This window comes from Papilio machaon, chromosome 17, assembly GCF_912999745.1.
Source record: "Papilio machaon chromosome 17, ilPapMach1.1, whole genome shotgun sequence".
Classification (NCBI taxonomy): Eukaryota; Metazoa; Arthropoda; class Insecta; order Lepidoptera; family Papilionidae; genus Papilio; species Papilio machaon.
In genome coordinates, this window is record NC_060002.1 from 6,952,439 (window position 1) to 7,230,281 (window position 277,843).

The 277,843-nt window shown below is 34.4% G+C and overlaps 17 protein-coding genes and 2 non-coding genes across 24 annotated transcripts; 14 read left to right on the forward strand and 5 right to left on the reverse strand.

Annotated features, from left to right (window-relative positions):
• The first annotated feature begins 7,777 nt into the window (after positions 1 to 7,777).
• On the forward strand, positions 7,778 to 7,857 carry Trnal-uag. Its single transcript has one exon. It is a non-coding gene; the product is annotated as a tRNA-Leu (tRNA).
• A 1,875-nt stretch (positions 7,858 to 9,732) lies between these two features.
• On the reverse strand, positions 9,733 to 9,812 carry Trnal-uag. The gene has a single exon. It is a non-coding gene; the product is annotated as a tRNA-Leu (tRNA).
• Positions 9,813 to 18,950: 9,138 nt separating this feature from the next.
• LOC106707946 (peroxisomal multifunctional enzyme A-like) lies at positions 18,951 to 20,353 on the forward strand. Its single transcript, XM_014499399.2, has 3 exons — positions 18,951 to 19,020; positions 19,539 to 19,692; positions 20,011 to 20,353. Exons 1-3 carry the CDS (start codon positions 19,018 to 19,020, stop codon positions 20,211 to 20,213), a joined length of 360 nt encoding a protein of 119 aa, XP_014354885.2. The 5' UTR covers positions 18,951 to 19,017; the 3' UTR covers positions 20,214 to 20,353.
• A 1,991-nt stretch (positions 20,354 to 22,344) lies between these two features.
• Positions 22,345 to 25,668, forward strand: LOC106707950. 4 transcript variants are annotated; one of them, XM_045681951.1, is made up of 4 exons: positions 22,345 to 22,507; positions 22,773 to 22,820; positions 23,782 to 24,024; positions 25,502 to 25,668. In XM_045681951.1, exons 1-4 carry the CDS (start codon positions 22,453 to 22,455, stop codon positions 25,630 to 25,632), a joined length of 477 nt encoding a protein of 158 aa, XP_045537907.1. In that variant the 5' UTR covers positions 22,345 to 22,452; the 3' UTR covers positions 25,633 to 25,668. The 4 variants fall into 4 exon arrangements, with proteins under 4 accessions (XP_045537907.1, XP_045537908.1, XP_045537909.1 ...); XM_045681952.1 differs by having other exon boundaries at positions 23,818 to 24,024; XM_045681953.1 differs by lacking the exon at positions 22,773 to 22,820.
• A 3,804-nt stretch (positions 25,669 to 29,472) lies between these two features.
• LOC106707952 (protein arginine N-methyltransferase 1) lies at positions 29,473 to 34,139 on the reverse strand. The gene is made up of 8 exons (XM_045681949.1): positions 33,813 to 34,139; positions 33,538 to 33,698; positions 32,867 to 33,031; positions 32,063 to 32,211; positions 31,330 to 31,477; positions 31,116 to 31,205; positions 30,435 to 30,584; positions 29,473 to 29,890 (listed from the first exon to the last, which is right to left on the reverse strand). Exons 1-8 carry the CDS (start codon positions 33,871 to 33,873, stop codon positions 29,747 to 29,749), a joined length of 1,068 nt encoding a protein of 355 aa, XP_045537905.1. The 5' UTR covers positions 33,874 to 34,139; the 3' UTR covers positions 29,473 to 29,746.
• A 1,309-nt stretch (positions 34,140 to 35,448) lies between these two features.
• Positions 35,449 to 54,075, forward strand: LOC106707922 (b(0,+)-type amino acid transporter 1). Of its 2 annotated transcripts, none has more exons than XM_014499370.2 (9): positions 35,449 to 35,466; positions 48,019 to 48,263; positions 48,603 to 48,872; positions 51,089 to 51,214; positions 51,459 to 51,603; positions 51,953 to 52,180; positions 52,790 to 52,886; positions 53,310 to 53,631; positions 53,939 to 54,075. In XM_014499370.2, the coding sequence occupies exons 2-9, from the start codon at positions 48,029 to 48,031 to the stop codon at positions 54,001 to 54,003; spliced, it is 1,488 nt and encodes a 495-aa protein (XP_014354856.2). In that variant the 5' UTR covers positions 35,449 to 35,466; positions 48,019 to 48,028; the 3' UTR covers positions 54,004 to 54,075. The 2 variants fall into 2 exon arrangements, with proteins under 2 accessions (XP_014354856.2, XP_014354855.2); XM_014499369.2 differs by lacking the exon at positions 35,449 to 35,466 and adding an exon at positions 37,257 to 37,384.
• LOC123721883 lies at positions 49,075 to 50,591 on the forward strand. The gene is made up of 4 exons (XM_045681950.1): positions 49,075 to 49,231; positions 49,322 to 49,645; positions 49,827 to 50,010; positions 50,445 to 50,591. Exons 2-4 carry the CDS (start codon positions 49,329 to 49,331, stop codon positions 50,589 to 50,591), a joined length of 648 nt encoding a protein of 215 aa, XP_045537906.1. The 5' UTR covers positions 49,075 to 49,231; positions 49,322 to 49,328.
• Positions 54,076 to 57,221: 3,146 nt separating the features above from the next.
• On the forward strand, positions 57,222 to 77,878 carry LOC106707906 (DNA damage-binding protein 1). The gene is made up of 23 exons (XM_045681808.1): positions 57,222 to 57,395; positions 58,411 to 58,559; positions 58,831 to 59,096; positions 59,385 to 59,484; positions 59,843 to 59,948; positions 60,581 to 60,663; positions 64,596 to 64,749; positions 65,263 to 65,484; positions 65,568 to 65,730; positions 67,509 to 67,617; positions 68,118 to 68,341; positions 68,946 to 69,097; positions 69,614 to 69,785; positions 70,556 to 70,699; positions 71,553 to 71,676; positions 72,087 to 72,285; positions 72,769 to 72,902; positions 73,783 to 73,908; positions 74,521 to 74,670; positions 75,311 to 75,441; positions 75,911 to 76,077; positions 77,005 to 77,231; positions 77,760 to 77,878. Exons 1-23 carry the CDS (start codon positions 57,335 to 57,337, stop codon positions 77,841 to 77,843), a joined length of 3,447 nt encoding a protein of 1,148 aa, XP_045537764.1. The 5' UTR covers positions 57,222 to 57,334; the 3' UTR covers positions 77,844 to 77,878.
• An 863-nt stretch (positions 77,879 to 78,741) lies between these two features.
• On the reverse strand, positions 78,742 to 81,948 carry LOC106707933 (uridine diphosphate glucose pyrophosphatase NUDT14-like). Its single transcript, XM_045681904.1, has 6 exons — positions 81,712 to 81,948; positions 81,401 to 81,611; positions 80,955 to 81,031; positions 80,366 to 80,519; positions 79,167 to 79,210; positions 78,742 to 78,770 (listed from the first exon to the last, which is right to left on the reverse strand). The coding sequence occupies exons 1-6, from the start codon at positions 81,899 to 81,901 to the stop codon at positions 78,757 to 78,759; spliced, it is 690 nt and encodes a 229-aa protein (XP_045537860.1). The 5' UTR covers positions 81,902 to 81,948; the 3' UTR covers positions 78,742 to 78,756.
• Positions 81,949 to 82,249: 301 nt separating this feature from the next.
• Positions 82,250 to 84,080, forward strand: LOC106707925 (HIV Tat-specific factor 1). The gene has a single exon (XM_014499373.2). The coding sequence runs from the start codon at positions 82,378 to 82,380 to the stop codon at positions 84,061 to 84,063; it is 1,686 nt and encodes a 561-aa protein (XP_014354859.2). The 5' UTR covers positions 82,250 to 82,377; the 3' UTR covers positions 84,064 to 84,080.
• Positions 84,081 to 84,759: 679 nt separating this feature from the next.
• Positions 84,760 to 89,113, forward strand: LOC106707923 (WD repeat-containing protein 20). Its single transcript, XM_014499371.2, has 3 exons — positions 84,760 to 85,300; positions 87,218 to 87,400; positions 87,586 to 89,113. The coding sequence occupies exons 1-3, from the start codon at positions 85,019 to 85,021 to the stop codon at positions 88,912 to 88,914; spliced, it is 1,794 nt and encodes a 597-aa protein (XP_014354857.1). The 5' UTR covers positions 84,760 to 85,018; the 3' UTR covers positions 88,915 to 89,113.
• Positions 89,114 to 92,330: 3,217 nt separating this feature from the next.
• LOC106707924 (translation initiation factor IF-2, mitochondrial) lies at positions 92,331 to 106,113 on the reverse strand. Its single transcript, XM_045682019.1, has 15 exons — positions 106,103 to 106,113; positions 105,648 to 105,801; positions 105,450 to 105,570; positions 99,808 to 99,971; positions 99,208 to 99,388; positions 98,669 to 98,845; positions 98,484 to 98,533; positions 96,339 to 96,553; positions 96,176 to 96,254; positions 95,779 to 95,904; positions 95,435 to 95,660; positions 94,622 to 94,743; positions 93,966 to 94,149; positions 92,932 to 93,072; positions 92,331 to 92,540 (listed from the first exon to the last, which is right to left on the reverse strand). The coding sequence occupies exons 1-15, from the start codon at positions 106,111 to 106,113 to the stop codon at positions 92,371 to 92,373; spliced, it is 2,121 nt and encodes a 706-aa protein (XP_045537975.1). The 3' UTR covers positions 92,331 to 92,370.
• Positions 106,114 to 106,463: 350 nt separating this feature from the next.
• Positions 106,464 to 116,955, forward strand: LOC106707949 (protein phosphatase 1A). Its single transcript, XM_014499400.2, has 4 exons — positions 106,464 to 107,666; positions 109,521 to 109,638; positions 116,371 to 116,497; positions 116,679 to 116,955. The coding sequence occupies exons 1-4, from the start codon at positions 106,854 to 106,856 to the stop codon at positions 116,785 to 116,787; spliced, it is 1,167 nt and encodes a 388-aa protein (XP_014354886.2). The 5' UTR covers positions 106,464 to 106,853; the 3' UTR covers positions 116,788 to 116,955.
• Positions 116,956 to 120,582: 3,627 nt separating this feature from the next.
• LOC106707940 lies at positions 120,583 to 123,994 on the forward strand. Its single transcript, XM_045681919.1, has 9 exons — positions 120,583 to 121,205; positions 121,314 to 121,502; positions 121,703 to 121,896; positions 122,322 to 122,455; positions 122,522 to 122,649; positions 122,761 to 123,001; positions 123,191 to 123,326; positions 123,595 to 123,679; positions 123,833 to 123,994. The coding sequence occupies exons 1-9, from the start codon at positions 120,648 to 120,650 to the stop codon at positions 123,980 to 123,982; spliced, it is 1,815 nt and encodes a 604-aa protein (XP_045537875.1). The 5' UTR covers positions 120,583 to 120,647; the 3' UTR covers positions 123,983 to 123,994.
• A 524-nt stretch (positions 123,995 to 124,518) lies between these two features.
• LOC106711605 (protein preli-like) lies at positions 124,519 to 128,634 on the forward strand. Of its 2 annotated transcripts, none has more exons than XM_045681885.1 (6): positions 124,519 to 124,725; positions 125,099 to 125,293; positions 125,955 to 126,062; positions 126,891 to 126,996; positions 127,463 to 127,609; positions 128,340 to 128,634. In XM_045681885.1, exons 2-6 carry the CDS (start codon positions 125,202 to 125,204, stop codon positions 128,532 to 128,534), a joined length of 648 nt encoding a protein of 215 aa, XP_045537841.1. In that variant the 5' UTR covers positions 124,519 to 124,725; positions 125,099 to 125,201; the 3' UTR covers positions 128,535 to 128,634. The 2 variants fall into 2 exon arrangements, with proteins under 2 accessions (XP_045537841.1, XP_045537842.1); XM_045681886.1 differs by lacking the exon at positions 124,519 to 124,725 and adding an exon at positions 124,892 to 124,988.
• A 4,482-nt stretch (positions 128,635 to 133,116) lies between these two features.
• Positions 133,117 to 134,754, reverse strand: LOC106707929 (probable methyltransferase-like protein 15 homolog). The gene is given in 3 exon segments (XM_014499379.2): positions 133,117 to 134,149; positions 134,212 to 134,486; positions 134,574 to 134,754. Coding segments are annotated over 3 exon segments (1,350 nt in total). The 5' UTR covers positions 134,645 to 134,754; the 3' UTR covers positions 133,117 to 133,145.
• Positions 134,755 to 137,853: 3,099 nt separating this feature from the next.
• On the forward strand, positions 137,854 to 157,838 carry LOC123721870 (neurexin-3-like). Its single transcript, XM_045681754.1, has 3 exons — positions 137,854 to 137,997; positions 157,222 to 157,618; positions 157,701 to 157,838. The coding sequence occupies exons 2-3, from the start codon at positions 157,289 to 157,291 to the stop codon at positions 157,836 to 157,838; spliced, it is 468 nt and encodes a 155-aa protein (XP_045537710.1). The 5' UTR covers positions 137,854 to 137,997; positions 157,222 to 157,288.
• A 21,808-nt stretch (positions 157,839 to 179,646) lies between these two features.
• Positions 179,647 to 236,516, forward strand: LOC106707955 (neurexin-1-like). The gene is made up of 25 exons (XM_045682020.1): positions 179,647 to 180,195; positions 201,578 to 201,719; positions 221,442 to 221,591; positions 221,941 to 222,101; positions 223,596 to 223,622; positions 225,239 to 225,397; positions 225,907 to 226,059; positions 227,847 to 227,966; positions 229,285 to 229,477; positions 229,737 to 229,928; positions 230,101 to 230,244; positions 230,327 to 230,541; positions 230,852 to 230,993; positions 232,239 to 232,838; positions 233,034 to 233,234; positions 233,429 to 233,545; positions 233,743 to 233,921; positions 234,116 to 234,287; positions 234,377 to 234,594; positions 234,709 to 234,885; positions 235,023 to 235,129; positions 235,403 to 235,614; positions 235,692 to 235,985; positions 236,097 to 236,242; positions 236,358 to 236,516. The coding sequence occupies exons 1-25, from the start codon at positions 179,647 to 179,649 to the stop codon at positions 236,514 to 236,516; spliced, it is 4,929 nt and encodes a 1,642-aa protein (XP_045537976.1).
• Positions 236,517 to 240,776: 4,260 nt separating this feature from the next.
• LOC106707904 lies at positions 240,777 to 242,624 on the forward strand. Its single transcript, XM_045682021.1, has 2 exons — positions 240,777 to 241,498; positions 242,195 to 242,624. Exons 1-2 carry the CDS (start codon positions 240,777 to 240,779, stop codon positions 242,622 to 242,624), a joined length of 1,152 nt encoding a protein of 383 aa, XP_045537977.1.
• Positions 242,625 to 277,843: the final 35,219 nt, after the last annotated feature.

Here is a 277,843-nt window from a genome sequence, read left to right on the forward strand (position 1 = left end):
TATAGCCGGTGCGAACCGGTGCCAGCTAGATTAAACCAACAGTTAGTTGTTACTATATGGAGAGAATCGGACCGAAAGTGGAAATTGAAAAAATCATGCACGCTGTTACGCGCATTGAAAAAAAGAAAATATGTCGAATATATTCCGTTTACACCTACGCTTGATTTGACTCTGAAAGGAAATAGTTTGTTCAAATAGGCATACATCGTTGTTGGAATAATAGAGAGAAAAAAATAGAAACTTCTAGAAGTAATTTGATTTTTTCTATTGTATAACTGACTAGCTTTTACCCGCGACTCCGTCCGCGCGGAATAAAAAAAAAAAAAAAGAAAAGAAAACGGGGTAAAAATTATCCTATGTCCTATTCCTGGTTCTAAGCTACCTGCCCACCAATTTTCAGTCAAATCGATTCAGCCGTTCTTGAGTTATAAATGGTGTAACTAACACAACTTTCTTTTATATATATAGATGATAACAGTGGTAGACGCCAGCAACAACATCAGTTGCACGAATTGGCCGGCTCGCCCGGTGAAATACCATGACCACACAGAAGACAGGCGTGAAGTGGAAGTAATTCCGTGTTTCGTCCGAGGCCTAATTTTAGTCCTCTTTCCCTTCCCACCCTTTTCTTATAAGGAAAGGATTGGAAGGAGAGGTGGATTTGATGGAGGAGGAGATGCATAGGAAGGTTATATATTCTCTTTTTGTGCGTCTTCTGCTTCGTTGATTGAGGGTAGGCAACGCATCTGCAGTTGCGAATGTCTATGGGCAGCGGTTGCTTCGCCATTTCGGCGAATTCATGTGGCCGCTTACTCGTTTGCCACCTTGAAATAAAAAAATATATATTTGTCATATGATCGTTTTATCCACCTACAGTTTTTATTACTAGAAACCCTGTGATGGTTCACTGGGCGCGTTAATGTTGTTACTTTATCAATGTGCAATTTTTATTACTGTCAATCTATTTCTGAGGTATTGTGGTTCAAATTTATCTTGTTAAAGTCTTAATGGTGCCTTAGACAAATAAGGGTAGTTGAGCATTACATCTTATGCCGCAATGACCACGATATTTCGTCGAGAGGAATTTAACGAGGCCGCATTTCATCGGATTGTGTTTGGAATCAAATTCATTGTACCATCAAATGAGGACCTTTTGTTCCACGCTTACATAAATCACGGCAGGAAAATTACGGACACCGTCATTTGGCAACCGTTGAACGAATCTCGCGCCCAAATTGTCGTCCGATCTTTGCGCTTACGTACATAATTCTACATTTACTGTCATTACGGTTTGCTTTTGATTTTAAAGCTGTAAAGCTATAAAACACGCGTACACATTCCTAAAAACATAGTAAAAGAAAAAAATTATCCGCAAGACATTTTAGTTAGAATATTTATATAGTCGACGACGTTAAAAATGACCTTAGTAACCACTTAACGCCTCTTAACTCAGTGGGCCTAACACAAAATATTTGTGACAAACGCCTTCGTATCGTCATCGTGTAATATGTCAAAAATTATAATGAGATTTTTGGTGTACTTTACGCCCGATAGGGGTCGCTGCACAAATTTTGTCGATGATGATGATACGAAGGACATTGTGTCACAAATATTTATGCTAAGGCCCCCAGTTCTGCACGTATAACAAAAAATCGCTATTTATATTGAGCTTCATTAACGAAGTCTGCGGAAGACGCGCCGCGTGTTCCGGCCGCTCATTAATTTAACACCATAATTTGAGTTGTTACCACGCCTAGTGTTTAATCATAACGCTTCCTAAGATAGCGTTTTTGTTAAAAATATGTGCTGATATTATTCAAATAATACTGAAAAAAAACGATTTAAATGAAAGACAAGTGATTTTTTCATTTATTTTAATTCTAAGAGTCGATGTGCTCGAGCTGCTGCAAGACTATGGTACACTTCAAGCAGTTGACGTAAGATCGGCTGCATTTCTAGCGTCAGCAACAACAACATCTGTTGCTGTCAAGTGGAAACATTTCCGTGTTCCGTGTGATGAGTGTGCGTGCTAGAGACCTAATTTTACCTTCCCCTTCGCACCCTTTTCTCATAAGGAAAGCATAGGAAGAGGAAGTATATTTGGCGAAGGAGGGGATGCATAGGAAGGGGAAATATTCTCTTCCTGTGCTTACACTCCGTTGATTAAAGTAGGCAATACATCTACAATTGCGGATGTCTGCGGGCAGCGGTCGCTACGCTATTTCGGCGAGCTCTAAGACGCTCACTTGTTTGCCACCTATATAAAAAACAAAAGCAATAATATAAAGTTACTAGCTGTCGCCCGCGACTACGTCCGTGCGCAGTTAAAAAAAAAATAGATGTTGGCCGATTCTCAGACCTACTGAATATGCTCACAAAATTTCATGAGAATCGGTCAAGCCGTTTCGGAGGAGTACGAGAACGAAAACTGTGACACGACAATTTTATATATTAGATATACTCAGTCATACAAAAAAACAAAGAGAATATCATCATATTGATGGCATGCAAAATGAAGCCGCCACGCCACCATATCTCTGTAATAAATAACACATTCAATACTCACTCGACACTGACAGATGACAACAATTCTTTCATCTCCCTTTTTAATATCACAAGTAGCGGATGACGGCGGGACTCGGGCATGAAATCTCTGAATCATACCTTCTTTCGCTGCCAAAATACTTGTAATATAACGTATTATTAACTCTGTAACAAATATTCCAACATAATACGAATGACGCTGTCTGCAATAGTACTACAACCCATTAGTTCCGACTACGAATCATAGATGGCGCCACATATGTTTTATAAAGCGATGACGAATGTCGTATGGTTTTACTTAATTCATTTATCATGTAAATGTTTGTATCAAGAAAGAGTGTTCTAAGAGCGATTCTCCCTTGTATATATTAGCTTGCCGCCTGGTGACTAATTATATAAAGTGAATAGCTCCTTCTCTTAATATAGGCTGCTTGCGCTAGTGACGGCCTAACTTAATAAAATAACCGCTTGCTTTGGTTGTAACGGTTAATCAAATACCTGGTGTTGTTACTAGGCCAATTCGGCTTATCTCTCACCCATCCCCTACAATCTGGCGCCCAACGTGGGGCCAGTCGATTCAGCAGAGGAACATCCCCTACAATCTGGCGCCCAACGTGGGGCAAGTCGAATCAGCCGAGGTACATCACTAGGTCAGTACGACTTACAGCAACGGCTGGGACTACGCAACAACAACACAACATGGCCCTCACTCCTGAGCAATTTCAACAGCTGCTTCAGCATAACCAACAGCAACAACAACAGCTGATTATGGCGCTCACACGGGGAAAGCGTGGAAACATGACCAAGTGTAAAACGCATTTCAATGGAGAAAAACAAACAGAAGCGGTTGAGTCATTTTTATCGGCACTACGCCTATTCAAAGAACTTGAAGACATTGAAGATGCAGAGCTGCTGAAAGGTCTACCCTTGGTGCTGCATAAAGAAGCAGGTATCTGGTGGCAAGGCGTCAAGGATGAAATTAAAACTTTTCCGGATTTTGAGGCCCAGTTACGAAACAAGTTTGCGCCAATGAAATTAGCACACATTCTTTACCAGGAACTGACAACAATAAAACAAGATGCGACTGAGTCTACAGAAGATTTTATAACTAAGAAGAGAGTTTTATTTTCATTGCTTCCGGAGCCCAAACACCCGGAGACTCAACAGATCGACATGATTTATCATCTGCTCCGCCTCGAGATAAGAGATAAGGCCCCACGGATTTCCATCAACACCTACGATCAATTAATCGAGTCTGCGCGTGGTATAGAACAGGTGCTTAAGGAAAGAAAGTCAAATATTGATAACAAATTTCCCCTTCGTGCCGCAAAGCCATCAACCAGGGTACGATGTGCTTATTGTAAAAATCCAGGCCACACGTTTGATGAATGCAGAAAGAGATTAAAGAAAGAGAAGGAATCTGCCTATCTGCCATCAAACGAGGTACAAACCCAAGCCCCATCACCATCACAGCCCAGATTCTCCTGTTACGGTTGCGGCGCGCCAGGAGTTGTCCGTACCAACTGCCCCAACTGTTCTGGCAAAACTTCAAAGTCAATTAAAGAAGAAGTTGGTTTCTGTGCTTTTTCTGCTCACATCGAAGCCAAGCCCAGACCAGTTGTGCCTGCTACGATTGGCGGAATTAAAGGATATCCATACCTCGATACATGTGCTAAGACTAACGTCGCGTCTCACTCTCTGTATCGCGGCCTGCTTAAACAAGGATACCAGTTTAAATCAGAGCAGGTGGATCTTACGCTAGCTGATGGAATAACAAAGAAACGCACCGTCTTAACTGTACAAGTAGACGTGAAAATACATGAAAGGGTGTTCAACGCCAGTTTTATGGTGCTACCCAACTGCGAGGATAACAAAACACTGCTGGGTATAGGATTCCTCACAGACGCCCTAATGGTCCTGAATTTACCTCAATTTACTTGGCACTTTATAGATGAGCTAGATAAGGTCTACGAAATGTTTACTGAAGACTTTGTTACGTTTAACACTCGCACTGCGGAACATAAGCCACTAACACAACCCAAAAGAATTCGTGAATCAAATGAACGCGTGGCTTATGCGATAGCTCCAATTACGGCACAAAATGAAGTAGATGAGCATCCTGATGCATCAATCCCTGACAAAACAAAAAGAGATCCAGGACTACCAAGTGAAAGCGCCAAGACAGCAAGTGCTTATCGTCTCATACCAATTCAAACTGACTCCCCGAAACGGGCGAAGACGCTTTTCGACGGCTACTCGCCCAGGCTAGAGTACATGTTTAAGGACGCCCAAATGAATGCGCAACGGGTAGATGAAGGGTTTTCACCGCACTCGATGGAACTTTTCCCAACATCAGAGTATGGCGATATTGGTATTGATGCTCTTGATTTTTGCCTGCCACCTAGCGATACATACCATACCTGTTGATAATTTTTAAGTCGCTAACTAATTATGTTATTTACCAACACAATCGATAATGGTCCTATTTATCTACATATCGGCCATCTCCGCCTTACAGAGAGATCCTCCATAAGAAAATTGATGCCATTATTAGACAGCCCGATGAGACCAAGTCTTTTATTATTAAGATTGACTCTGCAGTTATGCTTTGGGAGGTGTTCTGATCCAGGGGAGGATGAATACTTTCATCTTGGGTGTTCACCCATTGATTGGCACATACCATACTTCCGCACTCCAGCCTACAAGAATACCGAAGTAACTCAATCCTTACCGACTCCTGTGCAACCACCCAGAAAAAGAGGACGACCACGTAAACAGAAGAGTTAAATTTCCAGTTTCATCGTCGGGACTACTTCTGAAACTGAGGGGGAGATTGTAACAAATATTCCAACATAATACGAATGACGCTGTCTGCAATAGTACTACAACCCATTAGTTCCGACTACGAATCATAGATGGCGCCACATATGTTTTATAAAGCGATGACGAATGTCGTATGGTTTTACTTAATTCATTTATCATGTAAATGTTTGTATCAAGAAAGAGTGTTCTAAGAGCGATTCTCCCTTGTATATATTAGCTTGCCGCCTGGTGACTAATTATATAAAGTGAATAGCTCCTTCTCTTAATATAGGCTGCTTGCGCTAGTGACGGCCTAACTTAATAAAATAACCGCTTGCTTTGGTTGTAACGGTTAATCAAATACCTGGTGTTGTTACTAGGCCAATTCGGCTTATCTCTCACCCATCCCCTACAACTCTATTTTTAATAGGGAATTACCAAAATAAAATATAAGTGAGATATAACATAAGTTAAATATCTATATATATAAAAGAAAGTCTTGTTAGTTACACTATTTATAACTCAAGAACGGCTGAATCGATTTGACTGAAAATTAGTGGACAGGTAGCTTAGAACTAGGAAACGGACATAGAATAATTTTTACCCCGTTTTCTATTTTTTTTAGTCCGCGCGGACGGAGTCGCGGCTAAAAGCTAGTATAAATTATTCTAAAACCTAAAACTAAAAACCTTAAAAAAAATATATAAAAACTAAAATATGTCATTAAAAGGTGTCCCTTTAGACAAGGTTCCGAAGATACTGGCAGCGTTCGCCCTTTGAATGGCTGGTCTCGACGCCGAATGGGACAAATTCATATTCGGAACCTAGACCCCTGTATTTGCTAGCTTTAGCTTTTTCAGCCACTTCAGTAAAATATTATATTTATCTATTTTAACATTCGATATTTTCTAAAGAATATTAAAAAAAAATGTAAAAGGATTTGTATCCTTTATCGAACATAAGTGGTACTTTTAACAACTCCAAACAATCCTTGTGATACAATGTTGGTATTCCTTTGTACACACGAGGTCCTCAATACTCCAGTGTTTCATGAAGTTTGGACTAATTACCCGTAACTGAAGCCAGTTTTGGGAAACTCCACAGTATTGTTAAACTACATTGTTGGTCGAAGTTACCTTTGTATTATTATATCTAACAAATGAGACGTAATTAAAACCTAGTTCTAATAGCTAGACTCTAATTAAACTTATTGTTAACTAGCTGTTGACCGCGACTCTGGCTGCGCGATATTTAAAAAATACTTAATTAGTAGCCTATTTGTTCTTCCAGGCTATTTTCTACATCTATGCCAAATTTCAACGAGATCCATGGTTCTTTGAAGTTCTTGAAATACCTTGAGACAAACATCCATCCATCCAAGCATTCAAATTTATAATATTAGTAAGATTATTAAATAGGAATACCTATATTGGAATTATCTGAATATTTTGTATATAAAAAAATTTTGTGATCAGTCATATGTCATCGTTAAATTGTACAATTTCACTTTTTAATCTCACAAGCGATATATAACTGACGGAAAATTGTGAGCTAAACTTAACAAAGTTGTTATGTATATATTAGGTATTAATTTAAACATCAGTATGTATTTAATCGTCAGATTTAACAACAACAACAGTCTTTTCACAATATTTATTGCAATTAATTTCTTTTTGTTTCGTAGAAACATTTGTTAAGTAAATATCGGCCAAATGTTCCGGCATCTATTCAACAACTTTGGCTAACGGAAAACAAACTTAGAACAACAAAAAGTAATTTTATCTCATTATTCGAATCTCCAGTGACTGGTCAAGTGTTAAAAGCGAAAAAAACTTCATTAAAGAATTTAATCTTATAAATAAATTAACAAATATACAAATTACATCAGTACAATAAATTTAAGACTACTTAACATTTTGAAATGTGACTTCTAGGAATAAAATCTAATTCCACGCTATCGTAAAACCTATAAATAATCAAATACAAGTCTAGACAGAATATAAAAACAAAAAACCTACACAAATTCGCACTATTTATAGAAGATGGATCGTGGAGGATACCTCTAGACGTCTTTAAAAAGCATAATATAATGTTAAAAATAAACAGTTATCTTTGTATCTATGTTATTCTGTTAGCTTTCTCTGAAGACACATCTACATAAATCATATATTAGTCCCTCTCATTATCTTTGAAAAAATAGAGACCGCAAAATGTATATAATTTGTTATCTCACGAGTGGTTGATAGATGTAAGACTTTCCATCACATCTACATATTATGTATGATAACGTTATGTTTGTAAGAAGTATTTGTCATAAAATAATACTTAATAAGTATTTTTCATAACAAATATTACTTAATAAGTATTATTTTTACTAATAATACTTAGTAAGTTAGAGACATAATCTCAAAAATCAGCTACATGGACGACTGGCAGCGTGGCCGAGTGGTCTAAGGCGCTGGTTTTAGGCACCAGTCCGAAAGGGCGTGGGTTCGAATCCCACCGCTGTCAAAACTTTTTAAATGACAGTATGTATTTATAATTAATAATACGATTGAACGATATGGTATGGTAAACGCAACGCGTATAAAGTAATATGAAATTTTTTTGAAAAATCAAGTGGTTTTTTTTTGTTTTGCTGCTGAATTTTGAAAACTTATAGTCGCAGGATCAAAGTACAAGTAAAATAACTAACTTGACAATATTTTACATATATTTGTATGTATTTCAGAATCCTTACAAATGACAAAGGGCGCACAAGTGATGACAAAAGATCTCATTTAACGCTACAATGATGCCACCATTCCAAACAGAAGCCATCAAAATTGACATTAAAATCCTCTTACAGAAAATGCCCGAAATATTTTTACGCAACGATGATTAAAGTTTCACTATAAGATATCAATTTTTCATTTATACATAACTAGCTGTCGCCCCGACTCCGTCCGCGTGGAATTAAACCAAAAACTTAATAAGTAGCCTATGTGTCCTTCCAGACTACGTTCTACATCTGTGCCAAATTTCATCCAGATCCGTTGAACCGTTCCAGAGATACCTTCAAACAAACATTCATCTAAACTTTCGCATTCATAATATTAGAAAGATTAACAAAAGAGGATAGGGTAGAACTTGGCTGTCTCTTTAAAAGCATTAACGTGATAATGCAAATTCGTAATGTTCCTTCGCCACGTTTAAACTAAAATCCGTTGTCCGCACTACATGAAATCTGTACCCGAAAGCGGACCACGATCAGTCATTTCCAGTGGAAGCCGACCTTAAACGAAGCTCAAGTCCTCGCGGCTTACCGGCTTGATGTATGTCCGGTTCAAGCGAGCGTGCAAAGATGCGGCCGCTGGGGAAATTACCCGGTTGGTACGGGCCGCGGCCTGTCCGGATAATCCGTCCCTGTCCGGTCGCGGTGACGTCACACGTTACACTTACGTAACTTGTCCTCTCATTCCAGTCAAAATGACACAAGAGAAATAATCAAAAAACAATATACACTGAAATTATTAAGCTTTAAAGAAATAAATCTCATGCCTTAATCTATCTTCTCCAAATAATAATGCAGGCAATACACGTTAGGTTTTGCATGACTATTTTGACCTTAGAAGCAAGCCCTAGTGTGTGTTATAAAACTGTTCAATGGTCCTAGCACGAACATTTGTGTCAAACGCCTTCGTATCATCATCGCCAATAATGTAAAAATTAGCATGAGGTTTTAGTGTACTTTAAGCCCCGTTGCACTATTAACTAGCACGAAATTTTATCGATAATGGTACAATAGCGATTGTCACAATATTCATACTAGGCCCATAGTTATGTATACTAAGAGAATCAGTTATGTCTACAAGGTTATAACTGTTATGCAAAACCTATTCCCAGTTGCTTAAAATTGATAAACATTCATATATTTTCAGTTATTTGCTTCAGAAGATTGCATTACAATGTGATGTAAGGCGTCTGTCATCCAGCCAGTACCATGAATATACAGGTATTATGATAATGTAAGATCTGAATGAAATGAAAAGATCCGCACCACACGATACTCTAATCCATTTATATATTTGTCTTGCATTCCATTGTACAACTCGAATACAAATACAATATTACGTGAAAACGAATATATGAGTATTTTTATTTTCCTGTTTTTTAATCTTACTAATATTATGTATGGATGTTTGTTTGAAGGTTTCTCAGGAACTCAACGGATCTTAATAAAATTTGGCAGATATGTAAAACATAATTTTGAAGTCGCGAGCGACAAGCTAGTGAAAACATAGCAATGTGTTTTATTTTTGTTGAGTTTTTTGTAAAACAAAAGCATAAAAATTATAACTTAATTATCCTTTAAAAGTGATAATTGTTTTAATAATAAAATATAGTTGACAGCGGTGGGATTCGAACCCACGCCCTTTCGGACTGGTGCCTAAAACCAGCGCCTTAGACCACTCGGCCACGCTGCCTCGGAAACCTATAACTTTAAGGGACTTCTTGTGCCTGTATTGTTATTTTAGCCATAGGTTTAGTAATTGAGGTATAATAAATAAACTAAACAGTCTTCAAAAAAATGTTACTAATCGTTGGTTTCTAAGACCAAAATCCCTGTACAAAACCTACTGTTTTGTGTGTTGAATCAAAAATAATGATATAATGGTCTCAGAAACAAACGATAACGCAAACAACAACATAATGTGTATCAATAAAAAAATCACAAATGTAACAGCGAAAAAAAGCGTTTTAATTCAAGTTTTGTTTTACATCTGCTATATGTGTTTAACAATTTTTCATCCATAGACATCTGAATCAACATCAGTCGTTCATTAATCTCGTAACGAATGTTGTTCGTCTCTGCAATCGACGTCCATTTCATTTCTTAAACCAACACTAGACGCTTCCTTCCGACAGCTCTTCAAATATGATAGCTGCACATGAAATAGATTTTACTTTCACGACTTCGAAAGACAACTGTTAAATCTGTTTTTATTGATCTTTACTTTTTATGGTAAAAGTACATTTTATTTGAAGGATCAAAGAAAAGTAATATGTTTAATTGCAGTATATGCTCAGGCCACATTGCAGCAGAACAAACGGCTGGTGGAGCGCGCAAAGTCCTGCAGACGCAGCGTAAGCAGGCCTCGGTCAGGGATGCGGATAGCATAGGACCTATCATCGTGGCAATCTTTGGAGTAGTTCTGAGCCCAACAGTGGTTGTCATTTGACTGAAAAGAAGAAGATATAAGCTATTCAGACATGACAGTAAGGACAGTAAGACAGGCAGACCCGAAAGGACAGTAAATTTCTCGTAGATTATAAAGTCGTAGAATTACCGTTTTTTAATTTTATCTATTTAGGTACACCAACAGGCAAATTAAACCATTTAGAAATCCGTTAGATTAAGAGATTCTTTAGAGGATAAGGTTCTAAATAAGTACCTCAGCTTTACCTTTACGTCTAGCATAAGTCTGAAAAAATTAATTAATTAGTTCAGATCTTAAAAAAGTCAAATCTCAAAATGTCACATGAAAACACAACAAAAAGAGCTGCATACAAGCGTCAAAGAATATAAAATACTAGCTGTCGCCCGCGACTCCGTCCGCGCGCAGTTAAAAAAAATTAAAAAAAAAATTAAAAATAGATGTTGGCCGATTCTCAGACCTACTGAATATGCTCACAAAATTTCATGAGAATCGGTCAAGCCGTTTCGGAGGAGTACGGGAACGAAAACTGTGACACGAGAATTTTATATATTAGATTTTAAACTCGTTTCTTAGCACATGTCTTCCGGATCCCATCACACGAATTGAAGTTAACTTGTAAATTACAAAGTGTCTGCTTTTAAACATTTAACACATGTGACAAGATCACAGTTCACCCCTTATCTCGTTATCTGTAACTCGTGAAACTTTCGGGGGTTATGTCCCGCACACTTATTGCAAAAGGGGTTGAAAGCATCTTCTCTGTACGCCAATAATTATATAAATTTAAGATTAAGTAACAATGTTAAGTCAGTATTTGTAACAATTAATTGCTTAAAAAATAGTTTTAGCGTGATTTTGCGTATTTAAAGTTGTAGATTTTTGAAGTTCTTAATGAGATGTAGACTTCAAATCTTATTAATATTATAAATGCGAATGTTTAGATGGATTGATGGATGTTTGTTTGATGGTATCTCCGGAACGGCACAACCGATCTTGATGAAATTTAGCACAGAAGTAGAACATAGTCTGGAAGAACACATAGGCTATTTATTAAGTTTTTTTTTAAATGCCGCGCTGAGTCGCGGGCGACAACTAGTAAGATTATATAAACAAAAGTTAAGGTTAAAATTAAGTTAAAATTTCATTAATTCCAGTTATTTATCACCACCGTTGATTTATTTACTTTACACAAAATCATTGTTTTTAGAAAATATCATTGCGCAATACTTTTATTTAAAAAATAAAAAATAATACCTTTTTTGTGCTAAATTAAAATACTATTCCCAAAATTCTATGCTCCAAAATATTTTCATAACAAATAAAATATAGAAACTATTGAAAGCGACATAAATCCATCCTTGCGGTCTAACCCAGACCAATAATTCCGCAAAATAAATTCTAAAATTAAACATTTCATCACCAATAATAAACTTTAAAACAATAAGTTTAAAGTTTAAAATCGAGTAACTGTTCTTATTGTGAAGGTTAATTGATAGTTAAAACAAGGACTAGTTATCTTAATAATGTCACAATGGTGGTTAATACTTGAGATAGCAAGTTATGTTTCCTCTCTCTTTCACCTTTACCTGAGGGGTTCTATTTTGTAACGGTCTCCTTTAATATCTCATTTAGTTTAAATAATTTGAATACACAAAGCTATAATATGTTAAATCTCGCGTTATAAATTCTGAAATAAGCACATCAAGTTTAAAAAGGTTACGGTGTTTATTTTGAAATTTCAGGATTATGCTAAAAATTTATTTTACTGGTAACACACAAAACTAACCAAACAAAGCAAATTAAAAAAAAGAAAAATTAAAAAATTGTTTGTGACGAAATATTTTTTCATCAGAAATAAAAGTAACCTGACCTCTTTATTATGACAAATATGAATAGCATTTCGTACTTGACCGAGTTTGTTGCGAGAATCAAGGCCATGTATGTATAGATTAGCGCATAATAACTAGAGATTTAAACACGAATGATATAAAACTGGTTCTGTTATACAAACTGAAAACTTTAAAACAATTTTTAAAACAAATTTTTGTATTTGCTTCACATGTACAAAGGGAAAGTTAGTTTAGAACATAGATTATATTATAATTATAAGATTCAATCATCACGGCAGCTCGTGGTTAGCAAACATGTCGTCACAAATTGTGTGCCGCGTAGCGTCTCATGTCTAGATATCGTACTGGTTTAAAGTTTGGGTGTCACTGTAACATGCTTTTGGATTTTGTTCAAATGGGTATGCGAAGACTGGGCCGCTGGGGAAATTATCCCCCGTCCCGCTCCACTCCGTACCCTCCTAATTCATCTTTGACTCCAAATCGTATCTCTGTATCTATGAAACTGATTTGTATCCGTCTTATATAATAAACTTAATTTTGAATATCCTATAACCTAATTAATATCGTTTAATATTTAATGGATGACTGCAGTCTTAACTTTCAACTAAAACATCACCAAAATAACATAACAAAATTAAGTTACAACTGTCCACGTATCTAACTTGCGGCGAACTTTATAACTTGACACAACGTTCAAACGAGCTTGAGACTAACTGCCTCGAGGAAAATTAACCGTACTGTATTCTGACAAGGAAATTCGTTGGTTCGTGTCAAGCGTGTCGCTTTACTTGATTACCTTTGTTTACACAACTTATCATAACGAAAGACTTGTCAACATTAAAAATACATTCAGTTTGACTGAATACTCATATAAAACTGGAGAAGGATAATAGTACAATAATAACTTAAACCCAAACAAACATACATACTGGCGAGAATTATTACACTTCAGTAATAGGCAAAGACAATAGGAAGTTAAAAACATTTTTGAACAATATCTTTGTTGTATTATTTACAATTTATTATAAGTAATTTAAGGAATGTAAAAAATAGTAGGAAGGGATAAAGAATTCAATTTAGATGCGGCTTTACATTATTCACTGATGATATATACGCCGAAACTAAAACGTAACCTTGGTTTTCAAATTACAAAAGCATTATAGGTTTGATCGTTTCAATAAAAAAGTCAAAACCATTTCATTTTTTATACTGTGAAATCAATTACAATGCAGATTCCTTATGCCTAATCCCCACAGGTGCTCGTGAGATGATTTAACTATTGTTTATTAACGGCTTAGTTTATTCATTATAGTGAAACGGATCGGTGACAGAGGCGCTGCTGACGCGGCTGGTTCTGTCAGAAATATACAAAACCTACACAGGCACAGATAATGCCATAACAGACAACTGCAGTGTAACAAGGATCTTGAAGAAGTCTGTTTTTAAGATTAAGATGACATCCTGATATAGTATCACGATCAATTCAACAAAATTCAACCCACACATCTTGGTTGTTGCAGTCAAAGTTGACATTACAAGCCTTAAATATTTATCCTGCACAAATGACTGTGCAAAGAGCCGGCCGCGGGGGAAATTACCTGAAGCGACGGCTCTTGCGTCCGCGGACACCAACGATACTGCTATTCAAACTTAAATCACTTCCTAATAAAAAATGGATATATAATTCATAAAACATAGTTTTCGTAATGGTAGTTTATATTACTAGATTATAGAATTTTTATTAGAAGGAAACGGAAAGATGAATAAGGTATGTGGATATGACGACGGAGAGGACAGATAATAAAAACATATTCTTATTTATGTAAACTAATTTGTTTGTCCATTGAAGGTGAAGCACGAAGGCAACGGCTTTCTATTTCAGAGACGTCAGATAGTCGCATGCTCATGTACTATAAAAAATCTCCCTACACTATTAAAGAGAGCTTTGAATAGAGACATTATGTCAATTCATAAATTAAAGAAAAATATGAGATAATACTTACTTTAAGGGATAGTGAATATAAACCGTAATCTCAAACTAAACTATTATTAAGAGCATTATCTGATATTTAGTGTACCATATATAAAAGTCTGGAACTCGATACTCGACATAAGTGACAAATAAACTACGCCATACAAACATCGTCTGAAAGCGATTGCAAACAGCACATGTATTAATACGACCGTCTTCTTGTATTTTAATTCCATCAATGTACCAACAATTTGCTATTACAACCAATATATATTTGACATTTACTATATACCAAGCAAATATCAACCTTATTTATAAAGACATAAAGTGGTAATACTTTACCTTGAGTGTGTCAAATGTTTGCAATTCAAGTAGCTTATTTGACCTATCCTAAGCAAACGCGTAGCACTTTCATGAAACTTATTTAACATGTTTCTAATAAAAAAGTTATTTGTAAAACGTAATGTTACTTCTTTTGTTGTGTTTTCTTTTTAATGTCCCGTGTGTAAGTACGTAGTCCACAGTAATTCTTATATACTAAAACATAGAATTTATTTAAAAATAATTTATTAAGCATATATATTACTAATATTATAATGTTTAGATGGATGGATGTTTGTTTGATGGTATCTCCGTAACGGCTCAACGGATCTTGATGAAAATTGGCACAGATGTAGGACATAGTATGGAAGAACGTGAAAGTTGCGGGCAACAGCTAGTCTTTTAATAGCAATAAAAAGTCATATAAATTTAATACTTATTTACTATCTTATAACTTAATTAAAAGCTAACTTAACCAATGCTTTAAAAATAATAAATAAAAATAGGTAAACAACACAATAATATCGGTAGAGAAGTAATTTTTTTATTACAAGAACTTATTTTTTCTTAAACGCTATAAAAAATTAAAAACACATTTTGTTCCCGCTGCTAGTTTGTCCTTTGTTTTATAAAAAAAAAATATTGAAGTAATGTTTTATAACGTAGAATTTTCTTGTAACTTGTTGCTTTTTGCGATTTGAGTTCTGCCCACATTTATTTAAAATAAAAGAGTTGAAAATATACATTAGGAATAGCGTCGACAAACAATCAAAATGCCATTGCAATAGTCCCCTGAAGCGAGAGACGATATGAAATTGTTGAAATTACACTCCAGGGTAAAATACCCCACAACTTTCTCTTCGTATTCTTTCCGTATTTTGTTTAGCAATTTAAGTTACGACAAAACGAGTTGCGAAACAAAATGTTTGTAAAGACTTTATCAGATAATGGTAAAGAGTTTAGGAAGGTACTATCGTGTACTATAACATAATAAATATGTAACATAAATTTAATAATAATATTATAAAAGAACTTCAAAAAAGATTTTTTAAAAACACCTACAAAAAAGAAATTCCGATTTATTATAAAAATTAAACATAATTGCTATTCATTTACATCAGGAATTTAAAAGATAACGTGCATCAATAAATATTACACAGTTATAGAGAACAACACGGCGGCGCATCCATATTTTAAAATCAAAATAAATGTAAATATTTTCATTAATTGAATATTCATATCTTGGATAAAACAAAAAAAAAATTGCATATTTTTCATCATCCTGCCTTCTTCAAAAGTTACGTAAAAATTTAAAAACGGTAGTACAGCTAACTGTACTACCGTTTTTAACCCTTTGACCTCCGCTGATTGATATTATTGACGTCAACATGGTTATATGTTTCACCATAAATATGTATCACCACAATGCTTTCTGCGCATAATGATCTTTCAATAACCTGTCAAAAATCGGCGCCGGGCGCTAGAGTCAGTTTGTAAAATGGTTAATTGACATATGTTTAAGCTAAAATGTACCTATATCTGAAACAGTGTTAGTTTTTATAGTATGGCCCCACAAGTGACAATGATGACATTGTTTTTTTTTTTTTGACATTTAAAAATTAACGATACATTACTAATAAAAAAATCTAATCCAGGTCCTTCACACTTTATAATTACTTTTATAACTAAATGTTGCAATTAATTATTTACTTAATGATTTCTTTGTGAGAATTCTCACATTAAATCTACACTTAGTGTCTCCCCTAGTCATCATCATCATCATCATCATCAGCTCACTATACGTCCCCACCGAGGGGCTCGGAGCCTACCCCAAGTTAGGGGTGACTAGGCCATAGTCAACCACGCTGGCCAAGTGCGGGTTGGTTGACTTAACACATATCATTTAATCTCTTCTCAGATATGTGCAGGTTGCATCACGATGTTTTCCTTCACCGTAAGAATGTCGGACAAATGTACATATGTAAATCGAAAATCGAAAAACACATTGGTACATGGCAGGATTCGAACCCAGGACCTGCAGATTGCAAGTCAAGTGCTTAACCCCTGAGCCACCGACGCTCGACTCTCCCCTAGTGATAACATAAAACTCTGAGAGCGGTACTAAATCTCGATTAATATTTTGGAAATATGTAAATTTGTCGTGTTAACGACACCCTAATAGAATGCCCCTGTTATGGAACTTTGAAATCGTTTTAAGGAAAATCTTTTTCCTTACTCCGCAAAGTCGTCACAAGATCCGAACACGGACCGAGTTTTTATCTTATTATCGGTTTCTGGTTTATTTCTGATTGATGTATGCGACGCTGACAAATAATATCTGCGGTGAATCTGTGGGGATTACGAGATTTTTATTCGCTCTTAAGATTTGTTCAGTAACAAAAGACTTGAGTTTATATTAGTCTTCCTATAGTACCTAAGAATGAAGACGAGGCAAGAGTCGTATGCCAACTTACATACCCGTTTCTGCTGCAAATATTCTAAAATTACGCTAAAATTTAGATTACGTACGGTCAAGTTGGCGGCTGCAATTTTTATGGCAAACACAGTTTTATCTAAGGACTTACTAGCCAAAGTTAAAAATTGCGGAAACTCGTAGATTTTCAGTTATTGAATAAATAAAATCGTATTTTAGGTTAGTTTTTTCCACTACTTTTGACGTAACTTTGACAGTTTCTTACTACGTGCCAGTAACGGCTATGTAATAAAGATGTACATAAGTAAAAACTTAGAACATACGTAGCTACATTATTGCAATAAATTCAAATAGCATTTAAGTTATAATTTAACGCCTCTTCTGACCAATACAAATAAAATAAAGATAAAATACGGTATTATATCTAGAAAACCGCATTCTGCAAAGAATAAATAAGAACAAAATATTGACTAATAATTAAAACGAGTGCACGCACGATTATTCCTCGGCTCAAATTATAAGAGATCGCGGAAAGTAATGCCTAATAAGTTGCACACTAATCATTATTTATATAGTAAGATTACAAGTCTTCGAATAGGTTTTTTCGACCGATTACATAGACCAGATGATTTTTATTAACAATTTCGCAAAGCACCAATATTGAAATACCTATGACTTCCACAAATCGAAAATGCGCATATTTTAATAAACGAGATAAGTTTCTTCAATCAAGAAACTAGTATTCAGGACTGTGTCAATAAATTCCATTCTTCAATAAATTATTCAGATGTTGTCATGTCTAGACTATAGATACGATTGTTTTCAAAAAATTCTATTTATTTTCTTATATATAAAGTAATAGAGTATCTAAAGTATGTAATCGCTTATAACTTTCACCAGAGGCTATCAAGCCGAAGCTTTTAATCCGTGAAATACGACGGCAGGGCGAGACACGGTAGCGGACACTGCGCTCGTTAGCGATTTATCGAAGCCTGCTGCACCGCACCGGCTTATGTTATTATATCCTATATACTATTAATGCTTTTAATATATATATATTATATACCTTAAACTCTACTAATCTGCAAACTTGTAGAGTTGTTATATAACTTTATGTAATTCGCCTGCTCAAAATCTTGCAAAAGAAATGAAGATCGTAGTCATTTAATTACAAATGTCATTTAAGGGTATGACATCACTGGCGAAAATAGAACGTAATCTCACAAACTCAAATTTTTCGTTAGGCAAAAAAAAACAAAAGTGAACGCAAACCTTTGTCCAAGTGAGGCAAACACTTTCTATTACAAGTGTAATGCTCGCCTTTGTATTCTTTCGATATTCATTGCCTTTATTCAAACCTTGAAACTCATTAAAATAACGTTATAACCCTGCTAATAGCACGCTAAAAGTGAAAACATTACAATTCATCTGCACATTTGATAGGAAAGTGTACTTATTATATGAAATTACATAGTCATGTACAGTAACCATGATTATACTCAGTAAGAGGACTGTTGGATTTCATTTATCAGTTAAAATATATGATACATGAAATAGTTTTCAGGGTAAGTATATCGACACCCGAGTTATCGTAATTATATCGATACATGTACGTACCAGGGTTCTATTAGACCTGTACAAATTTTATTAAAAAAAAATAATCATAAAGATTATTCCGAAAATCTGATTACTAAGAGAAACATGTCACTCATAACATAACCTTACTTCAACTATAAAAATAAACAATCAGTAGACATTAACTTAAACCAGGACTTTAAATCACCATGGTCACTGTAACAAGTCAGCGAGTGTTGCAAGAGAGAAAGCTCTCAACCGTCTTCCGAGTCCGCACTCTGTACTCGCAACGGCACTCGACACACCACAAACACCAATATGGTGAGTATTTATTTATTTATATTTAATATTTATAGGAATATACATTTATATATATTAATTATTAATAATTTTATTTCTTTTTATATTATATATGGTAATATTTAATTTTCCTTTTTAAAATATGTCATATTTAACATGATATATGTTATTTAAACAACTATTTTATTTCGTATTTAGTGTGTAATTTTTAATTTTATTAAATAGGACAAAATTTCGAAATATACTAACATTTAAATAAGTGTTTATCAATTTGTTTCATATCGTGTGGCTTTGTTTATCGCTTCTGTAAATATTTTTAATTATACGAATGTTTAGATGGATGGATGGATGTTTGTTTGAAGGTATCTCCAGATCGGCTCAACGGATCTTGATGAAATTTGGCATATAGTGTGGAAGAACATATAGGCCACTTATTAAGTTTTTTTTTAATTCCGCGCGGACGAAGTCCCGGGTGACAGCTAATAGACATTAAATTCGTTTGCTTACTAGACGCTTAACAGTGCAGTTCAATATTCCAGGGCGCGGTTCAGAGTGACAACGCGAACCTGAGCAAGTCTGAACTCGTGATGAAGATAAAGTCACGGCTGAACAAGCTCGACACCGCCAAAGCAAAGGAAGTGGGAGGCGTCTTCCTGTTTAACATCATCAAAGGCACATCTGTTTACAGCTGGAGTGAGTATTTACATAGTACCATGGGTTTTCACTAAGGAAACATGTACAAATAATATTGTTATTACTGTTTTTTCAAAGAAAATTTGTGCGTTTATAAGTTTTTGTGCTAATATTTCCATGGTACAAGTTCGTTAGCGATTCTAAACGAAAACATAGATTCAACATGGACTCATGTGTCCCGCAGTAGACCTGCTTACTTTCTGCAGAATAACTTACTGCCCTTACCCACCATATGGAATAATAGCTAGAGATAGAGAGTAAATTATGTTGATCATGATAAAAACAGTCCACTAAACACTTTCCTTTCCCTCTTTCCAGCGTTAGACCTGAACCAGGTGACGGCATACGAGGGTGAACCGGCAGAAGACCCAGACACCACGTTTACCTTAAACGAACACTATTTCAAGCAGCTGGTGACTGGCAAAGAAGACGCGAGGGTCATCATGCAGGCTGGCAGGTGTTCCGTCACGGGAGACATCATGCGTGCTATGAAACTTGAACCCTATATTAAGCTTGGTTAGATTTAAATTCCATTAACTATCTTAGGTTTAAAGATAGTACCATCAACGAATTTTATATGAACTTCCAGTTTATAAGACATCCACCAATTTAAATTACGATTAATTGTTATTTAACTTAATTTGGGTAAGAACGTTGGTTAATATTCTGATAGTGACGTGACACAACGATAAAGTTGACAAGAACAAAAAGACAACTTGAATTTAGTATGAAAAATCTTTTAGAAACATTGACTTTTGGACATGGATAAGCTCTTTATTGTATCAAACTAACCCTTTATACACAAGGCACCGCAAAAAAAATGTAATAGAGGTCCGTATTTCGTTTGGATATGACCAATGCGATGCGAAGCGTACGAAGTACTGATAATGTTATGACTACACGAATGTATTCTGTTGTTTAATTCTAACTATATAATATATTGTGTTGTAAGCAAATGTAGTTATGTTACCTTAAGTATTTAAAAAATAAGATACGTATTAACTTATAAAGTAAGTATAAATTAAGTTAATTTTTTAGTATTGATTTTGTACAAATTTTATAATTATGTCTCACATGGCATGTCTTAAAGTTTTTTTTAGTTAAAAAATAAATATATTAACTTGTTAAAGATGTAATATTATTTTGTCATTTAAAACGTACGGAATTATGGGGAAAATGTTATTTCTGCCAATTCTACATAAATCAACGATTAAAAAATTAAGTTTAAAAATAATATGGAAATGCATCAACAGATGGCGACACCACATATTGTATTTTTAACTACTCCAGCAAGAAATTTCACAACTAACATACGAAGTAATTCTAGACATTGTTAAGGCTTTATTTAAGAAACTCCTTTGTGTAAACGATCAAAAGATTGATGCAACTGTGCACTAGATGGGAAACAAAACATCACGCAAGCTCTTAAGATTTAACGATATTTTAATAGCTTCAGAATTTAACGAGACGTAAGTATTTGAAAAGTATAACGATAATTACTGCCAATACAAAGAACGTCGACAAAAATATTAAATTCTTACTATTTGTGTACAAGAGCATCTAAGAATGAATTGAGTGAAAGATGTGTGTTAGTTTCATTTGTAAAAAAAGGCGTGAATTTAATATTAGTAGAAATTTTACCGAACCTATAGAAAAGAGCAGAGAGATAATCATAAATGTTTGGTACGATTTCGAGCCATTTACATTTAAAGAAAAAGCATGTCCCATAAACAATGAATCCTAAATAATCAAAGACAATTTAAATTATCTATGCCATCTATCCGGTTTTATGTCTTTGCTAATTATCATAAAATAATCCTAACTTCAATATTAATAAGAGTGTAAACTAACATCAGTTGATGCACAGACTGGTTTCGCGGTTACGGTATCTTGGGTTCATTGGCTAACCGGTCAAGCACCCCGACTCCCGGCCCTGACATTACCACAGATAGACATACCTATTAAACCTTTTTTAACAGAAAAAAAAGTTAGTTATGCTCTATTAAGGCGAAGGCAGATGTCTATCATCCGCGAATTATACCAACTGACATCTGATTTTTGGGAAGTCGCATACAAAAGTTGAATTCTTTAAAAGTATTTTAATTTTTCTTTAAATACGTAATTATTATATAAAGAAAATAAATAGTTTTTCATGCAAATTAAATGCATTATTAATGTTAGTTATTTATATTGCACAAGAACGGATGTTTACGGACACGTTAATTGCATGTTTAGAATGTCCTATAATTGCAGGAGAGCGGCTCCTTAACTAGTTGACCTGAGGACTAAGGTACACTGAAAAGCCCTTGAATTAAAAATAACCAGCATTTTTATATAGTACACCAATGTGCATAACGCATTAAAGATATATTTGCTTCGTTTGCCACCATGAACAATAAAAAAAACTTTTCCAGACTTAGTCCACGATCGTAGACAATGGTCAAAAATTATTAGAAATAAAAAAATCATCTTTTTAAATTTTATTTTGCGAGAATATCTCAGTTTTAGTAACTTTAGTATTTAAATTTATTTCTTCCAATTTTCTTTCAATAAGTAAGGCGGTAAATATAAGAGCCATCAAAGTTGAAAGTTATTTTTGTTTTTGTTCGCGAGTGTACTGGTAAAACAAGCTTTGGCTATGTCTTGAGCCGGCTTATTTTCGTTATTTACATTCAATTGGCATCAGTTACAACTGACCAGCACAGACTGAAGAGGCTACAGTGTTAATATATATCGAAAAACAAGTGACGGAACGAAAATATGGCGGGAAAAATTTTGTTATTTGTTTTTCTTACTGTCATCGCTCTCAGCCATGGTAAGTTTAAATATTTAATTAGAAAAAAATAGTGCACTTTAAGTAAGTTTTTATTTGTACAGTATTAAAATAGTGCCTTCCAGAACAAAATAAAAATTTAACATGTTTAGCATTTACAGTAAAATAATAACAATAAATATTCAATTTAATTAAAATATTAATTTATTAATCAAATCCTTAAAAAATAAGCCTCCATAAGGTTCGACATACTGCTATTAAAAGCTGGCATTTGAGTTTTTTACCTAAATCAAATTTTGATCAATAGGTGAAGCTCAGAATAACTTCGAGACCAGCAGAGTTAAAGTACCAACGGGTAAGATGAATGGTTTCTGAACGGGCTTTCGGTGCATCATATAATATTTTTTAAATCTATGTATCTATCCACAATGTATGAATTAATATTGCCATGTTAATAAATTAAAAGTTATTTCGTATGCAGTTGCAATAACCAAAACTTTGTCTTTGTCTACGTTTATTTTTGTAATAATAAAAAATAACACTCGATATAAAGAATAAATTGAACTTTGTGTAAAAAACTCATTCAAACTAAACTTGATTAATTGAAACAATAGGACATTAATTAAATGTCGTCACGTCATTAATTTTCCACTGTCATCAAAGTAATAATTCCATTTCCATTCACAATCATTACTAAAATGTCGGTCATCGTCCCCATTTCATATAATTTCTAAAATTGTAGAGGTTTTATTTAACGTTATATTAGAAATAAAGAAAGAAAGAAAGAAAAATATTTATTGCCACATAAAAAAAATATTAAACCAAAAAAGGCACAAACTTGGCACAATAATGTGGCAAAAGGGAGCAAGCTCAGCGAAGCAGGGACAGACTGAAAAGCCCTTGCGCTGGTTTTCAGCTGGCACCTTTACAAAAAATAATAGTAAAAATAAAAAAAGAAAAAAAATAAAAAGATAGTTAGAGTTAGATATTAGAGCAATTATATTAATATATGGTATAAAACATTATGGATTTTATCATGCAATTGCTAATTACGATAATGGGGCAATTAATTTAATTTAAATATCTCGTATAAAAAAGAAAACGTGGTCCCCCTACTTCAAACAGTTACTAAAACCACTTCTTTAGTCATCTATTTCGAAGTAAGAGCCTTCCATTTAGTTTTCACATAGCTAAACTGACTCAGGGAAAATAGAATTTACCTTTTTAACTTTTTCTATATCATCGGCACAGCTGCATCACTTAACCAACATCATTCACTCATCTAACTCTTCATTCATTCATCACTTCACCAACAGGTATAGGATTTAGCCAAATACTGGACTATTTACTAGGAGGCTACGGGAACGGGCATTACCCGGAAAGATACCCGGGCGGGTATTATCCGGGTGGCGGTTACCACGGGCAATATCCGGGTTACAATCCGGGACTGGTGGGACCACCTGGTGCTCATCCGGGTTGTCCGCTCTGCGATTCTTCTGTATACAGCTATTGTTCGTATAAGCAGGCTCATGACGCGTGCTGTTGCGAACATTCTGGTTGTAAGTAATTTTTTAACTTTTTTAAAATATAAAGAAATGAAAAAATCTATTGACAAGAATAGTAAACAGTTTGAATTATATTTTGGAGTTATATTAGGTCCTTACATATGAAATTGGCGTTTTGTATGGGAGGAACAAATAGTCGAATATTTTTTAATATAATATATTTAATTAATCAAAGTATGAAACATTATTTTCTATGCACTTTTGCCATCTCATAGGTAGTTTATTGATCCCTTTACTAAAAAAACCAGTCGGACGGGAATCAATAAAATCTTTGAAGGCGATTTGGACTGCCCCATCGGAGTTGAATTTTTTCCCTTGCAAGAAATTATCCAAATTTCGAAAAAAATGGTAATCTGTTGGAGCAAGGTCCGCGGAGTACGGAGGATGTCTTAGACTTTCCAATTGAAGCTCTTCTAATTTAGTAGCCGTCTGTTGCGCAGTGTGTGGTCTAGCGTTGTCGTGAAGCAGCAGTGGCGTGGAGCGATTGACCAGCCTAGGTTGTTTAGCCGCTAGCTTTTCCATCATGGTTTGCAATTGCTGACAATAGACATCAGCCGTAATAGTCTGGCCAGATTTGAGAAAACTGTAATGAACAATATCGGCACTAGTCCACCAAACGCTTACAAGTAACTTTTTTGGGGTTAATTTTCGCTTGGGGCAGGATTTGGCTGGCTGGCCAGGATCCAACCATTGCACTGAGCGCTTCCGGTTATCGTAAAGAACCCATTTTTCATCACAGGTAATGATTCGGTTTAAAATACCTTCATTATTGTGCCGGTTTAGTAATGTAACGCAACAGTCGACGCGCGTTTGCCGGTTTGCTTCAGTCAATTCGTGAGGTACCCACCTTTCAAGCTTTTTAATCTTCCCAATTTGCTTCAAGTGAATTAAAACAGTTTTATCACTAACATCGCAGCCTGCAGCTAACTCGGACGTGGTTTGCGATGGATCCGCTTCCACAATAGCCTTCAACTCTTCATTATCAACTTGAGTCTCAGGCCGTCCACGGGGCTTGTTCTGCAGATCGAAATTTCCAGAACGAAAACGTTGGAACCAAAAACGAACTGTGTTTTCTTTTGCAACACGACCGCCATACACATCATTCACCCTTCGAGTCGTTTCCGCAGCACTAGTGCCACGGCGGAACTCGTACTCGTAAATAATGCGATATTTTAAGTTTTCCATTTTGTAAAATGAGTGACGCAAACAGAAAAAAACAGAAGAAAAAAAACAAATGAATGACGGTCATCGAACCACAAATACATGAGTCTATAGCTGTACAAATTTGAATTTGGAATTCCTTACCAAAGAGGAGAAACTCGTGATTAAAGTGGCCAGTACGAAAAACGCCAATTTCATATGTAAGGACCTAATATTATATTATATATATTTAAAATTGCGTTCGGATTTTTCATATCTGATGTATAAAAGAAATTAGCATTTTCGATTCATAAACATGTTTTGTTCACAGTTATGTCCTTCTACTGCCACAGCACCAACTGCAATTTCGTGTATGCCAACTCCTGCGAGGAGTACCACCTCATTACTAACTGCTGCTGTGTCGATGTTCAGAAGAGCGCGTTACCCAACGTCGTCGCATAATTGACTCTATTGCATACGCAATTAGTTTTAAAATGGTAAATTACGTGATAGTTTTAAGACAAAATAAAAACATACAATTATAATGCAGGTTTCCTTTATTTTGAAGCGACCTAACAACTCCATTATGTAATGCATACAAAAATAAAGTCAAAACTTTTTAACTATTTCATTGCAAAACACGAAAAACTGAAACAGATCATATCAGATCAGATTTTTAAAGCACGTTCTATCACTAGGGTAAACCTTTAACATCCAGTTAATCTATCTTAGATCAACTATAACAAACCTGAAATAAATTGAATTTGATGTAAACCATCAAATCCTACTTGTTTGAGAAGACTTATAAAACGAATGCGACGCGTTGCGCAGAGCACACGTCAAACTTAGTAGCATTATGTTAGCTTCGCTAAAGCTTATTAGCTGCAGGCGCTGTAAGTTTACTAAATCTAATACTATTTAGAATATACTAGCTGTCGCCCGCGACTCCGTCCGCGCGCAGTTAAAAAAAAATGAAAAATAGATGTTGGCCGATTCTCAGACCTACTGAATATGCTCACAAAATTTCATGAGAATCGGTCAAGCCGTTTCGGAGGAGTACGGTGACGAAAACTGTGATTCGAGAATTTTATATATTAGATATGACGTTAGAATTAGAACAAAACCTTAAAATAAATACATGGTACTAGTAAATATGTGATAATAAATAAAAATTGTTCAAAACGGCAGGGAAGATCATAAAATTAATGTGGAATCTTACGACTTAAGGCGCTTTGAAAAGTGCGTACTCTCCATTGTAGTCGGGTAATTAATCTGTAGAGTCGAATTATCTGACCCCAAAATATCCGTTTAAAACTTATTGTTTTATGTTTTTTACTGATATTTTGGTCTCGGAAACACACAATAGTAAGGTTAAAAAATAAAACACGTGGTCGCTTAATGAATATATTTAGATTTACCATACTTACTTCTCGAAACAAATATTTGTATTAAAGGAAAAAAATATTCATAGTTTAACTAAACTTTTGAATATTAATGCAGGTGTTAAGACAAATTTAGTGTTCATAGGATCTATCACGAATATTTGCGTGAGTTGCGATACGGGCGCTGTACAAATTCTAGTATAAATTTTGTCGATTACGTTACGAAAACATTCTCACAAATATTCGTGCTAGGTACAGTCAGCTTCATAAATATAGTGGCAGTCAAGATATCCAAATATATAGGAACACCTAAAGTGATCAATTATATAAGTACAACCAAAGTTATCAAATTAATTGAAGCATCCACTCTGCTCAAAAACATCGGAGCGTTCACATCGTCATATATATGAGTACATTCAAAGTGCCCATAATTATAGTAACAGACATAGCGTCAATAGTAACGAAGCATCGAAAGTATGCAAAAATATCGGAACATTTGACAAAATTGAACTCTATCTCTATTTACTTAAGATACACTTTGATATATACTACATCTGTTAAATTTATTTGACGCTTTGTATTAAGATAACAGGTTGTCCAGTAAGTTCGTTCCGATTTTCAATAGGTATTTTAGAATAGACTCGAATATATTACAATTATTGAAAACATATGACATGTTTACATAACACATACATACTAAAAGAGGATAACTTCAGCCATATTTTGACAAATGGTAGGACACGATTCGTTCTTTTCTATTAGTTTTATAAAAACTGATTGACTTAATTTTTGTCGAAATAAATAAGACGTTTTGCTATAAAATCGAACAAATATAATTTAAAAGACGTATGCCAAAACTTAAGGGCCTTTAAAATTTCCCTTAAAAATGGGCACGAACTTATCGGACAACCCAACATTTTTCTTCTTATTATTATAATAACGCTTAAAATTTATAAATTTACGATACATGACAGATACCTAATCTATATATATAAAAGAAAGTCGTGTTAGTTACACTGTTTATAACTCAAGTTCGGTCGAACTGATTTAGCTGAAAATTGATGGGGGGGTGGTAGCTTAGAACTAGGAGACGGACATAGGAACTTTTTATCTTGTGAGCATTTTTTTTATTCCGCGCGGACGAAGTCGCGGGTAAAAGCTAGTAAGTAATATCAAATTTTACTCTGTCACAGTATGTGCTAGTTTCAGTGTTTTACTATTTTCGCCGCAGTACGTAAGTTTAATGGTTCGAATCCCAGGCTTACAAGGTTTTTATTTTTCAATATTATCGATCACATATAGAGCTTGATTTTTTTAATGAAAAGGAAAAATCTGGTAATGTACTTAGAATATGTTTTTTTTCTTAACAAAAACAATTTAAAATTTTTATTTTTGGGGTATTAAATATTTAAATAAAATTAATAACGGTTAGGTTCGGCCATCTCGGGATAAAGCGAGTGGGCGGAGAGTGTTTTCACTTGTCATTGCGGTCATTGAAATTGAATTCTACTCGTATATCCATATCCTTGAAATACACTTTGAAAGTATACAACTTCTGTTAAATTAATTGATAATTTGTATCAAAATATTTTTCTCTTACTGTTAGGTATCTTCAGTCCGGTTGCAGTAGAATTTTCCAAGGATAGATTTATTACACGTATTAGATGTCGCCTGTGACTTAGTCCGCGCGGAATTTAATGACGAAACTTACAATAATAAACGTGAACAATAAAAAAACATGCTAATGACGTCTCGGTTAAAAAAAGGGACAAGGAATATTGTGGTTCCTTAATTTTTAAAGATATCGAATAGTAATCAATAATTGTTGCGATAAAGTTCAATTTTATATAACGCTTTGATAATAAAATTAAAAATCTTAAAAAAAAAGGAAAAAATTAACAAAGTTTGGGATTCGAATCGCCATAACTGCGTATTACAGCGAACAGTTAAGCCGTAAGGACAAACTGGCATATATGGTGACAAATTAAAATTTGATATTGCTTATCTATCTAGTATCTGTCATGCGGGACGTAAACTTGTAGTAAATAGCAAAAAAATGTTTTGATATAAAATGTCAAATTAATTTAACAGATGTAGTAAATTTCAAAGTGTATCTTAAGTAAATAGAGATAGAGTTCAATTTTGTCAAATGTTCCGATATTTTTGCATACTTTCGATGCTTCGTTACTATTGACGCTATGTCTGTTACTATAATTATGGGCACTTTGAATGTACTCATATATATGACGATGTGAACGCTTCGATCTTTTTGAGCAGAGTGGATGCTTCAATTAATTTGATAACTTTGGTTGTACTTATATAATTGATCACTTTAGGTGTTCCTATATATTTGGATATCTTGACTGCCACTATATTTATGAAGCTGACTGTACCAAGGTAACTTTTTTTTTATTAGTCTCCTTTAATTTCTAATGACTTGCCTAAAATGGCAATATAGTAGTCTAAAAGTCTATAAAGATGTTCAATTCTTAAATATTTGTCAATTCTTTCAGCCAAATAACTTTTTATCAAGTATTATTTTTTATCTTCTGAACTTTTTCAAAATATCGTTGAGAAATAAAAAGAAGTTTTCATAAAACGAACTACAATAACACACAGGAAAATGTAAATTTGTTTAATAATGGAAACTTATATTTAATGAAATATTCTTGAGTAACAAAATGTATACATTACTGAACTACTGAGATACCAAATTGTGTAAAAAATTTTCAAATCTACCCGTTTTTTACTTATTACTATATTTAAATTTGAATTTATTGTATTTTGTCGTTTCACATTCAAAATTTACAATATCATTTAATAAGTGAAAAAGTAATTTAAAAGAAAACAAAAAAAAAAATAATTCAAATGAACATTTTCTTACATTTTCAACACAAATTCACAGATAATTTATCACTGGGAAAGTCATTTTGGTAAATTTGACACGAGTTGACAAAAATGTTAAAAAAAAAATGCCCAATTTACTTAATAATTGTGCATTCTGTTATTGCATTCTAGCATCTATACATTGGACAGTTCTTAAAGATTTTATTTGATGAAAACATTTTTTTTTTAACTGTAATACTTCACTTAGAAACAAAGCGTTCCTTCACACTGAGAAATAAAAACTTATCATCACTATAAATACTCAAGTTGAGCGTAGTGAGTCTAAATTAGGCACTTATGAGCTACACTCAACGCATTCTGTAATGATTCTTCTCTTTGACCTGACAGAGTTCTCCTTTGAACTCAATCTCCACTTCAAAGTCAAGATCACGGTTGTTCCGTTCATTCTGTTTCATAGAGAATGTGCCCGTTATCTCTTCACCTTTCTTCACCTATAAATATTAAATGATGATTGATTAGTTTCTAATAGAATAGACCTTAAAGACCTTAAATGTTTAGATGGATGGATGGATGTTTGTTTGAAGGTATCTCCGGAATGGCTCAATGGATCTTGATTAAATTTGACACAGATATATAACATCTCTATCTCTCTAGAGTTGGTCCCTCATGTCTGAGGATCGTGGTCAGCATCAGGGTTAGTTCTGGAGTAGATGATTCGTTTCCACCGAACCTAATATATAGATATAGTAACCTAATATATAGCATAGTCTAGAAGAAAACATAGGCTACTTGTTAAGTTTTTTTTTAATACCGCGCATACAGAGTCGCGGGCGACAGCTAGTATACTATAATGGAATAACTTAAGCTCAAACATATCAAGATCCAAACTCCTTTCGAGTATAATTTATATAAGTAATTGTAATTCATAACTAAACTATTAGAAAAAAATTAATTGCACAATAAATCAGACTTTAAGACAACTTACAAAAGATCTCCGTGTATTTACTTAAAAAAAAATAAAAAAAAATAACTTACCGTCATATATTCATCAAAGTAGAAGACAGTCTGCTTCCAATGTGTGTATGGTGCCTCAGGTGCGGTGCTAAATCCCAACCGTTTGTGGGACTTCGTAAATTCCACATTAAAGAATGTCACCAGAGCTTGGATGAAGTCGTTACGACGGACCTAGAAAACAAATTAGCACATTTTTTAAAATTAAGTGAATTTCCCAACATTAACAGAAAGGACAAACAAGTTCAATTCTTTATATAGATTGTACTGAACAAATATATTTGTTATTCGTTGCACAACTTGTATTTTGATTTTTTTTTAATGTTTTATTTGAAGGTATCTCCGGAACAGCTCAACGGATCTTGATAAAATTTGACAAAGATGTAGAACATAGTCTGAAAGAACAGATAGGCTACTTATAAAAGATTTTTTTATCCTGCGCGAACGGAGTCACGGGCAAAAGCTAGTTAATTATACAAGTATTAAGATTATTATTGAATGTTATTTACTACTAGCTTTAACCCGCGACTCCATCCGCGCGGAAAAATGCACACAAGATAAAAAAGTTCCTATGTCCGTCTCCTAGTTCTAAGCTACCTCCTCATCAATTTTCAGCTAAATCAGTTCGACCGATCTTGAGTTATAAATAGTGTAACTAACACGACTTTCTTTTATATATATAGATTATTAAAAATTATAACTCACCTGCATATGGAATTTTGCTTCAAAGTTCAAATCTTCCTTCTTAACTGTATACAAGTCAATTTCTTTCAGTAAACAAGAATTTGTGACCACCTGAAAAAAATAGAGGCTACAATAAATATGATATATATTGTATGTAACAATAACAGAATAATTGTGATAACCCAATTACACATACACCTTACAAAAAAAAAATTGTAACTATATAAAAGCTGACCTGTTTAGCATCAACAACATCAACAAGAGGTTCGGAGATGGCAACCTTCCTGATGGAAGACATGTCGAAACCGTACACATCATCCCACCAGTTGATCTTCTCGTCCTTGTACTGCCTATCTTCAATACCACAGATAAACAATGTGCATCTGTTGAATACAAGAGAATATTGTAATAATTCAACAGTATTAATATTATAACAGGCAACACAAAAACAACGATGTTACGTTACACTGAGTAATATAGTGTACGCGATTTAAATCTCGTAATTCCGTTTTTTGATTTACAAGTGATCGCCCATTAGTCGAAATACAGCCAAATAACAATCTTTTTTTTACATTATTAGGTGGCAAAAAAAGCTATCAGCCACATGAATTCGCCAAAATAGCGAAGCGTCCGTTAAATTGGCTATATCCATATTAGCTCTCTGCCATTCCACTCATCAGACAACATGCAAAACAACTTCCATTTCTCGCCTATCTTTTGTGTGGTCATGAATTGCACCGTGTGAGTTGAACAATTCAACCAATAGAAGAATTTGAGAACACCATATAGGAAACTGTCTTACAACTAATATAATATTGGTTAAACTATTGAATATTCTGACAGAAATCTATTATCACTATGTATAACAAGTTGTGACACTATCCTGATTCAAGAAATGGCTGCAATTTTTTTTAGTTAACATATATTATGAAATCATACTAAATCCTAGTTTACAAATTTTACTTTACCTATCAGGGAACAGCATACCGCCAGGTTTCAACCACTTATCACGAGCATATAGCACAGTATCCAACATACTCTCATAGAACAGACAGTAGCCCATCCACTCTGAGATTATTATATCCACTTTGTCCACTGGCAACTCTACTTCCTCTACCTGACAATGTAAACCACAACTTACTTAACATAATTTAGGACATTGAAAATGTAATAATGAACTCAGATGTTGTAGAAGGGATGAGGAATAAACATTAAAGGTATAAAGAAAATAATGTAAATTTTATTTGTTCCATTGTTTTTTTTTATATATCATAAGGTGGCAAACGAGCCTACAACCACCTGGATTCGCCGAAATAGCGAGGCGACCGCTGCCCATAGACTTTCGCAAATGCAGATGCATTGCCTACCTTTAAACAATGGAGAAGGGGGCGCACAGAAAGGGGTTATAATATCTCTTCTGCCAAATCCACTTCCCCTTCCCATCCTTTCCTAATAAGAAAAGGGAAGGAAGGGAAAAAGGACTAAAATTAGGCCTCCGGTACCACACTCATCAGACTGTACTTGGAATTGCTTCCACTTCACCCTGTCTTCTGTGTGGTCGTGGTATTTCACTGGTCGACCCAACCAATTCATGCACCCAACAAATATTTTTGTTAAAATAGTCTTCATAAGCATAAAAAAAAATTAAGTTTTGTATTTTGTATTATTTATCAATCACCTAAGCAATTATTAAACATAAAATCTAGACATAATCAATGAAAATCTTAATTTTAATATCTATTTTGGAGTAATACAGTAAGTTGGTTCATTACCTTTCCTTTGACAATTTCTATGACATCATCGAGTTTGTTAGCCTCAACAATCTTGCGAGCGTAGTCTACAATATTAGAGCACTCCACAGCTATCACTTTAGCTGCACCAGCCTTTGCTGCAAACATTGACAGGATGCCCGTACCACATCCAATGTCCAATACAGTCTGTAAACATCATAAATCATAGAATTGTGTTAACTAAATATGATTAAATTTAAAAATAATGTTGGTTTTGAAGAAATAAAAATGGGACCATTATTATCCAGACCATTTCTACAGGTAACTTTAAATTAATACTAATTAAAAATTTACAGAATTGATATTGATACCAATAGTAGAATTACAAGTGAAAATGTCATGCCAGTATTAGTTTTAGTTCCTTGAGGAGCATTTCAGAAGTAGTTTATCTTCAGGCTCATCATGTTATATTTCGGAAGTAAATGCATAGTGAAAAATTTAAATAGCAAATTGCTTTACTGTTATAACAAATATCAATACCAAATTTTGTTTTGTAAGGTAATATCAAGAATTTTTTAACGTCTTTGTTTCCAAAAGAATCATACTGATGTTCAAAAAAAGATGACATTTTTTATTTAAATATAATTTACAGGTTTTACTTTTATCATCCAACAAAACAGAAGTAAATTTTTACTATCACGTTTTATACTTACTTTTTCTTTGAATAAATGCCTATTATGGTACATGGCGTTTCGATACGTGAGCGTGCGCACTTCATCTTTTAGCATTTCCTCGTGTATACCAAAATGCGCGTACGAGTCAAAATAATAGTCCCTGGATGTCATCTCCTCCGCTGCGACATTCTTGTCCGGCCCTGAAACATTTTAACCTCAAATTTTTATAAATGCGCTGTAATAACAATAGCATAGCAAAGCACATTTTCGTCAACGGACGCCGGGCGTCACTCAAAAGCGGTTTTGTAACTTACCATTTTCGAGCGGTGTAGTAGCCGCCGAAGTTCCTTCTTGTGCAACATCCATGCTTTCCATTGTAAATTAACTCAAAAGAAGACAAATGCTAAAATTTAATAATCTTCTCCTATAACCTGTAACTCGTTTACTGAACGCCAATCGATCTGTCACGAAGTGCCTTAAGAGTTTTATAATTCAATTTTTGTTTACCTATTACCTTACTATAGTTTACTTAATGCTAATTCTAGAAATTATAGTAGTAAATATCACAAATCGCAATGGTAAAATACAAAACTTATGAATACGCTCGATCGGTAGAACGAGCTTTCTTCAAATCAAAATGGTTTGAAAAGACAGACTAAAAAGCGCGGCGCATAAATTAGATTTCAGAGACGCTTTTTATAGTCTGTAGACAACAAAATGTTTTATTTAAAAAAACGAGTTATTTATTTTAAATTGAAAATGTAATTTACTGATTTTTATTTATTCAAAAGTACGGTTTTAATGTTAATGTTGTCTCTTGAAAACGTTTTCAACATTTTATCATAACCTAAAGAATGGTGAAAAATTAAAAACACACAGAGCACAATCACACAAAAAATAATTTTGTACTTATGTGATTTGTGTTTGCTTACATCATAAATCAAATTAATATAATTGTAAATCTATGTGATTTGCTTACATTATGAAAATAGGGTTATGCTTTATGATTTTTTACAGTTATTCTAAAAATTCGAATGAAAGGAAATAATAGTCTAAAATGTATTGAATAAAATAAACTAAAAAAATAATCGCAAGTAATGAGAATGACGGTTATATAAGTTATTTTTGGTCAAGTAAAGGTTTACATTTTATTTTATCTTTATTGCATTTTTGGGAACGAGAAAATTCACCAGGACCATGAAAAAAATAAATATAGAAGTCGTTATGTCTATTTCCCATTTTTTTTATAGTAGATTAGTAAAACTTTTACTTTAGAAGCGAATGCGAACGTAGTCAATGAAACCTTACATTTTGACTGTCGTAACCATTCTAAAGAAAGAAAGAAAGAAATTCATTTATTCGAAAGAAAAGGTGTTCATTCGACATGTGCTGCGGCGGATACCGCTGCATACTATTATCAAATTTCAACGATATAATGGGAGATGACGAATAGCATAATATTGCCGTCGCCTTTTAATCAGAAAAATTAACTTGAAAAAAGAAAATACGCAATAATCGTTAAAGAATGGTGGCTTGACATTATTAGATTCACTTCGCGCGACTTTATTTTCAACATGCATCGCCCACGTGGGGTCGTAAATGCGCTAAACTCGAATGCAAGTGCTCGCATGTTTACAATCTCTTATTCATAGAACAATCTAATTTGTTATACTATACAACTAGTCACAAAGAAGTTTAGTGCTCGCGGCAAAAGTTGTCGGTAATACACGCGTTTGCCACAGTTTTGGCGCGAATTTTAAAGTGAGAAATATAAAAAAATGTCATTACTACTGCCAGCCAGTATTTTTGTTTAGTATAGTGCTTTTAATTTTTTTTTCTGAAACAGAGTAAAACATTATTTTGAACTAAATAATATATTTTTAAACAAGTGTTTGAAATCAATTCACTTTTACAAAAACTAAATTTGTTTGGTTACTATATATACATAAACTGTAGTATAAAAATAAAGTAAGTGATATTATGTAAAATAATTTAACCTCTTTTTTTCACAAAATCTTATCATCAATTTGTTATTTTTTTCTAAATACTTAGGTACCATAAATTAACAAAAAAGAGATTCATGTTAAACAAACTTCTTGTGATCAGTTTTTTATTTTAATTTCTCGGTAATTTTCGTGTTATCTATATTATTCTTTACTTCCGAACGTTATCGCATTTTTATTAATGTCAATTAAATACAGATTCGATAACTTTTTCTAGGCCTATATTCGCTCCAATTATTTAACCTTAATATATTAATTTTATATCTAACATTCGATTAAAAAAATGCTAAAACTCGTTATCACATAACTCCAGAACAACTGAAAGGAACTAGTTAAATATTGTAACAAAGATAGATAAATATTATAACAGTCCTGAAAAAATGCATAGGCTTTGTGAGACGTTAAACTTCGTCTACTTGTGTTTCAGCAGTTATTACCTTCTATCTAGAACGGTATTGGAAATAATATTTGAATATTAAACATTCACGGATATTTTACGTTAATCTTTAGAACTAGCATGACATAATCCGACCCCGACGATGACCGTGGCCACTTACTTACATTAAACAAGTAATCAAAAGGAACTCTACTGTGTCGCAACACACGCTTCCCTAGAGATCTTCCAACTGTCAATTAGTTAAAATAGGTACACCATAGCCATATATGGTCCACTGACCTCTACATAATAACTAAAGTATATTATAGTTTATAGTAGTAGTATTTAGACTTGACTAATCCAATTTTTTATACCTGTATTTTTTCTTTCAACTTTAAGAAAATGTGTCCAAAAGTAGGCTATGCATCTACTCGTACAACTGCAAATGTCTATGGGCAGCCTGAACCTGAAGTTACCGCTATTTTAGCGAATTCGGGTAGCGGCACTTTATTGTATACTAGCTGTTGCCCGCGACTTAGCCTGCGCGGAATTAAAAAAAAGTCAATAACTAGCCTATGTGTTATACTACATCTGTGCCAATTCAAGATCCGTTGAGCCATTCCGGAGATACCATCTAACAAACATTCATCCATGTAAATTTTGGCATTTATCATAATAGTAAGTAGTATAAAAATATTAGAGCAACAATTGAGCAAACACTGAAAGTGTTAAGATGACATGTATATATACAGAACATAAAAAAAGTTAGATTATTAGTAAGGCACGTCACTATTGTTGTAAAATAATGATAACTGATGTTATACAACTGTTGCTATGCAAATTAGTTAATGTATTTCACTACATTTTATGTAATGTCATTTGATAATTTGAATTTTAATTGATATAAATTACTAGCTTTTACCCGCGACTTCGTCCGCGCGGAACAAAAAATAGATAACGAGGTAAAAATTATCCTATGTCCGTTTCCTGGTTCTAAGCTACCTGCCCACCAATTTTCAGTCAAATCGATTCAGCCGTTCTTGAGTTATAAATAGTGTAACTAACACGACTTTCTTTTACTCAATTTTTAACCGACTTCAAAAAGAAGGAGGTTCTAATCGTATTAAAAAGCCTGTTAACTCTATACCCTCAACATAATCATTAACAATTAATTTACTGGCCATAAGGAATTAATATCTATAAAAAAAATTAAGGAATGCATGTCACAACAAAATTTATTATCGATGTAGCAACAAAAAATGAGTTAAATCGGGAGTACACTAACTAATATAATCTCCAGACGTTATCATAAGCCACATATCGATAACATATCGACGCTTACTTTATCGATACTTATTGAAAAGATAAGCTACAGCGCAACACTCGTAATCTGTGTATGGTTGGTTACGGACGTGCCTGAATCATTACAATTTTTACGCGCGTGTAAAAGGATTCTAAAGTACGTAGTGTATAAAATACGTAGTCTTATTAAAAATAAGATTCATTGGTAAGTTTTTATTTAATTTATAAATTATTCATGCATGTTTTATTTTATATATAGATATTTTCCTTTAATAATTTGATAAATTTTATGTATTAATTATTTGTAAACAAAAAGGGTCAATGATACGATGTAATTTGGCATATCTCCCAAAACTTTGACGATGCGTGATATGCACAATTTAATTGTGTTTTATTTTTAAAACTACCTTAATAAAATACTGTAGAAGAATAACATTTAGACTATTTTATCCATACAGTGCGATTTGGGTTAGGTAGCTATACATAGTAGTTTAAAAATTATTTTTAATCTTGTTAACGTTTCAAGCTTCTTTTCACGCACTCACACATTTTGTCCATCATATTTATTAATATAGCTATTTTTAATATAACTCATTTAGATTTATCATCAAAAAATTGCTGTCGATTAAAGGTAGGCAACGGATCTGCAATTGTCTACGGACAGCCATCGCTATGATATTCGGACGAATTCAGGTGGCCGCGTGCTCGTTTGCCACCTTATGATATAAAAAATATATTTATGAGTGGTTGGTTTGATCTTTCCCCTTGATTATATCTAGAAAAATTACGTAACCAGTCACAAAATATGCAACTGCTTATCCCAAAATGGGTTAAATAACTTAAATACTAATACGGATACAGTTTTCCCCAATTAGTAAGTAGTATACCAATCATCAAGCAATTTGTCGTTGAGTACACAAACGCCGGCTTAATAAAGGAATTGAGTTCGAACAATTAATTAGCAAAAATGGAATGGCCAGTACTTCTACATATCAATGCCTGTGTGTATCATTAGCTTGTTAAAACGCCCACTTTAATTAAATTAGTAGATCAAATTTGCGTAACCGTTTCTAATGTATTTAAAAAATTCCATCTTTCTGTACTTCTAGTTTTAAAATGAAAATACACTATGTAATACGTAAATTTCCTTTAATTGGACTGAAGATTTTAAAAATGTTAAAGTAAGAAGTCAATGTTTACATATTATATTCATGTAATCCTTAAATACTTATACAAGACAATAAAAAAAAAAACAACATTCCCGCGCGCGCCACGACCAAACGTCACCTGTCAAGGACAACGACAAAGAAAGACATTTTACGAAGCTTGTTATAAGTAAACAATTAAAAAGGTTTTTTTATATCATAAGGTGGCAACGAGCAAACGGCCACCTGGATTCACCGAAATAGCGAGGCGACCGTTGCCCATAGACATCCGCAAATACAGATGCGTTGCCTAACTTTAGTCAACGGAGAAGGGGACGCACAGAAAGAGGATATTTCTCCTTCCTATGCGTCCCCTCTTCCGCCAAATCCATTTCCCCTTCCCATCCTTTCCTAATAAGTAAAGGGTGGGAAGGGAAAGAGGACTAAAATTAGGCCTCCGTAGATTTTTTTCAAAAATCCTTCAAGCAGGTATCACTTTTTTGGTAAACACGATTTAAATCTGAAAATCTCAATGTATTATCTTATCGCCATCACGTTCATTTGATTTGATGAAAGTGTTTAGATTAGACTTTAAGTATTTTAAGTTATCCCTCTCCATCTTAGTTTTCATGTTTGCTGGTTTGTACGCATATCCATTGTGACTTAATCGAATGAAGGGATTTTGACAAGTAAAGTGTCTTAGAGTTAAGTACATAAAATATTACTTTTTTAAAGTAAATAAAGTTCCGCAAACGGAAAATTTGGGCAATATTTAAATAATTTATTTGCTAGTTACTATTTATTCTATTTATATAGAGCTAAGATAAAATAAATGTGTACATGAGTATTATCTTGTTACAGGATCTAGCCATAAAACAAAGATTTTTATAGCGTCTTATTGTTTTATTATTAAGTGATTTACTTATCTTACACAAAGTAAACGTGAACCAAAAAATACGTTGTTTGATAAGATTTGATTACTGACATTTAAATATCATTGCTAGTTGTAAAAATCGACAAATACACAAACTGATGTACATACAGTCTGTAATCTTGTATGAATCGAAACGTAGTTTACTAATGTGTAACTAAAATTATTATTTCACTAGCAGTCGCCGCAATTCCGTCCGCGCAGAATTAAAAAAAAAACTTGATAAGTAGCCTATGTGTTCTTCCAACGTTCCGGAGATACCTTCAAACAAACATCCATCTATCCATCCATGGATCTAAACGTTCGCATTTATATTAGTAAGAGTAAGATTTCTTAGTCCCCCCAAAATTCATAACCTTTTTCGTAATCTTTTGGTCGCTTCACTGAATGTTCTTTATTGATGGTCAATGTCACTCTCATCATAAGAATTTCTTGGAACAATGTTGAAGATTAGGTTTAATGCAAAATTGCATGTAGCTGGTGTCAGGTATTAAAAATTACACGGCCAGTGTAATCTTACATTCCCTCTGCATACTTACAAATGTAAACAATGATCATTCAAGCTATACTAGTTTCTTTTTTTAACAGAATAAGGTTCATAATTGCATTAAATTAATGTAACTGCACAAACCAATGCAGGTGCATACGAAAACATTTTGAATATTCGGATGTTCCGTGCGGTCAATAACACCTAAATGCTTGGAATCGAAGGTTGCTTCAAAGAATTTTATTTATGATGCGTTAAGCGGAACGCAGTTTTATTTTTAATATTGTTAAAGAAACAAAATGCAACTGACAGAGATTATAATCAACTCTCGCGTTCTTCAAAAACATGACAATGATTAATTTCATTTCATTTTGTGTTCTTTTACATTTCTTTTTAATTGCAAGAAGATATTTGCAATGCCAAAAAACGTACAGACTAAATAAAAACATCCTCATTTTTTTAAAGTCAGGAAGTTACTATGAGGCTTATTAGAATAATAATCAATACATATCGTAGTGTTATATCTTATATCTTAACTTGAGAAAAACCCTTTCAATATCTTTAAATTGGTACAAAGATCTGTCTCTCATTCAGTGAACCCTCATAACCTTTCCAAAAGTCTGTAACACCTGTCATGCTCCGTCGTGACGATTATGTGTTTCTTTGTAAATAAAGTTATGTTCGGATGTGATATTTAAATGTGAACTAGTGCGTTGGAGTACTCTATGGGTTATAATTATATTACTACGTTGGTAAACGCGTTATCGTACAGAACGGTGCAACCGCGTGCAACTGCAATTGTAAACAGTGATGACTAACGTCGTGTCCAGAATGATTGTTATAATAATTATCATTTGTAATACTCCTACATTTTCCACGCTCAAAGTCAGTATATGATCATTGTGCGTGGCATAATGTAGATTTTAAATAAGAAATTTGTACTAAATAACTACTTAAACAACCATTAATCTGTGGCAAGAAGTTTTCTATATTTATTTTAATACTACTTGTCGCTCGCGACTCCGTCCGCGCAGAATTAAAAAAAAAAGTGATAAGTAGCCTATGTGTGTAAGCCTATGTGTTCTTCCAGACTATGTTCTACATCTGTGCCAAATTTCGTCAAGATCCGTTGAGCCGTTTCGGAGATACCTTCAAACAAACATCCATCCATCCATCCATCCTTCTAAACATTCGCATTTATAATATTAATATGATTTCTTACGTAAATATTTATTTTAGTTTATTATAAACGTGGAAAATTTAAGGGCCTGGCACTTATGTGTGCCAAAACTATTATATTCGTAAACTTTGTGTTTATCGTCGCACAATTACATTTCTACGTCTCATTTAATTATTATGTGAGATGTTGACTATCTGTGACATTCTATTGGCACTATATATTTATTCTTATAAATAATTCATAATATACTTTACATCTAGGTATGAAGTATGATTTTTTCATAACATTGTTATAATATAACTACATCTTAAAGCTACAACAATGTAAGCGGTTGACATAAAAACAGGGTAGGATTCTATGGATAAATATTTTTAATGGCGACATATACCCAATGTTCTCTTCAATTTAAGTTTCTTGTTTCTTGTTAGGTATCCCATCTGTCGTTTGAGATCTGACTTCAACAGTTCTTCGTTGTCTACAATTTTCTTTTACTCTGTCTATATTGTTTAGACATCAGTTTGAGTTTATCTATTTGCTTATCACACAACAAACTTTGTACAGACAACACGTCAATTTGATAATTTGTAATCACAATTATAATTGTTGCAGAGAATGCGAAATATATAGATAAGGTGAATTGTTAGTCCAAATAATCTTGTATCTGTTCTTTGTACTCATTCCATTATCTAATATTTACCTCTTACAAAGTATTGAGTGAATTATTATTGTTAATTGACGTGTTATTTGTTAAGATAACGCCTTTATTTTAATAATTTTCAAATAAATAAATCAGTGTGGCGCCCCCGAACAGACGCAATAGGCGTCTGTTCGCCGGCGCCCTAAGAGTCCGGAACCGAGCGCCTCGTATTAGCACCCCCGGGCAAATACGTCCCTGAGAGAAGTAATAAGGAATGTATCTCGAAAACAATACTGTAAAATGTATTGTGTTAACCAGTAGCCAATCCCGCAGAGTTATTAAAAATACTAAATCGCTTATGAAGTACCTGATCCATCCAATCTTATAAATTATAGTTTGTTTTGGTAATGTTTTTCAATTACGTCAACCGTAAACATATGTTAACTGTTATTCATGCAAAATTATTTGTAAAAATAGTTACACACGGTCAAAGATTTTAGCTCAATGCTAAACTAGAAGTCACGTCTTTCTTCAGCTTTTAACAACCAAGGCTAAATCATTTGTAATTTTCTTAAACGTCTTTACATTTGTCATTTTTGCGTATAACAATTATACAGAATTTTACACGCACATTGAAACAATGACAACTAATTACACCTGTTTAAAAAAAGATAAAGCAAAGCCGTCTGTACACAATGAATGCCTCAGTGTGAAAATTAGTATGGCGCCTTTAACGGCCAACAGGGCCTCAGCCGGGCGCCACAGAAGGCGCCGCGCAAAGGCGAACCGCACCCTTTGTACCCCCGGGTTAAAACGGCTACTGGCTACTTCAACCAAGCTTATTGCTATAGTTGTCATTACTGGTAGGTTTGAACATACTATGTACTAATTATGACAACTGCTAATGTCACCTTTATTTTTAGTAATAGTATCTAAATTAGAGATGTTTTGTAAACAGAATAACGAGTTAACAATAACTTATTAATTATTCTACAACTAGTTAATGATATATTTAATTGAATGAACTATTAAGAGATAATTAGTGATGTCTATTTTTAAACTAAAGTATAGGTATAAGTCGAGACTTTATTTCTGATATTGACTACTGTTCGTACCAACGAACATAAACAACAATCGTGAATCAAGATCAAGGCAAAAGAACATTCGAATGTGTGTATGCAAAATAACTGGTTGTAAAGAAGGAAAAACATTGTCAACAATGTCTAACGAACATTAAACCTAGGTACAATTTATAAATATTCCTTGTTCTTTAGAATAAATCTATTTTATTATCATTTTATTAGAATGTTTGCAAACATGATGTGTTACATTTCTGTACACCGTACAGTATAGTTAGGGTTGCCAGGTCGCCAAACCTACTAGCCGGACAGACCAGACAGTTTGGCCGGACATTTGGGTAGAAAAGTCGAACACCCTATATTATTATTAGGATTTTGTCTCAGTATTAATAGGTACAATCTCGTTTGGGAAATGTAAAAAGCCTAACAAAATCCGGAAAACCGTTTATTTTAGCCCGACACGCAATCAAAAAGCCTAACTATGTCCGGCTTTATCCGGACGCCTGGCAACGCTAAGTATAGTATAGTACTATTATAGTACCTAAGTATGTATGTACTAGTAGGTATACTGTATGATTCATACAGTTCAGTCATCGTAACAAAAGTGATAAGTTCTGTCGGTAAAATATATGCAGTATCGAAATATGCTCGCTTAGTAATTGTATCATAATAAGACCCATAATTATTGAGGTTGTTTACACGCTATTTTTAGCAAAACTTCAAAATACAAAAGCCATGGATTTCCACGGCCGAAATCTTTAGAAAAAAAACCTACTTATTCTTTCACAAACTTAAATGAGACATTGGATAAGATAACAACTTGCAGTACTTTACTAACTGCAAATGAATTCCAAAAAACTACTAACATCTCTTATCTTCACCCACGTACAGTTGTTTTAAGTGTTGAAAAAAAATTAGTAAGACATTTCATGTGTGGTTTATCGATGAGACATTTCTAATACGTAGATGAAATACAACATTCTTAGACAATTGACTCATATACGATGGTCAAATATTTTGATGAGATTGTAAATGTTTTACGTGAATTCTCAAACACTAGACAGTTTAATTATATTTATTTTGGAGTATAAGCTAAACAAAAAGCGCTTTCCGTCATATCTATAGCTTTGTAATTTATAGCTAGTAATATGGAAATAAACTCAACAGTACTTCGAATGCCTTACAACAAGGTTACCGTCCCTTCAATATGAAGGTAATGCGTCATGGTCCCTTGTTAGTAACCTTTCTTTTGTTACAAGTAATTAAAATGTTCACACACTCGTTCATTATCTTGAATTGGTACGTATAAAACACGTTAGAAAACGTCATAGATTGCGTACATGCGCTTAATTAGATAATTTCAACTTTATTATTAGACTAGCTGTCAGCCAAGACTACTTGCGCGCGGAATTAAAAAAAAAATACTTGACAGGTGTCAAGGGACACCCGAATGGAACGAAGTTCCTATGAATTTTCATTATATATTGTCACGTCGTTGCCATGGTTACTATAGCAAAAAGTGTCGTGACAACTTTTCGTAAGAATTTTTTCCGTCTAGCCCCCTTTCACAACGCGCGATAAGAAACTTCGTTCCAAAAATTGATAAGTAACCTATGTGGTTTTCTAGACTATGTTCTATATCTGTTTCAAATTTCATTAAGATTCATACAGCCGTTACATAGAGATGCTTTCTAACAAACACCTATGCATATAAACTGTCGCATTAATAATATTAGTAACATGTATGCTATGTCCATTTTACGCTAGCATATATTATTTTCATCATTCTAACCTGGCTATTAATTATGTAATTGCAATTCAAGGCCCAACACAAATTTATAAAATTGCATTGTACATATTTTAATTATATGAAACAGTTTAAGTTAATTAACTCTTTCTGCTGATAACCCTATTAAGAGCTTAGTCATATAATTAACGTATTTATTTAATTAGTATAATAACTTTATTGGTTGATAACGGGTGCATAATGTTTTGATTAGGGTTGCCATTGCTTCGGAATTTACATAGAGATTTATTTCAATTTGAGTACTAACCGAAGTAAAACGAGTATCTAGATTTTTTTATTATCGTCCGACAGAGATTGATTTTTTTAATAAGTCTTTTTTTATTAGCCGACTTCAAAAAGAAGGAGGTTATCAATTCGACTGTATTTATTTTTTTTTTATGTGTGTTACCGCGAAACTCCGCCCCTGGTGGTCCGATTTTGATGAAAAATATTTTAATCGAAAGGAAGTGCTTGCAGGTGGGTCCCATTTTTTTGTATTTTTTTTTAAATAACTAGAAGACTAGTAAATTTTGAATATAGCTTCAAAATTTGTTGCGACAATTAGGGACATTTTTGCTTTCAGCGCTTACGTAGGCTAAACTATAGGACCTACATAAAAATGATGTATGGCTAATTGTAGCTCTTTAAATGTGCTAAATAAAATTCCGCGATAGCATATATCTATCTTTTATAGTTTTCTCACAATAACCATTTTTTTTTCTTCAGAAACATCAATTAAATTCATGCCCTATTTCCGACGCTATTATTCGAGTTCAGTATTAACCCTTATGTAAATAAACATGTTCATTATCAAGAGAATTTAATGTAGATTATATTTGCAATTGAAACTATATCATTCTGTCTAATAGTTTAGGAGATATCGTAAGAATAAAATTACTCGGAAACGAAAAATGCTACACGAAAAGCACAATTTTGCTTTCTGGGCTTACGTAGGTCAAACTATATGACTTACATAAAAATGATGTATGGAGTAATTATAGATCCTTAAATTTGCTAAATAACAGTCTTCGGTGGCATATATCTATCATCTATGGATGTCTCACAAGAACCATGTTATTGTGAACAAACTTCGATTAAAATGCACACGAAAAACAGCGTCATAAGCTTACGGCGCTATTATATTATATTCGATATGAATCCTTATCCAAATAAATATGTTTGATGGCTAGAGTATTAAATGCAGATTACATTAGCCTTTAAACTATGTAATTCTGATCAATAGTTTGGGAGATATTAAATAATTAAAAACTACGCGCATTCGAAAAATGCTACTGCGGCGCGCGGCTGGACAAAATTAAAGGCACGCTACGATGTATTAGTTCGGTAATTTTCAATTTGTATACCGATTTTGATAATTATTTCATTGTTTAAAGGATAAGTGGTTATCTGCTGCATTCTAAATTAGTTTTTGAATTGAAGTACACACATATCAAATAGGAAAGTCCTTTTCTTTATTTGTCTTATTTATGTCTTTATATGTATTAAGGAAATTTGTAATTGAACATCAAATTCACTAAAAATTGTGAAATAAAACAAAAATTTTAAGAAAAAAAAATAGCCGACTTCAAAAAAAAAAACAATCTCAAACAAAATGCACTTAAAAGTAACCTAAAAAAACCAATTTCAAACAAAATGCACTCAAAAGTAACATAAAAAAAATTTTCAAACAAAATGCACTCAAAAGTAACATAAAAAAATTTTTTCAAACAAAATGCACTAAAAAGAAACAAAATAATGTCATGAAAACTCTCTAAACTCTAGTAGTTAGTAGTAGGGGCTCAGTTTTCCGCAACTCCACGACAAGCGCGTATTTTGCGTGTCTCTAAACTCTAAAGAAAGTTCTCTTCTTTCTTGTAACATGTCTATATTGTATAATTATTGTTATTTTGGAGTCGGTTTCGGCCTAAGTAGGGACATAAACGTAAGTATGTCTAATACATCTCAAATATAAAATGTCACCTATTTACTTCGGCCGACACCGACTGCGAAATAACAATAATTATACAATATAGACATGTTACAAGAAAGAAGAGAACTTTCTTTAGAGTTTAGAGACACGCAAAATACGCGCTTGTCGTGGAGTTGCGGAAAACTGAGCCCCTACTACTAACTACTAGAGTTTAGAGAGTTTTCATGACATTATTTTGTTTCTTTTTAGTGCATTTTGTTTGAAAAATTTTTTTTATGTTACTTTTGAGTGCATTTTGTTTGAAAATTTTTTTTATGTTACTTTTGAGTGCATTTTGTTTGAAATTGGTTTTTTTAGGTTACTTTTATTTAGTTGTTTTTTTCGCTGTCAGTGATATGGTCTTTTATTGCATGTTGACAACCCTAGTTATAATGCAGAAGAGCACTAACACGTGTATATAGTGACCGATGACCTTGATCCATACATACATAGAGGATATGTACGGCCTTTAACATTAAATATGATAAAGACACGTGTCTTGACTACATATAAATAATAAATAAGAATTCCCGCCTGTAAGAGAGATTAGAAAATTAGTAAATCTTTAATTTAAACGTAATTACTCCTTGGTATTACTATCTCTAATCAGTTATTACTGCTTAAATAATCTGAGGCTAAGATAAATACATATTAATAAAACAATAGCCCATATCAAGTACCTAATAATTGTAAATAAACTATTCAAGTGTTTCTTCAGTTTTGTTTTTACTGAATCGCGAGAAAATGTCGTCGTAAAACGTCACAAGAAGCCACATAAATGTAATTAAATTAATGAATCTTGCAAAATATTTTATTCTCATGTCATCTCACAATGCCACTTACATTTCATACGAAATTTAAACGCACAAAGTATACAGTGCGATATTATTACATCCTTTTTAGTGCAAGTGGTTAAATGGACAATTTTATTGAGTTTCAAAAGATGTAATGGTCAAAGGAAATCTCAAATTTAATTATTAATAGATTAAAAAATGCAGAATATTTGCTTGTTAGTATTTTCACATAATTATAAGGAAATAGGTAACTTAATTGTAGACGGCCGAAATAAGAAAAAATCAGAAGTTTAAAATTGGTCTGTACAACCCAATGTGTTGGGGCGGGTAAGTCTTGTAACGCTTTTATTGTACAATCAAATAACTCCTAATAAAATATGCATAAAAGGTGAGAAATACAAAATTCGACTAAAAATATAGGCAACGAATGGATGGAACGGAAATCGTGTTGTTTACATTTATAAAAAAAAAACATAAAATAATTACGTCAAATCAGAGATTTAATTTTGTTGTGAGTCATTAACTAATAACTAATTAATAACAAGATCGTGTATCGTAAACTTATAATCAAAACGTAAATTACTATAGAAATTTGGGAAAGTTTAATTATACTAAATACAGTGTTAGCGTGGACTTATCAATTCATTCAACCTTTCGATAACAGTGCACTGAAGGTCGTAAATTAAACAATTTAATACGGTCGTACAATTTAGGAATGAACTTTATGGAAATAGAACCAAATTACCAAATGAAATTTTATCAATTCTTTGGACATAGATAGTAATAAATTTAAGGTAGAAGATGTTTCTTTCAATTTTATATTTGTTTCAGATAAACAAAGATGACCTCCAAGGAGGCAGCCCTAGAGAAATGTGATGGCGCGAACGGGACAAGCATTGGCGGGAGTAGTGTCAAATTAAAGCGGGAACTGGGGCTATTTTCCGCCGTAAACTTGATACTCGGTGTAATGATTGGCTCGGGAATTTTTGTATCTCCGTCTTCTGCTTTAGAACATTCCGGTTCTGTGGGTTTATGTTTGATAATTTGGACGTTGTCGGGAATAATATCCTTATTAGGTGGGTGTAGGTAAGAAGCCTATTTTAACTGTCTTATTTCAAATTTATTAATATTAACAATTATATTACTTTACCCATATCTCGTCCGTTTACCTAAACCTAACTATATTATTAAAATTTGGCAGTAATGAACTTCATTACATACACACTTACATAAATATTCAACATTTTATTTTTAGAAATATTTTATACTCACTCAATAAGATAAGTACATTTTTCACGACTAATCTACAGAAGCTTATCTTAAATCCTTAAATCATTTAAGTGATTTTACATACGGTAGGTATGCAAAAGATAAAAAACCTATTTCAACGATATTTAACGTTTATGTAATTTCAGGAGCATTATCATTCGCTGAACTAGGAACGGTACTTGGTAAATCGGGAGCAGAATATTCATATTTTCAAGAAGCATTTGGCAACATCCACAAATACTGGGGACCACTGCCCTCGTTTATATGTGCTTGGATCTATGTAGTCATTTTAAGGCCTGCTGAAGTAGCAATTATTGTGATGACGTTTGCAGAATATGCTATACAACCATTTACACTCGATTTAGAATCAAATTACAAAGACACCGCCATTAAATTAGCATCGCTTGCTGCACTGTGTAAGTAAAATAATACATATTAAAATAAGTTACTATTTATATGAACATATTAATCAATAAAATGTTAGAACTGCTATATTAAGTACAGGAAATATGAGATTTTTTTTATAATATAATTATAAATCTTTATCGTAGCCATAAATTTAAAAAAACAATTACATTTTACTCTATGATTTGGAAAGCATATGGCAACAAAGTATTCGAATGTCAAATTCAAGTCAAGTGTCAATTTACTAAACGTCAGAATTTGAATTTGACGGCGGTTGTGCGAGTTAAAAGTTATAACCTGCGAAACAACTTTTTATGGTGTTTTGTTTATTTATTGTTTGAATTAAACTACCTTAATGATAACAAAAATCGTAAGTACTTATTTAATTTATAAAATCAAGTGATATAAGAATTAATTTTTAAAAGTATTGTACTGTGTTTAAAAACAATGTGGGTTTTAGTTTCAGGATGGATGTAAATTCTAGCGTTAGAACGAAAGAAGTGTTATCACAAGAATTAAGATCTTTACGAGATAGGAGTGTTCATATTTGTAAAGCAATTGAATCGTCACCCAACGAAGTTCTCATTCCAAATAAAGACAAAACTTTAAACTATGTGGCTGGGCTGCAAAAAGAGTTGGAAACTTCGAACACTACTATTACAACGGACAATAATTTATTAACAACCCAATTCCTATCTGAGATGAAGGAAAGAACTGACGATGTTGAAAAACATATAGCATTTACCAAGGGCCTAATACATGATGTGGATGAAGAAATAGAAAGGTAAACTATATCAATCTTGGTTCTTGTACTGTCACACTAGTATACAGAAAAGCATTTGGCTCTTTATTCACATATATTTCATTTGTTTTATCTTACAAAGTGATTTTCTGGGGTCTTTTACTTATTTAGTCTTAAATTGTTTATGTAAAGTACAACATAATCATTTAAATTTTTTTTATAGACTACAGAACTTAATTATAACAGCAAAAGAAGTAAGAAGTAGTCCCATGGTGGAGAAAAAAGATATACAACCACATCATATAGAGAAAGCTAAAGAAAAATTCCATGTTTTAAAACAAGAACTTCGTGGTCTCATATATTCATTGTTTCCTAAATGTTCCGGACTGATTACAGAAGTTTTAGCTGTAAGTATTTCAAGATGTATATTAGTAAAAATGAATAGTAGGAACTACTTAATATCAAATTGATTATTATGACCGATAGCATTGATACCTTCTCATAGCCTAATTTTATAAACAATACTAGCTGTCGGCCGCGACTCCGTCCGCGCGCAGTTAAAAAAAAAATTAAAAATAGATGTTGGCCGATTCTCAGACCTACTGAATATGCTCACAAAATTTCATGAGAATCGATCAAGCCGTTTCGGAGGAGTACGGGAAGGAAAACTGTGACACGAGAATTTTCTATATTAGTTTGGTTACTAAGACTATCTGTTATTACAACAGAAAATTGCCAGTCTCTCTGTTGTTGCTTTATCTGATTTTGGCTATATTTTTTTTTAAATAATTTTCTATCCACTATTGCTAGACTATGATTTTAAACAATAACTTTGTTTCAGGAATTGATGAGAGCAAGACTTGATGTTAGTTCTAATGGTTATATAACTTGTACAGCGGAAAATATCCCAGCTATTGAACTTTTAATGGATGCAAATTTAGTTAGTGTAAATCCATATAACAATACAGAAGTGAAATTAGTTTACTGATCTATATTTGTAAAAAATATTATACTTCTATTTGTAAAAAATCTAGTGGATATTTTTTTAAATAAAATATGGAAATTATGGAATTTGTTTTATTAAATAAGTAACTAATATTTGGTACACAGAAATTGTAAGACATTGAAAAGCAAACTTATTGATAGTAATTTTATTTAGCCGACTTCAAAAAGAAGGAGGTTATCAATTCGACTGTATTTTTTTTATGTGTGTTACCGCGAAACTCCGCACCTGGTGGTCCGATTTTGATAAAAATTATTTTAATCCAAAGGAAGTGCTTGAAGATGGGTCCCATTTTTTTGTTTTTTTTTTTAATACATTACAAAGAATTGATTTATAATTGCTAATACCAACGACAATCTAAAAGAAAGTGGATGTAAAAATATGCAAAAGTGCGTGCGTATTCTTACTACTATATCGCTTTTGTATTTGTTTAGATGTGAAGTTCATATCCATTGGAAATCTAAAAGAACATTTGTTTTCAGTTGTAATGACATACATTAATATAACAAGTGTGAAGTTATTCGTCAAAGTGCAGAACATCTTCGGCATATGCAAAGTATTTGCATGTCTCATAGTCATTGGTGGAGGAATATATGAAATTGCTAAAGGTAAAGGTATTTTTATACTTAGAGTCATTTATGTTTATAGTTAACAGTCGTTAATTAAATCGTCACCTGCTATAGATTTTGGTTATTAAATTGTGTCAACTGAACAAATCGACATGCTCTTAATTCATTTTATTTATCTTCTAGTGTTCAGGATTACAGACTTCTAGCATTATTTTTTTTTTTCAGTTATTTACCTTATGTTTTTCAGTTTTTTTTACACAGGCAATTATTTCTTTTCATACAGGCAACACATACAACCTAAGCAAAGGCTTCGAGGGTAGCACTACCAGTCCGGGCGGGATCGCGCTCGCTCTGTACTCAGGCCTGTGGGCGTATGACGGCTGGAACAGTGTCACAGTTGTTACGGAAGAAATAATCAACCCTGGCGTGTTAGTATGGCTGTTTTAGCTATTTAGATATTTGAAGGAGTTTAGAGTCTGTAATTTGGATGACTAGGAATTATTTCTTTCTAGCCTAAGCGACCAATAAATCTTACTCAAATCTACTGAGCATAAATACATTGCTGGCATTAAGCTATCGTAGAAGTGACATATGTATTATTTTATATCTGACTAGATTTTTACTTAATTTAGACCCCTTCTCCATATGTAAAGTGCCACTTGTACTGTCGCGTCAGCAGTACAGTGGAAAAAGGTCTTAACGAATTTAACCAATTCGTTGATTATTTAAAAAATTAGCCTTCAACCTATTGTTATTATTTATTGTTCATATTTTTAGCAACGTCCCACTAAGTATCTCCATAGCGGTGCCTCTGATAACCGGGTTGTATGTGTTCATGAACGTTGCGTACATGACGGTACTGAGCTATGCAGAGATGACGTCAGTGCCGGCTGTGGCAGTCGCGTTTGGCGCGCGTGTGCTCGGCCCCGCCGCCTTTCTTATACCCCTCGGTGTTGCCATCGCGACCTTTGGCTGCGCTATGAGCGTGCAGTTTGGTGTTACCAGGTGAGAAAAATAAAATTCAAACAAGTGATTGTAATACAATTTCATTATATTAAAGTTGTTTATTACACAAATCCACTTAATTCTTGCCTTGTGTTATTAATAACGGTTTTGAGAATAAATAACTAGGTACCAAATTCGTCGTTCAGGTATACATACTTTTTAGAATGTGAAAGAAAAGTGTGTGTAAATCTCTACCTACCCCTCTGGATTACTTGTGTCGTTGTAAATTGTTATGTTTTATAAAAGCTCAGGCTTTGGCACAGATATAGAACACGGTCTCCAGTAACAAATGAGACACTGCTTAGCTTTTTTTTTAATTCTGCACCGAAGGAGTCGCGGGTAGGGTTGCCAGGTCGCCAAACCTACTAGCCGGACAGACCAGCCAGTTTGGCCGGACATTTGGGTAGAAAGTTCGGACACCTATATTATTTAAGATTTTGTCTCAGTATTAATAGGTACACTCTCGTTTGGGAAATGTAAAAAGCCCGGAAACCGTTTATTTTGGCCGGACACGCAATCAAAAAGCCTACCTACGCCTAGCAACGCTAGTCGCGGGTGATAGCTAGTTATTAATATATTGTTTGTGTGTATGTGGTGTATGTATTGTAGGGTGTGCTACACGGCGGCGCGCGGCGGACACATGTTGGAAGTTTTCTCTTACGTCAACTTGAAGCGCCTCACGCCCGCGCCCGCTGTAGCCTTACAGGTATTATTTACATCATATTTATAAACTGTTTTTATACCTTTACAATGTTAACCTCGTTTAAAAAATCTTATATTTTCAATTTAATAGCTGGTAATTTACAAAAAAAATCTTACTTACTAATATTATAAATGCGAATGTTTAGATGGATGCATGGATTTTTATTAGAATGTATCTCCAGAACGGCTGCATAGGTCTCGATGAAATTTGGCATAAATGTAGAACATAGTCCGGAAGATCACATAAGCTATTATTAAAAAGAAATCCACGCGCAGACGGAGTCGCGGGTTACAGCTAGGTTAAAATTGTGATGTAAAGAGAAACTAATTTGTATAATATGGCTTAATAGAGAGAAACTTGAACGAACGTTTGATAATGAACGTTCAAAGATAATATTTTTTTCACATATTCGTATCTTTGTTCCAGGCATTACTAACATCAGTGTTCATCTTAGTGGGCAACATTCGTACACTGATTGAGTTTGCGAGTTGGTTCCTCTGGTTCTTCTACGGTCTTGCGATGGTCGCATTACTGGTACTAAGAAGGACACAAGCTGATAAACCACGCCCATACAAAGTTCCAACTCTAGTCCCGTGTTTTGTTCTTATCGTCGCCATATTTCTTTCAATTTTGCCCATAGTACACGATCCGTCTGTTAAATATTTAATGGCGATTGGATTTATCGTGTTGGGTGTTGGCGTATACACTGTCTTTGTGTATTATAAGAAAACGCCTACTGCTTTTCTTAGTGAGTATTATTTATTTAACTTGGAAATTACGAAAAAAAAACTTAAAGTACCGTTGACAGTTTGATGCCATGCATCTATCTATATATATAAAAGAAAGTCGTGTTAGTTACACTATTTATAACTCAAGATCGGTCGAACTGATTTAGCTGAAAATTGATGGGGAGATAGCTTAGAACTAGGAGACGGACATAGGAACTTTTTTATCTTGTGTGCATTTTTTTTATTCCGCGCGAACGGAGTCGCGGGTAAAAGCTAGTTTGTAATATATGAAATTTTCTCTTCATGTTTAATTTTTTTTTCTTGCAGGAAAGTTCACATTCCTCACTCAAGTCCTGTTCGAGAGTGTGCCGCCTAACGACCATCAAGACTGATTTCTTTAGAATCTTTTTTATTCATCATACATATGAACATAAAAACGTATCCACACTTGTAAATATAGGTTTTAAGAGAAAATATAATCTTTAAGAATTAAACGAATTGTTTTATTTCAACTGTCTTACTAATATTATAAATGCGAATGTTTAGATGGATGGATGAATGTTTGTATGGAGGTTTCTACGAACCGCTACACTGATATTGATGAAATTTGGCAAAGACGTAGAACATAGTCTAGTAGAACACATAGGTTACTTTTTTTTATACCGCCCGGACGGAGTCGTGGGTGACAACTAGTATAACAATATATCTCAAACATCCAGAACTAGTTGACAAAGCCTTAAGTAATGTAAGTGCAATAATACGCTTGTTCTTAGATAATATCGAGCGCTCCAAGTGCGTTGAAAAAAAAAACTAAGCTGCGCTTTCACGGGATATGACTTGGTTAGTAAAATATCGCAACTCTTGCACAACCTGTAATATCTATAGAAGTTTATTTTAGTTAATATATTTCATCCTATGGTGGTCAACTTTAGAAGCCTAAGTAACAGAATAATAAAAATAGTCCTAGGCACTCAGTTAAAATGTCAATGAATAAAAAATACTTGTATGGAAATTGAGGTCCATTAATCCCACCAACTCTAGGATCATACAGGTCTAGTGTTGGGATTTCAACCGAGTAAAAACTCGAAATGGATAAATACCCATAATTTCCATCTTTTTGTCGAGTTTTTATCCAAAAACATGGATAAAAACTATCTGCAATTTCAAAAATGTAATTTATCATAAACTTTGTTATTTCACGAATATACGAGATTGTAATAAAAGAAAAACAAAAATAAAATTATATTTAACATGCTTTATTAATCAATTTAATGATAAAAACAACTTTTTAATGCGAAATTATTATGTACCTCCTCCTCGTATGTAATATTAATGTTAAAATTTGACAAAATACTTATGCTAAAGTAATGTGATAGCAATGATAATAATAATTAGTGCACAAAAAACTATTTTTGAAACTATATTTAAAATATTAATAAGTAGTTCAAATAAAAGCATCTAATCAAAGGTGGGTATTAACTCGTTAATCGTAAATAACGAAGTTAACATTTTGCTTAACGGATTAACTTTTAAGTTAACTTGAAAAAGCGTTAAGGCTTTTATTAATTTCCGTTAAACTCAACTCCCGATAATTTACTCCGTTAATCGTTACATCGAGAAATTGAGGAGCAGAAGGTTAGCGTGGTTTGGTCGTGTTATGCGGAGGGATGATGTTCATATAAACAAAAAGGTAAATAGATTTAATGTGGATGGCTATAAAGGTAGAGGAAGACCAAAGAAAGTATGGATGGATTGTGTAAAAGAGGATATGTGTATGAAGGGGGTAAATTCAGATATGACGGCTGATAGAGATGTATGAAGGAGTAGTACATACTGTGCCGACCCTCCATAGGGATGCAGGGCAGGTTGATGATGATGATGATGAATCGTTACATTAGAAACTTGGAGACGTGCTGTCATTTTGTTAAAATAACGCGCCACGCCACGCTCGGTTCGGCGGCTGTCAGCGAGTCGAATTGTGAACAAACTAGTTGATAATGGAAATAATATGTGAAATTCGCTTGCAAGTTTGATGCATCAGAGCGTCCGAGAAAGACGTGAACAACAGGACAAAATCAAAAGAAGGATCGGAAACACTTTTCTGCATTTATACTTTTACACTTAGTCTAATAATTGAGGTACGAATACCACTAACTGACTCCAGGTTCAATTGCAATCAAAATAATCAAGTGTGAACAGATCGAATGAATGTGTTAGAGAATGTATAGTGAAACAAGTATCGTCATAATAAGTGTGAAATGGTAAATTCAATTTACAAAAATGTGTACAATTCATGCATATTATCAAAATACATCAAGGGATCTTCTTTTCACTTGTTTTACCTATTTCTATCAGCCCCAAAAGCAGTATAATTTTGGTATGGTTAACTTTTAACAAATAACTTTAACTTGCGTTTAATTTTCACTCTCTTCAATTTAATGAAACGTATTCCAATTATATTTAATGAAAGTAATTTTTGCAGCTTTTTCTGTAGTCAAGCGATGTCTTTTATTATTGTGAATGTGTGCGTGTGTACTGAAAGATCGTTCCGACGCGGCCGAAGTACATGGTGCTGAAAGTATGTGTATTGCAACTTTATTTAAATTTGTTAAAGAACAATTCCTTTCCACCAAGTGCTTACTTCGTTGACGCTTTTCCAGATAAAAGGTTTTTGCCAAAATCCTTCCTTTGCCTTATACGCAGCTAAGTCTGCCATTACTTTTATACACAAAAAACATGCCATTTCGTTAATAAAACCCATTGCTTCTAGTTCTTCGTCTTGATTTAAAAAAAATGATTCTTGGCTTCATTTTTAAGAATAGTTATATTAGGTAATACTCGTATGGGACGTATTTTAGATTTCATATCCTTGAATATCATTAACACCGTATGATATGAAGTCGTCAAAAGTTATTAATTTAAGCTTTTAATTAACAAATATTATACTAGCTTAAGATGAGCTCTTATAGTGGCACTTAGATGCTCGTGCGGTTCATACGACGATTACCTGGGCACTGCTCGGCATAGGCATAATGGGAGTGGGGGCAGGATAAGCGAAAACAAAGAAAAACGTGTGTTTTGGTACAAAAAAATAAATATTAGATTCGCAAAAACATAAATATCCACTGCTTTGGATAAATATCCGATAAAAATGGGTAAAAACGGGTTTTTATCCATTTCGGATAAAAACTCGAGTTAATATCTTTTGAGTTTTTATCATCTGCCCATCACTATACAGGTCAAATCGCGTGAGGGCGCGCACGGTCTAGCTGTTGTTTACCTCCGCACGCACTTTCTTGCTTCCTACAAGTTATATCGTCTATTTACTTGTGACAATTCTCCACATAATGGGCATGACGACACAATTTACATGTTCGCGATTACACCAGCCTATATCTGCGATGAAGCCAATGATGCGCGAACTCACGAAGTCTAGTATTGTTTACCCCGTTGATGCCAAGATCTGTATAAAAAATCGAACCCGTGCTCTATAACAATCAGAAATTGAGGTAATTTCAGATTTTCTTTCATTTTAATAAACCGCCTTTTTTTAAAGATCCATAAACAATAATTCAAAAACAAAAGTAAATAGAGCAGGTTATTATACACTTTGGTTTTCAATTTATAGTCTGGAGCAGGCGGCATATTATTGTCAAATATTGTGTATTGTGTTATTCAAATGGTTTATGTTAAAAATTAGGTTCTAAGTTAAAAAGGATCACCATGGCGTATCATTACGTTGTTACAGCTCAAAAAGCTACAGCAGTTACAGCATGCATTACCGGTAAGTGTTAATAAAATTCTTGATGTTATTGTCATATTGAGGTTAACTAGTTTTTTACTATTTTAGTCTTGTTTTGGTTCATTAATCCCTAACGAATAATTATCTTGTAATTTAAAATGTAGAGACAGCTTTTGAGTTTGTCTGTTCGTCGACACCGTATAAAATAAAATCTACGATGCTATTTTGATTGTTGTCGATCTATCTTCAATTTTATAGCCTTATCATTCAAAGACTAATATATTACTAATCCTGTGCTGTGTAGCATCTTACCGTGTTTATATATTGGATGTGTATGTAGACGACTTGCATAATATCCTATCTTGCGAATTAAATGTTAGAAAGTAAATAGAAAACAAATAGTAGATTAAAGCATGTGGGTAGGCTAGGTCCTATATTATTAAGCAACTAACGGATAAGTTATTCTTGTTAACAGAAGATTGTATATTTATATTCAACATGAATCAAATGAAAATTGTACTCAGCAACAAATATGTATTACACAATATTTAACAATGAATGAAGCTATCCTATTTATATTATTACATTTAGCTTTCATATGCTGTAAAGATAAAGATTTTCGATTTATGGAGATTGTTAATAAATAGTTATATGAAAATGGTAATTGATAACATTTTAAACAATACATTTTTTCCTTAAAAAAAATGAATATTGACTGTCAGATAGTTTCTGCTTCCATAAAAATATGTGTTATGTGTATGAGAATTGCAATTTATTTATTCCGATATACTGTGTGTAAGAAACGGGATTCTTACCATGATTAGTCTGTTTGAGATCCCGATATCTCCAGTCAACCTGTAATCATGGTGCATGCAACTACGCCGAAATATTGGGAGCTCTAACAGCCTAATCCTGGTAAGAATCCCATTTCTTATGAACAGTATAATAGTAAAAACCACAAAAGTTTGAAGTTATTTATTCCAATTAGATTAAAATAGTTAATTTTATTTTAATCCCTCTTTATCTTAATAAGGAACAATTCTTCAATTATTATCAGGCAACTTCACAAGCCCTACAGACCTCAACTTGCTGGTGGCTAAAGTGTCACGTTTAGAAATGTACCTGGTGACTCCGGAGGGCTTGAGACCAATGAAAGAAGTTGGTCTATATGGAAAAGTTGCTAAAATGAAATTATTCAGACCTCCAGTAAGTATGTCTTATAATTATTTTCTAATGTGTTTTGAAAATTTAATATGCCATCAACAAAGAGTTTCCACTTGCTCTTCAGAAACATTATTAATTATATTTTCATCTCATTTCCTCCCCTTAAAACAGTAGAGATAACAATATGTTTTTTGAACATGTATTCAACAAAAAAAAAAGTATTTACTAAACATTTTTTTTTTTTTGTTAACATTTTGTTACCTGACCTATTTTCATTCTATTCATTAATAATTAAAATACACATTCTTTCCAGTATGAAAAGAAAGATTTAGTATTCATTCTAACAGCTCGATACAATGCAATGATATTAGAATGGAGGACAGGACCTAATGGTGATTTGGAAGTAGTGACCCGAGCACATGGTAATGTTGCCGACCGCATCGGAAAGCCTTCAGAGAATGGCATACTGGCGGTGATTGACCCACAAGCTAGGGTTATCGGTTTGAGGCTGTACGATGGATTATTTAAGATTATACCATTGGACAAAGATTCCACGGAGCTTAAAGCTGCTAGTCTAAGGTATTTCATTTTTACTTTTATCTTAAAAGCTAATTAAATACACTCAAATTGGATAAGCGAGAGTCCAAGGAACCGCAATATTTTTCTCGAGTTTCTCACATATGGAGGTTGTCTGTCAGCTCAGCGGCTCTCGCCTATAGAGGTTTAACACTTGTCCTGTTTTCGCTTACACAGTTTTGCTGTAAATGCTTTTATTATACAATATTATGATTGTTAAATAAATCAGTAGGTTACAATCTCTTCTGATTGAATTACTACTTATTTTTAATAGTTATGTTATCTTTATAGATTGGAAGAGTTAAATGTATATGATTTAGAATTTCTGCATGGCTGTGCCAACCCTACCTTAATACTAATACATCAAGATCTCAACGGAAGACATATAAAAGTAAGTCAGTATAAATATATATTGTAATTTAATTTATCAACAAAGACCAAATCATAAAACATAATAATGATGTTTGAGAAACATCATCTTTCATCATCTATCATCATCTTCTTGGCCTCATCCCACTCACGTGGAGTCAGCGCACAAAATGTGGATTCAAACGACCAATGGATCTTGATGAAATTTGGCTTAGATATAGAATATAGTCTGGAACACATAAACTACTTATTAAGTTTTTGTTTAATTCCGCAAGTAAGGAGCCACGGGAGACAACTAGTCAATTATAAAGCTTTTTGAACACCATAAAAGACTCAGCGCTTTATAAAATCAATATTATTAAAATTCTCTTTCCTTTCAGACACATGAACTAAATGCAAAAGACAAAGAATTCATGAAGATACCGTGGAAACAAGACAATGTAGAAACAGAGGCTTCTATATTGATACCAGTACCAAGTCCTCTTGGTAAGTCAAATGTTTACTCCGCTATTAGCGTACAACGAAAAAAAACTAATCATTTAGTTAAGAAGGATTTAAATGCAACTATTTGGTAATGGCATTTTGATTTAATATTCAGCATCATCATCAGCCCATTATATGTTCCCGGTGAGGAGCTCGGAGCCTACCCTAGGGGTGACTAGGCCATAATCAACCACGCTGGCCAAGTGCGGATTGACTTCACACATATCATTGAATTTCTTCTCAGATATGTGCAGGTTACAAAATGTTTTCCTTCACCGTAAGAATGTCGGATAAATGTACATATGTAAATAATAAATTGAAAGAACACATTGGTACATGGCGGGATTCGAACCCAGGACCTGCAGATTGCAAGTCAAGTGCTTAACCCCTGAGCCACCGACGTTCTTTTGATGATTTAATAATACTTCCTACTAATATTATAAATGCGAATGTTTAGATGGATGGATGTTTGAAGGTATCTCCAGAACGGATCATTGGATCTTGATGAACTTGGCACAGATGTAGAGCATAGTCTGGAAGAACACAAAGGCTACTCATTAAGTTTTTTTTTTTTAATCCCCTCTGACGGAATCCCGGGTGAAAGCTAGTTTGACATAATTTTTTGTAACTTGTAGGAGGAGCTATAGTAATTGGTCAAGAGTCAATAGTATATCACGATGGACAGAGCTATGTAGCTGTTGCACCTTCACAAATAAAGGTAAGACTTTTAATGCATAGTCATTTTGGTACCCACTTAGGATTGATTTTTTATTAACAAAAAGCAAACAAACAAACGGTTACTTGAATTTTTTTTTTTTTTTTTTTTTTTTTTTTTTATAAGAGAAGGGGGCAAACGAGCAGCGCGAACACCGAAGTGATCATCGACGCCCATGGACATCCGCAACACTACGAGAATTGCAGATGCGTTGCCGGCCTTTAAGAAAGATATATGCTCGCTTCTTGAAGGACCCTAAGTCGTAGTGGTTTGGAAATACCGCCGAGGACAGACTATTCCACAACGCGGCCGTGCGCGGCAAGAAATTTCGCGAAAACCGCACTGTTGTGGAATGCCAGCCATCCAGATGGTATGGATGGTACCTGGCGGTCTGTCGGGTCGTCCGATGACGAAACTCGGCGGCAGGAATCGTTCCAAACAGTTCTTCGGAACACTCCCCGTGGTATAAACGATAAAAAATGCAGAGGGAACTGACGTCCCTCCGCAAGGCCAGAGTATCAAGCCGATCGGTAAGAGCTCGGTCGTTGACGATTCGAGTCGCTCTCCGTTGTATGCGGTCAAATGGAAGAAGCTGGTATTGGGGTGCTCCCGCCCAGAGGTGCGAGCAGTATTCCATGTGGGGCCGAACTTGCGCCTTGTACAGTTGAAGGCGGTGGCCCGGCTGGAAATACTGCTTCGCCCTACTGAGCACACCCAGCTTTTTGGAGGCCAGCTTGGCCTTGTCTTCCAAGTGACCGCGAAACTGAACGTCACTCGATATGTCAACGCCGAGAATACCGATACTGGCTGAGGCAACCAGGGGAGTGCCCTCAAAACGAAGGTCTACGACAAAGGGTTGTTTTTTAGCGGTAATGGCGCATACTTGTGTCTTTTTGGGATTGAATTCAACGAGATTTCGTCGACCCCAATCCGAAACTTCACCCAGTAGGGTCTCCAGTTCAGACACAAGTTTGGTCCGGTTCTCATCGGCAGTAGCCCGAGAAACATTGGCACGGGCCGTGTACAGTGCGTCACATGTGCTATCGTCTGCATAACAATGAATGTTGCTGAATTGCAGCATGTCATTGATATGCAGAAGAAACAATGTGGGCGACAGTACACAGCCCTGTGGGACACCAGCGTTGATTGGTTTCGGGTCAGAGCACGCACCGTCAACAACGACCTTGATGCTCCGACCCTCCAAGAAGCTAGAAATCCAGGCGCATAGTTTCTCGGGCAGCCCGTAGGAAGGCAACTTCGCAAGAAGTGCTTTGTGCCACACCCGATCAAAGGCTTTGGCCACGTCCAAACTAACCGCCAGGGCCTCCCCCTTGCCCTCGATAGCCTCCGACCATCGATGCGTGAGGTACGCGAGAAGATCACCAGCTGAGCGACGCTGACGGAATCCATACTGCCGATCGCTAATCAGCTGATGCTCCTCAAGGTACCTCATAAGCTGGCAATTGACGGTCGTTTCCATGACTTTTGAGAACAAAGGGGTAATGGCAATCGGCCTGTAGTTAGACGGATCCGAGCTATCGCCTTTCTTTGGGATCGGGTGGATTATGGCAGTCTTCCATGAATTCGGGACGATGCCTAAGGAGTAGAGGAACCGGAACAGGCGCGTTAAAACCGGTGCCAACTCAGGAGCGCAAGTCTTAAGCACGATGGGAGGAATTCCGTCAGGCCCACTCGACTTGTGAACGTCCAGAGAATACAGCACTTTACGTACTGATCTCTGGCGAAACTGGATTTCGGACATGAAGGTGTCACCGCACGGGATATTCGGCGGTGAGCTACCTTTATCCTCCAGAGTCGAGTTCGACGCAAAAAGAGAGCCTAGAAGATCGGCCTTCTCTTTTGCGGTGTGGGCCAACGAGTCATCCCCCCTGCGCAAAGATGGTAAAGATGGCTTACAAAAATTCCCCTGGACAGCCTTGGCGAGAGACCAGAACGCACGAGTTCCCGAAGGAAGTTTCACCAGTCTCTCGCCAATGCTAGCCACGTGTTCCGACTTTGCCTTGGCAATAACTCTTTTGAAGGACCTGGAGGCGGAGTTGTACTTCTTTTTGAGCAGGCTGGTATTTACATCCCTAGCCGCTGACGCTTCAGCCCAGGCTCGGTAACAATCCTGCTTGTAACGCGCTGCTAATTTGCAGGATCGACCATACCAGGGCCGAGAGCTGCCCCCGATAGGCACGACAGATGACGGAATAAATAGTTCCATCCCCTGAAGCACGACATCGGTGACAGAGTCGGCAACGGCATCGGGATCGTCCAGCTTGAAGCAAACTCGCTCCCATGGGTAGGATGCAAAAAAGGACCGCATCTCATCCCAGTCTGCTGACCTGTAGTGCCACACTCGGCGGAGGCCATTTGGCTTGAGCCGTGGGCGACGCGAGATAGGCACTGTTGTCCGGATCAGGCAGTGGTCCGACGACCCCAAGGGGGCGTCGACGGAAACCGAGTAGCTGTCTGGATGTGAGGTCAGCAGAAGGTCCAGCAGGGAAGGTGTATGATCTTCCACATCTGGTATTCGCGTTGGCGATGTAACCAGCTGCGTCAGATCATAGGACAAGGCAAAGTCATGGACAGATCTCCCCGCGTGATCGGTGGTTCGAGAGCCAAGCCATTCGGCATGGTGGGCATTAAAATCGCCAAGTACCACAATCTCGGCGGATGGGATCTGCTCCAGGACGGAATCTGTAGCCGTTTGGACTTGCTCCATGAGTCGGTCTATTTCGGCATTACCGCTATGGGACCTATAGAGGCACGCGTAGACTCGCGGATGGTCGTCGCTATCTACGCGCAGCCACAAAATGGATAGGTCCCTACCTTCAAGAAGGCTGAGGCGACGAGAGCAGACATCATCTCTGACGTACACGCACACCCCGGCCCGAGGCAAAAAAGAATGTTCCAATCTGTATCCCGGGCAGGATAGATACGATGTGTCCGCCGGAGGAGATATCTGCGTCTCAGTAAGGAAAAGCAAGGCCGGTTTAGCCATCCGTAGGTGGTAATGGACGGCCTCCAAGTTAGAGTGGAGTCCCCTAATGTTACAGACGTCCACGGCGAACGTTTTAGGGGAAACCGCTGCGCGTTTCTTGCTTTTGCCCCGAACTCCAGCAACGAGCGGAATGGTGCCCCCCCCAGAATACGCAGGGCGGCCCGCGCGCTTACGCCCAAACTCCAAGCGGGAGTTCAGGCGTAAACGCGCGGAGGGGGATTCTCCAATACCAGTGGTATTGGTACCCCCCTGGGGTATGTACTCTTCCAATCCGACTGCCATGCTGAATGAAGGGGGGGGGGGGATTAGGCCTCCGGAACCACACTCATCAGACGAAACGCGGAATTTCTTCCACTTCACGTCTGTCTTCTGTGTGGTCGTGGTATTGCACCGGTCGACCCGGCCAATTCGTGCACCCAACAAATATTGTTGTTGCGGGATCTACCACTGATAAATTCGACAAAATTACGAAGCGTTGCCGATAAACATTTGCAGTTGTATTATTTACCTGTAATCAACAGAAGAGGGGACAATAGGAAGAGAATATATCTCCAAATCCACCTCCTCTATTATAAGAAAAGAGTAGGAAAGGGAAGAAGACTAAAAAGAGGCCTTCATGCACACTCATCAAACTATACGCGGATTTACTTCTACTTGAGGTCCGTCTTCTGTGTGTGACTTTGGACTTATTGTGCCGGATGAGGCCCATTCATGCAACAGATGTTATTGAGGGCTTTACCACTGTTGAAAACTCACAGCAAACTATTGCAATGAAAGCTAAAATATGGCACTTATGTATTCTTTGATTAATTTTGATGACACAGATGACATTTATTCGAATTTGCAGCTGTTATGATGGCAGTACGATATTTGATCTTAAGTGGGAAGGTAATTAAATTCTTCAACTGTATCATGGTGATTTTATCAGATGACACCAATAAACTGCTACTGCCGCGTGGACGGCAAGGGCATGCGCTACCTGCTGGGTGACATCGCGGGCCGGCTGTTCATGCTGCTGCTGGAGCTGCAGGAGAAGATGGACGGCACACAGGCTGTTAAAGATCTCAAAGTTGAACTCCTAGGTAATGATTATCTTACACATTTTTTTTGTAAAGTAAAGGACTAAAGATAGAAACACATTATTTGTCACATTCAAAATTGGTTGTATGGTCATTTAAGACGTCCCTTAGTTTAGTATGAGAAACATTCACTAAGGGGCTGTTTAATTTAACATTTTCCGAACTCTTGGTCCAAAATCAGTGGTCACTAGATATCTACTTCAAAAAGTTTATTTTCTATTTTATAAGGTGGTAAACGAGCAAGCGGCAATCTGAATTCGCCGAAATAGCGAAGCAATCGTTGCCCATAGACATCTACAATTGCAGATATGTTGCCTTTAATCGACGGAGGAGGGGCGCATACAAAGAGCACATTTTCTCTTCCTATGCGTCCACGGCAAAATCCACTTCTCTTCCAATCCTTTCCATATAGTAAAAGGGTAGGAAGGGAACAAGGATTAAAATTCAGGCACACTCATCAGACTGTACGCGGAATTGCTTCAACTTCACGTCTGTCATAATGTGGCTAATGTCCAGGTGACATCCCGATCCCCGAGTGCATGACGTACCTGGACAACGGCGTGGTGTTCATCGGGTCTCGTCTGGGCGACTCGGCGCTGGTGAGGCTGTCTGCTGCACGAGATGACGCCGGCCAGTACGTGCAGCCCATGGAGACCTTCACCAGCCTCGCGCCCATCGTCGACATGTGTCTCGTAGACCTCGAGCGACAGGGACAGAACCAGCTCATCACATGCTCCGGTAACAACCTTCTAAAGATCATTTTGAGAAATTTTTCATTATTTATATTACAGCAAATTGTTCAATATATTGTTAATTCCAAGGTGCATTCAAGATGGGATCATTACGGATCATACGGAACGGAATCGGAATACAGGAGCAGGCGTCCATAGACCTGCCCGGCATCAAGGGCATGTGGCCCCTCACATTGGCACAGGACTCCACATACCATGACACACTCGTGCTGTCATTCGTGGGCCAGACCAGGTGACACTACATTTTTTATGAGTTACATGTCATATCATATACAGACGTATCTGGATGAACGAGAATACAAAGAACCGCGATATTTTCTCGCTTATAAAGGTTTCTCTCTAACCTGAGTTTCTCGCTTATAGAGTCGTTATAGTTGGGACCTGATAATAACTCTCGCTTATAGAAGTTTCTCGTTTATGTAGGTCTTTAGTTGGGCCAAGATAATGACTTTCGCTTATAAAAGTTTCTCACTTATAGAGGTCGTTAGTTGGGACCGGATAATGACTCTCGCTTATAGAAGTTTCTCGCTTATGGAAGTCGTTCGTTGGGACCGGATAATGACTCTCGCTTATAGAAGTTTCTCACTTATAGAGGTCATTAGTTGGGACCGGATAATGACTCTCGCTTATAGAAGTTTCTCACTTATAGAGGTCATTAGTTGGGACCGGATAATGACTCTCGCTTATAGAAGTTTCTCACTTATAGAGGTCATTAGTTGGGACCGGATAATGACTCTCGCTTATAGAAGTTTCTCACTTATAGAGGTCATTAGTTGGGACCGGATAATGACTCTCGCTTATAGAAGTTTCTCACTTATAGAGGTCATTAGTTGGGACCGGATAATGACTCTCGCTTATAGAAGTTTCTCGCTTATGGAAGTCGTTCGTTGGGACCGGATAATGACTCTCGCTTATAGAAGTTTCTCACTTATAGAGGTCATTAGTTGGGACCGGATAATGACTCTCGCTTATAGAAGTTTCTCACTTATAGAGGTCATTAGTTGGGACCGGATAATGACTCTCGCTTATAGAAGTTTCTCACTTATAGAGGTCATTAGTTGGGACCGGATAATGACTCTCGCTTATAGAAGTTTCTCGCTTATGGAAGTCGTTCGTTGGGACCGGATAATGACTCTCGCTTATAGAAGTTTCTCACTTATAGAGGTCATTAGTTGGGACCGGATAATGACTCTCGCTTATAGAAGTTTCTCACTTATAGAGGTCATTAGTTGGGACCGGATAATGACTCTCGCTTATAGAAGTTTCTCACTTATAGAGGTCATTAGTTGGGACCGGATAATGACTCTCGCTTATAGAAGTTTCTCACTTATAGAGGTCATTAGTTGGGACCGGATAATGACTCTCGCTTATAGAAGTTTCTCGCTTATGGAAGTCGTTCGTTGGGACCGGATAATGACTCTCGCTTATAGAAGTTTCTCACTTATAGAGGTCATTAGTTGGGACCGGATAATGACTCTCGCTTATAGAAGTTTCTCACTTATAGAGGTCATTAGTTGGGACCGGATAATGACTCTCGCTTATAGAAGTTTCTCACTTATAGAGGTCATTAGTTGGGACCGGATAATGACTCTCGCTTATAGAAGTTTCTCACTTATAGAGGTCATTAGTTGGGACCGGATAATGACTCTCGCTTATAGAAGTTTCTCGCTAATCCAGGTTCGAATGTACTATAAGTTCAATACAAAAGAACAATATAACTTGGGACTTCATTTGTATCGACATATATTGTTGTCTCTGTTTTTCCAAAAAGAATGATAGAGATGATAATGTGTTCATACAAATGTCACAGCAAGATGATTATTTTGATAATAACTTGCAAATAATATTGTTAATTATTATTTCAATTAAAATGTCTTGTGAAACTTTAATATAATTTATCAAAGTACTTTATGCTTTGACTATAAAGTCTAAACTAGAAGTATATATATCTAGTTATTAATATTAATGTTTGTTTGTTCTATTTCTTATTGTAATATGTATTTTTATCAGAGTGTTAACATTGAATGGTGAAGAAGTGGAAGAAACTGAAATCAAAGGCTTCGTATCGGATAGACAAACATTCTTCACTGGGAACGTCTGTCATGATCAACTTATACAAGTATGTATGATAACTTTACTAAAGTTACACTAATTAGTGTCTATTTATTTTGCTGATGTCTACGAAATAGATAAAAAACGAAAGCTTGGAAATTATAATCATACTTATAAATGCGAATGTTTAGATGGATGGATGGATGTTTGTTTGAAGGTTTCTCCGAAACGGCTCGATGGATCTTGATGAAATTTAGCATAGATATAGTAAATAGTCTGGAAGAACACATAGGCTACTTATTTTTTTTTAACTCCGCACAGACGAAGTTGCAGGCGACAACTAGTAATATTACGCTAGTATTATTAAGAAAAAAGATTTATATTTTTTTGTATGTAACAAGTAAACTTAAAAACTACTGGAGCGATTTCAAAAATTCTTTTGCCATTTGAAAGCTAGATTATCACTGAGTAACATAGGCTATATTTATTACTGGATTTTTTAATTCCTTATGATTGAAGTCGTAGACAAAATGAACAAAGTGTGAAGTGGTGGTTGATTACCTGTAGGTGACAGACGAGGGCGTGCGGCTGGTGTGTCGCGGGGGAGGTGGGGGAGGTGGTGCAGGTGGTGGGGCAGGCGGTGCAGGCGGGTGGGCGCTGGGCGCGCAATGGCGGGTGGAAGGCGCGCGCGCGTTGTCTGTGGTGGCGTGCTCCAACACGCGCGTGGTGGCCGCAGCCGGACCCCGCATCTACCTGCTGGCCATCGGACAGGCTCGCCTCGACCTGCTCTCGTCTGTACTTTCCTACTGATCAACTGATTGTATATATATTATCTCACTGTACATCCCCATTGAGGGGTTTGTAGACTACCCTCAGTTAGGGGTGACTATGACATAGTCAATGCTGGCCCAGTGAGGATTGACTTCACACATCATTGAATTTCTTCTCAGATATGTGCAGCATCACGATGTTTTCCTGCACAATAAGAACGTCAGGTTGGTAGATGGTAGGATTCGAATCCAGGACCTACAGATTATAAGTCAAGAACTTAACCCTTGAGCCACCGACACTCCTACGCTCAACAAATACTGCTACTGTATTTACAAAGAACAGAATAGAATTATTTCTCTTGTCAGTTTTATATAAAGCAGACTATTTTCTCTCTCCGATTCACTAATCTATATATATAAAAGAAAGTTGTGTTAGTTACACCATTTATAACTCAAGAACGGCTGAATCGATTTGACTGAAAATTGGTGGGCAGGTAGCTTAGAACCAGGAAACAGACATAGGATAAGTTTTACCCCGTTTTCTATTTTTTTTTTATTCCGCGCGGACGGAGTCGCGGGTAAAAGCTAGTTTAATATATTTTACTCAGTCCCACTCTATGTGTAGTGAGGTGTGTATGGAGGAGGAGGTGGCATGCCTGGACCTGGGCCCAGGCGAGGAGGCGGCGCTGCTGGGCGTGGGCTTGTGGACAGACATCTCTGTGCGAGTGCTCCGTCTGCCTGAACTCACGCAGCTGCACGCAGAGAAACTCTCCGGAGGTATACATTGAACTTGGGTCATTTTTAATAAAAAATAACAATTTGCACGAAATTAAATATCGTAATGGCTGTTAATTATAATATTTGACGTTGTTAAGTTTAATTTCACTATTAAATTGAATACAGTTGAACCTGGATAAGCGAGAAACACAGATAAGAGAGAAACTTTTATAAGCGAGAAAAATATACTTTAGACCAATCTTTCCCAAAGTGGGCGATAACGTCCCCAGGGGGGCGTTTGAAACCTAGGAGGGTGCGATAAGAGGCCCAAAAAATGGGGGGCATTGAAATTAATTAAAGTAATCAAATTGTGGTTTTTTAAGTTTTAGGGTTGAATAAAATTTAGGGGTGCTCTGAAATATAATTTGTATATATTATAATATAGAAAGGGGGCGGTGAAAGAAATAAATTTGACAATCACTGATTTAGACTCTCGTTTATCCAAGTACGACTGTATGAAAATCACAACAATTTATTTTATTAAATTATTGAAATAGTGTATGTATGTATGTATAGAGATAATACCTCGTTCGCTGCTGATCAGCGAGCTGGAGGGTGTGTGCTACTTGCTGTGTGCTCTGGGTGACGGCTCCATGTTCTACTTCACACTGGACCGTGAGACTGGAGCACTGGCCAGCCGCAAGCGTGTCACTCTCGGCACACAGCCCACAGTACTCAGGAGCTTCAGGTATACACAACAGAGGGGACTATCACGAATAATTACGATACGCAATTTCGTAACGTTATCGACAATATTAAAATTTGTGTTTGAATTGTTTCTTTTATATGAATTCGCTAAAACAGCGAAGCGACCACTACCCGGGAGTCAATGAAAATATTTCCCATTTCTATGTAACGCCTACTTCGATAAATTCACTTCCCCTTCCCATCTTTACCTTATAAGAAAAGGATGGGAATGGAATGAGGATAAAGTAGGACTCCGGAACCACACCTCATAAGACTACGAGGAATTTCTTCCATTTGACGCCTGTTTTCTATGAGGTCATGGTATTTTACCTGACGAGACAGGCAACAGATGTTACTGGTGTCTATCATTGTTAATTGTTGGTGTTTACACGTGTTATGAGTGTTGCGCAAATCTTATAAATTTTATCGATGACGTTACGAAATTTTTCTCGCAATTATTCGTGATACGCCCTCTCGTATATACGTACGTAGTACTGTAACCCACACGCACTTCAGTCACTGCCCACTCCGTCTGCGATGAATTAAAAAAAAAACATAATAAGTAGCCTGTGTGTTCATCCAGACTATGTTCTACATCTGTGCCAAATTTCATCAATATCTGTTAAGCTGTTCTGGAGATACCTTCAAACATTCATCCATCCATCCATCATTAATACAGTCACAGCAGGTGGCTTTGACAACTTGGTTCAGATTGTTTTTGACAACAAAATGCTACTGATGCGATATTAAATAGTAAATAATTGTTTTTAGATCTCTATCGACGACGAACATCTTCGCGTGCTCGGACAGACCGACGGTGATCTTCTCCTCCAACCACAAGCTGGTCTTCTCCAACGTCAACCTCAAGGAGGTCACCCACATGTGCTCGCTCAACGCACAAGCATACCCGGACAGGTGAGCGATAATATACCTTATGGGATACAGTAATAGAACACAAATTCAATTATCATATTGTTACGAGCGTGAAGCATGGGTACTTTGATTTGTTAAGATTTAGTAGCGAGGGTTCACTGCGTCACGATTGTTCTTTAGCATTGCGTGTTACACTGAGTCACTGTCACTGAAAACTTTACACCGCTGTCACTACACTTCACCACTTGCACTTTCACATCACTTCCACTTCTTCTTTCTTTTTTATTTATGTCTTCTTTACTGTTCACTGTAAGACTGCTACGGTCGGTTTTGGTTCCGTTTTTCTGTCGTATTTAGTCCAGTAGATTCTTAAATATTCAAATCTATTGCTAGATAAAGTTTCTAGGGCTTAGACCAGTGATTGTCAAACTTATTTCTTTCACCGCCCCCTTTGAAAATCAATTATATTTCAGAGCGCCCCTAATTTTTATTCAGCCCTAAAACTTAAAAACCACAATTTCATTACTTTTATTATCTTGAATGCCCCCCATTTTTTGGGCCTCTTATCGCCCCCTCCTAGGTTTCAAACGCCTCCAAGGGGGCGTTATCGCCCACTTTGGGAAACACTGGCTTACACTATTGCTTTGACGAAACATTCTGGAAGCCTTTACTGTTTTATCGAAGACGACGGAACAATATAACGACCTCGCTGTCGACCGCGACTCCGATCGCGCTAAATTAAAAAATAAAACGTAATAATCCATTCCAAATTTCATCCGGATCCGTTCAGCGGTTCTGGAGATACCTTCTAACAAACATACATTCAAACATTAGTATTTATAATATTAGTAAGATTGTATTAAAGCAAGCAGTGTTTATTATATTCGTGTTACAGTTTAGCATTAGCAACAGATAGTACTGTGACAATTGGTACTATAGATGAGATACAGAAGCTGCATATACGTACAGTGCCGTTGGGAGAGACGCCGCGTAGGATCGCATATCAAGAGGTCTCACAGGTAAACTAGAACTCTTTTTTAATTGCGCTATAGTCTATAAAGAATACTTTTTTTTAACCTCGAGAATGACATCTAAACTTTAACATTTGACAGCAAACTCTTGGCGCTGGCGTCACTTCCTTAGCTCTTTAGCTTTCAGGTTTTCTCTCCCTTAGAAATGTTTAAAATTAAGAATTTAAGACAAATTTATATAATACTAGCTGTTGCCCGCGACTCCGTCCACGCGCGATTTTAAAACAAAACTAAATGGGGGGGGGGTGTATGAAAAATAGATGTTGTCCGATTCTCAGACCTACTGAATATGCTCACAAAGTTTAATGAGAATCGATCAAGCCGTTTCGGAGGAGTACGGGAACGAAAACTGTGACACGAGAATTTTATATATTAGATGTATGTTTGTGTGTTCGCAGACATTCGGTGTGATAACGATGCGCATAGACAAGGTGGAGTGGTCCTCGGGTCTGGGCACGGCGGTGGCCAGCCGCGTCTCCGCCTCCACCTCGGCCAGCAGTGCCAGTGGTGCACCTCCACAGCCTCCCAAACACGCGCCCGCCGCTCTCGACCTGGAGACACACAATCTGCTCATTCTCGACCAACACACCTTCGAAGGTCAGCGAAACTCTGCATCTCCACCTTCTTTTGAATTCTTGTACATTATATTTTTGAATTCCCTTAAGTTCAAAGTCACAATCTTTCACTCTTTCTACTGTTAGTATAGGACTGTTTTACCGACAGTATGTGTTGTCGACTGTTTTACCGACAGTATGTGTTGTCGACTGTTTTACCGACAGTATGTGTTGTCGACTGTTTTACCGACAGTATGTGTTGTCGACTGTTTTACCGACAGTATGTGTTGTCGACTGTTTTACCGACAGTATGTGTTGTCGACTGTTTTACCGACAGTATGTGTTGTCGACTGTTTTACCGACAGTATGTGTTGTCGACTGTTTTACCGACAGTATGTGTTGTCGACTGTTTTACCGACAGTATGTGTTGTCGACTGTTTTACCGACAGTATGTGTTGTCGACTGTTTTACCGACAGTATGTGTTGTCGACTGTTTTACCGACATTGTATCGAGTGTTGTCGACAGTGCTGCACGCGCACCAGCTGATGACGAGCGAGTTTGCGATGTCGCTGGTGTCGTGCCGACTGGGCGATGATCCCAACCACTACTACGCAGTGGGCACCGCCATACTCAACCCGGAGGAATCGGAGCCTAAACAGGTGAAACCTCGATCTAAAACATTACAGCAGATATTTATTTAATTTCTACTATTAGCTTGCTTATCAACTATTTTTTTTAACATAAGCCATTTTACTTTATTGGAAGTGTTTCAAAGGGTTAAGCAATAGGATGGTAGCCGAAAGTATTTATCGCTTCAGATATTATATTTTATAAGAGAAGGGGGCAAACGATGTTTAGGATGTTTCCCTTTTGGTTTATCAGCCTACTAATCAATTTGCACAATGGGATTTTTTTCACATTTGACAGATTGATTCTATGATGTTGAATTATTGAAATCAATGAATTACATTTTAAAAGTGACTTAAACATTTACCCATTAAATCTAGACATTTAAGTTTAAAAGTGTTAACTATAGACAAACAAGGTTATCTTAACCGGTGGGTATAAATCAAACTAAATTATGACAGCCCACTAACGCCCCCCTGTCAATATCAAAAAAGATCCTCTTTGTACTGTAACTGTCATTCTGACTATGTTAACCAGAATAACATTAGACTATAAGTTGTTTGTCTTTACTAACCTTCTAACAATCTGTTTTGTTATATATATTGTTTGTCTTGTTTTAGGTAAGTAATTCAACAGTCGATTACTTTGTCAAATAATAATAATCAAAATTGATGTGACCTTGTGCAATCACGAAACCCACCCAATAAACAAGAGCCCACACCTAAAGACACCTGGATTCAGTCAAAACCACAGACTCAGAGCTCTATGAACTGGATTTTGGCGAAATCAAAAAGGACCGCCATTAAAAAAGAAATTGAATTGAATTGAATTGTCATTTTGACAGAAGCACCCGCGACAGTAGCGCCTCTCTCAATTCTGATATTCTTGTTAGATGTAAGTTCAATGTTTCAGGGTCGCATCCTGCTGTTCCACTGGAGCGAGGGTCGGCTGGCGCAGGTGGCGGAGAAGGAGATCAAGGGTGGCTGTTACACCCTCGTCGAGTTCAACGGGAAACTGCTCGCCTCCATCAATAGCACCGTCAGTTTACTTTATTGTATTATGGAGAAGGGTAGAGAATATAAAATAATTGAAATTTTAAATTTTGGGACTGTTCAGTAATCATGTGAGGTTTGAAAGGGGGAAGGGGTTTTGTAAAAATTACCAAACATCACTAAGAAAGGGGGGGCCTAAAGTAATATATTACGTGTATTTCTGATTGAAAATGAACAATTTAATACTGTAATTTTTAATATTACTTTGTATTAGAAATATACTCGCAATTTTAGATATAGAGGGAATGGTAATATAGAACCTCACCACATATTACCAGACACAGGGTGGGGGTAAAAATGGTAACTTTTTAAATAAATGACATGATTAATGGCCAACCCACTTATTAGGAAAATAAACACTAAATTTATGTGTTCCGGAGGCCTAATGTAAGTCCTCTTTCCCTTCCCACCCCTTTTTTATAAGGATGGGAAGGGAAAGTGGATTTGATGGAAGAGGAGATGCATAGGTTAAATATTCTCTTTTTGTGCGTCTCCTTCTTCGTCGATTGAGGGTAGGCGGTCACTTCGCCCTTTTGGCGAATTCATATGACCGCTTGCTCGTTTGCCAATAGAAAGAGACAATATGTTGTGATATCAGGTGAGGCTGTTCGAGTGGACGTCGGAGAAGGAGCTGCGTCTGGAATGCAGCCATTTCAATAACATAGTGGCGTTGTACATGAAGGTGAAGGGTGACTTCATCCTCGTTGGTGATCTCATGAGGTCAATATCTCTGCTGCAGTACAAACAGGTAACTATTGTCTAATCATATCTCATCTTTTTTTAGTGCCCACCTTAATTCGCCGAAATGGCGAAGCGATCGCCACCCAGACATTCGCAAAGGAGGAACACAAAATGAGATAATTTCCCATTCTTATCCATCGAATACTTCAACAAATCCACTTCCCCTTCCCATCATCAGACGAACCATGGAATTTCTTCTATTTGACGTCTGTCTTCTGCATTGTCGTGGTATTTCAGTATAGTCCCGGTGCATTCCTTTGGGTAACTCGTGACTCTTATCAGTTGCACTTGAGGGTAGTCACTGAGGGGGTTTTTAGTGAGTCAAGTCTCACATAACCCTATCTTTTTCCCAGAAGGCAGGGTATTTTTTTGAAGATTTTCCCCCGACAAAAAAAGGTCAATGATTTTTTTTAGTAGCAAAGTGTGTTTTTTGTTTTTTTAAAGCCCCAAACTATTTTAAACAAGTGACCCCCTTTTTTTAAATGAACTGTTACAGGACCCCCCATGGCCAAATTACCTACTTTTAAGATCTTTTTTTTATTCTGACGTAGTTCAATAGAAGAATTAGCAATGCTTTAAGTTCGATATCGACCATTTTGGTAATCCCTGGTTTAAATGTATGGATTGAAATGATTTTGTATATGCAGATGGAGGGAAGTTTCGAGGAGATAGCGCGCGACTACAGCCCCAACTGGATGACTGCGGTGGAGATCCTCGACGACGACACCTTCCTCGGAGCTGAGAACAGCAACAACCTCTTCGTCTGCCAGAAAGACAGGTCTCACATATTTACTGTCACACCTAGCAGTTACAATTGTATGATGTGATAATTTAAAAGTTTATTGTTTAAGTTACAGTTTAGTTTAGGGGGGGGGGTTTAGTGGTTTTTTTTTAATTTTAATATTAAAAGATGGCAAACGAACAAACTGCCACCTAGATTCGCCGAAATAGCGAAGCGACCGTTGCCCATAAAAACGCAAATGCATTGCCTACTTTTAATTAACGGAGAAGGAGATGTACTAAAAGAGGATATTTCATCTTATGCGTCCCCTCTTCCTCCAAATCCATTTCTTCTTACCATCTTTTTTACTAATATATGTATGGGAAGAGAAAGAAGACTACAATTAGGTCTCCAGCATCACATTCTTGACGCACTTCTGTATTTTTGTGGTATTTCACCCAACAAAATATTAACTTCTGTTGAAAATAGTTCCCCAACAAGTAGTAGATGTTGTATATTTGTGCAGCGCTGCAACTACAGATGAGGAACGTCAACAGATGGGATATGCAGGTCAGGTGCATCTCGGTGACACTGTGAATGCGATGAGACGAGGTGCACTTGTAGCACCACTTGCTGACACAGCGGCTCCGGTACACAATCCAGTACTCCTCGCTACAGTCAATGGCGCCATATGTATGTATATCACATTACATTAACCTCTAATTATATATAGAAGTGTTAGATATTTGATGCAAAAGTATTTTAAAAGAATTAAACTAACAGCGAAATAATGAATTTAACTCTACTTCATAATAATCCTCGCTGTAGTATAAACTCAAACCGAACGTAAATAAACAAAAATGTCAGACGTTCCATAATGACGGATGGAAAGAGACTGCCTCGAGCAGCAGCGCACGCTTCCTTAAAAAACCTTTTGTGTGGCTACCCTCAACAGTCCTAACATTATATATATCAGTAGGTCTGAGAATCGGCCATCATCTATTTTTCATAAACCTCCCCCCATTTAGTTTTTTTTTTTTAACTGCGCGCGGACGGAGTCGCGGGTAAAGGCTAGTAATAAATAAATAAAACTTCTTTATTGTCATCATAAAGAACGGAAAGATAATATTTCATGTATTTTCCTTCCCACCATTTTTTTTATAAAGAAAGGATGGAAAGGGTAGGTGCTGATGGAGGAGAAGATGCATAGGAAGGAAAAATATCCTCCTTCTGTGCATCCCCTTCTCCGTTGATTAAAGGTGTTACTTTAAGATTTTACCTAATTTTTTGATGTGCTAAAATTCATTTATTTATTATTTTATATCAAAAGCTGGTAAACGAGCAAACTGCCGCATAGATTCGCCAAAATAGCGAAGCGACGTTTCCCATAGACATGCAAATGCATTACCTACCTTTAATTAACAGAGAAGGGACATACAAAAAGAGGATATTTCTCCTTCTTATGAGTTTTCCACCAAATCCACTTCCTCTTCCCATTTTTTTAATAAGAAATGGGTGCAAATTTTTAATAAAAAATAGAACTGAAACGCGGCATTTCTTCCACTTGACGTCTGTCTTCTGTGTCCTGGTATTTCACCCAACAAATATTGCCTGATGCAGGTCTGGTGGTGCAAGTATCCCAGCAGCTGTTCGAGTTCCTGCGCCAGCTGGAGGAGAGACTGACGCGCACCATCAAGGCTGTGGGCAAAGTACCTCACGCCTTCTGGCGCTCCTTCAACACTGACATCAAGACGGAGCCAGCTGAGGGTTTCATTGATGGTGACCTCGTGGAGACCTTCCTCGACCTCAGTCGTGACATGCAGCAGGATACTGTGCAGGGACTACAGGTATTTGCAGTGTATCTTCTTGCAGCTCAGTCACAGCGCAGACTGGATGCTGCGCAAACTATGTTTTATAAGTAACACTAGCCCGCGCGCAGTTAAAAAAAAAACTAAATTTGAAATTTAAACTATCCTATCTCTCAAGTTGGATCGAACTGCACATGGTGTGCGAATTTTATTATAATCGGTTAAGTGGTTTAGGAGTCCATTGAGGACAAACATTGTGACACGAGATTTATATATATTAAGATAATGACTCACTTTACACTATAAGTACCACCAACTTATTCTGCGCTTACAAAATATGGCGCTAAAAGTGTCTTAAAAACTATTTATGTTGTGATTAATTTGATTTTTAATTCAATTTTCTCTCAAAAGATGAAATATTAAAGTACAACTAACTGTTGGTTTCCGAGACATAAGAGATAAAAAATATGTTTTAAATGGAGATCTTAGTCTCAGAAACCTACTGTAAGTGTATCAAGATAATTATGTAACTGCATATCCTGATATGAATGTATTGTTTGTGTTCAGATCGACGACGGCGGCGGCATGATGCGAGATGCCACCGTCGACGACCTCATAAAGATCGTGGAGGACCTCACGAGGATACACTAGCGCCCCCCAACTCCCCCCACCACATACCACTCCCCCTACCATTCTAGTGTTTAAATAAATATACATTATGTACTTTTTGATGTTTCATTTCTGTTAAAAAATTTACTTTTTCTAATATTTGTAAGGTAATAAAAACTCGTAACGTAATAAAAATGGAGAAATAAGTATTACCCATAATCAAGAAACTTGTATAGAAAATGAATTCTAAAGCCGCAGTCAAATAAAATTTGTAATCTCTGCCAACACCTCACAGTTACGGTCGTGAATGTTATTTCAAATTACACTAGTACTAGTATAATAGTATTTTAACAGTGGTAGACGCCACACAGAAGACTGCCGTCAAGTAGAAGTAATTCCAAGTACAGTCTGATGTGTGTGTGCCGGAGTCCTAATTTTAGTCCTCTTTCCCTTCGCTCCCCTTTTCTTATAAGGAATGGATAGGAAGGGTAGATGGATTTGATGGAGGAGATGCATAGGAAGGTTAAATATTTGATTTGGTTTGGCATTTGGTTGATTGAGGGTAGGCAACACATCTGCAATTTCAAATGTCTATGGGCAGCGGTCGCTTCGCCATTTGGACGAATTCATGTGACCGCTTGCTAATTTGCCACCTTGTAAATAAAAAAACCTAGTTCTCTGATACTAACCGCATAGATAACAGTTGACCATACAAACCAAACTTATGGTTTATTATCACAAGTTACAAATGATACAGTATCGATTATAATTATTAATAATTTATTCAATTTAGAAAACCAAATAAAATTAACAACAATACACTCAAAATAACTTCAAGTCGTTTCAACTATAATGATGGAGTTTTCAAGATACTGTACAACATTCCTGTATACCATTTTCTAAGATGCATTTAATAGAAAACATTTCTTCATTGAAAATGTTCTTTACGAAGTAACTAGGCTTTCTTAGCTGTAAAAATATATTTGTAATAGCTAGGAATAATATAATAAATTTATTTATCGTACTAATATTATAAATGCTAAAGATGGATAGATGTTAGAAGGTATCTCCGGAACGGATCAACGGATCTTGATGAAATTTAGTACAGATGTAGAACATAGTCTGAAAGAACACATAGGCTACTTAGTATGATTTTTTTTAATCCGCGTGGACAATAAAGTAATAGGATATGGAATAAAGTGTTCTTTATTCACGATGCTTTTATTTTATAAGCCAAAGTTAACGCCAATTGAATAATTACGGTAATTAGTTTCCTATATGCTTTTTTTCATTAAATAAATTAACCAAATAATATACCTAACTAAATACTGAACAAAACAATGTTAGGAATTACTCAATATTCACCTAAAAGACCGTTCTTGCATTCAGCACAGTGACCGCCAAAAGTTCTGGCCAAAAAAAAAAACATTATATCAAAGTAAGAAATAAACAAAACACATGAATTCATTCTATTTAATTATAATAACAAAGCAACAGTATGACAAATAAAATGTCTTACATAATCCAAAATATGACCCACAATTAACTAAACAAACAACACTAAAAATTCTATGAAGTACAAAGTTCACTTTTAAGAAGCTAATTAAATTAATAGATATAATACTTATGTCAACTCAAATCATATACAGTCGAACCTGGATAAGTAATAGTCCAAGTCATCATCATCAGCTCACTGTATGTCCCCACTAAGGGGCTCGGAACTTACACCCAAGTTAGGGGTGACTAGGCCATAGTTAACCACGTTGGCCAAGTGCGGGTTGACTTCACACATATCATTGAATTTCTTCTCAGATATGTACAGGTTACACAATGTTTTCCTTCATCGTAAGAACGTCAGATATTTGTACATATGTAAATCGTAAAACACATTGGTACATGGCGAGATTTGAATCCAGGACCTGCAGATTGCTAGTCAAGTCCTAACCCCTAAGCCACCAATGCTCTAGAATCCAAGGGACTGCAATATTTTTCTCACACTTACACTTTATGGTGGTTTCTCATTAACCATCGGACTTGCTTATACAAGTTCGACTTCATAATTTATTACAATATTTACATAACATAATCCAGTGAATATTTTTATAATAAACTACATCCAAAACTCATAAATACATAAATAAAATCATTATGGATAAAATAAACATTACAAAAATGTGTGCATTTTAATAAAATTTTGTTTCAGAACATAAAGTTTTGATAGATGTTAGGACTATATTAACTTTATTTAAAAAACAAACATCCTATGTGCATTGTACTCTTAATACATAGCATATATTATTTTTGGGCAAAAATTATTTAATTTTTTGTTTTTAAATACTTACAGGGAAATCATGTGAAAACACATTTGTTATCTACTAATGGTAAAAATTAAGGAATGGTTTCAGACAAGAATATATAAAAAAAACCCTAATAAAAGACAAAAGCATTTTATGTACCTTAATAAATGTTTACTTTTCTATGAATTTTAAAACAGCAGGATATCAACATCAGACCCAGTCCAGACATTAAGATACACTTTTAAGTTACTTTAAAAAAAAACTTACTTTCTAAACTTGTCTGCCTTATAGTGTAGGAACCACATCAGAGCAAAGAGACAGCTGGGCGGACTGGCAATGGGGCCCGGAGAGTTCACCATCTCTTCTATTTCCGGTATTGTCTTCTCTATAACTTCTATCAGCTCATCATCAACACCACCACCTAGATAAATAAATATAACTTGCTTAATTACATTTACAGTTAATATTAGTAGTTACTAAAGTATCAGTGTTGTATACAACACTGCCCGGCAGTGTCCGACTACAGGGCCAGATACCTCGGTCTGCCGAGGTCGCCGCCAGAGATCACCAGCAACATTAAGGGACTGCTGGGGTTCTTTGGGGAGCTGGGCTGGCTGGAGTAGCCCACAGCCTGCCTTCACGCAAAATACGCGCTTGTCGTGGAGTTGCGGAAAACTGAGCCCTAACTACTAACTAACTACTAAAGTATCATTCTTATGCAGATTTATTGAATACTATATGTAACCATTCCAAAAATTTGTGCCCTCGTTTAGTTAAGTGATAGGAATTTCACCTGCTACAGCAATATCGAGTCTATATTGTAACCATTAGGCACTATACTATAATAATATCAAACCTTTCTCAGTTTTCATATCATCTGTCACTTCACAATAGAAGAATGTCTGCAGGGCTCCCTGTACACCCACACCGGATCTGAAATAAAATATAAAATATTTAGAACTAAAGGAAGGTTTCTACTGTCTACCTAGTAGTAATATTATTGTCATTCCTAAAATTCTATTTAATAAGAGACATAATAATATGTTTGATATAACTGTTTATTTGACATTTCAGTAAAATTATGGACTCTTAAAACTGTCTGTAAGCAAAAATATAAGAAATAAAAGAAATAAAGTTCTAATATTAATATTTTATCTCCATATTAAGTGCTTAAACCAGTTAAATAATATTATCAATAATAACATGGCCTTGAACTTCAGATTAACTGCTGCAGATAAAAATATGTATTTTACTCTGGGTCATAACATTATGATTTTTTTTTTAAATAAAGTAGCTACATACCTATATGAAGTAATCCTGTGAAGTTTTTCTAATGGTACATCATATCCACATTCTTCCAGAACCTCCTCCTTTGCTATTTCCTCAACAGTTTTATCTTTGTCAATGATACCTGCACACATTTCAAGCGCTAAGCCCAGAGATGCTGGATACTTGGTCGTGTCTATTGTAGTTTTCTTTCTATCTTCAGGGCTGATGCAATTGTAGTAAATTGCTATAAAAAATTAAACATACATTATCCCAAGTAGACAAAATTAAAACTTTTGTTTGGGGTAACTCAGTTTTAGCTTCAGATATAATAATAATAAACTCACCAGGTCTAAATTGTTTGACAAAAACCATCATCTTCCTACTAACATTGAAGACTACGATAGCAACGCTGTCATGAACTTCCAGCAGGTCCCAAGTTTTCTCCTTCCCATTTTGTGTATAGTTAAAGCGGAATGGCTTTACGTATGGTGAATCCGGCAACGGGCTAATATACACATTTTTCAGATCTTCCATATTTATATATATTTTTTGTAAGAAAATACTAAGAAGTATGTTTTGTCACGACTTTTTAAGTCAATTTGACATAAAGTTATTTTATGATTGGATTTTCATTTATTTTTTGCTTTTTTCCAAAGAGGAGTTACGGTAGCTTTAATTGGTTAACAGATAAAATGCAATTTTTAAACAATCACATTGAACAGATTTTCACATGTCTACAATTTAGGTATATAATAATATAAGTAAGTGTATATACGTATAATACCCATAAAATTCTTCTTTTTTTAATTATTAGAGGCTAGGTGCTTGTCTTTGCTACTCTAGTTGCTCGTTACTCTAGTTACTCTTTGGGAATCTTGACATTGACAACACAACTGTAAAATATAAGAAATTAATAATTTATCTAAATTTTTTAATTCTTACTAAGTTAAATGTCTTTTTTAGATTATAATAACTAACTGTTGCCTGCTAACTTAAAATAGGCAAGCAGTATGTCAAAACCTGAAAAAAATGTTAAATCGGGATTCGTTATCAAACTATCATGTGAAACAGTCCTAAAACTTTCCGAACAAGATAATGAGAAGTCAAAAGAAGAAACAGCTGAAACAATTGCAGAAAATGCAAGATATATGGACATTGAGAATGATAAAAGCAACAAAACACAGGATGTTGCGGAATCCAAAGAGGTTCATAAGTCAAGCGTTGATGAAAAAATAGATGAACCCGTACAAGAATGTATACCAAAGGTAACTGATAATGTTACACTTACTAAGGGAAAACCAGCTGATGCTTCATCATGGGGTGACTATGCAGCATATGTGACTTATATAGGTGATAAAGCTGTGTACACAGATCCCACAAGCCAGCAGAAATATTTCTGGAATCAAGAGACTAACTCTTGGGATCCTAATGATACACAAGGCCGAGTATATAGCTATGAGAATGATACTCATGTTTACACAGATGCTGATGGTACCAAATGTTTTTGGGATGAAAATAAAAAAGCTTGGTTACCTAAAGTTGATGATGAATTTTTAGCCTATTATCTCATGTCCTATGGATTTGTAGATAACAGCAAAGATGAGACATTAAAAGAAAAAAAGGAACAAGAAGAAAAGAAGGCAGATAATAAAGCTGTTAAAAGAAAAAATGAGCCACAGTGGTTTGAACAATCAGATGATCAAAATACTAAAGTGTATGTATCCAATTTGCCTTTGGATTTGAATGAAGAGGAGTTTGTTAATTTTATGCAAAAATGTGGATTAGTGGAAAGAGACCCTACCACTAAGAAAATGAAAGTAAAATTGTACATGGACAAAGAACAAAATTGTTTCAAGGGTGATGCTCTGTGCACTTATATAAAAATTGAAAGTGTAGAATTGGCACTCAAATTACTTGATGGTAGTGATCTAAAAGGTAATAAAGTTAAAGTTGAAAGAGCTCATTTTCAACTGAAAGGAGAGTACAATCCTGCTCTTAAACCTAAAAAGAAAAAGAAAAAAGAGTTGGAAAAAATAAGAAAGATGCAACAGAATTTGTTTGGTTGGAAACCAGAGAAATTATTAGGACAAAGATCCAAACATGAAAAGGTTGTCATAGTCAAAAATCTTTTCCATCCAAAAGACTTCAATGAAGATGTACAATTGATTTTAGACTATCAAAGTGACTTGAGGGAGGAATGTGCAAAATGTGGAGATGTCAGGAAAGTAGTTATCTATGACCAGCATCCTGAGGGGGTAGCCCAGATTACAATGAAAGAACCAGAGCAAGCTGATGCAGTTGTGCAACTTATAAATGGAAGATGGTTTGGTAAGAGGCAGATAACTGCTGAAATATGGGATGGCTGGACCAAGTACAAGATAGCTGAAACTGATGCAGAAATTAATACTAGATTAGATAAATGGGATAAGTTTCTGGAAGGTAAAGAAGGTACCAATGAAGCCAAGAGTTTAGATAGTGGAGACAAAAGTAAAGAAGATGAAACTACAGAAAAAGCTGTAAACAAAAAAGCTGATAAGATGGAAAGTGGTGTATTAACTTCAGTTGACAAGGAAGATAATAAAAATGAATCTGAAAGTGCAAATGTTGATAATGCAGAAGAAAATAAAGTCGAAAGTAGTGCAGAATCCGCTGTGCTGAAGCAAGTGGATGAATCAGAAAGTGGTTTAGTGACTTAAAGTACATATTGTATATTACATTTAATATTTAAGTAAATCTGTAGTAATTAAATGTTCTCAAATCACTTTTGGTGTTTTTTTTTTATATTAAAATTAATTTGTATTAAGTTATCTATCTATATATATTAAAGAAAGTTGTGTTAGTTACACTATTTATAACTCAAGAAGGGCTGAATCGATTTGACTGAAAATTGGTGGGCAGGTAGCTTAGAACCAGGAAACGGACATAGGATAATTTTTACCCCGTTTTCTATTTTTTATTCCGCGCGGACGAAGTCGCGGGTAAAAGCTAGTGTAGTATAAGTAGCATGTCTTGGTGAATAACTTCACAATAAATTATATAATAGCTTTACATATTATTTGGAGAACTGAGAAGTACTAACATTTGGATCAAGTGTTTTTATTACTTTTCAATACTAAAAGTTGAGACATATGGGCTCCGAAAATGATATTGAGAGAAGAGATATTCTCTATACGATACTTCTTTAAAATGAAGTCTCTAAGAAATAACAGGTATTTAAAATTATGATTTGATATTATAAATATAATGTACGAACTTGTGCAAATTTTGAAGAAGAATAACCGTCACAGCAATCGTTTATTTAGGAGAATCTTTTCTTTTTATTTTCTGTTTATGACTCTGTGCATCACTTGGCGAAAAAAAAATTAAAATAGCACCATAAACGACCAGCCGTCATGTTGTCTGACACATGACTTTTTATGTTGCATACACAAGAATATCTAATTTGATTCGACATTTAGTAATTAAGACAAATATAACACTAAGTTTAATAGTTGTCTTGCCAATGAACTGAAACAACACTGTACACATGTGAAAGATGAACGTAATTAATGGGCGGCTGTGTTCGCGTGCGGTGTCGTACTTTTCAAGTGTCAACTGATCGGAATCGGGCCTCCTTAGCCGCCTCCATGAATAATAACAGGATATGATAACATGGCCGTGCAACCGGACTCCGGAGGGAAGGATGACGTGAAGACACAGTTCGTTACGCGGGAAGGCACGTACAGATTGATGACGCTGTCAGAGTACTCAAGACCGAACCGTGTGGGCTACACCAGTGGCTCGGGCTCGACCCATGTCCGCGTGTCGCTTGTGTCGTTGCCGCCGGGGCCGGGGAGTGGCGCACCCGGCTCTGACGGTCAGGCCTCCGATGACAGAATATGTTTCAATCATGGGAAAGAACTCTATGTTTATGTTTACAGAGGTGTTAAGAAGGTAATTCATTGATTTAGTTATAATTTGTTTACATGGTATTCTTGCCTGTTATTAAATGCATGTTGTGTGCAACTTAGGTACAGGAAATCCAGTAAAATTAAATAATCTTTACGCTTCATTAGTTATCTAACAGCTTACTATCTCCTATTGTATCTCAAGTAGTAGTAGTTCATATTGATTGCATATTTCCTGTTATAATTGTTATTAAAAATTATCAAAACAGACAAAAGAGAAAAGATGTTTTCATCATCATCATCATCAGCTCACTATACGTCCCCACCGAGGGGCTCGGAGCCTACCCCAAGTTAGGGGTGACTAGGCCATAGTCAACCACGCTGGCCAAGTGCGTGTTGGTTGACTTCACACATATCATTGAATTTCTTCTCAGACATGTGCAGGTTGCATCACGATGTTTTCCTTCACCGTAAGAACGTCGGATAAATGTACATATGTAAATCGAAAATTGCTGTATACCAATTCTTAAATGTTATAACATTGTACATCATGGGTAGCTGGCGTTAGTGGAGTAACACCTGTAAAGTAATGAAATCACTGATCAACACATCTGATAAAAGTAGTAACTGATGGCAGATTAACTTAAAAAATGATATTTAAACATGTTGCAAATATAAATATGGGATAGAATTCAACCCGAGTGGGATTTAACATAATTAAAGTAAAATTATTTCATGTCCAACAAAAAATATCATTATTCAATAAATTCTTCTATACTTTAATTTCTATATAATAAATTGGTTTTATTAATTTTTTACGTGTATTCAGAAAGTATGAAAATAAGATGTTTATCTATATATATTAAAGAAAGTTGTGTTAGTTACACTATAACTTCAAGATCGGTCGAACTGATTTAGCTGAAAATTGATGGGGAGGTAGCTTAGAACTAGGAGACGGACATAGGAACTTTTTCATTTTGTGCGCATTTTTTTTATTCCGCGCGGACGGAGTCGCGGGTAAAAGCTAGTTAATATAGCTGGGTGGTTATTACATATTTTTAGTTTTGTAATTAAAGTTATTAGTTTCATGTAGTAAGTGTAATATGATGTGAAGGTTGTATTCAATGACAGGAAATATTATTGAGACTAGGCTGTAGTGTTCATTGAGGCAGAAGTAACTAACTCAACATTGTTACAGCATTTCTAATTGTTATTGATTGGATTCAGTTACATTGAATCAAGATGTCACTATAATTAAATCATGTTTTTTCTTTCAGAATTAAAACTGATAGTTTTTTTCATGATTTTTAACAGACTTCTAAATTCTCAAAACAATTATTTATAACTAGCTTTTACCCGCGACTCCGTCCACGCGGAATAAAAAAAATCACACAAGATAAAAAAGCTACTATGTCCGTCTCCTAGTTCTAAGCTACCTCCCCATCAATTTTCAGCTAAATCAGTTCGACCGATCTTGAGTTATGAATAGTGTAACTAACACGACTTTCTTTTATATATATATATATCTTAATATATATAAATCTCGTGTCACAATGTTTGTCCTCAATGGACTCCTAAACCACTTAACCGATTATAATAAAATTTGCACACCATGTGCAGTTCGATCCAACTTGAGAGATAGGATAGTTTAAATCTCAAATTATAGTCGCAATTTTAATTTATTGCTAATTTTTTGTCTGTTATTATTTGACAGTCACACAATTATCTGTTAACTCCAAATGATTCTAACAGATGTCGATATCTTTCGACTGGGTTGAGTAAGTAATCAATAGATGGCGCTGCTATGGTATATCTACGAGCTATGCCATCCTTACGTGCACCCTAGCTTGCTGACAAAAACATTTCGGCCAAGCCAGTCTTGTTTGTAATAAGTGGGGACAGTGAAAGGGGCATAACATGCAAGGCGTTGTTCATCTAATTACACCATCATTTGTGGTTCCAGGCCGCAGACCTCACAAAGCCTGTGGACAAAAAGATGTACAAGGGCACCAACCCAACGTGTCACGACTTCAACGCGGCTACGGTGACGCCAGAGAGCGTCGCGCTCGTCGTTGGCTTCTCTACTGGACAAATACAGCTCATAGATCCTATTAAAAAGGAATTAAGTAAATTATACAATGAAGAGGTCAGTCTCATTATCATTTCACAATAATTTACAACATGAACTAATATAGGTAAAGCATTGCATAAAAATCAAGTAGCTTCATTTTAGCAGTTTACGATACAAAAAATTATGCCTCCAGGCACAAAAGTCTATATATATCCATGAACATCATTGTTCAACTCTTTGAATTGTGTCATTGTTTCCAGAGACTGATAGATAAGACACGCGTCACTTGCATCAAGTGGGTGCCGGGGTCAAGCAATCTGTTCATAGCGGCGCATGCTTCGGGCCAGCTGTATGTGTACAACGAGGAGCTGACCTGCGGCACCGCCTCCCCGCACTACCAGTTGTTCAAGCAGGGCGACGGCTACTCCATTCACACGTGCCGCACCAAGTCCACCCGCAACCCCCTCTACAGGTGGCTCATCGGTGTCGACGGCAGCTGCATCAACGAGTTCGCCTTCTCCCCGTGTGGCACCAACTTAGCTGTAGTATCACAGGACGGTTTCCTTAGGGTTTTTCATTACGACACAATGGAACTGATCGGTCGAGCCCGATCGTACTTTGGTGGATTTTTATGTGTATGTTGGTCGCCCGACGGAAAGTACGTGGTGGTCGGGGGAGAGGACGACCTAGTTACTGTGTGGTCCTTCGGCGAGAGGAGAGTGGTCGCGCGGGGACAAGGCCACAGGTCCTGGGTGTCCGTGGTCGCCTTCGACCCCTACGTGGTCAGCTTCAGCGAGGGCGACAGCGAAGAAGTCGTAGATGAGGACAAGAAAAGTGAAAGTGTACAGTGCTACAGACTAGGCAGTGTTTCGCAGGACACGCAATTGTGTTTTTGGGATTTGACCGAGGATGTGCTGAGGCCACCGGTGCGGGCGCGGGCCTCGGCGCATCTGTCGCCGAACAGCCAGAACTTCTCTCCCAACGGAGTTCCCGGTGCCAAGGTTCCCGCAAAGTGCACCAAGACGAACAAGGTGGGGCACAAGCATGCAGAGTTAAGTGGTCACAACAACGCGGCGGGTGAGCCCTCCGGCGCCAAGCCCGCCGCCAAGACGAAAGCGAACAACGTCTCCACGTTGAACATCAGCGTCGGCAAAGCGAAGGACGAGAGCTCCGGCTCACTCGGTGTCAACTTTACGCAGCGGCTCGCGGGCTTCTCGTTCGGCGAGCGGAGATCCGACCACCGGAGGAACTTTAGTCTGTCGAAGCCCGCCGAGAAGACGTCGGCTACGAACACGGTCGCACTGCGGGGCAAGTCGGCAGGCATGCATACGAACGATACGTACGACCCCTTGAAGTTGATCGGGACGCCGTCTTGCCCGCGCTTCGACGAGTGTCCGGTGCTGGAGCCGCTGATCTGCAAGAAGATCGCACACGAGCGGCTGACGTCGCTGCTGTTCCGCGCAGAGTACTTCGTGACGGCGTGCGCGGACGGCTGCGTCAACACGTGGGCGCGGCCCAGCCGGCAGCACAACGGGGACGTGCGCCCGCGCCGCACAGAGCGCGCAGACCGCATCGACCTCGTCGACTAGTCCCTACAGTGCAGTGCATTGACACACATAGTTCAGTAGCTCCGTGTTACAGGCTCTGTAAGTGACACTTTTAGTTAATACCAACTTTCATCACAGTCTGTTCAAAATTTATTCATTTTAAACTCGTTATTTGTTTCCATAATTTGACAAATATACTCACATTTGCAAACTAGTCTATCGAGTTTGTTAAGTAAATATTATTTATAATATCACAAGATATTTTATGATTACAAATTAATATAACAATTATAATTTTGTTTATATTCCTTGAACAGACTGTTTGGATATGTGAAATGGTAGGCATTTATTAACAGTTTTATATTCGGCCGTTGGAAGAATTACACTATTCCATTGTAGAGATTAAAATATAGTTGATTTTGTATGTTGCGTGAGTGATTATTGCTACTTTGAATTATTTATTACATATGTTATTGATATTTTAAATATTTTCATAATGTCATACATAAAAAGGCAGTTGGATTACTACAAAAATTTGTTTAATAATTTTTGTTACGTGTAAGAGTATTCACTGTCCATGATGTAAATACTAAATTAACCTATTTCGTTATGAACATTAACAAAAAATTACACTATCATTGTTAAATATCCGTTTGTTCATTCATACAATTGGAGATATTGAAAAAGCAATTATCTTGTAGCAATAGTAATGAGATTTGACTGTATAGAGGAGTGTATATTGTAATTATAAGTAAATATGTTCTTTCTCGGCTCACTGTAAATATAGTGCATAGGTTATGGAGCGATCAAAGATTGCTTGCGCGATACAAAATGTACGCGATGGCGGGAAAACGTCAAACTCTATTCTATTGTCTATGATCATTGTATTTCATGACTGTCAAACTGATAGGGCTGTTAACTCAATGGAAGTTACAATAGTGGTTATAGAATTCTCTTTTGCAAGGTCACTTAATATTTTTACTTTATTAAAAGAAAATGTCGTCTAATTTTTTACATGCTTGCCAACATAAATATGTGAAGTTTTTTTTTTACTTTATGAAAAAAATAATTTACTCAAAGTATACTAAACGTATTACGTAAAATGGTTTCTTGTAATCAACACACCGTGTTCTATACAAAAGGGTATATATCCATCCATCCTTTTTTTAAACTTATTAGTATGTTTTTTTTTTAAATTATTACTTATTGACTTGATCGGTAAACAAATGTCTGCCTCAAAATACGAACGCACTCGTGCTTTCTCGATGTATTTGTGTTATTTATTTGAGTTTTTTGTAAGCAATTTAAATATGTCTGTGAGATTTGACAGCGAATTCATATAAAAATTCTGAGGCATTTTCATGGGTTGTCGATTTTCAAATTGTGTTCTACAATTGTTTGTAAAAGGTAGTTCAATCAAATACGATTTTAGTTTCAACCTTTACCACTTAAAATGTATGAAAAATTAATGTGAAATTTTCACTCAACATGGTTAGGAATTAATATCTTTCCCTTTGACACAGTCATAGTGTATCAAGTTCATGTAAAATGGCAATTATATACATTTATCCAAAACTTGGATAATCATTAATTACACCCTATTATTCTACAAAAAATTTTAACTACCGGGGTAATGAAACAAAAAAATCATTTAATAAAGAGGGTAGATTGAAATAAAAATCGTGTTTGACTATTTAGTAAATTTAGTTGATTTTAGTCACATTTCCCCTATTTAAAGTTGTTTCTAATTTATACATTTCCAAACTATTATTGTATTTTTTTTGTATTGAAAAATTATTAAAATTGAAATTTCGAATTTATTTAAATTATTTTGTTAATTTAACATTAATTTATCATCTAAAATGTTAAATTGGTGATGCTCTAATTTGAATAGCATGAGATGAAATGCGTTTTAGTAAAAACTCAAATCAATTAGTTAAAAAAAAATCATGAATTTTTCAGAATTAAAAACTGTTAGTTTTCTGTTCTCTAAATTGTAAACTACCCACAATACAATAATTATAAGATATTCTAAATTCTTATAAATATTGTAAAGAGATGTTGGTATATTTTTTTTTACTCTCAATTTAAATGTAGTAATAACTACAAGATTTTAAAGCAATTTTAGTTGACATTTAAATTTTTTCAAATGAAAATTCAAAAAGACGTATCTCATGCTGTAATCATGTCAGTTTTAAACTTTCCAGATTTTATTAGTTAAAATTTATTAGTATTATATATTTTGTAATGATGAGTGCAAAATATTTCAAAGGAGCAATGCAGTTATAATGATAAGACCTAATCAATATATATATATATATTGCTTTTTTTGGCAGCTATTTAATTGAATAATAAATATATTTTAGTTATTTTTGACCCTATCCATGATACAATGGCAATTCATAATTCACTATTAAATTTGTACGTTCTGTAAAATTATAGATTCGTACATTTGTTATGTATTAATATGTATAATAAATATTAATTTACCCAAAAATTAAACTGATTTGTTTGTATTTTCGTTGTAACGATATTAGTTCCATTCAAAGTTACTAGATGTCGCTGATTTTGTGACGTTAATTTATTGAGACGAAGTTCTTTGTTCAAATCTAGAGAGACACAAATTATAAGCCTATCAAGTTAATAGACGATTCTCTTTATATTGTTGTAGTTTCATTTACCGCGGGTTTCTGAGACCAATAACTAATTATTTCTGTTTTGTCAAAGATCATGATAGACGATATGTCTTGTATTGAGATTTTGGTCTCAAAAACACACGCTTAGACCTTTATTAAACTTGTTTTGCGATGGCAAAAGAACTTAATTGTACGTAAGATGTTCAGTGACTTAAGTTATCTATACATATCCATAGTTAGCAACCGTTTTAGTACTCGTATGAGGAACCAATGACATGCGATGCAATATTTTGAGCATCTCACTGATCACAAAACTAAAAGTTAAAATTAAATTATTAAAAAGTTTGAAGTAGGTTTTAGATAAGAGAAGAGAACGCAAGTGATTTACGCTTCGAAATGTGGACAAGTCACAAAGTAAAGATTATTTGATCACGTTTAAGATCCCATTTCTTGAAAAATGGTACGTTAATACGTAAAAGTTCGCAATTACATTTAATACCTTTCTTGTTGGATTTCATATCATTAGGTGGCAAACGAGCGAGCGTGAAATCCGCCATTACAAACGCATTGACCACCTTTGATTGACAAAGGAGAGGACTTACGATATATCCTCTTTCTATTTCCCCTCTTCTATCAATTTCACTTCCCCTTCTCATCTTTTCCTTATAAAAAAGGGTGGGAAGGCAATGATAGATATAACTTAAGTTTTAGAAGACAGAACTTCCGTGGAGTAGTCAAAACGATATTTTTTTCCTTCAATTTGATTTCTATAAAAGGTTAGTTCAGTGAACAGAACATCCATGGAGTAGTGAAACAATAAAATAATTTTGTCTATAATTTATTATCTAATATCTGAAACATATTAAAAGCCTGGATCCCAGTCTGTGTGGTCGTCGACATCGACCATCTTGTAGCAGGTGACTGTGTCTCCAGCCTCCACCTCGAACTCTGTGTCAAAGCGCAGTCCGCACTCCATGTCTCGTTTTATTGTTGTCACCTCTTCTTTGAGGTGTTTCATTGAAGCTAATTTACCTAAAAGATTAATTATATTGATTCTTATTATTGTAATAGACGTCGGTGGCTAAAGGGTTAAGCATTTGACTTGTAATCTGCAGGTCTTGAGTTCGAATCACGTCATGTACTAATGTGTTTTTCGATTTACATATATATATTTATCCGACGTTCTTACAGTGAAGGAAAACATTGTGATGCAGCCTGCAATGTGTGAATTCCCGGTACAAAAATACGGTAACGCGGCTCATTCATTTGACAACACCAAATGGAAGTCACTAATCTCTGCCTACCATTTTGAGTTACAGGCGTGAGTATGTGTTGTCATGATTACCTATAAAGTTAAAAAGTAGAGCAAGGATCTTATAAAATACGTTAATTATTGTATTTGGTTTTAATTTTATATTAATACCTTCGTATAAAACTTGTCCGTTGCGTATAATTCTATACAGAGCATGTCTAGCGAGTGTTCCGCGAACACAACGACATCCCGCAACTGGCACACGACGTTTCCCCTCAGACACTACAAACTGTTGCAACACACTCGCCTCGCCTACGTCACAAAATATTTCATTACCAGTGCGAAAAGTCTGTCATTGCAAAGAGTTCCAACAAATGTCTACAAGTTGACAGTTGGGACAAATTGCAATGACGATTCCGCACTTGTACTGAACAACTATTTTTAATACAGTTGCGAAAAAATGAAGCAATTTTATAGAATTATAAAAAGGTTTTTTTTTGGAAATTGGCGCCGACCGTAAAATAAATTAAGCAGATATTTTTTTCTTCACCCATTCTGGGTGGGCAAAGGGAACTATGGCCATACAGCCAAGTTTTCAGTAGTTTTTTTTTGATATGCAATAAAAATTAAATGAAATGAAACCTAACCTAACTCACTGAATCAAATCATTAAATCTGATATTGAAATAAGTTAGTAGCTTCTTTTTAGAAATATTTGCATGAATCATAAAAACTTCTATGGATTTTTTTTTGTAAAAATTTCGCGGTTGATTTTTTTAATAGACATTATTTTGACAGTTTAGAAAGAGAACGCACGAGTTCAGAAAAGGTAAAGAAAAAGCACGAGTATGTAATAGCCCACTTCCCGAACGCTATACGTCCCTGCAATACGCCACTTTTTGAGCAACTGTATTAAAAATATCTTTACGATTAATAATATTGTACAATCTGTATGTAAAATCCAAAATGACAGTTATATTTCACGCATTTTTTATTGAGATTATCATGAGATTGTCATTTACGTTCATTTAACGAATGTTGAGTATTATTCGTATGATTACGACTTATATCTAAATGAATCTATACCTACACATATAAATCTAAATCTGCCAGATGTAGAATATTGAAAACGGACTAAATAAGCTAATTAATAAGTTTTTTTTAATTCCACGCGATAAATGACAGCTAGTATGACATTAAGTTCACCGATAATCTCCTCCTCCTGGCGTTTAGGTATCCTGGAGCTGATCTGCTGCTTGATGTCATCTACAAGGCGGTAGATGACATTGTGTGAGATGACAGTGACAGCGCAGCGCCGCGCCTCCGCCGCCACAGTCGTAGGACACTCCACGTTGAATGCGTATATCACTGCATTGAACGCTTTCGCTATCTGGAAATTCAACCTTATGTACGCTATATTTTTTGTTTTATTTCACGCGGACGAAGTCGCGGACGATAGTTAGTATTTTATATTCCATTTAATTTGTGGAATGTAAAATACTAACTGTCGTCCGCGTGAAATAAAACAAAAAATATTATAAGTAGCCTATGTGCCAGCCAAAAATTAATTAAGAACGATTTAACTCAAGTTTGATCGTCCGGTGATCACACCGACTTGTTTCTGATAATGTCTCACGAAAGATTAAAATATTTAATAATAAAAAATAGATAAGTAAATAAGCAGAATTAAAATTAAACTTTTCTTTAACAAGGTATAGCTTTAAAATTGGTATTGTTTCCTTTATTACAGATTTTTACTGATGAAGCATTTATATTTAAAGCTTGGATGACAAAACGTTGTTCAAATATATCGACAGTAGGTTTTCACTGCAAATACAACAGAAAGCGTAGAAACAACTTACCTCAATGTCGTTGGGTGTGACATGTCCTACACCGTAGTGTACGAGGTCGAGACGTACACGGTCATGTTCGTCATACGTCTCCAAGATGTCCAGAATCGCCTCCACTGAACCGTCCACATCACCTGATACGAATTATATCAGTCATTAACAATATTTATTTGAAATTTTATTTAAATCTATTAAAAAAAGCAGACTTTACAAACATTGGTAGTAGCAAACGTATGGCACTTCCCAACTGTGCATTTTAAATTGCACTTCGAAGTAAAAAGTTAACGAACAGACGACGAAAACTCACAAAACATCAGCATGGACACCCAAAATACATTTATTTTCTTGTTCAAAACACTAAGATAAAACTATTTACAACAATAATCATCAAAATTCTATCAAATACCACATTTTGTTGTTAACTTGTCGACTTCCCGCGCAATACTCCTATATTTTCACCTATCTTTTTTTCTATATCCACTATAAATGGACAGGCTATAAAACGTGGTATTTTGTGCCTATTTGATTTTCACCACTTTGGTGGATTTCACTATTGGAGAATTCAAACTAATAATAGAGATAGAATTAACCGCAAAAAACAACAAAAGACCCATTTAAGTCTGAACAAAGGAAAAGTTGCTGTTATTCCAGCAATGACCTAACAATTTATAGAGATCATTAGAAAAAAAGTGTCTACATCAAAAAAGGCAAAGGTGTTAGTGGCCATTATGCCACATATTTGTCGGAACGCAAACTCATTGTTTACCAAAAAGATCAAATACATAATTATTTACTGAAGAATAATTTTCTAGAACAAAAGTATACCTTTAACGATAACACTGAGTGTGGGATGCGTGTCCTCTTGTATCTGCTTCTGTCTGGGACCATCGGGCCTCAGTCTGAGCCGGCCGAGCGCTCGCTTGTGAGCCAGCCGCGCCTTGTACTGAGCGCGGTGCTCAGCCTCCTTGGCGCTGATCACCTCCAGGTCCTCCTCCTGCTTCTCTTTCATACGCTGGCTGTGACGCCATCTCATCACTTCGTTGGCACGCTTCTGTGAAAAGATGACAAACTTAGTAAACACGCGTTCAGGAATTTGCATCATTTAATTCAAATAATATTAGACTTGCTTAATATCTGACAGTTGGTCTCGTAGAAGAGAGCAAGGTTACCTCGGAGCTGACTTCGAGTACCATATCCCCAGCTGCTGGCAGCTCGCGCCAGCCCAGCACACTGACTGGGCGCGCTGGACCCGCCTCCTGCACCACTGACCCCTCCCCACACTGCAGCATGCGCACCTGCATACAAAGTTATACTGACCTCTATATATAGACAGGCTAAGAACCATGTTATTTTGTGCCTATTTCATCTTCGCCATATTACCGCTCACGAAAGATAGAATCAATTGTCAGGAACTTTAACATGACCAATTTACTTCGGAATGACGCAAAAGTCGTCATTTTCAAGCAAAGACGTATTCATTTATTGATATTTAGTGTGTAATATATATTTAAATGTGTATGAAATTTGAATGACACTTAAAAAGGAATAAATTGGACAAAATGTTACCTTAGCCCACCCCGCACCCGCTACAAGTACGCAACCTTTGCGCAGTGTACCTCTCTGTACCAGAACTGTAGCTTGCTTCCTACAATATTTGTTACAAATAAATTCCAAATATACTGAAGCAATTTTAAAAAGTTACTTCCTAAATATACACAATCCATCTTACCCGAGTCGTGGATCGACCTGCGATTCAAGGACCACTCCCTCCACATACCCTCCAGGGTCAGCTTTGAGGTCCATGAGATGCGCCTGCAGCGTGAGAGCCTCCACCAGGGTGTCGAGATGCAGCCGGCGCAGTGCGGAGAGGCGCACGGCCTGCACCTCGCCCCCCAGCTCCTCGCACACCACCCCGTGCTGCGCCAGCGCATTCACTGTGCGCTCCTACATACAAACACATCATCTTTGTCACCAATAAAACAACTGTGTTTTGAACTCACCCTGTCCATTATGTACTACAATTACAACTTATATCTATCTACCTATATATGAGCCGTTTATTTTGAAAGTGACCTAACTCCGTTTTTCAATTTTTTGCCGGTTACCATTGTTACATGTACAACTTCATGTTATTTATCAGTGAAGCACTTCAGATTGCTTATATTCAGAGAAAATACGATACATTTTTTACACATAAGTTTTCCGAATTAATTGAATAACTGAGCCGTGTAGTTTGAAAGTGGCCCAACTCCATTTATAGTTACATCAAGTTATTGTTTCATGCATCTTAAAACATATTAAAAAATTAAGAAGTGAAAAACACATCATAGCTTACAGTGACATGTGCACCGGGCAAAATAGAAACATTAAAGTAGCTTTAATGTGGTTGAAAATTGTCCAAGCTTTGGATAATAATGTAGAAATTATAGATCATAATTTTTAATATCAGGACATTCGTTTTTACCAAATGATAGAGATTTTGCCGTGGTAGAAATGGCATTAAAAAAAAATAATTTACTGTACGTTTCCCAAAATTATTACAAGATTATTAAAAAGTCTCGGAAGGGTAATAATTTTATACTAAATAAAATGAGACAGGAAGATTTTGTATCGACAAAATTATTAGAAGACGCAATTTTTAAAAGAGTAAAAAATTCTGATGGAGAATCAGTAAACTGGTTAAGAATGTGTTGGATGCGTTTTGTCAGAAATGAACCATATAATTTTTTTTATAAGACATCCATGAATGAAAATGAAAATTTTAAAGTTCTGAACTTACTACCACGTCGGGGTAGACCAAAAAGGTTCGAAAATATTGTATTGGCACCATTGTATAAAAATATTAGGCAAGTTACATCAGCAAAATTTAAGGACATGATTGACCTATTACGATACATACCACCAGAACATCATGATTTTTTCAAATCCCTTTCACACGCACAAAATGTAGATGAATAGTAAATTGTTTTGTAATAAAATGTTTGTAATTTTCTATGTTCTGTAATTAAAAAATGTTTTGAATCGCATAAATTATGTTTCCGAAGTGTTTTCAACATATGCAAAACAAATTCCGTATTCTTTTTTTCAATTTGAAACATCTAAAATTATGTTGAATGGACTTGGGCACCTTCAAATTTTATAATGAATCTGGCTGTTAATTTTGAAAGTGGCCCAACTCCATTCTTGATAAGAAAACGCACGTTATTTATTTAATAATTGCCACTATTTTAACAGGAACTTTAAATTTAACATCCTTAGATACGCTTAAGCAGCATGACTCCTTAGTATCTTATACGTATATTTTTAAATTCATTGAAACGCAACACTTTCAATATCTCGATTTGAAGATAAATGGAGTTAGGCCACTTTCAAAATAATTGGCTCATATATAAAAGAAAGTCGTGTTAGTTACACTATTTATAACTCAAGAACGGCTGATTTTTACCCCGTTTTCTATTTTTTATTCCGCGCGGACGGAGTCGCGGGTAAAAGCTAGTATAAATATAAACAAGTAAAAGAAACATAAATTGTCTAATTTATTTAACTAATCTAATGCCCTAGGTACACAAGGCGACGTAAATCTTCAAAAACCGGCGATTCTAATCGCTAAGCGACTTACGCAATACAATGTCATAAAGGTGTCGTACAGAACGCGCATCGCGGACGTTTTCAGTATAGTTTGTCAAGATCGTCGTGACAATAGTTGCTACGATTTTCAAGATGGCGGAATAAATTAATACAATTGACATGTAGTGGCTAACTTGTACCTGTCAACGATTCAACACAACCGTACATTGATTTCGACAATTTACGTTATCTTGTGTACAAAAAGCTTTATAGAAATAGACAAATAAAAAAGAAGAAGCATACCTACAATGTTCACACCTGGCTTGTCGATTTTGTTGATCGCCACAAGTATCGGAACTGCAACAAAAAGTCACATTATTATTTACTTTCAAAGTTTCTTTTGTAGTTTAATTTGAAATATAGTCTTCCCTTTGATTCTCTTGATAAAAATAGAGATGACTATATATAAATATAATTATTTCACAGTCTCACCGTTAGCCTCTCTGGCCATGCGTATGGACTCCACCGTCTGCTCCATGACACCATCATCTGCGGCCACCACCAGCACGACCACATCAGTGGCGCAGGCTCCACGCGCACGCATCGCGCTGAAAGCCGCGTGCCCCGGCGTGTCCAGGAACGTCACCGTCTCACCTGACTTCAACTTCACTACACAAACAAACTGACCCTTATACAATTAGAACATACCGTCTTCTATTAAATCTTATCTTATTAATATTATAAATACGAAAGTTTAGATGGATGTATGTTAGAAGGTATCTCCAGAACGGCTCAACAAATCTTGATGAAATTTGGCACATATGTAGAACATAGTCTCGAAGAACACACAGGTTAGTTTTTTTTAATGCTACGCGGACAGAGTCGCGGGTGATAGCTAGTACTTTATACAGGAAAAGCCAAAAAACCTATCAAATTAATTTCACACCTGTCTTCTATGTAGTTGTGGTAGTATACTAGGCGAGCCCATTTGTGTAATTGTTGATTTTTCTGGTCTCTATCACTTTTCTTACCTTCAAAAGCACCAATATGTTGCGTGATCCCTCCAAATTCTTGGTCCACCACAGCGGTGTCTCTGAGGGCATCGAGAAGTGTGGTCTTGCCATGGTCAACATGGCCCATAACACAAACAACTGGTGGTCGAGGGCGGAGCGCAGACTCCGGTGACGGTGGCGCTGGAACCGCATCTTTATTCTATGTAAAACCATAAAATAGTTAAATTATTTTATTAAACAAGTCTATAAATTGAAGATCAGTTTTTCATATATATTTAGATGAATAAATGATTAAGCTACTTTTAAGTAATTTTGTTCACTAAACTTCAGAATACATATAATAGAAAGATTCAAAATAAGCAAATAACACTGTGTCTATATGTGACATATCTACATCTAATATATAAAATACTCGTGTTACGGTATTTGTGGTTAAACTTCTCCGAAACGGCTTCACCGATTCTCATGAAATTTTGTGAGCATATTGAGTAGGTCTGAGAATCGGCCAACATCTATTTTTTATACCCCTATTAAGTTTTTTTAATTGCGCACTGACGGAGTCGCGGGAGAAAGCTACTATATTTATATATAAATGAGTCGGAGACAGGGTTGACATACCTCCTCTTCTTCGGTTAGTTCATCAGGTCTTGCGACAAGCTTGAACCTGCAGCCAGATATTTTTACAACTTCCCTCACTATTTGTGGATTGTGTATAACTGTATCTCTCTTGTATACCGTGTCAGAATTTTTGTCCGCAAATTCGAGAGCTTTATAGATATGATCTGAAAGTGTGAAAAAGTTTTGTAAATTTTATGTTGTAGTACAGTGTTTCCCAAAGTGGGTGATAATGCCCCCTTGGGGGCGTTTGAAACCTAGGAGGGGGCGATAAGAGGCCCAAAAAATGGGGGGCATTGAAATTAATTAAAGTAATGAAATTGTGGTTTTTAAGTTTTAGGGCTGAATAAAAATTAGGGGCGCTCTGAAATATAATTGATTTTCAAAGGGGGCGGTGAAAGAAATAAGTTTGACAATCACTGTTGTAGTATAACAGATTTCAATCATAATTATAAATTTCCATAAACTTGAAAATATAAAAATATTATATGCCTCAGGAAAACATACAGCATTGCTTATGAAGACGCATTGTATACTTAGCTTGAATTTCGCGGTCTTTCTCGCTCAGTTGGCAATAGTGACGGTTGGTACTCCCTGTATTCTGCTAACTTCACTCGCCAGCAAGGACGACGCTGCCGGCGTCATTTGCGGAGCTCATAGCGTTGTGTACTTTCGTCGAGAACGGTTGTTCTCAACTCAGTTTCTCTAAGTTCTCAAAGTTTAAAGTATCGGAATGAATTCTGCGCCGAGTGAAGACGGCGGGGAAGCTATCGCCGGGACAAGCCGAGCGGACAATTCTTCGCCTGAAAAACATACAGCAGAAGAATCGTCGTGCGAGAGCAGCTCATCGGGTAACGTTGAAGAGGGGCCGCCACGTAAGAAACAAAAGAAACATCAAAACGCTTCTGACGACCCTCGTTTCGCCGAGCTGTTTAACCAGGTTAGTCTCCTTACGAATATTATTATGCACCAACAATATGCATCACGAGAGAACGCGCCCTCTATAAATGATTTCTTAATCAACCCTGCTTCCATGCCGGAACCACTTAATTTAGGAGAATGTAGGACTAACTTTGAAGAAAATAGAGTGCGTAAAACGGCAAACGAGAAACGCTTACAACAGTTAATAAAACTTCAACACTTTAAGTCGTCTACCTGGCCACATATACGATATAAAAAAGCGTTAATTGATATGTTGGCGGCCCCAGGGTTTTGCAACTTAAAGATAAACAACGAATTGTATTGTCTGAACAAGGGAAGGGATTTTCTAGCTCCCACAGAAGAAATTATGGCCGCCATTACAAATGGTATGCTACATCAAAGGGAATTATTGCAGTCAGGTTTACAAGAAATTATTGATTGGGCACACAATAACCGAGATGAATTAAGATGTGAAAATATTTTTAATAAATTTACATCGACATTCGGTAGTGATTCATCGTCATATAAATTATCAGAACAACTATTACAAATCATTTGTGGCAAACGTGCCGAATGCATAGAAATGAGACGTAAGAGATTAATTGATGGAATTCAGGATAAAAACATTCAAGCCGCGCTTTATAATATTCCACCTTGCGAGGAATTTTTATTCGAAAAGACGGAGTTGAGGGCTTTCATTCAATCCTTCGGGGGACCACAGTTTTGGTTATCATCATCACGAATTCAAAGAAATAAAGAAAATCATTATAAGACTAGAGAGGCCCCTTCCACTTCGGGCTATAAGTCCAATATACAAAACAATAGATATAATTTTCGTAATACCCGCAGAACACAACAAACGAAACAAATACAAAAGTACAAAACAGAAGCTCCTAAAAATACAAGGAATCAACCCTTTCGTAACAAGGACGCTAAAAAATGACTATCCAACGTCTTTCAGAGGAGGTTGTTTAAGTGTGTTCAAGAAACAATGGCAGGCACTAGGTGCCAACGCTTATATTATAACTGCAATCACGGGGTTCCGTATACCCTTTTACAAAAACCCTCCTCTCTTAATGCCTACGGAATTAATTATGAATCAATATGCAACCCAGCCTTCTGCAATAATGTGTCACATAATCAAAGATCTCTTGAATCAAAATATACTGCAAAAGGTACCCAAGAAGACACCAAGCTTCATTTCCAAACTCTTTCTGAGAGGGAAAAGCGACGGATCTATGCGCCCCATAGTCGACCTAAGGGAATTAAACAAATTCATAAGAACGAGACACTTTCGGCTTATCTCTCACGCGTCCGTGCCAGATTTTTTACAACCAGGAGATTGGATGATAAAGATCGACATATCACAAGCGTACTTTCATCTGCCAGTAGCCCAGTCACACCGGCCATTCTTAAGGATCAGCTTCGAAAACCAACTATACGAAATGACCTGTCTCCCATTCGGATTGGCGTCAGCGCCCCACCTGTTCTCATCCGTAACATGCTGGGTCGCGGAGACCCTGCGTGCAAAAGGTTGTCGTGTTCTAGTCTATCTAGACGACTTCCTTTTGGTCCATCAGGACCAATCCAAGTTATGCCTGCAGGCCGCGGAGGTTGTGGGGCACTTGGAACACCTGGGCTGGCACATCAACTATCAAAAATCGGTTCTAACACCCACTCAAGATTTGCAATATCTAGGCATACAGTGGAACACGGCAACAAATACAATGCGCCTTCCAAAAAAGAGCATACAAAATATAGACACCTCGTTAAGCCAATTGTTGAAGAAAAATCGAGCAAGCATTCACGAGTTGCAGAGATTACTAGGTCAATTAAACTTCGCAAATTTCGTAATACCTCGAGGGCGACTTCATTGTCGAAACACGCAAATCTTTCTACGAAAAATCAACAGGAGAAAACCCCATCAGCGGCATTTAATCCCTCCAGTCGTTCGTCAAGAAATGATGTGGTGGCAAGGGGCCACACGAAATACAGCTCCCGTGCACAAGACTGCAGCTACTCACTTCTTAGTGACGGACGCCTCGGACCTGGGTTGGGGAGCTCACCTAGACGGGAAGTTGATGTCAGGCAGATGGAAAACTCATCAGAAAACATGGCATGGCAACAAAAAAGAACTTTACGCCGTGTTAGCAGCAATCGAGAAAACAGCGAAGACCTTGAAGAATTCACATGTACTTATTCAAACAGACAATCGGACTCTGATTGCGTATATTCAAAACGAAGGCGGAACGCGATCAATGGGACTGCTGGCACTAACCTTCCAGCTGTTATCACTTGCAGACAGGTTCGACATAACTTTAACAGCCCACTACCTACCAGGGAGATACAACATAATAGCAGACAGACTGTCACGAGGGAAACAGCCCGCAGAATGGCATCTTCTGCCTCAAGCAACAAAGAAAATCTTTTGCAAATGGGGCGTACCAGAAATAGATTTATTTGCCACAAAAGAGACTGCGGTAGTAAAAAATTATGTGTCATTAGATTGCACAGATCAATCAGCAAGCTACACAGATGCCTTCAGCAGACTATGGAACTATCATCTGGCATGGGTGTTTCCCCCACCGAGCCTGCTTCCTCGAATACTGTCTCATTTAAACAAAGCCATAGGAACATACCTGATAGTAGCCCCGGAGTGGCCACGAGCCTTCTGGCTCCAAGACCTGAAATCCAGAGCATTAGATCGCCCATACGTTCTTCAGAACTTACATCAGAACATGATAGACGTTACAACATCACAACCTCCCCCACAGATTCAAACCTTAACCCTGAAAGTCTGGAAAATTGGGGGTGGGGGGAACAAATAAAAGGATGGTCTATACAAGAACAGGAACTAATAAAACAAAGTTGGCGACAGTCCACCCTATCGACCTATTTACCAGCTATTAAAAGATGGCTGAAATGGTGTGGCGACTGTCAAATTAATCCCAAATGTCCCCAACCTGCTGAGATCGCCAAATTCTTGATGACCCTCTTTTTAAAAGAAAATCTATCTTACAGTACTATTCTCGTTCATAAATCAGCAATCCTAACTTATTGTGGTCCCTATACCGAGCAACAAAATTTTTCACATTTTATTATAAAGCAAGTCCTTAAAGCTATAGGAAATGCCAGGCCCAAGATAATAAAACCGTCCTTTACTTGGGACCCTAGGAAGGTACTAGAATGGTTAATAATAAACCCCATGAAGGACACATTATTCGATATTGCGCGAAGAACTGCCACGGTGTTACTACTTGCTTCGGGACGGCGAGTTCACGACCTTACTCTGCTAAGAATATCAAACGATAGGTTTCTAGATGACGGAGATAACATCTACTTCATACCAGCTTTTGGATCCAAGACGGATACTTACGGTCGAAGACAATCAGCTTGGAAACTTTCTGTGCACAATGATAAGAACATCTGCCCCGTTACATTAGTTAGGCTGCTTATACAAAAAACTAACGCTAGGAGATCGAAAAACAATGATTTATATGACCTCTTTATCACTATTGGTAACAAAACCAAAGGCGCATCACGCACGGTAATAGGTAACTGGGTGCGATCGGTGCTCAAAGACAGTGGAATTAATGCTCCTCCGGGAAGCTGTAGATCCGCGATAGCCTCTTTCGGATGGTATGATAATCAATCTTTAGATGACATTCTTTCACGCGGCAACTGGAAGTCATCTAACACCTTTTTCAAACACTACTGTCGCGAAATAGAAATACCTAAAGAGGATCGTAATTCTTTTTTCAAAACATTTACCCCAGCCTAAATGATTAAATTGTAGATGTTTTACAACTATAGAATGATCAAGTAATTCAGTACCCTAGATCAAAGATTATACGAAAAATTTATTCAAATGCTTTGTGTTGAAAACTTTAAATAATTTAATCTTATATGAAAAGTAGTCATTATAATTTATAACAGTAGTTATTATAGTTTAACAATGAGTCTATTATGTTCACAATTGTGGATATCTATTTAGTTTGTTTACAATAAATGTCCTTAAAGTAATATTCTTCTATTAATTTTAATATTAACCATAACCTAATCATCATAGCGTTGTGTGTTACATGTATTTCACCAGCAGATAACAAACACATCGTCTTCATAAGCAATGCTGTATGTTTTCCTGAGGCATATAATATGACGGTTTTACACTACAATAAAACCGATATTATGTGCCGAGAAAACATACAGCATTGCCAGAAGTTCTTCCTGGTGAAGACTATGAGCTCCGCAAATGACGCCGGCAGCGTCGTCCTTGCTGGCGAGTGAAGTTAGCAGAATACAGGGAGTACCAACCGTCACTATTGCCAACTGAGCGAGAAAGACCGCGAAATTCAAGCTAAGTATACAATGCGTCTTCATAAGCAATGCTGTATGTTTTCTCGGCACATAATATCGGTTTTATTGTAGTGTAAAACCGTCATAATTATATCTTACTAATATTATAAATGCAAAACTTTAGATGGATGGATGTTTGTTTGAAGGTATCTCATGAATGGCTGAACTTGTTAAAATTTGACACAGATATAGAACATAGTCTGGAAGAACACATAGGCATTATTACATTTTTTTTTCGCCAGCCGATGTAGTCGCAGGCGACAGCTAGTATTTTAATAAAAGTAATGCAGCAGTATAATTTTACAATAATATACACAAGGATCTAAGCAATCCATGGTAAATAAACATTAGTATTAAGTAATCCATACCAATATCCTTCTTAAGCACATTAGCTAGATCTTGAACAGTCATATTTCTCCATATTCCTACCACTTCTGAACCAGCTTTAGGAGAATATCGTATTACACGCCTACCATGGTTCTCTATAGCCTGGGAAAAAATACATACATTTACAAATACATACAAAACACTTGAATTAAACTAAAGTAAACTAGGCTTTAACTTACCTTTTCCTCTGCAGTTTTTCTTTTCTTGCAGAAAATTGTTGATACCGAAATATGACGAACCAAATGGTCGACAGTGTTTACTGAGCATTTACTATCTATTATCTGCTTAGTAGTATTTATTAAGTATTCATTTCTGATTTGTCTGAACGGCAACCTAGAAATGTTGGAAAATAGGAAGAAGACTGAGTTTTTGGACTCATAATATATTTAAATTTCGCATGGACTGTGTAATATAATTTTGTTTTTTGCTTACCTTTTAAAGAATAAAGTTCTATACATTTTGTAATACTTTTGTACTTAAAATTAAAATCATACCCAAAGGACCACACTAAGTCAAATTAAATTTACTCTTTCACAGTGTAATTTATTTTATTATTTTACAATTATTACTACGGTTCTATAAGAAATTTATTTATATTTAATTCAATGATTTAATTTTTCAAAACATCCATAACCTCAAAATCATATCTATCACTATCTCTTTTGACAGATTACCACAGATTGCTCTATTTTCTATCAAAAAAAAACAAACGTAAGAATTAAGCAAAGACATCATGAAATAGTGGCTACTAAAAATTGTTTCACCAATTTTCAGATAAAAATATGCTTAAAAAGTTAAAAAACTAACAGTTTTTAACAAAGAAATAGAATAATGTACCTTATACCATGTTGAATGATTCAACTCGTGTTTTTTGAATAAGATTTCGGTCCTAAAATTATTAATTTCGTTTTATTGCTGTACTTGGGATGGTAATTTCAGAATAAATAAACATATGTTGATGTGATCTTAAAAAATCCAAGACATAATAAAAATGTAATTTTCACGGTAACGGTTAATCTCAAAGTTTCCTGAAAATCGTCAAAAAAGTAAATCATAGACAAATACTATTTATGTCCGCCATTCATTCTTTTGAGTTGCTTTTTCGTTTTACGATTCCGTAGAGAGCACGATTTGTCATCGAGATCTACGCAACACCATTGCTTAGAATTAATTACGTAGAAGCAAAGAAAACAAGCGAGCTTTCGCATCCACGTATCACCAAGACCAACAAAGTTTAGTGAAATATTCTCTTCTGACACTAGATCATATCTTTCTACCAGTGATGCTTCTCCTTGCCTTATACGTTGTTGGATGCGACGTTAACTCGAGTGCCTGATGGTGTGGGAATTATGTGCGATTAAAGGAACAACAAAGACGGACTCAGAATGGGAGCCTTTTTGAACAAACCCGAGACTAAGAAATACAACGAGAGCGGAGAAGGTAACGGTCTACGATATGGCGTGGCGTCAATGCAGGGTTGGCGCGTGGAGATGGAAGATGCCCATCATGCTCAGCTCACTTTAAACGGCACGCTGTCCGATTGGTCTTATTTTGCGGTATTCGACGGACATGCAGGAGCGCGGGTATCGGCGCATTGCGCGGACAATCTATTAGAATGTATCTTACAAACGGACGAGTTTCGGCGGGAGGAAATAGCCGAGGCTATAAGAGCTGGGTTCCTGGACCTAGATAAAAAGATGCGTGAGCTGCCGGAGCTGTCTAACGGCGGGGAGAAGTCGGGTTCCACGGCGGTGTGCGCTTTCGTTTCACCCAAGCAGATATACATAGCGAACTGCGGTGACTCTCGCGCAGTGCTAGCTCGGAATGGAGCACCGATATTCGCAACTCGCGATCACAAGCCAGAGTTGCCGTCAGAAAAGTCGCGTATAGTGCAAGCCGGTGGGTCTGTTATGATACAGCGCGTCAATGGAAGTTTAGCGGTGTCTCGAGCACTGGGAGACTACGAGTACAAGAAGGTGCTAAACCGCGGTCCGTGCGAGCAGCTCGTGTCACCGGAGCCCGAGGTGTCAGTGCATGAGCGGTCGGAGTCTGAGGATGAGTTCCTGGTGCTGGCTTGCGATGGGGTGTGGGATGTGATGACCAACGAGGCACTCTGTGCGTATGTCCACTCTCTGCTGCAGCTGACAGATGACCTTGTCGCTATTACCAACCAAGTCATAGATACTTGTCTCTACAAGGTAATTGATTTTTATTTTAGATTACTATGAAAACAGAATCGGAAATAAAGATGACTCAGAGCAAAAAAAAAATTATTATTGATTGAAGTACATTATTTATTAATTGGCTCATATCATATCCATAACTGTAAAGTAAAATGTATTTTCACTCATATGAACAAATTTTACAAAGATATTGAAAGGTCTGTAAATGTAAAGTCTGTGTCTGTAAAGATTGTATACTTTTTGCTGATGACACTACATTAATAATAAAATGTGAAAACCAAGCACACTTAGAAAAAGAAATTACTAGTACTTTAGATAAGGCTATTAACTGGTTAGAACAAAATAATCTTAAAATAAATATGAATAAAACTAATATTATACAATTTCAAACACTGCAATCACACACAACCGAATTAAACATTCACTACAAAAATAATCAACTTTCAAGTGTTAGCGATTGTGTATTTTTGGGTATAACCGTGGACAAACATTGCAGTTGGAAACCACATATAGAGAAAATTGTCAATAAAACAGATCGATTTGTCTATCTACTAAAGAGGATAAAGCAAATAGTTAACATAAACACTGCACTGATAGCCTACCACGCTTACATATCATCTATTCTGAGATACGGAATAATAATATGGGGTAATTCAGTAGAGGCAGATAAAGTTTTCAAAGCTCAGAAAAAATGTATCAGAGCAATATGTGGTACTCACTTCTTAGATAGTTGCAAACCACTTTTTAAACGACATAAAATCTTACCGTTGCCCTGCCTATACATCTTAGAAATATGTATCTTTGTGAAAAAACACCCTCAATTTTTTGAAACATTTAGCGATAGTACATATAGCCGATGTAGACATAAAAATAGACTGCGTTTACCTCAGATAAAGCTAAAATTATTTAAGGAAAATGTTTATTGTATGTGTATCATGATATTTAATAATTTACCTTCAAATATTGTACAATTGCCTTTTACACGGTTTAAAAATCAATTATTTAATTTGCTGTTGGATAAATGCTATTATAGTGTTGAACACTTCCTAGCTGACAATTTACAAAATGTTGACCTAATAATAAATAAATAATTAATGACTAAAATAATCCTACTAATATGATTTTATATAATAAGGTTAAATTTGCATTCAATATAATATTTGCATGCCATACGTGGCAGAATATGTTTGTTCGTCTAATCATGTAACACCATTTGTACCATATTCTGGCAAATAAATTGATTATTATTATTATTATTATGAGAAATTGCAAAGTTCACTACACAAGCAAATATTGTCAACTGTTTTATATAAAAAGTTTATTAAGGTATATTATGCAGTCATCCCATTCTTTAGTTTTTTTTATATTTCGGGCCTATATGCTAGTAACAGTTTTTACATACATTCGAATGAGTAAAAATTTAGATAATCTTAGTAATTCAACTGTCATGCCATGATTTTGCTTATGTATTATTCATTTATAAATATTAGATAAGTCATCAGGACTTGGCAGCCATTTTCAATAAATATTTGAAGAAGCTGTGCTGTGAAATATATTTGTATTGAATGGGAAATATACAAATAACTTAGTTTTGTTCAGTAATTTAGTTTGCAATTAGGATGCACTAATTTGTTGGCGTTGTATAACTGAAATTAAACTTTTAATAAATTAACAAATAAATGAAAATTACTGAAAATAAAAAAAGCCACCTTAAAATAAAATGACATCTACCACATCTTAGTCTGTAAATGGCAACTTGTTTAAATTTTTGACCATCAAAGCCAATTTTTTTTTTAATGATAATCTTATGATATAGTTTTCTAAGATGTACAAGTTATAATATAACTACAACTTGTATAAAATTTCCAGGGGAGCAAAGACAACATGAGCATTGTTCTTGTGGTGTTCCCTGCGGCTCCGAAACCGAGCCTGGAGGCGCAGCGTGCGGATCGCGAACTGGACGAGACGCTCCGGCAGCGGCTGACAGGTTGCTATTACTCACTACTGCATGCCTGCTCACACAAGCACAGATACACGGATAGGCAGGATGAAGGCACTGATAGTACTCGGACTTCCAATGATGCTAGGGGATAATTAGTTGGGTTGTGGTCAGCCCTTAGTGTCACTACCCATTGACAAGTCTCACATCTTAATTAATTTATATCTACAATGCCAGTGATTTATTTGGCAAGATTTTTTTTTCTATGAAAAAATTTGACCATATAATTTGATTGCAGTGTCACTTATTAATACATGTTGCTATGTCTTTCATTCTTGTTGACAAACCAGAGACAACAATATTTATAAGTAGTTATGTTGGCAGTTGAAATATACGGGTAGAGGTACAGTGTTGACCTGTCACTATGTTGTCACACCTTGGTACATAACACTTCAGCCTTTCAAAAATTATGATGATTCTGGTCTCTATAACCTCATCTATACTAATATAAAGAGTTGTTTGCTTGCATTGAATAGGCTTAGAAACTACGTAAGCAATTTGAAAATGATTTTCACTATTGAGGAACCACACTATTCTCAGATGACATAGGCTATATTTATTATTAGATCTTGTTGCGGACAAAGTCCAAGGCAACTGCTAGTTTTAGGTATAAATACTATTAACAAATATTATTTATGTAGCAGTTTCTTTTTTGTTGCTCTTAGTTTCCACTATTGTTAAGAAAGTATTCAGAAAGAAATGAGAACCTATGGTTACATTGGGTAACTATTCTCAGTGAAATTAGAGTGTTTAATAACAGGGTGGATTGTTCAAGTTATATAATATACTATATATTTTGTATAATGTAAATAGATCTCACATCAAATATATTTTATAGTCAATAGGAAGTCTAATAAAGATTATGAGATTAATTAAATTTCAAAAATTTAATCAACTTCAGGGAAATTTATACTGAATAAGTAGCATAGGGGACATATTTGAACTCTTTGTTTAAGCATAATAACTTTTTGAATCTCAAACTATGAAGGTTGAGTACAAAGACATATAAATATATAAAATTGCAAAGATATAATAAAGATCACTATGAATTCTGTTAAAAATGATATAGTTTTTTTTTTATTATTTATTTTTACTTATATAGTACCTATATATCATTATATAGGAACTATGTAGAAATGAAATTATTTTATTTAATAGACTATGTACAAATTTCATTTTAATCTTCTATCTAATCTATGAATAATTTTTTAACTAGTAAGTACAAATATGTGATACATTTATCATAAATTCTAAGTTCAAAGCAATATTTTACTCTAAAATACTTTAATAATTATACTAAAAGTTATTTATTAGTAGTCTATTTATGTACACTTATGTACACAATTTATAAAGGGTAATTAAATTAAATATTAGTAAATAGGTAACATATTAGGCTTGGATATTTTCTGAGCTAGATTTTTTTATGAGGCCGTTATTTTAGACCAGTTAAAAGTATGTTATACATATTTTCTCAATAAATATTTTCAATATTATTAGAAGTTAATTGGGCACACTTTTCAGAGTTTTAGAAAAATTTAGTTCTTAACAAATGCTATTAGATGTATATTCCCACAGCATTAGGGTATTAGTCTAGAAAAATCCATGCCAGCCATATTAGAATGTAATTATCCAAACTAGCTACGCTTTTTTAGGTTTGCTTTGTTCACACTGAAAAAATGATTTTTAAGATTTAAAGATAAAACATTGAATAAATCTTCTTCCATTCAGCCTCGTTACGCCCACTGCTGGGCATAGGCCTCCCCCAAAGATCGCGTGGCGATTATGGCAAATCCCCCCCTTTCTGATGGCCAAATCTTCTTACATATGTCTATTTGTATGTTATATCGATGACAAAAGATTTTTCTCTCAGACATTCAAATTTATACATTCTAAGGCATAATTTTCAGTATATATATGAGTTTGCGATGTTTTCAATCCAAAGTCAGTAGTCACTTGACTTTTAAATTTAGTTGGTTTCTCATGCAGTTGATATACCTATTAGTGATCCTGCGTTTTGAAATTGAATTTTTTAATGTTTATTCTGTACCTAAATAATGGTACTGCAAAATGTTTAAATGGGGTATTAGATTAATGTAAAGACATACAAGTTTTTCTCTTGATAATTATAATAATATTTATTTCATGTAACATTAGGTAGATACACATATTGGAAAAAATATTACACACACACAAGAGAACTAAGATTCAAGACAGTCTGTCTGACGTTTGCACGCACCCAGTGTCGTACTATCGGGCAGCCAGGCTTGTCGCTAAGGCCTCTTAGTATGGTGTTGGAGCTGTCCCTCACTCTGCGTAAAAGCGAAGCTATCCGTTTGCACAGTACGGCGTTAAAGTCGTCAGTGTGCACTTGCGCAAACATTTCGGATGCGCTAATATCTATTTTCTAGTTTATAACATTTTCTAACTTAATTAACTTGCGGAAGTTAGTTTATTACATAATAAGATGTATAAAATCTTTACTAGCCAAATTTATAAGTAATTTTTCCCTTAAAGACTTATTATGTGCCTCTTAAGAATAAGATCCTTAAAAAATCTAACTAAGTATCAATGTAGGTTAATTTTAGGGTGAATACTTAAATAAAAAAATTGTGTCAAATGAAATTACTAGTACATTTCTATTAAAAACTTTATGCTTGATTCTGAATGCATTGTTATTTATGTATTCTACATAGATGCAAATTTAGGTAAAAAAACAATAATAATTAAATTTCTGTATGAAACTAAAAATCACGAAAATATCAATTTTAATGATAGAAGATATGGTTCTTCAATTTGACCTTTATGTTATAGTCAAGGTTACCTTATGAGTTATAAAAATGAGGAAACTAACCTTTATATGGTTAAATTGCATGTCTTCTAACGCTCTACTTAAATGAAATCCCTTTGTAGTTATGTCACATTTGCTATTTTTATATATGACTGTACAGTCAGCTGCATTATATACATTTACAGAACTTTACACTTTGATAGGTCTATGGTAGTAAAAATAATTTTGCACGTATTCGTCAATAACATGTATCCATGTTCGGAACATGATGGATACGTGGATACATATTTTTTATTAAGAGTATACAAGTTTCTGAAGCTTTGTAAATCCTACTTCATACTAATATTAATAAATGTGAATGTTTAGATGGATGGATGTATGTTTGTTTGAAAATATCTCCAGAACGACTGTGTGCATCTTGATGAAATTTAACATAGAGGTAGAGTCTGGAAAAACACATAGGCTACTCATTAAGTTTTTTTTAATTCAGCGCGGACGGAGTCCCGGGCGACAGTTAGTGTATACATATTGATGCAGTTGACTGTACTGCAAATATTTTAAGTGAAATTTTAATTCATCTTAATTTTTGCAACATTATACTCTTTGAAATTTGACCTTTTCTTAAATATATTAAATTTTTAGTGTATATTATGGTTCAAATTTATTTAAAAAGATGACCATATTATATTTCCATGAATAAATGACGTTTTTTCAACATATTTATTAGTGTTAGGAATAGTTAACCTGTTAAATACTTGATCTTTGTATTTTTTACTCGTTTTATTGTAACATATTTACTAAATATTCCGATAAAGGCAACCTGTATGAATAACATTGTAAATTTTCCAATTGTATTTATAGCTTTTTTGGCTTTGTTAGCGAAAATCTTTTGATGTAATTTTTGCATACTTTAGTATAACTAAGAAATAGCGTCAAGCGATTTTCGCCTTTATATATAGTACGTGAATGTTCAATTTAGTTCTAACCAATGTGATACATTGTGACCCCTCCATTGAACTATTTAGTCCTTTTCCCTTTGAGCCATAAAGTTTTAAGATTTTAATATTGTTATCTCGTATATTTTTTATTAAATATTGTTTTAAAAAGCAACAACATGTTTCATTGCTTTAGTCCTGGCCCTGAGTTTTTTGACAGTAGTTTTTTTTTTAATTTTGAAAGCGAGGGTTAAAGCAATGAACGTGTAGTCGTTATGCCAACGCGATGCGTGTGTCGCGATCTCGTTCGTCAAACGGCATTTATATATAGAGAAGCCCTATTACGTATGGCGTTCTAGTAAATCTTTCATTTTACGCTTCTTATCGATCCTATTTGTTCTATGCTCGTGTACAAATTGCAGGTAAACGCGTTACGTAATCAAATTTAGAAAGAGATTTTTTAAAAATACGTAATTAGGCAAGTGATTGTTTACCATTTAAAAGTACAATTCGTTTCGGCCATTTATAGTTCGTTATGACTTTTTTATTATATTTTTAGTACGATAAAGGTGTGAAAAAATCTAGTCTAAAATTAGTCATAGAGTAGGTGGTTGCAGTTGTTAGCGATGTAGGGTAGGTACGGAGTAGGTCAACGTGATTTATAAGCGCCCTTCACCTAGCCTGTGGAATCCAATTAGGAGCGATGCAGGGATCTATTACGAACTCACTTTAGATGTAATGAAATATTATAAACTGGATGCCATTGGGGCGCAGTTTCATTAGTTCCCGGGGAGTCCCCGAATACGGTAAAACGACTAATGAAAATGGTCGGTCGATGTAAAGCAAGCGGCGTGCGGGGACTCAGTTGACGAGTACAATGCGTGGTACAGTAAAGTAAGGACTATCGCCAAATGTTTGTGGGCGCTAACGACTAATAAAAACGGTTCCTTGAGGTTCACGTGAGCGCTATGGTATTCGTGAACAAGAAATCTCTCACACCACGTATACGAACGAGTAATTGAAAGCTAGCTAGTAGTTTGCGTGTACTTAATTAATTTATATAACGTTAATAAAAATAAAATCTTAAATCTATGTTTTAAAATTTTAACTGCAATGTATAACAATAACCAAACACCGAGTTCAAATAGCTCAAGGTTGAAAGGACGAGCTGAGGTAAACCGCTGCTATGTTAGTACGTAAGATTTCTTGTGTGACTTGCGTGCGCGACTGTACTCTTGCGGTTAATATAAAACTTCGATTCTAAAGATAAGTTATGATGCAGTTATCGAATATAAATAGGTGACGAATGTGTGATTATTAGCATTTTTATTGATACGTCCTTTAATGTCTTTGGAGACATAGAAGATCGAACGAGGAAAAAAAAATGTTTTACTACGTTTTGTCTAAACTGGTTGATGTACGAGTAGTTGTTCGTGACTTTGTTCGCAATTAAAAATATGTAATAATGAAAAAAGCTTATGTCACATGGGGATTGTGTAGCTACTCAACAGTGAAAGAATTTTTCAAATCGGTTCCATACTTTCGGAGCCTATTCAATACAAATTATCAAATCTTTCCTTACACCCATGCAATATTGATATTGAACTTGTTTTTTTTAATATTTAACGCTCTACATAATGATATTGTACTTAAAAACGTGCTGTATTTCCAAACATTAGATATATTGTCTAATTTACTGGTGAAAATTTAACTTAGCCAGATCAGGAAAATAAGTTGAAATCACGTAACCGTGACAACACACGTCGCACTGTTTCTTAGTAATTAGTTATAAATATATGTTTTTTTTTTACTTATACTATTTGTATATAAACTGATTAATATAGTATTTTAGCATTAAACAGTTCGTTAAACTTCGCTAATCTTAAGTAGGTTTCCATTGACGAATGCAAGTATACAGAAGACTCTAACACTTACTATCATAAAATTGAGATGGCTATATGTTTTAGGTTACCAATGGTACAGTGGAAACCTACAGTTAGCGTTTAATTGCATTCTGATGACGAATACGGATGACGAGATAGATCTTTGCAACATCATCTTGATAATTCCGTAACATCTGTGTTATATTTTATTCACTTATTTCCCATGAGGATGTTATTGTGCAAAAAATATTAGTATACTAGCTTTGACCCGCGACTCCGTCCGCGCGGAATAAAAAAAATGCAAACAAGATAAAAAAGTTCCTATGTCCGTCTCCTAGTTCTAAGCTACCTCCCCATCAATTTTCAGCTAAATCAGTTCGACCATCGTGAGTTATAAATAGTGTAACTAACACGACTTTCTTTTATATATATAAGAAGATGATATTTGTCTTTTCACCACAATTTTTTTAATAGTTTTTCGATTTTATTGATTGTCACTAATTAAAAATCGATGGTTAATTATCCTATAAAAATACTCAAAACTGGTTGTTTCTTGATGTCTAAGAGATTAAGAAAACTTCTGTTTCCAGTATAAGTATTAATTATTATCAATGGAAAGTACCGGCTGTTCAGTCGTCATTCAACAAACAAATGCAGACCAATTTCGCACTGTTATAATTAAAAAGCAAATTATTGTCAGTCAATTAACGTATAATTACTTTCGTTATAACTTCTTATATGAATACAATTGATTTTCTGATGATTGTTCATCAAGTTTCTTTGATATTATTTTACTCTATGTGTCCCTGAATTACCTATAATTCAGGCACCAGGCACGTGCAGTTGGATAACATGTATTTTATTACGCATAGAACAAGCAAACGTTAAAGTCTTTTAAAAAAAACCTACTCTTTACTGTCTATTATTATGTAGTATTACATTTATACTAATCAAATTGTATCTAAATTGGTGCAAAGCAAATTATTAAGGCTATTTCGTTCTATCCCAATAAGAAAAGACGTTATGACTACGTTTCATGTGTATGTGCCTTAATGCTAACATATTATATACCCTATTGTAATACTAATTGGATACATTTTCCCTTGTTCCCCAGCACTGATCGAGCGCAATGCCAACCGCGAGGACCGCGACGACATGACGTGCCACTTCTCGTCCGTGCTGAAGCAGCTGGTGGAGGAGGACATCCCCGGTCTGCCCCCTGGTGGTGGTCTCGCTGCCAAGTCAGTACACACATTTTTTTCAAATAAAAAAACAGCTTGAGCTATAAGATATCTTCTATTCTTGCTCTGAAAGAAACAAACCAGGGTGCTCTTCTTATTTTATATTCCAGTAATCTCTTATGTTCTCCTTCCTAGGGTCTGTACAGCGGCAGGTTATTTTAAAGCTATCCATTGTCCACAGGCAAGCGCTCCTGGACAAGATCTACAGGGAGTATTATCCGGAACACGCGGATAGCTCTGACACTTTCGACTGCCAGACAGAGCTGGCGGACGCTTTCGGCGCCAACTGAACGCCCCACCCGTGTCGCCCCCCACTAGTGCCTCACCCAACTCTAGAGTGCAGCTCAGCACTAGTGTAGCCTCACTATTGGTGCCCCGATCAACATTAGTGCACGTTCCGCCACTAGGGCCACGCCCACTAGTAGTGGAGCCACTATTCACTTTCACAACACTAGTATACTGTTGCAGCTGTAAGAGATGTATGAGCCATCTCCCAGCGCACCTGCAACTAGTGTTGTCACATCGATACGTTATCGATACTTGTGTGAACATACAACTACTTGTGGTGTCTAACGCCAAATATCTTGAGGGTACTTTGTCATCCCAAGCTCCTGTTATTTCAATACAAATTGTGCTCCAAAGTGAATTAATAATTTCATTCAGTCGTTGTTAGACATTTATATGGTGGTAAAACTTAATTGAATAAGGGCTCTCTATAAAATGTATTAACTGCATTAGAGAGAATAAATGTAATATTTGTGTACTAGTGGGGGTGCGTTACATTTAGTTGAAAGTGAATGAAGAATTAAATGGAATTCCAATTACCTGTTCTGTCAACTATTTCTGATTGTATATATATACTAAATATACGGGATTCTGTTTCTTTCTCAGTTGAAACGAATAGATGTGTGAACATTGTTGTGACAGGAGGGAACTGAAAGGTTAAAATTGTCTCTGGTCTTGTTACATGCATATATGATAAAATTTCTCAATTGTTATCAATTTAGTCATTTATTTAATAAAAAGTTTGTCACTTTATTATTTATTCAATATAAGAATGTCGCTGTAGTTGTTTATTCTAAGATTTAAAAGTCCTCTCCTGTCGTAACGATGTGTTCTTTTTAAGCATATCTTAATTTCACTTCGACTATGTCGATTGTCGTTGGTTTTGATCCCAAGGTTTGTACAAAAAGTAATGAAAAAACTACGTGTCACAGCCTGTTTATAGAAATGTTGTCTATGGTAGGTGAATGTTAACTATGGCGGCAATCCATAGACGAAGTCGCAACTCACAGCCGTCAGACAAGTGTAAGTTTGTAATACTCCACCCGCTGCCTTGTATTTTGTTTTACCTTAAGTTTTTTTGTGTACGTCCATTTTGTTTTGTCGACGGCCATTCCAGTGCAGCGATGGCAGCCATAGACACACATTGCGTGGCACAAATATCGATTTTCGCCAATCGTATACCAAATTGAGTTTATAGTTTAATGATAAATGTCTACCAGCGCACGGATTTCCTTTTAATTTGGTCGCCTTATATGTCATTGAGTAGATTAGTTTTTTTCTGTTGTTTTCTGTTACGACTTCATTCGTAAATGTCATAATATTAGATGTGTAATATAGATTCGAGTAAAATATATATTGAAAAACAAACATAATTGTCTTAACATGATTTATTGTAACCCTTTGTGTTGTCTATGCCCGCCGATCTGTGGACGATACTTCGGACTGGGCGGTATGCTTTAGTGTTATTTTTTTTTACAAAAGTTATTACAGATAACGAAGGCACATGTTTAGCCAGGCCAGTCGCAATTTAGATTAATTTGCTTTTTTTCACGCTAAATATTCAATATCATTGATGTGCTTTTTAACGTAATATTTAAAAAGTAATCTGGTCCCATTTGAGTAAATTTAATCTAGTGAAAAATTTCAATTCGTTTAAGTTTCTTTTTATTTTATTAAACATGGCGTCTACAAGTCCCTATTTTTGCTGTACAAATGTCAAAAAAATAAGTCAAAAAGTATTTGTAATGGCAATGTTCGAAGTCTATGCTTTTGTAATGAAAGTATAACTTTAACGAAACTATGTTATTCATAGTGAGGATACGTTGCTAAAGTTGAAAGGAATAAAAAAACATTCGGCAAATTTGACAGCTGTCATATTTTTCCCGCCATGTCTTTATCGAAGTTTACGGAACTAACTGTACATAATAGTTTTACAAATTGGCCGCATATTCACAAGTCCAAATTTTGATAGTATATACGTCATAAAATTGATTAAAAAGATTGCTTAAAACTAATTGGGAATTAGAAAAAATAGAAAGGTGTTTGTTAAAAAGTTTTTGGGATTTTTTAAGTTTTATCGCACTTGAATGTTTTGATTTGGGTTTGTCGTAAATTTTAATTTTCAAAGACGTGCTTCAAAATTGCTTGGTACTTAGAAAAATAACCTTAGATATTTATCCACTCTTGAAATTGTGTTTACGTGTCCTTTACTATTTTTTGATTTTAGTAGTTTTAGGATTGATTACCTTGTTTCGTATCTGTTACCGAATTTAAAAAAAAATGAGCGCGGTATAACAGATTAAAATTCGACTGTCGTGTTATAGACGTCATTACAATATCTGTTACGGTTAGCGGGAAATGTATCTTTCTATAACTTCGTGTACATACATGGAAATACTTTGTACCTGGTTGAATGGATCATAAAAGATTTACTTGAAATATTCTTTTAAATTAAAGATAATATATTACCTAAATATGTCATATGTGTGCTTTAATGCATCCAGTCTAGCATATCCATTCTCTAATTTCAGTCATGAGAATTATTAATAGTGATTTAGCTAACAATAAACCCTTAAATGTATGTTTCTTTCTTTTTGTATAAAATATTCCGATTTAATTTTCATAGATTTTTTATTTTTGGCAACATAATATCTTTGTCGTTTAATATTTTTAGTTTTTCTCATTTTTTCTATAAAGTTTTGTTGTTTTTTTAATTACACAATTATATAACAGAGACGGTTTTAAATGTTGATTTGTAACTGAATCTTTACGAAAAAAAAATAGAGTAGGTTAACTTGTCTGTTTGTTTTTTTTTTTTTTACTTTAGATAATTTCGCTTTCAGAACGTGTTACTATTGTGTCTCTTTATATCTAGACGACGCTTGAACAAGAAATAAATACCTGTACGTACCTTTAAAATATTATTTTTATTTTATTTCTGTAAATTTATTTCCTGGCAACACGACTAATAATCTTAATAATTTATTAAATACGTTATAAAACAAAGGGACAACATAAATATTAATGTCACATATATCAATAATGGCAACATTTATGCTTTACCTGGCAACCTTAACATCAAAATTATTTTAACAGAGAAATGCTTAAAGTTCATACTAACACTAATTTCACTGTATCAACAAAACATGTTATTTAATAATTCTTGAGTTTGTTATTTTTATATATATAACATAATAATAATCTTGATTATTTTATTAATAATATATAGTAGTTTAGTGGAAACTTAAATTCAGCAAAGATATCTTGTTTTACGCTGCGTTATTATTATTTTTTGCTTTAATAAGTGGATAATAAAATAGTTATAAAGTTTATTCTGTGTATAAAAATTCATCTGTGTACTATAGCAAATTGCATTATTGTGTAATTTATGTAACATCAAAATTAGAACTACATATTAAACTTTAAAAAATACAGAGCTATTTCCAATTTTAGGTTGGTGGTGAATTAGTGAATAGATTAAAGATTAAAAAAAATAAATATTTATAATATCATTGGTGTTTGGAACTATTGACAATTTATTTTACTTTTGGTCCTTTGAGTCGGATATGCATTAAGGAGTGGCTATTACCTACTAGAAGCGTGTACGAAAATCGTTAACTACAACATCAGCGTTATAAAATTGCTGCTAAAAGTCTCTTTGAGTAGATTGAGTAGAGTGTGGTAGTCAGTGAGTAATTAATAAATGTTGATTAAAACATTATTGCTTTAACGTTTTAGACGATTGTTTTTGTATTTTGGTCGTTAAAAATAAATTTGACACATTTCATGACACGTGACATTTGCTAGAACAATTTACACAACACGTATGGAATATATAAAAGTACTATAAAAATCAAAATAAAACATGAATTGCTACAAGGATTACACACAAAAAGCGAGAAAATTAAGCTTGCACGAATCACATATTATATTATGTGGCGATATCACACCTAAACTAAACCATTACATACAAATATTGGATGATTTGAAAATCAATGAAGGATCATATCAGGAATACTATGGTGAAGTGAAGAAGATCGTAAATAGCTTCATCATTCACTGGACCGAGGTGATGAATAAGGCGATCAAGGAAGCAGACAAGGTGACAAAATTAGTGAACAGGCAAGAACTTCTTGATTCCGTACAAAAAACTATTGAAATGCAAAACATTAAACAGATGTTCTTTGAGAAATCCTTTCTTCCTGTCACTTGTCCGGAGGAAAAGGTCGCCTACGATGAAATTCTGATGCTTTACGACAATAACATAGAGGGACTTAAGAATTTGGAATGTGTTATAAATCAGATGCGGGACCACAAATCAGTGGAGGAATTCTCGAAGGATCACTTTTCTAAATCGTTGCGTTCCAAGAATGATATATTTCGTTTTACTCACACTTATATTGCAATGATTTTAGTAAAGAACGTAAGTACTAAAGTTACTAGTGAAAGGAACACTTTGATTGGGTATATAATTTTGTACAATTATTATATTATATGTAATGGGTTCAATATTTATTTTTGTTATCTTTAGATTAACAAAATTCGAATAAGTTTGGAGGAAATCGAGCACCGTGTTCGAAACAATCTTCATCAGTTGGAGGAGAAACGCGGTGAAGAACTGAACTGTCTTCTCAATCAGCTCTACAATAAGAACAAAGAACAACTCGCTGTATCCAGGAAACCATGGCGGGACTCTTCACAAATTGCCGAAGTAAGAATTGTAAGCAACTAACGAATTTTGTGACAGTTTAATAAACCTGCATTAATCGTAATTTGTTTCACATTCTCCAGTAATAACAAAAGATTCTGTACTATGTGTCTTGCTCCACTTACTTGTTTTAGAGAGTTAACGCATACGATGTTTTTCTCATAACATATCTTAAATTATAATTGTTAACAACGTTCAACTAACAAATGCAGGTTGAAAAATGTTTGGACAAGTTGAAGTGCAGAATTGAATGCCACAAAGAAGGAGTACTGGCTCGAGTTAAAGAAGAGGCCGATTATTGGAATGAAAAGCTCAAAGAGTTCAATCAGATCGATAAAACAATCAACGATCTTAACGAGATAGAACAGAAAGTTCGAGAACAACAACAAACTTATCTCAGTTTGCGGTAAATGTATAGAACTTTCTTTAAACGTAAAATTTCACTGTCGTAACACATGTATGCATTTTTTTCAAAGAGTACGAGACGGCCGACATTATGTTTTTAACAAATTTGTCATTGGAAGACCACGATAATATTAAATCCGTTTATGATGTGACTAGCTGTCGACCGCGACTCTGTCCGCGCGGAATGAAAAAACTTAATAACTAACCTCTGTGGTCTTCCAAACTACTATAACATCTGTGCCAAATTTAACAAGATCCGTTGAGCCGTTCCGGAGATACCTTCAAACAAACAACCATACACCTAACCTAACCTAAACATTCGCATTTATATCATTTGTAAGATTTATGATCAAATAGTTTTTTATATTAACTATAAAAAAAAAATTACACTTCAATGACCAATTTTTTTTCGATATACGTGACAAGGGAAACTGAGATACCGCCAACAAAACGCAGATGTTGGGAGCACATGGAAAAAATGTTCAATACAAAATTGGAACATTTGGAAGAGAGGAAGAAAGAAGCTGGAAGGGCATTGCTTAGTTTCTTTAGTGTTAGAGGTAAGTATACAAAAGTTTGAACACCTCTTTTCTCTTAATTCTATGCTAACAAATAGTATGTCCTAGGTCCAGATCATATTTTCTACACAGACAGCATCGGTCGTTACTACGTGGACGAGTACGGCCACAAGGTTTATTGTTACGACTACGGACTTAACATGTACCACGTCGATTGTAAGGGAAAATTCTTCGAGGTGATTATGAAATATCAAATATCACGAATAAGCACCATATGGTCAACTTGACCATTTGTTATTAATACTCCTATATTACGCCCTATTACATTGACTTTATTTGATTCCCAGGCACATGACACAGAAGCTTATTATTATGACATCAACGGTCGATATGTCATTGACGAGAACGGTGATAAAACGTACAAGATAGCCCCATGCACCAGTTCGTATCGCATAGTGGACGATCTCCTTACAAAGTGTACGGTTGACTGCGGTCATTCGGAGCGACAGAATAAGTCCTGCAAAATGGATATACGGCATTGCGGCGACGACATCCAAGTGCCTAACACTAAAATGCAGACTATAAAAGGTTAAAAAATTTGAAATATAAGACAGTAAACTAGAATCTATTGCACTGACAGATGATAGCTTAACACTTACTCCAAGACTTACTTAGGGTACATAAAGAAAAGAAATAAAAGGTCAAATCTAAGCGTAGGAGAAGTTCTGATTGAGTTAATACATGGGACGATACCCTAATGATAATTTTTTTTTGTAGGAACGCTTAGTAAGGAGACGGCGCTATATTTATGGGACAGTTTTGGTCATATACTCCCGGAGGTGCTTTACCAGGTGGCCATGGAGCAACCCAAGAACCCTATACATTGTCTCGCTCATAAACTCATCCGTTTCAAGTATAACGATCAATAACTCGACATTAATATTAGTATTTTAAACATTTTGCCAAAAAACATTTCTGTTACCAAAGATGAGAACCTGTTCACCTATAAGATATAATAAATTAAAGGGAATCTTACTCTTAATGTCTTTGAGCTTATATTTGATATTTAAATAAAAACATGTAATGATTTCTGCTTTTCAGGTAGTAAACTCGTACTAAAATAGGTTAGCAATGGGAGCAAAATTCCGATATTGTTATTTAATACCTTTAAAAATTTACAGGTACAGTAGAACTTTAACGGAAATGGAACAAAAACGAGCAGAAGCCGCGAAGTATCGGGAAGCTATATACCAAGAACGTAAAGATGTTAGTATTAAAAATTCATTAACTTTTATCTTATTCGCTGAACGAAACTTAAAGTTAGGAACGTGGTGCGTACGTGTACATTATGAACGTATAAATGAACTTCTTTTACAAATGTCGTTCTATTCTAAAAATTGTGCTTGATTTATTTTACAGAAAGCAGTAGCAGCATCTAAAGAATGGAAATCTAAGCAAGTGAAACGCCGAAAGCCAGAAGAGTCTGATGACGCTGAAGTTCAGGCCGCTTATGGAGCTCATGTAGCGTGTCAGGAGTTTATTAATTTCTTGCCGAACTTTTATGGATGAGGAGACGTTTTACTGGCCTAATTATTCAAATAAACGTATTTAAATTAAGCGGTATTTGTTTAAAGTATATTCCTTTAAAATAAAATGTATCAATAAAAAATTATTTACCAATCATGAAATTTAAGCGCAGCAAGATATGAAATAGCAGAAAAGCATTCGATAAAATTTCTACCTATCCCTCTTGAGTTCGGACGTCATATAAAAATTTGACAGAAGCATAGGTAGTATAATTGCTCTGTGGAGGGGCGTAGCACTTTTTTTTCCTGTGCAGTATTTTGAAAATGTTGCCAACAATTTGATTTTCACGTATTTAGCGGTAAAACGTCGTGGAAATGGATGACCTTCCAGAGCTTATTTCTAGTATTAAAGTTAAAATTTAAATACAGTTTTTGAGAAATAGCGAGGGTCCATGATTTTTTCTCAAACATAAAAAAGTTGATTTTTTATGTTTTTTCCTCTTAACGATTATTCAAATTTGTTTTGTTTTGCTATTTCGGTAATGTTTAGAATGGCAACATTATTAAGTACAGTCCGTGGACTCTGGAGTTATCTATTATCTGTCAATAGTTATCGAAATTTTATCGAAAAATACTTGAAATATGAATGATAACATGAGGTATACGGGCGAAGTGTTAACCATACATTTAAAGTAAACTTCGAAAAGTGTTAATAAATCTGCAATAAACGTCTGTTGCAGAAAATTATAATATATAAACACTTTCCACCATAACTCCGGCTAAAAGGTGATTTAACGGTTTAATTGGTTACCTTATGTAATTTATGATTTAATGTTATTTTATTTAATGTCGTAAATGATAGTAAGGTAAGTAAAAGTGATAAAACATTCGTGAAGGTTATTTCTCATCATGTTTTTGTGTCAAGTTTTCCGCGGCACGATATGTGTTCAGGTTTTGTTGTTTACTTCGGTCAGTTGGCCCGAGAAGACGTACGTGACCATAATCACAAAGGCAGTGTGCTCGATATTTCATTTAATTGATATAAATTAGTACGTTCAATTTTGTGACCTACTTGTGACTGTTTATGTAATCGTGTATCTTTATAAGTATTTGTTACTTAGATAAATTCCAAAGTGATTAATTATGCGCTTTTTTAAAGGTTTCTACCAAGTATGATGCCGTATTAAAGCTATCGATCCTACATTCGTCATCATTCCAGTTTACAAATTGTGAGAACAAAGTAAAAATAAAAGCTTATAAAAATGGCTAGATACTTTGAAAATACTACGACTTTCAACTTTAGTTGGGACCAAGTTGCGTGCGGGTATTGGAAAAGGTACCCTAATCCACAAAGGTAAGTATCAATTTTTAAAAACATATTAATGTCCTTGTTGTGCTTATTTATACAACCTTATTTATGTTTAAGAAGTACAAAATTATCTGTCCTTGTTTACTGACCACTGAATATTTTTACATATTAAATAATTTTGTACATAACCAATGCATTATTTGTTTAAAAATAAATACATAACTTTTATTGTTCTATTGTTAAATTAATAAATTTAAACAAAAGAAGACCTTGTAAGATGACAAATGAACTATAAATCCTTGAATATAATTGGTGACCACATTATGTACTTGGTCAAAGTAATATTGATAAATATAATGAGGCTGTTTTGATTGGTTGTAGGTAAATTAAATGTTAAGATACAAAGTTGTGATAAAAATATGAAAGAATTGAGTGTATATCCATTTAACATACATGTAAGATTTTGTAGGTTTTCAAGCTGTGAAGTTTTTTCTTATGAGATTGGATTAAACTATATTGTACAATTATAAAAAACCATATACAGGCCATAATCTGATACTATAAAAATGTATTTATATTCTTACAATTACTAAGCTTAAGTAAAATGTACTTCAAAAATATATTTTTTGTAAATGTTTTCAATAAACAGGGGTTACAAAGTTTTATTTAATTGTATTTAAAATAATGAAGTATAACAATTTTTCAGTACACATGTGTTGTCGGAGGATACATGGAGCCGGCAGGTGAGGGATGGTTGTCTATATACAAAACGTGTTCTCACAAAAACCAATAGAGTGCCAAAATGGGGTGAAAGGTATGTATCTACATATATTCTATTTGTGTAATTTCTACAATATTGAATTCTAACCATCATCTAATCAAAAGAAATCATGCATATTTATGTTTATATCTTACTTCTTACTAATATTATAAATGCAATGTTTGGATGGATGGATGTTTGTTTGAAGGTATCTCCTGAACAAATCAACAGATCTTTATGAAATTTGGCATAGATGTAGAGCATCTGAAAGAACACATTCGCTACTAATAAAGGTTTTTTTTTTTAATTCCGCGCGGTCGGAGTCGCGGATAAAAGCTAGAACAACATAAATTTTAACCTGTTATTACTTGTTACATATGTTTTTTTATCACCTATTCTATGAAAGGTATAGAAATAAACCAGTAAAGTTCCTTACTTGTTTATAATAATCACATTGTGTCAAAGTCTTATCTTATCTGTGTTAATACATCATTGTAATCAATGTTTTGTTTGTTTCATAACTTTCTCAATTTTAATCATACTTAAAATATCACGAATTGTGTAATGTATTAGGAACCTACCCGCGACTCTCTCCGAGCGGAATAAAAAAAAACTTTATAAGTAGTCTTTGTGTTCTTCCAGACTATGTCATCTGTGTCAAATTTCATCAAGATCTGTTGAGCCGTTCCGGAGCTATCTTCAAATAAACATCCATTTGAACTTTTGCATTTATAATATTAGTAACATTTGCATGTAAGTTAAGTGTTGATAAGTGGGTTTATTTTTGAAGAAGACATAAAACATTTCCATGAATTTGAAAGCAATGTGGTTTGTCGGTTTATTTGTAAATTATTCTCTCTATAATATTTATTTTTATTATAGGTTTTTTAATGCTAAATCAGTGAAGATTATTGAAGAGAGCATAGTTGATCCCAAGGAAAAAGTTCTAGTCACATACACAAGGAATTTGGGATACACAAAAGTCATGGTGAGTTTTCCTGAGTTCTAAGTCCCACTTGTCTAGTGCAATACCACAAATACACAAATGACAGGCATGATGTAAAATAATGATGCTAGACTAGATGTGTAAATATTTATTATGGTACAGTCATTATAATTCAGTGAAATGTACAGTGCAAAACAGTATGTTGCAGTGTATAAAACACTGCTGTTTCTATCACATAGTACAGTTAGGTACAGTCAAACACTGCAGAGTACAGTGCAGTACTGTGCAGTACACTACAGAGTACAGTGTAGTACACTACAGGGTACGGTGCAGTACACTGCAGAGTACTGTGCAGTACACTGCAGAGTACAGTGCAGTACACTGCAGAGTACAGTGCAGTACACTGCAGAGTACACTGCAGAGTACAGTGCAGTACAGTGCAGTTCACTGCAGAGTACAGTGCAGTACAGATGTAGTTGTGTATTGACCGGTACTGTACGTTGCACAGAGTGTGGTGGAGCGCGTGGAGTACCGGTCGCTGGGCGGGCAGACGGTGGCGCGCCGCTCCGCTTGGATAGACTCGCAGGTGTTTGGGTTCTCGCGCGCCATCCGCGCCTTTGGTGTGGACAGGTTCCGCAAGAACTGCACTCAGATGGTGAGTCATTACGCAATAATAGTTATAATGAAAACATATAACTAAATATGGATTTATAGCACACAATATAAAGAATTTTCAATATTAGTTTAAACTATTTACCCGTTTAAGAAGGTAATGTATTTCGAGAGTATGTAAATTTGTTTTTATGTATGTAGGTTTGTATTATGTAAATACTGTTTTGACGGTCTAGAGCCGATTGTGATGATTAAGGTATCATTCGATTCGTTTTCTTCAAATCATAACCTTTTCATTGCTAAATATTTTTTCCATACTTTCGAATATAAGAAAGTTTTACATATAACTTTATAGTTTAATTTAAAAAAATAAAATCTTTTTTCTAATACGTAGCCAACAGATGGTGCTATTTTATCTATTACAGCCTCAATCAGACTTTATTTTTTTAAATTAAGATCATTGCATGAGGTTTTCCAACTTCCCCGATGAGTGTAGTGGCCAAGGCCTAATTTTAATCCTCTTTCCCTTCCTATCATTTTCTTATTAGGAAAGGATGGGAATAGTGAATTCAACGGAAGAGAGGACGCATTGGAATGGGAAATATCCTCTTTTTGTGCGTCCCCTTCTCCGTTGCTTAAAGGTAGGCAACGCATCAGCATTTACGGATGTCTGTGGCCAACGGTCGCTTCGTTATTTCATCGAATCCAGGTGGCTATTTGGTTTGCCACCTTTTGATATAAAATATGGTTAGTATTAGTTCGACGTATTATAGGTGAACGGGTTCAACGACGTGCTACACGCGATGTTCCCGCGTGCTGCACCGGGGGCGGGGGCGGGGGCGAGTGTGGGGGTGGGTGCAGGTGGTGGGGTGCCAGTGAGGGAGGCGCTGCGGGAGATGCGGGACGCTGCAGCAGCAGCCACTGACCGAGCCAAGCATAATGTGCTCTCATCTGTCAACACCACGTAACCAGACTAGTCACCTGCAACATTACCCGGTCACTCATAATTCTATTGTTGCACATAAAAAAAAAAATCAGACGAATTGAGAACCTGTTCTTTTTTTTAATTCGGTTAAAATCAAAAACATCGTAACATGAAATGGTTACTATGTTTGATATTCAGCTTGTCTTATTTTGTGTTTTCACTTTGGGAAACTTAATGTCAACTTGTTTTCTTTGAAATAAATAGAGATGACAAGATGTTTTTATAAATTTGGTTTGGTATTGGAATTCCACAGATACATCTACAGAATAATGCAAACTTCGTTTAAGTAAATACAACTATTTCCAGTATATTTGCAGAGGTCAACGGTCAACGGTCAAAAATTTACTTTTTCTAATGATTTCTAGGACCAGGTTCTCATAAATATTTTGCTGTCAATCTTTAGTTATAGAGCAATCGTCTTCACACAGAGCAGTCCATAGACAAGACACAAAAGTTTTTGTTTTGTAAAATATGTGACCTGAAATTTCAGTGAAAAATTATTATTATAAAGTTTGAAAAAAAAAAAACAAATGTATATTACTCATAAAAGTTAAATATAGTTAAGTACATATTTTTTTCATAAATTCGCAATTTTTTAAATAGCAGACTATATTAAAATTTTGAATATATTCACTATTATCAGACACCAATAGTTATCAAAAGAAATATTTTTTTTTTCTAAAAACGACAATTATTTTTTGTAAATATTTCAAAGGGATTTTGTAATTATGTTACCCTTAAAGATAAAATATAACCAGCATATTTTTTTTTTTTTTTATAAAACTAATAGAAGTTATAAATGTTAGTTATATTCCTTTTTTTATTTCTTTACAATGTATCATAAAATGCATCATGTCTATTGAAAAAAAATCAAATATCCCGATTGAACATTTTAAATAACAATATCTAGTTTATATACTGTTAAATTTATCCAAGTTATATTTATAATATCAAAAAATTGCCATATTGTTCTAATGTGTAAAAAATATAAACTAAATATGTATTGTTATAGCTTTTAATATAATTGTACGACATAATTTAAGGTCGGCTTCCACTGATATGATGAAAACCTTTCTTGATTTATTCAAAGTTGCCTACTTAAACTGGTTTTTAGGCATGTATTTTTTAATTTAAATTTTACAATATTAATTTTAAAATTTATCAAAGTAACCACAACTTTTAACGTAATGGTTAGCAAAAACTAACCCCTTTTATACTTCCCATCCTTGTCTTGTAATTTTCCCTTTCAGTTTTCACGGAAACATGTATCTTGTCATAAATCAAGTTAAATAACATCTATAGGTACCTATAATAACTTATTAAATTGGAATGTATGTATGTAATAATAAAAAATAATAATATTTCGCTATCATGATGCATTTGCAATTAGGGTTGCCAGGTCGCCAAACCTAGTAGCCGGACAGACCAGCCAGTTTGGCCGGACATTTGGGTAGAAAGATTGGACACCCTATATTATTTAGAATTTTGTCTCAGTATTAATAGGTACACTCTCGTTTGGGAAATGTAAAAAGCCTAACAAAAGCCGGAAAACCGTTTATTTTGGCCGGACACGCAATCAAAAAGCCTACCTATGTCCGGCTTTATCCGGACGCCTGGCAACGATATTTGCAATGATTATTTATAACTAAAAATCAAATTTAAAAATTTTGTCTGTCTGTATGTCTCCTGCCGCGTTTGTTCCGGGTCTCTGGAACGGCTGGACCGATTTTGACGGGATTTTTACTAGAAGGTAGCTTACGTGTGTGGTAGTAACTTAGGCTACTTTTTTTTTGTTATAAGTTTCGTCAGTGAAAACTGTAAGACTGCCTAAAAACACTGATACAAAAGTACAGTTTGAAATAAATGCGACACTTTAAGAGGCTTGAAAACACTAGTTTAGCCAACAGTTAGTATTATGAATTCCATGTATTCACTGCCTACGTTTTCATCATTAAAAATCTTAGCTACTTGTACCTTTAACCACATTCCTACTGTGGCCTTGGAATATGCTTGTGAGTTGAGAAAATATCTTTCCATTGACAATAGAAAATAATTCAAAGGTTATATAGTCAAACCTGGATAAGCGAGAACCTCTAATAGCGAGAGTCAACCTGATAGACGACCGCAATAAACTCTGGTAAGAGAGAAACCTCTACAAGCGAGGAAAATATCGCGATCCTTTTGGAATCTCGCTTATCCAAGATCTACTGTATATAATATATTTTATTTAAAACCCTAAAACCTTATGTAATACTTTAGAAAGAATAATTTTTCTCAACTTTGTAATGTGAACGGAAATGAGCATTTAAAAACTTGACTGAAATCTTGCATTAACGTCTGAAATTGTGAACAAAAATTTTTGCGTATGTCATTTGAAAAATTAAAAATTGTTGTATAAATGCATAATATAATGTTTATAAATGAAATTGAAATAAAGCTTTTATAAATTTAATAGCGTTGAAATGCTTTGTTTGTTTGAAAATGTAAATGGTTTCAGAAAGTAAATTAGATTACTTTGTAATGTAATGTAATTTAATACAATTCAAATGTTATACAAGGCATGCCTTTTAAGTTCTGTCGTTTCAATATTTCCCGGCAATTTTGGATTTTGAACTGATTTATATTCGAGTGTGTTTACATTTTGAATCTTAAAACAGTTGAAAGTATTAAGATTAATGCTATTGTTTAGTCACAGCGTCGATTTGAATCTGCCAGGTAACATACGAAAATGAATCTTTCTAAGGAAACTGTTCGTGCAATAATTTTCTACAACTTTAAAAGACGCCTGACACGGCTTCAATGTTTTGAAGAGCTAACATCTGTGTTCAGTGATGAAGCCCCATGTCTGCGGACTGTCGAACGCTGGTATTTAGAATTCCAGCGTGGACATACTAGTCTTAGTGAAAAATCTCGCGAAGGACGTCCAAAATCCGCCTTCACCGAAGATAACATCATTGCTGTGAGACAACTAATTCTCGAATATCGTCATGTGACGTATCGAGAGATAGAGGTTCTATTAGGCATCTCAGGGACAACCATTCAGAAGATCTTGCATCAAGCGCTTGGTGTGAGAAAGCTAGTTTGCCGTTGGATACCGCATCTGCTTTCAGACGATCACAAGGCGGCCCGCGTCAGATGGTGTAAGAAAACTCTGCAAAGGTTGGACCGAGGAGAGTCAAACCACGTCTACGACATCATCAGTGGTGACGAATCTTGGATCTATGCCTACGATCCTGATTCCAAACAACAATCTACAATCTGGGTCTTTCAAGACAAGCCAAAGCCGACTAAAGTTGTTCGTTCGCGAAGCACTTTAAAGAAGATGGTGGCCACCTTCGTTGGAAAAAAAGGCCATGTTGCGACTATTGCACTTGATGATCGTAGAAAGGTTAATGCAGAGTGGTATACCATAGTTTGTTTACCACAAGTCATCGCCTAAATGCGAAAATCTAACTCAAAGCGACGCATTATCCTGCACCACGACAACGCAAGCTTACACAGCGCTCGTCAAATGATTGAGTATTTGAAGCAGGAAAAAGTAGAAATTCTTGACCATCCTCCATACAGTCCTGACCTAAGCCCTAACGATTTCTTTACATTTCCTAAAATTAAGAAAAGTCTTCGTTGTCAAAGGTTCCAGCCCGGTGAAGAAGCAGTCGACGCTTACAAGTGAGCCATTTTCAACCCCCTACTTTAGAGTGGAATAAATGTTATAATAACTGGTTTGAGCGAATGGAAAAGTGTATTAAGCTACGTGGTGAATACCTTTAAAAACAATAAAAAGTACTATAAGATTCTAGTTGTGTTTTTTTCTTCAAACGACAAAACTTAAAAGCCATGCCTCGTATGTGTAATAAAACGTACTATTTTTCCTCATAAAGCTTTTTAAAAAATAACTCTAATGTTGAACTACCTTTTTCTGTTTATAACAAATTTCGCCAATATTAGTATATCTAGAATTTCTGCATTTTAGCTTCTTTACTAATTATAACTAAGAGACTTTAACATTGACCTATTTGTTAAAAATATCTTTTTAAATCTTAATAGTATTTAGATATTAGATTTATGTATAAACGAGAGTCGAAAATGACTTATATTTAGGTTCAGAATGTTTATTTAAATAGTAGAGTGATAGTTTGAAGTAGCTACCAATGTGGGAATGTAAAATGGAAATATATATTATTTATAAAATAAATTGATGTTTTTTTTCCTTATATCTAAACAAACTGCCAATTATTTAGTGACAAAGAAAAAAAAGTTATATTGCGTATATAAAAATTCTGTCTTATACAGAAAAAGCATAGTAAATGTTTAGAAATTAATGACTTCGTAAAATCTTTTAGTAAGTTAAAATAAAATATGATAAATAAATAATATTATATATTTAATTTAAAAAAATTCCTCCCATTAGGGTTGGTGTTAAACTTAAGCCAAAACTTTATGGTTCATAAAACCTTGTGTGCCGACCCCACGTAAGTGGGATAAGGCCAGGGAGATATGATGAAGTTAAAATAAAATCATGTTAAAAGAATTGAAACAAGAAATGTATAAACAAAAATTTATATTTCTAGTCTAAAATGGATAAAGAAATCAATTATTTAATTTTGATAGCCGCTCGAAGACGTGCACTTCTACTTCTAGGATTCCTTTCCACTTCATCATCGGATGGTACCTCGACATGCTTATTTATAGCTTTCCAGGGACTGTCCAAAAACTGATTGATAGTATCTTGGTCTTGTACCAAAGTCGGACTCAAGTATCTCAATGGTACAGGATTGGCAACATCATTAATAGTATTGCCAGCTATATGTCTTTTTACTATTGTATCTTCTAACGAATGAAAACAAATTGTTATCAGTCTACCGTTAAGTTTCAAGTAATACTTTGACAACACCATTCCATAGTTTATCTCATTTAGTTCATTATTAACGAATATTCTTAAAGCTTGGAACACTTTTGTAGCATTTGATTGAGGTCTTTGTAATTTATCAAGTCTAAATTCATTCGGACAACAGGAATCAACAATATCAACTAATTCTCTAGTTGTGTCAATATTCTTAATCATATATCTGGCTTGAATTATAGTCTGTGCAATTTTCGCGGCCTTTTTCTCCTCGCCATAGACCTTGAAAATTTTATACAACTCTTGTTCATTAGCAGTTGCTAACACTTCCCTAGCAGTTATTTGATTTGGATCTCGTCCAGCATCCATTCTCATATCTAAATATCCATTTTTACTGACAGAAAATCCTCGTTCTCCATTGTCTAGTTGCATTGATGAGCATCCAAAATCAAATAGAATACCGTCTATTGATGATTGTTTTATATTTCTTTCTTTCAAAAGGGCTGGCAGTTCACTAAACCTTCCAAGTAAAGGTATTACCCTGTTTGGGAACTCTTTTGCCAGTTCTTTAGCTTTTTCATATGCTAATGGGTCTCTATCAAGTGTTATTAGCGTACAATCTGCAGATGTAAGTAGCTGTCTAGAGTGGCCGCCTGCACCAAATGTCATATCTATGTACAATTCATTGTTGGTGGGCTGTAAATATTTATTGACTTCATTTAACATTACAGGCACATGATCCTTGTGTTGTGTTGCTTCTGTGTTTATTTTACGGATAAAAGTGTATCGATAGATGTGTTTTAATTGTCGAGGTAACATTTTTAATCTTTGTTGAATATCTTTTTAAAGAAACCTTTGTTTTCTTCTTTTAAGTAAGTTAACACTTCATTGGAGAGCATCAAGTTACACTCTTCCGTGCTAAGACCAGTCGCTGTACTGGTTTTGAGTCTCTTGTACTTGTTTTTGTAGTAATTATCAGCTAAACGGTTCAGGGAATTGTACTGGCGGTTACACAAGTCTGTATCTAAATTTTGTGCTTGTGAAGTTTCGAAAGCTGCCTTTACTTTGTCTCGTATAAATTTTCCTAGGTCCCTGAAAACATGATAATTACAAACATTTATTATGCAACATTAATCGGTTTCAAATGCGTATTATATATTAACGTACACGAGAACTAACCTGTCGCCCTTTGTACTGTCTACAGGCCACTTGGCTATGAGTCTTGTAAATTTTTTGTATTGCGTAGTCATAGCTTATTCATTATGCAAATCTATTTTAGTAAATTATTATATTTACACACGTAAATTATGGCAGTTAAAAATAACCTTAGCAATAACAAATGCATCAATGGAGATTTGACATTTAACTGACGTTTGAGTTTGACTTTGACATTAACTTTTTTCTTTCTTTGACATTAAGTTTGAGAAAATACGATCTTCCAAAAGAGAAATAGGTAACATGAATAAAAGATCGTTTAAAAAGATGTGTGTGGTTTTAGTAAAATTTTGGAATTAAATGAATTTCTAGGCTGTCCAGTAGAATACATCTCCTCGTCATTCAAATTTGACAATAATATTGTTTTTGTTTTAATTGTATAATTGTGTAGCTTGTAGTGACCGTAAAAAGTATAGAGTGAAGTAAATTGAAGTGAAATTTTAACACAATGTAGCTAATTTAACGTAGCTTAGTAACCACAATGTGCATATATATTGCTATTGATGGGACAAAGTCATGACTTTTCAATTCAAGGGTATATAAAAAAGTACCTTCGATTTTTTGCAATGTAGAGTCATTTTGTGAAAGTATTGCCAATCGGGATCCTTGTTGCCCTCGATTTACTATTAGAAAGCTGACGTCACTGGACGTCGTTTCCCCCAATATAAGGGTACATTCATACCCAATCAAATAGCTATAAAGTCAATTAGTACTAATTTATTCTATATATTCCAGTATTCTAATTTTATTTAATTAATTTTCGATCCTGCAGTCAAATTATTTACATAGTTTTGTGGGACTATGTTCTAATCCCAAGAGTAACAATGTTTATTAATATATAAATAGATATATATATTTTTTTAAGTTTTTAATAGATAAGAGTGTCGGCGGCTCAGGGGTTAAGCACTTGACTTACAATCTGCAGGTCCTGGGTTCGAAAACATCGTGATGCAACCTGCACATATCTGAGAAGAAATTCAAAGATATGTGTGAAGTCAACCAACCCCGCACTTGGCCAGCGTGGTTGACTATGGCCTAGTCACTCCTAACTTAGGGAAGGCTCCGATCCCCTCGGTGGGGACGTATAGTGAGCTGATGATGATGAAATAGATTAACAAGACCTTAGCAAGATAATAAAATCAATATGACTTATGCTGCGATGCATATGGTGGCCTATTCCAAAAACAATGATACATTTTGAAAATTTCCTCCTCTCCTACAAAGTATCAAAAACAGGAGATCGTGTTGTTGCGATGTTTGCTTGTGTGTATGTACCCTAATGTTATGATTGATTGAGCGTAACCTCATTAGAGGCATCGACCGATGTCTGGCGGCCGATTCCAAGACGATTCGTAAATGTTTGTCACATTTGGGAATTTCAATTTTATTTTTTATGAAGAACGAAAATAATATTATCTTTAACGTGTTAGTAACGTAATATTTATATTTACAGAAAGCCTCGCCAGTAGAGATTTTAGTCTGGTGTATTTCTGTATTTTCTTTTGTAATCAGTCCTAATATTATAAAGAGGAAAAGTATGATTGTTTGTTTGCTTTGAACGGGCTCCGAAAGTACTTAATCGATGTGAAAAATTCTTTCACTGTCGGGAAGCTACATTATCTTTGGGTGACATAGGTTTAAATCTTTCTTTACTATATTATGTTTTCGAAACTAAATAAAATTAATTTAACGGATATACAGTTTTGAAACTGAAATTTCGGCTTAAAAATATCAAAGTGATAATTTTAATTCAGTTTTTGATAATTTAAAGTAAAGCTGCTTTTATCATATTAAGATTTGATTTTTTTCAAAGAATATAGTATGAAAATACATATATTTATTTTTATCTTTGTAAAGCTACAGCTTAGCTTACAAGGTAACTTAACAGGTATAAAAGTACGTGCAAAATGAAACAAAAGGTAAGAGTTTTGAACAAAGACGAATCTAAAAAGAAATAAAACATAATAAAATGTTGTCAGCGCGGCGCGTTTGAAACTCGAGCCGCGTGTCTTCCGTTGAGCGAAATGAGGGCAACATGAACCGTTATATTTGCCCAGCCTCGTCTTTATTGCTCGACTTCCCGCCCAAGGATGTACACTCCCACTGCACTTCTGAACGACTGATTTTGTTCCCGAAAATCAACATTTTTTCCCCTCGACTTGTCTCCCCCTACCATTAATAAATACAATAACGACTTAAGTTAGAACTTTACAGTTCATTGCTGCTTTAGTACTACAGCGGGAACGTATCGTCTAAGTTTTACAAGCAATGGAATTGATTTTTGTGTAAGCGTTACCATCGAAGATATTTGTTGGTGGCGGGTAACGCTGAACGTTACAAAGTGTGTGCCTTTTGTCTAGATTAATGTACGCTTTCATCAATGGTTTAGAATTTTATCTCTTTCGGTATTAACAGATATTACGGTGTTATAAAGTTTGTTGATATAACGCTCTTGGGTAAATACTTTCATTGTATGTACAATTGTTTTAGTACCGGTGTTATTCATGCATATTATATTTAATCTTCTTTTTGTTGTTGTCATATCTCGTTTTATAAAGGGGCTTAGTAATTACAGTCGAACCTGGACAAACTAGAATTGGATGAGCGAGAAACCACTAAGAGCGAGAGTCATTACCCGGTCTCGACAGACGACCTCCATAAGAGAGAAATTGGGGTAAGAGAGAAATTTCTTTAAGCGAGAAAAATATCGTGGTCTCTTGGACTCTCGCTTATTCAGGTTCGACTGTAATACTAAGTTGGATTACGTGGTACTAAATTGTTTAATTTTCTGTAATTTCCGAGATAATTGAGATGTGTACTACGCTACGTAATGCTACGTGCTACGCTAACACAGTATGTAGTACATTCGTAGCGCGTTGTAACTATTTCGTAGCACTGCTATAAAAGACAATATTTGTTAAAGAATCAACGAGAAAGTTTTACAAACTTACAATATGAATTATAACGATAATTTCAACACCTACAAGATGAACCCACTATTTAATGGAGGTTGTTAAAGTCCATAAAACCAATAGTAAAAAATCTTCATAGCCGTTGATAGTTCGCACACTACGTCTCGTGATTGATAGTAAGCTCTGATTTTTTTCATTTTTTTTAATCAAAGTTCAAGTTTATTTATTTTACTTGCAATATATAATTTTAGTGGAACTCTAGCTTAAGCTGTGGGCGTGTTGCGCGCGCAATCGTCCGCCATTTATGTCTGCAGTCGCTTACGGCGCGCGACGCTCGCACCATGCAGCGGTACTCGCTCTAAATTACATAAGCTCAACTTATATATTTTAATTTCGAGTGTATGTGTATATAAAAGTGTACATAGTGTTTGTTTAATTTAATAATTGGATGCTGACGGTGGATAGAAGCTGTACAGGTAAGGATTTAGTTTACAAGTAGATCCTTTATGACGCTACGCTACATCCTATGTCCTTGTTTTACATATCATATGTTATATATATACTACTTCATTGAAAAAGCTAACTTCTACATACGATTTCAGTTTAAAAATTCCTTTTCCTATTGTTGTGTACGCGTGGAATCCTGTTTTGTTTGTTATTGAGTAGTTTCGATTATTGATTTTGTTGCAAGGCTTCTATTCTTTAGACGACTTTGAAAGTCGTGAAGACGGAAAGTAAATAACGTGAACATAATTCACAATTTAATTTTATTGTGTACAGATTTTGTTTGTAATTAACTCATATAACATCTATTGCTTCTAATAATAGACGAAAATGTACTGTATAATTTGTTTTATGCTTATATGAAATATATAAAAAAGTCATTTTTTCTGTTACATATTTTAGACGAGGTTTGACTTATTTTCTTTATTTTCCTACCATGTTTCAACCATTTTATTTGAATATTTTCTTTCTCTACGTGTTGTTCATGTTATTTAGTTTTTTTTGCCTTAATTTGATATTTTTACGATAACCAAATAAATATGCCGAAACTCTTTTTATATTTTCCGAATATTTTTTTTGTTTGGTAATGGAACTAATTCCTTATTGACGTATGTAGGAAGTATATCTCATATTATTCTGCTCGGGTAGTAATTACATTATAAAGGTATAGATATTGTGTGAGGTCAAGCGTAAAATAAGGATTCCAATAAAATTTTAACTCAGTAGCGTGTGGGAGGAACATCCCACGCGCTCACGAAATGTCAGTTCATTGAAATTGAAGCTTTATCTTGTAAATAGGTAGCTATGTACTATGCTTGTATATAACGAATATTTCAAAAGAGTTTCTAACGATTTCTATATATTATACATGGCGTGTACAGAGAAAAGGAAACAAAAGTGTTTTTTGTTTTTACAAAAAGATTATTTTACAGAAGATACTAGAATTTTCATAACAAGATAAAAGACATGAAATAGTCTGAGCTGTAAGTTAGAAAAATATACTTTTCCTTTGATAAATGCGAGTAAAAAGAATTTCTCTTCAAAAGCAAAGTTTATCGGCTTTAGATATCGTAAAGATCCGAGTCGAAGAGTTTTTGCAGGCTGAAAACGCTGTGCAAAAGTTCCTTACATTTCTTCGACATTAGTTAGAGAAGGTCCGACGTGTTAGCTATATAAATTCTTTACTAGAATTGGATTTACTTTAATTTTGATGATTCAGCTTGTACGGTTATGATACGGTTCTTACATAAGAATAATCTTTCTTTGTTTTTTTATCTATTGCTGGAAAAACAGTAATAATTGTTCCACAAGGTTAGACACTATATATTAAGTAATAATATTTTTTGATGGCACACCTTGTTCTTTGTTCCTTGTTAAATGTATACGAGAAAATGTTGCAATTTACATCTTGAATAACAAATTTAAAAAGAAAATACAAAACATATTACAATAATGTTACATAACTAATACTTTGAAAGGCGTAGGCTTTCGTCTTGTGGGAAATCACGTTACAATATTTCCATATAATTAGTTTGATATCGTACCATATCGTTGTCTTATAAAGTATAATGAACCCTTTACGTTACAGTTTGATATTGTTTTCTTATTAAACGATGATAACAAGCAAATAGACGTTTGCTATTACGTGATCTTTGAAAGTCGTATGAAAAAGTCTGATTGATTTGAAATAGCTGCTGTTTTGTGACTTCATACTCGTATTTTAATTTTCTTAGTTTTGTCATCTAAATATTTGTTTCTAATGTAAAAAAAAATGTAAGTTGTTATAATTCCACTGGTATGCAACAAATTTTTGATATGAACCTGGAAATTTTATTGCCTTAAATCTATATCTGTTACCACATTTTTTTGTAGTACATCTAGTTTTTTTTATGATAACCATAAATTTCAAAGTTTTTCAAAAGCTTGTTCAGAATGTATTCTTCAAAATGTAACTCGAGTATAAATAACATTTTTTTTCTAATACGTTTATTATACACATTGTACCCGTCTATTGAATTCCTGTAAGTTACAAATAAAACAATCGACGACGTTGCTTCCTAGTAACAAAGACATTTTAACAATGCGCTTACACAGAAGCGAGGAAAGCTTTTTGCTACGCTATTCTTTATACAAAAATTGACGTAAAGCTCAGAGGGTCATATCCTATGAAGATAAAAGATCTTTCCCACTGAAAATTTAGGTTAAAGTCATTGAATTATTTGCCTGACTAAAAGAAGAGATTATTTTGTTTTTGGATATATCAGCTAGAACTGATTTTAAAGTTATAGTGTCTTTACATTATCTTTTATTCAGTGATTTGTTTATTTATTAAGATTCGCTAATTCAAAAGTTACAATTCTGTGTTATGAGCGTGCTAATTCTAACGTTGAATTTCACTTGTTATAGCACATGCATGAGCATTATCTTATTTCTGCTTTCTCTAAAGGGAATAAGAGTGTTGGAATAATTGGTCTTACGACAGTGAAAACTCAACGTAACATTTAATCCGAAAACAAAAACAAAACGATTACGTATATAAGTTGGTAACAAGGTGTGGTATCAGGCAACTGACAACTTGGTCAGTTAGCGCGGAGTTCGGGTCAGCACAGGCAATTAAATATAGAGATGACGTCTGTGCGCGCTCTAGTTAGATAAGTTAGTTTAGTATTATGTGTCGGGATACATTGAGAGAAAACTTTGTCGTTGTTAGTTGGAATGTCAGTTAGTTATTTTTCGATGTTAACTTTTTTTTGGCGATAAAATATTTCATAATATACAAAAATAAGATGTGTCATTTTTAATCTAGAACAGTAATAAATTCGTCGTCTTTGAGTAACAGACCTGAAGTATATCGCTTTTAGCGAAACTTTAGGCAAAAGTAGCGCAAAAGTAGAGCTTTACCTTATATAAAATTGCATGCAAACCATAGCTACTACTAGATTAGACTAATACTAGGTATAAAGTTTAGATTTTGTTAAGACAATTTGGATAAACCTTGGACAAATAATAATTTTCTTTTAAGACAGTGTGTTTCATTCTCCGTTGTTCACTTCCGCATTTTATACTTTAATAGCTACTAGTTAATCTAGAAATTGATAAACGTCACCATAAATAAATGATGTTGTTATTAAAGTGGCAGACAGTTAGAAATTGGATAAGAAAATTAGATCTCGTACCCCGTAGTTAAATGCAGATATAAGCGTTTAATAGCTTTATTCGCAACGCCTTCGTATATTCTGACTGCCGACTTAGTTAACAATTTCTACCAATTAATATACAAGTTGTCCTTTACTAACGTGGGGTTTAACATATTGCTAGACCACACATACTCTTTAAAAAAACAGAGATAGCAGTTTTATTTTCATCTCTTGCGGCATATCCACGGTTAAAGATATTTAAATTTTAGACACGAAAAACAGGTTCTTTTTTCTTACCAGCAAATAAAGTTCGGAATTTTATGGCTTTCTTTTGGTTTTTAGATGAAAAATTATACTAAGATTAGCGGTTTTGTTAGTCAGGATTTTACTTAAGTTTGAAAACCCCACAACAATTTATACAACAGCGTTAAGTAGGTGCTTAAATCTTTGTCTAATTTACTCCGTCGTTTAAGCTTTTAAACACATCTATGTAATTGCGCTTCCGGTGCAAAAGTTTATATGTTTCTTAATCATTCTTCCTAACAAGTAACTTTAAGTTTGCGCCAACTTTACGTTTGAGATAAAGCAGAGACATTATAACTTAATATGGATCTCTTTGTGTTGAAATAATTTTGATTTAATTATTATTTAGAAATTTATTATTTCCTGAATATTGTTCAATAAAAAATTCATATAATATATAATTTTTGTAATTTTGTATGACGAAGATTTTTTTTACAAAATTAACAAAATAACTTGAGCAATACATAATAATCCTCATTACTTGTTCGTTTCAAATCAAAGGAGCAACATTTTCCATTTCCAACCAGTAATGATAAAGTTCAAACAGACTTGTATAAACATTGGTAAACTTATATAGAGGGAAAAATAAATAAGCTTTCACGTTCTTAAGATCAAGATATCAAGTAAATATGTTAACGTTATTTTAATCCTTTGGTATGTTAAAATATATTTCTACGTGATGTTATCTTTATAAGATAAATAGCTGTCGCCCGCGACTCCGTCCGCGCGCAATTAAAAAAAAACATAATAAGTAGCCTATGTGTTCTTCCAGACTATGATTTGTGTTAAGGCTACAGTAGGTTATAGTTGAATAGATAAACATAGAAACCCGCAAAAATACTTATTTATCCTAACATACCCGTGTGTGTTACACTTATTCATTAGGTGGTCTTGTTAGTCAGATATAAGTTATAATTTATATCCTACGTAAGCTTTGTACAAATATTTAATTGCTCTACAGCGTTACATCCAAGTTGCAAATCTGAAATTCGCTTCTATTACCTTTACGAAAGTAAATAAAGCTCGTCTATTCTGCGCTTTAAATACAACTAAAGCTTTTAAATTTAAGCTTTTGCTTCGGATGCAAAAAACGAAAGCATGTTTAGCAATTTATGCAGATTTATACTATCTTTGTTTTGTAATTGCTGTTTTGTGTATTATACGAACCTGGCTGTAAATTTTGCTTTTATTAAAAGTTATGTTATCCAAGTACATAAACTATAATATGGAAGCTGTTTTTACAATAGAAAAGTAAAATTAATTTAAATATCACAATTTTTTTTAAATCTTCTGTCTTCTTTACGTCTGATGGTACATCAAATGGTGAAAATTACTTTCAAATAAGATGACATGAAAGTACGAGTAACAATTATAACCTAAATACCAAACACAGCATTGCATTATATAGGTACAAATATCACATTTCCTAGTCTCGTATTGTCTCTACCACAGGTATTTGGAAGTAAACCACAGTAGATATGATATTGGATGTATTCAGCTTGCATTTAGACAGTACGGCAGCTCGGTTGTATGTAATTGATATTATGTAGATTTATTCCGTTTAATGATTACCGATATTAGTGGCATTTGATGCGAATTAATTCTCGTATTTGTAATGTATGAGGATTCATTTATACTATGCGGCGTATACATACTGTGTCTTAGTTAATATTATGCGTAACCTTGGTTGTTTGGATGGATGTTTGTTACTAAGTATCTCCAGAACGGCTCGAAGTATCTCGCTGTAATTTAACATAGATGTATAACATAGAGAGCGTCGGTGGCTCAGGGGTTAAGCACTTGACTTGCAATCTGCAGGTTCTGGGTTCGAATCCCGCCATGTACCAATGTGTTTTTCGATTTTCAATTTACATATGTTCATTTATCCGACGTTCTTACGGTGAAGAAAACATCATGATGCAACCTGCACATATCTGAGAAGAAATTCAATAATATGTGTGAAGTCAACCCGCACTTGGCCAGCATGGTTGACTATGGCCTAGTCACCCCTAACATGGGGTAGGCTCCGAGCCCCTCGGTGGGGACGCATAGTGAGCTGATGATGATGTATAACATAGTCTGAAAGAAGACATAGGTAACTAATTAAGTTTTTTTAATTCCGCACGGACGACAGCTAGTGACAAAATATTTGTAACTCTAGTTGAGTTACCTTTGCAATAACTTTGATACGGTTTTACTGAGATAAAATATAGTATAAATTTATTGTGTAACAACTCTAGTGACGATTGTTAGCAACGGAGTAGAATTTGTAAACAAATAATGTTAGTAATTAGAACTAACGTGAATTTATGAGATCTTGTGAACGTTCACAAGCTTCGTAGTTGTGAATTGCTTTTGTTCAAGTGCAGTTGTTACACTAGCTGCAGGATTTACATATGATTTATGTTTTGTTCTGATAAGTTCAAACAGTTGCGACGTATTTAACAGACAATGGAATATATATTTTTTTTTTTTATCATACAAGATGATCGAGTAGGTGACCTGATGTGGACTGTTCCAGTGAAATGCCACTGTAGAAACACGTGTAAAAACTAGTATTATAGTGCATAATCTTCCACTATATAACATATTGATAGGAGAAGCAGGAGTAGTCTTTTTACACTGGTCTTTTTAACTTCCTAATAAAGAAGAAAGTTAAATTACGTACGTTATTTTTTTATTTTTATAACTTAGGTACGTTGTTTTTTTTTTAATTTCAATAGTTTTTATTTATTATTTTATTTATTTATATACATAGGTTTAAGTTTCACAAAAGTCCGAATTTGTGTTACAGAATGTTATATGTAATTGGTTTAGTTGGTATTAAAAATATTATTAGTTTAGATATAAACTTTTAAGCCTTTAACTGTAACAAAAGCTGTAGACTAGGTTTGTGTCTATAAAACGTTTGTAGAACTAATATAGAGAAGTTCCCGAAAAATGTTTTAAAAAAATTATGTAAACCAATTTATGTTCAGTATCAATTATACCTATAAAAGACATTCCGTAGTACATTTCAGTTGGATTACAAAAGCATTGCACAGCAACTGTAGCAAGCGTTTTGCGATCACAAATACTTCACTAACAATGCCATGAACCAGGAATTTATCGGAGTACGAAATTGTCTACTCAACTATACTTGCTACTATTACATAATTGATTGTTTTAATTGAAACAGATATAATAAAATATATCTGTTGCTATATAAACAATGGGTGCAATAATATTTTAATGGTTGAATTGTGTTATTGGCAGACAAGGAGTTTCCGTTCTGCCAAAGATGTGGCATACTGGCCACCAAAACCTTTGCCTTTTTGATTAAGTTAATAAAAAATATAGAAGAAGACCGCGGCAAGAGTTAACAAAATAACTACATTATTATTGTTGAGGATATAATTATTGTAAATATTTATATATGTTATTTAACACCGTGCTGGTGTTATCTTACTAATATTATAGATTCGACTGTTTAGATGGATGGATGAATGTTTGTTTGAAGGTATCTCCGGAACGGCTCAACGGATTTGGATGAAATTTGGCATAGATATAGAACATAGTCTGGAAGAACTACACGCGGATGGAGCCGCGGGCGACAGCTAGTCAATTTATATATGAATTTGTCGCTTTTAAGATCTCGTTAGTACAAGTAAATACTTGACTTTGTTTTCTTGTAATACAATGCAGTACTGGGATGTAAATGGTGCCTGTGCTGGGTCATCATAACCGATCTAAATGACTAGCTATTTTGTTTTGCCATCAAAATGGAATTTTTTCATGTGATAACATATATTTTATATCATACACAATTTTGGTTCTTAAATAAAAAAAAATGTAAGAATCATTCGAATAGATACATACAGCATGTTTCCATTTTCATTATTTGCGATAAAATGAGCAGTGTAATGGAAACACGTTGTATTTGCAATAGCGGAGTGTTCGCGGAATGCCAGACCACAATTTGTACCAGCTATATGCATACAGACATATTATCAAACATGTTTATACATAGATAATTTCTATTGAAACGAATACACATTTCTTTTTTTCCGACGGATTCGAATGTCATATTTTTCATAGCTCGCTGTTTTTTCCATTATGACCTCCGTAGGTTATAGGGCGCAATTATGAAGAGAAAGGGGTCATTATAACTAGGTTAATTTTTATATATATATATATATATATATATATATATATATAGATATAGATACTAATCTGTGGTTATGGAAGTAAATATTGAAAGAAACAATATTTACATAACTTCGTAAAATTTATTTTCAAGTTGTAATTACAATAACATTAAATTTATTTTCATATCTATAGTTTAGTTTTAAACCTAAAGCTAATTGAATATAAAGTTATATTCGCTGGGTTATTTTATTGGCGACTTTAAAGTTGAGAGTTCTCAGACACGAGATATCGATGGTAGAGGGTGAAGTGTTTTCGAGTGATGTCTTTGAGGCGCGGTCATCTGCGACTTTCACAAACTTTGTCACTTGAATAAAACATACTTTAAAATATCTAATAATATGCTTTATACCGTCTCTTGTTGTACCCATTATACTCTTTTCTATGCAACGTTTTCATAATAAAATAAAAAAAATACAGTCGAATTGATAACCTCCTTCTTTTTGAAGTCGGCTAATAATTATAATAAACACTAACGTTACTTAGGAAGGTTAAAAAATCTTTCACAATCTCTTCTAACTATAATTATAGCGTCGGTGGCTTAGGGGTTAAGTACTTGACCTGTAATCTGTAGGTCCTGGGTTCGAATCCCGCCATGTACATATGTTTTTCGATTTACATCTATTATCCGGCGTTCATACGACGAAGGAAAACATCGTGATGTAATCTCCACATATCTGAGAAGAAATTCAAAGATATGTGTGAAGTCAATCCGCATTGGCCCAGTATGGTTAACTATGGCCTAGTCACCCCTAACTTAGGGTAGGCTCCGAGCCCCGCAGTGGGGACAGTATAGTGAGCTGATGATAATGATGATAATTTTATGTTGGTAAAACACGCACGTCGACTAGAGAAACTCTTTAGTGTCCCACTAATTTAAATGTATACATGTAAAGGTTTTGTAATAAACAACTAACTTAATACATTTTCTCTACGCGAAGTATAGTTTTATTAGTATCAAATGTTTGGATATTAAATCTGCAATACCAATAAAAGTCGACAACAATATGGGCTATAGTGCGAATGTGTTCGTGTAATGGTTTCCAACAAAGTTGCCATGTACGCCCGCGGCTGCGGAGGAAACTGTCATTAAGTTCAGAAACGCATATGTAATCTAGTGACGTAAAACGGCCGAGTATCAATTAATAGTTAGGCTACAAATTTTGAGTCGTATAATAATGTGGTTGTGTGGAATGAGTTCCTACTATCATAACACCTATTTAACCGACTTCCCTATCATTATCCTAAAAAAAAAAAGTTAACTAGTGTTGTGTTTTTTATAAAGTTGTATTCTAACTGCATAATTATGGGTTTTTGGTACCAAAATGCCGTTTAAATCATATTGTTATCTGTGTTTTGTCAAAGGTAATCGCTGGGATGATAATACAGAGATTTTAGTCTCAGAAACCAACAATTATTCATCGAAAGAAACTATAACATTATAAATTTCAAGGCGATGAAGTAATATAATAAATATGAATGTATAAATATATGGATGGATGTTTGTTTCCTCTAGAAAATCTAAATGAATTTTGCTGTTTTGGCATAGACTTAGACGTAATTTGGAAGGACACATAACCTACTAATTAAGTTTTTTAATCTCCCACGGACGGAGTCGCCGTTCATAGCTAGTTAAAAATATATAAAAGATATGACGTCGTAACAGATGTAAGAAAAGTCTTTTTAAGGTTATGGATGTCACTCTATTATTACAAAGTCAATAGTTGAAAGAGTGTAAATTATTTGATGAGAAATACTCGTACTTGAACGTGTCGAGTGCCAGTTCGTGACTTTTGCACGGTTTGAAACGTACGTTGAAATCTCACCTTAATGTAAAGAACTTATTACAAAGGATCAATTTACTTACGCTTTACTGATTTACCAAAAGAATTTTTCTAAAGATCTCTTTTCTTCAACAAACAAAAAGTTGTAGTCAAAGTATACTGTTGTTTTATTAAAATTTATTAATAAAATAGAATATTATTAATGAAAAATACTTTATACGAATCATTACTTTATAATATCAATAACTAACTGGGATTATTTCCCGCCAATTTCCATACCATGTTGGTACTCTATGACGTGCCGCGTTTTGATTGGTCGAACATTGGTGAACACAACTGACGGCCGTTCGGATACGCGTCGTAACAATTATTAATTCACTTTCAAAGATCATATAGGTTTAATTAAATTAAATCTATGGTCGGTTGTACCTTTCAAGTTATGTTTGTAGAGTTATAGCGAGTAATTAAGAGGTAAGGATAACTTAGACTTGGCTTTATTTAATGAACTTGCTTTATTTAATGAAATGAGTTAATTTATTTAAAATTGTTTAAATACATTTGAGATATTTAGATAGGTCATTAATTTATAAATAATTATTACAAGAGTATGTTCTGTCTCCGAGAGAAATGTGCACAGATTATGAATTTCCATTTGTCACTGTTCTGACACCAGCTGATTTACACCAATAGATCTGTAAAAATAAAGAAGCATAATAAATAATCTGGTTTGTATTGGACTGACATAAGAAGTCATCTAATACTTATAGATATATTATTAAAGTGTACTTCGAACGTGAAAAGCCGGATTTCTCGAACCCGTAACCAATATATTTGGCTGAAACGTTTTCAGACGGAAAGTACTAGGATTTATTGATACCTGCTCAGTTCATACTTTCGACCTTTGATATTTAGATACTTTACGTTACGCATTGAGCTGTAGATGTTAAAGAGAAATATGTATTTGATATTAAACCTATCAATTTTGAAAATTTCAAATATCTAGTACTTGAATTTGTATTTTCCAATACAACTGGAGTAAAATATTAAAGCACTTAATTGCTTTTTATGAACTATTATTAATAGCAATATGAACTCATGTCAACGATTTCTACTCCGTTAGTCTGCAGGTCTAATGGCGTATATCAGTAATAACTTCAAGGCCAGTCGCAAAGCTTGTATGAAATAGGTCACTTAATTAGGTTGGAAATCATTATAAAGAAAGAACCTTTATTTCTTATTTCATCGTAACATAGATCAGATTACATTTTTTTATGAGATAAGCGCATGTAAAAAGGTTTAAAATCTGGCAACACCGTGTTCCGAACACAACTATCATATTGTTATGTTAGTTTAGTTTGGATTACGTTCAAATGTGTATAAACAAAGTTAAATCGCAGCGGCGGCTGTGCACTACGATTTAAATTGTGTTTACTCTCGCGGAATGGTTGAATCTGAGCTTGCAGTTTTACGGCTTCCCCCCGCACCGCATCTCGCTCACCGCCGCGTTATTGCGATTCTAGCGTCTATTGCTATGCTCCTACTTATACCACTGAATGTAGATAATTTGTATATAGTTTTTTTATTCAGCACTTGAACATGATCTTATCTGTTCATTGTTCTCTTGAAAGCTCTAAAGTCATACTTGCACAGATAGTGTCGATTGCAGTTTGTTTCAGTCCTTTGTTCTCCAAGTTTTATATCTAAAATTGTGATTATTTGTAATGCGAATATTCAAACAATGCATTGATGCATCGAATTAACTCTATTTGAATGTCTTTACAAAATTAAAAATATAACATTCGATTGATATATTAAAAAAGTTACTTCGATGAATTGCTTTGCGGTAAATTTAAAAAAGCAACTTGTCATTGTGACTAGTTCTCACCGCTTTGGATCTAGAGATGTCGGATTTTCCCCGCTTCCTGAAATAGAATTGAATAAGTGAATAAATTTTCAGTAGTACCGATATTTTATATTTGTTACAAAATTTTATTACTTAATATTTTAACGTATTAAAGTCCGTTTTCTTTTTGTCCGACTGACAGAATGACAGACATAAAGTTGGAGCGTAACTTTTATAGCGTATTATTACAATAACTCCCATTAGTATTGTGCATGCATGCTTCACATGCATGTTTGCGGATATCGTAGATGTTAATAAAATACTTTGAATGAAAGATTTACAGTGAACATTATTAATATTGGATCGAAGAAATCGGAGAACGAAGGGTTTGTTTGAACGGATCTCTTTGAATACTCAACTGTCCTATTCAGAGAATGTCAGATTTATGACTTGGATATAGAGATGCGATGAATGGAATATTTTATATCTTTGAATAACTTATTGGTTTGGATTCTTATTAAGTCTAAGTTGGACAAAAGTATGTCATATTCAAAGATGCAATTGAAAAATAACTTTATTAATTCGAGACAAAAGTCTTTAAATAAATCAGTTTATTGCAAAATAAAAAAATAATTTTTTTTCAACATTCTTTTAATTATTGAGACGAGACATAAAAAAATGTGAACAGTTCTTCACGTTCACGTTGCAGTGTGGTGCCAGAAGCCTGTTCACATCTGTAGAGCAGGTGAAAAAAACTTAAATTGCTCACGTGTGCCAAAAATGTTCACGTTGAAAACGTGTTGGACATTTTTCTATTATTTGTCAATCTGATGATATATATCTTTGGCTGTTATTCAACGTATAAAAATCGAATAATTTCATAATATGTTAATTAATACGTCCTATCTTTTAAGTATGAGATAGCCTTTATGACAGGCAAGTGAAACTTTCTGTGATATACCCTAAGGTCAATTTCCTAAAAGAAATTCATATTACATTAAAAAAAAACTTCAACAGATAAATTTCATCCAAAAGCTAACATCCTTTTTTTGCCACGACCTATTTGCTAATTTATTTCTTTGACTTTTTAATTAAAACAACTAAATATTCGGAGATTAGCAGAAAAATGCGAATAATCAATTCAGGACGTGTAAGTATTTTTTCAATGCGTAATATCACAATAACAACAGTATAAGCCAATAATACAACGAGACGGATTGACGGCTCATTACGTTACAGCTTTAGTCCGTAATGAGGCTAATTATGTTTACAAATACTTGGCATATCGATTATTCTCAATTGTATTGAATTTAATTAACAATAACATATGCTATTATATGAACAAAACAGCTTCTATAATTACAACAAAATAATGCATTAAAGGTCAAACTTACGTAAGTAAAGACGTTTAACCTATTATACTTAGGTCAATAGACAAGACTCTTTGAGTGTGTTCTTTTGCATAAGGGGACAAATGAGTCGCGGATTACCTAACATTTATTGAACATCCACAACACTAGAGGAACTGTACCGCGTTACCGGCTTTTAATTGAATTGTACGCTCTTTTCTTGAAGGCCTGTAAGTCGTAACTGTTTGGATATACCGCTGAGGACAGAGTTACACAACGCAGTATTGCGAGGTAAAAACTTGCGATTCCAGTAACAACTTTTTTTCAATGAAACTATGGTAATTGATTTAAATATTAAAATTATATAAATGATTCACTTAATAAAATCGATTTAAAGTCTAAAGTAGAAATTCGTATATTTTATTTTACATCTTGATAGTTCTTAAGATATGACATAATTAAAAGTTTTTAATAAGCGCGACGGTGCCAAAGGCCAAAGTAAGTCTTAATAGGCTTCTTGTGACGAGAGGTTCGTGCTCCGGTCTTACCGAAATGTCGGCCAAAAGTAATCAGTGTACGTTTGCCAGATTCTCGAGTAAGTCCTGACTCTATCATGAGAGATTTATATCTAGGTTATAATTTTAATATGCCAAGGAAAAACTATGACTGCAAATATATTTATGACGTAGTTTAATATTAGTTATTCTGCGTGGTTAATTCTTGTTAGATAGTAAAAGATATAAAAAAACAGCGAATAATAAAATAAAAGCGAAGTCATCATTGAACAAGACAAAACTTAACACCACGCCCGTACTCCAAGTTTTGTGAGAAGCAAAGTCAATAATGCTGTAAGGGCAGAATCGTGGCTGAAAGCCCATTACATGAGAACTTAGTATGTAACAAGATTATTAGCTGCGGAAAGGACAAAAGAGCTTTACTAATACTCGGTTTTTTGTGGTTTAAACCTATCTTTTACAATATTCGGTAGAATAAAACATCATTCAATAATGAAATATTTTCAATTAAATTAAATTATTTTACGAGTAAATTACGTCACGGATTTAGGCGAAAATTTCGATTTGGAAAAAAATTGTTTGGTTTTTTCGTTTATTAGTTAACTTTTTTTGTCTTTAGCCTTATAATTTTAGATACTTAGAAAATGCTTGTGTTAATAAATTTTTAGATTTTATTTTACGTTACAAGTCATGTTAAAGTTCATTCAACCTGTGCTCCTTTGATGTTTTTCATTAAAGCAATAACCGAGCGTGCGGCTTGTACAGAGGGCGTTGGAGTGCAGTTGACCATTTCTATTGAAAACATTACGAAGTTACTTTAACGCGTAAACATTTCTGACCAACGACACATTTTACTAAAAAAACGCACTGAAAATTATTTAAAACAAAAAAAACTAACGTTTCATATTATATTGCTCTTACATTATTTATTTTATAAAAAAATATCTTTTCAATTAAATGTCCGAACCCCGCCAAATGGAGGTTCGTGGTCTCTGCCTACCCCTCTGTGTTACGGGCGTGAGTTATGTTATGTTATCTTTTCAATATAGTATTTCTGTGTATCTTTTAAATATTAGTCCCAAAATTATTACATGTAAATAATGTAACCTTATTTTGATCACTAACACCATCCTTACTTAAAACTAGCTGTCGCCCGCGACTCCGTCCGCGCGCAGTTAAAAAAAAATGGGGGGGGGGTTATGAAAAATAGATGTTGGCCGATTCTCAGACCTACTGAATATGCTCACAAAATTTCATGAGAATCGGTCAAGCCGTTTCGGAGGAGTACGGTGACGAAAACTGTGACACGAGAATTTTATATATTAGAAGATATACAAAACAATTCAAGTTTTGCAATTTAACGGGAGCGCATCGCATACTACCTCAAAGTTACCAATCCAAACGGTATTCAGCATTCCGAAGCAAAGCCCCTGGAACATTCCAAATGTGAAATAATATCGGGAATATTACATGACTTACACAGATTTATGTATTATTTACAAATGCTGTGTGTTTAAAAGGTTATGTGGAAATAAAATCGTTTACTTTACGTTTAGGTTACGATGTTTTTTTTATAAAAGGAAAAGATAGGAGTAAGAAAACATACAATTTTTTCTATTTGAAAAAGTAAAAAAAAATACAAAAATTTGTAAAAAAATGACCACAAAAGTTGTCAATAGTAATACATCAAATTAGTTTTAAGAATTTTGTTCTCGTTCTGTGTAAATATACTATCTTGTATTAAACATCATAACTTGGAGTGTTTGATTTAAGTTTCTCTCTACTTTAATACAGAGTGTAGTAAAAATATTTTACTTAAAAAGATACTGACTACTAGCTTAAATTATATAGGTTGTAACATAGAAGTGATTGGTCATAGTACGCACAAAGCAATCACGAATGGCGGATTGTGTTGTACAAACAATTTGCATTCCGGACGCGAGAGGGCGCGCGGGATGCGAATTTAACGACCGCAACTCCCCCCTCTACTCCGCCCTCAGACCGCATCTGCTAATATTGTGTCCGCAATGCTATTGTTATTGTGTTGAATAAAGTATTTAAATTGGGAACGTTTTTAATATTAGGTTTTGATTTTCGAGACAAACAACGTTTATCCTAGGCACACGGATCGATCTAACTTTTTTTTAAAATTCGATATTAATAAGAATAATCTATATTCACGGCAGTTAAGAAAATAAAATATAAAATAAATTACAATTTATTAACAATGACAATAATGGAAAGAAGTTCAGCTGATGCTGCCTCCAGCTTGTTGCTGAAACGCTGGTTTTCAGTCTCCGCGTAATTATTTTAACAAGATGCAGGTAATTAAGGTTAATTAAACTATATCTTCTAACTGATATCTATAACTATCTAAATTTCAACTTCATAAACTTATCAGGTCAGTTACAAAGTGAAAGGAAAGGCATGGAGCATCAACCCGATGCATTGGTCTGATCAGATCCGCACCCTGATGAGCATTGAGACATGATGCATTGGATGGAGAAGCTTCTAGACAAAGATCTACAACTATGCTGAAGCACGAATAATGTTCAGTATTCTAAAGATATATTTATAACAAAGAGATAAATTAGACAGCAACAATTTGAGGCGGGACGTAAGCACGTTTCGTATTGAATCGGGTGTATCGTGTCAGTGTGGCCCCGATATTAAACTTTACTGCACCACAATGTCCCGAATACGATATTAACCGTTTATATAAATGTAGCGTAGCCGAAATAAAATGTTTTATATCGTTATAAGTGAGATAAAATTGAAGAATATGTAGTTATCGAAACAGTCTACATTAGTGTTTATGTCTTAGACAATTTGTGCGGATATTTTCTGTATTATTCCAAAAAAATAGTTATACAAGTGTTTTAACCTTTTGACCGCCACTAATTGATATTATTGACCATAATGATATTTGTGTTGATGTTTCACCATAATTATATATCACCATAATGCTTTCGGTATAAATACTTCGTTATTCATTGGTAAAGATCGCATTTCGCAAGCCTAAGCATAATATTTTTTTAATAACCATGACGTGTCAAAAATCATTGCCGGGCGCCAGTCACGGTATAAAAGGGATGACGTATGTTTAAGCTAAAATACATATATTTGAAACATTGTCTAAGTTCTTTATGGTAAAACCCTTTGAATTTAGATTTCATATCGTATCCATCATAGCCATCCACAGATTGAATATGGATGGCTATAAAGGTAGAGGAAGACCGAAGAAAGTATGGATGGATTGTGTGAAAGAGGATATGCGTAAGAAGGGGGTAAATTCAGATATGACGGCTGATAGAGATGTATGGAGGAGTAGTACATACTGTGCCGACCCTCTATAGGGATAAGGGCAGGTTGAAGATGATGATGATCGTATCATCTACTTGATTACCTGTGAAGGTCCAAACGTGAGATGAATCAAGATTTATAGCAAAAATGAAATTAAAATTATCAATAAAAATATTTTCTTAGATTTCTTACAAATTATATTTTATAATTTTTATGAGTATCTTTTATTATTTATTGTACTTTGAAGCTCGATTTGTTGGAATGTAATCGGCAGTAAATTCTCGTAGCATTCGCTATGTGCTTTAGCGTTCTTTCATTATTTGTTTGATCACTTGAATGAGTCGGCAAAGTGGCCTCCTTTTATGCAGTTATTGCGGAGAGATATCGAAGCTTTTGAGGTCAGTTATCTAGATTTTAGATCTATCTTTTTGCTATTCAATATATTTTTTAAATGAAATACGTTTAATTTAATAAAAATGCTACATCAATCAAATATATATTTTACCATATCATTGAAGTGCCCTGAAACTAAACAGTGCTAAAAGAAGAAGTAAATTTTGATATCGGTTGAAGCTAAAAGTTAATATCTATTAGTGGCTTGAAAACGACAGTATGTTTCTTTTCGATTTCAAATTCTTGTATTTTTGTGGTTTTTTGTTCTTATGAAGTACAATAATGAGCTTCGTAACTTAAGTTTAGCAATCGCAAAACAAAGTGGGACATTCCGAGCGTTGTGGCAAACAAAGATGGCAGTTCTTCATAACAACCGCGTCGTACAATTTGTGCAAAAATCTGTGAAAAACTGACAAGAACCGGTTTGGGGCGGTTGCCAACTCCGTTATTTCAACTTGCGTCAGTATGCAAGCCATACACGTTAGGTTTAACATGACGATTTTAATCATTCATACATAACCTACAGGAAAATCTTAGTGTGTGTGACAAAACTGTACAGATGTGTGTATAGTACAGTCAGCTGCTTAAATATATGTACATTTATAAAGCTTCAGAAACTTGTACACGTCTTCGGTTTCAAAAATTTGTGTGCACGTATCCGGCCGAATGCTTCCTACCATAAATACGTGGTATTGACGAATAGGTGCATACGTATATTTGAAACCAAAAGTCTATACAAGTTTCTAAAGTTTTGAAAATACATACACATTTATTTAGCTGACTGTAACATTAAAAAGATCTAAATCATGCAAAACCTAACGTATGTGGCCTGTCTTATTACGCTATCTTTTGAGGCGTGAACTTTGCGACGGATATGTTTGTGGGGAAAATAGTGAACGTTAAATTTTTTTAGTCTCTATACTTTGTAAATGCAACCTTATTGTAATAGGATATGATCTAATTTGGCTTTCCTTAGGATAAGACTTTGGACTATAGAGTACAAATTTTAGTTATTACAATCTTTTATTAATAGTGTTTGATTAATTACTTAAATTTCTTATTAAATTACTTTTCATGTTTGTTTTAGGCAATTATTTTTATAATACGAAAATATCTATCGCTGTACTAAGAAATGATCTATTCATAAAATATTGTGAATACTATATAATGTAGGAGTTTAAATTAACGTCGTCTAAAATATTTGATTAAATTATAATATTTTGTAGTATAAATAATTATTCAATTAATTACATATTAATATTAAATGTAATTAATATTTTAATCAAGCTAATTAATTATTAATTGGAAGAGATCGACTCAAATATTGGAGCATAGTAATTATCGTTTACGACATTAGAAATAAACTGCGGTTTTATTTACGAATAATTATAAAACAAAACAATAATATAGTCATTTATATTTCAACACGGGTGATATTTAATTTAACGCAGTTTTTTAATAGATATTTAAAATAGTTAAATTTGAAAAAGACCGTATTGTTTCATAATAAGTTACTTTTACTCCAACTGTAAGTACATAGAATCGTAGCATAGTGCTACGATTTTCGTAGCAATACGTAGTAAAGTTATTAGGTATTTTATAGAAATTCAGAAATATTGAACGATATACAAATTAACGGAAAATTCATTTTTGAACGTTAAATTTATTAAAAATACCAATTCCATTGAAGGGATAAATAAAAAAAGTTTTATGTATTTTATAACAGAACCAGAAGAGTCACGTATAAAAAGCTAGCATAACTGTTTTATCGCTTATTGACCTCACGTTTAATATATCTACTTAACTTTATTTAATTAAATATTTTCCAATTGAACTAATTGAATAAATGAGAGCAGGACAAGTTTCGTTTTAATATTCATACAACAAACTCGAACGCTAAGTCAAAACTTGGCTCGACCGTTTTCCGTGTCCGAACAAATTAGGCACCTAATAGATTTTTACAGTGCAAATGTTGGCACCTCCCTCACCACTGAGAGAGCGTTTGCCTGCCACTACTGAACTAACTTTTACCTGTAGAACCGATTAAAAAAATCACTTCGGATTTTTTAAATGGAATCAATTAATTGTGCTAATAGGTATTTTTAAGTTTAGTTAATTTGTCACTACCAAGACTATGAGTTTTATCTTGTTTCTTTAACTCACTATCAATTTACTTGTTATGATTTACGATGATAAGAAAGTAATTTTTTTTCGCTGAATGTTTTTATATATGTGAGTGTGTAGATCTCACTCCCATTGTGACCCTGAAGCTGAAATGGCTGAACGGATTTTGACGAGTGAGATATCGATTCGTATTTTGCCCCGAAGTGTTACAGTCAGTTTTATTGATTTTTCTAAATGTAATTTTGCTATTTTTGTTGCAGGAAATCGAGAGATGAAACGTAAAAGGTGAAGTTCCGACGTCGCTCAGTGACGTGTCCGGTGTCCGCGATGAGCGCAGACGTTACTACCATGCGCCGCGTCCTCTTCTGTCTCCTTTCGCTCTCTCTGCATAGAAACTTGGCGTTCGTCCTCGATAAACAAAACCCATACTCACAGTTCCGAAAATGGAACGCCGGACTCAATGGAACTTTGGAACTCGAGTTCAAGACAGATCAGCCCAATGGGTTACTTCTGTATACTGACGATGGTGGAACTTACGACTTCTTCGAATTAAAATTGGTAAACGGAGCTCTGAGACTGAGATATAATTTGGGTGGGGGAGCTCAAATAATAACGGTGGGCAGTAATCTGAATGATGGTCACTGGCATAAAGTTCAGGTGAGCACTTAATAAACAAGTTACAAGCAGAAATCGACTTCTATATTTAAAGAAAATCCTAAATTTATTTTGTCATTATCAGGTTGCTCGACGTGACGAGCACACGTCCCTGACGGTGGACGGCGTGACGCAGAGCAAGACGTCACGCGGCAAGGAGTACGTATTCGGCAAGTTCGCCTCCAACTCAGATGTCTTCGTGGGAGGCATTCCGCCATCGTGAGTACTTGATAATACTTAACATATGACAAACTATAGAAAATAACAATATAACTGTGTTTGTATTTCAAATATTGCTACACTTTTATACGAAAAATATTGCTGTGTTTGCTATTTTAAAGAAAATAAAAGAGATGCAATATACAGTTGCTACGACAGATGATATTCATCTTCAAAGAAATGTATTATACATATAAACCGCGAAGAATCTAAATAAACCCCCTGCATTCAATCGGACGATTAGCTTTTAGCACGTACTAATGAAAAATCATTAAAACAATTTTCATAATATGTAATATATTGTAAACTAACTTTTACCCGCGACTCCATCCGCGCGGAATAAAGAATAGAAAACGGGGTAAAAATTATCCTATGTCTGTTTCCTGGTTCTAAGCTACCTGCCCACCAATTTTTAGTCAAATCGATTCAGCCGTTCTTGAGTTATAAATAGTGTAACTAACACGACTTTCTTTTATATATATAGATAGATGGTAAACCGATCTCATTGTAATTAATATTGTATTCATATATTGTTATCGATTTTGATTTAAATTAATATTGAAAGTTCACTAAATACATTTATATTGAATTTGGAAACCACTTTGGTTAATTCATAAATGGGGATTCGGATTACTAATAAATTTTCATGTTCTTAAAAGATATGATCGAAAAAAATTATTCAAATAATATCCCTATACTCTTTTAAATTTCTCGAAATGAATACGAATTAAAGGTTAATTTCTATTATAATAAATTAATTCGACTCAGATCATTAATAATTCTCTAAGCTATCGAGTTTCAAAGGTATAAATTACCTTTGATACTCGATGTCGGGTAATAGCCTTGCTAATTGTTCCTTTGCGTAAATTCTAAGGTCCTCAGGCTAAACGTGCGTACACTAATTATATCTTCGGTTATACAGTATTTAAATTATAATGTAGTCTATCCAAAATATCTATGGCTTAAAGCAATAATAATTTCTAAGCTATTTTCTTATTTATATTAGAGACTGTTTCTTGACTAGTTCAATAAGTTAGATTTTAAAAGTTCTAAGTAGTATCAACTTTTAAAAGAAATGTAAACTGTTTTGAAATTTACAAATATATATGCAATATATTTACGATATATTTGCAAATATATTATTAAATTACGATAACATAAGTACATCATCTACGACTTAGTTTGCTATGTTATTAAGTTATTAGGACAGGAATATTTCGGAAAGAAGGCGTAACGAACAAGCAACAATATTACTTTATAACAATAGAATATGACAATATAAAAGTTAAAACTAAAGAATAAATAAAAAACTAAAAACATTTATTTATTCTTGTAGTATTTATTTACCATTGAAAATGAATCAAGCATGAGAGAATTCGATTATCCATTGCGACAGTGTGATTAAATGAAAAATACAAAATCAACACGTGCCGTGCTCGTGATATCCATTCCTTGATTGAATTTACCGACGTTGATACGGATATCAGAATTAATAATGCATTCGCTACGGTAGAGTGGACTTTTAATTTGAAACATTAATATAATTGTCTCTTGACTGTCTTCGTGTGAAAAAAATGTGGCCAGTTCTGACTTAACGCTAGTGCACATTGTTTTTTTTTACTCACAATATAATAATGAAGTAAAATATGTGATATATTAATCGACAATAAGATATATATGACATATAGACATACAAAAACATATTCTTTTCCTGTTTATAACATTACTTAATTACTCTCTTTTTTCCATAAATATCCTTATATCTTTAATATTATTAATATTAGGAAACGTAGTAAAAAATATAATATCAGACGTCCATTGAAGTGAAATGGGGTCTACGCCATTTTGTCATTGACGTCATCTCAAAGGATGTAACCTGAGGATACATTTAGGATACAAAGCGGGTCGGGGGTGAGTCTGCGGCCTCGATAAGCGAGGACATGTCGTCGTCCTACTTACACGATACTGAGAAGAAATATCTAGTAATAACTACTTAAGCTTTGGAAATAACTAAAGCGAAATAAAGCGTTTTTCATTTTATTTATTAACGTTACATTATTTAAATCTGATAACTGTTTGATTTAAAAAATAAAATCCTTTAGTTTTGAAATATTAAATCATGCATTTGTGATTGAGTGACATTTTATTTATTTCTACATAGCGAATTAAAAATTAATCAAATAGTTAAAATTACAATACTTTATTTCAAACAATTGAATATCAATAAATAATATTGCTTTAATTATTTTAACTTAAGATATTTAATTTGTAATAAAATTAACCATTAATTACAAATTCGTCTTTAGTCGAAATGAATTAGAAATACGACCGTGATATTATAATACATTCCAACGTTTAAAATGAGATTTGGACCTACTGACTCGTAATTAAATTCCCGAGTACTTTGCTATACGAAATTAAACAAGACGGAGTCAATTTGCAAGATTAATTTTCATCTTTTCGACGTTAATATTACTCGTACTTACGTAATATCTTCAATGTTTTAAAGTAAAGTTAAAGATTAACACATGTAATTTATAAAGGGAGTATAAAATAGGTAGAGTATGTGCATATTTTTGCATCACATTTTTATCGATTTAATTTGATTACATCAGTTCAATAAATTTAAAGTAAACGTGTTTTCAATGTATTTTTAATATCAATTAATATGTTATCTTAATTAGAATCGGAGAAAATTCCGTTTAAGGTCAATCTAAATATAAATAACACACAAAAACAAAAATGATTTTAAGTTCCACAGTTTATATTCAAGTTGTTAGGGTACTGGTATTTCAAAGTCTGTAAGTAAGCTTCAACACACAATCGGCTTTACTCTGTGGTACGTTTGAGTTACTGTTTTCATTTTGAGGTTTGTTTAGGCTATACAAATTAATTTGAATGTAGTGTTTTTTTAAATTACTCTAAAGATGTAATAAAATTTAACAGGAATCATGTTCTATTCCTTTTTTAAATTTAGGGTTTATTTCTATTGTGATTCTAAAAAATATGACGGTCGAAAGATTTTTAGGCCTACATGAATGCATAAATAAATATTATGTTCTGTACTTGAATCATTCTAATAATAGAACGGACTTATACATTATATTGCAGCGCGTTCGCTAACGTTAAAGCTTTCACATTTTGTTGTAATAAAATAAAATGAAAGCAACAATGATGTCGACCTCAATAGATATCGACACCTTGGCCCAGATAGTGCTCACACAATTATTAAATGTGTTCTGACACTGTTTTATATCACTGCTCTTGTTTCAACAAAAACATTTACTATTTGGTTTGTTCTGTTTTCTCTAATTGTGAGTTTTCACTACTGAAACACATTCATAAAAATATATCGTTGTCCCTTCTACATATTTTTGATGGAACAAAATTAACATTTTAATTTTATGTAGGTGATTTAGTACTGGAAACCTACGGTTAAAAAATCTTTGGCAAAATTATTTATATACTCGTATATTCTTTCTTCTGTCTGCATTTTCTATCATACTTTTACAGAACGTTACATCGTGGAAGAATGGGGGTGTCAAAGGAAGGGTACATTGCATTAAATCCCTCGAAACAGTCCTTGTGACGTCACTCTCCTCTGAGTGATGTCAAGAACGTGCCCGTTAACACAAACTACCGCAGACTGATAGAAGTTTTAGTCTTAAGTACGTACACGTTTCCCTCATACGTGTTAAATTGTATGTTACTTAATTGAACATTTTATTTAATAAGAGTACGCGATGTAACATATTTCGAGATAGGTGTTTTAGATATTTGTATATATTTTTTATGAATATTTTTCCGTTTCTGACCAAAGTTTATGTACTTAAGTCACGTACTACTGGCATAAATAATCAATCTTAAAACAATTAGTGTGGCCGCAATCTCAATGAATCAGTTTAAAGTTACCCTTTAGTAGTCTCATAGAAGCGGCAATTGCAAAAGGTCTTTTGTATAAAATTTTCAAATCATTTCCATTCATTATAACTAACTTTAAGTTAAGTTTTGAACACAACCGCAAGCTCGGCCGTAACCACCCTCAGCAAACCCTCACTTGTTATTTGCTAAGGTTGTGACTTTTGGTTAACACTGGACAAAACTAATTTTAAAGTTTCACAATACTTTATAATGAGTTAAAATGACTCATATATATATACCCGCGAAAAACATTACTCGTATATCAGTTGTGAATACAAAACTTGAAAAATACCTTCTAATTATGAAAACTAATTACAAAATGTCTATTAAGGAATAAAATTAATTGGTTTATGATATTAACAGGATTTTTAAAGCTTTAAAGAAACCGTTTATGACTGAGAGCTATGTTTTACTGGTTTCAAATTGTGGTTAAGGTTTTTGAATAAACTTTATAATTAAAAATACGCTTACAATTTTCTAATGTGTTGAAACATTGACTTTAAGGATTATTGATACAAGTGTATTTACTAACAATTAATGTAATTTTACTTTATTACTTAATTTAATTTATAGTTATTCAGTGACAAAATATTTCAATATAGTCTCTAAGTGGTAAAGTCTTCCTTGAGCTGAGTCTAGTTGTGCGGTCGGCAGCCATTTTGTTTCCACTTCGCCTCCGCAGTTGCATTCAATCCACTTAATACTCTAAATAATATTTCATTTCAGACGTGTAATTGTATGGAAAATCGTATTAAATTGAAATGGGAGTTGCGATGCTGAAGTCTATGAGGCAAATAATTTCTTGTTAATATTTATTTAATTATGGTTTATCATTGATTTGATGTTTAATTTAATTTGACGAGATTGTGGATGATGTACTTTTAAGTATGGCAAATGATCAGTGGCACTTGTGGATAATCGTCGATGTCCTTACAAATCCTCAATCAAACTTAAAATATAAACAAACTCAAGTTTAAATTAGTCAGTTACAGCGCAACGACTATAATAGGTGTTAAATTAAAATAATTTTGACATTATTTTTAAAATAAAATTAGTTACGTTAGTTTTTTTTTTAAATTATTTATTTCTTTTAAGTATTAATAAATTATTGATAAATTTAGTTTTAAATTCCACTTAGTTACTTACATTTCTGCGTAGTGCAATAAACTCTAGTAGACGTTTTAAATGATTCGTGAGATTTATCCGTTAGATAGAGACCGAGTTTCTTTTAGAATTCGTACAGAATAATTTATTAAAATGAGAATCCACTGAGCTCGGATTGCTTTTTGAATCTCAATTTTATATTGCGATTTAAGGCCGATATAGCTGTGAAAAAATTAAAATATTCTAGTACCGATTGCATTATAAATTGTATGATTTTAAAACGAGCGATCTTCGAAAGGTAAGTTAAAAAAAATATACAAGCTTAGGTTAGTCAAAATACTTCTTACTTCTTACTGGTAAAAAAATTTTAAACATCCGTTAAGTATTTTGCAAATGTTTTTTTTAAAAATCGAATTAAAGAAATGATAATCTTAATTTTTCAAGCTTTACAAATGTAATGTATGAAATGAAAACCAGACATAAGAGAAAACGTATTGAATAATTTAGTAAGTTTAAAACAGATGGCGCTCGGCTCTACAGTCTGAGGTCGGCCGATTATATTCTAAATTATTCATTTTCCATTGTCTAGTTTTGTAACAGTGGTCTGTCATGAAAACTGATTGCTTTGACTTTTAATAATACAAGTTGTTGAATTTACTCTTTTATTGCTATAATTCCATGTCATCGTGTAGTAAAAATTATCCGACGTTCTTACGGTGAAGGAAAACATCGTGATGCAACCTGCACATATCTGAGAAGAAATTCAATGATATGTGTGAAGTCAACCAACCCGCACTGGGCCAGCGTGGTTGACTATGGCCTAGTCAACCACACTGGCCCAGTGCAGCTTGGTTGACTCGATATGATAGAAATTAAACCGCTGACTTCTTTACTTTTATGACATTTTGAAGTTTTTGTTTGTGTATCTAACTTTCGAAGAGAAAAAAATGTCCTTTCTTCGGAAAAAAATTGATTAAAATATTGTAGAATATTTTATGTTAAAAGTCCCATTACAGTAGAATCCGTTTATTATGACTCCGCCTATATTGACCAACCGATTATTATGACGTAATTGCACTAGGAAGTTTGTTTTCCATATAAAATTCTTATAATCAAGTCGGATATTATGACTTTCCTTACAGTGACATGTCGCTTATTATGTCCGGTTATAATGGCCGACATAATTCTTTACACCTTCGGTAATGTTCACTGATTCCCAATGATATTCGGCACGTGGCTCATTTTTGTTTTGAATCTCAGTTTCTCAGTGAGTAATTGACACTTGAAGGTCACGCAGAGTGAAAAAAATTCATCTAAACGGCGCGGCGTAAAGCATTTACGATTGAGGAGAAAGGTGCAATGCAGATTAGAAAATGGAGAATCAAACTCGTCTCTCGCAAAGGAATTTGGCGCGGGTCATTCGACAATCTCAATGATTTTTAAAAACAAGAACCGCATTAAGCAATCCTTCAATTCAAATGTTTTGAAACCGAAGAGGCTTCGAAAATTGCGACAAGAAAATGTTGATCAAGCATTAATTCAGTGGTTTAAAATCATAAGAAACAAAGGAATACCTATCAGCGGCCCTGGCTTACATAAAAACGGTTTTTTTTCCATAAAATGCTTTGTATGACGTCCGCTTATTATGACGTGTTTGTCAATTCCTTTCGATGTCATAATAAACGAATTCTACTGTATTAATATTAGTAGCTCAGGAAAGTATTGTAATGATGATGACTCTTATTTATACAATGCTAAGGTCTTTATTCGTTTACCCAACTCATCGTAGCACTTAGCGTAACGCAATTCAACAATTATCAATTCCAAAGGGTCCAAATATTAATAAGAGGTCGGGGATAGTTAATATTTCGAAATAGAATAATGCTTTATCTTAAATAATTAACTATGCTGATTCATTTATGTACTTTTGTTCAACTGGGATATTGTAATTTGTAATTCTGTCACGTACTTAGAGGAAGGTCTCATATCTTGGTAAGTTAGCACTTTTGTGTCCATGTACTAAGTCTGACTTAATTAAGACAAAATAATGTTTTTAAATAAACTTGGTTCTTAATAAGGATTTCACATATTTCAGTAGTTTACTACGTTTTGTAGATCTTGAAATTATCTCAAATATAAACGTAATTTTACTCTATAATATTTTTCTTACCTCAGTTTAAGAGAGGTTTAGTTGTTAGTTCGTTAATTGTTAATTGTTTAAATGGTTCGCTTAGGATTCGAGTTAAATCCGTCCTATTTTCCATATCTAATCATTGTAATCAACATTTTCTTAATTCTTTGTTTACGTTCGGGTTTGATGAAGCGATATGTCTGTAAACATCCCAGAGGGCGCGCGCTATTTGCTCTTACCTCATAACTTATGTCTCGCTTCCACTGTATGTCAATATCATATTTGTTCATAACTTCCGGCTCCCTCGCACTCGGGGCGTCGTATTTGATCTAGAGCTTTATTGTAAGCGTTTCGTTTTGTTTGTGTTGAAGGCGGGTTTTGAACCACTACTCGCAAATATAGTACAACAAAGTTATCTGGCCCGGTGAGAGGAGCACTGTAATCGTGGTTTGCTCTATCAGAAATTGTTTAAATTCTACTTAGACATAAAAACATTAGACATTCAAAAGCTTTTAAAGTTCTCCTCAATTGTAATAATAAAAAAATGGGACCCATCTGCAAGCACTACCTTTCGATTAAAATAATTTTTATCAAAATCGGAGCATCAGGTGTGGAGCTTCGCGGTAACACACATAAAAAAACAGTCGAATTGATAACCTCCTTCTTTTTGAAGTTAACTAATAACTCATTTAAAAATTCGTAGAAAGTTTTCTTTGCTATATTTTTCTGGAAATAATATGAAAAGGTAATTTTTGTAAATTTTAAAACAGTCGTAGTTAACCGCTAAGTATAACAAATGCGTTCGCATTGCGGCCGCGGGGCGGCGCTGCGGTCGACTTTTTATTGCTCAAATATTTTACAGACGACATTTTCGTGTTGGAAGTTAAAATATACTTATGAAGTAGCCGTTTTATTGGATTTAAAAAAAAATAATTTACTACAAATTTATTTATTCATGTAATCTTGGCATTGTTTTACATTGTATAAATTTTACATTGTACCTAACTCTTATTAATTCGTACCAACGAAACCATTCTGAGACCAAAATCCCTGTATAAAAAAAAACTTGAGAGGTGTCAAGGGACACCCGGATGGAACGAAGTTCCTTTCAATTGATTAGTGAAGGAACCAATGTTTATTCTATGAATAAAAAACTTAAGTCTTCACAAGAAGTACATTTTATTTGTATGAATTTTCGTTATATATTGTCACGTCGTTGCCATGGTGAAGTAGCGCTCATTGGTCTATAGCAAAAAGTGTCGTGACAACTTTTCGTAAGAATTTTTTCCGTCTAGCCCCCTTTCACAACGCGCGATAAGGAACTTCGTTCCAATATAAATTATCACTCTCATTATCTTTGCCAAAACAGAGAAGAAAAATGTTTTATACAGGGATTTGGGTCTCAGAAACCAACGATAAGTGTTGTAAATATGCTACAGAAGTTTTCATAAATGCATTTCGTAGTTGATATCTTTTATGTTACTTTGTTATACAATCAAACTTTTGCTTTTCAACGTAGTTTCAAAATGGTTTGCATTGTAAATAGATATAACGATATGCGTTATTTTTATTGCAAAATAAAAATACTTTTTTAACGAAATTGGAACAAAATGATTCGATTGAATAATAGAATTGCAAATAACATAACACGCCACAATCCTCTTTGTAAATTGTTCTCATTTTTTTGCATTCAAATATTTTTCATCTGAACTTTAGAACATTGAATGATTTTTGTTGCGATATTTATTCGAATGTGAAATTTCTGAAAAGTTGTTCTTAAAAAAAACGTGCAAATTATCTCCGTTTTTTTTCAAAAAGTTTACAGGTGTTTTGGCAATAAAAGCCTACTGTTATTAAAACTAACTAGTTCCGATATTAGGGTTTGTATCACAAATATTAGATATAGATTTACACGTGTTAGAGGTCGTCCGTTTGCTCGTAACGTGGGAGATTGATAAATGACGTCATATTGTTAACGTATGTAAAAGGTCGCTCATCGATCTTCATACTAAATTAGGTTCATTCAACTGAACTTTTATACAACAGAGGTTTCGCGCTTTTTCTTTAAAAAAAGAAATTTGATAAAGACATTTTTCCTAATATTCAAGTTAGATATAAGTACTTAATTGTTTGCACAAGTTTATGTATGTGTATCTTTATGAAAACTGAAAATTCAAGAGTATATAGATGAAGGTAGAAGCTTTATTATTAACATATAAAATGGTTCTAATAAAACAGGACGAATGTTATTTATAACTGATGTAGGAATGAATTTATTTTGGTAGAATATTGTGGTAACATTAATATTTCCAACCAGAATAATATTTAATACGAAACAATGTTATCAAAATTATTAAGCACATAAATATTATAAAATTTTTACAATTTACACTATAGAATTGCAAATTTCATAACACCGGCATGTGATATATTACGTTAAGTTTTTTCATTCAAAAATATTGCATTCAAACTTTTAAGTACAAATTTGTATCTAAATTGCTACGTTATAAACGTATTATTATCATCTATTTTAAAGTCTTGGGATTATTGAACGATATTTTTTATATTTGCGTATTAAAATCCAAAGTTACTGTCTTCATTAGCACAGCATATATTTTTTTTATATCATAATGTGGCAAACGAGCAAACGGCCACCTGGATTCGCCGCAATAGCGAGGCGACCGTTGCCCATAGACATCCGCAAATGCTGATGCGTTGCCTACCTTTAATCAACGGAGAAGGGGACGCAAAGAAAGAGAATATTTCTCCTTCCTATGCGTCCCCTCTTCCGCTAAATCCACTTCCCCTTCCCATCCTTTTCTTTATAGGAAAGATAAGAGGACAAAAATTAGGCCTCCGGTACCACACTCATCAGACGAAACGCGGAATTGCTTCCACTTCACGCCTGTCTTCTGTGTGGTCGTGGTATTGTACCGGTCGACCCGACCACTTCGTGCACCCAACAAATATTGTTGTTGCGGGATCTACCACTGTTTCTTGGCACAAGTTGATCTACAATGTTTATGTTGATCTATGTATAATGTAATCTCTATCAATCAATACTCTATACTATACTGCAGTAAAGTGCAATTAACTATTAATATTATGTTTATTTTCAGTAAGTCAAGTATAATTATAGTAACATTTCAATGATGAATATTTAAAAATAATATCAATAACGGTGCTTCTAATATCAAAAGGACAAAGGAAATCACTGTAATAACTGATTATCAATTATTCAAAAACGTTTTCGATGTACACAAGTTGATAATATTGTTCCAATGAAAACGTTCATTGTCATGACATTTGGTAACATTTATTGCTTGTAAATTCTGTATACATTAGTAAGCATATTTACCGATTTTATCAAAATGTTTTTCGAAGGCTGATGTTAATGAAAGATATTAATATTTTAAAAGATATTGAACCACGAAAAGATCTATAAAATAAACAATTTCACTAAAGTGTGGAATTTAAAAAAAGCATGTGATTCTACACCTTTCGTTAATTAATTAAGTTTTGTTTAGATGACAATTATCAATACTTACTTCGTTCCCATTATGAAGAAGCGAAATAATACATTATTTCTAGACTTTATGAAATGTTTCTTTAAACGGTTTTTATAAAAAAAATATATAAAATTTTTTTCATCAACATACTTTTTTTAAATGTCGACTGTAGTTTTTAAAATTATGTATTCCAAATATTGTAACGTCTTGCACTTGGTAATAACTCGATCACGCGAAGTTGACAACGTGAAGCGTTCGTTTGTCACGCGAAGCATTTTTTCTTTTTCTCTGTTCATTTCATTTTTAGACCTTATCTTACAAATATTTACAACTGTTTACAGTCGTAAGACATTTTTTTTCGCACCCAACACGACGCCGCTCCACGATATGGCTAGATAAGTGATTACTACACAGAACAACATAGTTGTAATTAAAGTTTGCTAAAAAAATGCAACACAATCGTGTTATCAAAGGAATTATTTTAACTGTAGAAAACTCAAATAATCTCTACAAGTGAATAGGTCATTGCTTGGATATGATTGATTTTGCATCGTCTTAATTTTACCTGCCTGTTGAAGTTCCTGATTGTTTATTTTATCTCTATTATTAGTTAGAATCCTCACCTCTACCACCAACCATAAGCGTCAGCGCCAAAATGGCTAAATTCAAATAGGCACAAAATACCACGGTTTATAGCCCGTCCATGTTTTATATATGATTATGTCATGCTCAGTGTTAGAAATCCACAGCCGCTTATTTGTACATATTGTACTTTCTGAGAATAACAAAATGTACATACTTAAGTCACGACAATTGTACGGTTAAACATTACATTGTTTGAAAACTTTCTTAGACAAGTTAAACAGAAGCACTAAATATAGTGGTAGGTCTTAGCGGTACACTTACATCGCGTTGGTACACAAGAGTGACGTCACAAATGAATCCACATTCGAGCAAATAAGGGAACCGCGGAAACATTTAGCGATCCAACTTACTCGTCGTGCAGACCCACAAACCGCAAAGGGTTGTACATGTTGGGTGCTATTTTATAACGAAGTAGTTGCCTCCTCCGACTTCGCTTAGTAAGATGAATAAAACACCTATTTTACTAGTAAATACGACATATGTCTGTTATTTAAATAATTTTCTACAATTGATTTAATACTTTTATAGTTTTTAGTACATACGGTAATGAAAAATCCGAAGCGAAGGGCATGGAAATGATGGTTTAAAAGTTTTTTTTATCGCGAACAAATAACATTTTTTTTATAAAATTTATATAAATTAACATTTAAGTTTACCTTAAGTTAATAATACAAATCTTACAAATATTATAAATGCATATGTTTGGATGTTTATTTGAAGGCATATGTTAGGATCTTGATGTAATTTGGCACAGATGTAGAAGATAGTCTGGAAGAACACATAGGCTATTTGCAAAGTTGTTTTTTAATTCCGCGCGTACGGAGTCGCGGGCGGCAGCTAGTTATTAATATATTTTTTCATTATTCCATTGAAATTACTAAACTTTTTTCAACCTTATGTAAATTGTGCATTTATTTTAGTTCCAAGATAAATCGTTATTCTTTCAATTCGCTTTTATTTAAGAATAAATGAAATTGTCTTTCTGTCCAACACAAGGAAAACTAATTTGTATTTGCTGATTTGTTTCGTCCCGGTTGACAGGGATCCAAAAGTTATATGGAATTTAGGTTGAATGTAAAAAGGTCAATCTATAATGCATAGTCTATTTTCTGATTTGAAAACTTTCGTTCGTTCGTTTAGCATCATGTGTACTAATCTTACTAACATTATAAATGCTTAAATGTTTAGATGGAAGAATGTTTGTTACAAGGTATCTTCCGAACAGATGAAATTTTGGCTTAGAGGTAAAGCATAGACTGGAAGAACACATAGACTACTAGTTTATTAAGTTTTTTTTTTAAATTCCTCGTGAACGGAGTCTCGGGTGACAGCTAGTTTAGTCATGTAGCTCAGAGCCGTTACTTTGGTTTAGTCTCCAGTCAATTGTTTTGATAATTTTTATTTTACATTTTAATAGATAAATGAAGATCAAAGTATTATAATTAATTATGTATTTATGCAGTTGTATTATAATGTATTGTTATCTCTATATTTTCAATGAGAAAAAGGAAGATGGCAATATAATTCTTTTACAAGAGTATTGACAGTAGACTTACGATTTTTATAAGATACTAGCTTTTACCCGCGACTTAGTCCGCGCGGAATAAAAAAATGCACACAAGATAAAAAAAAATCCTATGTCCGTCTCCTAGTTCTAAGCTACCTCCCCATCAATTTTCAGCTAAATCAGTTCGACCGATCTTGAGTTATAAATAGTGTAACTAACACGACTTTCTTTTATATATATAGATTTACCATACAAACATATTGTATCTCAACTTGGGTATTTATTTTGAGAATTCTCTTGTGAATAATTATTCATGTGACCTACTTCGAGTGTTTCTCGGCTGGAACTGTTTTATTTTTATAACATTGATCTACATATTTGTCTCTTGAATGTCGAAGGTTTCAGATTTGTTAAAGCTAGTCTGATTCAATATATTTGGGATGTTTTATTTCCGTAACTGATACGGATTGATCTGAACTTTTCACTTTAAATTGCCATCTGTATTTGATTCACTTTATTTTCAGTGTAGTATTTTGGAGCTTATTTGGGCTAATTTTCTTTCTATTACTGTAATTTATTAATTACTAGTTGTCGACCGCAGCTTCGTCCTCGCGAAATTAAAAAAAAACATAAGTAGCCTATGGGTTCTTCCAGACTATGATCTATATATATGTATAAATTTCATCAAGATCCGTTGAGTCGTTCTGGAGATACCTTCAACATCCATCCATCCAAACATTCGTATCTATAATTTAGTAAGATTAGTATCTATTTTAAATATTGATTTTTAAATTTTAGTGGTTCGTAACGCCCTTTTATTTTTATTAATTCTGTCTGTTATTATTATTACGTCTGTTACGTCAAGCTCGTTGAAATCATTGAATTGTTATAGTTATTTACTTGTCACAGAATATCACAAGGCAGTTTGCGTGCTGTATTTTCAGTTGAGCGTCGGATCTATAAACTATCATCACTATTTCGTAACCTTAACATGTTCTACGCTGTTTTGTAGACATTTGTCATGCTACAATCTAAGCTTGTAAATCCAATTTATTTACGGCGATTGCGTGATTTTGAAAATATCTTTAAGTTATCAGACAATATTGTGTTATTCCATGAACTATTTACAATATAATTGTCTACTCTTTGCTTTATAAAACATTTTTTTTTTCAAATTCCTGGCTTTACCTACTTAATATTATATATGCGAAAGTTTAGATGGATGCTTAGAAAGTATCTCCAGAACTCAACCGATCTCCATTAAATTAAGCATAGATGTAGTACATAGTTTGGAAGAACACATATAGTTATTAAGTATTTTTATTAATTCCGCGCGGACGGAGTCGCAGGCGAAAGCTAGTAATTTATAATTTCAAACACTAAGTTACATATATTTATTATTATAACTTGTTTCCGAAGGACTGTAAAAAATTGTAACTGTAATTGAAAATAATCTGGATTAAGAGGAAAAGGTTCATGGTATCACCGAGAAAATTTAAAGTGGATACATAATTCAGAGGGACACCTTAGTTCGTTAAAGCCGTATTTATTGTTTAATAGGACAGCTTTAATGGGATGCTGTTCATTTTGATAACATTATTGCTAAACGGGATAGAAGGTCTTGGGAATTTTAATTGAGTTTTCTTCTAACAAGTGTGGTACAATTCAGAATTTTTACTTTTTTTTTTTGCTATTAATAATAAATATTTTGAAAAAATACTTTTATATCCTTTATAAGATGCAGTAACATTCACAAAAATATTTTTGATTTTTTTTTTAAATAGCTATAAATGTTGGCTTCAACTGGATATGATATTAGTATTAATAAAAATTCAATAGTTACAAAAAGGAATTCACTTATAACTATATTGATATTTAAATGCTGCAAAGCATATTTGTCATATTAACTATAACCTAACAGATTTTAGAACGTAACAGAACAAAGACAATTATTATTCTGAAACTACGCTACGTTACGTTTATAACTTACACCAGTATTTATTTAGAAACGGCTTCCGAAATAGAAGAGGCCGTTGTAAAATATGGTAGCATTAATACTTAAGTACTGCTGGTTTTCTTTTCTACATTTGGAAAGCGTAGCGGATCGGTAGTTGTATAGTATTTTGTGTTAAGTCCTTTCTTACAACCTCTCATAATAAACATATTTAACAATTTTAAACAATTTCAGAAGTAAATAATTGATAACCAGAGTATACAGTAGGCAATACTTCTGATAATCTATCTATGTATATAAAAGAAAGTCGTGTTAGTTACACTATTTATAACTCAAGATCGGTCGAACTGATTTAGCTGAAAATTGATGGGGAGGTAGCTTAGAACTAGGAGACGGACATAGGAAGTTTTTTATCTTGTGTGCATTTTTTTTATTCCGCGCGGACGGAGTCGCGGGTAAAAGCTACTTAAATATATTACAAATGTCTACCGTGAATATCAAATGCTTTGACATTTGCATACGAACACTATTGATATCTTTGTTTCTTTAAAGCGAATTAGAGGGATAGCAACATTGTCGTCTTACAGCGAATATTCAAAGATAATTCCAGTCACAATTGCTTGTTATTTCACGTTTATTTGTTACTTAGGCTTCCTAATTACGTAGATGTTGTCAATTAGTTCTTTATCATTCATCACTTGACACTTGTGATTGAACTTTGAACTATATCTGAGCTCTTGACACCGTGCGACTGACACGCGTGAGAGCATCACTGAAATTGATATTCAATGGCTGTTTTACATTGTTTTATCTTATATTGCATTTCCTTATTTTGACGATACAATTTTCTTCTAAGTTTTTAACAACTCTTGATTTTATTTTACTAGTATTATAAATGCTAATGTTTAGATGGATAAATGGATGTTTGTTTGAAGGTATTTCCAAAACGGCTCAATGAATCTTGTTGAAATTTGATACTGATGTAGAACATAGTCTGGAAAGACACATAGATTACTTATTATTTTTGTTTCCGAGCGGACAGAGTCGTGGGCGACTAGTATTTTATAAGAGTAATATTTTTCGTCGCTAGAAATGTACATTGTGATAAACTGTATACAGCAAGGTGTTAACAATGTGGATGACTTTGAATTGTGAGTTGTCAATCGTTTGGTATTCTTTCCTGGTGTTTTATAAAGTGGAACGTTTTTGAATTTTTTAACACCTTACCTTTTCATATTAAATACTAGTTTTATTAACAAGTGTTCTTATCCAGGCATCTATATTTTACGCCTAAGTGCAATCCCTTCTCTGTTAATTAAATTGTAAGATCGCTTTAGGCCCGCGTAGACAACATCTTTATTACATCACGTAGCAATTCTTGTAGCTACGTGATACCTTAAAAATTCCAGATGAAATTATTTCGCATGATTAAACAAATTAATTTTTTATATTAATAAGCTTTTATAATTAAGCAGTTAAATTTAATTTCTTGTCATTTCAAGTTGAACGTGTAAAATAATTATATTCATAAAAAACTAAGTTCATTTTTCCATGTAGTGTGAAAATGGACGAATTTTCATTTATGGCTGAATTTGATGTTATTATTATAATACTTTTTGTTTTATAACGAATTTCGCGTTTACCTTTTACTGTTCTATTTTTTTTTTGAAACATTGAAAATGAAAATTTTATAAAAGTATATTTAAAATGAAAATATTTGTTACTTGATACGACAATGGTTATCATGCGATGTTATCCGGTTACATCAGGTGGTTACGAAGTCACGTCGCTTCATTATGCAGAGGCCGTGTGTTAGCCATTCATACTGCACTCCGCTGCGACCCTGTTGAACCTCACTTGAGACATCTGCCAACTTATAATGCTGCACCCTGTTGGTAAAATTTAGATGGAAAATATACCGAATTAAAAAAAATTGAGACGAAAAGATAAATTTTACAATCCATGATAGCGTTTCGTTTAAATGTTTTCTAATTTATTTTTCTTTTTTTTTAATTATCTTTGCAACTAATCGAAATATTATAACAGTAGTCCAGAATCAATTTGTAACATTTTTACACGAAGTTATTTGGTAGCAAGTATTATACTTAAAATCACAAAGTTTTCTATAAATAAGCAATCGGAAAATTAGAATTTTTGGTAATCGGTCTTAACATACCTAGTCATACAGACAACGTAGTATTATATAATATATAACAGCTCGTAGCTTCGTCTAGTATTTAAAAAGTTTTATTTAGTTTGAACAAAGTACAAGATCTTAATAAAAAAGCATGAAATAATAATAGGTATTTCGAAAACGGTTTCATAAAGAGCGGATCATTCCCGACCGACCGCTACGACCTGATTCCCTCAAATTCCTTTTGAAATAAGAAAACTGAATTCTATTCGGAGCTCAATAGACAACGAGTGAAATAGAGTTTTAGAAAAGAACAATTGGACAAGATACGAACAAAAGAATCTAATTGTGTCAATAAGACCTTTGTATAGTCGAAAAGGCAGTTTAAAAAATCAATTTACTTTAATCATGTGTTCTTGACGATTTAACGACTAATGGAGGTCGAATCCACAGTCAACATTTTTTTATTATGAGTAGTTTTATATACCTCTCCTTCATGTTACTCTAAGTTAAATATGACTTGTATTCATTCGCGAAATTCCGTTAAAATGCGGTGTTTTTTTTGCGTTTTAATTTAATTATATTATCCATTGTTTAATTTCTTTTAGTGATACTGAAATGTTTCAGTATAAAAAAATATTACCAATTAACTTTATTATATTAAATGAATTCTAAAAATTACTTCATATTACCAAAATATGTGCAGTAAAATAGCAAAGATATTAAGAAATATACTCATTAATATTATTGTAGACTTCGCTTATATTAGTCGAAACATTTATATTACGGAATGGTTTAAGAGGAGACAGTATTCATAGTCGAGGCCGACATCTGGCCTTGTTTCGTCTAGACTACTCGCGACAGACAATCTAGATAATCCTTTGCTTAGACTATGGATTAGGGACGTACATCAGGACAACAGTTGATTAAAGTCAAAGGAATAGAGGTACACAATATGTGACATTTCGAGTTATATAAATAATTCAGCTTTTTATTACTTTCTTTGTCTTCTATCTTCTATTACTATTTAAAGTAATCACTGGTACGAATTTTACGTGAAAATTAATTGATTTGCAAATAACGTTTTTAACACATACTTTTCCATTCAACTGTAGTTTATACAAAACTAGCTTTCGCCCCTGACCTTTCCGTCCGCGCAGAATTAAAAAAAATATTAGTAGCCTTTGCGTTCTTACAAACTATGCTTTACATGTATGCCAAATTTCACCAAGCGGTTCCGGAGATACCTTCAAACAAACATCCATCCATCCAAACAATCACATTTATAATAATAGTAAGATTATATTTGAAATTTAATTTAGTCTTCGACTGAAATTTAAAAGATAGATCGTAGACATAAGCGAAGATCCGAAAAGCCATTTTAAAATAAGCGAGCGACTTGTCAGCTTTTCACTTGTGATATATCGCTGGCTTCACGTTTAATAGAAAGGGACGGAAGATTAATCACGATAAGCCGTCCCTGTCGCACTGAGAGTTATGTTCGCTAAAAATGTGAGAATTGTTTTTCGACTCAAGTTGAAATGTAAGAAATGTCAAGCAGCATCAAAATTAAGAAGAATCCACAAATCAGTATTTGAAACGAATATGCCATAATAACGATTATTTAGTTTATTTTACAAACTTAAATGGGTCCGTTTTATTTTAATATAATTGTAACTTTCAATGGCATATGGAGATTCATATTTTTTTGTACTTCAAAGAACGTTAATAGGATTTCATATTATAACTATAAATTTTATATTTTCCTTGAAAAGCTGAAGTTATAAACAAACATTTAAGAAAGTAATAAATTCGCTGTAGAGGCTGCCTTGTTATTAGATTAGATTAGATTTCCGCTCCAAGTGTTCTTGCTCGGACCTAATTTCTTTGTTCCTGCAGTTTTCTTTATGTTTCATATTAAAAATTGTTCAAATTGTACGAAATACTTCATCTATCATACTAATATTATAAATGCGAATGTTTAGATGCATGGATGGATGGATTTGTTTGAAGGTATTTCCAGAACGGCTCAACGGGTATTAATGAAATTTGGCATAGATGTAGAACATAGTATGGAAAAACACATAGGCTATTTATTAAGTTTTATTTAATTCCACGCGGATGGAGTCGCGGGCGACAACTAATTATACAAAATTTTCATATTTTGTAACACATGTGAGCGTAGTTATTCATAGAAATGGAGTTCGAATAGAACAAAAAAAATCGAATTTAATTTGATGATTTAAAACTTTTACAAGAAAGATAGCCTTAAAATGTTACTTGTAATGCGTATACTAATTAATTATTGTTATTTAATACCGAAAAAGATTTTAATGGATAACTTGTTAGCAGATCTAAAGTGTGGGATATAAATTCATGTATCCAATTATGCTGAATCAACGTTCAAGAACAACTAATTTGCTGACCGAATATGATTTCAAATAGAGATAAATAGCTACCTTCAGCCGAAAGTTGAGTTCGTGTACAGTAACAAAGTAAACGCAGCAAAAAAATCACGATAAATTTTTGTGGGATTTCTTAATTTAACTTTTCTTTTCGTGACAAGATGTTAATATTTGTAAGTATTGGTTCTTACATCGCGTATAGACAAATCTGTTTGATAAGATTTCTTAAATTTATAAAAGGAAATTATGTATTTTTATATGCATATCTTAGCGTTTCTTATCTGTTTATTTTGTGACCTGATTTTTATCTCAAAGAATACAGTTCAGAGTTCAATTTCATATTCGTTGTTAGAAACGTAGTTTCGCTTATGGCAGCCATCTTTTTCCACGGACTTAGAAACAAAGGATGCTAGGAAAGTGCAATGGTTTGTGAAGTGTCGCGGAATAAAGTAAATGGAGCTTTTTTCGTTTCTTTGTTATGGAGTATATGTAGTGTGGATTAATTTATGGAGCTTTAAGCTTCTGACAATTGGTAGTTTTAAAGTTGAAAAGCACAATATTATGATTTAAGACACTGATTTAATAAAAATAAAGACTAACCTATATTTTTTGAAAGCACATCGCTTTTATAAAACTTTTAATGACCTAAATTTTGCTTGTATTTTACTCTTTAATGGTGAAACCTTCTTAAAAATATTTTCTTTCAGAAAATAAGCTTTTTCATTTAATTTAGTTTTGGCAAGATTTTTCGTTCAGTAAACTGCTTGAAATTATTACTTTATAACAAAATATATTAGGTGTTTTCATTTAATTTATTACTAACACATTTTTAATAAATCAACCTAAATTCTCGTAACTGCTAATATGAAAAAAGTACTGATGAACTTTACCTTCTCTCATTTTAAAATCCACATAAAACCAACAGAAACAATATATGTTTTCGTAAATCAAAACGAGTTCGCGAATCCGTCCATAAATCGCTTTGCATCCAATACTACGTGATAGCAGACGCCATATTTAATCGCGTTCATACATCAAATGTCTGTACGGATTTTTGAAAATTTTATTAGTCAATTTTCCGATTTGTTCCTCCGTATTAAAATGAAATTTCTTCGTTTCTTTTTTGGCAAGACGTTAAAGCCTTTCATTATATCATATAGTTAATGGAGAAAGAAGATAATTTGGAATCGCATACATATAACATCTCAATGGTCATTTTTTGAGATACTTGACTCCAAAGACCTTGATGTAACTTATATATTTACTGTATGTAAAGTTAATGTATTCATACGTCAAAACATTTCTTTATTTTCATAAGAACAACTTTTATTTAATTATAGCACTTTAAATACAAGTTTTTGTTCATTCTAAAAGTATATTGCAACAGAAAACATCTTTAATGCTTACCATTTAAAAGAATAATATCTTCTATAATAGAGAGCTTTAAGCTTAATCCGTACTTTGAGCTTAAAATGCGAAAAACAATTCTCGCTTGGCAGCTTAACATCCATCTTAGTACGACAGGGATAGCGTGCTACGATTCGTCTACAGTCTTTTTCTATTAAACCTGGCAATATATCAAAGCGGATATCCGGCATTCGAAAGTGTTGAAAGAATATTTCTTTCTAGAACATCTTAATTGGATTTCATTTAGTTTTCAATTCGTATCTTTGCTTCAGATAATCCTCTGAAAAAAGATTCGCATAAGCAACCAGCTTGTGCAGTTTATATTTATACTAGCTACCGCCTGCGACGGACGGCCGCGCGGAAATTTAAAAAAAAAACTAAAGAAGTAGCCTTTGTGTTCTTCCAGAATATGTTTTACATCTGTCCCAAATTTCATCAAGATCCGTTGAGCCGTTCCGAAGATACCTTCAAATAAACATTCATCTAAACAATCGCATATATGTTTGTATAATATTAGTAAGATATCCAAATCGTGTTTATTTATTTATTTATAATTTAAAAATTTAAATTTATAATAAAGTTTACTATTTAGGATTTGTGGATTTCAATAAAGCGTTTGACACCTTGGACCACACATATATATGGAATGCTTTAGAAAGTCAAGGCGTCCAATATAAATATATAAGTATTCTCAAAAAAATATACGAAAATAGTACTGCACAAGTCAAGCTAGAAACTATAGGTGAAGAATTTCAAATCGAAAGAGGTGTTCGGCAAGGCGATCCCATCTCGCCCAAACTGTTTTCAGCAGAACTTGAAATGATATTCCGGAACGTAGACTGGTCAAATAATGGTCTCAACATAAACGGCGAGAACCTTAATCACTTGCGTTTTGCAGATGACCTTATTTTATTCTCTGAATGTCCAAAAACTTTAGAACAAATGTTGCAGCAACTATCGGATGAAAGTGCAAAAGCCGGACTTACGATGAACACAGCCAAAACTAAAATAATGAGTAATACAACAGACAACTATACAATAAAAGTAAATAACGTGATAATAGAAAACGTAACCGATTATATTTATTTAGGTCAAATGGTTTCAACAGAACAAACAATGCAGAAAGAAATAGACCGTAGGGTTGCAAACACGTGGAAAAGATTTTGGTCTCTCAGTGAGGTGATGAAAAACAAAGATATGCCCATGTCTGAAAAAAGGAAAATATTTAACATGTGCATACTACCCTGCCTGACGTACGGTTGTCAGACATGGGCATTAACAGAACAACAACATAAAAAGCTGGAAGTGTGCCAAAATGGTATAGAAAGGAGTGTTGCAGAAGTACGGAGAAGAGATAGAATAAGACAAGTGGATATAAAACAACGAACTAAGTTCAAGAACGCAACTTCTACGTACAGAAGACTAAAATCGAGATGGACGGGACATATGATAAGAGAGAAGAACGAGAAATGGACCAAATTAATTACAGAATGGTACCCGAGAGATGGTCACAGAAGCAGAGGTAGACAATTTAAGCGTTGGGAGGATGATTTTAAAAAGTTAGCGGGACCGTGCTGGATCCGAGTCGCAAAAGACAGAAAAGAGTGGAAATACTTCGAGGAGGCCTTAGTCGAAAGACAAGCTGTTACAGAAAATCAAACCGTTGCCGATACAGACATAATTTAATATAAGGATTAAGTTCTATGTTTAATATTTTAGAGATTAAGTATAGTATCTTGTTAAACAGCAATAAAGGCTTATTTTATTTATTTATTTTAATTTAAAAATTTATTTTCCATTATTCGTTTCCCAGTTGGACATTTGTCGGCATGTTTTTATCTTTGTCTAAGCGAAGATAAAACAAATGTCAGTTCTTTTTTATAACATTGACTAGCTCATTATAGTTATGGAACTATGTATTGAATTTGTCAAAGTTAACATGGTTACACAATTAAGGCTTACGTGTGAGTGTGGCAAATCTAATAATTTAGGTAACGTGACACAGTGGACTGAGGACAGCTAACTTGTGACCGACATCAGCCGACACTAAATTCATTATCTGTTTTTGTTATTCTGTCATTATTGTAGGACATGTTGTACTTCTTACCGTGGGTTTTTGAGACCAAAATATCCGTTAAAAATGTATTGTTATCTCATTGTTTTGTCAAAGATAACGACATGTTTTATACAGAGATTTTGGTCTCAGAAACCAACTGTTAGAGAAATATATTTTATATATAAAAATTTTTAAATCATAATTTCAAATAAAAAAAAAACCTTTAATTCTTGTAACTACACAAGATGCACTGACACATGATATATTGTATATGTCATTTTTATTAAATAATGTGTTCTATGTGTCTCTATAGAATTTCTTTAACAACCTTAACATAATAACAATGTTAGCGTTATGTCTCGGGCGTCGTTGTCGTGTCGACGTGTAACTTTTAATGGAGTCGTGATCGATCCGAACATTGTCTCAATAAATATTTTAACAGCTCATCAAATATTCATTTATAAATTGAAACTACGTTATGGTAACACCCTGAGAGAACTCGGGAAATGATAAAATAATTGTATATTTAACATTTATGACAGTAGTGATGAAAAAAAACCATTCATCTCATTTTGCGGAAAATTTTTAACTGTTAAGTAAATCCAAGTTTTCACCGCAATTTTATCACATTAAAGTTTATGATTTAAGATCGTATTTAGGATAAATACATGAACATTTTTATTTATTTATAATGATATACATAAATGGTTTCGTTTCAGATATAACACAAAGTTGACGGCGTTAGCGCTTCCGTCCGTAATCTTTGAGCCCAAGTTCCGAGGGTCTGTGCGGAACCTGGTATACTCAGACCTGCCCGGTCAGCCACCGCGAAGACAAGAGCTGCGGCATTCCAGGGATTTAAAGGTAATATTCATAATTATGAATAACTGATAATGTCAAAGAAACGTAGCACAATGCTACGGAGTACGTAGCTCGGCGCGTAGCACAAGAAGACAGACTCACTTCAATATTCACTGATTCATCTGCAATTAAAGTAATAATATAAATAAAAATGAAAGAAAAAATCCCATGCGTAACTATATATAACTTCCCGTTTTCACTCATCACTCAACGCGAAAATAATAACTCGCGATGTGTCTGCAATATAAATAAGATGAGATGACGGTCTCAGCCGGGTAGATATCACCCCACTTCTCTATGGAATTTATTACGACAGGCCATTTTCTAACTTGTATACCGCTCAGATTGAAATACATGTTTTTTTTTATAGAAAAAACTTCAGTCCCTTGTGACCTAGTTGAATATCCTTGAAAAAAAGCGTTGTCTTTTAAATTGTACTTAATATAAAACAATTGAATATTGTTGCTATATTCAGGTGATCAGTACTTGAGCCCCTTTGCATAGAAAAATTCTACATTAAGCTTTTGTCTAGTTCAGAAGTTTGTAAAATAAATAAACGTTGTTTAAAAAAAAAATAAAAAAAACAAACGTAGTTCTAGTAACTGTTTTAATAAAGAGAATGTTGAATTCGTCGTTCTTTAATAAAACTCGTAATAATATAGATAATAATTGTTTCATACTTGAGTTGCGAATTTAATTAAAGAACAAACAAGTCGACGTTTGGTGGTGGGAGGTGCATTTTCACTACGTATACTTATTTTACTAGTTTTCATTTCTACCATTTGCTTGTTTAACTTTATAAAGTTCCTCAAGAGAGAAATTTTAATGATATTTTGTATATTCCGCATTGAATTGTACTCTTTATTTGTTATCTAGAAGTTCTCAAGTACTTGTTCGAGTTTTGTCTTCGAGCTCTTTCAAAAACTGATTTTGTATAGACGACTATATACTATATTGTTTGGAGGATTATTGTTGAAAAAAGTATTATTAGTGGAATAATCTTCAATTTTTTATCAATAAAAATTCTAAATTTAAAACGATGTGACCGAGTTGAATAGTAACGCTCCTTGGCCGAGTATTTGGTTAAAGTCGGCACATTTATAACGGATTTATTTCCGAGGCTGCAGTCAGATTATCCTCTACGCGGTCAAATTTGGAACGGACAATTTGTATAATACTGAAATAAGTTGAAATTGCAATTTAGCTTTGAATTATATTACAACTAGCTGTGGACCGCGATTCCTTTCGCGTGGAATTAAAATAAAACTTAATATGTTGTCTATGCCAAATTTCAGCGAGATCCATACAGCCAATCTGGAGATACCTTGTAACACACATCTATCCATCCATCCATTTCATCTATCTAAGCAATTTCATTTATAATATTACTAATATAAATAATATTACTATAAGATATGATGAGATTTATTGTTTGGTTTCAACGGTTTTGTGCAGTTTAAATTCTTAATAAAAATACGGGTAAAATTGTCGCTATGAGTCATAGACAAGGAGTCCTATCCAAATGTTAAAGGGCAAAAAAGTAAAATCAGCCGCTATTACATTTCTCGTACAACTAAGATTGATTTCCCATTTACATGCAAATTTAAATGATAAAACTTCAGTGGCCTTTCGAAGGTTTTCTTTAGGGAAATTAGTTCTTACAAAGTGAGGTATCGAAAGTAAATTACCACGTCGCGGAAAATTTCGTTGTTAATGTTCTTTCAAAGTAACTTTGGCGAAAGATCTTAAAAGCTTCTAAAGTCAAAAGTTGCAGACATTAAAACGGCGCGGTCTTCAAGTTCGGACAAGTATGCAAAGACCTCATTACCCACCACGTTGATACGCTTATGTGTGTTAGTTAGGGTTTACAAATTATAATGATGAGTTTAATTCCAAATCTTACTAATATTACAAATGCGAAAGTTTGGATGGATGGATGTTTGTTTGAAGGTATCTCCAGAACGGCTTAACGGATCTTGATGAAATTTGGCACAGATGTAGAACATAGTCTGGAAGAACACATAGGCTACTTATTAAGTCTTTTTTTTAATCCCGCGCAGACGGAGCCGCGGGCGACAGCTAGTTAGAAAATAATTGCGAAGCAATAATTTTCAAGTTCGTTGAGACTTGCAGAGATAAAACCGTGTAATATATTAGGAGTAATATCGTTAATCATAAACCGCAAAGTTAGCAGAAGTTTCTCTATGTTCGTATACATCTTACCGTCACTTCTGTTTACTCTTCTGGACCTTCTCTTATTTTTATATTTATATTGTTAAGTTGTATATCAACATTAGTTACATTTATAATGAACAATATACATTTATTTAACAAACTCTTACTTTACGTGCTTCTTTATAAGCTTATAGTTAAGATAAATTTGATTAAAAATAGAAAAGTTGTTTTACGATAGAATGAAAGTTAAATACTTAAATGACTTTAGACAATAAGAGAAAAAAAATTGAAAAAAAAATTTTTTTTTGTTCACTTTATATCATTTTAGCTTACATTTCTGATTGAGGCGGGAACATAACAAACTAAAGAGCCATTAAAAAGCAATAACGCTTGCCTTAGAACATTTACAAACTTTTAAAAGCTAGAAGTTCCGGATGCACTTCCATTTTTTTCTTCTCAAAGTGCTAAAGCGATGGTTAAAATAAAAACGTATTTAATTTTGACGGTATAACAGTTGATTTTAACTTAAAAATGTTTTTCAATAATTAATTTTGACTTAAAATGTAATTTATTAAAAAAACAGACGTATTTAAGTAATTGATTAACGACCGATTTCTACTTTTAGCAACATGTATCTATAGGTTTTAAACTGGACTTCTTGGTTTGTGATTGTCTACTTGTTTTAGAGTTTACATAATCAATGTTAAAACAATATCTCTGCTTACCCTTTTGGACGACATCCTTAATGTGCCTTGATTCTTCTTAATGTTTTGAATAATTAATTTTTGAATTTCTTCGATATTTCTATAAAATACGTAAACGTGTTTAATGATTTCTTATTAAGTTTCTAGGACGTAATAAAGAAAGGAAAGAATTCATTAGGAATGTCGGCTTCTCAATTGTGCACGAGTGAATTTCCTCAATGCGGCTGTCCTTTTGTCACGGACCATCACGTTACAAAGACCTTCGTCGAGCATAAAACTAAATTAACTATAAAGATGTTTGAATAATCTAAAGAAAGATTTTAAAAAGAATTTAATAAGCTATAAGCCAAACTTCTTTGAAATTTTTCAAAACATTTTGATAGCATCTTTTTAAAGAATACCTTTTTAAAGAATTTACCTTATGTAACCAACTTAATGTTACCAACTTAATGTAAACTATCTGTTTACATTAAGTTGCGGCTTAGATTTATGGAAAAAAACTTTTAAGATATTCAAATAGTAATTACTTTTAAAATTACTGGTTGACGCCCGCGACTTATCTTCGCGGAATTAATAAATCTATATATATAAAAGAAAGTCATGTTAGTTACACTATTTATAACTTAAGATCGGTCGAACTGATTTAGCTGAAAATTGATGGGGAGGTAGCTTAGAACTAGGAAACGGCCTTAGGAACTTTTTTGTCTTGTGTGCATTTTTTTATTCCGCGCGGACGTAGTCGCGGGTAAAAGCTAGTACTTAATAAGTAGCATATGTGTTCTTCCAGAATATGTTCTATAACTTGTAACTAACATCCAATCATCAATACAATTAAACTTTCGCATTTATAATATTAGTAAGATATAATTGGCAATTTATGACGTTCATTTTATATCTCTTTAGATTCACTTTCTACTCTACTGATTACAAGTCACTTTTAAGATAAAAATAATGAAATCAAACAAAAAAAAACTAATACATATTTTATTAGACGGGTAAAACTTTTACTTTAACTCAGATTAAAACCAAAGTAGCATTTTGTACAGTCTATACATTAGTGACAAAGATTATGGGGGCACATGCTTGACCTTATATTGCACCCACCGTCGCCCTAAATTGCCCACTGCTGCCGTCCGGATCCACTCGAGTGGGCTACTTTGCCAACTATAGTGCTGCCACTATTATGTTACGGTTTAATGCAATACTTTAAGCATAACAATTATGTAAGTTGGTATTTTTAATTTTGTATAGTAAAACTGCATTCCATTTTAATATATAGACAAAGATTTAAAGGTATATAAAGCATTATATCTTTCTGTCCGGTATAGTATATACCGATATATGTATGAACTCGCACAAGAGTAGCAGTATTTTTCATGCAAAACATTTCTTAAAAAAACATACTTATTAAAAAAAAAAACGAGAAATGGTATCTTCGGTTGCTATAGAAAAATGAATTTTATTTAACAGTAATTTTAAATTTGGATTTTGACTTAAATTTAATTAACTTTAATTTTCCAACTCTATTATTGGCTTGGTACTTTATAGTAGGGTGTAAGAGTGAATAGCTTACCATAAAAGGCACTTCAAGTACTTATACAATCTCCCTGTCTATCATTTTGCAACATTGTCGCGGGCATTGACCTCTGAGAGTAAGAACTTGGAGATACATTTTTATATCTAATGCTGTATAGACTAACGGACACCTAATTTTCGAACTTTTATTTAACTGAGGTATATTTCTCTTCAAATTTAATCGGTTCGATGATCACAAAGCGATTTAAAAATTAACTTTTAATTTAGAGTGCGATTTATACTATAAATATCCTCTAGCGTACAAAGTAATAATAATAATCCTTGGATAGATCTGAATCGATTAGTGAGTTGGGCTATAATAAGTAAGCGAAAACAAACTTTGTTGTAATTTAAAGTAAAGTCAAATCTTTAATATAACAGATATTTTAAGAAATATTTAGACAGAATATTCAAATAAATAACACGAAGAGTATATAATCTGAGAAAGTAAATATAGAAGTTGAAAGTTTAAGAATCTCCTCCATGGGTGAATGACCCGAGTAAATAGCGAGCGAGAGGGAAGAAAGTATCGGTTGATGTGCCTTTAATACCTTTTTAATACGTTATCAAATCTTTCATCTTTTCAATAAAAGTTCCACAAATGTCATTGACACTTACAAGATATTATTTTATGGATTTTTTCAATTTTAAATCTGTCAACATTTTATAAATATTAAGATAGTAAATTAAAAAAGTATATTTATTAAAAAAATATATTAATTAAGTAATAAAAATATAATTAAGTATTATCTTAAAATACTGAGTATTTTCTAACTCGATTATTCAGATTACATTTCTCTTTATTTATCTTTCATTATACTATCTCTAACCAGTTTGAAATAAGTTTATGTTCAATGTTCGAAAGTTTTCCGTCAACTCTCTTTATACTAAAATTTGGACACTAAATTTTTATCGATACAGTAGATTGGTTGTAAAGTTTGATAAAAAGTTCTAACTGATGATAGATTTTTCTCTTTGAAATGTATCTATTTATAATATACTTACCTTTCCTTATGATGAAGATTACTATTTCATGTTTTAGTTTTATACGATTTTTTCCCCTTGGTATGTCTCATAAGACAAAGACTTTTTTTCAAAGATTATTCAAGTTCTTTTCGAATGGTTTCGTAGCATAGGTCTACGACGTATATTTTCTCCAGTAATTTAATTCAAGGATATTTAATTAAATTAATTGTTTAATTACTTTTTATTTTCAAAATTTAAGACAAGAACAAAAATGGAAATATGTACGATTTTGTGCACCCTTTTATATACTAAAAAGGACTCTGGTTAATGTGCAATCACTTGCATACCTTCTCTAAAGCTTCTTTGTTGCTTGCACCGTGAGATACCGCACAATAATTGAGGCTTTGCTCGTAGCACTTCCCCATTGTACTGCTACCTACAGCCGCTGTGTATCGACATATACCTATATTGACAACTCTTTGAAATTCTCTTCCACTTCTTTGTGGTTTATGTTTGCCTGGTACTTTGGAATTGCGTTGCTCTTTGTTGTCAAATAAAAGAAAGATTTATTTTTTTACTTTTGTGGAACTGGTTAAAAGTTTTTTACAGTTAATTAACGTTATTTTATTTTCAAGAAATTGATTTTTTTAAATGCTATACAAAACATAAGCAAATTTAAAAACATAAATTATAAAAAACTATTTTCTTAAACAAATACATTAAAGTGAGGTAAATTTTAAAAGGTTCCTTTTTCGAAATTAAAAATCCATCACGAGCCACTCTGTCGGCAATACTCATTAAAATGGATTCGCTAAACGATGGTGCGAATTGGGGCGACGCGACCGCGCCACTCGACTGCGAATTTATGATGAGCATATTTCTACGCTGCCCTACAAACCGAACATAAGTAGCGGTTTTTTGATAATAAGTGTATATTGTTTTAGTGTTTCATTTCGCGTGATTTCTATTTTAATTTTAATCGTTAAAACTTCATATTATTATTGCAACTCTTTTTGATTAGTAATGAAAAATTGTTTTCAGTTATATAAATTTGTTTTTAAAGCCATTTCTATAGTATGATTACTTTTTTGTCTATTAAAAAAATGACATTTCATTGCACGCATAAATATAATAAGGTTTTTATTTGACACGGCGCCACTGTAACGTCCGTTTATAGACGAAGTTTGTAGTAAATTTTAACGGCCATATAAAACACAGACAATGGCCCGTACAGATGAAAATGTGATCACCACAGATGATAAATTCTGAAACCACAGACAACGTTGCTTTAATGTGTTAGTATTATCAAATTGGTAGAACTAAACTGATTATTTTTTTTATATCGTTTTTGAATGAAAATGTTTTTTTGCTAGTTTTTCGGTAGTGAAAACTGACTGTTAATTTTGTATAAATACGTTGATTTTCAAATACTCTACTTTGTTCTTTAGCTTTGAGATTACGAATGTTAATTTTGCGAATTCCTGAACCAACTAAATACAGTGTTATACGTCGATTAAACGACATAAATTAATATAATCTCGTAATAATATATGTTTGTTGTTGAGGTCACTTTAAACGCGTCTCTGTCCCGCAACATTGAATCACAAAGGTGAGCGAAGTGTAAACGTTTTTTTAGAAAATATTCACCCAAAGAGAAATGTACAAAGAAAAGTCTGAAGATGATGTTACAAAGTAGACTTAGATGCGAGACATATTTAGCATATGTTCCAGGTTTTCTTTTATACAAAAATGTAAACGATAGTGTATGTTAAAAATTTCACTGATCGTTTGTTTCTTTGTTTGGACCAATTTGAAAATTTTTCTTTCACTGAAGCTACACTATGGCACCCGGATGGCATACACTATGTATATTTCTTTTAATTCCGAACGGATGAAGTCGCGGACAACTCCTAGTCTTTTTACAAGATCCTGCGTGTATATTATTACTTCAATTTCGTTAAATTGGCTACTTAAAAAGTTTTAATCGTCTTAAAAGAGCTTCTTTATATATTACGAGCTTAACGATGATATAACAAAGAGTCTAAATATCATCATTTAACATTTTTATTGAGGTTTTTAATGATTTTAATGTTTTTTTTCCTTGTAACGTCCTAAGTTTAGTATTAAATTCAGTTCCCTCGTAATTCGCCTTTTAAACACATTCACGTCCAAGCCTTAATTCCACGTACGAATTTAATACCGACAACCTTAATATATTTTTAATTATGTTCCTAATTAACATACATTTAACGTCCATTACATTTTATATAAAGGTGCAGTTACATTAGTCGACATAATATTTGTCGTTCTTCCCTTCAATTTGTAATAAGACCTTTGACGGAAAAGGACCAAGGATTCCTTTTTTTTTATTAACGAAGCATTTTCTTTCTCACAAAGAGTTTTAATTGAAGGGTGATGTTGTTTTATAGCAGTTCTTATTTTTCTAATTTCTTCTTTATTTTTTGTATAGTATATTACAAATAATTAATTTGTAAAAAGAATTAAATATTTTTTTACAAAAATGTATTTCTAACTATAGAAGATTCATTTAATAATAAAGTATTTCCACAATATGACTACTTTAAACTTACTTTTATAATATTACTAGCTGTCGCCCGCGACTCCATCTGCGGGGAATTAAAAAAAAGCTTAATAATGGCTATGTATTCTTCCAGATTATGTTTTATATCTGTGCCAAATTTCATCAAGATTCATTGAGCCGTTCTGGAGATACCTTCAAACAAACATCCATCCATCCATCCATTTAAACAATCGCATTTATAAAATTAATATAATTATTGTGATTTAACGTACTAGATTTCCTGTACAAATTGACACTTAGAGGGCCATATTTGTTTACCTTGAACGGCTCTTAATTTGTCAGTTAAATTTCATTCCAATTAATAATAATGATAGAACATGTGATAATTATTGACAATGTCACGGTTCTGTAGTGTAAATCCTTTGTACGACAATATTATGTGGCGCCCCCCCCCCAACCGATTGCGCCGTGTCGGCCATATTGTGACGTCATCGACACTTGACAGTCCGTACGCAACACGCTCGCAAGTGGTTCTGGAATTAATGATGTTTTCATTTGGACCGTTGCCTTCACAATTAATTGCTTTATACGATTTTTTTAATATTTCTATTTTCTTTACAGAAATGTTATTGAAAAAATGAGATTTCATAGTTAGCATATGAATATAGTTAAATATATGAATGAAACATATTTCCATCTATGTACTCTTTATGTAAAGTCTTTCATTAGTATTTATTTATATCAAAAAGTGGCATACGAGCAAATCGCAACCTGGATTCCCTAAAATAGCGAGGCAATCGTTACCCATAGACATCCGTAAAAGCAGGATGCCTTGCCTACATTTAGTCAACGGACAAAGGGACGCACACAAAGAGGATACTTCCTCTTCCTATAATAAGAAAAGGGTGGGAAGGGAAAGAGGACTAAAATTTGAATATTACAAATAAAGATATAAGAAATATTACTGACAATTATAATGTAATTAATTATTCTTAAATTATTAAATAAAATTAATTTAACAAATAATACGTGCAAAACTGTTAGAAACCGTCGCCTGTGCACAATTTCCAACTTATTTTGCGAGCTGTAAACTCCCGGACAAAGGAAATGCAGACGAGGTAATGCATTATTAAATTAAAGGAGCTGACTTTGCTTTGTGAAATGTTAAAGTGCGACCGAGTGCCAGAGAAAGGAATAAATTTCCAATGAATATTGAAACGGTTAATAATATAAAATCGATGTCAAACCTCAGGCGATTTTTAGCTCTCAAACTTTGACTACATTTTTAAATTAATATTTCACTAACAGTTAGTTTAGTAGAAGTAAATAATAGAGTCATATTATCTTATATACATATTGATAAAATTTGAATGTCTGGATGTAATATGAAAAAATATATAAATACGATGTATTTGCGTATCCGATAGAAAAAAATATCCTCGTTTCTCTGTCCGCAAGGCCACGTTTGTTCCGGGTAATCTTCGGAACGACTAGACCGATTATGACAGGACTGGACGGTGAGGTAGCTGACGCACGCGGGCATATTATAGGTTACTTTTTTGTGATTCTGCTCTTACGAAGTCGCGAGAGACCGCTGGTAATTTTATATAATTTTATGAGAAAACAAAATAAAGACAGAAAATAAAGGAGGTTTGAGATAGCAATTTCTTTTCGTATTGGTATTTGATAGTTGATACCATCGTGGCGAAAGTACTTATGTATTCAACGTGAATGACGTCACGCTATCGTTCTAAAATCGATTTTACATTCCACCAAATCCAATTACCATCACCTGTGAAATTCGCATCCAATTTGTCGGTTATTATACACTTACGTCGACGAGACTCGGCGCTGATTGCGGTTTGGCAGCTGTTCTGCCATGCGGATGACTTTTAGTTGCTTGTAAACTCCACCCGCACTATTACGACTATTATAACTAGTGATACGTCTAGAACTAGAAGACTAGAATACTACTGAGTGTTAAAAATCCGCCCTTTTACAACATTACACAAAATATTATAATACTTAAGTGAAATATTAAATTGTCAATGCGCGTTTCCCCACTGCGCATGCTAACTGCGCATGTCCGATGATAGGCGGATAATATGTCATTCAGTTAGAACTCGACAGCTAGCTAGTAAGGTGATGTTATGTATATATATGTAAATAAAGCATTGGAACAAATGTGTCTTTAGAGCACTTTTTTGATCTTACTAATATTAAAAATAAATGCGGAAGTTTAAATGTATAGATGGATGAATGTTTATAAGAAGGTATCTCCAGAACGGTTCAACAGTTCTGGATGAGATCTGGCACATATATAGAACATAGTTTGGAAGATTACATAAGGTATTAATTAAGTCTTTTTTAATTCGGCGTGGACGGAGTCGTTAACAAAAGCTAATATTTTTATATATCAAGAAGGCTGCAAAGAGGAAGCGGGTTACCTGGAGTTAAGTGACCGCCACTTATATATAAATACAACCACATAAGAGTAACAATTGTGATTATTTACCTTACGAGGTTATTAGAGAGAGGACAGGATAAACATAAAAAGGATATCCTTTTCCTAGTCTTAATATCCATAAAGTTTAAAGTTAAAATACTGAGAATTAAAATATTATCTTTAATATAAATTTCAAAGCTTTCAAGACTATAAGAAACTTTAAGAAAAGTCTTAATAAACTTTAGTGAACTTCGTAGATAGTAATAAATAAAATATGTTTATCTTTGAAATTCAACTCCTTTCATCCTTTGTAAAATTGAGTCTTGAATTTATTGAGTCGGTGCACAGTTTTCATATCTTTGAGAAGTTCTTTTGAAATATAGTTTATTTAACTTTACAATTTGAGATAAAGGAAACTTATTGTTGATAAAAAATACACTTAGATGAAGTTAGAGTGAAAGTTAAGTTACTCTATTATAAATGAAAACCGATGTTTTTAAGTTATTCTGTTTTCCTAAAGCACATTACACGAAATTAGTAGTGTAGTCAGTGTAGACAGTGTAGTAGTTTTTATTTCACACTGATGGAATTATGCTCTACTTCATAATAGACATGTATATTATGATTAAATTTTTAACTTTATTTTTGCGTAAGAAGTGACTACAATTTTTTAAAATTCAATTGCTTGATAAGCTATAATTTTGCGCTGTCGACTTCAGAAATTGTACTCTTCATATAAATCGCCAACGCGACAACGCGATAGACGTCGAGTAACTATTATTAAATTAATTTAATGAATGCACCTCACTGAGGGAGTTACTAAGACGCCTTTTACTTATATAATAACTACGATGTTATTGTTATATTCATTTGATGATTGATTTATGTTATTTCGTCACGATCTGTTAAACCGTTCCGGATATAACTTCTAATAAACATCCATCGATCCATCCATCCATTAAACTATCGCTTTTATATTATAAATGACTTTTATAAGATGACTTTTTATAAGATGGCTTTAGGAAATCCAAATGACATTTACTAATTTATTACATCGACAAACAAAAAAAATATTAAGCGTTTGTTTTGTTGATCTTTAACGTTTTTGCGCACATGTTCCGTGTTTTTCCTGTCTACACAAAGAACACATTTAAATGTTCTAAAGAAAGATTTGCGTTTTTTAAATGAAAATATATTATCTACAAATGTCTAGAAGTGTACCTACTGCAGCTTACAGAAGATATTATTAAAATATGCATCTCTCGGGGCCCGTCCATTCTAATTGAGTTGTAGCTCTGCGGAACCGTGTTCTGCTCATTACTACTGTAACATAAGAAACATCTTGATTACTTTGTTTCTTTAGAACATTAGACGAGTCTTATTCTTCTTCGACTTGAACTTTTATAACTGCATTTTCAATTTATTTTACAAAGTATTAATAATGATGAAATTATACTAATATTGTAAATGCAAATGTTTAGATGGATGGATGTTTGTTTGAAGGTATGTTCACAAGGACTCAACGGATCTTTATAAAATGTGGCATAGTTGTAGAACATAGTCTGGAAGAACACATAGGCTAATTATTACGTTTTTTTAATTCCGCGCAGACGGAGTCGCGGGCGACAACTAGTTTTAGTATTTTTATCAATAAGTACATTAATTACATACATTTGTTAAGAGTCGGATGGTTAACGGTGGATTTAATATCAGATAACCGGATGCTCGTTTGACCTCTTATACTAAAGATTGGAGTGCTATCTATTGTTATTCAACTGAGTACCTTCAATACAAAACCATGGACAATAAGAAAACTTGAAGAAACGAAGCCGCAAAGATTCTAGAGAAATATGTACAATGGACACTTTTTGTTGCGGAGTGTCTATATTGTACAAAACAGAAAAGAAGTCTTGTAAAGTATATTCTGCATTTATATTCGTAGAAATACTATATTGAATATAGATTGTTGTTTTTGACGCGATTTTTACATTATAAGGTGGCAAGTGAACAAGCTCTCACCTGAATTTACCGAAATAGTAAAGGGACCGCTGACCATAGTCATCCGTAATTGCAGATGCGTTGCCTACCTTTAATGTACGGAGGGACGCATAAGATTCTATGCGTTCGCTTCTCTATCAAATCCACTTTCCCTTCTCATCCGTTATAAGAAAGTGGAAAGGGACTAAAGTTTAGGCCTCTGGCGCGCACGCTCATTAGACGAATCGTGGAATAACATCCACTTCACGGGTGTCTCCTGTGTGATATTGCAGAGATCCATCGAGCCCTTTCGTACAGCAAAAGTTGTTGCTGGCGTCTACCGCTGTTAAATTGATTAATATGCTTTGTTTTTCTCAAAAAAAAAAACTGCATAAAAAAAGCTTTATGATTTTTTTTTATTTATGATGTGAGTGTATTCGGTTGTTAATAATTTGTGAGCGGTGTGTAATTTATGCGAAGACACGAAAGCACTCTAGCAAAGTACAGTGCCGTACAACTGGTCTAAGTGTTCGCCAAGACGTTTTCTGCTTGACATTAGCGACGTCACACGACTGTACCGTACTGCTTTCAGACAAATTACGTGCGAGGATGTACTCGCAAATACGTCCCATTGTAGAGTACGTTTGTAATCTAAGGTTAAAGGTTTGAAACACACTTTTAAGTTTTGTTAGGATTTGTTATACAAACATTTAGTTTTTTATATTAATTTAATGAAAAGAAAATATCTGCTAAATAAAGGAACTTTAGTATCTACTACATTTCGTTGTTCATACTTCAGTTTCCCGCGCCATTTTCTTCTTCTACTATATATTTTTACATAACTAAAAAGGCAAAGGTATTGATAGCCATTATGCCACCTCTATAGTAAAATGTTTAATTCTGCACTTAACAATTATAATATTCTCAACTTTGTTTACTTAATTGATGAAGTTTTGAAAGTAATTAAAAGAAAAATTAAATCAATTTTATGTAGTTATTTCAGTTTATTTTGAATACTGATAAATTTCTATGATACTTGCAAGATGTATCTAAAAAGTATTTTATGTAGAAAGTATTCTACATATTATTTTAGTACTTAGTATTTTTAATATTAATAATCTATGCATGGTGTTAATTTTAGTCTTTGAGGTTTGGTTGTAATTCATTATAATATGTTACTATTTAATTAATTGGATATTACATGTTCTGTTTGCGTGTAAAAACAGTAGCGTGTTATTTCATAACAAAATTGCATGGCGATATCGATCTCAATGTAATGGAAATGCTCGATTATAAAGCAATTTTTAACATATAAAAAAATTGTTACCGACAGAAAATAAAACTGAATGCTCGGTGCAATCGTATTGCGGTGTTTTCTAATTTGCATAAGTGTTAGGTAAGTTTATGATTTAAGATTATAAAAGACAATAAAGGAAGAAAGAAATGTCTATTAACCGTCTATTGTTATCTTTGTTTTGTCAAAGATAACGTCACGGTTGACGATATGTTTTATACATAGGTTTTGGTATAGAAAACCAACGGATTTTTTTTAAATTTTGAATTCAATCAATGCCCTTTCACGCAATAACCTTAATACTTCTAGTAATTAGCCTTTACATTTTGACTGGTTGCGTGTATGAACCAAAACTTGACTTGATGTAACCGGTTAAAGTGACGATGTTATGAATAATATTAGGTCCTTACGTATGAAATTGGCGTTTTTCGTACTGGCCACTTTAATCACGAATTTCTCCTCTTTGGTAAGGAATTCCAAATTCAAATTTGTACAGCTATAGACTCATGTATTTGTGGTTCGATGACCGTCATTCATTTGTTTTTTTTCTTCTGTTTTTTTCTGTTTGCGTCACTCATTTTACAAAATGGAAAACTTAAAATATCGCATTATTTACGAGTACGAGTTCCGCCGTGGCACTAGTGCTGCGGAAACGACTCGAAGGGTGAATGATGTGTATGGCGGTCGTATTGCAAAAGAAAACACAGTTCGTTTTTGGTTCCAACGTTTTCGTTCTGGAAATTTCGATCTGCAGAACAAGCCCCGTGGACGGCCTGAGACTCAAGTTGATAATGAAGAGTTGAAGGCTATTGTGGAAGCGGATCCATCGCAAACCACGTCCGAGTTAGCTGCAGGCTGCGATGTTAGTGATAAAACTGTTTTAATTCACTTGAAGCAAATTGGGAAGATTAAAAAGCTTGAAAAGTGGGTACCTCACGAATTGACTGAAGCAAACCGGCAAACGCGCGTCGACTGTTGCGTTACATTACTAAACCGGCACAATAATGAAGGTATTTTAAACCGAATCATTACCTGTGATGAAAAATGGGTTCTTTACGAAAATCGGAAGCGCTCAGCGCAATGGTTGGATCCTGGCCAGCCAGCCAAATCCTGCCCCAAGCGAAAATTAACCCCAAAAAAGTTACTTGTAAGCGTTTGGTGGACTAGTGCCGGTATTGTTCATTACAGTTTTCTCAAATCTGGCCAGACTATTACGGCTGATGTCTATTGTCAGCAATTGCAAACCATGATGGAAAAGCTAGCGGCTAAACAACCTAGGCTGGTCAATCGCTCCACGCCACTGCTGCTTCACGACAACGCTAGACCACACACTGCGCAACAGACGGCTACTAAATTAGAAGAGCTTCAATTGGAAAGTCTAAGATATCCTCCGTACTCCCCGGACCTTGCTCCAACAATTTACCATTTTTTTCGAAATTTGGATAACTTCTTGCAAGGGAAAAAATTCAACTCCGATGGGGCAGTCCAAATCGCCTTCAAAGATTTTATTGATTCCCGTCCGACTGGTTTTTTTAGTAAAGGGATCAATGAACTACCTATGAGATGGCAAAAGTGCATAGAAAATAATGGTTCATACTTTGATTAATTAAATATATTATATTAAAAAATATTCGACTTTTTGTTCCTCCCATACAAAACGCCAATTTCATATGTAAGGACCTAATATTTCGTCAAGGATTAGGCGGTACTCTAAACCTTAGTGTAAAAGATTTAAAGTTTTTTTATTACCCAATATATAAAATTCTCGTGTCACAGGTTTCGTCACCATACTCCTCCGAAACGGCTTGACCGATTCTCATGAAATTTTGTGAGCATATTCAGTAGGTCTGAGAATCGGCCAACATCTATTTTTCATACCCCCCCATTTTTTAACTGCGCGCGGACGGAGTCGCGGGCGACAGCTAGCAGTCTATAAATTTTGTTATCTGAGTAACAAACACTAACTTAAGCTTGTGTAAATTTGAATCATAACTTAGACACTGAATTTATACTGGTTGCATTATTGGTGTTAAGTTAGTGCTTAAGATCAAAGCAATGGTTAGTGTAGCGAACGGACAACAACTTAATTAGCGGCAAGTCACTTGCAGCTGCGGTGTTGTTTCAAGTTGCAACAAGTTATAATTGAAACAATATTGCATGAATTAAGTTGAGAACTTAACTCTCCTGTGAAATACTACGACCATACAGAAGATGGGCGTGAAGTGGAAGCAATTCCGCATTTCGTCTGATAAGTGTTTTTGCCGGAGGACTAATTTAGACCTATTTCCCTTCCCAACCTTTTCTTATAACTAAAGGATTAAGTTTTGATGGAGAGGGGGGGGGGGTGGTCGCATAGGAATTGAAAATAATCTCTTTCTATGCGTCTCCTCCTCCTTTGATTAAAGGTAGGCAACTCATCTGCAATTGCGGATGTCTATGAACAGGGGTAGCTTCGCTAACTCGGCGAATCTAGGTGGACGTTTGCTCGTTTGCCACCTTTTAATATATTTTAAGAAAATTTTATAATGCGTTAATAAAAAATTTGTTGAGAAAAAAACTTTATGAAGATGTTTTACTAAGTAAAATCGCATAATACAAGATGAGAAACTCGATCTTATTTTTGAGGCATAAAATATAGAGAACCATTGTATATATTTTTAATCTGTATGGTGTAAACATGGCAGTGCAAGTTTTTAATAGTTAACGTGACAAAAATTTTAGATTAAAATTATAAATCAAATATTTAATTAAAATGGTGCATGAAAAATCGAGGCCGAGAGTAATAATTCTTTTCCTTTGTTTTAGTTATTTGTTAACTGCAGTTGGTTTAGTTTACAATTTACTTAGCATTTTATATGAACAGGTAGAGTGGCGTGCTCACGTGGCGTGTAGAGTTTGCTGTAATATTCAACGTCAGATGCGTCATCCCTCAGGCTGATTTGAATTTTTAATTTTATTATAATGATACGCTTATGAAATATGTTCTATAAGTCAAAATGGATGTTCGTGTACGTGGTAACCATAAAAATGTTTTTAATGTGCTTTTTACTCGTTAGACGTATGCGGTAATATTTTTAAAATATGTAAATCGGTACATAATAATATTCTTTATTGCCATAAATGAATAAAGGTGTTTTATTGCTTTCTAGCAATAGTCCGAAGTGATTTACTAAAATTATTTGAGTACGTCATTCATTATGGTTCTGTGCGAATTTTTGAAATGACTTCTTTTGTTTTAATTGAAGGATTAAGAAGTATATTAACATGAAATTAACATTAAAGAAAAGTGTCATATAGCATCTATTAAACCAATCTTTAAATTCTATCTATTTTTAATCACTTAATTAACAAATGTTTCGATAAAACATAACATCCATCGGTATTAAACATTTTTAAAAAGTAATTTATAGTTCCTAAAGGAATAATCTTACTTAAGGTTATCCAATAACCGATCTGCATTTATCTAACTAATGTTTGACACCCGTCGTGTGCTGTAAAGAGGGTCGGCTTGCAGTTTAGCTTGAGGTCTAAGTTTATTGCTGATAATCACATATTATCTTCGACTTTTCCTCCCCCCGCTCGCACGCACCCTTCACCCTAAAGTATTCACCGCGATAAGGTTGTCAACGTGTTACTTCCCTTCTGTATGAATTTATCTTTGTTAACCGCAACACTATAAATGTGACATTAGTTCTAACGCCATTTGAGTCAATAATATTAAGTGTTCTTGAGGTTTCATTCCCGAAACACTTATATATAAACATACTGTTATTTCTGTAACTATTTTCGCAAAAGCTTGAGATAACAAATTGTTTTTAAGCAGGTATTTTACAGTAGAACACATAATTGTTAAAATATAATATTCTAAGAACAATTTGACGTACATTGGACGACGGTATATTAATCATACATTTGTTACTATCAAATGTATAAACAGGGATCACGCACAACAACGTTATTAATGTAATATTAATAAAACAGTGCGTTACCCCTGACTGAATATAGGTACTCCTGTAACAACGTACTGCGGAAAAAGTTATTACTTGCAAAAAAAAGCTCATAATGCAGTAAATTTTACGAGCGAAACTGAAAACCGGTGTACAAACCTCCATTGTTCAGTCGTAAACAATTGCCATATGCAATTTCGATTTACCATCTTGTTTATATCGCATGACAGTAGCGCCATCTGCACGAAAGTATTGTATCATTTTTCAGTATTCTTACTTGAATAATGAAATTTAAATTTACTCTTAAATGGAAAATTGACAATCATCCTTTGTGTTGTTTATAAATTTGACTTTATGAAAATGTTATCCTTTGTCCTTTTTCCTACGTAGTAAAAATGTGTTTTTGTGACATTTATTAGATGGAAGAAAGTTATTTTATTTTGTATTTTAAAAGCTATGAATTTCCCATTAAATAAATCATAGAACTTATTTAATTTCATAGGCAGCAAAGAATTACAACAACTATAAAACTCACACTTATTAGAATCAATGCTAACTTAAGTAATAACTTGATTTAAGTTAGTTCCTTTTACGTTGCGGAAACTTCGGCACGAAAGGGACTAATTTAGGTGCAAGTCGGTCACGCGGACCTGTGCGTCACTAAGCCACAAGACGTTAACTTTACCGGAAGAGTCGTAAACTTCTTCTTTTCAATACAATCTTTAAGATTTTTTTAAAAACCAAAAGGAAAGATCCTTTAAATCGCCTTAAGAGCATATTCGCACGGGCGCTTTTTAACGCCGCGTTAATACTCGGTGTTGGCGGTTTTCGAGCAACGAACGGCCAACATTCGCGTTGTAAAAGCGCTACCGTATGAACAAATGAATTTGTCGTATTTGAACTCTTTTTTAGTGCGCGTTAATAAAACGCCATTGCGAATGGATGCTAAGAGTGTTACTGAACACTTTTTATTAATATTTAAAAGAGTTTATGCCATAAAACATTGAAATTTATTTAAAACTGAAACTTTATTATAAACTAAAAATTAATTTAGTATACTCTTTATTTACTTATTTAATTTTCCTTAATTTATATGGTTTCTTATAAAACTTAATCTAATATATAAAATTCTCGTGTCACAGTTTTCGTTGCCATACTCCTCCGAAACGGTGACCGATTCTCATGAAATTTTGTGAGCATATTCAGTAGGTCTGAGAATCGGCCAACATCTATTTTTCATAACCCCCCCCCCCCCCATTTTTTAACTGCGCGCGGACGGAGTCGCGGGCGACAGCTAGTTATAATTAAAGTTCAAACTTTCAAGTTAAGTGAAACTTTGTCTTACTTAACCCAGCTTAAAGATTTAACTGCCTAAGGAAATTCATATAAAGTTGTCGTATGTTTACTTTCGGGGGCAAGACGTTTATATACACATATAAACTGAAATGGTCTAATTTTAGTTGAATTATGTATGCGTTTTGATTTGGGATTAGGAACATTTATCAAAGTTTTGGGAATAGTTCCTATTGACTAATATTGTTGTAAATAAATCAATGTCAGATAACTGTAGTTTAATGCTTCATATTTCATATGTATCACGATAGTTCAAGCTATAGAATATCAATTAGGTATAGATAGTTACATAGAGCTTCCCCTCTGTTTATATCGATAAAAAGATTGATAGACAGTTGGTTATGAAATAACCTAAATAAAAAAAAAAAGCTAAATAAGCAGAATTGAAAAAGTCGACTTTTAAGTTTCCGTAAAACTATGTTTCGATTGTGATAAAATTTTCTTTCTCTTAATGTTTTGATCTAGGTTTACATTGTCGTAGTTGTCACGTTTTTTAAATAGCCTAAATTCGCCAAATTAGCGAAGCAACCGCTGCCCGTAGAAATCAGTATTTTGCAAACGCGTTGTCTACCTTTAATTAACTGATGAGGGAAATCACGGAAAGGAGATATTTCTCCTTACTCCAACAAATCCACTACCGCTTCCCATCCTTTCCTTACAAGAAAAGGGTGGGAAGGGCACGAGGACAAAAATTAGACCTCCGCTACACACACTCATCAGACCATGTCCACACAGTCTTCTGTGTGGTCGTGGTATCGCAGCGGGCGAGCCTACCCACTGCTGCTTTACCACTGTAAAAACACATTTTGTCATCAAACATGTTACAAAAATTATTGATACAATATTTATATCTTATCACATGTTCGTAATTAACTGGGGTAATTAACTTTCAACTGCCGTGACATTTGCCATGAATAAGAAAAAGTGGACAATTTCATTGACATAATATGTTGTCTCTGTTTGTTGCATGAGAATGTAAGGGACGACAATACAAGTGGGCGGTCGAAACGCGCGGTAATATTCAGCACATTATATGTTGTATGATACGCATGTAAACCCATGGATAGACATTAAATAACGTTGTACCATATCAACCTTTGTAATGTATCTTGTTTGTCTGTGTATGGCAGTCGTCTCGTGTGAGCAACGCGAGCGGTGACGCGTGCGAGCGCCGTGACCCCTGCCAGCATGGCGGCGTGTGCATCAGCACTGATAACGGTCCCATCTGTGAGTGCAGGGACGAGGATTATGAGGGCGCCTTCTGTGAGAGAGGTATGTGTTTAGTGTAATTACTGGAAATCTTTAATTTAACAACAATACAACTCACGCCTGTAATCCAGAGGGGTAGGTAGAGATCACGGACCTTCATTTGGCGTGGCCAAATGAACCTCCGCAATCCACTTTTCGCCATTTCGGGAGACAACGTGATGGGTGGCGAGGCGCGTTGCCGTCTTTAATTTAACTTTGGTAATGTTATTTTCTAAAGTTATTAGGATAAAGGTCTGAAAGTGTACAGTCAGCTGCATAAATAAGTTTACATTTACAAAGCTTCAATTACTAGTATTTGCCTTCTGTTTCAAAAATGTGTAAGCACATATCTGTATGCTTCCGACTATTATTACATGTTATTGATGAATACGTGCATACGCATTTTTAAAACTGAAGTGATATAGAAGTTTCTAAAGATTTGTAAATATGTACATATTTATATTTATGCCGGTGACTGTACAATTTAGGTATAATACAACAAAAAAGAGTGTTTACTTTCTTACTAATTTTATGCTATTTTGTTACTTTATAGGGTGCAATATTTGAGAATATTTAGTATTGAGATCGGTTCTTTTTTATATATAATTCGTTTAGTTTTAGCTTTAGTTCTATGCGTTAGTTTTGTAACATTCTTAAGCGTTAGTAAACTACTAAAGGTAATTAGGTAGCAGCGGTATTCGCAGGCTGTGTTGTCGCGTGAGGGATCGCAGTAACTCAACCGTGGCCATTACTGAGCGCTTGCGTCTCACTTGAAACCCTTCAGCCGATGCTGGGACTTGGTTAAGCGAAATACTTAACTTGATGATATACTTAACTTTAGGTTCTAACAAAACAATAACATATTGGAGTCTATTAACATTGTCTTTGTGAAAATTCACGCAAAAAATTATTTATTAATAATTGCCTAGAGACTGGAAATCCATTGAAAGATTCGAATGTATTTTGCACTAGCCCGCGACTCCGTTTGCGCGGAATTAAAAAAAACTTAATTATCCTATGTGTTCTTTCAGACTATGTTCTATAACTGTGCCAAATTTCATAAAGATCCGTTGGGCCGTTCCGGAGATACCTTCAATCAAACATCCATCCCTCTAAACATTCGCATTTATAATACCTCTATTAGTTTTGCATTGGCTTTAATATAAATAAATAAATATAAGGATATTTCAACCGGAGCAAGGAGAACATAGTATATTAACTTTAATACTTCATGTCTCAAAATATCTGGACATTATTGAAATTATCTTTAAAAAAAATTCATCAACCTCCATCAATTCAACTTAGCCTGAAGTCTGTGCTATCATGGTAATAGTTGAAAAGCTGGATTTCCACGCACGGATAATATTATTAGTTCCTTCAACTATTATGCTATTAGCGGTTTGAATACAGTACGTTAGAGCGAAAGAAACAAAAGAATGATTTTTATTAAATATCTTAAGGCAATTAACATAATTTAATAAAGATAATTTTAATGTTTATGTCCCTCGTTTCATAGCAGCAATTATAATAAAATTATAACAGCTTTCAGACCGTTTCCTTTTAATGGCGAAATCAAAACCGACGATATTTATCGTAAATTATCTTAATTATTTAATTATAATTATTTTTATGACAAAACAGTTTAAGAAAATATACGTATTAAGATATAACTGTGGTTAGTTTCAGAGAATAAGCGCAAAACTCTTAGAGAAATCAACACATAACAGTAAATACGAGTAGAAATGGTAAAATATTCACCAAACGAACACAGATAAAAAAAGTTTGAGATAATATTTGTTATGCGTAAAATTTTAAGGATGATTTAAATTATAACTACACCAATAACATGAAATAAAGTAAACAAAACACGTTTGTTTACTTTACCTTGTAATATGTTACATAAATTTTAAAAGGATAGGTAAAACGTAAATGTCTAAAGTTTCACGCTTAATTACACAAAGGTTTTTTGTTCATTTCAAACTTATATACGAGGAAATTACAGCTTTTTACAATCCAAAATTCAATCGTTTTCAAATTGAAATGTCGTGAAGTTTCAGAAATAAAATAACATCAGTAATTAACTCCTCAATTCAATTAAGTAAACTCCGTTTTATTCATTAACTAAATATCAATTTTGGTCCGGCTGAGTGTAATGAAAGACGTGTAGTAAATGAAAACCAGTCGCAGAGCTAAGTCGCGTAATTGGCCATGTTAATAGCCTTGAAGTGTTATAGCGTTGTAAAAGATTGTTGCAATACTGCTGAGACAGAATCCTTGATATTATTATCTGGTAATCTTAATATTATAAGGAGAAAGATTTTTAGACAGCAGAAGTATACTGTTTTTAGACGACAATATTCTGAAATATTTTTAGTTCCTTTTGCTCGATCGTTTCATTTACTCTTATGTATAAATTTATCTCTTCTCTAAATTATATTCTAAATTTATCTCTGACGTTATTAAAATCGTATTCATTCGGGAATCGAATGGTTTATTGTTATTTTGAGTTACTAATTAAAAAGCTTAAGAAATACCAATTTGATGTTGCGATGTGTTTAAGAGAAATGCGTTTGATAACTATTTTTCCTCCCAAGTAGGGTTGACGGTAGGCAGGCGGCCGGCCGTAAAAGCTTAAGTTTATAAAACCTTGTGTGCCGACCCTACGTGAGTGGGAGAAGGTCAGGAAGATGATGATAAGTTAGGTCAATATTTTTCTATGTTAATATTGGCAATATTAAAATTCATGCTAAAGTCTCCCGTGAGCTACAATATAATCAAAATACTGTTTTTTTTTTAATATTAATTGTTTAGAAAAACTCTTATATTTTTTTCACAAAACGCAAACATATTTTGTCGATGCTCATTAGATCGTTAAGCGCTTTCAAATAAATAAAGTTCCCTTGCGAGTTACGAGTATATTTATTTTCAGGTCTGTTTAAATCAAAAACTAAATATAATATATATATATATATCTTTGTAACACTTTCCACTTTGTAACACCTTTCCGTCAATATGTTGTCGACTATTTTATTATCGACAAACAAAAGGTCAAGGTGACTATATCAAGGTCTGTATATTAATATGAAACTCGGAACGAGTGCGGTTGTAATTTGTTGCGCTATTGCAGACCTTCCACACAACAAAGCTCATTTATTTTTATACAGACTTGACAACAAACGTTGATTATACGTAGGTATGCTAAATCGAAATCCCTGGATTCGATTCTCAACTACAGTAGAATTATTTTGTTACCAATATTAAGATACGAATGCATTCAATAGAAGAAGGCAACAAATGACCTAGCTGCTACCTGATTTCGCTAAAATCGCGAATCAACTGCTGGCTATACATAATAAGTAAAAAGGTCTTAGATGTGTGGCCTATCTTTATGGAACAGAGGGGAGACGAACCGAAAAAAGACGTTTCTCTTTCCTATAGCAACCCACTAAATTCACTAATTCCCATCCTTTCTTTATTACTTAAAGATGGGAAGCGAAACGCTTGAATTTGATCTTTAGCATCAGATGTTTTTGTTTTGTTTTTGGAGTATAAATTCACAGTTATACATACTTTATATCTAGCTAATGTATTCGTTGTAGCTGACATGTAATTTATATATATTGTTAGAATAAGGCAAAGTTATAGTCCAATTATTCCCGAAATGGTTGATGTAATCTTATAACAAACTTCGGACGTAATAGGCTCATATTTATACAATAGTGTTTGCTTGATTTATGATGAATGGACGTTGTTATGTTTGTTATGAATTGGATACAACTAAAGTAGGTCAACAGCGTTATTTGGAAGTCAAAATTTAATGACAATGGAAAGTAAGGTTTTATTTATAGTCCAGAAGTCGGTAGTAATAAGCTGTGATGTAGTTTATGAAGCATATTATATGAAAGAGTAAAAGCAAAGGAAACTGATTACTGTATGAAAATAGTACATTTTTATTTAGTTTTACATTAATTTCCACTTTTCTCTATGTTTCACTAGTTGTCGCCCCCGTCTTGGGCCCATGTTTTCTTCCAGACTATGTTCTACATTTGTGCCAAATTTCATCAAGATCCGTTGAGCCGTTCCGGAAATACTTTCAAACAAACATCCTAAACATTCGCATTTCTAATATTAGTAAGATTACATTTCACTTCTTTCATAAAATTTAAAAAAAGGAACACGTTTTTGTCCTTCAAATTTTCTTGTAAGCTGCGAATGTTTTTAATTCAACCCACACAGAAGTCTTAATGGCATGTTAGTTTAGGAACGGCCACAAATTACAGCTGCGTCTATACGGCTCTATATTTACTTAACCCTCGCCCTGCCGGGGCGCTGCGACCATGACCTTCGTTTACGAAGCTGAAAAACTCTTAGTTACCGACCTTTTAATTGAATCAGTATGTTTCTATTGTGAAAAACAAATTATTTTTTTACTCACTTTTATCAATAACTTCATCAAATTGAAAATATAGTTAATCAATAAAAAACCGAAGCTTTTCATAATCCGCAAGAGTATGCAAAATTCTAGGTTATTAAACCACTTTAATGTGACATTAGGTAACCAAATAACATTGAGAACGGATATTTAAAGCAATGATGTGACTTTGTTGCTTTTATAACATTAAGATGGTTGTTATTTCAGCAAACGCCACGACAGGAACGCAGAGTCTGACTGCGGCTAATGTTCCTCTATCGTTGCGTGAATCTCGTATAAGGAAATTGTTATTGTGACAGCGATTTACGACAGTGTACTGCCTTAAGTCTATAAGGAGGTTAAGGTTCCATACTCATTTATCAGTTTATAGTCACATAAACGTTTCATTGACTTATATAGACGTTTTAATATAATTTCTTTGACTTCAAAAATAATAGCAGTGAAACTTTGACTTCTGTGGGCCTAGCACGAATATTTGTGACTATCGACTTCGTATCGTCATCGTCAATTACGTCGAAATAAGTACGAGATTTGCACGCTGCATAAACGCTGCACATTATAAGAAAAATATTCTCGGTAACGACACAATGACAATTGTCTCAAATATTCGTGCTAAGTTCACTGAAGTTAAAGGTCGAATCAATTTGTTTCATAAAATTGCTGAACAATTCTAATAATTGTTAATATTGCATGAGTCATCACAAAAGTGAATTCAAATAATTAAATTGCTGTCAGTCGTATTTTAAAGGCCACAGTTATTAAAATATCGTTCACTGCAATATGCACATTAAAAAAATTCTACCGTGAATTTACTTTTCCTGTTGATTATTTATTTATTTATTGAAGGCATACTTGCATATATTATAGTACCATGCAGTAGTCATTCTACAAGAAAAAAAAATAGAGATGAATTTATAACCTCCTTTTATTTGAAGTAGACTAAAAATAATATTTTGTGGATGATTTAGAGACTGATTGGTCATATTTATGTTTAAAGCAAAAAATAAGCAATACATTAGTTCTACATTTTGTTTTTTTTAAACAGCTTTTTGCTCTAACAAATAAAAAATATAGTTTTTTTTTGAGAGAGCATAAATGAGACATTTAATTTGGAAACTTGTTAGTTGGGAATTAGAAGAAATTTTTTGATTCTGGCATTTGGAAATATTAAATGTCATGAAAGGATTTCTTTGCGTCAAAGTTTTGAGTTTGCTTCAGATCTGAAGTTATTACGAAGTTTAAAGTACTCGTGAATACAAAACTCTTGATTTATTTGTAAAAGGATTCATATAATCACATGTTTTTAAGATTCTGATCATAATGCAATTATCAATAACGTTATAGATAAGTAAAGGAGCGATTTTTCTATTTCATTTTTCATTCACCAGTTGCACTTGATGGACACCGAGGGTTTTTTTTTAAAAGGAAAAAAAGTAAAGGAGTGTTTTTTTATTTTTTTTTGTCTAGCATAGACTAAAAAGGACTATTTTTTCACATCTATTATTTATTTTTATCTACACTCAATTTATTTAAATCTTGTTACAAAAGTAAACAAAACTTAACTGTTCAATCTCAGTTATTACACTAATTCATATACATTTTTCACTGTTTTTTTCTTACGAAACAAACCAAAAAGTAGCAGAGCAAAGTAAATAAAAAAAGGAAGGAACGTCGGATTGTTTGGATTCAATTACTGAAAACAACAATACTGCAAGAGAGACGAGCATCGATGTGAAATGAAATTACCAAGAAGAGTCCTCTACGTCTGATTTAAAAGGAAACTAGAGTGGGATTTTGTTCATTGATTTACTGAGTGAAAAAAATGAAATGGATACATTTAAACATAGAAAAGTATACATACATACTGTAGTAGGCAAATAGAAAGATACTTAACAAGTATTAAGCTTTGAATATGTTTTTGTAATCTTTTAAAAGATAAATAAAGTTTTTAAAACTTTGACAAAATATTACAAGTTAGAACGTTTTTAATATAGAGCTTTATAAATTTTTTATTAATTTTATCTAACATTTAAATAGTTGAATTAAGTAAAAATTTAAAATACAAATAGGTCTATTTGTAAACTCAACAAATACAGTTAAATAAATGAAAAAAAAAATATAATCTGGAAAAAAAATATTTTGCGGCGCACGTACACTCGGCCAGCGAATGCCGCGGCTTTTCATCACAATTTACAAAAGGCGTAATCAAGGAAATTGCAAAATATGTAAATGTCGGCGGTAGAGGGCGCTGCAAGGTTTCAGCGACGATTCAATTGCAAATTCCCGTAGTCGAAGCCTTGACACTACGATTCGCAGATTGCATTTTATTATTCCATTACTCTGTGTCAACACTTTTATGCTTCTTACAATGATATTGATCAGTAAATTAAACGATGTTTGTTAAATACGAGATCTCTATAATTTATTATACTTTTTAGATTTTATGGTTAATTTTTTTATTGTAAATTCAGACTTTCAATAATGTTCACGAATTTGCTTACGAAAAGGTAAAATTCTTCTTTTCAGCAATATATACATTTTCAATTTATAAACTAAAAAAGCTTTTTTTAACTGTTAAATACGTTGTGATTTAAAAAAATCCACTACAGCCGTTCGCCAGATTAACATAAACTATCAAGCTAATTGCAAATAATGCAAATGTGTTCCGTGTGATGTGGTCATCTCGCCGACGTCCCTATATGCTAATCGAGACGGTTTCTTAAGTGAAATTAAAATAATTTATTATTTAATCAAAATAATTTTACGTATAGGAAACAATTAAATAAAATCTGATAGCAAACAAAACAATATATTAATAATAGCTGTCGCCCGTAACTCCGTCCGCGCGGAATTAAATATAATACCTTAATTAGTAGCCTACGTGTTCTTTCAGGCTATGTTCAACGTAAAATTTCAGCGAGATCAATGCAGCCGTTCTGGAGATACCTTTCAACAAACATCCATCCATCCATCCAAAATTACGCATTTATAATATTAGTAAGATTAGACACATATTAACATGTTTGAATACAAACATTTTGGGAGTAGAATTACATCGTGAGATTAAAACGTAACAGGAAGGAATTAAAATTTTAGAAAAGGTACATTTTTAAGTACATTTTCATATATTTTGAATAATCAAACCATATTATTTATTGGATTTTAGCTTGGATAAAATAATGAATTAAGTAATATTAAGATTGAATCTGTGTGTACATAAATCTTAGTTGCATAAGTTGAGTTGCGAGCAATTACCAGTGCTATCTGGCTCGAGGCGGTTTAACCTACACACACATATCATGTACACCGTACACACACATCTCTGTAGAATGATTAATAACGCAATTTGGTGCGCCGCGTACCTTAATCGTGAAACTTTGCGCTCCCCTTCAAATTGCTTAACGTATGTTATTCAATTTTTTAATATACCAACCTAATATTACGTTACGTTATTTTATCAATTCTTATTTTCTAATATCAAAAATGCGAGTTTTTGGATGGATGTTTGTTGTCATCAGAGTCATCTCAGAACAACGGATCTGGATGAAATTTGGCATGGATATAGAACATAGTCTAGAAGAACACATAGGCTACTAAGTGTTTTTTTTATTTCGCGCGGACCGAGTTGCGGACGACAGCTAGTCTAGATATATAAATAAAATTGGAGTGTGTGTATATATATCGAAAACTAAAATTCATATGACGGGACTATGACAGGATAGTACCTGCACGCAGGAATATTAAAGGCTATTTTTTTAATTATGCGCTAAATAAGTTGCGGGCAACAGCTAGTATATATTTTAAGACGCTACTAATCCACAATATGTGTACTACCACAATGGAAATTTCAATAAATTATCGTCGAGTAGTAGTTCAAATAACAATCGAAGTGTATAACAGCAATTACTCCCGTTTACGATACCTTTGAGTCATTAGTATGCAGATTGTTAAAGCCATTCCCGACTGGCTCGGGCCGACCCTGACCGCCCCGCACCGGATTATAGTAATCCAAATAATACCATTTCTCATCGTATATTGCGATGCTAGAGTACATTTAAGAGATTTACTGTTATGTAAAATGTTTGAAATTGGGTTATGAACTGTAGAAGTAATTTTAACCGCAGTATCGTAACGTTTGTTGATACAAGATATATATTTTGTATTTGTTGTTTGATGTACATGGGCCAGTTACGTAAAAAAATATAAATCTACACTAAGGAACTGTTTAAGGAATAATTAAATAACTCTAAGGATGGAAGTGAAAGATTTTTCTTAAGCGGAATAGGGAGGAGTCCTAAAAGAAGCTCTTTGTTTTGCACGATGCTGTTTGTGTATAAAATTTGTCTTTGTTTTATCTGGTACATTAAGCTGAGATCCTGGTGTACCGATGTGCGATAAAAGTTATCAGTTTAGTGGCGTTAAGTGCGCAATTCTTACTTGTTTTCGTGCGGTAATGTGACAATTTGGTTGTCTTTACGACCGGGATATAGCGGTAATATGTGGAAGTAAGCCGCAACACGTACGAGACAAAATGCTATCCTACTAGTTTTAATAAAAAGGTTACCGTAAAACTGCGATTTTGTAGTTTAAGTTTTATTAGTTTTAAGATAATTTTAAAATACCCAATATTGAAAATGCATCTTTAGGCGAGTTACAAAAAAAGTCGTCAATTAAAGAAACGCCATAAAAAAAACGAAAATCGGCTTAGTTGTTTAGCCTTTAAGCGTTTATAATGAAACTTGCATACAAACCCGTATAAATGAAAACACTTATACGCTGGAAAAATATAATCCCGAGGGTCAGAAAAACACGATGTGAATTTGTACATAATTATTACTATATTGTCGTTCAATTTTACTTTTAACTGTTGTTTATAAAGTGTAGCAGAAGATTTGTGCTACATTTTACGGATAGTACAATCGAGTTAGTGCGAGGAATGCGAACGGAATGTAAAGAGCCAACTTGACACAGTTCAGTTTACTGTTTGCTTCGGTTTGTACAAACCTGGGACCTGGACGATGGAAAATATTTTTTTTAATCACTTCAAGGCAATTAGTGGTGTAATTTTAAAACTGCAGGGGGAATGGCAAGAAGTTTACGTTATAACAGTTTTTTCTTCCTTGAATAATTATAATAAACAAGAACAACATTAAAGGCAACCTGCTACAGAAAACTTTTTAACTCCAAGTTTACTGGACTACCGCATAAAATATCTGAAAGATATTAAATAAAGTTTAACGATTCTTATTTTCTATCGATTTATTTTTAGCCGACTTCAAAAAGAAGGAGGTTATCAATTCGACTGTTTTTTTTTTATGTGTGTTACTGCGAATCTCCGCCCCTGGTGGTCCGATTTTGGAAGTGCTTGCAGATGGGTCCCATTTTTTTGTTTACTTTTTTTATTAATACGTTTAATTAACAATTTTACGTATTAGAAACTACAAATACGTTTTATTATTTTTCTACTTTCTTGTATGACTAGCAAAAAATAAAATAAGTGCATTTGAAATAAGAACGAACTGATCTTTCGATATAACTGTGACGTCATAGTTCAAAAAGCGGGAAAAAATCAAATAAGTTCAGTATAACATTATAATAAACAATACAACTAGACAAGAATCATAGAGTTCATTTGATTTTAAGAATCTTTTATTACAGTACCAACTCAGTGAACGCAATCTGAACATGAGCTTTGGTCCATTTCCGGTGCACTGAAGCGGCACAATGGCAGGTAATTCAGCACATATCCACTCAAAGCTCGAGACGGAACTATCCAGTGAGGTCGATTACAGACAGGAAGCTAACGTCTGGCTGACGGACCTTTAATAAAGGTCTATGACCTACCTACTGTATACTGAATTATGTAAAAAAGAATAAATTTACTAAGAGTAACATGTATAAAAATCGCATTTAGATAAAGTTGGAAGTCAATGACCTATATAATATCTAGTGAATGCAGTGGCTAACCTTGTTTCAGCTTTCGTATAAGATTCTTGTGATAGAGTTATTGTAGATGTTATATAAAATAACTCTACCACTTCATTATACGTTGATTTAATATTGATTTTATTTTCTAATAAGTCCTTTTCAAAAACCGCTTTACTTTTCACGCAACTTTACGTCGTTGTCCTGATGACGTCACCCGACACACAATTTTTGTAATAAATCTTTTAAAAGACATAAATTAGATGGAACCTTGCTTAACTTTTTCTCGAGTTTTAGATTACAATTTCTCTATCTAAAACCGTATGGAAATAGATTCGTTTATTATTAATAATATTTGTGCTAGATTTATATCGAAGTATTTTAATGATATTAGTTGAAATAATATTTCTTAGATTTATTTTTAATGAGATATTGGAGTTGTAAGGAAAGACCTATCATTTGATTTAGTATCAAAATAGATTTTGTTAACAACAAGTAATTGTAACGCAAATAAGCGAATATTATTCTACTTGTTTTAGTAAACACATAACTTAGTTGGTCGATTTTTTACATTATCTAGTTTTATTTTTATTTTGGTATAAGTATATAGTTTAGTAGTTTTAACATATTATTAATAGTTTTTAAATATTAAATAAATACATAATACAAAAAACTTGGTTAATAACTAAGTTATTATTAGTATTTTTAAGTTGTGACTATTTATTAAAATATCATATACCTTATTGTTTTTCAAACATTACATATTATATGTGACTTTCAAAATATCATTTAAAACTGTAGCTTTCTTTCACTATCGCTGTAAAGTAAATTCTGTATTTGTACCTGAATTTTATACATAAGATGCAAGTAAGTAAACATAGTTGGTACATATAGTAAAGTATAGGTGAGGATTAGATTTGCGCGGGCGAGTGCGACACGTAAGGAATATGAAATGAAGGCATCGGCAATGTTCAATGTTATTCGTAACGCGTTTCTATTGATTTCACTATTTTAAAGAATAGAATAGAATTTTAATGTAACAAGAAAAAAATAAATTAGAGTGAGTGAAGTGAACATGTATCACTAATAGTAAAGGATTAGCTCCGAAGATAGGACTAAAATAAGTAATAATTGAATGTAGAATGTAGTTAAGTTAAAGGTGAAAGTGATAAGTGTTTTTGGCTGTGGAATCGCCATATAACATTAAAGTGTATACTGTAAGGTGGATGAAAATAAACTGCTTGATTTCTGTAGAGGCATCGTAGAAGGTTCGCTACGTCGTAGACTCACATAAACGATAAACCCTTGCTAACAAGGATGCCAGTTTCCAGAACTACGCGTTGTGTCTATTTCCTGTGATTTCACAGCATATGTGATCTTTAAGTGAAAAAAATGCAAATTGAAATTTGTTACATTTTGTATGTAAATAAGACTAATGTAGTTTATGACTTTTTTCAAATGTTGAAGGAAGTAATCAAACAAGCAGGAACTTTAAATGTGATAATCTTTATTATCTCTGCTACAACCGGGTACTAAGCCGTTTTAATAAAATTTATCTAAAGTAAACTAAAGTCTTCAAACGGATATTATTATATTAAACTATTAAGATAAAATGTTCGAAGTTTGCAGTAGCTTATTATAATGACGTCTTGTTAAAGTTTTAACTTTAAAATTATAAAATACTTTAGCGGCGGTGCATCTAAAAAGTAAAGTTAGTTTATACTCTAAGAGGAAATGATTAATGAGTCCTTTTACTGTATTATTTAAACTTTACGTGATATTAATTAAAAATGGAATATCTATATATATAAAAGAAAGTCGTGTTAGTTACACTATTTATAACTCAAGATTGGTCGAACTGATTTAGCTGAAAATTGATGGGGAAGTAGCTTAGAACCAGGAAAAGGACATAGGATAATTTTTACCCCGTTTTCTATTTTTTTTTTATTCCGCGCGGACGGAGTCGCGGGGTAAAAGCTAGTTAAAGATAAATAAAAGGACATCGGGAAGATATATAATAAGAAAAAATAGCATCAAATGTAATGAATGAAATTTTCCTGTCGAGGTTAAGTTACTAATTACAAAAAATGGGGGACGAAATCTTATACATTATTATTTTACACATAAATAGAATTCACAATTGTATTTTCCAACGTTTATCAATGTAATTGAGCGTTCACAGATACGCAAATCCTTCGCATTAATTACCAAAGCAATAAACTAGAAGCAATCGCAATTACAATTGAAGCAATAAGTCCGCATTACGATACCTCTGAGACATTTAGCATGCGGGCCGCGGCTGAGGGATCGATTGCGCCCCACACGGGCCGCTACTGAGGGTAGATTGCGTCCTCCACCGGGCGGTTGAGCCGCCTCAGGATCCTTTAACGATTTATCGACGCGATGCTGTCGGGAAGGTTTAAATAGTAAATTTTACCTAGTTTCAGTTTTACTTATAAAATAAATATAGTGATTTTTTTTTAAATACAATATAAAAATGTCGATATTTCTTGTTCACAAATCGTACTTGTTTCGCTATGGTGGACTCTCATTGTAGTACTGCTTAATGTTACTTAAGTTATATTCGAATATAAAACGTTTTTTGAAATACCCTTATTTATATTTCAACCCTGGAATATTTTGATATTCCCCCTTCACGTTTACGTAAACATTTTTGTGACATGCAAAAAAATGGCATTGTCAAGTAGAAAGCTGACCCAATTCTTACTTTTTGACCAAAATATGTCGCGTATTCATCAACGGTCACAGTAATTATTCCACTTTTAAAATTTTAAAAGGTTTTACGAATGAAGAGACCTTGGCCGCGGCAAGGGACGTATTAAGTTGTGCTTAAACATAACACCTGTAAGACACTCCGCTACAGACTGTTGAGGCGAACGGACGTGTTCGCTCGCCGCACATCTGTCGCTCCGCCCGACATTACGTTGAGCAATCCGCACCTGCGCGCGCCATAAAAGGTGCCGCCGTCCTTTGTTCGCGAGCCGATTGTGTCGGCGCAATTTTTATTGCGCCCGCCTTCTGGTAAGCGCTAATCCTAGTTTCTAGGTAGAACGTCGTAACGTCTATTGTTCCGCTAAGGAACTATTATTGCTCTGCCATCTGGCAAGCCATCTGGTTTCTTGGGATAGCGACGTCATTGTTTCCGACTTCGGGAACTGCGTGAAAAAAATTGTGAAGTGCAGTTTTCACTGCGCTGAGCAATTTCTTAATAATCGCAATTTTGAGAAAGGCTAGCGGATACCTAACGGTGATAACGAAGCTAGCTAGTCAGGCAGCCCCGTTCGCCTGCGTTTCCCCTTCAGGGAACCGCGTAATCCGGAAGGGACCTCCATCATTGGCCTTGGGTAGTGCCCTAGTCAACGGTGGTCCACGCTTGGCCTTTTAGAGCCCACGGGTAGCTTTAGTTAGACCTAAGTACACACCCGAGTGCACAATAAGATCGGCACTCGGACACACTAGGGCTTCACGTAGTAGGCACACATCCTCCCTGCTAAACCCAGCAGGGAGGGAGCTAGGGTCACACACCCCGGCGTTCCCACCGGGACAGCCTAATCTTATGGTATATGAAACTAAATAAATAGATTAATATGGCAGAAGCAGAACTCAGGGCCGTCTTCAACGCCCTTGAGAACCACTTCCCCGATGCCTTCAGGGCTGCTAAGATAGCGGCCCAAAACATCTCCCGTCCCGCTTCCCGGAGCTCTAACGCTTCCATGTCCGGCTCCGAAGCCACGTCATCCTACGACTCGGAAATGGAAGTAAGCGCCTCGTCTCCCTCGGACTCCAACGACGGTTTTACAACCGTTGAGAACAAAAAGAAACGGAAGAAGCGCCCCTCCTCCACCGCTTCTACGTCCTCGTCTCCGGTGCCCCTAAAAGCACCCAAACATATCCCCCTGGCTGAAGCCGGACTGGCTCAGCCCTCGGCAACACCCATCCCATCCCTTATGGCAAACCCTGTAGCGCCATGCACTGATGCCCCCGTATCCCAGCCCTCAACGGCCGCCTCTACATCTGTGACAGCGCAGCGCCCCGTAGCGGCCCGTGCGCCCCAAGACAAAAAGCCACCTCCGATCTATATCCAAGCCCCAGACAAGTGGCCGATGATCCAATCGGCCATGTCTAACAAATTTAAGGTTGTCGCTTCAGCTACTACTCAGGGCATTAGAATGCAGCTTGAGACTGCTGAAGCATTCAGATTTGTAACCCGATTCCTCCAAGAGAAGGAGGTGTACTATCACACTTACACGCTCGCCGAAGAGCGCATCCTTAGGGTTGTCATCAAACGCATCCCTAAGGAAATCCCGGTAGAAGATATAACCCAATCTCTCCGTAGCCAAAACTTCCCAGTCATTGCCGTTTACCGCATGACAAATAGGCGCACTAAATCACCAATCGATCTGGTACAGGTACACTTAGACCTGTCGCCCCTGGCTGAAGCCGGACTGGCTCAGCCCTCGGCAACACCCATCCCATCCCTTATGGCAAACCCTGTAGCGCCATGCACTGATGCCCCCGTATCCCAGCCCTCAACGGCCGCCTCTACATCTGTGACAGCGCAGCGCCCCGTAGCGGCCCGTGCGCCCCAAGACAAAAAGCCACCTCCGATCTATATCCAAGCCCCAGACAAGTGGCCGATGATCCAATCGGCCATGTCTAACAAATTTAAGGTTGTCGCTTCAGCTACTACTCAGGGCATTAGAATGCAGCTTGAGACTGCTGAAGCATTCAGATTTGTAACCCGATTCCTCCAAGAGAAGGAGGTGTACTATCACACTTACACGCTCGCCGAAGAGCGCATCCTTAGGGTTGTCATCAAACGCATCCCTAAGGAAATCCCGGTAGAAGATATAACCCAATCTCTCCGTAGCCAAAACTTCCCAGTCATTGCCGTTTACCGCATGACAAATAGGCGCACTAAATCACCAATCGATCTGGTACAGGTACACTTAGACCTGTCGCCCGAAGGGAAGGCCATTTTTGACGTAAAGTCAATCTGTGGCCTTAGCGGGCTACTAGTTGAACCGCCACGCAAAAATGGCCTACCCGGTCAATGTCACAAATGCCAGCTGTACGGGCACTCGGCCCGCAACTGTTTTGCCCGTCCTAGGTGCGTTAAGTGCTTAGGCGATCATGGCACATCGGATTGCTCTAGGCCGAAAGATAAATCCCTGTTAGAGGCTTTCGGAAAGCCCGCTTGCGTCCTATGCCGCGGTGATCATACCGCTAACTATCACGGGTGCCCGAAGGCACCAAAGCGAATTCAGCCGAGACCACAGCGACCCGCTAGGCAACTGCCAACAATTCCATCAGCCAACGAATTTCCACCTCTCCAACCATCGTGGAAAACTAACACCCCCGCATGGGGCAGTAACAGGCCCACCGCTAGCGCACCCGCGTGTAATACATCTACCGCGCCCATTGCTATACCGGTACCGATCAAGCCGGTGGCAATGCCTACGCCACCTAAAACGACAGGGAATCCGTTTGAATCCCTCAATCGTCTTTCAGGCCTCAACATGGAGGAAGTCTTAATGTTCGCCGACGAATACGAAAAGGCGTCAGGAAATATAGGGACCCGATTGTACTTAATTAAAAAGTACAAGCACATCGTTAGTGCTCTAGAACATAATTAGGCGCCTCGATGGCTGCAAACGCGCTAAATAATTGTAGTAATTCGTCTCTCGCGAGTAATAATGGCAGAGTCAAACCGCGTTCAATCATCGTAGCTTTCTACAACTCGAACGGTATTAGGAAACAACGCGACGAAATCCATAACTTCCTTCGCGATCATCAAGTCGACGTGTTACTCGTGCAGGAAACTTTTCTCAAACCGACTATGAGGGACCCGAAAGTCTCTAATTACAATATCGTTAGAAATGATAGGACCGGCGCCCCAGGCGGAGGCACTGTCATTTACTATAAAAGATCCCTGCACTGTGTACCGATTGACACGCCCGCGTTAACTCACTTAGAAGCCTCGATCTGTCAGCTAGCCATGACTGGCCATGCCCCCATTACGATAGCTTCGGTCTACCTTCCTTGTAGGTCAAGCTCAACCATAATACGCTCCGACTTTGAATCCCTTCTATCTCTAGGAGGAGCCACCATTCTTGCTGGGGATTTCAATAGCAAGCACATTCGATGGAACTCTACCAGAATCAGTAAACGCGGCCGTGAGCTTGACTCACTGTCGGACTTACTTGATTTTGAAATCATAGCGCCACTAGAGCCCACTCACTACCCCCACATACTGGGACACACTCCGGATGTGCTTGATATTGCAATCATCAAGAATATTAACCTAACCTTACGTAATATTGAGGTGATACATGAGCTTCACTCAGATCACCGACCAGTTTTGCTACAGCTAGGGCCCTCTGCACCGGCTGACCCCCCAATTAAGACAGTCGTTGACTGGCACAAACTTAGTGCCAGGCTCAAAGACATTAACTCCCCACATCTGAACGATATCCCCGACATAATTAATTCTGATAACGATATGGACGTCGCGATCGGCTCTCTAACAAGTCATATCCAAACCGCCATCAAGGACTGCTCAAGGCAAATGCCGGAGTCAGACAATCAACGCTGGGCACTACCACCAGATGCCAGAGACTTGTTGAGACGCAAGAACGCGGCTACCCGAGCTCACGATTTGTATCCCACTGAATCGAACCGAAAACAGCTACGTAAATTACAGCGTGAAGTAAAAACACGCATAGCTGCCATCCGGAACGAACGATGGGATTCAACGCTTCGAAATATAAAGCCATCACATTTAGCATTCTGGAAGCTTCCCAAGTCACTTAAAGGCGACACGTACTCAACGATGCCGCCATTGTCGCGCCCAAATACAACACCAGCTATGCTGGACGAAGAGAAAGCCGAATGTCTGGCTGACAGCCTCGAGGTCCAGTGTTCCCCCAGTAGTCTACCGGTAGACCCTGACCACCTACAGAAGGTGGACAGCGAGGTTGACCGGAGGAAAAACGAACCCCTTCTTGACTCAATTGCTCCGGTTACCAGCGATGAAGTCGAGAGTTTAATTAAAAATTTACGTCCACGTAAAGCTCCCGGTTCAGATGGCATCACCAATAGGGTGGCGAAACTACTTCCCATTGCCATTATACAACTTCTTGTAGCTATTTTTAATGCGGCAATGACTAAAGGCGTCTTTCCTAGCGAGTGGAAGGACGCCGAAGTCATAGGGTTCCTCAAACCATCAAAGCCGCCTTCCAATCCCACGTCTTATCGCCCCATAAGCCTTCTCAAAACCTTTGGGAAGATTTATGAACGATTAATATTAGCCCGCCTTCGTACATTTATGGATAGAAAAGGGATGCCTATTGCAGAACAGTTTGGCTTTCGCGCCAAACATTCATGCACCAATCAAGTGCACCGCATAACGGAGCACATACTTATTAAACGCCAACGCGGCCTTAGCACCGGAGCTATCTTCCTTGACATAGCAAAAGCGTTCGATAAAGTATGGCACAACGGGCTTATATACAAGCTATATGAGTACGGAGTTCCCGACCGTCTCGTATGCATAATACGAGACTTCCTAAGTAATCGCACGTTTCGCTACCGCGTCGAGGGAGTGCGCTCTCAATTGCACCCCGTTCGAGCCGGGGTGCCCCAAGGTTCGGTGTTAGGGCCAGTTCTCTTTACCCTTTACACTAATGACATTCCCCGCGTAAACGGTGTAGAGCTAGCTCTATTCGCCGATGACACCTGCATATTCACTTCCGGTCGCAAACCCGATGCTATATGTCGACGTCTCCAAACCGCTGCCAACACACTTGGTGCCTGGTTTCGGAAATGGAGGATCGAAATTAACCCTAGCAAAAGCGCGGCGCTCTACTTTTCACGCCAGAAAGGAGCTGTTCTTCCATCCATTAAACTCATGGACAGCCCAATACCTTGGGAAGACCAAGTTAAATACTTAGGTGTCATATTAGACTCTAAACTTAACTTCTCCGCTCATGTGACCCGGGTCAGGAACCGCGCGGCTTTCATCCTAGGTCGTCTTTCCGCGTTGATTAATAGAAAGAGTAAAATGTCCCTTCGGAACAAGGTGACACTCTATAAATCAGTAGTTCGTCCCGTCATGACATATGCTAGTCCGGTATTCGCGCACATCGCCCCGAAACAAATACATCGACTTCAGGTGATTCAGAATAGATTCTTGCGTAGAGCCACGGGAGCCCCGTGGTACATGCGCAACAGCGATCTACATATAGACTTGGACTTGCCCACCATTGCCCAACACCTGAAGTTGGCGTCGCGTCGTTATTTTGACTCTGCCGTCGGTCATCCTAATCCGCTTGTTGTAGGTGCCGCCACCTACAATCCAATCGCGCTCGGTAAGTTTCGTCGGGATTATCGTAGACCTAGGCACGTTCTTGACTTTCAAGACGATGCAATTACTATCGCCCAGGCTAAGCTCAAACATCACAAACAGATCACACGCCGCAGTCGATGTCGGCTGCGACAATCATTCTCGCGATACGGCCTCATAGCAGGCAGGTTTTCTCCTATTAATAGTAGAAGCGTTGCTGGAGTTTCTTCCGCCACTTCTTCTCCCAGCGCTAACGCTTTCCGAAGTGGTAGTAATGTTAGCTGTATTAATAATAGCAATCAGATAATAGCAACCGATCAAGCCGAGGTTCGGCCCTCTCGGGCACCCTTGAATCGGAATGCTAAACGCGTAATAAGTGACAGCCCAAGCCGAGGTCCCCTCTCGGGGGCCCTTGCGCCCAGTCACTCCATGGAGCGTCCACCGAAGCGACCTAAGAGCTCGGTGACCTCCCAATCCGGTAATAATAACGAAGTAACAGCCCGAGCCGAGGCTCCTGAGGGAGCCCTCGAGCCTAGTTACTCTTAAACGAGGTTTAGGCTAAGAGCCATCTGCGCCCGGCCACCTCAAGCCCGGTGAAACTGTAAATGCCTCCTCAAGGCAAACAGTGACTACTCAGTCACAACAAACAACACCTGTAAGAGGATTTTTTTTGCTCGCTGAAAATGTTAATTACACATTAGTGATAATAATGACAATAATTCTAAATAATTAGTAATTTTGTGAGATGACACAACATGCATATTAATAGTAACTAGCAGTTTTAATTTTAAAATCTAGTAATAATAATAATAATGGTCGCTTAGTTTGTTTTGAAATTAAAAAAATCCAGACGTTCTTTACTTAAATTAATTTAAATTATGTTATTAAAAATAATCAATTAGTACAATGTTTCAAACAAGCAAGCGGGGACGAACAGTAAGAGGATATACTTTACCTACACGTCCCCTCCACCGTCAATTCATGTCCCCTTTCCATCCTAATATACTTTATCTTTTTGTACCAGATAAGGCGCCGTCGGAGGCGACGTTCCGCGGTGCCGAGTTCCTCTCGTACGACCTGACGCAGACCGGTGGCGAGCCTATCGTTAGCGCGCAGGACGCCATCTCTCTGTACTTCAAGACGCGACAGCCCAATGGACTGCTCTTCTATACAGGTATACTATTAAATAAGTCAAATTAAATATACGACAAAGATGGCAGACAGGGAAGACATGACAAGGGGATCTAGAATCTGACAGTAAGTCTTTGCAAAGTGAATTTAGGTGACAATTTACTTTTACTTCTTAATTAAGGACTATTTTAAACACCATATTCAATCAAGCTTAGTTCTTCTGAATCTGATCATATGTTCTGTTCTGGTTTCTATTGGTTTCATGTGATTACTATTCGAAGATCCTCTTTAACACTATATATGAATCAACTATTTACACAGCCCCAAAGTGACGGCTTAATGTCTTCTCTAGGTTAACGATGTTAGGTCATTTATCTGTATTTCTTCACCAGGCCATGAAGCAGATTATCTGAACTTGGCCGTACGTGACGGAGGTCTCTCACTAACAATGGGCCTTGGCAACGGCAAGCAGGAGATGCATATCAAACCGGCGAAGACGAGATTCGACGACCATCAGTGGCACAAGCTTACTGTGAGAAGACGGATACAAGAGGTAACAATGTATTCCTTTAGCTGCAGCAGTCGATTACTAATGGAGAATCTTATTGCTGCAAATAACAACTGTCAAACTACAGCTATCAAATTTAGTTCCTTGATTCTGGCATCTTGTACTCTTTACAAGTTATCATAAAACCAACTTAAAAAAAATTACATTTCCTGAAAACAAAGTTGTTATAACTACCAAGAGTTTTAGGAAGGAGAATGCTCTTAATAATTAAAGATTAAAAATTCTATAAAGTACTTTATCTAGTATTACATAATAGCTTAAGAGAACTAGGCGATGTATATTTCTTTCATGATCACTGACCTGACGTGTAACTTTCTTCTAAGTTAAAAGCTAAGTCAAAGTAAAACCTTGACCTTTGTCTTTATTAAAAATGTTAAGATTTTTTCGTAGCATGTTCTAGAAATGCTTAGAGTTATTAAAACACGAGTACTTTAAAATGAAAGTTAGAGGTTAAAATTACAGAGAATTACAAAAAAGAGTTTAAAATAGTACGATATCAATACAAAATACGACTGCAAAGAATTTGGTGAATTTGCTTTTAAACTTTGTATTTGATGTGAATCTAAAATGTAACTTAGTGTATGAACAATTCTAACTTAGTGTAATAAATAAATGATCAAAGCCTACAGTTTGAGGTTAAGTGAACAGCGCGAGCGCAAACTTAGTAATTTATTTATACAGCCTGCGCCACGCCAGTATCTATACATTATGCAACTTGAATACTAGTCTGACGTATTGAATGACTTCGATTGTATATTTCTGTCTGACTCTCTGGTATATCTAATTTGGCTATTTCAGTGTTTACGAGACTACACTAACGTAGCGTTGAAATTATTAATGTAGCATAATTGATTATTTAAACTTATAGCTTTTTCTTTCACAGTAATTTTATTTTCGCCAAAAATCTTATACATTTATATTAGTTTCTTGCAAATAATTCTGTACCTTTGTTGTTAAATTTTTACGTATTCATTTAAATACGAGTATTTGTTAAATTATAAGACTAAAGTACAATTTTACATAAAAAATACTAAAATCAAATGTTAATTTCCAAAGGTTACACTTTCAAAGTGTTATCAGATCAGTATTTGATCTGCATTTGGATACAAAAACGATCCGCCTACGATTTTATTCAAAATGTAGTCTTGATCGGAATAAATTTGAATTTCAGATGATTTTATCACGGTAACAACAATATATTGCTTTTAGAACGGATGTCCGTTAAAATGTAGCAAAAATGGAATTGATACAAACATTACTATTTTATTTATATACAATACGACATTATTCAGATAAGAAATTATAACTTGTAAGCAATTTAAATAAGTAATAAGGTACTATAAAAACTTCAGGTTTTTAGGCACATAAAATTATGCTAACTTTTTTTGGAATAACTGCCAAACTCTTATTCTAATATATTATATAAAAATACTTAACTATATAAAAGTGTTCACTTATGTATAAAATTCCTGTTTTCAGATTACGCCGTTTACAAGCTTTTGTCGGGTAAGTAAATATTTTATTCTGTTTACTGATTTAAAATGTAGCTATATTAATGTCTTATTTTTCTAACAAGCTAATACAAACACTTTTTAATCGCATTCGTGTCACAAACAAAGATACTAAATTATAGGAATATCCTTTCTGAGAGAAACTTATTTCATAAACGGCGACGAGCACGTTCCATGAAATTTGTTTCAACAGGATATTGCTCGTAAAATATATCGGAAAAATACTGTCCAAGGCTACTTCGGTAAGTCGCGCACAGATGTTAGCAAGTGGCCTTAAGGCGGTAATATATCGTTTCGATACAAATACTCCGCTTGTTTGAAACATTTATAAGTCATTGCTTAGGTTCTAGTTAAATTTCTTTGTAGATACTAAGAACTTTGGAGATACTAAGATATTATTTTGTGATGTTTGTAAGAAAAATTAAATACCGAAAATTGGTTACTTGTTTCAAAGTATGTTGTTTACTTTTTGTTATAATAATTATGATATAAATAGTTACCTATTAGGGTATCACTTTTAAGAATTTTAATTTTGTTCTAACTGCCGCACGCACAGTCATCAAATCGATTAAAGATCTCATAGTGAAGATTTCTTCACACTAAATCTCCATTCGCTTTATTTATTATAATGTGAAAAAAATTGGCTAATATTTATTAATTTACTAACATCTCTTGTAAGCTCCTCCACTAAGGCTCTAGGCTTGTACTAAGATACGGTTTCCGACAGTTGTTTGGCGGGATTCGAACCTTTGACTATGCCTATGATATATAACCCATGATTATGCTATTAGCGCCAAATTAAAAATGTGCAAGTTACCATCTACCCTAAATATTTAGCGATTAGCAAATTTTGTTTACATAAAACTACACAGTAAAAAAACTTTGGTGCAGTTCTAGTTAATAAATTCTTCCACGTTGTGTTTTGATAAAGTTGTAAGACAATCATGAAACTCGTACGTTCGAGGATAATGCTCGATGTTATTAAACCATCCCCTTATAAGGCTGCCATCAAAAATGAGATTATTTTTCCTTCAAAAGCAATTACTGATGTTCCTTAAAAAACATATTATGTTTTATGTATACTGCGGTTGTTCGAAAACGAGCTTAGATAAGGTTTCTTAAAAGAACATGATTATATTTTATGATTATTACAATTTTTAGATTAAGTATTTTAGTTCAAAAAGGAAACTATTAGATATGCTAGTAAACAATGTTATTCCTAACAATTACATAGTTTGAAGATATAACTTCATAATTTAGTAATGAGAAATTAAATAAAACAAAGAATAATAACACGACCACACACAAGACAGGCGTGAAGTGGAAGCAATTCCGCGTACAGTCTTATGAGTGTAGTGCTAGAGTTCTAATATTAGCTCTCTTTCTCATCCCACCTTTTTATTGTGAGGAAAGGATGGACAGGGGATGGGGATTCGACGGTGGAGGTGACGTATAAGAAGGGGAAACATTCTATCTCTATATATAATAATATAGATTTAGGAGGTGTCCGTCATTTTTCACGTTTTCTCCATTTATCCTAATTCAGAACTTTATCAGTTGTATGTATATAAATTTGAAAGTATAAGTTTTATGTATAAATTGTATTTGCAGGTGTCGGCTGTAGTGGATGACGTGTACTCGGAACATTCCCACGTGGCCGGCTCCTTCACAATGCTGGCCAGCTCCAGGGCTCATGTTGGAGGATCGCTAAATGCTAGAGCACTTCCCGGCGCTAGAGTTCATACAAACTTCATCGGCTGTTTGAAGAAAGTAAGTTTTATGCCAACAAGAATAGGATTTAAAATTGCTTGTGATTATTCGATATAATTTAAACATATTGTAACTAACTTATATAGAAACGGCTAAAACACTCACGTATATATATCCGGTGTCGTCACCGACTAGTTTCGAGCCCTACGGGGGCTCTTCATCAGGGTGAGTGGGATTGGTATTATTTCGCGGACGCGGCCCGTCGCTCACTATATAAGTTCTATATAAGTTAGTGATAATGTCTCACGAAAGTTTGAATAACATATTGTAACTAGTGTAACTTCCGTACTCCAAACGGTCTGTAGTTACTAAGAATAACCCTACCCTTACGTTATATACAATACATATATACACTATATATATACAATATGATCATTTAAATACGGAATAAGAAGTGGCTTACATCATTCCAAAAAGCTTTTCAAATGAAACAAAAGACGTCGACCAGTAGAGACTAAAGCTAGTGACGTCATTAGTAACAACTAGTTCAAATTTCTTATTTCTTGCAGGTGGAGTTCTCAGCAGACACTTTGAGACTGAATCTAATAGACTTAGCACGCACTGGCAGCAAGCTGATTGCAGTTACTGGCCGGCTGGAGTACGCTTGCACCGCCACAGACTCCGCAGACCCGGTTACATTCAGCACTAGGGATGCACATTTGGTATGCAATAATTATTGTGTGATTTTTTATAATGGCCTTTAAGAGTTGTATGTGAGATATTAAAAGCCTCATAATATAGGTTACGACCTGCTAAGTATAAAGTATCAATTACTTTTGCTGTGAATCCATTGAATAACAATTAGATTTCTTCTTGTTAAGAAAATTGTGAGTTTAGAGTTTGTTTGAGTCTTTATAGATTTTAATAGATGAGAACCTTATAACCATATTATATTAATTTAAATTAATGAAATAAACAAATAAATTAAAATTTACCTTAACTGTCGCATTGAAAATTCGGACAATATATTAGTCAACAAAGGTAAACAAACAAAGCGTTTTTTTGCAATATTTTCTTGTAGTTCATTCGAGTTACTGCACGCTTCGGGCCCTAGAGTTTGATTGAATAACCGGAGTGGCTCCGGCGTGATTAGATCCGACGACCATTATTGGATTTGTGTCCGACAATCGACTGGTCGCAGAACTCGAGTACGTTACTCTGATGACGAATTATTGGTTTTTATTCCTGCACTTAAATCAGTTTAGGTTGGGTAGACTTCTACTATAGTAGACTGAGCTAGTGTACAAGTTAAATGATACGGTTTATACATAATCTTACTAACATTATCGATGTGAAAGTTTGTATGTATATATGGATGTTTGTTGGAAAATATCTCCATCACGGTTCAACGGATCTCACTGGAATTTGCCACAGTTGTATATCAATAAAGATGTGGCAATATTATTGAAATATAGGTGTACATTTTTTACATAAATAGCTTAAGATATTTGATTTAAGATTGTTGTAACCTCGATCTATGCTTGAAAGTATAATGCCAATTTGTGACATCGCAATTTGCCTCAAATTGGTTCAATAAGTTACTTTGACGGCTCATAAATCATTCTTTCGACCCAAATTTTCTCGTATCCGAAAGTGTTTCTATAATGACTGTAATCACTGTTTTACCATTTACGCTGAGGTTAAAAGAGAACTAATTTAATACTTGATAAAATGTAGAAATGAAGGATTATATATTAGGTTTTATATTTCTTTTATTTCTTTTATTTCTTTCGTATATTTTTGTATATACCTTAAAAAAATACATAGAATGTGAAAACGCATGATATTTGAACGGATCGGATCGAAAGTTTAATGTTTTACTAACATCAAATAACTTTATGTCAGTTAGATTTGTTTCTTTCGTACCTAAGAAGTCTTGCGTGACAGTTTTCGAGGTTAATAAGCTATAACTTCGAAAATTACATTTAACTTCAAAAATTGCATTAAAAATAGCAGAAGCTTAAAAAAATATTAAATTGCATTGGAATGTTGCAGTTATTAGTTTAATAACAATTTAACCTTCACCGCAATCCTCAGCTGTACGGCTTTACATTTTATATTGCGCTAGAAATATTTTTTATCGTTCCATTGATCTTGAAACTAATAACGCTCCGAAGGACTCGTGCGAACGAACCTACAAGGTCGCTCCAACTTATAATTGGCTTAATGATTTTAATTCTCAGTACTCCGATATAACTTCTACTGTATTCGAATCTAATTGCTTTCACCTGGCGATCATTATTTTTAAATATTAACGATTTGTTTCGATGATGTCAACTTCTTGTATGAAATCGTAATTCGAAAAAGGAGACCACATAGTCACTACATGTTTAGAATACCGTTGATGCACAATTCAGAATTTCAGAATAAAACTATTGATTAATAACTAATGACAGAAGTTGTATTTTAATTTAAGAAACTAATTTTGTCAATATTTCGATGATTGCAGATTTTACCAAAATGGGAGGCGGTGAAGACAGGAACTATATCATTCAAGTTCAGAACGAATGAACCGAACGGTTTGATACTGTTCAACATGGGCGCGAAGCCACCAAGGGTAGGTTGCACGGTAAGGGGTGAAGCTTTTGGGGTTGAATCGAAACCATTAAAGACAGAGCATAAACATTACTTCGTCTTCGAAACAGTTGTCACAGATATCATGTCAGTCGATAATATTTTGTTCATGGATGTACAGGAGATTGCCTTAATGCAGGATTAAGGAGTCTTTAAACATTATATTGCTATCATTGAAAAATTAAATGTAACCCATGAGATTATACCTGTAGAAGTAATAAAGGTGTTGTTTATGAATGATAAAAGATTCCTTGATTTAATAAAAGAAGTAAAAATAAAGCAAACTCTTGTCTGTCATGAAGCTGTGGATAAATTTGTTAACATTTTCGATAATTTAGCTATTTTAGAATATTTGAATGGTAACATATTTGTAGATGAAGAAACATTATCCACAGTTTGAACTGCATGGTAGGTAGACAGGGAATATCATTAAAAAAACTCGTGATTCACAGCTATAGGGGAATTTGTGTATGGTACCTTATAAAGTTTCACCCACTTTGAAGCGTCAAGTGTTTTGTGTTTATCTGTATTGATGTGCACAGTAGACCCCTCGCACAGAATAATTTGTTAATCCCAACACTAAGCAAATAGGAATAGCTAAGGTGGAGTTTTGATGGAATTTTACCAATCCAAGCTTTTAGAAGGCTTTATTATTACATACACAAATTCACATCACGGATATTTAATTTAATGTTGCATAATTTTTAATCTAAACTTTTTATATTTGAAAATTATTACCTGACAGTTTTTGATATTACTTTAGAAGTATGTTAGATAGTTTGCCTAAAGCCTGGTGTTTATAGTGTCTAACTAATTAGTGCTTTGGATAACCACTAGTTTGCACACAATTTCAGTTTTTAGCTTAATTGAATGTTAATCCTTTAGTTTTACTAAATTTCTTTTTAATAATCATATAAAGATTTTAGTTTATTAATTGCTTTTAGATGTATTATTTAGCAATGTAAAAATTATGTAACAAAGCAGACATATTTTATGCAAAAAAAAATATATCTTAATCTACAAGTTACACACTAACTCGATTTTAATTGCACTGCACTCGAATCTTCGTTATTAAAGTTATAAAAGTATTTTTTAGTATACGTATCCTTTTTTAATGTTGTTAATTGTTCCTATTTGTGATTTGTGAACGTGTGTCTTTATGCACTTCGTACTTCATATAAATCAGTTTCTTGTACATACAAGGCACTTACATTCTTAACGTTAAATCTTTAAAAAGTAAGAATTCTACTTTTATCCTCGCTTTTAGAAGTAACTAATAATAAAACAAGTTCTAAATGAAGTACATTGTGTAGGCGGATCTCTTCGCTGTGGAAATGTTGAATGGTTACATCTACGTGCACGTGGACCTGGGGTCCGGCGGCGTACGTGTCCGCGCCTCGCGTCGTCGCGTCGACGACTCACACTGGCACGAGTTTCTGCTTCGAAGGACCGGGAGAGACGGGAGAGTAACTGTTGATGGAGCTAATGCTGAGTTTAAAACGCCTGGTATGTTGGCAAACGTTCACGAGCGTTTTATTATTATAAACTATATCATGATCATTATATTTAATCAAGAGCTGTTTACAGGCTGTATATAGGCTGCGTTCTGAGGATATCGTGATACTTGTCTTGACACATGTTTGAAGTTGTTCACGATTTGAAACTCACAGTGACGGATCAATTTATAGACAAGTCACTTATCCGCAATACACCTTAGCTCTATTTTTCTTTATTATGTATAAAACATGTTGATTTATTTTTCCAGGTGAATCAAACCAGCTGGAACTAGACGGGCCGTTGTTTGTCGGTGGCTTGGGATCTGAGTATTCCGCGTCCAGGACCCCACCAGCGTTGTGGACGGCGGCGCTGCGTCAAGGATTCGTTGGCTGCATCCGAGATTTGGTGCTGAACGGAAAGCCTCAGGATCTGACGGCTTACGCCAGACAACAGGATTCAGGTCAGACGATAATAAAAAGATATTTTATTATGTTCACCTCAAAGTTCTTTAAATTGAATATTAATATTCCTTTTTAGCATCGTATTCTTCAATCTGCTATCATTGTTAAAATTAAAGCATTGGTTATTGTTTCGAAGACTTTTGGAATTCCTAGCAAACCTCTTGTTTACAGCGTCGGTGCGTCCAGCGTGTCACGTGCTGATGAAGCAATGTGTGAGCTCGCCCTGTCAGCACGGCGGCGTCTGCTCTGAGGGCTGGAACCGGCCGCTGTGCGACTGCTCCGCTACCAACTACGCCGGACCTACGTGTGGAAGAGGTAACATTGTTGTAATAGATTCATAACAACGAAGGAATTTTATTTGAAGATTGATTGACTCAAATTCAAAACATCATTCCAGAGTCAGCAACGATGTACCTGAATGGCAGCCAGCACCTGACGGCGGCGCTGGGGCCGGAACACGTGACGCAGACGGAGGAGCTGATGTTGAGGTTCCGCACGAGCAAGGCCGGGCTGTTGCTGCGCACCGCTGCCGACCACTCCGCGGACAGGATCGAGCTGGCCGTTGCCGCGGGCAGAGTGCGCGCCAGCGTCCGGCTCGGGGATAGGGAAAAGGTGCCATTATTATACTTACTTATTACACTATTAAATACATATGTCACAATATTTTAATACAATGATATTCAAGTCTTTTTGAGGCGACAATCTTGTTACAAGTAATCTACCTACAATATTATGTGATCACAAAAAGTCTACTGATAACCTATTTGTCGAAAGAGGAAACAGTAGCAGAAAGAATTTTCATAGTTTTTTACTTATCCATTTAATAATAGTCACTTGTCTCTAATAAATAGGACGAGGTTGTGACGAGTTAGGGGTTTTAATTGTTTACCATTGGTCTTGATCGTGTGATTACGTTGTTTAGAATCTGCTGGCGGGTTCTAACGTGGCGGATGACACTTGGCACACGGTTCGCTTCTCTCGGCGCGCGTCCAACCTGAAGCTGCAGGTGGACGCGGGCCCCGCCGTGCGCGGTACGTTATGTACGTATGCACGGGACCGCACCCGCACAACATTTTGTTTTTAACCTTATTTAGAAGGACTTAAGGTTGGTTTTGGTGGTGCTTTGGAATCTAGTATGAATATAACTTATACAATACCATACAATAAAACACAACAAACATCAAATTACAATGACATTACATCAAGTAAATAATACTATTGGTGGTAATAGAAATAAATAATAGTGATGCGCACTATTGAATCGTACTGTTAATATGAAAAATTTTGAAATTCCTCAACATAGGACTATATAAGATAGATAATTGAAAGCATTAAAAATAACTATCTATATTATGAATAAGATTTATAACATTTTTGTGCAGTATACATTCATTCAAATCCAATACCATTACATAATCTTCTAAGAATTAAAATTACACCAAAGCAAAACCAATTGTAATATTAAGTATAGTATTAATTTAGTTAAAATAATATGTATAAAGTATATTATATTGTTGTTTTAGTCGTCCTATTAGTTAGTGGCTTATTTTTTGTTGTTTTCTAGCTGGCACTTTGTAACTTCACCTTTCATTTGTAGATCGCTTTTCCTTCTTCCTTTCTTTCTTTATTTTTTTTTCTTGTAGATTCCTATGTCAATGTGCAGTAACTTGTAATTTTTAGTTTCATAATCTGTATATTTATATTGCGTTATCTTCTCTATATTTTAACCATGTATTAAACAGATTATGAATCTATTCCAACGTCAAAGGAAGGGACGCTATCAAACAAAATATATCGTTAACTTTGGATTTTTTACTAAATTAGTTGTAACAAATGTTGTGACTAAAATTTTTACCCTTCCTTTGTATGTCAATCTCTGAATAAAACTAAACAAAATGTACTAATTACATACATAAATACTTCTACAAATTAGCTGCTAATGCTCATGTTTAAAACAAACATAATTCATGAAACAATTGATGTATTAAACTCAGTGGAAACAAATACATTGTCAGTTTGATATGATCTATATGATTGTCTGTTGGGTGTTACTTACTCATTACACTAAAATCGCATTGGAATTGATTTAAACTAACTATAAATTTAACTGACTGTCTTTTAAGCTTAGCTCTCTTGTGTGTTACTTCCTCGCTAACATTTTAATGTAAATATTTGAATGAATTGTTGCTAATGAAAAGATTGTCAAAGGTTTTCTTTGCTGATATATTTTATGTTCTTGTCAATGTTGTGTTTAAATGTGTCTACTTATAAGGGAACAGTCCTATCATTTATTTTGATTTGTTTTGCAGCTGAAACGATTTTAGGTAAAGCATCCACTTTAGAAATCTCAACTCTTCATTTGGGTGGACTATTTCATCCCGAAGAAGAAATACAAATGACGTCGACTTTGCCCAATTTTGTTGGGTATTTACAAAAATTTGTTTTCAATGGAATTAAATATATAGACATGGCTAAAGCCCTCGGAATTGGAAGTTCTGATGAAAACAATAATGTATATGATACGTCCAATATAATATTTAATGGAAAATTTGTGAAGCCGGACTCTCTAAATGTTTATAAGTCTGTGACATTTAAATCTAAACACACTTACGTGGGTTTGCCGTTGCTAAAGGCATATGGGAATACGTATTTGGACTTTTACTTTCGGACGACTGAGATGGATGGTCTATTATTTTATAACGGAGGAAAGAAACAGGACTTTATAGCTGTGGAACTAGTCAATGGCCACATACACTGTGTATTCAACTTAGGCGATGGAGTGGTCACTATGAAAGATAAATTGAAGAATTTTTTGAACGACAACCGCTGGCACACTGTGTCGATTCGTAGACCCACGCCAAAGGTACACACATTGCAAGTTGATGAGGACTTAGAACTGCATACAACGAGTAAGTATAAACATTACATTTATTGTTAACGAGATTTAATAAAAAAAAATTAATTTAAAACTATTTTCGAAACAAGGATCACAGTTTTAAGTACCCTTAAACCCTGTTCGGAAGCCAATCATTTATCTTAATCTTCTAATCTTAGTTAGTTATCAGTCTCCAGCATTTATTTATATAGTATGTTAATAATTCCAGGTTCAACGCTGATGTTGGAGTTGGACAGCGTGTTGTACGTAGGTGGTGTACCCAAGGAGCTGTACAGTGCATTGCCAGTGGGTGTGCTGTCGCGGCAGGGCTTCGAGGGCTGCATGGCTAGCCTCGACCTGCCCGGAGAGTCGCCCTCGCTTATAGAGGACGCGGTCGTGCCGAGTTCTTCGCTTGTCTCTGGATGTGAGGGTGTGTTGAAATTGTCGCTGACCTCGTTCTGTCTTCTCAGATTTATCACGCTTTTGACAAAAATTGTGGGAGAGTAATTTGTCTAGGTTTCGTGAATATTATCTAGATATCAATTTGGTTTATTTGGACTTTCAAAAGTTAAACTAACTTTACTTTTTTGAGGTTCTAAACCCACTAATAAATTGTTATTTCAGGCCCAACAAAATGCACACACAATGCGTGCGCTAACAAAGGCGTGTGCGTGCAGCAATGGAACACGTATGTGTGTGACTGCGATCTCACTTCCTTCACCGGACCGACGTGTTATGACGGTACGAAGTTCAGTTTTAGCATTTCTAACAAAGAATAAATTGACGTTAAAGCTGGCTCCACTATTCTTACCACTGATCGATTTCCGAGCAACCACCATGATTTAAGTTTGGACTATTTGGCTATAAGACAATATTTCCCGTTTTTATCCAATTATGGTACATATGTATATAATATTCACTTACTATTCATGTTGCAGAGTCGATAGCATACGAGTTCGGGCCGGGTCGGGGCGCACTAACACACACGCTGCCGCCGCACGCGCGCGCCGACACCGAGGCGGATCGCGTCGCTCTCGGCTTCCTCACCAGCAAACCTGATGCAGTGTTACTGCGCATCGAGTCCTCCAATACACAGGATTATATGCAGATGGAGATTGTAAGTGTAGTAAATGTTAATAAAGTTATTGAGTGTGACATTGATACAGATAATGCGTAGAGAACATTTATATATATCCGATTTCCTATTAAATGGAATTAAATTGGAATATTTATGATTGGTAAAATCCTAGATACTTTTTTTAAAGTATTCTTATATAGGGTGATATTTTCTAGTCCTTATGTGATCTACAGATTCGCGGTAACCTGTTCATGGTGTACAATGTTGGTGGTGGTGACCACCCGCTGGGTGACGAGGCGGCGCGCGTCGACGACGGCGTCTACCACGTGGCCAGCTTCACACGTAATGGTAGCCGCGCCGCGCTACAGCTTGATAACTACGCTGTCAACATACGTCATCCGCAAAGTAAGATCACATTGAGCTATTTATATTTAAATTAAACTTATTATGTCTGTGTGTGATTAATTTAATCGAAAATGTGTTAAACGTTACAGGCGGTCAACAATCGACAATATTTAACAGCATGTCGACAATAACTGTCGGCGGGGGCCCGGGGGGTTCCAGAACATTCAGCGGAGTTGTAGCTGGGCTGGTCGTAAACGGCGTCAGAGTTCTAGACTTGGCAGCCGCGGGTGACCCCTCGGTTACATTGCGAGGAGACGTGAGGAGGGCTCACACTCCACTGGACAGAGATATTAATAGAATGCAGCAGGTTAGTATTCGTTTAGTTTTTTATTAATGGACTTTACTTGCAAGTCGCTACAATGGATTTAATTGTTTTATTGGATCTGATGTTTTAAGACCTTCTTCTAACAAATGTCGTCAGACGCCACCGTCAGGATATGGCGGGGGCGCGCCGGACGAGCTGGTGTACTCTGGCGCGGGCTCGGGCTGCCGCGACGACGACGAGGACGCGTGCGCGGCTCCCGACCCGGCCGGCGACGACCTCATTACGCCCGTGTACGTGCCCGCCACACGACGCCCGCCTACTAAACTCCACAAGGTATACATTGGAAACATTTTTTAACCAATGTTACTCTCTTCCGTATGTCGCATGATCATTCCCAATCAGAGTAGGATTTTCCATCACTTGCGTACTAGTTCACACGAATACAATTATGATTACAAAATTTTCGATAGGGTGACCAAAGCGGGAAGCTGATGAAGCCATGTGATGATGAAGACTGCATTGAAGGCTCGGGTTCCAACGGTGAAGATATAACAGAGCCTGACCATCCCACCACAAGGTAAGTGCACTTTGTAGTAACTTACTTTAAATCACTGTATAATTTCCTATATTTCTGTACGTTTATATTACTAACTGTTGCCCGCGACTCCGACAGCGCGGAATTAGAAAAAAGACTGAATAAGTAGCCTATGGGTTCTTCCAGAGTAATGTTCTACATCTGTACCAAATTTCATCGTGATACGTTCCGGAGATACCTTCTTACAAACATCCATGCAACCATCTAAATTTTCGCATTTATAATATTGGTGACATATTATTTCAATATTTCCAGTTCTGGAACTAGCAGCACTCACAGCCTCACATCGCCGGCCACTGCGATATCGACGGAACACGTTGACAAGACGCTGCCAGGATCTACTACGGGGGGCACGCGGGGCACGGAGAGCACGGCCACGCCCACGCCCACTGCACGTGACCACGACAACATGCACGCACCCACTGTCCACTCCACTACGACTGATAAGAAGACCACGCCCACTGAGGGTGAGTCTTATCGTAGTATTTTCAAAAAGTATTAGTATTAATTTTTATATTCTAGCAATGATACCTTCTTTATACAGAACACACGCATACTGGTCATTTTACACCTTCAATGACCGGCCGACACACTCCTGAAACCACGCTAACAACGGAAGATACCAACCACATACCAGAGTACGAAGACCGTCGAGAGAACGAAATAGAAATACGCACGCCCGTCTACGAAGTGGGAAGCGAAAGGGACAGAGTGCCAGGAAGAATACATCCGGATTACAACGGTTACGAGCACGAGATCACCACCAAGTGGTACCATCCAAAGACTACTGACAGTAGGGTTGTCCCTCCGGAGTCAGAGTTCTTTGCTACAATAGTTGGTAAGTTTTTATTTATATTTTGGTCTCTTTAATGATGATGTCTTGAAAGACAAAAAAAAAAGCGCCTTATATATCATAATGTACAATTGTAAATATCATTGTTACTTTCAGGGATAGTTGCGTCAGTGCTGATCGCAATAATACTGATAGTTATCATCGTGCTCAAGTATTATGTGTTCAAGATCGATAACTCATACAAAGTGACGGAGGACAAAAACTATCAGCAAGGCGCCAGCGCAGCTTTGCTCGGAAACCAGGTAAGATTCTCTTAAGCTTATTAAAGATCCTAGGGAATATGTTGGAATCAGTCGATTCATGCGCCAGCTGGAACTTGAAGTTGTATATATATTAATTTATGTTTTTCGTTTGCAGCAACCACACTCTAGCTATCAAAGTGCGTCAAATGGCAATGGCGGTAGCGGCGCGTCCCGCAACCTGCAGCCGCTGCCGCTCAGCCGCAGCGCCGCGCCCGCCGCCCCGCTGCCCGCACACCCCGTCAAGCGAGACGGCATCAAGGAGTGGTACGTGTAAATGGACCGTGTAACGCTCGACTTAGGAACTGATTTCCTGCGTATTTTTTTATGTCTTTATCAAGTGGTGTGTTAACTGAACTCACAATAATTTTTTTGATATTCTGACGGCTTTGAGAAGAGACACTGTTAACTTGGTAGAGTCGTTTTCTACTGATATTTTATTTGGTTTACTAAATATTATTTAAAGCTATATTCCTCTGCGTTGAGTCGTTCCATGAGACTTTGTGTAAATAAATTGTGGTGATGGTTAAACTGATCTCGTATTGAAATATGTTTTTTTGCGCTATTTTGTATTTTTTTATTAGTTAATTTTGCTGTTTGTCTTTGTTATTGTTATGTAAACCTTTTATAATTGTATTATGTTTGAGACTAGGGGAAGTAAGGATTTCATAAAATAGCGAAACGATGTAAGATCGATTGATTTTGTTAATAAATTTTGGAACATATCAACATGTAACGACTTGTGTCTGATAATAGCATATTTGCTTAAATAAATTAAATTTTAGTACTTTAAATGTGAACATTTTTGATTGATTGTGTAACAGGTATAAAAATTAATTAGCTACCATTACCTAAATTTCTTACACTGAGTGTTTAACTGTTCCATGTAAACTTTATTAAAACCTTAATTAATACAAATCATCAATAGACTACAAATGAACTATATTACGACTATGAAACTAAATTATGTATGACTACATTTCCATTGTGGTTACTCAATTTTAAAACTGTTATTAATATCTTAATCTGAACTTATAATATTAAATATTACTCGGCTTGCAATCATCAGAAATCATCGATCCGTACATGTTGAATGCTGTTGCATGAATCTAAGTCGTTAGATAAATCTTTGTCATTGTAAACCCGACTGATAAGCGAGTGTTGTATATATTAACACTATAATACAAAATAAAACATCAGTTATGAATGTGTGATTTGATTGACGGATATTAAATAAGAAGTCATACGCACTATTCAATAGCGAGCCGCGGTTTCGTTTGGATAACGCAGCTGCAATATACGAGTAAAGCAACTGCGCGATTACTATAGCGGCTATCTGCCTCATGTGTATTGGATTTAATCAATTTGAATTCGGAATTGGAACCTTGTACATCGTGGTTCTTGAATGGACTGTCAACTAATCTTGAATCATTATTAACATGGTCATTATTTATACTCGTTACATTTTTATTACTGGCCAGCTCGATATCATTGACAGTAGGTTTCTGAGATGAACATATTTGTTTAAAACGTATCACCATCCTTGAAATTATATTTGACAAAACAGAGATAATTATATGTTTTAAATGGAGATTTTGGTCTTAGAAACCCACGGTAAGTCAAACAGTATTAATTATAACAGATCTTTAAAAACATAGAGCTGCCCGCACTGAAAATGAAGCATATCGTTCAATTAAAGACTATAGTAATTTTACGATTAAAAATGTTTCTCTTTCCTATATAAAATAGATCTTATACAAAATATTTTTACCGAATAGATGAGGCGTGAGGATTAGACGAGTTAGATATATTACTCGATTTAGTAAAAGGCTTGGAATAGGCAGACGTAATGTAGAGGGCGTTACCGGCAAATGAGCTTGTAGATGTGATACGGAAGGTGAAATTATTCATGTCATGTTCCATCTCCAGTCATTGCTCAGCAGTTCTCCCTTTGGCTTTTCAAGTTTTTCCTATTTAATGTCTAGAGGCCTAATCAAATGTAACGCTGTGCGGAAAACATTAAAGAAAATCCGTGTATGGTTATTGTAAATAACTTTATATATGTGTAGCATTAAAAAGAACAATCTTACAGAATCTACGATTAATTTTAAATAAATATTCATAAAATATTGGTCGTAAGTATCTATAATGTTGCATGTTGATGGATTGCCTCAAGGTAACATTTTAGGGCCACTTATTCCAATAACTCCAGAAATGACATTTAGATTAACTGATTATAGATTTATGTGTGAATGTTGAAAAATTATTCTAATGCCTCTAAAAATTGAAATGCATGCTGTTTTCCCTTTGATTCGTAACCTTGGAATGCTTATATTTGTACTATTAGGTAATACATCCACCGTCCCGTTTTCCTCTTTCCGAACAAAAAAAAAATCTTCTCCTAGCTTTAAATTAAGATGGATAAAAGTCATATTTATATAGATTGTTATAAAGCACAGGTTCTAGGTATTCGAAGGTTGCATTTATTGTATTATATAGTTAATAATTATAATAAAAATAAGCGGTAACGTACGGTGTAGACACACTCGTTTTACGGCACAAAATGTTAGTCAACAATTTGTTTGTCTGTCAATTTTAGTGTTAAAAATTAATGTTAAATGTGTAATTATTTATACCGGAACATCCTGTATGTATTTAATACATCGTACATCTTCTACACTTAAGCAGTTAATGAAATAATCTTGGTATAACAACCAAGATGAAAGAAAGTATTTACTTTGTTTTAAAATGAAAAAACCAAGTAAGTTTTCCATAACATTCCGCTGTATGTAGAAAATGTACGAATGTAGAATTATTGTTTTTAGTTTCTACCGTATCATCTCAAATTGTTGTACAGTCGAAGTCATTCATACCGAGTTTTGTTTATGTGCAAACAGATTTTCGAATAAAATATTATTGTGTAAATTGAAGATTTGTTTTATTCCTACCTCGAAAATAACACAAGTACACAGATTTATGAATTCGTAAGAATTAGATGCAGAATGTGAGGAGGTCGTTTTTCCAAATCCTTAACTTAATTGTTATGATCCTCTGAATAAAAAAAATCTAATGTTAAATCTGGCTATGATGACGTTGATGAAAATCTTAATAATGCTGTAAATGTGAAAGTGTAGATGGATAGATGAATATTTGTTAGAGAGTATCTCCGGAACAGCTCAACGGATCTTGATGAAATTTCGCACAGATGTATGTATAACATAGTCTGGAAGAACGCATAGGTTACTTATTATTCCGCGCTGACGGAGTCGCGGGAGACAACTAGTAATATTATAAATGTACAGAAAAATAGGAAATTATTCAGTATTTAAAGTTAGTTACTAAAGTGCACTTACCTTGTGGTGGGATGTTCAGCTCTGTTATATCTTTACCGAACCCGAGCCTTTTATTCTTTCCGAGTCTATTTTTTATAAGTTAGATATTTTTTGGACCTCGTTCTTAAGAATGATTTGAGATCCACGTTAATGCTTAAAGATACATTATCTTGATGCGATTTCTATCTTGCTTATTTTTTGTGTTTCTAAAATTGAACTATGTTTTTCCGTTTTATATTCTGTAAAATTATAGTCAAATTTTAAAAAGAAATCCATCATTTTCTATAATCACGGTGATTATGGTTCAAGACGATTTGTTAAAGTTCACATTCTTGATACAATTTGTAATTGATTGTTGGTGTATTTACATTTAAAATGTCAAGAAAATTATTTGAATTGTTTGTCTGAGTCAGAAGTTAGAAACATTTCATATTTTCTGTTAACATTATTTTTAGCCGACTTCAAAAAGAAGGAGGTTATCAATTCGACTGTATTTTTTTTTATGTGTGTTACTGCGAATCTCCGTCCCCGGTGGTCCGATTTTGATAAAAAATATTTTAATCGAAAGGAAGTGTTTGCAGATGGGTCCCATTTTTTTTTTATTGAGATATTTCTTTTTATAGAAAGCTAACAAAGTTACAATATTAGACAGAAGTTTACTGGGTGGAGTCATATCAATTAATTAGCTGTTATATTTTCAAAGATATAATTTATTTAGCTAAAATATTTATATTACAAACTAGCTGTCGCACGCGACTCCGTACGTGCATAATAAAAAAACTTATTTGATTTTCTATGTGTTCTTCCAGACTATATGCGAAATTTAGTAACCTTTTAACAAATATCCATCCATCCAGCCATCCATTAAAACCTTCATGTTTATAAAATTACTAAGATTACAATTATAACTGTAAACAATATGAAATACCAGTGAAATATATCATTTTATATATGTATGTTACGATGTTATATCACAATCCAATCCCGAAAACATATTTTAATGCATTAAAATGATATACGGAAAGAAAATGTGATTAACCCCGACGTGAAACCGCTTGTAAAGGAAGGTAAAAAAGTAATATGGAATCTCATTCACGGAGCGCCTTCACAACTCGCAGCTTATAATGATGTGTGACGGAAATTCGCTTCGTTACTTATTTCTCTCCACTTTTGTTCTTGTGACGTTCGCTGAAAATTCACTACTAATGACCAACGAGAATTTCAATCAAACAGCAAAAAGCGCTGAATGCGTTTTAAAATTGTCTGCAAAATATTTCGTGGAGAAAAAAGCATTAAGCGGTAGTATTGTCGTGATCAATATCAACTCCTATGATTCTACTACTCAGAGTTTATTATTGCAGACCGTTAATGGAGGGATGAAATATTCAGTGATGGTAAAGGATTCTACCTTTCCGCACGCTAACGCAACGCATTTCCCCGAGAAAGCGAAGAATTATATGTTAATTTTAGAAGACAAATCGGAATTGACGAGAAATATATTGCAAGTGCATCAGTTACCATCGTGGAACCCACTCGCTAAAGCCGTAGTTTATTATCAACTCCGGGCAGGAGAAGTGGGTGAAAATGTTGCTATGGATTTTATAAATGAACTACGTACTTATAAACTTCTTAAGAGCATTGTACTAATACACGATGCTTTAGAAGATGAAGTTATTTCATATTCTTGGAGGCCTTACACTGATACAAATTGTGGAGGAGAATGTGATTCTGTTTACATACTTGATACATGCAAGGATGCAAATTTTGTTGAAGGCGAACAACTAAGAAATATAATTCCCATAGACATGAAAGGCTGTCCCCTCATAGTTCACGCTATCGTAGCTGAACCCTACGTTATGAGTCCGTCAAGAAAGATTTCTAATTATAGTGATATTTATGAATTCGATAAGGGCGGAGAAATAAATTTAATAAAAACAATAGCAGAATTTACTAATATGAGTCTTTACATATTTATGTCCGAGCAAGAAGAAAATTGGGGCACGATAAACAGAAATGGTACAGCGACAGGAGCGTATGGTTTATTAAAAAACGACTCGATAGACCTTATGATAGGGAACATAGAAGTGACAAGAAGGCTACGGAAATGGTTCCATCCAACAAAAAGCTACACTCAAGATGAAATAACGTGGTGCGTCCCAAGAGCAAAAAAAGCTGCGACATGGGACAATCTATTGATAATTTTCCAGTGGCCGACGTGGATCGCTATGTTTATCGGCTTGCTTTTAATGAGTTCATTATTGCACATTTTATATTGCAATGAAAATTTAAAGCCCGTATCTATTGTTCGATCAATTTTGGTTACGTTTAATATGCTACTGGGGTGGACCGTATCGTTGAAACCGAAAAGCACAACATTTCGTATTTTAGTATTCAGCTGGCTATTTTTTAGTATGAACATGGCGATTTCCTACGAGTCTTTACTTCGCAGTTTCCTAATGCATCCACGATTCGAGAAGCAGATAAGTACCGAATATGAACTGATACGATCCGGTATACCTTTCGGCGGCAGAGAGATTTATCGTTCCTATTTTGAAATGAATAACTCAACCTCGATCTATTTGTTTAGTAATTACGAAGTTACAACATTTTCTGAGGGAGTACGACGCGCAGCGTTCGACCGAAACTTTGCAGTAGTCGCTTCTAGAAGACAAGCTAAATACCAGGATCAAAATTTAGGCAAAGGTACAAGTTACATCTACTGTTTTCCAGAAAGTGACAATTTATATAAATATAGCGTGGTACTTTTAGCGAGGAAATGGTTTCCGATACTTGATCGGTTTAATAGTATCATACGAAGTGTCACAGAGAACGGGCTCATAGAAAAATGGAACAGGGAATTATTTATTCATCGACCAAATGTAGAAAGCGTGGGAGCCATACTTCCGATGAGTATTCAACATCTTTTAGGTGCTTTTGCTTTTATTCTTATCATGTATGTTCTCAGTACCTTGATATTTATCAGTGAATTATTTCTGGGTTATATTAATAGGCGGAAATTGATTGTTAAGGCCATTTATCCTTTTCAGAAATAATATAATTTTTATGTTTCAATCACATCTTCTGTCTTAAATATATTTGTCATGTAATTTTGTGTAACACAGTCTTTAGACTCATAGTGTGTTTTTACTCTTAAAAGTATTGCTTTAGACTGATTGTTTCACTCAAAATTTATTTTTGATAATCGACGAACGATAGAAATAAACAATTTGTTTAAATTTCCTTGTGTCTATATCAGTGCAGAGAATAAGGAGAAGCGTTGTGTGAAATCTATTGAATTACTTCAATTATACCAACGAAAACCACACGCTGAATATCAATTTGCATAACAAAACAATATAAAATGTATTCTATCCCATTGGGTTAAAGCTTCAAATTATTTGATTTTAATTTGTTAAAGGAAACATCGCGCTATGAGACTGATTACGTGTTCACATATTGTGCATTAGGATGTCAGTGTTACACTCAGAGAGGTACATTACTTATTGATTACTATTTCACAATGTTTCCTTACATATAGTGAGTAAATATTTATAGCATAATGTATATTAAGATTCTATATTTTCAGTTCTCACGTTGATATTGTTTATGAGTTTGCATTTGCGAAGGATAAAATGTTATTGCTTATTTTGATGTTAAAGCACTCTTTGTTGATTTATTGACTATAAGTTTCTTTATGATAATAGTAATATTGTACTTTTACGTAACATTAGGTTATTATCCCTTTTCAATATTTGGATTATTTGAATTTGGATTTGGTTTATGATATATATTTTGTTTGTACATACGTCCACGTATGCTATTATGGAGGTAACAGTAAAGTTAACACATTAACTGCTAAGGAAAGCTGCATTTAGCAGTTAGCCGTTAAACTGAAGCAGTTTAGCTCCGGGCTTCAATATACGTGCGTTCATTAGGAGCACGTGGCGCGTTTTGAATATAACATCAACGAACACTTCGCAGACCCACGTAGCGCACCTATTAGGGATACGAAATATAGCTTCCCATTTTCAATAACTACTCTACAGGGAGCGCGATGTTCAAACAAATTTCGATGGAACGTATCGGCGCTATTATATTTTGTCAAGGTTCATCAGTCTACGAAAAAAATTCTACAGAAAATTTTATAAATGACGATCATAAACCTATAATAACCAAATTTGTAGTTATAAAGCAAGTAGCTCTATTCAATTTTGAATGACTACATAAAAGTCGTGGTAACTTTAATTACAATAAAATTAATCTCAACAAAAAGGTTAATTTGTTATTTTACCAAGGTACCAAGGCTTTTGCATTAGCCTAAAAAAAGTGTTATAGAAGTAAGAGTAAGAAAAGAGAAAGTGTTAGAGATAGTATGAACTAAATTCGAGTAGATTAATCTATTTCCCGTAGTATTTAAGGATCCTTTCCTATGTTTCATCAAGTGGTCACTCACACCCGGCGTCTGTTATAAAGGCCTCTCCACACGAGCGTCTGAGATGCGGTGACGTCATTGTTGCTCGCATTCAGCAAATGGATCGAGCGCTTTGTTCCCCGCGTCAGGTACAGATGCGGGGAGATAAATCGCTACAGAGGTAGTCTTTGTGATTTATTTATAGAAGGTATTGATTGGATATTGTAATTATATTTGGGTACCGTGTTGATTATATTAATGAGGTTTTGCGTCGCGTCGGTGGGTTACCGACATGAATAGTTTTTTCCAAATATCTTGACGGCCCAAGATCATCGGCACGCTGCTCAGTTTCTTTCCCTAGGACCCCGCTACGCTTCTCTACACCTATAATTGTGGTCTACGCAGCGTCTCACGTGAAGACCTAAAAGATATCTGAAAACATACATAAAATTTTAAGGCCTTACTTACACCTTAAACCTTACCTTATTTTCTCCATCTGACATTTTTCTATAAAGCTGATTCTAGTTCTAATGTTCGTTTCTTTGTGAAATTTACATGTACTTTTAGTTACTTATAATTTTACTCTAATCCGTCATAGGAAACGTTATTTTCTTTTTTAATATTAGGTACCTTATAGTTTTCATTCTAGATAATGCAATGTAAATCAATTTAAAACTTCTGTAAGTATTTCAAAGTTTCAAAGTATTTCAAAATTCTGTGCGAGGCGTCACGTGATCGTGAATATTGCCTTATACGCACTAGGACTGTAGAAGGACCTCAAAATGGTTTCAAACTAGACAGTAGACGTGAGTGTTAGCCTTTTTAAATTATTTTATTGTTTTAACAATTTAAACATAAGTGTTTCATTCATCATGCCTAAGTTTTGTCTTATAAGAAAATTCTCGTTACGCAAACGGACCGTTCGGAACCGCGTCGTAAGATATCACCCGCCCCCGTATCCTCGTGCCGAAAACATATTTCCATCTTCACATACCGTAAATATATTTCAGCGTTGCTGTAAATATTAAAAATAATTTAGGAAAACGAGACGTGTACACAACGCCTCCGCATAACGTCCGTAACAAAAACGTCAGTCACATTATTTATTCACAACTCTTCACTCAACGCAACCGAATATCAGCTCTATACCGTGGTGTTAAGAGTTACACTTGCCATAAATTACGAGGCGTCTAGTTTCGCAATGATAAATTAACAACCACACACGCAAAAGTACACCTTATTACATTAACGATAGAGGTAAAACGAATGCATTAAGTGTTTGTAAATAGTGAATAAAGATGAATGGTAGTGTCTGGCTGTCTCTCGGTAGGTGGTCCTTGACTGACAGATGCTCCCTTTAACACCATATATCACGGTTCGCGTACGCCATTTTTTAAATTTTAGAATTCACAGCCATGTAAACCTGGAATGAATGGATAAATTAACATATATGTAACGTACAAGATAATAAGAGTATGTAACGCAGGAAAACAGTTTCTCGTTTAATGGAGGACTGAGCGCTGAACGTAGAGTCTACGTCTAATTTGTTTTACCAGTATAAAGCGCATTCATTTGTGTGAAGAACAGAGTAACTTAACTATGAAGTGATGCATTCACCCCGCGTATTGTCTGGACTTTGAAAACAACTATACCAACTTTCGAGGGTGCTTAAAGCGCTTATGTACAATTTTATTTACTGTACTTAAAAGGAAATAATACATTAAATTAATTTGTAATTAAAAATTCGAATAATTAGGTATTTTGTTAAATATTAATTATTTTGAAATGTCTAATAAATTTTGGTATTAGTAAATTTTGGTAACAACAAATAACAAAGGGCCTCAGACTTGACTATGTTATTCATAGATGCAGCATTATAATAAGTTTGGTGACGACAAGCGGAACAGATGGTCCCTTTGCAAAATGAAAGAATATTCCCCTAGTAAAGCTTCGAGAGTTTCGAAAATAAAGTTATTTATAATAAATCTAACTGTCACCGGGACTCCGTCCATGCGGAATATATAAAAAAAACTTAATTAGTAACCTGTGTGTTCTTCCAGGCTATGTCCTATATCAAATTTCATCGAGATCTGTTGAGCCGTTCTGGAGATAACTTCAAACAAACATCCATCCATTTAAACATTCGCATTTATACTATTAGTAAGATATAAAAATTGTCACAAATTTTACGTGCCGTTATGGAAAAATTTGTCCTGAACGGTATTTACAGACCAGTACGACTTAGTGTCAAGAAGCAAGCGTACCTATTTGTGCAAGATCTTCAAAGCATTTGTAGTTCTTTTGGTGTAGCGGATGTCCATAGGCATCGTTGATCACCTAAGTGTTCTCGCAGCTCATTTTCCTTCTCCTTTCTCTTATGAAAAAAACACCTTCGACATTTAATTGATATTGAAGTCGGTTTCAAGAATATTAGAATCTGATTTTTACTATAGTTTCCATTGTTGATAACAAAAAAAAAGTATTTTTTTGTCGTATTTTTACACTTTATTTTTAAAAGTGGGAAACTTAGCAAACGTTTAGAATTGCAGTATTACGATATAAAGTGCACAACACTAGTTTCAGTACCTATTTGGTTCATTGTAAATTTTAAAGTTCGCTACGGCTTATGTTGTAAAATTTTACGATCACTCCGGTGTCGGGCAAGTTTTATACGCGGAGTATGTGATAGCAGTGTTTTGCCCAAATTTCTACACAGTGTAAATGATATTTTATGCGCTGTGAAACTTGAAACGGGAACCGCATTTTGAATCTACGTACTCATAGTAAGTAACTGAAATATATTGCTGTAAGAAAATAGTGTTTACAGAATATTTTAAATTTGTGGAAGAATCCGTGACATTTGAGGTATGTACTTATATCCTACGAGTAATAATACTTCTACGCTTTAAGGGTTGACGCCAACTGATCAACTCCTCGCCCACCAGGCACTGAGTCATCTTGTTGGCATCTTGTTTGCTCCGAAATCTCGACAGAGTCTCGACTGACACAGTATTTCATAGATGCGAAAAAAAGGGTCCTCCTGTCAATAGAAAAAAAAAAACTGGTTCAATCCATCAAAAGCTCTCAATCTCTATCTAGCTGGTAAATTATTATTACATCAACGAATTACATTCTTCGTTCTCCGTCAACACGTTCTTTATTTGACCCAGTTATGTTATTCAGGCTGTATCGCCCCTGGCAAAGTATTGAAGATATTTGAAGCTTGTATATACCAATATCTTCTTACATTAACACGTCTATTACAAGGATTATTAATAAACGAGCAGAACAATTTTGCGGTAATTATTATATAAAGTAAAAAAAATAGTGGTTGTTATATAAGGAAACTTTGTTTTTTTTTTTCATGCAAAGAAGAAAAAGGCGAGCTAGTATTATAAATGTGAATGTTTAGTTGGACGGATGTTTGTTTGAAGGTAACTCCGGACCAGCTAAACAGATCTTGATTAAATTTGGCATAGATGTAGAACATAGTCTGGAAGAACACATAGGCTACTTATAATGTTTTTTTAATTCCGAGCGGACGTAGTCGCGGGCGACAGCTAGTATACAATAAAAAATACCTACTCTTTATTTTATTTGGTAATTAATCGATTAGATTGACATTTTATTTGATAGTAAATAATGAAGAAAAACGTCACAAGACAATTTAAAATCAGGTACAAAGACTCATTTAGAATAGACCTAAATAAACCGGTCACAATGAACGCATACCGATGTTTTATTGGATCATTATAACATACCCCATAACATTCGAGGTAACGATCTGATGGCGGCCATAGTCAGGCGCCATATTCTAGTTTCCCACGAAGGTATAGAAGAACAGAACAGTACTGTTATTATTTAAGAGTACATGCCACAGCAGTACTGCTCTGTCCTTTTGCTCTGTGTGTCTGTTCTGTCCTGTTGTAAAATTAGCATTAAAGACATCTGACAATGCTTCAGTATTGAAGGCGTACACGTGGCGCTAACCCAACTATAAAATTCAATCAAAGCAACTATAATGCCAATTCATATTTTATATCCCATTTTAGTAAGACCTCAAGCATTGCCTCGTTTCGATGTGTATCTTGAGATTGTATTAATTGTGGTACGAGTTATTAATGGGGTTTAGTCATGCAAATCTCATCTTAGTCGCAACAACATGTTTAAAAATAGAACTTCTAAGGCATTTACTTTGACTAAAATTTATTAACATAACAGTAATCCTATAATATTTAACGTGAGTTTATGAGATCAAAATCTTCGTTTAAAACTTATTATCTTTGTATTGTGAAAGATTGATATTGAGATAAAGACGGATGAGAGGATATGTTTTATATAGGGGATATATTTTGCTCTCAGAAACCTACGGTTAGTGATTGTTTTCATTGAATCTACATTTATACAATTGATAAAATTGTCTCTCTAACAAAAGTGTCTGAATACAATAACCAAATCATATTTCATATACACGATATACGCGCGTTATTATAACGAAAAAACAGTTTTAAAAATTTTTGTCTGTCTGGATGTTTGCAAATCGGCATGACCGATTTATGTGTGCAGGAGTAACTTAGACTAGTTTTTCTTTTATCCTCTGCTGAAAGCCGCGGGCGATAGCAAGTAATAAATAGTTATGAAATATTTTATTAAAATTCGTTAAGTGTGACAAATTCACACGAGACTAAGTGTTTTAAAGGTATATAACATTGCATTTATTTGCAATTAGCTATCGCTCGTGACTCCATCCGCGTGGAATAAAAAAAACTTAATAAGTAGCCTATGTGATCTTCCAGGCTATGTACTAAATCTGTGCTAAATTTCAGCGAGATACATGAAGCCGTTCTGGAGATACCTTGTAACAAACATCCATTCATACATCTAAACTTTCACATTTATAATATTAGTAAGATATAAAAATATAATATGATATTAAGAACCGTATTTTTGAATATGGAGCTTTCGATAAAAGCTTACGGCTAGCAGTCAGTGCGGCCTTGTGACAAAAATATTTTGAATGCAGCTGAGTCACCGCTCCCCTTATCTTTTGCGCCGGACAAAAATAGCCACCGCTCTCGCAAGTCTAGTGAAGCGAGAAGACGGTTGCTTACGGAGGGTCCTGTATGTTACAATATTTGTTTGGGAATAAACATAGTTTTTATATATAGCATAATAGGGCATAGTAGTAGATTAAGTATACCGCATAGTATACGTTTCTTGATAAATCAATATTCGATCTGGTTCTAGATTTTTGCTAATACATGGTTTTGTTAAGGAACATTTTTAGTCTATTTGATTTAAATTTAAACGATCTAAAGATTGCAATGTCAATCGAAAATCTTGATCAGCTTTCTGAAGCACTTAGAATTAAATTTCGTATAAAGGAACTAAAATAATCAAATCGATCAGAAGGATGCTTTATTTATTTCAGAACTAAAAACTTTTTCGGTACATTTTTAAATTCAAAAGACCTTTTTTATTCCTAGTGGTATCCAAAAAACAAAGTTTGTTTTAAGCTTCATACGCGAAATTGTTGCAGTATGTGGATATGTGACGCTGAAACAGTTTAAACGCTGTAAAACAATCTATGGTCAACTGGTCAAAGACATCAGAGAGGGTAATGTAAGTAGAATACAAAAGGCAATCAATTCTTTTAATTCATAAGCATAGTCGTTGAGTGGCTACTAAAGTGGGCACTTAGTGTAGATTTCTCATTTCTTGTACAACTTCAATTGTAGTTTAGGTAAGAGAAAAACAATAAGGTTCTTAGTTACTGACCTTTCATCATTTATCTAACAAGTAATACTCGATTTAAAAATAAGCGTCAATCTTTTGGATAAAATGTGATATTTTATGTTTACATTGTCCAGTCTGAAATTTATTTAGTCTTTGAGTGTCGTTTATGCAGGACTGTAAAATTTAACGGTTCACAATAAAGCGCTGGAAACTAAGTCGAGCCACTCGAGACAATAACTCGCGGCATGTGCACGCTACGGCCGACATCGCTCCATAAGGATATCTTTCTATATACCTGTCACCGTCAAATTGTAAACTTCGGTGATTTGTAATCTCACTAGGGATAACTGTTGTTACACTGTTAACTCATCGGATAACTGACAAGTGTTCTTTCTTGACATTTTGCGACGACAAAATAATTACATCTCGAACTGTTGTTTTGTTTTACTGCGGCAAAGTTCAAATAGTAAAATTTTTATGGTCACGAAATTTTTAAAAATACTATGTTGATATAATTTTAATTATTTTATTATTATTATTTTTTTTCATTTTTTGACGGTGACACAACACTTAGACATTTTATTATTGCCGAATATGCTCCCGCCGACCGCACATAACTTCCGATTTTATTCGGGATCAAAAATAAAGATTATTGACCTTTCAAACTGAAGGATATTGGTTTAATTCTACTGACGACGCGACGTAGGACTGCTTTATGAACTTTTTAATTTGTATGTCTTTAACAAACAGCCATTATCTGGCACTAATCCGTCTAGATGTGTGTAAATTACCTCTGAACCGGTTCAAAAGTTCAGGTTACATAGATTTGAATCGTTGAGCTGTGGCTCAATAACTAAATTAGCAGCTAACGGCTGATCGCGATACACTAGAACTATATGTAAGGCGTCGAGCCGCGAACTGCTTGGTAACTAGTTGAATTGCCCATGATTAGATCCGTCTTATCTAATAAAAATATAATGTTTAAGAATCGGGGCAATAGATGGCAGTAGTTACAAGTTACATTCCATAGTCGCCTTCTAGAAATGCCTTTTAACAAACATTCACCGATTCATCTAAACTTTTGCATCTATATATATTAGGTCCTTACATATGAAATTGGCGTTTTGTATGGGAGGAACAAAAAGTCGAATATTTTTTAATATAATATATTTAATTAATCAAAGTATGAACCATTATTTTCTATGCACTTTTGCCATCTCATAGGTAGTTCATTGATCCCTTTACTAAAAAAAACAGTCGGACGGGAATCAATAAAATCTTTGAAGGCGATTTGGACTGCCCCATCGGAGTTGAATTTTTTCCCTTGCAAGAAGTTATCCAAATTTCGAAAAAAATGGTAATCTGTTGGAGCAAGGTCCGGGGAGTACGGAGGATGTCTTAGACTTTCCAATTGAAGCTCTTCTAATTTAGTAGCCGTCTGTTGCGCAGTGTGTGGTCTAGCGTTGTCGTGAAGCAGCAGTGGCGTGGAGCGATTGACCAGCCTAGGTTGTTTAGCCGCTAGCTTTTCCATCATGGTTTGCAATTGCTGACAATAGACATCAGCCGTAATAGTCTGGCCAGATTTGAGAAAACTGTAATGAACAATACCGGCACTAGTCCACCAAACGCTTACAAGTAACTTTTTTGGGGTTAATTTTCGCTTGGGGCAGGATTTGGCTGGCTGGCCAGGATCCAACCATTGCGCTGAGCGCTTCCGATTATCGTAAAGAACCCATTTTTCATCACAGGTAATGATTCGGTTTAAAATACCTTCATTATTGTGCCGGTTTAGTAATGTAACGCAACAGTCGACGCGCGTTTGCCGGTTTGCTTCAGTCAATTCGTGAGGTACCCACCTTTCAAGCTTTTTAATCTTCCCAATTTGCTTCAAGTGAATGAATGAAAAATGAAAATGAAAATGAAAAATAATTTATTGCAATCCAAAAAATTTAGTTTAAGTTTACATTGAACAGTTAAGCAAAGAAACTTTATGGATACAAAAGGGTTGCTTTATAAGAATTGATCAGTACCCTCGCACTAGGCGTAGCCTGTATCGCGAGGATCCTGCTCTTAAGTTTTATCAGAGATCTGTTAGACGGCAACAGATTAACTAAAGAAAACCAAAAGTGCCATTTGTCTTAAAAGTAAAGTTAAATCATTAATACAAAATAAATAGTAATAAACTCAATTCACTATTCTAAGAATATCTTCTATGTCCTCGTACGTTATTTTCAACAACCACGATTTCAATTTTATTTTGGCTTTATATACCGAGTCTCGCTTAATGTCGCATTTTCCTAAGATTATGTTATAAATATATGGGCCTAAGAAATGCATAAAACGTTGGGCAAACGAAGAGTTAACCCTCGGTATAGGCACCTTAAACTTTCGCTTTGCAAGAAAATTTTGGCGAGTGGTACTTTTTGTTATAGCTTTATGCTGTAATATAGTTGTTCTTAATATAAAAATTTTCCGCACACTGAGCACCCCGGCCTCTGAATACAAAGCAAAAGTCGGGAATCTTTTTCTACGATTGAGTAACACCTTTAACACCGCTCTTTGCGCTCTCTCTAGCTCGAGCATGGCGGTCATAGCAGATCCTCCCCACGAAGTAATACAGTAAGCGATTATGGCTTCGCATAGCGCTGTGTACACTTTTAGAGCAATTTTAGGGTCGGCAGCATCGCGGATACGATACATAATATGTGTCAGTTTACGAACTTTGGCAGCTACTCCAGATATATGCATATTGTAAGACAATTTGTCATCAACAATAACACCAAGATACCTAATGCTGTGCACTTGCTCTATTACGGGACAGTTACATAAGCTGGAATTGTTACACTCTGAATGAATTTTTAAATTTATTTGAGATTTCGGCTCCGAAGATTTGGTTTTGTGGAAACATAAAAGTTTCGTTTTATTTATGTTAAGGGTTAAAAGGTTATTATTTAACCATTCTACTGCTCTCTTAACACCTATTTCTGCTCTTTGCGAAGTATCAGACCATGAGTCGCCTTCAAAAATGAGGGCAGTGTCATCAGCGTAACAGATGATATTCGTATGAGTGTTATCCATGACACTAAGCAGATCATTGACATAAATTATGAAGAGAGTGGGGCCCAAGACACTACCCTGTGGGACGCCGAAGGTTATTGGTAGTTTTTTGCTAATTAGCTCATCAATTTTAATAATTTGAAATCTATCAGTCAGGTAAGAACGAAACCATTCTAACGCCAAACCTCTGATGCCAGAGTATTCAAGTTTCTTTAATAGTATCGGGACGGAGACGGTATCGAATGCTTTAGCGAGGTCAAGAAACACAGCAATACAATTTCTTTTGTCATCTAGAATAGAGGAGATTTTATTTGTTAAGTGCAATACAGCATCTTCAGTGGAATGACCAGGTCTAAAGCCATATTGATGGGGATGCAGACGAGTAGAAATAAATTTAACTAGTTGATTATTTACTATCTTTTCGAGAATTTTAGAAAATAGCGGCAGTAATGAAATCGGTCTATAGTTTTCTGGGGAAGTTGTAGAACCATTTTTATGAATAGGAATGACACATGCTGTTTTCCATGACGTTGGGAATACAGCAGAGGATAGGCTAAGGTTTAAAATATACGTTAAAGGAGCTAAAATTTGAGGTTTGATAAATTTTATTAATGAAGCTTGTATTCCATCTAAACCAGGTGCACTGTCATTTTTAAGATTAGTGATAATTTTGTCGACTTCATTAAAACAGTTTTATCACTAACATCGCAGCCTGCAGCTAACTCGGACGTGGTTTGCGATGGATCCGCTTCCACAATAGCCTTCAACTCTTCATTATCAACTTGAGTCTCAGGCCGTCCATGGGGCTTGTTCTGCAGATCGAAATTTCCAGAACGAAAACGTTGGAACCAAAAACGAACTGTGTTTTCTTTTGCAACACGACCGCCATACACATCATTCACCCTTCGAGTCGTTTCCGCAGCACTAGTACCACGGCGGAACTCGTACTCGTAAATAATGCGATATTTTAAGTTTTCCATTTTGTAAAATGAGTGACGCAAACAGAAAAAAAACAGAAGAAAAAAAACAAATGAATAACGGTCATCGAACCACAAATACATGAGTCTATAGCTGTACAAATTTGAATTTGGAATTCCTTACCAAAGAGGAGAAATTCGTGATTAAAGTGGCCAGTACGAAAAACGCCAATTTCATATGTAAGGACCTAATATATAAAAGAAAGTCGTGTTAGTTACAATATTTATAACTCAAGATCCGTCGAACTGATTTAGCTGAAAATTGATGGGGAGGTAGCTTAGAACTAGGAGACGGACATAGGAACTTTTTTCATCTTGTGTGCATTTTTTGTCTTCCGCGCGGACGGAGTCGCGGGTAAAAGCTAGTTTATAATATTAGTAAGATTACGAGTACAGTCATGGATTGCTCGAGGTTTTGGAATTGTGTCCAAAACGTTGATTATTTTCCTCACGAACGTTGGAAAATAGTTACAAAAATGATCAGTTATAACAATAAAAGCTTACGAACGTTTTGCGCCGTTAGTTTTTATATTTGAACATCAACACCTAGGTACAATTTCCTATTTCCCATTCTACAATTGCGACGTAATACGTTGCGGAGCATTTGGATTCTGGACACGTAGCGTTGCAGTTGTTGCACCAAACAATGTTTGCAGCCCTTCAATGTGAACAAACTTGGACAATTTAATATCGTTCCAAATAATGTATCTTTATGTCTTGTTATTTCAGATTGTGTAAACTTATCTTCTAAAATGTACTGGTATTCAAAATGTTCATTCTTTTTTTTTTCAATATATTTGGATATTGTTTATCAATAAAGTGAATAAAGTACTACTTTATTTACTTTATTAATTGACAGGAAATTAAACTACTATTTTATAAACATGACGCAAAGTAATGTTTATATTCGTGGTAAATTAATTTAACACATTATCAGTTGACTTTAAGTTAATGTTTAGTGTGTAATAATAGTTAGTATTTTTTATAAAAATTGTTAAAAAAGGCTATTTATATTTAATTTCATAATGTAACTTCAAAGTACCGTTATATTATTATTAGTTAGTTATTATTAGTTACCGTAATATTATTACTTTATTTAAATTTTACATAAAGCCCGTATACCGGCAGATTATCGTGAAACCATAGCAAAAATTCATAGCTGTCAACGCAGCTATTTCAATCCTTAATTTGAAAGGATTTTCGTTAAAGCCCTCCGTAGCAATGAAAGGATTATTATTTTTGCAATTTTAACATGAAAAAAATTTCGTTTTAAATTTTTTGTTTATTATAAATGGACTCTATTTAAGTTTTAATCATTTAAAAATAAACTAAACTAAAGCATTTACATTGAATTAATAATTAAATAAATGTTTTTAAAACATCTTTTAAATACAATTTCGTAATCAAATAATTTAATATTCCATAGTAAATTTCAATGCGAATTCATAAAATAAATGTTTTCTTTTTAATTTTAGATACGTAACGAGTACTTAGTGTTTAAAGCCGCTTCGAACAAAAGGGTCAAAAGCACATAACGGAAATTTTGTCCAAAATTAAATATAAAAAGTCAGAGCGTCCTTAAAAAATAAATGTGAATGAAAAAGTTGATTGTGTAGAGGGCGCTTAAAGCTCTCAAATGAGGATTTAATTAAAGTAAAACTCCGCGCGAGCAAACGGATTCGACTCTATTAAGCCTTTATTAGGATATTGTGCCCAGAGCTTCATTAAAATTTGCTCTTTTGATGTCCACAACATATGTACTTATGTCGTACGTACAAACTAGTTGTCTTTTGTCGACGCCCTTTAAAACTTTGTGAGTTTTAAGCGCTGTTGTAATCCCCGTTCATTCTATGGACAAGGATTATTTGAAAAAAGTACAATTAGGTATTTTAAAACGTTATATCATTCTATTCTAATAAAAGAGTATTAAAATTGTACAAAGGACGTTGTTGTAACGGTATATGAATATACGAAAATGTATGAAGCATTTAATTAATGTATGTAATATTAATGTAATGTTGGAGTGTTCCTTCGCGACAACTAATTGACACAATACTTAATATATATAATTTTATCTTACTAACATTAGAAATGCGAAAGTTTCGTTTGATGGATGGATGGATGTTTGTTAGAGGGTATCTCCAGAACGGCTCAACAGATCTTGATGAAACTAGCTTTTACCCGTCTCCGTCCGCGCGGAATAAAAAATAGAAAACGGGGTAAAAATTATCCTATGTCCGTTTCCTGGTTCTAAGCTACCTGCCCACCAATTTTCAGTCAAATCGATTCAGCCGTTCTTGAGTTATAAATGGTGTAACTAACACAACTTTCTTTTATATATATATATATATAGATAGATAGATAACATTATTTTCAGAACTCTCGTAGCTTTACTAAGGGAATACTCTTTCATTTTGAAAAGGGACCATCTGTTCCGCTTGTCGTAACCAATTATTATGTTTGTTATTTAGGCGCGGACGGAGTCACAGGCGGCAGCTAGTATATCATAATATCAGTAAAGAACAAAGAAACTACTAAATGTCAATGCATCGCTTTCATACAGCCTATTTATTGAGTATCAACAAAAAAGGAAATATCGATGACCCGAATCCGTTTCAAATGACCGTAATAGCACTGTATTTTAGGGATAATTGCTTTCAGCGCCGCGTTATATTGATTATTCAATAATATATTTATGCTCAAAATAACTGGAAATAAGTTCAGTAGTATTATTAATTCAGAATATAATAATATAAAGTCAATATATGTTTGGAAAAACTTATTAAAGAATTCAACAGACATTACAAAGTTAATAGATATCCATTGTCTATACCTTACTCTTTGAAGACATTAGAAGAATATTTTAGTAATTTAATCTTAATTAAAAACAATAAAGTACATATTTGACATTCTCTGAAGTTCAAAAAGTGTTATTTTGTAAAGATAGTTTTACATGTTGGCAGCACTTTAAATAACTGTTGCTGGTATTTTTGGCATCTCTCCAAACATCATCTGCAGACCTAAGTTTCTAATCTTAAGTTGAGCAGCCGCTTCAAATGTGGCTTATTTGAGTAATGTGGCGTAGTGTATTCACTTGTACTTCACATGATGCTCTCACGTATATTGTGCTTTAAAATACGGCTTCTGTAGCAAAATTCTAGGCTGTACTAAAATAATTCAGCTAAGGATTTTCTATATTTGTACGTATTAATCTCAAAAACTATAATTCAATTTGAAAACTTTTGTATGCAGCTTATGTATCATAATAGATTATTTAACATTACTCTAAGACCAAGGATCCAAGAGACTAGCAGAAATAAATAAAACGTTTACCGTATGTAAATCTTAATAGGGAGAAAGCGAACTATTTGTAGGCTTCTGAGACTTAAATCCACGTTTAAAACATATTATTATCGATGTTTTGTCAAAGATAATGAGGGGGATTTTAATATGTATACAGAGATTTTGGTCTCAGAAATTGTGACTGTGTGTGAACATGTTTTTACTATCAGAGATAATTTAATTTCGAGAAAAAAAAAGAAAAATAATAAATAAATCCTATAACCAATAAAATGAATTTAAAAGCTCAACAAGCGTTGTATTTTCCGATACAACACATCAGACTTCAACCGCGCCTCTCTTATCCGTGTAATTCGTTGCACTTGACTAGAATAGAGTTCCATTAACGAACCCTTACCGTACATATTATCAGGGCACATACAAGCACTCGGGTTAACGTTTGTGTATTATGATTTTTCTATTCCCTGAAGGAATTCGTGTTATTTAGATAATAGTGATGGGAAGAAATTGATTTAGGAACTGAAACAGAATTCAAAATATATAGAAGTTAACTTTTGCGTTTGTATTCTAATAATAAAGGGAAATAAAAACTGTGTCTATGTAAAAGTGTAGAAGTAATTTCGCGTTTCGTCTGATGAGTGGTGCCTGAGGCCTAATTTTTGTCTTCTTTCCTTGCCCACCCTTTATTTATAAGGAAAGGATGGGGGAAGTGGATTTGATGGAGGAGGAGATGCATAGGAAAGGGAAACATTCTCCTTTTGTGCGTCTCCTCTTCTGTCGATTAAGGGTAGGCAACGCATCTGCAACTGCGTATGCCTATAGGCAGTGGTCGCTTCGCCATTTCGGTTCGGCGAATTCAGGTGGCCACGTGTTGCCACCTTGTAATATAAAAAAAGTGTAACGTAATGAATCTGCAAGAAAAACAGTAATTGAACTGAAGAAAAAGACTAAGTATGTAGTATTTTAAATAATGAAATGTATAAAGTAATCAAGATAAGAATACTAACAAGCCATTAGGTTTCCTTGAATGAAATTCCATCAAACATTTACGAGTGGAAACGATGATGTAGATTGATTGCGGTGTCGTTAAATGCTAGAAACAATTAGTATATTTCATTGCTCTGTAAAAGTAAATTAAAGCAAGAGCGGTATGGAATCAGACCGGAAATTATTGAAGGTTGTAAAAATTGTTCGCGGTGCAGTACGAAGTCGTTATTGTTTTACAATGCCTTTTATGTCGACTTATGTTTTAGCTTCAGTATTCATTACCTAACTAGAAATCAGATTTATCACGAGGTCCTCGAAGACATGCATTTGTTTTTTTAAAGTTCAATACTTTTAATTTAAACTCGCGTTGATCGTTTTTTTTCACTCCATAAACGTCTGTTATTCACTCGAATTGGATCTAATTAAGGATGAAGGCGACATTTATAAAAAAAAATCGGTAGTGGAAATTCCCGTACCGGTATACCTGCATCTTAGCATTAGATAGCAATGCGTGTAATTGAATTTTTTGTAGTGGCACTCAACGTAATGGGTTTGACATCACATTTCAAACGATGCTATAAGGATTTCATATCTGCAGATATTGGATACGGCTTTAGATGTCAAATGAAATTTGAAGTTAAATATGATTAAAGTTTAATATAAATATTTCGTATAATACAGGATGTTATTTATATGTCAAACATCATGGTAAAAATTTTACTACGAGTAATTATGATGTACCCCTGCTCCATTTATTCTTCAACTTATGAACCTTCAACTTTATTTCCCGCCACCAAACAATTTAACCAAGGCTCACTTTAGAGGTGTCGCTGTGCTATTTTTACAATTTAATAATATTTCGTTTGAAATTTGGAAGCAACTCTAGATTGCCAACTAGAAGTTTCACGGTTCAAAGTTTTGGTTGAAGTTGGTGCAAATAGTGTAGCTGCAAATAAAATCACAATCTGAAAATAAATGCTTTAATAGAGTGACGCATTCGTTCCCAAATTTCGTGAACACATCTGGCGGCAACGTGCACTGATTGAATGAAATATAAATCATTCGTTCGTTTCTAGGAAACAGCGGCGAGGACGCTTCAAAAGAGTTCATTCACTCATTACGCTCGATTGTAAAAAGAGGAAGGAGTTTTCTCACAATCGCTCCATTTAGCATTTTTTTACGTTTTTTATCTGTGACGAAAAGAGCAATCATATGTTATATGGGAGTGTGTTTTGTTGTCTGTTTGTTTTGACCTGATTTTGATTTCTAACCATAATAAGCTATTTGTTACATATGTTTTTAAAGAGGTTATGTTTATATTTTTGACTTGAAATATAGTAACTTATTGATATGTTTTAAATCTAGCTCGATAAAAAGAGAGTCTTGGAATTTATGGACTGTTAACTACGGCTGCACTAGTGGTTTGGTTGACTACACACAACTCTTTGAATTTCTTCGCCTATATGTGCAGGATGCATCATGATGTTTTCCTATACCGTAAGAATATCGAATACATAGGTCCATATGAAATTCGAAAATATTGGTAAATAGCGGGAATCGAACCTGGACGACTTCGAACCTGTCCAGTCAAGTTATTAACAACTGCCTCACCAACACTAAAGATTCAGTGCTATTATATTCGAGTAAAATATTTTGGTATTACTGATGTGTACACACTGGTTGCCATGACAACGATATAATAAATAAGATGTAAATAGTTAAAAGTGTCTCTTATTTACGGTTTAAAGAATAAACAAAAAAATTACTCATAAGCGTGTTGAGGCAATTTGCAAAAAAAAGACAATTTACGCTTCTGGCTGATGGCTTTTTAACAGCTGTATCCAGCACTTAAATCCACAGCACATCGTGTATCATTTCAGAGTGTTTCAGAAACAAAGTACATGATAAAAAGATTATAATGCCGAGTGTGTGAAAATATCTTCCAAATACGCCCTTTCAATGTCGCAGCGGCGCGGCGGAGTCCGTTTGATATGGCAACATAAGTGTTTTCTTTTTATCCATCTTGTGCTAATGCTTTGCGAGATTGATTTATGTATTTTGGAAACAAAGAGCAAGAAAAAATAATTTTAAGATTTTAGGTTATTTTTAAAGAATGTAAAATTCACAAAAAATACTTGGGGTATTAATAACTGGCTGAAGTCGTGATTTAGCTGGCCTTTAGTGAAGATATACGTACACTAAGTCGTACCTTAGTAGCCTTTTAATGATCTACGAGTGGCTGCAGGAGTTTAATAAAAGTTTTGGGAAACTGTAATAAAGTCGTCAATAACCAATTACCTAAGTTGTAATATATGCAGACAGAGAAGTAAGTAACGAAGAATAGATTTTTACGTTTTAGTACAATACCAAGACCATGAAATCGTTGGGTCAGTATGTGTGCCAAAGTAGCAAATTGATTATTTTCACTTTTTTGTGTTAAAAGCTACCTCTTAGTTTAGTTAACAACGCACTAAACAAAATACCCATTTACAGGTCTAAATGCTGTTTTTCGGTAAAGTAAAAGGGCCTTTGCAGCCTATTTTCCGACATGGTTGAAACTTTGAGAGCCTCTCCCAAAAAGTTGTCAATTTGCACATTGGCCCTTATTCCTAGGAGCCATCGAAATATAGTATATCATATATAAAGTGGTGTATCGTGGTGTCTGACCAACTTGGATCTTTATTGGCATAGTTCAGGAGCTCGTTAGTGTGAGACTGTAAGGAATTCTAATCGTGTCTATCGCATCTTAAGAGCAGTTTCGAAACTTGATTTAACAATAAATTGTTATTAATTTTATTTACTATTATACTACTTTTTTCATGTTGAAGTTTTAGTTTGTTGAATGTCTTTTTTGTCTTTGTCTTCTAAGAAGCTCTTTTTAGGCAATTAAAATTATTTTTTAAGGACTCTTTGCTCTAAAAATTTAAGTTGTGAGCCCCTGGCCGAAATTTATTAGCTTTTTTTTTAGTTAAATAAAAAAAACGTTATATTTGTTAAGTGGATACAAAATTTATAATTATATTTTCTTTAAAATGCCATAATGTGAAGTGTTAGTAATTAACATTTACCGTCATAAATAATTTCCGTTCCGTGTATTTTACAGAAGTCGTTTTAAATGCTCGCTTTGCAATTAAGCGAAAACTTGCCTTTAAACTTCACGACATATTACTTCTTAACTTCTTTACATCTGCTTTTTATTATATATTTGTTAAGAAGTTAAAACAATTCTAATTCCTTTTTGATTATTTGCATTAAAAACAAAAAAGTTAATAATATGAATCTGTATTTTTGACAATGTATTTGAAACCAGTCGCTTTATTTTATTGCATTCCTAAATTTAAACTTAATCAACTAGTCTGATGAAATGAAATATACGTGACTATTTGTGTAACTAGTAAAGTTGTACATACTAATATTATAAATGCGAATGTTTAGATGGATGGATGTTTGTTTGAAGATATCTCCGAAACGTCTCAACGGATCTTGACGAAATTTGGTACAGATGTAGAACACATAAGCTACTTATTACGTTTTTATTACTTTATAATTCCTCGCGGACGGAGCCGCGGGCAATAGCTAGTGAGAAATAATGTCCAACAATGATGTCGTTACAGTTACGTTGAATGAAAAGTGCTGATTCGCTGATTTCACGCTTTGTTCTTCATTACTAGTTGTTATACAATGAAACATTATCACACATTTTAATTATCTTTAAAAGAACTCATGTTTTAAATACGTATTTTTTTTTGGTTTTAGTCAATATAATACAATTTTATTGGTAACATATAAGTTAAAGTTGAAAAGCTTCTTACAAACTATCCAAAAGACGTAGAAATAAAACCCCTTTTTGGGTCATTTAGAGTTTATAAGCCCTGAAAGCAAAAATGTAAAGACATTTTGTTTTCGCAACACATTTTGAAGCTAAATTCAAAATCTACTAGTCTTCTAGTTATTTAAAAAAAAATGGGACCCATCTGCAAGCACTTTTTTTCCATTCAAATAATTTTTAGCAAAATCTGACGACCAGGGGCGGAGTTTCACAGTAACACACATAAAAAAATACAGTCGAATTGATAACCTCCTTCTTTTTGAGGTCGGCTAAAATTATGAGAGCACATACAAAGACGATTCGTAGTTAAATTGATTCGACGTGCGGTTTGTCGAAACTTTCCACCTGAATTTGTCTCATTATAACAGATTGACCAACACGGCAAGTTACTGTTTCATATCTGTGAAGTTAGACGTTGCCTAGTTTCTGCGATTCTGATTTAGTTCATATTGGATGTAGGAAGTTATTTTCGAAAATCTGTATGCAGATTTATTATTGTATCGTATAACTTTGGTTTCTAAAAATAATTAAAAAGTTAAAGACACGCTAAATAAATTCTATAGACAAAAATCTATCTTTAAAAACTTACAGAAGGGACCCAAAAATTAAAAAAAAAGTTGTTAACTACAGTCTTCTAAACTATCTAACGTCTTATACAATACAAAGGACTGAATTAATTTCTATATTAGAAATCCCAATGTTTTAAAGAACATCTAAGATTCGTTTTATCATGTAACATGAGTAATTACGATTGGCTTGCACTTAGTATTAACATAAATCGTCTTCCTTTCCGGTCATTTGCTACTTCAAATAAGCTATAAGTCAAAGTGTACATTATCAAAAGAAAGTTAACTGGCTTATATGAATTAACTTGTTGTTACGAGGAATCTAAAAGTAATATTGGTAGCAATTAATTTCGTACATTCATAATCTGCCTAGGCTTATTTTTTAAATACACAAATAATAGCGTTACTCATATTTACTTTGAAATTTAACTGACAAGGATCAGAGACTTAAGTCAGTGGTTTGGAAAGAGCACCCGGTCGCTTTTCAGAGCAAGTTGATCTAGTGATCACCGACTTTGGAAAAAAAATAGCACTTTAAGAAGAAGAAAAATACTTACACAATAGTAGTGATATGTTCAGTTCATAGTTCGCTAACAGTTAACAAGCCAAGTGTGATATTAAAATTTCAACAGAGATTTTAACAGTGGTAGATCCCGCAACAACAATATTTGTTGGGTACATGAATGGGCCGGGTCGACCGGTGCAATACCATGACACAGAAGACTGGCGTGAAGTGGAAGCAATTCCGCGTTTCGTCTGATGAGTGTGGTGCCGGAGACCTAATTTTAGTCCTCTCTCCCTTCCCACCATTTTCCTATTAGGAAAAGATGGGAAGGGAAAGTGGATTTGGCGGAAGAGGGGACGCCAAAGAAGGGGAAATATTCCCTTCCTGTGTGTCCCCTTCTCCGTTGATTAAAGGTAGGCAACGCGTCTGCATTTGCGGATGTCTATGGGCAACGGTCGCCTCGTTATTTCGGCTAATTTAGGTGGCCGTTTGTTCGTTTGCCACCTTTTGATATTAAAAAAAAAAACAAAGTTTAAAATCAGCCAGTAAGCTAAACGAAAGGATATTTAGTGATTGAGAACTAATGAGTATTATGGCACGAAAATTTGACTTAGTGTTTCTAAAACTGACTACAGTACTTCCAGAGGTTGCTGCAAGTTTATAGTAACACAGTTGCAGTTATAAGCGCAAACTTCGTCTTGTAACTAAACATTTAATAACGTACAAGTATGCTAACTCAAGCTATTTCCTTCCCCTCCTTCAGTTCAGACACGTCTAACTTTCTCATATCAGAACGGGAACTACACAATTTGCTCTTTGCTGTTCTATTTTTGAAATTTCCTCGAATACCAGGAGATTTTGTATTTAGAAATGTTTTAAAAAATTTAAAAATGTCTAATTCACCAGAGAGACCAGGGCATAGTGTAAATTAAAAAAAGAATAAAAAGTAATACGAAAAAGGAATGTAACAATACTGTTTAATTTATTTGGTTATGAACTTTTGTAACAAATGAACAAAAATAATTCCCAATGTTCCGTATTGATAAGGAAGTGGCAGTATCCATTTATAATATAAAACGATCAAGTCATGTCCCAATTAAATTTGATAACATTTCAATTAAAAAGTTAGGACTCAAGTTAGTATCTGGAGAGACGCCAAATGACGCCACGGGAGGGAGCAAACGCGACGTTCGGGTTAGAAACTACTTGAATAAATTAAATTATTCACTTAGAATAGAGAAACGCATATCTACCTTAGAATTACGCGTAAATGTGCGCATGCTTAATGATTGCGAGATTTATATAGTTTAGTGCATTGTTATTATTCAATCATTTTCGTTTCAAACGACGTACACATTATGATTATAATCTTTCCACAACGGTAATTGACACGGTTATATGAAATCGTAGCATAGCAGAATGTACATAAGTTCAACGTTGATATACGCAAAGGTTGGTTATAAATAAGAATAAGATAATTAAATTAAATTTAAATCTTCATGAAAAAGATTTAAAATAAATAGCACATGTAGTATCAGGATTAATTGTGGCATCAGGCTTTCAATTAGGAAGTTCTTCGGCAACTTTCTACCTGGAGTGGCGCCAAGCGCATGCATTGGTGCGGATGCCATATGAGGTTAGGAAACTTGAATAAATTAAGTTATTCAAGTTTGAATCGCGCCACAGACAGCGGCTGTCGAAGTTGTAATAAGAGGCAAGAGAGGCTTTTGCGAATAATATTTCTCATAGCAGGGATTAAGATGTGACGGTGTAATGTTCATAAAGATATTATATCTTAAAGAAGAAAAAAAAAAGAAATAAAAGCATTTAATAAATGAACATATTCCTATGAGCTAGACAAATTTCGAAATTCTATCTTTTAGAAAGATATTGCATTTCCCACTTTAATTGATTCCATCTTTTAGAAATATAACTAATCGAAAAAATAATTGCCCACTAAAAGTCATTTTCACCAATAAAAATTGTTGAATTTAGTGGATGTATAAGATCTTACAATTTCTGTGACAAAACTGAGTCTGAAATTAAGACCTCTTTCATTTAAAAAAAAAAAACTCTTAATTCTACTCGAAAACTAAACGCTTTCTGTACCTATTATGATCACCTAAATCTGACAACGGCACAATGAGAATAGCGCATAAGCTCTCTTCTATTTTTAAAAATGAAAGAATAGCACCATTTTAGGTATTTCCAGTTGCAACTGAGTTCAAAAGTAATATTTTATAAGAGAACAATGGATGGATATTCTCGTCACGCGCTGTAACGTGACTGCTCGAATTTTGCCTGCGAAGCTCAAACGTATCGCCTCGACGTCGATTTGTGCCGATTACAATGCTGACGACTAATTCTGCTCCGGCTTTTGTTGACCAATTTAAATTAATATTATAATTAAATACTAGAAATGCATCGCAGTTATTACAAACAGAATACACATGTAGAAAATATTTGCTGTCTCTATTTTTTTAGAAAGAATGAGAGAGATGAATACATTTTAGGTATATTTGTTTTTATAATTAAGTCATTTATTGTTATAACTCAGCCTCAGAAGTCTTGTAGTTATCTTAGAATAGAGATGAACAATTTTATGAAATGACGTATACATCTTGTTAATTTTTTTTTATTATGAAGTTACTAATATTTTTACAACAGCATTGTTTTTCGTGTTAACGCTAAAAGTCCAAAGAGAAGAAACAAATATAGGAAATAGAAATTGCAAAATATTATACGCATAATAGAAAACTTTAGCATCGTGTATTTCGAAACATAACCGAATAAGTACAAATATTTAGGTCACGAAATAACATGTTATTCATTTAAACTTTGAAATTCTTAACAAAGTTGCAACTCGGAAAGAAAACGGCGGAGTTTATTTCAAAGTTGTATAATGTGGTAAACATAAATTTCATGGTTTAACTGAGTACAGGCACGATTTATACACTTAATTTCTGTCTTTAGGCATCAAGACTAACCATTTTAATTCAAATTACAAAAAATCAAGGGATGAAAAATAAAAAGTCTGCGGAACTGGTTTTGCAACAGCTAATATTTACATAATATTAAGTTACAAAATTACAAACGTTTGTAAACGTAAAGTCAAACAGTTGTAAAACACCACAGTACGTATGAGTTTAATTTGTCTATCTGCTCAGTGTTTACACATCCAAGTTATTATAAATTTGTCTCAATTATGTTTTAATGTTTAACACATTTATATAACACGTATTTCGTATTACGGTGATTATATTTATTTAACTCAATTTGTAATAAAATGTAAAAATCCAAAAAAGTTATATCTTGTCGTAACACGAAAAAGCAACCTTGAAAATAATCATACTAAAGATTTGTTTGTTTGTTTGAATTGAATAAGCTCCGAAGCTAACCGATTTGAAAATTTATTTCACTGCTGGGAAGCTACCACAGGGTAATATAGCCTATATTTATTACTAATTTTTTTTTATTTCCGCGTAGACGTAGTCACGGATAATTGCTAGTTTATAATATTTATATCCTAATATTATTATAAGGTAAAATTATGTTTAGACAGTGAAATAACTGCTGGCCATCAGTACTATGCAATATGTTACAAGGCAGAAGCATTGTCTACCTTTAATGGTTTTAGGAATTTACCTTGTATGTATAATCTTTGCTAATTCATTTAATTGTAATATTTTCTGTGACAGTGGAAAGTGATCTGTACTTGATACACTAAATAATTTAATTTATTCCAGTAGTTGGTGAGTCTCACGTGGCATCCGCATCAGAGACTTTGGTCTGGCATCTCTCCAAACACTAACTTGCTCCCGAACTTCCTAATTGAAAGTTTGACACAGACATTAATCGTAAACTTATTCAAGTATAACATAAAACTGGAATCTAACCAATTTACTTTGAATTGCTTTATTTGAATTCAAATTTGTAATCACAGAAGCTTATTTTATTTCAAGTTAAGTGTTAAACATTTTCACACATACCAGGAATTGATAAATTTCATCTTTTCGTGCCAGAAAAGTGATCAGTTAGAAGGAAGTAAATTCCGATTAAATAAAGAGCTACTTTTGTTAATAAAACTTGTTTCTACTTAATATGTCGCTGCAAAAATCTCATATGATTCGTGAGTATGCGTTGCCAATTAAGGCAGCGAGTGGCTACGTTTACGACGTGTTTAAGCCACGACAGGAATATAAGTCCTATAATAAACGTAGTTAAAACGAAATTGGCGTAAAAGTTTCGAGACAATAATTTTGTTGTCGTAATTATGAATCCCCGCAGGTGTGACTTGTACAAGGGGACATAAAGTGCGGTGGAAACGGTGTAACATCATAACTTTCCAGTTTAAAATGTTTGAAATGTGTTTACGCACATTCTCGTGATTTATTCTGAATATGCCGTCGGCAAAACACGTTGTTTCGCTGTTTTATTGTCTTTACGCGGATGCTGATTTACTGCGAAATAAAAAAATGTAAACGAATTTTGCTATTTTTAAAGTTGCGACATGAGAACTGGTAAGATAAATTTTTAACTAAACTTTTTTTTTGATACAACAAATCGATGTTATAATATATTATAACTAGATATATTTAATATATATCTGAAGAAATACAATGAAATCGTATACAAGATGCGATTCACAGCGGGGACAAAGAGTAGTCAAGGAAAGACGCGTGCACTGAGCGTGCCAATTTTAATCGGGCATCGAGTTTCAACTGCATTCCTGCAAACTTACATGTCAAAGAATATTTGCATTCGTTCACTACAATGTACAGAATATAAGATAATAAATAAATTAAAACAGTAGTAAATTGTGTACAAATAAAGACAAGGCCCATTGGATCAGGATCACCAACCATTTCGAATGTACAAAATTAGTACGGAATCTATGGTCCCAAAGAATAAATAATGTAACTCAGTTATTATTTATTTGATAAAAAAAATGATTTATAATTAGGAATTATGTAATAATGTAAGTTAGGTAAATTAGTAAAAAGTATATAGTGACACCTCTGCGAACGACTTAATCTATGGCCAGACTTCAAACCCTTCACAAATCAGTCGGTACTGTATCGGTACAAAGAAATGCCTTTTAAACACGTTATTTATTTAGGTATTCCTGGATACCGACGTGACTTGCTGTGTTTATATTGGGGGGAGAAATGTTCACGCATAAAAGACAATTAATGCGCACTGCTACTGATTTATTTCGGTCGTGTTGTACATGAACGATAGAGTAATGTCGATTTAACTGAATTCCTTAAGGTATAATATATTTCCCAAATTGTCCTACCGTTCAGTTTTCTTAAGAAATCATTTAGTCTGTAACTTTGTTACTGAAATGCTCAAAGAGTTTATAAGTTTCCTGGGAACTTATGTGTGTTTTTCAAGACATCAAAAGGTTATTTATTACACTATAATCAATAGTAATAATAATAAAAGGCACTTGTATTACTTATTGACCATATTTGCAGTCGTAAAACATGTTTACGCTAAAACCGATGCAAATCTTGAACAGTATCGTTTTCAATCGAACCATATAATCATATAAGTAACAGATGGCGGACATAAAACGCACCGTCAACGGCGCGGGCGCCAGTAAACTAACACGCTCATAAAGGAAACCTGTTTACATGATGAACAGACTATTTGTTCTTCACATACCTTATACCTATAGGTAATAGAGGTAAAGAAACAGAAGCACTAATGATTCAGTATAATTTATCTAGAAAAACATAGTTCTATTCAGGTACAATATCACTTTCAGATATCCCTATTTAATATGTGTTTATATAATAAAAAAAGTTTCTGATTAAATAAAATTAGTTTTACTATTGTTTTTTTTAAGATTTAATATATTTTATATAGAATATTTAATATTCAATTTTTAAGATACCAATTGGAACAGATTATAAATAATATTTTTTTCAAGATAACTTTGTGTTAAAAGGAAAGAGTCATTCAATATAACATCTTAAAATACTCTCCAAAAACCCAACAGTACAACGAGTATGATATAAAAGGTCTTTGGAAAATGAAAATCAATAGAATTTCTCGACTCGGTATATCACTTAGAATGATATATTATTAGAGATGAGACACGTCTCCTCTTTGAAAGGTTTTAAAAATAGCTACAATCGATTTAATGCCTCCCGCTACAGCCTCCGTTCTCACTAATACGACACAAATCAACACTCATTCACCACTTTGCGAAGAGCTCTTCGTAGATTACAGGAGGTATTTACACTTCAATTTGATAATACAGTCACACAACTTATAGGAGTCGGAAAATATGTGAATTAACAATGTCATTTTGACAGCGTCATATTTTGACCAATGAGGGAGCGGCAGCTGCATGGAATAATGTTACCATATTCATAATTTACAAAATTCCATAAGAATATTACTCAAGATGTTTTATTATGTAGATTAATTTGCTAATGTGTTTGAATGTATCAATAGAAGGATTGAAACGAGAAGACAGATTGCAAATCAATTGCTTGGAGGAAGTAACAACATGGAGGACTTTTAGAAGAAGTTAGGAAACTTTTGTTTACTGGTAACCTTTAAAACTTATAGGTCCCCCTGTCATTATCAAGAAACAGACATTGTGTTAAAATTCAGCGATAGTTGGTTACTAACAAAAGCTCGAATTTCTCTACAACATTTGAAAAATACGTATCGAATCACTGACCAAAATCGATACAGTAGTTTAAGCTACAGAAGTCATAATATATTTGACACATATACGATCTTGCGAACTTAAAAATTGTCAAAAGAAGTAACTTGTTACTTCATATAACTTGCATTATAACTGTATGTACACTGTTAAAGTGCTCGCTACCAAAATAAAAAAAACAATATCGCACTCCTAAAGTAAAATTTAATCAGTAAGTAAATTACAAAAATCGTCGTCGATTACCTCTTACATTTGAACAGATTAAAAAGCGGACGCGATGCGAGGCCATTTGTTAAGGGCGTGGGCCTTCAAACGAGCGGATCGCATGTTCATCGTATAATTGTCATAATACGTCAGAACGTTACTTTAAAAGGTAATAATTGTGTTATTTTTAATTGCTTATATGTGTGCATATTTATTTCAATATTATTATCATTAAATATTCAGTTTTAAGTAAAAGATCCTACAATCTACAAGATGTCAAGGCATCTGGAGTATTTCGTCTTCCATAGGATTCTTTTTTACTATCACTACATTTGGATGTGATAACATCATTGTATTCGTGTATTATCTTTCATCACCATCAGCTCACTATACGTCCCCACCAAGGGACTACACTAACTTAGGAGTGACTAGGCCATAGTCAACCACGCTGGCCAAGTGCGGGTTGGTTGACTTCATACATATCTTTGAATTTGTTCTCAGATATGTGCAGGATAAATGTACATATGTAAATCGAAACTTGAAAAATACATTGGTACATGGCGGGAACCCAGGACCTGCAGATTGCAAGTCAAGTGCTTAACCCCTGAGCCACCGACGCTCTTCGTATTCTTTAAATATGTATAAATAATATTTTTTATATCTTGTTAATCTGTTATTATAAGTTCTTAGATGAAAGACAAAATTGGTACAATTTCTTAAAAGTCCAAAGTATGCTCGTACTCGTAGTTAAACAAAATCAAGCCCAGTCTTCGTTTCGGGCCCGTATTTGCAGCACAATTACAGCTTTTCTGAACCTTGGAAACTCCTACTATTTAGAGTATTATTAAAAAAATAAAAAGTGTAAGTATTTAATGATAGATAGTTAAGAAATATTTTTTCTGTTACTGTGTTCCAGAAATTGAAACATGTTTCTGTCCAGAGGCAGACCCAAAATTAGATGGATAGATATAGTGATAAAATACATGAGTGAGTGCCAAGTCTCAGATGAAGATGTCGATAACAGTGCGAAGTGAAAGAAACTAATTAGGAAAGCTGACCACGTCATCATTTGGGATACGAGCTAAGCAAAGAAAGAGAGAGAGAGAGAGAAATTTAAACATGTTACCATTGTGTCGACTACAATAGAAAGTAGAGGAAGTAGATCAATTTAAACTTGTCTATACCAATTTGATTATTCACTAGTCGTTTCCAAGGATCATAGAATAGAAGGGTGATGTAACAGATGCATATAATTTATAGGTAGGTATTTGATGCCCGATATCATACACCGATTGGTCAAAGGCCTCATCGACTAAAGGCTAAACAAACGAAAGCTGTCAGATCGTAAAGTCATCAAACTCAATCACGAATCACGATACGTAGATGTCAAATGCCTTTGACAGAATATGTTTTGATTCCGTTCCCTTCTATCTTTACATTTCACCTGTAGAAAAAACTTCTGTAAGTATAAAAACCAATTGAAAAAAAAGCTACTTACGGTTAGTGACAGGACACGTTTGTATCCAAGTTTACTTTTAGGGAAAGACTAAAAACGGCCAACTTTTACACTTCAAATATTTAATATACTCCATTAATTTAATGAGCTGCAGTATACATAACTAATAAAATGTATTTAATCACATGAAGAGTCCACTCGCTTTCGGACCCGTATTTGCCAACCAATTAGATGAAGTTCTCTTAAAATGTCCCTTCAAGCATATATTTTTATAATTACTATTTAAATGTCTAATAAAATAGTTTTTATATATGCAGAGAAATTACATTGTAATGTAAGTGAAGTGGTTACTTTGATTTGTGACTGCAATGGCTCTTTTATTGACACTTATTGGAACGAAGTTCCTTATCGCGCGTTGTGAAAGGGGGCTAGACGGAAAAAATTCTTATAAATGTTGTCAAGACACTTTTTGCTATAGTGAGTATGTTAACGATGAATGAGCGCTACTTCACCATGACAACGACGTGACAATATATAACGAAAATTCATAGAAATAAAATGTACTTCTTGTGAAGACTTAAGTTTTTTATTCATAGAATAAACATTGGTTCCTTCACTAATTAATCGAAAGGAACTTCGTTCCATCCGGGTGTCCCTTGACACCTCTCAAGTTTTTTTTATCCTTTAAATTGTCTTTGAAAAAAAAAAGGAGTGGGTCATATTAATACAAGTGTTACAGCAGTGGAAATACACAGTTATTGAACAGAGCTAGCGAAACGAGCCCTTTATTAGTCCACATTGTTTTGTGGTACATTTTGTTAAGAAACTATTACTCTGTCGGATTAAGGCTTCGGCACAGTTATTCCAATTTATATCTCAGTTTGTTATCTATCGTAAAAATGCTATCTTACGCTTAAAAAGATAGGGTTTTGTTGTACAATAAAGCATGTAATACACTAACACTCCAAGTAACGACACGTTTAATTAGACAACTTGATACCTCGTCAGAAGCTGACATAAAGGACCCTCATATTAATTACGTCGATATACCATCCTCACGGGTTTAATTATGAAATACCTTGTTTAATTTGAGACACTTTTAAATGAATACAAACTGTTATTTTTTTTTAAAGTAACCACTCTTTGATTACTTAAAAATCTTTCGACGATTTAGAAAAATTCCTCGGACACATCGTCTTTGTACAATTTTGCAAACACTAGCTAATACTGCTCATAAAATTGTACTCAAATTTGATAAAGTAAGCTGACATATCTTTAAATGTACTGACGTCTACAAATGCATCGTTAAATTTTTATCTCTGAGCTCACTTTATATTGGCTATAAAATATCTTCGAATACAAGACAATGTAATATTTTCCAGATTGTTTGTTTAAAGTCTTTTAACATAAAATATATTCATAGTTTCTGTAGCAAATGTTGTAGACAAAATGTAAATTCATTTTAAAATTCAATTTATCGACAAAATATTAAAGAAAGTGATTTCAGAAGAGATGAAAAATAATATTCAAATAAGGTAAGCAAATGGATGAAATGATTCAGCTGTGTCAAAGGAAAGGGTGTATTTTAACAAACATCTCTAACGATGTGCCGGAGGTCAATGTCTAGCCGTCTTCCCATTCTCATTATCTTCTTATAAGTAATCTAAATATAAAAAAGTATCACTGTATACATTGTATTAAATTATTTTAAGTCATATTGAAAAGAGCAAAAGCTACTAAAGAGCTAGAACTTGTAGAGATTCAAAAAACATTCAAAAAACGTATCAATATAACAAACAAAGCAAAAAAAGCATGTAATTGTATTAAGAATTAACGAGGTATGTACAAGATACGAGCGTACATTAAATTAAGCAAGCTGATACGAGGCGATATTCATCACAAAACTTGAGGCAAGGACTCGACAATTAATTAACTTCATGTATCTTTCCCCTGCTTCGATGTTCATTAAACAAAAATAAATTACCCACTTTCCATATCGCGGGATATATGACACTAAAATTTGTTTAAATAAACTTTAGAAATTAATACTATATTTTTAAATGTGTGGATTTTACTATACTATATTTTTCTACAGGTTTTGTTTATGAAATGCAAGTTTTTTTTTTTAAATAAAAAAATCAAATGGCAGTTTTATTAAAAATATTACTTGAAGATATAGCGGTCGGTGAGACCTCGCGTCCATGGTAGTGTTACAATATTTTGATGTCCACAGTTAAAGGTTAATGTAAAATAGCATATTGGTTATCAACACTTTTTTTTTTACTACTTCATCAATTTTTAAACATTTTGTATCTTATTTCAATACTTCTTGTTACCTTCCATCCAATTATAATAAAAAAAACCGTTTCTAAAAGGTGTCTTTTAAAAACACTTTCCGTCTTCAATTGCTATTAAAATAGTGCAGGAGAAATACGAATAATTTAATTTTAGTAAGTTTTTGAATTTGCAGAGCAGAAACAAGGCAATTAAAATAATTAAGTGTAAACACTTCCCTTGTTTCCGCAGCGTCGCTGGATTTCTCACACATTTTATGAAACCCCAGTTAATTTAGAGAAAATGAGCAAACATTATTTGTTGCTATCATTGACACCGTTATTTTCATGTATCTATTATGTATATAACATATTTAATACTAGTTGTCGCCTGCCACTCCGTCCGCGCGGAATAAAAAAAAAGTAATAAATAGCCTATGTGCTCAGACTATGTTAAAGATCCGTTCGGTCGTTCCAGCGATAACTTCAAACAAACATCCATCCATCTAAACTTTCGCATTTATAATATCAGTAAGATGTGTTCTTAAATAATGTTTATTTATGTAAATAATTACTGAACGAAAACATTCGTTGCGACAGATAAAGTATAAAATTTGTTTATCTAATATATAAAATTCTCGTGTCACAGTTTTCGTCACCGTACTCCTCCGAAACGGCTTGACCAATTCTCATGAAATTTTGTGAGCATATTCAGTAGGTCTGAGAATCGACCAAAATCTATTTTTAATTTTTTTTAACTGCGCGCGGACGGAGTCGCGGGCGACAGCTAGTTTTATATACAGGAAAGTCATGTAAAACACGGAAATACAATTGTAGTACTCTTATGGAATGTAAATTAAATAAAAACGATAGCGAGACTAACCCTTGCTTTTGTTTATCTACATTTTTTACGCTACGATAATAGCTGTATAAAGGCGACTGAACAAAGCAAAATTCAAATAGACGCATAAATCCATTTGAATTACGAGTATGTCTTGTCCTAAATGCTCTTTCCTCCGGAGCTTTTGAGCAGTGTCGTGCGAAATTACAGCCTCTGTGCTAGCTAAGACATTTGTGATACGCAAACCAACAGTCTGTCCGGCCAAGGATATATGTTTACTTTGGATGTTAGATCTATATTCTTGTTATTAGAGTAATTCATGCGATAATTGACATATTTGTAGTATTAATTTCAGTTAACGGATGGAAACTGGCATTGGACGCAAATGTCTATCATATATTATTTAAGTTTCTGAATCTGAAATGATTTAAAAAACAATAATCTAAGTAGGGGAAAAAGAGACATTTAAAATGTTACCAAACATATTTTCCAAACCAGTACGACTAAGGGTCCTTCAAGAAGCGAGCAGTTTCTCTAGCATTGCGCACGCAAAGTTCTATGCAAGTTAATTATTAAACAAATTTGTAATCTTCAATTATTTTTACAAATAGGAAAATAACAACAACGGATATTATTTATTCCGTAATATTACGTATACAAAGAGAAAAGATACGGTTCGTATTTAGCAACACGATTCCTGATAGGCTCGGTATTGTTTGTGGGGGCGATGTCTGTGCGGGATCATTACACTCTACGTAACATATCAACAAAAAGAACAACGAATTGAATAATTGCCAGAAACCAAACAAAATACTCGTTTTCGAAGTGCTTGATACATTTGTCAACAAGCTTGTTAAATTTAATGTACGAGTAATAGCAAAGATTGTCAGAAGGGGAAGAAAACCATGGTAACATTAATTCTTGTATATTATGACGTATAATTAATTTATAGCTTAAAAATCGTAATTGTTTGATTCAAATTCAAAGAGGTTATATTCAACAGTAGTCAGCCAGCAACAATAACATAGAAGACAGTCGTAAAATAGAATTCCGCGGTGCGTCTGATGAATGTACGAGACAGGCCTAATTTTAGACCACGTTTTTAGACGTAGATTTTGCGGAGAAGGAGATGCATATAATAATAATAATATAATATATTTTGTTAATTTTTTTTTTTATAAAATGTATTATATAAATAATAAGAGAATAAATGAATAAGAATATTTAATAATAATAATCTATCTTTGCGTCACTTACCTTTAATCGACGAATGAAGCGATTAAAGGTAAGTAATGCATCTGCAATTACGAATGTCTATGGGCAGCGGTCGTTACGCTTTTTCGGCGTATTTTAGTGGCTGCTTATTTGTTTGCTGCCTTATGTTAAAAGAGATTCAAATAAATTATAGAGCGGACATTAGTGACATTTCCATACTAACTAGCGCAAATTTCAAACGTATATGACTTAACTTACATGCAGGATTTCAAAGTAGACTTGGTACCTAGTGGTACCAAGTTGTGGATTCCATTTTCTTTAATCTTATCGGCTTTTGATACATTAAATTAAAAAATTAGATACATTTAAATATAAATTTTTAAACATCACTTGTAAATAGTAAAAGGTAATTTGTATAATTTATATATATCTATTCTATTAATGTATTAAATTACAGAAAACAAGACAGAAAACATCAAGTTAACAATATATTGGTGTAATTAATACTGAAGTAAGTTACCCTCCATTGTTATTTTACAACGATCTTCATTATCTCGTTAAAACATCTCGAATGTTCTCTATCGAAGAAAACTTGGTGTTCGTGTATTGTTCAATATGTTATTATTCTAAGATTTCTATAACGTTGTACCACAGATAACAGATGTAACGTACATTACAAAGAAAATATGTACAAATTAAAACAAACTAGCTTTTACCCGCGACTCCGTCCGCGCGGAATAAAAAAAAATGCACACAAGATAAAAAAGTTCCTATGTCCGTCTCCTAGTTCTAAGCTACCTCCCCATCAATTTTTAGCTATATCAGTTCGACCGATCTTGAGTTATAAATAGTGTAACTAACACGACTTTCTTTTATATATATATATACTAGCATTTACCCGCGACTCCGTCCGCGCGGAATAAAAATTAGAAAACGGGGTAAAAATTATCCTATGTCCGTTTCCAGGTTCTAAGCTACTTGCCCATCAATTTTCAGTCAAATCGATTCAGCCGTTCTTCAGTTATCAATAGTGTAACTAACACGACTTTCTTTTATATAAATTTAATCATTGAAAATTCTCTTCACTAATATTTCTTCGTGGGACATATTATTTATTAAAATAATGTCGAGCGCTTGATGGTTCCAATATACAAAAAACAAATAACAATGATTATTATTAAAAGGTCATAGCCTAATATATTAAGTCGTTAATAGCGTTAGAAATAATATCGATAGTGGGCGTATTATGAATATTTTTGACAATTTCTTTCGTATCGTAATCGTCAATTATGTCCAAAATTGGTATGATATTTTTAGTTTACACCGGATAAGCTGCACAAATTTTAATACAAATAAAACCCACTGTTGAGATGTACGGTTTTATTGCAATATTATATTTCACTTTATGACTAAAGTTACTTTTTAGCCGACTTCAAAAAGAAGGAGGTTACCAATTCGACTGTATTTTTTTTCTTTTTTATGTGTGTTACCACGAAACTCTGCCCCTGGTGGTCTGATTTTGATAAAAAAATATTTTAATCGAAAGGAAGTGCTTGCAGATGGGTCCCATTTTTTTTTAAATAACTAGAAGACTAGTAGATTTTGAATTTAGCGTCAAAAATTTTATTTTTAAACGTTAATCTTTAAAGAAAAATAATGCAATTAAATAAAATACCCAGCATATAAGAGCTTTCTATGTACATTCTATTCAACTAAGATCTTGGTTTTAGGAAATATTGCGTAAGTCTTTCGCAAAGGGCGTGCGAATGACGTCGTTAAAGGAATTATTTATGGTGTCCCATAGTCAACTTTACTATATCAACTGAATGTTGCCGCATAAAACACTCTGCTTTGTGAGTGGATGTAAAAACTTTTCGTGTACGAAATGATAGTCATAATTTACACATATATTATTTTACTACAAAATTCAATTGCTTTGTATAAATTTCGTTTATCAATATTATATTAAAAAAAAAATGGGACCCATCTGCAATCACTGCCTTTCGATTAAAATAATTTTTATCAAAATTGGACCACCAGGGGTGGAGTTTCGCGGTAACACACATAAAAAATACAGTCGAATTGATAACCTCCTTCTTTTTGAAGTCGGCTAAAAACTCCTTAGATTTCATATCGTCTTCGCTCCATCCATCTATCACTTCCATCTGAATTCCCTCCCTTTTTACGCATTTCCACTTTCACACAATTCATCCATACTTTTTTAAAAGTT

What these genes read in the sequence shown, in the direction of transcription:
- LOC106707925 (XM_014499373.2), top strand. Translation starts at nt 82,378, where the DNA reads ATGTCAAAACCTGAAAAAAATGTTAAATCGGGATTCGTTATCAAACTA.
- LOC106707933 (XM_045681904.1), bottom strand. Translation starts at nt 81,901, where the DNA reads ATGGAAGATCTGAAAAATGTGTATATTAGCCCGTTGCCGGATTCACCA. An exon ending in CACAGGATTACTTCATATAG is followed by an intron (nt 81,032 to 81,400) that starts GTATGTAGCTAC and finishes ATTTTATTTCAG; the next exon opens with ATCCGGTGTGGGTGTACAGG. An exon ending in AAGGCAGACAAGTTTAGAAA is followed by an intron (nt 79,211 to 80,365) that starts GTAAGTTTTTTT and finishes TTTTTTGGCCAG; the next exon opens with AACTTTTGGCGGTCACTGTG.
- LOC106707946 (XM_014499399.2), top strand. An exon ending in CACATCTGTTTACAGCTGGA is followed by an intron (nt 19,693 to 20,010) that starts GTGAGTATTTAC and finishes CCCTCTTTCCAG; the next exon opens with CGTTAGACCTGAACCAGGTG.
- LOC106707949 (XM_014499400.2), top strand. Translation starts at nt 106,854, where the DNA reads ATGGGAGCCTTTTTGAACAAACCCGAGACTAAGAAATACAACGAGAGC. An exon ending in TAGATACTTGTCTCTACAAG is followed by an intron (nt 107,667 to 109,520) that starts GTAATTGATTTT and finishes TAAAATTTCCAG; the next exon opens with GGGAGCAAAGACAACATGAG. An exon ending in GCTCCGGCAGCGGCTGACAG is followed by an intron (nt 109,639 to 116,370) that starts GTTGCTATTACT and finishes CTTGTTCCCCAG; the next exon opens with CACTGATCGAGCGCAATGCC.
- LOC106707952 (XM_045681949.1), bottom strand. Translation starts at nt 33,873, where the DNA reads ATGGAAAGCATGGATGTTGCACAAGAAGGAACTTCGGCGGCTACTACA. An exon ending in GGCATTTATTCAAAGAAAAA is followed by an intron (nt 33,032 to 33,537) that starts GTAAGTATAAAA and finishes TGATGTTTACAG; the next exon opens with ACTGTATTGGACATTGGATG. An exon ending in ACTTTGATGAATATATGACG is followed by an intron (nt 29,891 to 30,434) that starts GTAAGTTATTTT and finishes TAATATTTATAG; the next exon opens with GTGAAGAAAGGTGAAGAGAT.
- LOC106707922 (XM_014499370.2), top strand. Translation starts at nt 48,029, where the DNA reads ATGACCTCCAAGGAGGCAGCCCTAGAGAAATGTGATGGCGCGAACGGG. An exon ending in AGCATCGCTTGCTGCACTGT is followed by an intron (nt 48,873 to 51,088) that starts GTAAGTAAAATA and finishes ATTTGTTTTCAG; the next exon opens with TTGTAATGACATACATTAAT. An exon ending in AACGCCTACTGCTTTTCTTA is followed by an intron (nt 53,632 to 53,938) that starts GTGAGTATTATT and finishes TTTTTCTTGCAG; the next exon opens with GAAAGTTCACATTCCTCACT.
- LOC123721883 (XM_045681950.1), top strand. Translation starts at nt 49,329, where the DNA reads ATGGATGTAAATTCTAGCGTTAGAACGAAAGAAGTGTTATCACAAGAA. An exon ending in GTGGATGAAGAAATAGAAAG is followed by an intron (nt 49,646 to 49,826) that starts GTAAACTATATC and finishes TTTTTTTTATAG; the next exon opens with ACTACAGAACTTAATTATAA. An exon ending in TGATTACAGAAGTTTTAGCT is followed by an intron (nt 50,011 to 50,444) that starts GTAAGTATTTCA and finishes ACTTTGTTTCAG; the next exon opens with GAATTGATGAGAGCAAGACT.
- LOC123721870 (XM_045681754.1), top strand. Translation starts at nt 157,289, where the DNA reads ATGAGCGCAGACGTTACTACCATGCGCCGCGTCCTCTTCTGTCTCCTT. An exon ending in GTCACTGGCATAAAGTTCAG is followed by an intron (nt 157,619 to 157,700) that starts GTGAGCACTTAA and finishes TGTCATTATCAG; the next exon opens with GTTGCTCGACGTGACGAGCA.
- LOC106707924 (XM_045682019.1), bottom strand. An exon ending in CAGGTCGATCCACGACTCGG is followed by an intron (nt 96,255 to 96,338) that starts GTAAGATGGATT and finishes CAAATATTGTAG; the next exon opens with GAAGCAAGCTACAGTTCTGG. An exon ending in CCAGGAGGAGGAGATTATCG is followed by an intron (nt 93,073 to 93,965) that starts GTGAACTTAATG and finishes TTTGTGACGTAG; the next exon opens with GCGAGGCGAGTGTGTTGCAA.
- LOC106707955 (XM_045682020.1), top strand. Translation starts at nt 179,647, where the DNA reads ATGGTTTCAACAGAACAAACAATGCAGAAAGAAATAGACCGTAGGGTT. An exon ending in ATTATATGCAGATGGAGATT is followed by an intron (nt 233,922 to 234,115) that starts GTAAGTGTAGTA and finishes TGTGATCTACAG; the next exon opens with ATTCGCGGTAACCTGTTCAT. An exon ending in CCTGACCATCCCACCACAAG is followed by an intron (nt 235,130 to 235,402) that starts GTAAGTGCACTT and finishes CAATATTTCCAG; the next exon opens with TTCTGGAACTAGCAGCACTC.
- LOC106707923 (XM_014499371.2), top strand. Translation starts at nt 85,019, where the DNA reads ATGGCCGTGCAACCGGACTCCGGAGGGAAGGATGACGTGAAGACACAG. An exon ending in TTTACAGAGGTGTTAAGAAG is followed by an intron (nt 85,301 to 87,217) that starts GTAATTCATTGA and finishes TTGTGGTTCCAG; the next exon opens with GCCGCAGACCTCACAAAGCC. An exon ending in GTAAATTATACAATGAAGAG is followed by an intron (nt 87,401 to 87,585) that starts GTCAGTCTCATT and finishes CATTGTTTCCAG; the next exon opens with AGACTGATAGATAAGACACG.
- LOC106707904 (XM_045682021.1), top strand. Translation starts at nt 240,777, where the DNA reads ATGACCAACGAGAATTTCAATCAAACAGCAAAAAGCGCTGAATGCGTT. An exon ending in AAGGGCGGAGAAATAAATTT is followed by an intron (nt 241,499 to 242,194) that starts AATAAAAACAAT and finishes TGAGGGAGTACG; the next exon opens with ACGCGCAGCGTTCGACCGAA.
- LOC106707950 (XM_045681951.1), top strand. Translation starts at nt 22,453, where the DNA reads ATGGCGGGAAAAATTTTGTTATTTGTTTTTCTTACTGTCATCGCTCTC. An exon ending in TGTCATCGCTCTCAGCCATG is followed by an intron (nt 22,508 to 22,772) that starts GTAAGTTTAAAT and finishes TTTGATCAATAG; the next exon opens with GTGAAGCTCAGAATAACTTC. An exon ending in CAGAGTTAAAGTACCAACGG is followed by an intron (nt 22,821 to 23,781) that starts GTAAGATGAATG and finishes CTTCACCAACAG; the next exon opens with GTATAGGATTTAGCCAAATA.
- LOC106707940 (XM_045681919.1), top strand. Translation starts at nt 120,648, where the DNA reads ATGAATTGCTACAAGGATTACACACAAAAAGCGAGAAAATTAAGCTTG. An exon ending in AAATTGCCGAAGTAAGAATT is followed by an intron (nt 121,503 to 121,702) that starts GTAAGCAACTAA and finishes TAACAAATGCAG; the next exon opens with GTTGAAAAATGTTTGGACAA. An exon ending in GTAAGGGAAAATTCTTCGAG is followed by an intron (nt 122,650 to 122,760) that starts GTGATTATGAAA and finishes TTTGATTCCCAG; the next exon opens with GCACATGACACAGAAGCTTA.
- LOC106711605 (XM_045681885.1), top strand. Translation starts at nt 125,202, where the DNA reads ATGGCTAGATACTTTGAAAATACTACGACTTTCAACTTTAGTTGGGAC. An exon ending in AGGTACCCTAATCCACAAAG is followed by an intron (nt 125,294 to 125,954) that starts GTAAGTATCAAT and finishes ACAATTTTTCAG; the next exon opens with TACACATGTGTTGTCGGAGG. An exon ending in GTGCCAAAATGGGGTGAAAG is followed by an intron (nt 126,063 to 126,890) that starts GTATGTATCTAC and finishes TTTTTATTATAG; the next exon opens with GTTTTTTAATGCTAAATCAG.
- LOC106707906 (XM_045681808.1), top strand. Translation starts at nt 57,335, where the DNA reads ATGGCGTATCATTACGTTGTTACAGCTCAAAAAGCTACAGCAGTTACA. An exon ending in TCATTCGTGGGCCAGACCAG is followed by an intron (nt 65,731 to 67,508) that starts GTGACACTACAT and finishes TATTTTTATCAG; the next exon opens with AGTGTTAACATTGAATGGTG. An exon ending in AGGAATCGGAGCCTAAACAG is followed by an intron (nt 72,903 to 73,782) that starts GTGAAACCTCGA and finishes TCAATGTTTCAG; the next exon opens with GGTCGCATCCTGCTGTTCCA.